The 268,684-nt window shown below is 41.0% G+C and overlaps 8 protein-coding genes and 1 long non-coding RNA gene across 35 annotated transcripts; 2 read left to right on the top strand and 7 right to left on the bottom strand.

The window, feature by feature from the left end:
• Nucleotides 1–2,146: 2,146 nt before the first annotated feature.
• Nucleotides 2,147–13,872, bottom strand: LOC131578112 (glutathione S-transferase A4-like). Its single transcript, XM_058836551.1, has 7 exons — nt 13,788–13,872; nt 9,485–9,591; nt 8,762–8,813; nt 5,565–5,697; nt 5,099–5,240; nt 2,592–2,723; nt 2,147–2,447 (listed from the first exon to the last, which is right to left on the bottom strand). Exons 2-7 carry the CDS (start codon nt 9,569–9,571, stop codon nt 2,325–2,327), a joined length of 669 nt encoding a protein of 222 aa, XP_058692534.1. The 5' UTR covers nt 9,572–9,591; nt 13,788–13,872; the 3' UTR covers nt 2,147–2,324.
• An 8,076-nt stretch (nt 13,873–21,948) lies between these two features.
• On the bottom strand, nt 21,949–30,937 carry LOC131577160 (glutathione S-transferase 3). Its single transcript, XM_058834643.1, has 7 exons — nt 30,826–30,937; nt 28,400–28,506; nt 26,512–26,563; nt 25,632–25,764; nt 24,365–24,506; nt 23,266–23,397; nt 21,949–22,717 (listed from the first exon to the last, which is right to left on the bottom strand). The coding sequence occupies exons 2-7, from the start codon at nt 28,484–28,486 to the stop codon at nt 22,574–22,576; spliced, it is 690 nt and encodes a 229-aa protein (XP_058690626.1). The 5' UTR covers nt 28,487–28,506; nt 30,826–30,937; the 3' UTR covers nt 21,949–22,573.
• A 1,261-nt stretch (nt 30,938–32,198) lies between these two features.
• Nucleotides 32,199–58,367, bottom strand: CILK1 (ciliogenesis associated kinase 1). Of its 14 annotated transcripts, none has more exons than XM_058834624.1 (15): nt 58,230–58,367; nt 57,848–57,946; nt 52,056–52,238; nt 50,117–50,171; nt 48,509–48,630; nt 47,976–48,055; nt 45,433–45,565; nt 44,825–44,996; nt 44,113–44,280; nt 41,541–41,837; nt 40,279–40,466; nt 39,592–39,746; nt 38,129–38,260; nt 36,284–36,397; nt 32,199–35,823 (listed from the first exon to the last, which is right to left on the bottom strand). In XM_058834624.1, the coding sequence occupies exons 3-15, from the start codon at nt 52,154–52,156 to the stop codon at nt 35,669–35,671; spliced, it is 1,872 nt and encodes a 623-aa protein (XP_058690607.1). In that variant the 5' UTR covers nt 52,157–52,238; nt 57,848–57,946; nt 58,230–58,367; the 3' UTR covers nt 32,199–35,668. The 14 variants fall into 14 exon arrangements, 13 of the variants coding, with proteins under 13 accessions (XP_058690607.1, XP_058690613.1, XP_058690600.1 ...); XM_058834630.1 differs by having other exon boundaries at nt 41,541–41,813; nt 52,056–52,317; XM_058834617.1 differs by having other exon boundaries at nt 52,056–52,317.
• Nucleotides 58,368–58,409: 42 nt separating this feature from the next.
• On the top strand, nt 58,410–112,629 carry FBXO9 (F-box protein 9). Of its 7 annotated transcripts, none has more exons than XM_058834634.1 (13): nt 58,410–58,690; nt 62,304–62,377; nt 63,366–63,524; nt 63,960–64,017; nt 66,868–66,967; nt 70,163–70,293; nt 71,514–71,628; nt 72,154–72,272; nt 72,539–72,629; nt 73,631–73,726; nt 74,416–74,509; nt 75,208–75,362; nt 76,462–77,879. In XM_058834634.1, the coding sequence occupies exons 3-13, from the start codon at nt 63,378–63,380 to the stop codon at nt 76,568–76,570; spliced, it is 1,215 nt and encodes a 404-aa protein (XP_058690617.1). In that variant the 5' UTR covers nt 58,410–58,690; nt 62,304–62,377; nt 63,366–63,377; the 3' UTR covers nt 76,571–77,879. The 7 variants fall into 7 exon arrangements, 4 of the variants coding, with proteins under 4 accessions (XP_058690617.1, XP_058690614.1, XP_058690616.1 ...); XM_058834631.1 differs by having other exon boundaries at nt 58,473–58,690; nt 62,300–62,377; XR_009277157.1 differs by lacking the exon at nt 76,462–77,879 and adding an exon at nt 111,650–112,629 and having other exon boundaries at nt 58,558–58,690; nt 62,300–62,377; nt 75,179–75,362.
• On the bottom strand, nt 90,079–98,498 carry GCM1 (glial cells missing transcription factor 1). Its single transcript, XM_058834636.1, has 5 exons — nt 98,239–98,498; nt 96,530–96,782; nt 95,465–95,577; nt 94,348–94,476; nt 90,079–91,886 (listed from the first exon to the last, which is right to left on the bottom strand). The coding sequence occupies exons 1-5, from the start codon at nt 98,338–98,340 to the stop codon at nt 91,287–91,289; spliced, it is 1,197 nt and encodes a 398-aa protein (XP_058690619.1). The 5' UTR covers nt 98,341–98,498; the 3' UTR covers nt 90,079–91,286.
• Nucleotides 112,630–119,882: 7,253 nt separating the features above from the next.
• ELOVL5 (ELOVL fatty acid elongase 5) lies at nt 119,883–159,422 on the bottom strand. Of its 6 annotated transcripts, none has more exons than XM_058834638.1 (8): nt 159,298–159,422; nt 136,612–136,680; nt 134,555–134,742; nt 127,676–127,753; nt 126,889–127,060; nt 125,255–125,379; nt 123,282–123,416; nt 119,883–121,782 (listed from the first exon to the last, which is right to left on the bottom strand). In XM_058834638.1, the coding sequence occupies exons 2-8, from the start codon at nt 136,667–136,669 to the stop codon at nt 121,651–121,653; spliced, it is 888 nt and encodes a 295-aa protein (XP_058690621.1). In that variant the 5' UTR covers nt 136,670–136,680; nt 159,298–159,422; the 3' UTR covers nt 119,883–121,650. The 6 variants fall into 6 exon arrangements, with proteins under 6 accessions (XP_058690621.1, XP_058690623.1, XP_058690625.1 ...); XM_058834640.1 differs by having other exon boundaries at nt 136,612–136,677; nt 159,298–159,321; XM_058834642.1 differs by lacking the exon at nt 159,298–159,422 and adding an exon at nt 158,536–158,791 and having other exon boundaries at nt 136,612–136,677.
• Nucleotides 159,423–160,557: 1,135 nt separating this feature from the next.
• LOC131577162 (uncharacterized) lies at nt 160,558–185,249 on the top strand. The gene is made up of 4 exons (XR_009277158.1): nt 160,558–160,712; nt 161,396–161,472; nt 163,557–163,642; nt 185,036–185,249. It is a non-coding gene; the product is annotated as an uncharacterized LOC131577162 (long non-coding RNA).
• Nucleotides 185,250–191,643: 6,394 nt separating this feature from the next.
• Nucleotides 191,644–228,457, bottom strand: GCLC (glutamate-cysteine ligase catalytic subunit). 3 transcript variants are annotated; one of them, XM_058834085.1, is made up of 16 exons: nt 228,176–228,456; nt 214,214–214,326; nt 213,230–213,412; nt 210,559–210,672; nt 209,749–209,807; nt 209,521–209,657; nt 203,795–203,869; nt 202,871–202,987; nt 201,923–202,061; nt 201,285–201,397; nt 200,514–200,606; nt 199,686–199,790; nt 197,269–197,350; nt 197,069–197,172; nt 196,856–196,976; nt 191,644–193,350 (listed from the first exon to the last, which is right to left on the bottom strand). In XM_058834085.1, exons 1-16 carry the CDS (start codon nt 228,323–228,325, stop codon nt 193,145–193,147), a joined length of 1,911 nt encoding a protein of 636 aa, XP_058690068.1. In that variant the 5' UTR covers nt 228,326–228,456; the 3' UTR covers nt 191,644–193,144. The 3 variants fall into 3 exon arrangements, with proteins under 3 accessions (XP_058690068.1, XP_058690069.1, XP_058690070.1); XM_058834086.1 differs by lacking the exon at nt 199,686–199,790 and having other exon boundaries at nt 228,176–228,457; XM_058834087.1 differs by lacking the exon at nt 214,214–214,326 and having other exon boundaries at nt 228,176–228,313.
• Nucleotides 228,458–250,097: 21,640 nt separating this feature from the next.
• On the bottom strand, nt 250,098–264,957 carry KLHL31 (kelch like family member 31). The gene is made up of 3 exons (XM_058834573.1): nt 264,694–264,957; nt 261,214–262,417; nt 250,098–259,381 (listed from the first exon to the last, which is right to left on the bottom strand). The coding sequence occupies exons 2-3, from the start codon at nt 262,383–262,385 to the stop codon at nt 258,649–258,651; spliced, it is 1,905 nt and encodes a 634-aa protein (XP_058690556.1). The 5' UTR covers nt 262,386–262,417; nt 264,694–264,957; the 3' UTR covers nt 250,098–258,648.
• Between the last annotated feature and the right edge of the window lie 3,727 nt (nt 264,958–268,684).

The raw sequence follows: 268,684 nt of genomic DNA on the forward strand, positions 1-268,684 counted from the left end.
TAATTTGAATCTGTTACAAGCTTCTGTGCCTTGCTTAGTGTATATTCCTTCAAGGCAGTTCTGCTGAATTATCTCTGGACATCTGGATTGGTTTTGTTGGGTTTTTTTTTTTCTGTCAAAAATGTTTCCCTGAACTTGAGAAATACACACCCAAGACAGCTGTAACAGACAGTGAATGAAGTGTGGCACCAGAAGGCAAACTGCCCTCTGCACTCCTGACTGCTTTCTTTGGACAACTGAATGGATTTCAAAACGTCAATACAGCATACATTCCCATGCACCTTCCTGCCTATTTAATCTACATGGTTAATATAGTTGTAGCTATCACCTGCAGTTACAGTACAGCAGGCTGTCTCCTTAATGTCCTTCCTGTATGCATACTTCATTGCTTGGTAGCTGAAAATGATCCTCATCCTATCATTCCTCACTGTTGTTACCTGTTATGTCGATGTGTTCCACGCTTGACAACAAAATAAGCTTAATAATTTATTTACAGCTAGAAGCACAGAAGGACAGGGCATCAGAAGAGTTACCACTGCAATGTATTGTCTTTTAGGAGGTGCCTAGTCCTCAGGTGGAACATATCCCATGGGAACTGTATTCCATATGGCACATAAGGAGAGCCAGGCTTCACACAAGGGGACTCCTGACTGAGAGCACCTCTTGTAGCTCCCCTTAGGGGAGCTACAAGGGGTGCTCTGTGTCCCTCTGCCTCCTCCTTACATTTTGGGAAGGTCTTCTGTCCAGCCTCTGACACTGCTGGAAACTGTTTCCCACATTTTTGGATACACATGACTTATGACACAGAATCTAGGAAAATGTAGGAGACTGAAACTCGCCATGCAGCAACATGTGCACCAAGGTGCATCTGGTAGTTTCACAGACCCAAACTTTCTCTTACGTAGCTTTTCTAGATTTACCATTCATAGGCCTGCACCTGACAAGCTCTAGGAGACATCTTGGGTTTAGTGACGACCTGGTAGGAAAACATGAGTTCAAGCCTGAAAGTTAATGATCGTGTAGACAACTTGGGAAAACTCATCTTACCTAACTTTGTAGACACCAACATCTGGTCTAGCTGTCTAGTCTCCTTCCAATAGATCCAAATTCAGAAGGAATCCCTCAGCATATGGTCTTCAGTTACAGCTGAACTACTCAAAATGATTCTGTCTCAACTGAGGTAGTTAAAAGTTTAGATGAAGCCAATCCCTTCAGCTTTCCCTTAAGAGGTAGGGGAGAAGAGCACAACTCTACAGAGAGTGATTTATCCCAACACTGACATTTCTTGTCCTGTCACAGGTATCCATTTAGATTTCAGGCAACTAAGTCAAATGCAGCCTGTCTCCTAACTTGACTTTCGGAAATGTCACTTCACTGAGCTGTTTTGGGAAATGGTATTCTTCTGTTTTCTCCCTCACATACATTTTCCCATGCTTTTTCTAATTTCTTTTTTTTTCTTCACTCATGCCATAGACTATTAAGCATCAGATCTGGTTACTGACAGTTGTTGGAACACAGTTTCCTTCTAAGCAGCTGCTTCTCTGTTGCATCAGGCCACTTCTCAAGGCTGTTATTGTCTGCTGTAAATGTTTTTATTTGAAATTCAATGGAACCTGAGTATCTGTTGCTCTGCGTTTTGTCCTAAATATGTAGAAATAAACCCCCTCTGCCTTACCAGAGTCTGCAAAACAGACTGCACCTTTCTTTCACAACACCTTGCTCTCAAGAGGTGACATATTCGTAACCAGCTTGTGAATAGCTGGTATGATCATACACGAGATTTGAAATACCTGATTTATAGAGCAAAATAATCAGTCTTGCAAAAACTTTGCTGAGAGACCTTAAAAATCCAATTCATCCACAAGCTTTAAATGTAAGAATGGAAACTTGAAACAAGTTACTTCTTTAAAGAGTAAGTGGTACTGCTAGTCTTCTCTTTCTTCTCTTCAATAGCTCTTACTCTGAGCTTCTTTTCATGTAGAAAGTATCTTCTCCAACAAGTTACATTCTGATATTACTAACACTGCATTGTTCTTTTTCCAAATTAATGATTTTCCTACCCTACAAATAGTTCTTTGCCTCCATACTCCTTTGTTTTCATGTCTTGCCAAGCATTTGGTATCAATAAAGACAAAGCTGCTGTCACATTGCCAGTGTAACAGAACATTTTATTTCTCATATGGATTGCTTTGCTTCGGTAGTACTGGTTTGAACTAAAACAATACTAATTTGCTGAGCTTCCTTCTCCTTTGATTTAGGGTTTGGGGTTTACGGTTTCCCCTGCCCTCCCAGCATTTTGGGTTTCAACAAAGGTGGCAAGGCTTTCATTTCTTAAAAATCTTCAACACAGTTTCTACATAATGGGCATCTGGTGGGGGTTTCCTTGGGCTTCCAGGCTGTAGGAACTTCTTAATTGTAGGCATATTGCTCATTTTGGTTTTAAACACCTAAAAAAAAATAAATTAAAAATTAAAAAACAGAAGAAGAAAGAAATTCCAGCCACAAAGATACGATTTACCCAGCACGGTGAGACTGTTATTTCAGGACTGATCTCTAGCTCCTGAATACAGCATACTCAGTAATTAAATTACCTGCAACTGAGGAAACCCTGAGAGCACAGCAGGAACTTTCTCCTCCACTGCTAAAATGGCTTCTATTAGCTGAACATCTGCCCAGCTGAATTTGTTGCCCACGAGAAAGTCTTGGCCATGCTGTTTCAAAACCTGGAGAAGACAAGAAAACATGGTCTACAGATGAGAGTGGGGCATATGGGCATCCTTGGCAGCTAAGCCTCACAGCACAGCTGCAGAGCTGAGCAGCAAATCTATCTGAAATTTCAGGGTGGACTTTTCAGCTAAAGCTGAGCCTAAATAATTCCATTATTGCTGGGGGAAATGAAGTTTTGCTCATTTTGTGTTCTGGTACACAGACTACAAACTTTGGTCACTCAGTAATAATGAACGATGGTGGGCACCAGGAACAGAAATAAAACTACGTGCTTAAGTAGACTTGTAACAGTCCAAGAATTAGAAATAGGGATAATGGAGGAAGCAACAAGCAATTTAAAGAATTCATAGAACTCCCATTTAGATGTTTCATGTGAAGTGATGTCTAATGCTGATATCAGGAAGCAAACTTAGAAATGCAGAATTGCAACAGCTAAGTAAAGAAAATCTCTGCCTTTGGGAACCTATTTTAGTGCTAAGAACATGTGTGATGTTCAGCCTTTATTATTGTTTTCCAAGAAAACTAGATAAATATTACAAAAGTAGGAAATATGCCCAGATGCATGAATCATACGGGTAGGGTTTGTTGTTTTATAAATCTCTGACTGTTGTTTTACTAAAGTACTACTAATCTCTCTACCTGACTGTCATGGGGTGACTTTACCTTTAAGATAGCTTTGGGAGCTAAGGAAGTTGAAGCTGCTGGTGGCTGATGGGAGTCTTTTCTCCTGACCAATTATCGGTCATTTCTGAGAATTGACAGCAATTTTGACCATTGAAAAGTGAGATCAACTTGTGAACACCACCTTAAGATGTAAAGCCAGAGTTCTCTTGCTCTCTTTTTGGTTTCCGGCTTCTGAAAAGGTAACAAGGCTCTGTCTTGGCCTTCCCCCTTCCTCCAGGCCGGACAAGGCCGCAGAGGGCGGGGGGGGGAACGGGGGGGGGGGTGTAAGAGAAACAGAGCCAACCAGCCGGGCTTAGTTTGTAGTTTCTGCTGCTGGACTGAAACCTGACACTATGAACATCTGCAGCTTTCTAAGACTTTAATTCTTTTACTACCTAGATAAAACATACAGATTACTCCTTTTTCCCAGAGAGACAGAGAGAGAGACAATCAACATGAAGAAGACATCATAAAACCATCAAAGACAGTGAAGAAAAGAGTTAAGTTTTAGATCGGAAAGAGAGAATAAGGAGATGCTTTATAAGCTGAAATATTTTTTCTGTTAAAGCTATGGAGATGGACAATAGTGTTCTGAAAAAAAAACCTCCTTTAATTCATGACAGAGTATATTGGGAGGAATAGAGTGTTCAAAGTGTGGATTTTGAGCAAAAAGTAGAGTAATTGTGATAGAGTGAGGTGCTGGAACAGAGTGAAGCAAAGATTTGAAGCCTTGGGGGCAATGAGAAAACTGTTTTCCAGTGAAGCTCACAGAGACAGATGAAGAGGACTTTTGCCTTTGAATAATTCATCCTTAAAAAATCATATCCCTAGACTCATGGCCCATAAACACCTCAGAGTGATGTGAAATGGGAGGAGTGAACTGATGGCAGATTTCTGAGCAGCTGGCATCAGAGAAATAGAAAACTATAACAGAAATAGTTTTCTCGTGAGAAACTTCATAGATTAGCAGAAGAAGACTTCTGTTTCTCTACAAAGGCTGATGAAAAGACTCTAGCAGGAACTGGGACTGTTTTAAACACCAAAGTTCCAAAGTTTTTTGTCTCTTTGTTGTCATGTGTACAAGGGAATGGTTGGGTAGTGGGGGATAAAAGAGTTTTCTGGAAGTTTATTCTGGTGTTTTTATTCTTGTAGTTTTGTTAATAAATTTTCTTTATTTCCTTTTAAGTTTTAAGCCTGTTTTGCTCTTGTTCTAATCCATATCTCACAGCAAGAAATAAGTAATTTTTTAGTTACTGCTTTAAAACCACGACATTTATTTGGTGCGTTGGCCGGGAAAACGAAATTGGCAAATCTAAACCACTACACTGATTTGTATGCAAGGGATTTTTGCATTCCTCCAGTGAAACTTTTCCAAATGAAATTAAGTATGGTGGAGAGATGAGCTTTAAACAAATGTAAGTATAGAACTGTTCCTTCAAGAAAAATAATCACATATGCTTTCTTTCACTTTAGTGAAAAGTTTTTTGTGTACAGCTGAGAATATGTTGCTTTGCAGATGTTCAAATACCACAGCCCTGACAACACAAGCAAACAAAGAGAGGAAAATGTGCTGCTGTATTTCCCCTTCTTAGAGATAACCAAAAAAGGTGAGGATTGGGAACAGACCTACACTACAAACACATTATTATTTCGCATAAATTTTTTGGATAATCTCAAGTTTGATAGACACATACTTGCTGCCACTTACCTTTTCAAAGACTGGAAAGTACCTGTTGGTTGCCCTCTCCTTAATTGACTCAAGATTTTTCTCCTTTGCATCAGGTGGAGAGAAAGGAAACATCAAAATCATTTGCATCAGATCTGATATTCCCTCCACATACATGTCAATCCTAGTGGTCAGGGGAAGATAGTAGAAAAAAAAAGCACAGAAGTTATTTAATCTGTTTTCCAATTAAGTAAGGCAACTTATAGGAATTTTATATCACTAACATAGTGCCAATTTTCACAGCCAAAAGTAAGCACGAACAAAACCTGAATGTTTTTCAAAAAGAATAAAAGCCTGTTTCTGTTAGGAGCATTTCAGAAGCAGTGGTTAAATCTTATTTTTAGCCTTTTTGATGCCTTTATACTGGATTTACAGGACTGAATTTGGTTTATATAATGTAGCTATCAAATAACAGACTGCTCCGTAAGCTATAGGAGGTGTTACGTACAGAGCTCTCTCCTTCAAGTCTTTCCCATGGAGATTGTATTTCCCTGCTATGTAGCTCATGATGGCTCTGGTCTGCACCATCTTCATCCCATCAATCTCGACCAGGGGCACTTGCTGGAAGAGCAGGAATCCATCTAGGGTGGAGAGGTGAAGGAAAGCCTATAAGCTCCTCCTAGACTACAAGGTGTACAGGAGAGTGAGGCACTGAGCACATTTCTCTAGCAGTGTAGGAGACCACTGGTGTACTGGTGTTTTGCTCTAACTATAAAACTCACAGCACTCAACTGACATTGTGGGGAAGATCAAACAACCTGCATCACACTCCTGTAGCGAGGTCACCGCAGCACAGCTGGGCCCTGGGCTTGACAGCATTGCCAGAGCTTCACTGGCTGGCAGGAGTTGGCCCTGCTTGCACCAGAACTTCGAAAACAAGGAATAGGAGAATAAAGATATGTGGTAAATCTGAACTTCAAAAAAAATCCAATTCTTTTCAATGCAGAGCAGTTCTATGTCAGGGACATACACGAGTGACACTGCAGCAAGACCAAGCTGCTGGAATACAGGAGAGGGTCAGGCCACTTTAAACATTCTGAAGCTACAGAGCTAGAGGCAGAGCCTCTGACAGCTCTTGGTGTTTGAATAAGTTTCACACAGTCACCCCAGGACTAGAGTTTGAATGTCCCCATAGATTTTACAGGCCTAGCCTCAGTGCCATTCTACAACAATTTAGGCCTATTTGAGAAACATCTTTGTAGTCCCATTTTCTTCTGGTGCTGGTAGGAGCAATTGTCTGAGCTTTCAGTGAGGCAGCTCTGAGCTAAGTACACATAGAGATCTAGCATTCCAAAGTCTGTCTATTCTTGATCAGTTTTCTGCTGGACTAGTTCACTGTTTTTGAGACACTCCCTCCTCCATTTACACATTAAGGGCATCCAGTGAACAATCCTCTCAGATCACAGGAGAACTCCAAATCCAAATAGGCAGCTGCCACTTGCATTACTCAAAGTTAATGATTTCTTTTAATTGCTCTGTTTTCACATATGAAGGTTCATTTTAACAGGCACATCTGCCTGCCTTTTTCTCCAGAGCTGTTAAAATACAGCTGTTAAAATACCTTGCTAGGCTAGAATGAATATTCTTCACTCATTCTCTATTTTTAATTTACAGTTAAAATTCAAAGAGTAGTTCTCTCTGCAGCAACAAATAGTTTGCATTTGCTTCTTGTAAACATTCACAGAAAGATCACATGTGCACTTGTCTTTCCAGAACATACCTCTGCATCTTAAGGAAGAAACATTACTTGGTATCTATCTAGCAGAGACAATAGAATGGGAAAACCAAAAGATCTGGAAGGATATTTTTCAGCAGAAAGATGTGAAGTGAAAAATAAAATTTGTCTTTCTGGCCCTTGACAAAAAGCAATGCATCAAATATGACTGAACTGAATACACCATTTGTTTCTTATCTACAGACTACCTCTCCTCTCTTGTTTTGCAGGAAGAACCACTTTACATAACCACAGCACAGAATACATATGCAGGATTAGAAGGAGTTTACCAATAATTTCAGGGATTGGATTGTGCTGTCCAAAGGTGGTCTGTGGAGCACACGCTAAAAACCAATCACCTGCTATTTTGTAACCAACCAGGAGAGTTCACTGATACCCAGGTACCACTTGGGCAACCTTTGGCTGCTCAGATTGTGCCAGGTTAGTCATCCCTCAGGCCAACAGGTACAGGTCTGCCCAGGTCAAAGCCATTTAATTCTCTTTACCTCCAGAACAGCTGTCTCTCTGCAAGCTGCCTGTTGGGAACACTGGCCCAGGCATCATCCTGACACTGCTGAGGCATTGCCTAGAGGATCTTCAGCTGGCACAGGCCAAAGTCATGCCTGAGCCAGTCTAACAATGTGGTTGTGTCTAAACACAGGAAACTCTGCCAAAAATCATATTGGTAAGGAGAGAAAAAAAAGTTTAAGGGAGAAGTGATGCAGAGTTACTCCTGTTCAGTCCTGCCCTGCACAACCGGCAACATTCCAAAGGTCCCTTTATCAAGATGACTAATTTATCTATCTTTCTTCAACCCATTCTATTAAACCATACCTTTTATCTTTGTGTTCTCACCACCTTAAGCTCAATATATAGACATAAAATGCTTGATCTTCTTTATAAAACTTCCCTATCCTTTTCACCACCATTTAATTCTTCTCTCTGGATATCAATAAACTCAGATACAATCCTGGTTACAGTGTCACTCTCTAGATAACCCATTCTTGTGAAGGATGTACAGATTTGGGCTTTCAGTACCTGTGCACTTACATTTAGAGCTATAATTGGTTTGTGTACACTGCACTGTCCTCCCGCATTGTAAGAGTCCCAGCCAACCGACCTGCAAATATAATTCTGACCTACTTAATACCACTTCTGTCTTATTTTTTTTTCATTTTAGTTTTCCCTGACAGAATTTCTTTAGACACAGCTTTCTCCTTCTGAGCTCAGCCACAATGCAGGCAAAACCTGCAAGTCTCCTTGTATGGCTTGGCAAGTTCAGCCTGCTCTGAGGCTTCTCTCCCATGTCTTGGCCAGCAGTTAAACTGTGACCCAGGGGCAGTCTCTATTGCTCCTCATTGTCCCAACTCCTTCCTCACTCTGGCAGGAAGGTCTTCACCTTCCAGGGTGTCTGTAGAGGGGTTCACTGCTGGAATTCTTCTGACCAGATATCAAGGGCTGTGGCTAGGGGTTTGCACTGATGTGTGGGAAGAACTGGTCTTGCTCCCAAGGTTGGCATGAAGCCTTTGTGGCATGCTTTGATCATGCCAGGCTTTCCACAGGTCCCCCTGCTGGCTTCATGCTCTTTAACTAGGGGAAGCTTCACATCCCAGGCTCAGGGAGTTCTATTTGCCCAGGACCAAAAATGTGCCATGCTACCAATTCAACAGCATAGGTAAGTAAGTTGTATTAAGTAGAAGTGTTTGCCTGTTTAATGTACTAAAATAAACACAATCACAGAAACTCTGGTTTTTAGCTTATAGCAGTTACTTGCCACTAGAAATAACAGGTTACTCAAAACTAGTATTGCACTATTCAGTGTGTGCACTGAGAAGTTTCCACTGGTTTAAATGAACTATTTTTAAACCATACATTTAGCTAGGCTGGACAATTATTTTAAAGGACTAAGCCTCAGGTGTCAGGATTCTTACCTTTGATTAACTTGTCATACTGCTCTTTTGTTTCCAAATAAACCTCTTCAAACTGCAAAAGGAGCAATAATAGTGTCACACTGCTGTATTTGAACATCTTTCTTCTGTCAAGAGATAGCACATAACCATGCCCAGAATTACTGAGTCAAGAAAAAGGTAATGGGCCAGATCTTCAACTGCACTGTTTAGGTACAGGTCCCAAGGATCCCACACACGCCCTGACAGCTGATGGGGAGCAGAAGGAGGGCCTGGCCACTTCTGCATCAGGGAACTGATTCAGAAATAACCCAAGACCAAGCACAAACACAGTACAGGCATCTACAGAAGCAAGACAGGATGGAGCCAGTGGCAAGGGAAGTGCAAGACACACCAAATATTTCTAACCCCACTGCAGCTTACACACAAGTAACTGGAAACTTAGTAAGACTGAGTTAAAGTGGTTTAACACAGCTAGATAACTTACAATTTAAAAAGGCACTTTAAATAAATCCCCATTTCGTCCCCTTATGATTAATCACTTCAGGAGATTGATACTACCCTCTAATAAATGCCACTGAGTTTGCATCCCAACTATCAATCACGGAACAAGGTAGTTAAAAATGTGCACTGGACAAATAACTTTAGGCACCCTCATGCAGCTTTTATCTACCACATGCATGTTGAATTGTCCCTCACTGAGGAAATTTGAGAACACCAGTCTGTAACACTCTACTGAAAACCAACCTCCACACCAGCTGCTGCCAACAGCCATCGTATGGACTCCATCCGGCCCCTTCCATTCAAGTAGGTAAGCCTGGGCTTCCCAGACATGTTCCTGAGCTCCTCGTTCCCTGGAAGATATTAAGCAGAACACAGTATCACATAAAACAGGTGTAAGCAGAATTATTTTGAAGGAAGATAGAACCTCTTATTCTCACTATCCCTGTTGAAGTTTAAACTTAGTTTGCTTCAAAACATAAAATGAGAAACAGACCAGTGACACCACACAGCCAGTCCTAGGAAAGGAAAGATGTGCGAATCAGCAAAACCTTCCCCAGTGCTGCCAGGGAGGTTTCTTATGATCGCAAGCAAACACAGACGTGTTTAAACAAGTGGTATGAGTCCCTAGCTACAGGGGCAACACTGCTGCCTATGAAGACAATTATATAAAGCCACTGAAAATCCTGCCACATTCTCAGGGAAATTACTCACTTAGCCTCATTGCCATCATCATTGAAAAGATGAAAAGAAGGAAAGGAAAACATGTTTTGCCAGTGGGCTGAAATCTATCTAACTTTGTCTTCCACATGTGCATTTTGCAGCTTCATATGCAGTCCATTTCTTTCCTCAAACAGAGCAAATGAATTGTTGATATTCCCTTTATCCCATGAAACAGGAAAGCTTCCTTGGCCATCCTGCATGGCTACAGCCCATTTCCTTGCTCCTTACAGCAGCTTTGAGGTGTCTCTTGAAGCCAAATGTGGAACCTAGCTGCATTGGTTTCATATGCCCTCAGAAGCATCCCCGGGGCATGGGGGCCCTGCATGTCCAAGGGACCAGCACATCGAGGCTGTCGATGCTTTGCTCTAACTCTCCCAGAGCGTGCAGCAAGGACAGCACATTTGTGCCAAGCTGTTTCATACCCATGGACAACCGACTGGACTGGCCGTGCTCACGTGTGAGCATAAGCATTTCTACATCCAGGCCTTAATTCCTCTGTCCTTCATACCCTAGTTACTAAAAGAACATGAATAGCATTCCCTTCACAAAGATGCTTGCATCACACACAGATGATCAGAAGGAAAAAAAACCTTTAAAATAGATCTCCTAATCATATCCTAATTGCTCAGTGTGCCTCAATAAAAAAATTTCCTGACTACTCCAGTTTTCCCAGAGTTAAAGCCAAAGCTGCAACATTACATCTGTTATACCTTGCATCCACTTGACACTTCTTATTTGAATCAGGCTCAGTACACTCTAGTGGTAGGTTTTCTTCAAGTCACAGTGCTTTGTGTAGGTGTACTTAAAATAAAGCACATTTGGAACATATTTTGCCAAAACTTAACTTCAAAACATAAGATTGAGAGTCCTTCCTTGAGCAATACCAGTAAGAACAGAGTCATGTTACTACAATATATAGGGATATTTAGGGTAATTTAGTAAATATAATCTAAACACACATTATGGAAAAAAAGTATGTTCAGTTTTAAAGCATAAATAGTTGTTCATAATTAGAACGTTTGGCTCTAGGGACTATGTTTTATTCGTTTCTGCACTTTGTGTGACTGCTTTTTACTGTAGGGCAGCTTATCAACTTAGTTCACAGCAACTAGCTAGTGCTTCTTTCATTATCATACTTTTCAGCTTCACTGTATTTGTATCATTTCAACACACATTGCCACAATTGTAATGCACAGAAACTTACAGAAGATAAGACTTTTCCATTCATTAAAAAAGCCAACGACTGAAATATCAAGTATATGAACCTCAATCCTCCTGGAAACATTATTTTTTGTTTGCAGAAGAAGAGCAGAAGAAGTAAGAAGCTTCAGGTATTATTTTATCATTTCACATGAACAAGAACTTCTATGTGGCATTAAATTATGTGAGAAGAGCAATGACAAACATAGAATAACATTTTGCCATATTAATTACATTAATATTTAATTTAAAATACCCCTGTTACCTCTGACTGGATTTAGTTACCTTAAGCTTCCAACACAGAAAAAAACAACCCAAAAATCACCCCAAAAAACCCTCTTCAGTTTTGGTTAAAAGTCACCTCAGTCTTTAGATCTGCTGAGTGCATCTCCACTGACTGTTCAGGGTCCTGACGCCTGTAGCTCACATAATAGGCAGCTACTTTCAGTTAGTGGGTCTGGACCTGAGTCTTGTCTGGTGGGCTCAGTTTAGTTGCTCATTCCTCTGTGAGTACTGACACCTAAGATTCCCTAAAGATCAGAAGATCAACCCTTGACTAGCTAGAAACTCAGTAACTTCTACCTTAAAAAAGAAAACCTATTCATTCAGACACTCAACACTTCTCATGTATTTGGGGAAAGATACAGCCTAGAGAGTCAAGGCCTCAGGATTTCACACAGACCTCCACTATTTTTCTTTTCACTAAGATTTTCAGGATGTATTGATAGAATATGTTGTTTTTTTTAGTAGCCAAGTAATCTTGTATAGCTGTCACCCATTCCTAACTGTTTGCCTTAATTAAAAATGGTCATTGTGCCTTTCTATATAAGTTACAACTTTTATAAGAGAAGTATAGAATATCTGTGTTACATTCTTCAGCAAGATGAATAGCTATTATGTGAAAATCATATGAAAATAACTCAAAATCTTCCAAGACTAGGTACTAAAAACAAACACTTTTCAGATGCTCTAGAATTCTGACACCCCCAGACAGCTCTTTCAAGGAAATAGAAAAACCCCTGATACCGATAACCTAAGTTATCACTAATGAAATTATGAAGAACTGATTCACTGGGCAACACACAAGGTAGACATTTAAGATTTTGAAGCCAGCTGCACTTCTCCTGGGACTGCCAGGCTGTGGTAAATCATTTACCTTGTCTGCACAAGAAGGATGAAGAACAGCCTCTGGGACAGTAACTGACATGCTGAATCCCACACTACTCCTTCCACCTGGGGAAGGAATGACATCATGCCTGTGTAGTAACCACCCATAAAGCCTAAAAGGCTCAAGCAGATTTAACAGGTGCACTGTTTCTAAATCCCAATCTGGAATTGTTATTTGTGGGTGGTCATATTATCTGAGCAGCAACAGGAATACAGGTTATTGACTAAGTACTGTGAATGAAGCAGTGGAAGCTTCACCACGCAGTCCAAAGCTGAGCACACAAGCAGCTGAACTAATTGCATTAACAAAGATCTATCAGGTGTTCAAAGAAGAGACTGTGAATATTCATGCTGATATAGATTTGAAGTATGCCATGCCACTGGGCAACTATGGAAGCTGTGTGGATTTATGACTTCTAGTGGAAGTAAAATATCAAATGCTCCATGAATTACTCAACTGTTAAAGTTACACAATTGCCAGAGAAATGTGCTATCATTCATTAGCCAGATCATATGTCAGAAGGGCAAAAAAAAGAGATAGGAAATGATCTAACATATATTGCACAACAGCAGTACAAACCACCAGGCTTACAAGTAGTCCATCGTCTAAGCTGGTGTTGCTTGCTCCTGAAAAGCTGTGTTGAACTGCTCCTGCTGAAGAAAACTGACTCTTGCAAAAGGTACAAACAGCCAAATGTCCAGGGACTGTTGAGAACAGATATGGAAAACCTTCTAATTTTAATTGAGTAATATCTGATTCCTATAGCCAAAATACATCATTACCCAGGGCATTTGGGGACTACTGCACTAAACCAGACACTGTTTCCTGTACTGAATTTATGCTGCAGCGAAATAAATAATCACATCTTGCGTACACTGCCCTGATATCTAGCAAAAGTCTCAATGCAAAATTTAACTATATACATTTTGTTATTGTTTTTATCTACAATACATATTTCTATCCTATTTTCTATTGCCTTGTGATCCTTAGTAACATGCCTGTCCAGAATTTCTCTGAGCATGCATTTCAGCGATGCAACAATTTAAGAGATCATCTTCCAGAAACAGGAGCACTCGGTATGAAGTGCTGTTTAGCTCTGGAGCTGGGATCAGAGTCCAGCATATCCCACAGGCCAGCTTTCCTGCTCAAACCTAGAAAAAACAATACAGTGCTTGAGGCTTGCACTTTGTCCCCTCGGTTCTTTCATGGCTGCCTTGCTCAGCTTTGGACTGCACAACAGAATTAATTTCCTGGTTAAAACACATCTTTCTCTGGCATTTTCTCTCCTGCAGCTTCCAGCTGGTGAGTAACTATCATTTTTAGTCTACCTAGCACACAGACAGACAAAGGAGAGTAGAGAATTTACATTACACCAGCAGATGCCCTAAAAAAATTGGTTGTTTCACTTAAAAACAGTCATGCTAACACTTTAAGAAAACGGAATTTGTAAGTCCTTACCTTCTGACCTTAACTCAGACTCCACCCAGTACAGGCAGGTTCCCCAGGGCTCTGTTTAAACTCTGCAACTTGGGGGAGTTTCCAGCCACACCCAATTAGAGGAAAAAACCTCCCAAGGCTCTTAAACTGACACTATCCAGTTTAAAGACATATGACTCTGAAAACTGACACCCAAGCAGAGACAGTCTTTGCTGATTTGACTATACCATGATGCCAACCTCACAGTTTCTATGGTAGCCATCTATTAGAACTGTTCTCTTGGAATTTTGGGGGCATTTTACCCAAATATAAGAGCAAGACATTTGAAAACACAGAGAAAATGCTAGCTTTTTTCTGGGTCATATTTGAGGTAATAGTAATAATTCAAAGAAAAACCACTAAAGTCTCTAGGCTTATTTAATTATTGGGCGGGTTTTTATTTTTGCTGCTTTATGGCTTAGAGAAAGTTACTCAAAGTATGGGATAACAGGGGTCAATTACTTTGAAATACACTGTCAAGCTTATTTGATATACAAAATGGTTGAGCAGTTTATGCCACAACATACCCTATGTCACAAGACAATAGCATGAGTTTTTGAAATTTAATGTACATGGCTAATACCAAGAGATGAAATAAACTATGATTTTCTTACCCATGAGAAGTAACTGTTTCAGCTTTTCTATCTGTATTTCAGCTAAAAATCCCAAAACTGAAAGTGGATGTGAACAGATACAAGGATGGCATAGCAAATAGAAAATGGGATTTGGGTGCCAAGATAAGGTTCTTTCCTCTAGAACAGACCCACGTATGATACTGGACATTACTTTAAACCCCTGAAGCAGACATCAGCACAACTAATCTGAAGATCTGCTCACAGAACCCACACAAAATTTTGTCTGTCTAAAGCCATGGCTGTACTAACATAGCATGTCACTATGGGGAATCTCAGGACAAAAGTCTCCAGGTAACTTTTTCTTCACAGCTGGAGTTTTGTAATGGTTTCTCTGTCTGGCAATTGCTGGCAGTTTCTTCTAGTGGATGCACTTCCCTTAGAGGCTTCCTGCAAATTTGTAATTTATGTGCTTCAGAGGTTGATGCTGTCAGCAAAACCTAACTGTATGTAACTGTAACTCTACACTTTGCCTGACTCTCTTAAATTCATAATATACTGAGTAAAGCATAACATTAAATGCATGCATCTGTATTTTTTCTATGTCAAACCCAGTTACTACCAGGCTACCCTACAGAAGATACCTAAATATGGGTCAGAAGTTTAGTAGAGGCCCAGAATAGTCCCCAGCTGGCAGAATAAGTACCCTATTTTGTAAGATCTGAACAGTGTGTAAATGCACGCTGTACCAACCATGGGCATGGTGATCCCTATGTAATGCAGATGTGGCTCCAGTAGGAATGCAGCACATACACAGACAGCTGAGTAGGAAAGGAGCATTTGTTTGTACGTATCCATGATGGCAGTATTGAATCCAGATTAATCTATTTCTGTTTTTGAGGTCTTTGACATGCACCTGAGTGCAAGAGTTGGTTCAGGAACAGAGACCACAGAAGAGCATGCATGTAACTGTAGTCTCTTTGTCCTCTCTGCAGTCTCAAATGCTGCCAAGGACAGCAGTAGACTTGGTGGCAAAGATTGGGAGGGAGAGGTTCCTAATTTAAGGGTCAGGGATGAGTGAGTGGTCAAGCAAAGCATTCCCATACTTTTTGAATTTGCTGAATATGGCCACATCCAGATTTGACTGTTCCGCTTCTACCCATTCCAGTTTGACAGGACTTTCTCCCTTGTTCTCTTTTTATTTTGCTTCCAGCACAACCTTTCATAATGTAATTACAAAGCTCTTTTGGAATCTGAAGGTAATCGTATCAAGGAGGTTGCTATTATCTATAACTTGAATAGATGTTCTGTAAGCCTCTAGAGCAGAAAAGAAAATAAGTTTATTTTACACATGATTTGTTAAGCCACACCCATGAGTATTCAAGAAGCAGGCATGGGGCCCAGCTGCCACTGAAGTGATCTGGGGTTGGGCAAAGGCAGATTTTAACTAGTGAGTATACCATGCCCTGGCATGTCACCTTCCCACTGTGCTCTGCAGACACACTTCCTTGTGCTGTAGATGGGGTAACCTTGAAGTCTTCTGAGAAGGTACCTACCTGCAGTCCTCACAAACAGCTAAGCAGCTGGCTTGGGGAATGATGCCTGGTTGCAGCATCCTCCCAGAGGTGAGCACAGGGTACATCACTAAATGCCACCAAAGAATTAAACACAGAAGGGTAGAAGGATTCTACCCATGCTGCTTATTGCACTCCTGAACTAAAGCACACCACCACTGTGATAAAAATAATTCGAGTCCATATGAATAGTTCAAATAAGTCATGCATCACTTAAGCCTTGCTGCAAACTTTCAGTGACTGCTCTGGTTCTGTGCAGGAAGCTTTACTGACTGCCCAAAGCAAGGTTAACCAAGCCTGTAGTAACCCTCACACATATTTCCCTGAGCTCTTTGGCTCTCACCTGGACCACTGGCACAGGAAAGTATGAAAACAAGAAACCTAATTCTGATTTACACCCACTGTAGTGCTGTGAGGAGAGTTTAAATGGAGAGCTGGTTTTCAGTAGTATATTATTTGGATTGTTTAGACTTTATTGATCCAACTATCTTAACATGGTCAAAGGGCTGATTTATCAAGGCACAAGATAGACAAGATCAAGGTTTCAAAGACAACTGAAACATACCTTTAGTAGCAAAAATTTTCATTGTAAAATATTTAACTTAGCTCATGTATTGTAATTACTTCATATTTTGATAGAAACTTGTATAAGTGTATATTTCCTCTATTTGGTATCTGTTGTGTTCTGGGAGTCTTTCTAGGACTCTCACTTTATGTGCACTATTACAACTAAAATTACTAATAACCTAAACTTGGGTTTAAATAATCTTTTTGTTTTCTACTACTAAGAACAGGGGTGGGTAAATTTTTAATCAAGCCAACAAAAGCCTGTGAACTCAGCTTCATCAGATGGTGGCTCAGGGCTGATGATGAGTGAGGAGACAATTTCCTAAGAGCAGACGGTCCAACTTCAGAGAAAAGCAAGTGCAAGTCAGATGGTACAAGCCTACAAAGCAAGGTATAAAACCACACAGTGATCAATACCAGGATAACCTTCCTTTCACAGTTTAATTTTTTTTCACTGGAGAGCTGCTTAGCCCCTAAATGTTCAATATCTTTCAAGATTTCACTGCGTTCATTATTGCTGTCATACTTTCATCTGTTTTAAATTCCTGGCCTCAGTGACATCCTCTAACAATGAGATCCACCGTCTTAGTGTGACAATGTTGCTTTTATTTGTTTGTATTTTTTTGCTTTTATTTAGTTTTGTGTGCTGGTTTTGCATTAATTGACATTTGGTGAGAAGGGAAGAAGACATCCACAGAAATCATTTTTCTGAGAGAGGCTGCTAAAAGCTTCCTGTGTGCCTGGCAAAAACTAATAGCTGGCTAGGTCTGAGAATTGACAACCTATTAAACCATTTAGAAACTCGGTCCGCCTCTGTGTGATTCACATTTTAAAGACGGGCAAGTCGGGGAAATCTCTCTCTTGCTTCCGGCCTTGCAGAGGTAATGGGGCAGTGGTGGGACCGGCCCCGCTCCACCACGGCCTGGCTGGGCCGGGCAGGGAAGGCGAGGCCGTGGGGCCCTGGCCGAGGCTGGGCCGGGCAGGTAAGGCGAGGCCGTGGGGCCCTGGCCGAGGCTGGGCCGGGCAGGGAAGGCGAGGCCGGGGGGCCCTGGCCGAAGCTGGACCGGGCCGCAGCAGCTGACATCTGGCTGACACTTTCCCCTCACCAGCGCAGCCAGGCCGACCCGCGACTCAGCTGAAAATCCTACCATTACTAAGTGTCACCAAAAACTACCGAGAATTCCTAATTTCCCTCCTAGCATGGCCCCAAAAAGTCACCATAACTCCAGCCACCGCCCTGCAGACATAATATAATCACCAATAAACCCTAAGCGAAGTATTAACTCTTTCACTACACAGATGAGATCTGCAGACCTCAGTCCTCTCTCAAGTGAGAAAAAAAGGGTAAAAACACATAAAAACCCAATATGAAGACACCAAAGTCAGTAAAAAAGGTCAAATTCCAAATAGAAAGAAAATGAGAAAATACCCTAGTCCTAAGCTAAAATTCTTTCAGTAAGGCCATAGTGATAGACTATAATACACTAAAATATCCCTATAATTCTATAGGGATATTTATATATTTATAAATATAATTATATATAATATAATTATTGTATATAAATATTATAATTATAAATCTAGACCCTTATAGAGTGTTCAAACTATGAGCAAAAGCACCCATGCTAAAGCAAGCAAATGTTCAAGTAGCTATGACCCATAAAAAGCCAGAACAAAGAGAGATAAAAGTAACAAAAACCCTTTGCCTCCCCCAAAAGAAGAATCTCTATTCTCAAAAATAAAAATTATCTCAGAAATAGATTAAAAAACTCTTGACTTTCAAACAACTCATCCTTAAAATAATACCCCATATGTTTAACATAGCCCATAGATGCCATAGCCTATAAGAAGGTTGCATGAGATAAGAGACTTCACAATTACAAATTTTCCAAGCAGCTGCTGTCCGCAGAAATTAAAACACACACACACACACAAAAAAATGTTTCTTGTAGAAGTCTCCTGTCCTGCACTCCAAGGTGGCTTGCAGGCATGCATCCAGTTAGGTGCTCAGAGGTTAACCATGCCTTATAGATAAATTGCATTATGATAATATTATTTGTTGCCACTGACTTCAAAAGTTATGTTAAAAACGAGCATCTGGTGCTTAGAGATTTGAAGTTGCTGCACCAGGGTCTGTCCCTCAGGTCCTCCCCACGGCGGGTGTACCTCTCGGGCTCTGCGGCTGAGGACGGCTCGGGGAGCACCGCCTCCTCCAGCCAGCCCCCACCGAGGGCACCTGCGGAAAGCGCAGGGCCCCACCTGGGGGCAGGAAAAGTAATGTCAGCCTAGTTCCATGCCCAGAGCTCCCGCGTTGCTGGCCCGGGGACACGCTGAGGAGTTGCCTACGACTCAATTTTTCCCCCAGCAGCAAATAACCTTTCCTAGACGCAAGATTGGGTTCCGAGTGCAGCCTCCTGAGAACTCCTCTGCACCAGCAGCATCCAGGCGTCCTGGTGCCCACGTCCTACACGCCTCTGGAGCGCGAACTTTCCCCTCTTGGTCCTCAAAGGTGGGACCAGCAGCAGCAGGTCCCAGCGATCCTCACGACCCGCTTGGAAACCCGGGGAGGGACCAGCTCATTACAGCAGGCACCGCTGTATGGCGCGTTGGCTCCGGGGGGGCTGCGCCGGCTCCGTGAGGGAGGCCGGGCCGGACAGAGCCGGTTCCTGCCGGACAGAGCCGGTTCCTGCCGGATCCAACCACCCACCTCAAGGCGCGGGTGAGCCACAGCTGGAGAGTGAGGAATTGTTTAACAAGGGGCAAAACACTGCACGGTACAGTGCCAGGGATAAACAGTGGAGAAGGGGCCTTGCAAACACACGCAGAGAAGGAGAGAAGATGGGAGAGGAGTCGGGGACAAAGGAAGGAGGTTGAGTCTGGGAAGAGAAGTGGGAGGAAGGTGTTCAAGTTTTTGCTTTTCTTTCCCACTAACTATATTAATTGGTAATAAAGAAATTTTCCCCAGATCAAGTCTGTTTTGCCTATGGTGACAATTGACAAGTGATACCAAGCATAGGAATATCTGTCAAGTGCTTGCTAGAAGCAGTGCTAGGACGCCTCCCGTCAGTTGACTTGACTAGTTCCCCTGAACTGGCATCTTGCCTTTTTTTCAGTTAGTGTTGCTATAGTCAGGTGTGAAGTGCCACAAGAAGCATGCAGGAGACTTGAAAAATTCCTATGAATAGCTGATGATTCTTTTGCACGTTCAGATGTGCTTAACCAAATAGTAGAGTTCCACTGGAATTAACTGTAATCAAAACATCAGCAAGCACAATGTAAGCACCAGTAAAGATGCCATACAGTCATCAGAAACCATAACTTGTACTAAAGCAAATCAGTGAGAATTATCCCAGTGTTTTTGATGAAAATGAACATGTCCTTCCACTGGCAGAGTGTTTTAAACCAAAAATGGTTGTATGGGATCATAACCCTTACTTCCACTAAGCATAATTTACTTGGCTATCAGAATGATGCTCAAGCTGATTTGTACATAAATAGGTCTTACCGAAGCAAGAGTTGAAGAAAACCCCTAGTCTGTTTCGGAGAACACATCAAAACTGCCTGCCTAAGTGCTTTGTGAGAAGTAAGAGTGAAACAAATCCTGAGGTTATGCATTAACTAATTTTTAGCCAGGAATTACTGGGCTGGCAACATTGAGAGACATAAGAGAAATAGCTGCAAACATCTGTGTATTTTACTTGTTTACCACTGTCTTGAAGGCTGGTAACAGAACTGAAGGGTCTTATGTGTTGTAAAAGCATTACTGAAGTCAGCTAACACCCTAAATAATTACTGCTAGAGTGCTTACCAGGACTCAAGTTTGCTCACTAAAAAAAGGTATTCTGTAAAACACTTAGATTTAAGATGATTTCATCCCTAGTTTGCCCAGAATATGGAAGATCACAATAACAGCCTGTAAACCTGCTGCTCTTTACAGGTTAGAAAGTAGATTGACAAACCTGTGTGGAAATATCAAAATGAGAAGGCTATTAGACAGAGTTAACCCACAGCACTGTCACACCATGTAGCCCTGCCATCACAGCATAAGCAAACATGGCTGTAGACTTTGTATGGAGAAGTCTACACGATATAAACACTTGTAGGTGTTTTCATTTTAAAACAAACCAAGAAGATAAGTAAAAAATAATAAAACAAAATGAAGTTCTTATCAACAATTTACTGAAATATCAGGAAATGAACCATCACTTGGGCCAGACATGGAACCTTATAGGGTATGTCTACATTAGCAGGACATTTTAAAAATTAATTTCTTACCTGTGCTTTGGCTCCCATCACAGTGTGATCTTGAGGTATACAAACTGGATTATTTCTGGATAAAATTAAACTGAAAAATGTGCTGCAAGAGTGTCCCAAATGCTGTTTGAGTATCATTCAGTCCACACAACCACTCTTGAGCTATGCTGAAGTTAATTCTGTCCCAAACACATGCAGCATTGATGACAAGGCTTCAGTGCCAATTGTTCTGCTCACATTCATTGCTGTTGTACCAGTCTATTTACTAACAGGAATAACCATCAGCTGTTAGGCTTATCACCAACAAGTACTGGCAGAGTCACCTCCTACATCTGCTGTATCTTTTTCTGGATCTCTTGAACAGCATTACACCACAACTTTCCTCATTTTGTGGAGAAAAGTTCACTTAGCAAAGGAATTATCATCAACAAACTACAGCGTTTTCCAAACTTTTCTATTAAGCTAATCTGAGATTAAACCAAGGACTGAACTGTAATTGCAATTGATATCACATTAGCTGCTAAATTACTGTAGGTCAATGCAAACTTCGTATACCTGGCAATGAGGGGAAGTGTTTGTAGCACTGAAAACTTCAATCTTCTGAAGGTGGGGAGTCTGACGAGCTCTCAAGTGGGAAACTTGTTCATCAAATATCAGATAAGTGTACTTACTACATCCCAAGCAGTGTCAAGCAGCATCTTATTTCTCAACCCACAGCTAACACAGGAGTAAACCAGGGCCATTAGAGATTGAGCACAAGTCTTGTAAACTGTGTCATTAATGTAGAACTATAAATAACAAGTATGAAACACCAAGGTAACATCCTGCAAAGCAGCTTTTCAAAACCTAAGTGCCATTTGTTGAAGTGATTAAAACCATCTTAAATTCCTTTGTCTAGCTATCTGTGGAAACCATAGAGTTAAAAAAAAAAAAGAGGAAAAGAAACAACATTTTGAGTTTGGTTGGTACTAGATAGGAGCTGTATCAGGTCTGTGTGATGGTTTACTACCTCTCCTTCACATCTCCATTCTCTTATTTATAAACACAAACAAAATATGCCTTTCCATGAGGCATGTGGGCAATTATCCTCATACCAAATATAAAGAATTTATCCTCCAAGGAAAAGTAAAAATGTTTATAAGCCCCAGCTTTCGTTCACAAGACAACGGAACAATGTGACTACATAAAAAGTTTATTTGATTAGTACAGGTCCTCTAGATACAGCAGTTAAACAAAAACATCATTTGGCAGTCAGTTTATTTCTTAATTCAGTAATAAAAGTGCAGCTTAGTTATAAAGGCACAGTGTTGACATTTAGACAAATCACTGATGTCCAGCAGAACTGGCAAGAGAAAGACCTCACTCCTACTTTCTTTAAAAACTATTTGTTTCATTCGCCAACTGTGATATTAAAGAAGAACAAAAGCCTACATTGGAAGCAATCCTCATCTAAAAATCTGATCTGGATCTAGAAAAAAGTCCTCGGAAATAGGACAACATACTGAAGCTATCAGTCAGCAACTCACATTTCTCCTTTCTGGTGTTTCACAAAGTCTCTAGTGAGACTGTGCTTGCTGCCATTTCACTTGCTTAAAATTACCAGAAAAAAAATCTTGAGATGAATGAAGGAGAAAATAGGCTAGTATTGAAGTGTTATAAACGATACCTGCCTACTGTATTTTGTGTGAGGGCACAACCTCCTGCCCACTTTAACACCTCTCGAACATCCCTTCGCCTTCCTTTGTGGTGTAATTGGACGTGTGCAATCTGGCAGCTCTCTTACAGCCTGCAGCCAGGCACACTAATTTGCTTTTACATCATAATACATGCGGAGAACTCTTCTGACAGTCTCTACGTATTTATCATCAGGAACAGGTTTCCTCTGGCTTCCTGGCTCAAGAAATTTCTTGATTGTGGGGATGCTGCTTATTCTTGCTTTAAACGCCTAAAAGGCAAACAGTAAGTACATGGTATTTAAAGAACAGAAAGTAAAACAAGACAAAAAACTATTTTACTGATTTATGTAACATCCTTTAAGAAGCTGTATGTGGAGACAAGACAGGAAATACGGATTTAACTGTGGATGAATTTTACTCACACTCACTTCAACCCTTTTATTTTCCACAGTAACAAATGAGCTCTCTGTCTTGTATTGATATGGGATGAAGTGTTAACAGTTATCTGTGGTTTCTAATATGTACATTACTCAGATCAGTTCTTATGATCCAGAAAATACCTTCCACTTAACAGTATCACAGAACTGGTGAGTCAAAAAAAAAGGGAGGATGCTTTTCTTCAGATGTGTACAGGGATTACTCCAGAAAATAACAGTTTCTCTAGGTGAAACATTTACAAGGCTCTTCCTAAAGCAGGAAAAGCAAGACTACAATGAAAAAGTAAGAAATATTTTGTGGAATTATTTACACATAACAGACTTTGAAATATAATTTATCACATTTAGAGCCATACGAGCATCTTGTTACTGCAAAGTACCTGTAACTGAGGAAAGCCTGAGAGAACATCTGACTTCTTCTCTTCTACCATTAAAATGGCTTCAAGAAGATGAACATCTGCCCAGCTAAAACTGCTGCCAACAAGGAAGTCCTGCCCATGGTCCTTCAAAACCTAGAAATGTCATGGATGAAAACACTCAGGTGTGGATAGCCAGCTGAGGTTCACGTTTTCAAAATGCACAGGCACACCTTCTTTGACAATATTACTGTCTCCTTTTCACCCTTCTCTCCCATGCAGCTAACAGGGGGAACAGGGGATGTGGCAGCAGTCACTGATCATTTTACTGCAGAAATCTAGAATCCCAGGGTTTACTGATCCTTTCTTCCAATAGCTCTAGGTAACCCTGTGTACTAGAAGATAGGGTTAGATACCTTCTTGGTGTTCACACCTTTCAAGTCTAGTTTATCTGGATTTTTTCTATACATTCTTACAGCTTCAATGGAAAAATAGAGTATAAAAGAGAGGTGATTGGCCTAAAGCATTGGGGCTAAGATGCAACAAGTGGAATATTTGGCAGAATGCACTCTGGCAACCACCTATAGGAGACCTGGCAAAGTGAAAAACTGTCTTTAGTCTTTGAAACGGAGAGGAGCTATTCCTGCTAGATCATCCTGTCCATGCATATTAATTTCCATTGAGAGTACCTCTTGGGTTTTAGCTGTAAAATTATCAGTTAGAAAAACACCAAGATTCCAGTATGGCTAGAAGTCAGCAGTGATAGCTGTGTATTGCTGTGTTTAGAAAAACACAGTGGACTTGTATTTGAAATGGTTAACAAAGACAATTAGCAATGCTTTTGCAATGCAAATTACTGTGGTGGGTTGACCCTGGCTGGGCACCAGGTGCCCATCACAGCTGCTCTGTCACTCCCTCACCTGGACATGGGGAAAAAAATACATAAAAGACTCTTGGGTTGACCCACCCCAACTTGTCTGATACTGTTCTGACCCCCAGTCCAGACAACAGACAGTATGGATGTCCTGGTTTAAACTACTGCACTGACACTTGCTTCTGGTTGTGGTGATATACCCATTGCTATCCTTCCAGAATAAGGGAAGAAAATGGTCCTCCTCCATACCTTTTCATACACTGGGAAATACCTGCTTGTCGCCTTTTGAACTATAAGAGCACGTTGTTTCTCTTTATCCTCCACTGATAAGAAAGGGAACATCAAGATGAAGCCCATAAGGTCATCAGTTCCTCCAACATACATATCAATCCTTAAAACCAAAGCAAACAAAAACCTTAAATAGAAGGCACCCTCACAAGCAGAATTACCTTATATTTGTTTTAGGATAGTAAACATTGAATTTTCCATCCCCCTGTTGTGGTGCCTTCCCCCCCACTCCCTGCTTCCAGGCTGCAGTGTGATCTGAGAAATGCTTTTTTTAAGCAATCTCAAACACACTCCTTCATGGGAATTATTTCTGCAATTAAAAAAATGTCACAGTGCGAATCTTGTGTTTGTAGTGATTTTGGCTCTTTACTTGCTTCTCTGTGCAAGTTTAAACAGGGTTGCACAGAGGTTAAGAGTGTAACTTTGGTGTAACAGATCACAATCACCGAAGAAACACACAGCACAGCAAGGAGTCATTCTCAACTGACTTAATTATCTGGATATATCCCACCTTCAGAATTTCATCCAAAGTCCAAGTAGTGACAAATAGATAAATAATGGGGTTGGAAGTCTGAAGCATACCAGGTTCTTCATCCAGCTAAATTAACGGTATATCAGTTGTTCAGATTGTCCCTTTTCCAGACTATAAGAGCAGGTTTTGTACTGTGGATGGACATTCAAAATGCTACATACTGAGACAGTCCAATCATACTTTTTCTTCTTCACAGACACAACATCAAGGATTTAATTTCACATGAAACCAGTAGTTTTTCAACAGCTTGTAGCTGTTCTTTCCCCAGCTCCAAAAGATCTAAACCATGCACTTTTTTACAGCGCAGCGGGACATCACGCAACCACAGATAACGTCAATGACAGCTCTTATTTTGCAGCCAAAAGTTAGAAACTAACCATTTCTTTGCAGTTTTCTGGTTACAAAAGTAGTTCAGCATCTATATGTCAGTCACCTCTCAAATACCTCTGTCAGGCTGTATTAATTTTTCACTAAGGCACAATAAACCCATGACTCAAATGTTTTTATGTGAAAAGTAACTGAGTTAGAACAAATCAGCTGGCTTGCATCTAACTGTGGCCTCTCAGGCTCACTGCAAATCGTGTATCACTGAGGCTCACAGGTGATTGTGCACAGGTGTATGTGCAACCATGCAATTAATTCTAGATGCACCAGAGCTACTATACTAAATTCAAGAAGAGTAATACTATTACATACAAGGCTCTTTCCTTCAGGTCCTTCCCATAGAGGTTGTACTTTGCTGCAATGTAGCTGAGGATGGCTCTGGTCTGCACCATCCTCATCCCATCAATCTCCACCATGGGCACCTGCTGAAACAGCAGGGATCCACCTGGAAGGAAAGACACATTATTTGACTGATCTACTAACTCCACATCAGATTTCTTGCTGTCTTCAGAGGATTACTGCTTTTATAGTGATCTTGCTGTGGGTAGTCATTGTATTAAACTGTAGTTCTTTCATGCAAAGAAAAAATTACAGTGGTGCAGACAAATTAAACTGAAAAACACAATTACTGTGGGTTACCATCCTTCTTTTAAAAAAAAATTAACTGAAGTTGCAGTCAGGACTGTGTATAGCAGCTTTTAAAATGAAATTGAAATGCAATGGAGACAATCACACTAAACATCTCAATTGAGTAAAAAGTGTCTCATTCTAAACAATGTAAAAAAAAATTCTGTTCCATTATTCAAACAATATTTGAAGCAAATGTTAGATTTACAGATTTCTCTCTTACAACCAATCTTTAAGATGTATCAGATCATAAAATGAAATTTTGTGATACATATTTTGTGGTTACTGAAGCCCATGGTTAAGTTTGTGGGACTTAAGCTAAGGTGGGATGTTTAGACAAATGGAGAACAATAGAATCCAGAGGCCTGGCAAACCCTCCAGGTTGGAAAGATACTCAGTTTGTGATTTCATCTGTCCACATGTGGAAAAAACCAGCCTCTGCAGTTGCTCACAGCTCTCAGCTTTACTCTTCTATGTGGGAAGAAAGACATATACAGTCTTCAAAGACTTCACACATCTTCTCTAAGTCTGGTTACACTTTTCTTGAGATTTCATATGGACTCACCTTGCAGGAGCTTCTCATATTGGTCTCGTGTTTCCAAAAACTCTTCCTCAAACTGACAAAAGAGAGTGAGGAAGAAGAGGAAATAAGAATCTTTTCACATTTTCAGAACAGATAAACCTTTAAAGCACCATAAAAGGAAAAGAATATACATCATGGTTCTCTCCATTTCAGATGTGGCTCTAAGGGAGAACACAAGGACAGAAGTACTGGCAATATCTCCTGGATTGCCACACTTGATAAATGCTCATGTGGGCAACCCTAGCAAAAGAATAGGCAATAAGAACTGGAGTGAGGATGGTTTGTTTGGTATTAAACAGGTAGTGTAATGTGAAACAATCAACAGTACAGTCTAGGCTGTCCTTAAGATGCTTTCTGGAATGTGGAAAAAATCTGCTGTGCGATATTTTGATTTGGGAGCTAGACAGGAACAAATTCTTCGGAAGTTAAAACAAAGCTTTTACAAAATAATGTACAAGTAGCAAGCCCTGCAAGAAGTTTAGTACAGATGCATGTTTCAGACACCTGAAGATTAATTATTCACAAGATGAGAAACAAAAAGATAGAGAATTGCTGGTGATCAGATCAATGTAGTTGCATTCAAATGGCTGAGGCTGGCTAATCCAATCAGGGTTACTTACGGAGGAACTGAGTTCAAGATTAAGACACCAGTTAGACATCTACATGTATGTGTTTGCATGTGCCATACATGTCTGTGATCAGTGCAGAACATGGAGACTAGAAAATGGTTGATCTTACCAATCCCTACATGCCTTGTTCAGTCAGCCTCTCTCATAACATCTATGCCACTCATGTTAGTAAATAAGATTTGCTATACTAGGGAAACCCCAGAAGATCAGGCATATTAACATATTGCCAATATTCAACCATAGCAAGTATAATCACAGTCTAAAATTCAGAACCCAGGTTTCTGCTGATGAGAAGCTGAGAAAAGAATATTCCAAGGAAAAAATGTAGCAACTGATACTCATCAGCAGCTTTTTTTAAAACTTACAAAAAAACCCCAAAAAAACAAAACTCAAGAAGTGAGAGGGACTTAAAACACAGGAACAAATGATGGAGAGAAGCAAAAAGTTCTGTCTTATGCGAGGCCTGCAAAAAAAGATTGGTGGTCTTTTTGAAAAACTTCTATTCCTTGGCTCAGTACACAAGTAACTGTATGTACTGTACCAACTTCTTGTGTAAGAGGACACTCAGAGCAAATACTAGTCTTTTGTGTCCTCAAACTGTATTACCAGTTTACCACCAAGATAGACAGCAAATGAATAAGTAAATTATATCCTATCAGAAAAAAATTAAAGTACTATCTTCCTTCTCTGTTTTATCAAAGTATTTTCTTCCTGTGTAGATTTCTAATTTCCCTACACATGTGGGTCAATTTTCTCACTTCACCCTGCTAAGCTTCATCTAAATGATGCAAGACACAACATAATTTGTGTTACAGTTTATTATGGAAGATGCAGCCAGTGGAGTGAAAAATAAAACAAAAATCTCTGTGTGAGTGTTCAATGGAAAACATGAACACTAGAGAAAGTAAATTGCCATTTCACTGGGCACAGATAACACTTGTTATGCAAGGAACACATCTATCAGCTCAGCCACTCTGGGTCAGTAATCAAGTGCTTAATTAAGGATTACATTCTTGTGTTAAGCAAGAACCTGATTTACAGTGTCACTGCTCAGAAAACATGTAACTTGAAGCCATGCTTTTGTGTGCCTGAAGTAAAAGTATTTAATTACACTGAATAGCCAATGTTCACTTACTATTGCATCTTGGGATGCCTTTTATTTTTTTTTACTAATAACATGTGATCTGCCTCAAAGACAAGTTTACCAATGTGCAGTAGAAGTTAAAAACTCTAAGACAAACCTCAACCCCAGCTGCAGCCAACAACCAACGAATCGATTCCATCTTGCCTCTTCCATCAAAATAGTAAAGTTTTGGTTTTGCAGACATGACTTCAAACTTTCTGTTACCTAAAAAGTTATAAGAGATAGTAAGTTAATAATGATACAAACATCTGATGGTGGCTGGAATAACGGTTCACAAGTCACTCACACAAAAAAATTTAAGTTAATTTTTGACAAAATATTTTAGCAAAGTTTCAGTCTAAACTGATTTGTTTTTATTGCTGCACAGTCAAGTCAAACTCTTTTGTAGACTTTTCATCCCTCTGAAATTCAGGAAAAGCATCAAGTTTCTAAGTAGGAGATAACAGAAAAAATAAAAAGTCACCACAAAGAAAATCCTTAAAACTTTTAGAAAATGTAAGTTTCAGCACTGAAGTTACACAGACACCACTAAAAGCCAAGCCTTGAGCAAAGAGAAGAGACAGTAAACCAAGTTTCCAAAGCTGGCAGACCTTGTATCAAGGAATGCCAAAAGCATCTAAACATTAATTCTACATGTTTAGGTGAAGCATGGGAATGTACTTCTAAGCCTCTCACTTTTTTCTTCCTAGCTGTGGTGATCTAGCAATCAGTAGAAACTTCAAAAGTATCGAAATATGTGATCCAGGATCAGTAGAAACTTCAGAAGAATGGCCTGTTTCTTCTGTAATAATCCAGATTAAAACACAGTTTCAGGGTGTTGCACTACTTATCCTTCTACAGGCCACATTTCTTTCTATTAATAAACCCTGTTGCTATGTAAAACTGTGTAGACTTTTCAGATGATCAAATGCTGCTTTGCAAGCAGCATTTTAGTTCTTTAATGACTTCATAAATGAGGCTATTAATTGTTATTTTTTGAATAGTGTTTAGGCCTCAGCAGGAACTGGATTCTACTGTAGAGCCATAAACCAAGACAGCAATCAAATTTACTCATACTGGCATTTCACATGCAGAACTCCCTAATAGCAAGTCCTTGCTGCAACTGAGAGCTGTTTTCCCTCTGTAAGGTGATTTATTGTCACTTCAATCCACAGTTCAAGTAATTCTGGAAAAGAGGCTCTTGGCATACAAACAATAACTTCCAGTTACCAATATTTCAAAAGCTCCTTCATAAGCAGAGGGAAAAAAGACCTTGACCACGCACAAAGTGTCTGCTTGTTAGCCAAGAGGCATGAAAAGAGAATACAAAACATGAGACTTCATCAGGCCATGGGAATTCAAAGGCTATTCTTCCCCTGCCTGCTCAGGGGCCTCTGATTGCTCTTAGGTAAGTCACAGGGAAGTAAAACACTGCCAAATAGTGTCTTTACCACTGATGAATACAGCAGTGAATTAGAAACACACAAAAAGACTGAAGAAAAATATCACTGTGAGCTACACAAAAGAACAGAATGAAACACGAGCTACTTGTAATATAGCTACATTCACAGAGAAAGAATAAAAAAAACAAAGGTAATTTTTAACTTGTAGTTTAAAAAACTAAAGAAACAGAAGAGTCACAGTGCCACTTCTGGAGAGAGGTCACAGGACATAAGCAAGTCACTGATGCTCAACACATCTCAATGCAGCAGAGGCAGAAGGAAGGTAAAGAGGCATGGTGGGTGCTTGTTTTGTGAATACCAGGGGATCAGAAAGTTTGAAATGAGCTGTAGCATTCTAGGTTCCTAGGACTGAGCCTGCCATGCCATACTGGTAGAGAAAGTCCAACTTGTGAACTAAAATCTGATGGAAAGAGCACCCTGGTCAGGGACAGAGACTTTCTCCCTTCTCCGCCCTTCATCACAAAGAGGTAAAGTGGCAATTTGCAGTCAGAAGCTGCAATTGCTGGTAGGCTGCTGTGCATTCCCCTCAGCCTGACACCTCAAGAGGAAAAGGGACTGCGAAAAATTTGCTCCTCGCTGTGATTTATAAAGGCCAGCTGGGTTAACAGAGGGAATGAGGGAACATGAATATCGCTGTAAGAAGCGATCACTCCCGCGCTAGAATGAACTAGAAGAATATCAGTGAAGAGGGCCAGGGGTCGAGCTGTGCTTGGCACGTCCTGCAGATCCAGGATTCCAGGGTCCGATTTTCCCTGCCTGCATCCAGCAGCAGCCCAAAAGCGGTTCCACTCTGCAGCCGCAGCACCGACCCGGGGGAACGTCCTGTGCTCAGCGTGTGACAGGCAGCAGCCCCCGGGCCACCAGCTCCCAGCCCTCCCGGGGAAAAGCTCTAGGGAGACGCGAGATGACGAGCGGTCCGCACTGTGACACGGGGAGCCCGTGACCGGGAGAGCCGATCCACGGCTCAGGCCTCAGCCCGTCACAGACCCCCGGCTCCCCGCCTCACTTGAGCCAAACCAGCCACGGGCACTGTTTGGTGGGGAGCAGGAAAAGAGAAATCCCAGGGGCCCACATTACTCACACGCACGGAGGGTTAAAGCGGCGACGCCGAGCGAGCACAGGGAGCCCCAAGGCAGGCGCTCCCGCTGGCCCCGCCCGCAGCCGCGATCAGCGCCGGGCCCACCCCGCCCAGGCCACGGGACGGCGACGAGCGGAGCAGCCGCCAATGGGAAGCCGTAAATTTGCAAGTTTCGCAAAGCCTTCTGGAAAGACACCTAACCACCAAGAATTTCGCTAAAATTTTTAACTGGGTTAAAAATTATTTCTCTCAGAAGGTTTTGTCGCTGCAGGTTGATGATTCCATGCTCCGTGTCGCTAGGTTCATAAGGGTTATTGCTACCCGTGACGTAGAGGGGATCCGCAGTACTGAGCTATAAATAGCTGGTTGCGAGCGCGGTTTGTCTGGATGTGAGGGCGATCTGGCTGCGACATCTGTCACCCCATTGATCGCCAGGGTTGATTCGGCTGATCTGGCTGGCTAGGCGGGTGTCCCCTTCCTCCCTCAACGCTCCATGTGCGTCCCTCCCGAAGCTGCGCGCTCGGTCGAAGAGGACGACCTCCCCGATAGAGACGGTACCGTTCATCGGTCAAGGGTATACGGTAGCTGCGCTCCCCTGCTAGAACCTCCAAACAAGCTCAAGGTCCATTTGTAGGAGAACGTAGGGTAGTCAAGCTTCCAAGACTGCAGACACATCCAAGTGAGGCGCTGCATGGGGCAGTTTGCCATTGTTTTATGCCTTACATGCAGTGAGGGTGTGTGTATGCAAATGTTTTTTATTTCACTTTCTCGCTTTCCCAATTTCCCGGTCACCTACGAATCTGTGAGCTCCTCATGTGATACTCTCCTCCCCCCACCTCCCTGGTAAAACTGGATTCCTTGCACGTGTAAATGTGTTTTTCACCTAGCTGTCCACCTGTGCAAGTGATTTTCAGTCCACTTAAACAGCTAATAAAAGGGGTGGTCTTCAGCTTCTATTGCCTTGAAAGACAGGGGAGAAGGCTAAAGAGGTGACACAAGACACTGAGAATAATTTTTAATAGAATAGGAACAGAACAAAATAGAATATTTTCCCTTGGAAGGGACCCACAACAATCTAGTTCAGCTGCCTGTCTTTCTGAAGTGTTACGCATATTATTATTCAGTATTGCAGGTAGTTTCAGAGGAGCTGACATCCAAGCAATCAGTTTTACAGGGAGCTCACAGTATATTGCAGAAATTACAAGCTTATACTCAAACCATATGGCCAGTGAACATGCAGTGCCCCTCCAAAGTGGCTGATTAAAAAAACCTGAATAAACTGAATAACCCAACTAAAAAAAACCCAGTCAAACAAAAGGCTAACTAAAGTGTTTTCATTAAAAACTGAATAAAAGAGCAAGTCAGTCAGACAGTACTTCTTTAAGGATAACTTTATTCTGGGTAGGACATTTGACACAGAAAGAATGAAACAGCATTTAGAATGTTTCTGAACAAAAATACTGAATAAACAAGAACCATTATTTCTCCCCATCTCTGACAACTCCACCCCCTCCTTCCATACTAAGTTCTAAAATGTTCTTTCAGTACATGTTTTCCCCCTCACATTACAGAACATCCTGCTCATATCAACAGCCATATCAGACACAGGAACACCATGGGAGGGGGTTTTCTGGCTTTTTTTTTTTTTCCTTGCTAACATCATGGCACTTACACACTACATTTTGGAAAATCTGGATTACAAGGGTAATGACTCCACTGTCAGACTCCTTTATTATTACATGTTATGCCTAAGCCCAAGAAAATGTAAACAGTACAATTCTAAAAACATTTTCCACAAAGACGCTGCTAAATATTAAAGCACAAAGTAGTAGGTTAAATATCAAAAATTCTCAGATATGCTGCTTTTCCAGATTTCAATATATAAAGACCTCCATATTTTCCATACCTGTATTGCACAGAGACAGCACAGTAAAATACATAAACTCAGCTCTGTCCTGCTTAAAATGAACTTTTCCATCGTAAGTAAGAATTTGCTTGAGTAAAGGCTACAGCCGTAACATACAGCTGATTTTCTGTCTCACTAAGTTAAAACTAGCTGTGATTCTGAATGTCCAGATTATCAGCTTTTTTCCCCAAAATATAAGGCTTTAAACTTAGGAAAGAAGGAGATACAAAGAAAAGAAAAGTAGAAATACAATTTATTTATCTAATCTTTTCACTGAACTGACTAAAGCCTGAATACTATAGTGAAAAGAATCACTGATGCCCTGATAAAGGTTCAGAGATTACAGGCCAGGTTCAGATTTATCCTGTGTTACTTGAATCTCACAGAGTTGTCCCCCTTCTTAGTGGAGAGACTCGGGTATCTCCAGAATGTTAGTATGTTCTCAAATGAGACAGATTTCTTTTGATATGATTCTCACTCCCCAGGGGTGAGTCACCTCACAACAAAGGAGCTCATCCTTAGGTATGATGAATCCAAGCCTCAGCTGCCTGTTCTCATGATTTGTCTCCTTCCACTTGTAGGAACTAAGTGTACAGACCAGACTACTTAAATAGCCTACTTAGGTCTAGGGATACTGGGATAGGTATCATTGTTCATTCTTGAGACAAATTACCTGGTGATAAAATAAATTAAATTATATGTAGACATAAATATGGGTATTTATTTCCACCAAGAGAAACAACTATCTTTCCAGTTCTAACACAAATATACATATTTCCCTTTCCACTTACCCACAGACACCCACCAGTGTGCACTTCAGAAATGGCTGTTTTACTTTACTGCTAAGCATTGGCATCACTGCTGTGGAAGCAGTTAGGTATGGTTTGGAGATAGTACTTGCTATGCCCAGACAAAGAGCAGCAGGACACAGAAGATGTCTTTGGCATGTGTAAGTCTTACATGCACACTTTGTTCCCTCTTTGTCTTGTACTGTCTCACTGTGGCCTGAGCCCATAAAAGCAAACAGTGACCAGTGCTCCCCGTGGTTCCCCCTGTAGCACTGAGCCAGCAGCCTACCCTAGGGTACAGTTTCTTCAAAATCCCACATGTTCACCATGGGAAGCACCTAAAAGGTCAGAATTGGTTCTCAGTCTCAAGACCACAGCATCTGCCCCTTGTGTGTGCTGGCAGATCCCATGCAGAGGATCTTGCGGACACACAGCCATTCAGTTCCTGTGAAACAACTGGAAGCTGAGAACTGCTTGATCTCTTTAGGCTGGATTTAAATCTCTTAAATAAACAATCTTCCTTAGCTGATCACACAATGAGCTCAGGAAGATGAGCATTTCTGCACCCTTCTGCGGGGAGATCCATTTTTTTCAGCACACTTCAGCTTTGGCAGCACCACTCCAGAACACAGCTATGGAGGTGTTCTCCCACAGCACTGAAGAGTTTTACCTTTCTTCTGTACAAGGAGGTGCAGGAACAGACAAATGCTGGCTGTGATCTAAAAGCATCTTCTGCTGATGGCTGGACTCTGGCACTCCTTTCCAGAGCAGAACTAAACCAGATTATTATGGGGCTACTTTCTTTTCTCTAGAAGTTGATATAAATCATACTCTCATAAACAGAGTTAAACTGCTCTTCAAAGAACTGTATCAATTCCAGTGAAATCTACTACAATTTTACAACTTTTTCTAACAGGACCATGTAAGATCCCATTTTTTCCTGTAGAGCCTCTGAGCCTGATTTATGGAAGCTGACATATTCTTCACATTGTAAATGAAGATGTACTGAATGAAGAAGAACTGAGTATAAATATAAGTAAGTTAGACTGAGTAATTTCCTCCAGGTTGTCTTGGTTTTTTTGGATTTTCTTCCCTTAAGTGATTTAAAACAGCAGGCATTTAAAACAGTTGTGAAAAGTAAGTCGGCTGCATAGATCTTGTTTCCTTAAACTATATTGCTGGCACATCATTAATATTTTGTTACTCTGAAACCAGTTTTATTAATTTTATTGATTTATTAATTGTTAATATGGTCTTTAATATGTCTTCAGAACTAACAATCGCAACAATAGAAAAAGAAGAAATAGAATCTGCTTTTTCTCCTTAGAAATCATTAGACCATTTACATTAATTTAACAGAGGTAGGTCCACATTCTATTACATAGTGAACAATGCCAAAGAACAACTTTTGAGCAGGAAAAAGGAACACTGTGTCAGAAAACAGATGTACAGAAGAGAATTTACCCCTCAACAAACAAGAGTCCTCAGATTTGGTAAATTTGAATAGCAGTCCAACAAAAATCCTTTTAAAGGCAAAAATAAATAAAAAAAAAAAAAGGTGTCTCCCACTATCTTTCAGCAGTTTCTCAGTGACTGCAAAGGAGGGTTTAAGACTGTTAAGTCACTCACTCCTCTGATGTCAGCACAAAACTATGAGCATAGGACAACAGAAGTGTGGCACTGAGACATGGCATCACTTGAAATTACACAGCCTCAATTAGTACATATACTTCAGAAAATGTTTAATGAATGCCCCATCCTCAGTACTTCTCCTTTCACTGCAATATTGCACCATGGGTTTTTTTATCCACGTGTATAAAAAAGTTGAATCTAATAAAAAAAATTAATTTCTTTAAAAGTTCCTTACAAAAATTTGCTGTATAAAAATGCCAAATCCCCTAAGCCTTATATACAAAATGTATCACTTGCATGAAAATAACTGGACCCAAGTATATAACAAAACATTTTCATACAAAAAGGTACAAGATTGCATTCAGATTAATGCAAATAAGTAAAAAAACCCCTTCAAAACGTCTCGTTCATGGAAGATCTACTCCCTTTAAATGTACAGGTATATAAACCACTATGAAATGGTCTCACATTGGCCACCATTTCCTGGGAAGCAGGCACTGGTCAGAGGGTATTTCCCAGGTCACCGGTGAGCGCCGTACTTCGCAGACCAGTCAACGCGCCCGTGGATCGGCTCCGCTGCCGGTGGCAGAGGCATTAACCTCGGCGAGCTTTTGCTGGGTGAACTGAATGATGGCCATCCAAGTAGGGGTCTGACTGATGTCAGAGATGCAAAATCTAAAGGACAAAAAAATTCTGTAATATAAGGGTTTAGTGAGAGCTGTCCATACTGAACAACTGCGTGCAGGTCCAGACCCTTACTTCTTCAGGAAATAAGTCTCCGTTTTTAACAAAGTTTGCTGATGTGAAACAATAGTGGATCCAATCCCTAAAACTTTAGCAGACAAGGAGTATTTATATCACTGATCTGACAAGTGTGAATTCTGTTTCAGCTCTAAGACCAACCTCTAGGTTCCACTGAAATAAGCTGCAGATAAACTCACATATTTAATAAACAAAAGTAAAAACAAACCAAATCCTTCTCCATATGAAGTTCTGCAAGGTTACAAACAATATTTCCAGTCAGTCATATACTGACAAATAAAATAAAGCAAAGATAAGTAGTTCAGTGCTGCATACATACAGCATTACCAGAGTACTGACCAAAGCACCAAGAGAACTTCAGTACTGGACTTACCAGAAGATGGATCCACAACTGGTGCTAACTGAACCCTCTGCCCAGCAGAACCTACTTCCTTCTTCAGAAATGAAGGGACATAAGCACTTGTTAGACCACTTGATCCTATGGGCCCTGAAAGAAATGGCAGGAACACCTGAACACAATGGATCTCCCACACTGTCAACAGGTGACAAAGATGTGCCCTGAGGGATCATGTTCAAGACGAAGCCTGATCATGGACTGATCAAAACAAGAACTTAATTGAAGACATTTGAAATCCACAGCTACTATATATATACCTGTATTCAGGAGACTGTCAGCATCAGACTGCATTAGAGATGAATGGAGAACAGGTACAAAGAGTACCTGTCAGGGAGAATGGCAATTCTCCCTGACAGCTCAGCTTCTTCAAGGTTTCCCAAAGGTTCCAAAATTTAGCATTTCAGCTGAAATGATCTTGCTTGACTTTCAGCAACTATGTACTAAGAATATACTGACTCTTGGTCTCTATATAGTGAGTCTGGAGCTTTGGTGTTACAAAGCTCTTAGTGAAACCTGTGAGAGCACAATTTAAAAATGTGGTACAGATTCACATTTCAAATTTTAAAAGCCAGATATAAAACTTGTCCCTAAGAGGAGCAGCAACAGATTTAACTGATCCGCAGGATAAGCCATAGAAATGGAACAAAACAGTCTACAGTTACAGCACAGAGGGACACTAAACAAGGTATCCTGCACAAAGCAGAGCCATCACACATGTGCCTATGCTGTAGTAGAGCAGTGGCAAAGCCTGTTGTGGGAAATGACGGTAATAAATAAAAAAGAGAAAAATCTAATGAAATCCTATGCTGCTACAAAAAAAGCAAAAACTTGTAAAAGAGCCAGGAGGGAGACGTGCTACGTATATAAAGGTTCTCATGTAGTTTAGCTATTCACAGTGTCCTCCCATCTTGAATCTTTAAAGAACATTAATTCTTTAAAGAAGAATTAATTTTCTGATTAAATTACATGCAAAACTTTAAGTTGTTGTTTTTTGGGTTTTTTTAACCTGATTTTCTAGAGGCCCAGAATGTTTCTTTGGGCAAGATTCAACACAAACTTTGGCAATAAAACACTTTCAAAACGACATATGCAAAAGAAGTATGGCTCTACAGAACTGTATTACATGAAAACCTGAAGCCACAGTTTAGACAGGAAATATGTAGATACAATCTAAGAACATCAATGTGTTATTAACATATTCTATCTGATCTACAAATTAATTACTTCAACTTAAACAACAGTGATTAAATACCTGAAATACCAACTGCCAAAAAAAACTGAAGAAGAAAAGTTGAATAGTTTTGCTTTTTGTCTGAATTTTTAAAACTAAAATTACTCCATTATTTTAAACATCAATTGAAAGACATAATAGATTTTCTTTGTTTAATTTGTGTAATGATAGTGGCGTGTATGGCTAGTTCAATTTATACCAGAAATAATGTAATTATTTCTCCTGTAATGACAGTCATTTATGCACCAAGTGGACTAAAATAATTTGGAAACCAGAAAACATGACTTAAAGAAACTGAAGAGGGAAACTGAAAGCAAGATGAAGTATTTCAGATAGAACAGACCTAAGCTGTCCAGCCTTCTATGCACGGGGTACTTCAGACTTGTGATGATTCATCAGAAGAAAGTACTATGCTTCAGTTTAAGGCAGTCTCCCTGGGAAGAGTGCTCATTTTAACATAATGGAAAGACTGGGTTAGCAGGTATCTTTGGAGCTGACAACATTTTAGAAATGGATGACTCCAAAATACACTGGTAGGGAATTGCACAGACATCACTTATCATTTCCCAGTCTTAAGCACACCTTCTTACCTGAATTCATCCTGCTGGTAGTACTTCCTCCCAAACCAGAAGTTTTCCCAGACAAACCAGGACTGGGCCAGTGATTAGATGGAACAGGCTCTTTGTTTGAAGTGGAGACTATGTTGTTCCTGGTGCTTATTCCTATATTGCAAAAATGCAAAGATTACTTCACTAAAATCCCTGTTGCCACACAGGCCTGCATTCATTCCACCTGATGCACAATCTTAGAGCAGAAGTCTTGTTCAACTAAACTTAACCAAAACCTCTCTCTTAGTGACTCTCTCAGTCATTCTCCATCCTCTCATAATACAGGAATGCTATAACTAGCCACAGGCCCTAATCCTGCAAACATTACAATGTAAGTAGTTCCACTATCATAAATGGCTGCTTATATCACAGGACAGAGTCCTTACATCAAGGCCACAAATATTCTCATGTCACAGAAAGTGAACCTTGCTATGTACGTGAAGGCTGTTCTTATAAAAGCCTAACAGTGACAAGATAACCTGAGAGGCAATAATGGTAATTCCATTGCTCATAGTACTGTACTCTGGTGTCTCTACTGAAACCTCCGATTATGAAGTTTGCACTACAGTTCAGATGACACCTATTACTTGTATTTAAGCAGGGTACCTAACATTCAAGGATGCACTCTCAAGTTATGATATGGCTAAAGCAGTCTTGGGATCAATGTGTTCTACAATCTCTAGTAAAACAAGTTTTAGCTACCAAAACTCTATCTAAGTGAGACAATTTGAAAGTCAATTGTTTCAAGAAAAAAGACTGAGTTTGCTGTCACAATACCTTCTAGTTTACTTAATTTTGAAGAAATAGGTACTACAAGTGAATAAATAGCTAACACTACCTTTATGAATAGAAATTATGAGAAAGAATACATTTATACTCAACTAATTTTAAATACGGGCAGACATACTGTCTGCCTCCTGTACTTCATCCTGCCCCAGCACTGGTGTCAGTATAGCAGAGGTTATCATGAAGACAGGCATGTAATTCTCTATAGAGACATGGATCTGCATTTTACTTAACTCCAAACTACAGCAAAGCATATTCACACTACTAGTTTGCCTGTAGTTCATGGTATTATATGCTCATAAGGTAAACACATGGCACTTTCTCTTCCACTCTAGAAGACCAGTCTTACACTTTTTAGGGAGACAGGGAATAGTCTGGCACATATACAGACATTTTCTAATGCACTTCCAAGTAAAAGAGTATCCATCAGGAGGAAGAAGTACCAACAGTCCTTTCCCCTTGTTTGTAAGCAGTACTTCTCAGTTGCTAGACTACTACAATGTAGTTTTTGTCATGGCCATCTACAGTAGGAAAGCTCTTTCTGTCCTCATGTTCTTTGAACAGTAGCCCCCCTCCACAAGTTCAAAGACTAAGAGCTAATGTACCACTGACTATTTCATACTGTTGGAATTGCAGGAAGGAAAGCATTTTTTACTGACCAGGTCGATACCTAGAATGGTTTAAGTAGTGTTGCTTTGCTGCAGAAACTCGCAATGTGGGAGTGTCTTGCCGCAAAAAGGTCGCATGGGAAGTTCGTGCACTGCTGCCAGAGCCTACAGCATCCAAAGGCTTCAGGTCCAAAATGCTTTCAAATCTGTAACTCAAAAATTGGTACATGTAGTCCAACTCTTATAGCATACGTTTATGCACAGCTGACTTTCTCAACTCCACCCCACCTCTAGGAATAATTTTCTTATTGTGTTTGCTACACCATGAACACACAGACAACAGGGAATATTACCAACCCGAAGTCATACAAGTGCCCCTGAAAATCAGATTTGTGCTTCTAGTTCCCTTATATATTGCTTTTCAAGTTTTTGTAAATCAGTAAGTTTCTCTCTTCTCTGTACCATCCATGGAAACTTCAGCTAGGGCTTATCCAAAACAGTTTATATGCACGGAATATGTCAAAATGGTCCACATGTAAAATTGAAAGTATATATTCAAAAATTAACTCGGAGAGACTTAAGACAGTTATAATTTTCAGTGGGGGAAAAAAAAGAACACAAAATTGTATATATATACATTTCCAAATACAAAGAAAGCATGAGGAGCAACATTACTAAGACAGAGGAAAAGACCAAAGAAACAGACCAAATAGCATATACACGTAACAAACCCCTTACCTACACAGAGTTTCATCATTCTGCCTCTTATTTTTCAAGTCCATTCTCATGATAGAAGAGCTGAAATCAAGGTCTTCCAAGTCATCCCAGTCTTCAGAACTCTTTACTGTCCTAGGAAGATGTCCCCATCTTCGCCTAGGTTTTGGTTTAAGTTCACCATTTATATTCTCAGACCCAGGAGATGTTTTCTATTATAAAGATCGAAAAGAACAAACCTACATGCTTAGACCACAAACTAGGTGACAGGAAGAAAGAATAATTTTTTTTTCCCTCAATCTCCAAGAGTAATAGTGGTCGTAGAGCTGTAACAACACAATCTTCTTCCATTAAACATGCTAAGGTTACAATCTGTAGCCTGCTGACATTATTATATATCTTCTACATTTTGTCTTGCAATAAAGCATCTTGAACTGACAGAGAAAAAGAAATTTCTAGGGTCTCAATTCCAATTCTATTCATGCTTCAGTATGCACCTCCCAAACCATTACCTTATACTAAATTTTTACTTCTAGACCCATGTTGGGAGTATAAAACTGCATGAACGCTTATGTTTCCACAAGCCTGTGTCTAGACATTTAATTTTTTTTTTTCTCTTTCAAGACAGCACAGGTAAAAATCTGTGTCTCTTCAATCATTCAGGCCCAGCAGTGCATTTTGACTTTGTGTGACAGTGGTCAGTACAGACCCTGCTTATGACTGACCCTGTAGCAGCAGCATTTGCATTGTCTGCTCTCATCATCTATTTTATGAATCCTCATTAGTAGACAGAAAGGGTACATTCTCATGCTGCAGGAAGAATCTGTTGGATTCCATTTCCAGCATGGAAAACCAAAGGGACTATTATTCCCAGTCAATAAATTGGATGCCTTAAATGGATGAAGGCAATAGTCTCCTTTCCCTCATTTCAGTACTATTTAGCTTAATAATGGCATCAATCCCATTAATATTTTGAACACTGTACATCCTTTTTACTCATATGAAATTAGTGTCATCCTGTAAGTGGTGCTTTACAACAAAGGGAAGCATAAAATGGCTCTAAAATGAGAACTTCACTTGCTTGTTTTACAGCAACTGGATTTGTATTTCAGTAGAGGAATTTCCAGTTTCCAGCAGAAAGTTGGAACGCTGGAACCATTTTTTAGTTCCGCTCACTATCCTTTTAGTGAAGTACAATAACCTTGAAAGAGAACAAGAAAAAGAATCACAAGGAAAAAATCAGGCAGTATATCAGAAAGCTTATCTTATGCTACATGGACCTTTACCTGCTGAGGAACCTTATTGTGAATTGTAGGCAGAAGAAGCTGGTTAGATTTGTTCTCCTGTAAGTAGTCACTGTGCTCAGCCCCAGAGTTGTCTGTTTTGCATGCATACACCACGTGCTGAGAAGACTGGCTTTGCTGAAAAGGCCTTGATGGAATTCGGGCATGAGGTTTCGGAGGGGGCTGTGCTGGAGGGACAGGCTTAATATGCAGAGATGATTTATTATGCAGTTCCTTTTGTTTTCCCAGTTCCTGAATGCCCAGGGCATGCCCAACCTGGAAGTATGAGTATCGAAGTGCCTAAGAAGTAATAAAGATGTTAGGCTTAGAAAACCTAAATTTTTAATTTACCCCAGTCCTATGTGTCAGTACAAATTTAATTTCCTTTTTTTTCTAGGGTAGGAAACAGCAGAAGACCTGTCTTTCAACACTAGATTCTAGTGAGCACAATCCACTTCAAAAAAATGTTGCAAAAGCAGAGAAGTTTCAAGAGATCATATCGTCTGTGGACTAGTACAGAAGGAAAGGTTCTGCAGATTAAGATAGTTAACCAGGTATATGGCATCTAAAGACATGTTTCATTACATGCTGTCTCTTCATGTGTGCATGTGCAAACACATTCCCCCTCATCATTACAGATTCAGCCAGCAAAACTCAATGACCCCAACAGACATCCCATCTCTTCCATTCTCCATTTCTGAGACAATTTGAATTAAGTGAAAGAAATACGGCTCTTATGGAAATTAACCTCTACCTTTTCTGACAAGTTAGTAAAGTTAGTTAGTAAAAGTACTTTTATCCCACCTTACAAGTAATTAGGAAGTTGTCAGTAAAGGCAATTAATCTATCTTGATGTTTCAGACATACTCCCTTTCCCAAAGACTTCTTACTGCAAAAAGCTTCTAAAAGTTCAGATTCCTCACTCTATTTCTCCTTTACTGTAAAACATTTGTTAATGCTCTTAACACCATTACAGTCTGTTTTTTTTTGTTCTTCATTACCTTTAAGAGTTCTTAATTTATTTCATTTTTAAACTATTTTAATTACATTTCAAGCTTTTTATTGCAATTTGTACTGAAGGTCTAATTAAATCACAAAGGTTAAGCTATGGCCCTTGAAGTCAAGTGTCAGATTTGAACCCAGAAACACATCTGTTTTCCAAAAGGTGCCCTGCTCATTGTATTAGCTGAGTACTACCCAAAACCAGCAGCCACCACCACCTGTGTGCAATACTGATGACTTGGGCAATGCTTATGTACAGAACATATCTGCAATGCACTTGAACGGAGGCTGCCCTGCAAAAGCAAGCCTTATCCAGGCAACACTAGGCTGGAGGAACAGAGAGCAAGGTGGACTAACAGCTGGCTGAAAGGCCAGGCCCAAAGGGTGACAATCAGTGGAACAAAGTCTTGGTTGGAGGCCAGGAAGTATCTGTTCTCCCCAGAGGTCAATATTGAGGCAAATACTGTTCCAACACCTTCATTAATGATGTCGCTGGTGGTGCAGAGTGCACCCTCTTCGAGTTTGCTGATGTGACAAGCAGAAGGAGGGGGTGACACGCTAGCTAGTTGTGCTGCCACCCTGTGGGACTTCGGCAGGCTGGTGAAATGGGCTGACAGGAACCTCATCAAGTTAACAAGGACAAATAAAAAGTCCTGGGAAGGAATAACCACGTGCACCAGTGCATGCTGGGGTCAATTACCTGGAAAGCAGCTTTGCAGGAAAGGACCTGGTAGACACCAAGTTGAACATGGAAGGGCTACCAAATACACCCTTGCTGCAAATAAGACTAACTCCTGGGCTGCCTGAACAGGACTGTTGCCAGCAGGTCAAGAGCAGTGGTTCTTCCCCTCTGTTCAGTACAGGTGAGGCCACGCCTGGACTGCTGTGTCCAGTTTTGGCCTCCCCAATAGAGGAGAGAGATGGACACAATGGAGAGAGTCCAGCAAAGGGCCACAAAGGTGATTAAGAGACTGGATCTCATGTATGAACAAAGACAGAATTGGGACTGTTCAGCCTGGAGAGAAGAAGGTTCTTGTTCTTATGAAAGTATGCAAAAAACCAGAAGGGAACATGCAAAGAAGATTGAGCAAGTCTCTCTTCAGGGGTGCCCAGTGACAACAGGAACAAACTGAAACACAGGAAGCTCCTTCTGAACACCAAGAAATACTTTTTTACCCTGAGAGTAACTGAGCACTGCCACAGGTTGCCTAGGGAGAGGTGGTTGAACCAGATTCCAGTCATTCTTTGGCCTACCACAATGAAAGAACAGCATCACAGCCTTCAGCCATTCATCCTACCTTCACTCTGCTGCTATTCAGTGACTGGATTACACTTAATTCAAGTGTATTTACATGCTGAAGTCACACCTTTGATCATTGAGCACATACCCCAAGCAGCTGATGTTTCATGCAAAAGATTGATTACTCTCTCTTAATTACCCTCCTTTGTCTGGCAAATTGTCCTGGGATTCTCTTCTCCCTTCTAAGAATTGCAGCCCTGAGCCACTGCTAAATGACTGTTCCTTGCAGTAAAAGAAAAAAATCACAAACAGAGAAAAAAACCGAAATCAAACCTGACTAGCTGTTGGCCGTTTTTTGGGGTCCCACTGCAGCATGTCTCTCATGAGCTGCACCGCTTCACTGCTAGCATTAGGTATGAGAGTTTTTAGGTTGTTAGGTACACACTGAGGCCAGCGAAAATTCATGGAAGCTGAAAGCTGGTAGCCTTCAGGCCAGTCGTTCTGGAAGAGTAAGATTTCCAAACACAAATAAAGTTCAGCTGTAAAGTATCAGTGCCTAAGCACATTAGTGCATTCTACCAGTAACAGACCATGTCCAGCTTACTCTGGTCTTACACTGAAAATTTCACTAAAAATCTTCACCTCAAACCTCCGGTGAGAGGTGAGTCTTGCTGTACATCTGACAGAGTCAACAGCACAGAGTCAGGAAATAGGAATCTTGCCAGGATCTCAATTTTTAGCCTCTTAAACCATAGGTTTATATGCAATATACAAGAGAAAATTTAAATTCCCACCTAATGAAATCACAGTCTAAGGATTTCATTTGCTGTGCAGGGGTCTATTTCTCCTCCTCTATGTGTCAGCCTTTATAGCATAATTACTGCACAGAAAATAAGTTTTATTTTAGTTTATTTTATCTGAGATCAATACCATAAATTAACAGTAATCAGGAACATTTATTATTTTTATGCTTACTGCTACCGTGCCGTTGTGTATTGTAGAACAGCTCCAGGATTACTGCAGTCTGGAGTATCACTTCAGTTACCTTTTTTGGTGTCCCTAAGACTTGGCAAATTTTGAATATCGTATCAATTTCACTGGCGCCTGGGAAGAGAGGCCTCAGCGTGTAAACTTCTGCCATTATGCAACCAACAGCCCAAATATCTATTGGAGAACTATAGCAGGTGGATCTCAGAAGTACTTCAGGAGCCCTGTACCTGTAGAAGAAAGACAGAAAAGGAAATCCCAACAATCAACACAATTCTAACATACATGAAATCACTCACCTCTTCATTCTTAGCTATTAAGAGCAAACTTTCTTCAAAAACCTCCTCTTGCCTCCAGTACACGGACCTTTTTTCTTTTTTTTTATTAAAACCACATAAGCTTCTATAAACTCTCTTACACCTTCCTGACACACAGCAATCCTAGTGTGTTCCCACCAGCCTTACCACACTCCCTCTCTGCTCCTGTGCTGTTATTCGTAAACTGTCTTGCACTAACTGAAGCTTTTCAAATTATACCAAGCTTAAATAAAAGTTTCATAACCCAGAGGCATTAAAAGTAGTATAACAATCAGCCCAGATTCAGTACAGTACTACTTTCAAGTGTTGATTACAAGTTCCTACTATGTAGGTGAGTACTAGCACTTACCATCTTGTGGATACATAATCAGTGTAAGGAGGTCGAGATCGGATTTCTCGGGCTAAGCCAAAATCTGCAATTTTCACAAGTTCTGGTCCCATGCAAAGCAGGTTTTCAGGTTTCAAGTCCCTGTGAAAGAACCCTGAAATTCAAACAAAATATTGATGTGGATTGCAATGTCACTCGCAACTGTATCCTTTATTTTCCAACTGGATTGTTTTGCTTTAGTTCTTAGCATTGAAACTGGAATAGCACCACACAGACATCAAAGTCTTATGAGATCAGCAGAGCTGATCAGTACAGTGTTTTTCATCTAAAATTGTGAAGAACAGTATACACAAATTGGCTATCTTGCAACAATTCAGAGTATTTATTCAAGACAGCTCTTTCAAGTGACACTTCTCTAACATAAAAAGAATTCCACCATTTTAATGCTAGTTTAATTCTAATTTGAAACTGTCCCAAGTAAGTTATCAATCAGTTACATAAAATTTTATTTTAAACAGAATATAAATGAAAATGAGGGGTTTTTTTGCACTTTGAACTTTTTTTTAAATCTGAGAACATAATCTGCAAGCATTCAGCTACTCAACACGATGTAAGAGGATCTCAGTGCATTTTTTTACTGCTCCCTGCATTCAGCAAAAACTGATCATGAATGAATGTTTGGCAAGAGCTCTTTCAATACAAAGGAGAGAGGAGGGTTGGAGTATCCTTGACTACCGTCTCTGAAATTTGCCTCCACCATTAGCCCGGAAATCTTGTCCTTATGCTTGTTTCTTGCAAGCTTCTGAACCAGCATTCCTAGATACAGCTCCTTCTGTCATACTTTACTAGAGCTCTCTGAGCTTCTTCTCAGGGACTCCAATATTACCAATATACTTTTTCCACAGCTTTGAATATGCTCTCACAGAAAATGGACTAAGCATTGACATAGGATGTGTCTACGTTGTCCAGTATAACTAGATTAGCTTTTTTGTTATTGTTAGATTAATGCGTAACAGCACTGAAGACATAGTGCTGTAGGTATCTACTAACCAGGAGACTGCATCCTTCCTAGGGATGTTGAATTGATATTCTGGTGCCAGCTTGAACTACTACTTCTTTGTGAAAGTCACCAGGTAAAGCAGTCAAGTCTGTTCTTAGCATTTAGTACAATCACTTCTGTATTTTGCTGCACAAACATGCACCAAGAGAATGCTTGTGAGGCAATTTATTTCACGACAAACTTGTAAAAAGAGCAATCTGTTGTGTACTCAAATATAAAAAGATGCTTAAAAGTTTGGATGGACAAAGAATGTAAGAAGTTTAGTTGACAAGCACTTCTATGCCACACAGGAGCAGAACAGAGAAATACAGAGAAGGAAAAAATATTCATGTGACTTTTTTCCAAAACACTTCCGAGAGAATCTTGGGACACTCATTCTTACACTGTGAGCCACAAATCATCACAACCATCCTGTTGGACTTGCCAAACATTTCCAGGTGCTCTTAACTACATTTGCAACATCTTGGCAGAAATACAAGTCTAGTGTGGTAGCAGGTCAGTGAAAAAGACAGTTTTGACATAGAACTGTTCAGTCTTCACAGCTATAGTAAGTTAAATAGCAATAAAAGCTGTTTTGAAAGGCTGTGATCCATTTTACAATTTATTGAAAAAAGCTGGCTTAGATTTTTCCAAATCAATCATAATATTTTTCTGTTTTTACATATTATCTATGTCACTGAAACAGACTGGAATTCATAGTTAGGTTTCAGATGAGTATCCAAGCCCCATTAGAAGTGTGAATAAAATAATTAGCTGGAAAATATGTTGCAAAACACAATTAAACATGTTCTTCAAGTGAACTGTAATGGTGGTCCTTATATGCCTTTCACTTCCAGGACTTTGGCCACCGATGTCAGTTCTCTTCTGATAACCCAGAGAGCTGCCCAGCAACACACCCTACAGCGTATCTAGCAGACAGAATTGCACAGGTCAGCAAAAAACGGTGAGGAAGCTTTTGTCAAAACAAGGTGTCTGTTTTGAGATGTTTTTTATCAGTAAAGTGTGTCTTGTTACTACTGGCTGGTACATCAGCTTTAGCTTTTATCACTGTTGCAAATATTAGTTGGAAGCCCATCTAACGAAAGCTGCTTGTCACTCAAACTTCATTACTTTAAATGTATCTTATAAAGAATGTGTGTTTTATTCAAGTATCTGGCATGTACCTTGAGAAAAGAATAATTTCTTCTTTATTCTCAGTCTCAGAGGACCTTTAAATCTACCAAGAAATGTGTTCATTAACATCCAACAAGCTTGAGAGTGGCCAGCTGCCAGACTGAGAAAGTGGAAATCTGCAGAAAAGGAACTGAGCAAACCTCCAGAAAGAAAGATTAGGCAACTATAAAACACAGGTGTTTTCAGAAACCTGAATCTCTCATACAGAGCCATTCTTTTGATCATTCCTCCTACTAAAGTTAGTGAAGTAATTGCTTGTGTATTAATCAAAAAACTTACAAAACACTATCTGTCTCTAATTCAGGATGTTTATAGCTAAAACGTAACTTACCATGTTTATGAATAAATGCAAGCCCTTGCAGGATCTGATACATAATATTCCTAACTGTAGACTCAGGGAACAGTTTGTTTCTGTGGAATAAAAGGGAAGAAATAAATATTAATGGTTAAATTCATGCATTAGCTTATGCTATCCAATGAACCAAAAATAAAAGGTAGTAATGACAAATAAAACTTCTAGTTAGCTTTTCATATTTGCCTAATTTTTTTCCTAGCTACACAGGAAATCCTTATTTGTCCCTTGGCACAAAATTTACCATTAAAAGCCCACAGTTACTACATCTTAAAAGAACACCCTACTCCCCTACCACACTAATCTGGGACAAGACACTGGAAACTCACACTAGACTGGTTGGGATATGCTCAAAGGTGACAGTCACAGCTCCTACTGCAGCCTGCTGCTTTAATGATAGTGATCCAAGCCTAAACAAATGATCCAAAGCCTTTTGAACAGTATCAGAGGTGTTAAAAGCATATTACACAAGTAATTAATACATATCAGGAATGGGTGATGCTGTTACATACCTCTCTTTCATTAACTGATAAAGATTTTCCTTCATGTATTCAAACACAAAATACAGATGATCATTTTCCCTGATAACTTCTTTCAGCTTTACCACGTTGGCATGGTTTAATTTCTTCAAAGACTAGAAACAGAAAATACAAACAAGATTTTACAAAGGTCATAATATAGTGAAGAAAAAAAACCCAAACCAACTTATTTCACTGTTGCAGAAGGATTAACTTCAAAAACTCTTTGGTGTCTTAAATAATCAGACAGCTCTGAGAACAAAGACCGGATCTCCAAGTATTACCATATACATATACAGTCTATGCTGCAATTTAATGTGCTGGTCATTCAGAAGCCAGCTATCTGCTATCACTGTAAGCACCAAAACAATTGCATTTCTCTGTAAGAAACTTCCTAATGGCAGGATTCACACTCTTCCTGCACCTGCACTGGCAACAGTCAGGTTAGAGTCAAGACTAAAAACAACCCTGGAAAGTCTTCCTTAGTATTGTGGATTAACCTTTGTGGGCAGCTGAGCCCACAAGTGGGCCCAAGTGGGATGGGGAAAATAATCAGAAGGGCAGAAAGTGAGACAACTCATAGGCTGAGATACAGTAAAGTCAAGCATGCAAGCAAAGCAAAGTAAGGAATTCATTCACTGCTTCCCATGGGCAGGCAGGTGCTCAGCCACCTCCAGTACAGCAGGGCTCCATCACATATAATGGTTACTTGGGAATCATATGCCTTCACCCTGAACGTCTCCCACTTCCTCCTCTTTCCCTGAGCTTTTGTTGCTCAGCACAATGCCACATGGGATGTCCCTCTGGTCAGCTGTCCTGGCTGTGTCCCCTCCCAGCCTTTTGCCCACCTTCAGCCTACTCACTGACAAGGAAGCATGAAAAACAGAGAAGGCCTGAGGTTGTGAAAGCACGTCTCAACAGTAACTAAAACAGGCCTGTGTTGTCAAGACTGTTTTGGTCAGAAATCCAAAACACAGACCCATAGAAGTTCCTACAGAGAAAACTAAATCTACCCTAGCCAAAACCAGAAAACTTGGGTCTTCCTCCTCTTTTCTTTTTCAATTTTCAGTGTATTTGATGTCCATTTTTACATGGTACTGTAAGAAAAATTACCTAGGTTGTCTGCATGTTTTCAGTGCTGACTAAATTAAGGATGTCCCTAGAGCCTACTCCCAGTGTTTCATCAGCATCAGAATTTAATGCTAAATGTCTGTCCCCAAGCCAACTATAGAGACACAATTGCACATACAAAAGTTAATGCTGTGCAAAGGGCATATGTTCTCAAGCTCTGAAAAACCAACACCTATCAACTCCAGGTGTTGTGACAGGAAAGCTCTCACTCACACAGCCCTCAATGCAGGGAGGAATCAGCTCACTACAGCCAAATAATTTTTGTAAGAATACAGAATTTCAATAAGCATTTTTAAAAGACTACCAGCACTCCTTTCCAATGCAGAGTCAGGAAACAGAACTGTAATGTCATATGCTACAGCTCACTTTGGGAGTAGTGTTTTGACAGAAGAGTTGTAAAGAATTTGATGTTACCCCCAAATGTGACAGTAACAGTCTAATTTGAAGTCAACCATTAAACAAAACAAGTACCTTAACCTCTCGAAGGTTCATGCACTCCTCCCAGGAATAAAACTTTCTCTTCATTCTACAAAAGGGAGGAGAAAATAATGACTAAAGCATTGAAAACATAAGCTGTTCTCAGAACCAAAAGTCTCACTGCATCTTAACAATTTAATTCTTCTATCAAAATGTGAGATGTTAGCTCCTTCGCCAAAACACTTTACATCTCTAGACAAGGTATAGTGAAGTAGATTTATTAGAATACACACTCAAATGGAATTACAGTCAAATAATAATTACTATCACACAGGATTGCATCTTTCTTTATATGTATCTTGCTGAAAATAATTCAGAGCCTTCAACAAGCTCAGGCATGCTATTTTTCTTTCTGGTGTAACAATGTGGTGGGTCTCACTGTAAAAAGAACAAGGGTAGTTTTGACAGTTATGAACAACTCAGAGGAAGGTTTGGAAACAAATCAAATGAAGATCCAGTCACTTCACTGGGTTCAAATTTTTTCATATTCTCCTTGCCTCTCTTCTCTGTATTTTCTTTGTAATTTTAGTATCTTGCTGTATTTCCACATTTTCCTTTGTCCACTGCTCCCCATGTTTCTCCTTCCCTTGCAAGGTGCATCTATCATGGCAACTGCTTTTTGAATTCTACTTTCCCTTTCAAGCTTGTGAGCAACTCTGTTCTACCAGAAACTAATTGTGTGGCAGTTTTCTCCTAAGCTAGACAGTAACTCTGAACACAGTATTTGATTGTAATGTATGGTCCTGTGTGTTCATACGCATTTTGATTACCACTCAGTTCTCTGAGGTTATGCTTTAGGACCAAAAGGATGAAGGCTCACACATACACACATACAGAAGATCACAGATTAAAACTCACAAAAATACTCAACCATGCAGAGTCTGGATTTCAGAGGGAGTTAGGCACTCTCTTAAGATCCAAGTCTTTGCCTTTAACGATAATTCAGTATTACTTATTATTGTAGCAAGTTTCCGACTTGAAATCAGCTCTTAAAATTAGAGTAGTTTAAGAACCACAAGCCCTTCATGTCATGAAGGGGTCTGGATGGTTTTGTTTTGTTTTAAGCACTGTTTTTGCAGTTACAGTCTTGTGCACTCAGTTACCGGGCCACTTTTTTTTTTTAACAAAGGACTGGCATCAATACCTAAGCTAAGAGAATACTTTCGGCTCATTCTGATTTTTCTGAATTTTTCCCATATTACAAACTGAAAATTAAAGGTGCTTCTAGCAAGGTCTGATATAGGCAGAATACCCTCAGCACAAGGGATTTAGAAAGTTGATAAAGCCAGCTATTGACTGCTCATACAAAACAGCATTGTACTGAAAGCTCTTTTGACAAGTCTGTCCCTTGTCATGGTCATGGTCGGTATTTCAGGAAGATGCCTGCAATACTTTACAGCTGTCTCTTACCATAGCTAGGACAAATAAGCCATTTACAATCTAAGGTCACTGCTGAAGGAAAAGAGAAAATCAACTGAATTTCTCCAGGAATTTCAAGAAAATCTTAAGCTGAAAAGACCAACATATAATAGCATAAAAGACACAGATAATGGACAATGAGATCAGTTGTGTTGATTATCACTGCAGTATTAATATTCCATTAAAAATTAGACTACAAAATATATGTTCCACATAAGCAGCAGCAAAAGGGCTGTACATTTCAAAGCAGCATTGCAGAATACTCTAAATAATATATAAAACACACATTTGACTGCACATAGCAGCAGAGTGCTGTTACACAGTAAGCCTATATGTCTCACCCTCTTTATCTCCTGCTGAGATAAAGGAACTTTTTCACACTGCCGAAACACAACTCCATATTAAAAAGCTGCATGGAATGTGTAGTACTCAAACCAGCATGACCAAGTTGATGTGGACCTAGAAAGGAAAAACCTGGACTATGCATTATTAAGCAATCTATGAAAGCACTTACTTTTTAATGGCTATTAGCTCTCCAGATTCAATGCTTCTCCCTAGGAGAACAGAGCCGTAGGTCCCATCACCAAGCTGTCTGATAGTTTTGTACCTATTCATGATGAAGATACTTTAGCTGCAAGCACATTTCAGTCCTTGACGTTTCCTGTGTTTTTTCTCCTCCGAGTGTAACCAGTTCTTTCTGTGGCAGCATAAATATAGAGCACTCAGGACAGTGTGAACAGTTGCAGGAATCATGTTTTCAAGACTTAGCCTTTGGTCTGAAAGCACAGAACATAATCCATTTGATTTCTGTACCCATCTGAGATTGCTTGTTTGCAGATTCCATTCTCCTCCAAGAGAACAGTCCCTGTCAGCCATACACAAACACTTGTCTCGGTCTCTCAGCAGAAAGGGCCAGCCTGTATCTGGATGTGACTAGGTGTAATCCCCAAAGATACTCCTATGCTAAAGCTAAAGGTACCTTACATCAAGCTTGCAGACAGCCCTGATGGGAGACGCTATTGCCGAAGTCACAGGATAAAGTTTTCTGGCCTGAAGAAAACAGTCTGCTACCAGAAAAAAAATGAAGCTTTACAATACAATAGGAGGGGGGATCTATCCCAGCCAAATTTTTAGTCATGTAAGTCACCACCTTACAAGTCACACTGCCATCAGTTAAACCAATATCCTGCATTTCCATAAGGTCCTATGTGAAACAGCATAGCCATATGTATTCCTTTAAACAAAGTGTGCAGAGGAAGAATATTACATACACGTCAGGTAAGACCAAATGTATTTTACTACAGTAACCCTAAAAATGAATCAGTCTCTAGAATAGTAGCTACATGAGATTATCTATCTGATCGTTTGTTGTGACACTGCATGAACAAAAAAAATCATAGAATGGTTTGGATTAGAAGGCACCTTAAAAATAATCTAGTTCCAACTCCTGTGCTGTGGGCTGAGACACCTTCCAGTACCCAGGTTGCTCAAAGCCTGACCCAGTCTGGCCTTGAATTCTTCCAGGGATGGGGCATCCACAGAATCTCTGCTGGATAACAAAACAAAAAATTTCTTGTTTCTAGTTTAATGTAATTGTTGCTGGCATTTTCTCCACTACAGTTTAGAAAAAATATAATCTATTCTACGTAAACTAACCATACATTTGAAATAAAACAGAATTCCCCCGCAATGAAAATTTAGTCACAGCATTCTCTTATTCTTCATCTCCTAAAAAGACAACAATATTCATGGCTTTTGACTTTTGCCTTCTGTGACGTGTATTTTAACTACATTTTCACGATTTTTTTTTTGTAGCAACCTTACATCTTCATTATTTCACAAAGCCGTATTATAATTTTAGAAGTAATTGGATTGTGTTACTGGAACTCTGAACAGACATCAACACAGAGCCACAATCCTGTAGATGAATGATGTTGTAACCATCCTTTATTTTCCATCTTCTAAGCCTACTAGCCCTACTAATACTGATACAGGAGTAAAGACCAGGAAATCTGAAGTTAAAAGACCTTTTGACAATTTACCCATTGTGCAGCATGTCTCTAAATCTATCTCAGACACTGGGTAGTGTCTCAGACAGGCAGGAGGAACTGCCCTGTAGCAGTACCTGTTTCCTTCCACACACTCACTACTACGGAGAACCAGGACTGCGCACCTTTTATTAGAGACCTAATCCTACATTTTGTACTTATTACAAAGGAACACAAAGCCTGTCTGTCACAACAGCAGTTTGGAATACCAGTTCCTTTTTTGCTGGTTTTCAGGTTGTACACCTGAATAGCATAAAGCTATGCTCAGTGGTCTGCATCCAGGTTAAAAAGCTTTAACCTGCTTACTCCAACTGGTCAGTGACTGGACAGCAACTCAAAAGCCTTTATTCAGATTCTTGGCAACAACATTTCAAACAATGACATCTTAAATGTTCTTCTAGTCTTAAAATCTAGAATTTATTAATATCCAAACAATTTTATACAGTAATTTCAAATCAACACATATGGGACTAGTGGACTTTACTGCACATACTGCCCTGACGACAATGTTCTGAAACTGTGATCCTAATAGCTGTCATGTCTTACAATTCACACACTCCTATGCTGTCCTTGAATTACCATTTACATATCCCTTTCAGGGAACTATGAGTGAAGAGTGGAGCAGCACCCTTGCCTAATTTGATAACCACAGCGAAACTAAAGAAGTTTAACACTACTAGCAATAATCACAAATGTCTGGATAGATTGATTGTCTCATGACTCTTGAACAGATGAAGTGGTGAACCTAACTGCTTATTCCTTACTGAGGATACAAATTTAAGTCCCTTTGCTTTCCAGAGCCACCAATTTTCACAAAACTTGTATGAAATTATCTTTGTAATTCTAGCTCTGGTGTCAAATGTGACCAAAACAGACTAATTGAAATACTTTTGAGGAATAAAAGTGAGTAGAGAAAACAAACAAACAATCAAAAACCTGCAAACAACAACCCCCAAAAACAACACCCCCCACCAAATCCAAAACCAAACAAAATAACAAAACACAAAAACCCAACCCCCATCCAAATCAAACAAAACTCCTAAAAACAAACAAAAAACCCCCAAACCCAAACCAACCAACCCCCCAAAAACCACAACCCCCCCAAAAAAACCCAAAACAATAAAACCCCCAAAACAACACATACACACACACACAGACCTCAAAAAAACCTAACAATCCAACGAAACCAAAAATAACAGTAACAAAAACCCCAAACCAGTCAGAAACGTTAAAAAACATGTCACGATGCACAGAAGTTAACCCAGCTCCCACGGAAGCACAAATCCACCTTTATCAAAACCCGCTGACAAAATCTAAATCAAGCCTTCTCTGGTTAACTCAATCAGCACCGTTTCTTGTTGAACTTAATAGTGAGGTTGTTTTAAAAATCTGTTTTACTCGGCCTTCAGACTGTTTCGGCCAAGTCCCACTGAAATCAATGTAGAACATCAGTCTCCGACAAGCAGTCTGCAGAACTACATGTATCATCTAATCTAAAAGTACAATCTATACAAATTCACATCGTTAGAGGATGTAAATATAAACTGCAAAAATATCATTAAGTAAAAAGTGTGTTGATACTAAAGAGTAAAATGTAAACCCCTTTTTTTCACGATGTTGTAACACCGTGTTCAGACTCTACCTCACCTATACACTTTTTTCCCCACAAAAATCAAATAGTAAAACGCCTTTAACAGCAACCCTAATTCAATGTCTCAAGAGTATTTACTAAATTCAACTCAAACCTACTATTTCGCTTATGAACCCTTTAAATACGTCCTGTCTGAAGTACCGAAGCACGAAGAACTGAAAGCGAAACTGGCTGACTCTGCCACAGCTGAGAAACGCAGAAAGTAAACAAACAGCATGTGCCTTTTAAAACTTGTCCTGTGTTGTGGCAATTACTTGAAGGTATTACGAGCAGGAAGCAGTGAGGAAGGCGAGGTTCAAAGCCGTGGGTGCCCACGGGCTCGGTCCCTGCCGCGTTTGTTAGCCAGGGCTCCGGGGGTGCCCCATGAGCTGCACACCAACGCACGGACAGATGTGCGATGGCGGGTCGGCCGCTCAGGACAGGTCCCGGCTCCTGCCCGGCCTCCGCGCTGCGGCGGCGCCCGATCCCCAGCCTCGGCCCCTGTACACCCGAGTGTCCCCGCTCCCGTTCCTCGCTGTATGGGAACGCGGGTTCCTCGCTCTATGGGTCCCTGCGTGCCCCTGCCCATAGCCGGGGGGACTCACTGCGGACGTGTCTCCCCGCTCCGGCCCGCCCCGCGGACAGGCCCGGAATGGCGGCTCCGCGGCCCCGCCGCCCCGCGGAGCAGCTGCCGCCCAGAGCGGCCCCGCGCGGGCCTGCCTCGGCTCATGGCGCGGCCCCGGCCCCCGCCCGGCCCAGCCCCCCGTGCCCCCGGCCCGGCCCGGCCCGCCGGGGCTCCCCGCGGGGGGACAGCGCCCCACGACTGCGGCCGGGGAAGCCGCTCCGGGCCCCTCGCAGAGGGGGCGCTGAGCTGGGTTTTAGCGAGACAAAACCAAACCAAACCATCTCTGGACCACTTCTCTTATGAGAGACTGAGGGAGCTGTGCCTGTTCAGTCTGGAGAAGACTGGGGATGGATTTCGTTAATGCGTAGAAATATCTCAAAGGTGGGTGCCAAGAAGATGGTGCCAGACTCTTTTCAGTGGCACCCAGTGACAAGATGAGGAGCAATAGCCATAAACTTAAACACATGAGGTTCCATTAACTGTGTGGAAGAATTTCTTTACATTAAGGGTAGCAGAGCACTGTGACAGGCTGCCCAGGGAGGTCGTGAGGTCTCCCTCTCCGGAGACATTGAAAACCCACCCTGGAGGTGCTTCTGTGTAACCAGCTCTAGGTGACCCTGCCTTGGCAGGGGAGTCGGTCTAGATGACTTCCAGAAGTCCTTACCAACCCCTAACGGGTCTGTGACTCTGTGAAAACAAAACGCAGCCGAACAAACACAAACCCCACAATGATGATGGGCCTCTCTCCATCTCAGAGAGGAGTTTAAACAATAAAACTAGAACACAGAAATACCAAACTGTGAACAAATGGGAAGAATATTAATATTTAAAGTGCTGATAGAGGGGCATTTGCCTTCCTCACCCAAGTGCCAGCAATTCACCCTGGCTCTGACAGGGTCAACCTAAGATGTTACGGGAAGGGCAGAAAAAAGAAAACAAGGAACAAAAAGTTGTGCTAAAACAACTGATTATCAGGATTGTAATAGCAATTCAGGAAGTGTCAGCTTCTTTTTATACTTCATCCCTTAGGTTTTAAAAGTAAAGCATAGAGTTAATTCCCAGGGTTTGGAAAGACAGGATGAGCTGGTGCTGTAATGCAGGAGTACAGTGTAGGGCAAGACATTCATTTGCTAAAACAGATAAGGGGAAAAACAAAGCTCTGGGTGCCTCCCCCCACTCCATCTACTCCGAGGCTAATCTTTATATTTGCATGAATATATAATAAAGACTCAAATTCCCTCAGTGATTGATTCAATGATTCTCAGTGAAACTAGGAGGAGCAGTGTACACTTACATGAGATTTCTGCTTTAAGCCATCCATATTACATCCCACATGCATAATCACATATTAGCTCTCAGCCCAGCGACAGCCACAGGACGCTGTTTTTCTGTTGTTACACGCAAGGCTTCTTCATTCACAAAAGAATCATAGAATTATTTGGATTTAAAAATCATCTAGTTTCAACCCCTCTGCCATGGGCAGGGACACCTTTCACTACACCAGATTGCTCAGACCCCCACCCAAACTGGCCTTGAACACTGTCGAGGATGGGCAGATCCACAGCTTCTCTGGGTAACCTGTGCCAGTGCTCACCGCCCTCACAGTAAAGGATTTTTTACTAATATGGAACGTTTAATATCTACGAAGAGGCACACCCAGGTAGGAGAAAAGCAGCTTTTACTCCAACTGCGAACGAGAAGCTGCACTGATAATAACCAGTTGTAGCCATTGAGCACTCCATTGAAAACCTCAGGTGGTCACGCTGTGTCATCTCAACTGCTCACACAGCCCGCCAGCAGCACCCAGTCCGCCCTGCTCCCCACCACCTCCGGCTGCCCGGCCAGCGATCGGCGCCCGGCCTGTCGGGCAGCCCCCTTGCCTCTCTCCCCTCCACAGAGCAGCTTTAGTTAGCTGGACCTGAAACCCGCTGCCGATGCCGGCTCCCACAGCCCTTGCATTCCCATATCCTGCTCCCGCTGCCAGCGCCTGAGCGCTCACCTACCCCTCCGGAGAAGACACACGCCTCCTCATCCTCTTCCTGAAAACGCTCAGGGCAGTAGACACGCACAAAGGTTCACGGATCCATACACGTGGTTTTCTTCTGAAACAAAAAGACTGTGATACGCTTTAAAAAAATAGGCTTGATCCAACTTTAGAAAACCTGACGAGGCGTGTGCTGACAGCAGGTGATAACTGCGCTCACTGAACTGGATGGGCAAATGAGCAGGGCCATGCGATTCAATGGCCTCGGCACCGCTGTTATCTCCACACAGCCGCTGCACTGAGCGCTCTCCCGTTATCCCGTCGGCAATTCGCCTGTGCCAGGGTCCCGCTCTGACCGCAGTCACAGCGGAAACCGCGGTTCCGGGACATCGCCACTTTACCTCGGCTCCCGCCCCGGGATCGCGTCTGCCAGGATTCCCCCTCACGGAGACTACAGTTCCCGGCAGCCTTTGCTGTGCTGCCCTTCCCGTGGTGTACTGCCGCGGACTACGCTCCCCAGCAGGCCTTGCACCGCGCTGCCGCGAGAGGCACAGGCGACACGGGCCGCGGTGCGCACTGGGGCGGGGAGTCTGTGCGGTCACGCGTCGTAGCGGCCCGCGCGGGAGGCGGCGCTCTGACCTGGCGGGTTCGCCCGGGCCGTGTCCCGCCGCTCCCGCCGCCGGCCCTGCTCGCCGGGAAGATGGCTGCCGTCCGCAGGGCCCGCAGGGACTCCCGCTGCGTGGTGCGCTTCTCCGACCGAGAACTCTGCTAAGTGCCCCCCGCGGGCAGGGAGGACACACGGACCAAGCAGGGGGGCAGAGCCCCCGGGACGGGACAGCGCCGCCCGAGCGTCGGCAGCATGGTGAGCGGCCCCGGGTATCGGGGGCTCGGCCGCCGTGCAGGGACGGCCGGGCGGGACCGGGACAAGGGGGTGTGTATGTGGGAGCGGCCCCCTGGCCGAATTGCTGGGGACAACCCTGCCCTGCCCGCCTGTCCGCCCTCAGGCACCGGGCGATGCTTGTGGGAAACGTGCCATGATCCCGCCCCACCGCGGGCAGACACAGCCACCTCCCCCAGAGGATTTTGATGAGTGGGGCTGCTTGGTGCTGGAGGGATCTAGCCCTCCGTAGGAACGTGTGAACAAAATCCCTGTGTCATTACAGGGAAACGTACCCTTCCTTTCCTTTCCTTTCTTCAAAAATGTGGTGGCATAAAGTCGCTCAGTAATTTAAAGGACTCCGTGGGTCAGGGACTCGAGTTGAGTTTATCATTTGACTTACCAGAAATACTCCTTGGTTCAGTATTGCTTTATTGAATGCGCCTCAATATGGATTCAAGTATCCATGATGAGAACTCGATCATTCAAAGTTAAACCATTTATACCACACAAGATCTGTTAAAATGTCTCACCATGGTTATAAAAACTCTTAAACTTGAGCACGGTGTTGTTTCCATCACATTTACAGAAAAATAGTGTGGCTTTCTCATTTTTTTATAAAACCAGGAGGAGTGTTAGTTGGCAGTCACTGTTTCGCTTTGCCGTGCTTGCTCCTCCCTGAGTTCTGTATGGTTCACACATAACACATAGCCCTGTTCAACTGGTGACACTCAGCTTCGAACTTCTTCTGATTTTGGTTTTATTTTGCTGAAACAGAGATCAGAACTATTAACGGACCTGATGTTACAGACAGTTTAGTGAATGGTTAATGTACACTGAGGAAATAAGTGTGCAATTATTGATTGCAAAACAAAACTGAACTGTGCAAATAAACTAGTTCTGCATTTGGCAAATGGTTTCTAAGCAAATCAGAATTGAATCTACTCAGCTGACTTAATTTTTTACAAGTTGCAGCCTAAATTAGATGTTTACTTTTTACATGCTACCTTTTGGTGGGTTGACAGACTACTGCTTCCCTCATGGAAAATTAATCAAGCCAATCAGCCAGTACACAGTACGGTATCTTCTTTTCAATCAGGACGAAGTCACTATTCCGTGTGACAGCTGACTTGTATCTGGAGAAAGGCCAGCAGCACAAGGATGAACAGTCTAGATTTATCCCCTAAGTAGCAGTTAGAGCAAAGTGTTCTGTGAATTTTAGAAACTAGAGGTACAACACAAGTGTTCTCAGAGTTGGGGCAAGGAGCCAATTTGTACATGTTGTGAAGTGCTGTAGGTGTGATCTCATGAGCTGTCTGCTGGTGAAGGTCCTTGCTTCACAGTACCTGTGTTTGCTCACTTGTCGAATATGATTTTGAAATTCAGGATTTCAACAGGTCAGATAAATAGTGGAAAGATTGTTAATAGAGATCAGTTTTCTAGTTCATTCCTATGCAGTAGCAATGTGAATTAATTGCTTTACCAGTAAATTTAGAGGGGTGGGCACTTAGGCTGCTACTACTGCCAGAAGACAGACCTTTGATATGAGAGATTGCAGGTCACACATGCCTACACTATAGGGAAGGTAATGACAAAACTTTGGTTGTAATCAATTTCACAATGGTTTTTGACAGCTTTTATACTGTGGGCCAGGTCTTCGTAGTATTTTTGGCTTGAGTTGAGAGCATATTTAAGTTTCAAAGAGCATCAAATTACATTTTGGATGTAGTCAGTCCACTACCATGTCTGACTGTGACTCAGAAATGAAGAAGTAGGGCAGCTGAACCCAGAGGAGGGATTGAAAATCAAGAGTTAAACAGATTAGTGAAATATAAAGTTTTTGAATGAGGTTAACTTCATCCAGCTTCCTAACCTTCTAAGTAGTTTCAGCGCTTAAATCAATTTGTTTACAGAATTCAGGAGTTAAAGGTTTTAATGGGCGTGCCTTTATGCATAAGAAGATAGTGTGTTGATTTAGTTTAGAAATTGCTAGTTTCTGCATTTTGCAGATAAAACCAGGCTTATTCTGCCCAGACTGGAGAGCTGACTGGACATAATTCAGCTGCAAACCAGAAGCCTTGCACTCTGCGCAGACAGAATTAGGCCTTATTTCTGTCAGCGCAGTGCCATAATAATGTACTTAGAGAATCCCATTTCAGAGCTAGCTCATTCCTAGGCTGGCTCTGCTTGGCCAACAAAATATTCCTGGATGCTAATAATGTGGTAGGACTGTCACAACTCATAGGGCATTAACTGCCTGCAATTAAATTCTGGAATCAAAGCCCATGATATTTCTAAGTTATTTACTCTTCACTGAGACTTAATGTCACTAGTATTTTATAGTGTACTGGATGTACGGAAACCAAAAATGAGACTGCAGAAAAAGATGCAATCTCTATTTATCTTCAGCCAACCATGTCTATCAATTGTAAATGATAAATTAACTTAGACATCATTGAAAACACTTCCACAGATGACAAGCCAGTAAGTTTGTGATCATTGGGGAATCTGAAGACATGCTAACTCCAGGGAGGTGCTTGTCACCAAGACAAAGAGTTGCCTTCCCATCACGTTTGCTGCTATTCTGTAGTTTGATCAGAACTTCCAGGTGCTCTAAAAACGGTATAAATTTTCTGAATAAAAGAATGCTTTGATTTCTGCACTTTGTGCAGGAGGTAGAGATTTCTTTTGAGAGCTTGGTAGAATCTCACTGACAGAATGTCGCCTTAAGAGTTTGAGCACTGAGTACAATAGGAAGGAGTGGGAAATAAAACTTTTTTAAGTAGTTGTGATAATCTTAATGTCAGGTTTGCCTTCTTGTAATCTTTCTTTGCATTATCTACTTGCAGAACTATAGATGCGAATTTCACTGCAGAATGGTAGAAAAACTAGTTTGCTCCAGCTGCAGGAAGAACCTTAAACAAATGTCTTAGTTGAGATTTTTGGGTGTTTTTTCCCCCTTACTGGCATCTTGCTGTTGTTGTCATTGTTGTGGCTTGTTACTCATGCTCACAATTAGTTTTCTTTTGTTTTAGTATAGACTACATAAATCTCAATATATTTCACAATGATAATTAATCTGCATATTTTTAAGTTCTCCTCTTAAATTAGCTGGCTTAACTTCCTATATAGAGCAATGTTAGGTTTAGTCAAAGGTCTTATTCGAGATTTTATTTGTTTAACCTGTCTCACAGCTGTACTGTAAATTACACCAACTGTCAAGCTCTCATGCTAGTGTTTTATTTCCCAATACATTTCTTTTTTAGTTACACACGTATATATAAAGTATCTATTGTTATTCAAAGCACTTTTGTGCTCTTGCAAGTATTAAACAATCAAAACTACTGGCTGTCTTTACAATGAGAAGATAGTGATCATCTGTGTTATATTAATGTGTCTAAAATGTCTAAAACTCATCTTCATTTAGTTAATATGGAAGTGCAACTGATCTCAGTAGTTTTAAAATTAATTTTTATCATTGAAAGGGAAGTATGCTTAATTTTTTTTAATGTGTGTCCATGACAGTTGCTCTTTGTGATTGTGCTGTAGGGACTTATGCAGACCCTATAATCACATTTGACTGCTCTCTACTAGGCAGAAGCTGAAGAAGATTGTCACACTGATTTGGTAAGAACCGATGACAGTGAAAGATCTGGCGAAGCAAATCTTCAGGTATGTGTCTCATGCTAGTGGGTTTTTACAAACACAGTACTGCTGTGATTTAAACTGCATCGCTTACCCTCATTTAGTTACCACACATTTGTTGATCTGACAAATGCTTAATGTGTCTGCCCCTCCAAAAGTGAGATAAATTTTGCATTGTGTTCCAAGTGTCAAATTCAGTCTTCATCTGTTTCTGTAGATGAAAAGAAGGCTTGTGACAGATCTGGAATTTCTTTGAAGAACTGTAGAAATTGGACAGCAGTTTCTGTGATCAAATTCTAGTTTAAGCTGTCACTCCCTACTGGACCAGAAAGCTGATAAAAGCAGTGTAGTAGAAAAGTGTGTTCTCTTACAAGACTAGATTTCTGTATAGTTGCTCCCCAGAAGTTGTGATGATTGCAAGAGACATGTGAAATGTAACTTCAAAGATGCTGAAAAAAAAGGCATGGCAGGAATTGTAACTTAATATTATTTCACAGAGCACAGTCCGTACTTCTTAAAAGAGTACGGTCTTATTTGTATATTTTATGACCATCTTAAATGGTAGATAACTTAGAATGCTTGTATGCAAAAGCCGGGATTTTCTAAATTTTAATTTTAAGAGCTAATCGACTTCTTGCTTATGATAATTCTGCATAAACAAGAACAAACATGGTCATGTCTGGAAAGATCACTTTTCTATGGAATCTTAGATCATAACCATAGTACTAAAACAACCACTTCCTGAAACATCAGTTTTTCTTCTGAGGTGAACAGTCCAGAAAAAAGCACTTTTGTTATTGAATGAGACTGAACAAGTACTTTTGCACTTTTTTGTTTTAATTTACTATGAAACAATGCTAACTCTCTGTGCCTAAATACACTGAAGCCACTTAACACTTGGAAATGTAAAGTATAGTTTTGAAATTCTTTTTTGTGTTTGTACTTTATAATTTCTCCTCAGAAGATGTACTGTCTAAATATGTAATACTAAGTAGAATTAATCATGTTTTTTTAGGCAGAGCTCCAGATGTTCAGAGCTCAGTGGATGTTTGAGCTTGCCCCAGGTGTGAGTTCTAGTGGGTTGGAACCTCTGCCGTGCAGAGCATCGTCAAGAGAACCTGGACTAAAGTCTGTTGATGCCAGGGGAAAACAGGAGATAGCAAAAGAGGAAAAGGTACAGAAAAAGATGCATAATTTTGAGGTTTTATTTGTCTGTATTACTGTTATTACTGTATAACTTTTCTGAAAGTTAATGCTGAATTAAATCTGGAGAAACAGCAGAGCTTATTTATTGTCTTGTTATCTCCATACTAATGTCTACATAATCCTACATTGATTCTTCTAGTCTTTATGTTTGCCTTGGCGTCACCTTCATAATCTGTTTTCTGAAAGGCTGTAGGTAAGGGGTGAGCAGCAGGAATACAGTTTGTTGACTGGGAATTTCAGTTATGTCTTGTAGCACATGACTATGTCTTCTCTATTCATGGAATTATTTTGTTATCTCTGTCATAGGTACAATAGGTAAGATCAAAAATAATTCTAAGTCAAGTGACATTGCACTTGTATTTTTAAGGAATTAAAGAAGTGCTCTGTGTAATTTATTATGCAGGCAAAAGAACTTTTCCTGAAGGCAGTGGAAGAAGAACGAAATGGGGCCCTTTATGAAGGTAATATGGAAGCCTACAATGAATACCTTTATTGTAGAGAAATCTAACACTCTGTGATTTATGGGCAAATATACATGGTCTGGTGAAATTAAGGTACAGATTAACAGTGGTTTGAGACCTCCATCATTCAGATAAGCAAACAAACATGCTATAGAAAGAACCATCGTATCACACTTCTGAGGTTGAGGTAAAGCAAGAATGGCATTAAGGAAGAAATTTCTAGCTTTCAAGCAAAATAACAGTATCTTGAAATAGTGCAATTTAATGGAGCACTGGATTGCTTTTTCATATACAGCACCTCTTTATGTGGCTTCTGTAACATGAAATTAGCATAATAATCAATCAAGGCAATAAACTTTATTTCCTGTGCTCACAGTTCTCATCATTCCACTGTGAACAAAACCACTTAATCTGTGGAATGCTTTAATGCTTTGTTGTTTGGGTTTGGGGGTTTTTGTTTGTTTTTGTTTGTTTTTGTTTGTTTTTGATTAACACAGCACGCTAAAATAGCTTTTTCAGGAATTCCCGCAATGAGCATTCAAATCTGGTAGTCTTTGAGGTTTGTCATAAATATTTAAGGTGCTTAGCTTGCTAACGTGCACTCTTGCTATCAGTGTTAGTAGAAATGGAAATTCAAAGTTTTCTTTCTCATATTTAGTTTTCAGAATATAGAGAGTAAGAGGTCTGTCCTAACTTCCGAGTCCTGTAGGTCAGTAGCGGAGATACCAATTTTCTGTTTCTTTCACATGAGAAAGAAAGCAAAGCAGAATGTATGTGCCATCCTGCTCATCCACTAGAAGGTTTGGACACAGTATTTAAAGTGCAGGTGCAAAATAAGTTAAGATACAGAAATCTGAGAGAACTCTGGAAGCTTCTGAACTCAGCCACTTTCTGAATACAAAATTTCCACTTCAGCCCTTCATTTTCAAGGGCTTTCTAGTTGTTGTTTCATATCTCATATTAACTGAGAGGAATACGAGTCCCCTGCAATTAATAAAATCAGTTCTCTCCATTTCTAATTTATTGCATGTTGTTATTGGGCAAAATTACTTTAGGCTAAGATATGGTGGGTGTTTGGTAAAGGATTAAATGCACAGTAAAAAAAATGTGTCAGAACTAAAAATCTGGTACATATTTAGGAAATCATGTAGGAGATTGTGAAGGTTCTTTCTGAATAAATTTTAAAAAAAAAGTGAGGAAAGCAGTCTATTTAAACACTGTGTACATAAAATGAAAGCTGTGACTTCATCTGCTTCAGTGCATTCCTTGTATGTTAAACATAACAGCAAAGAAATAGTAATATCTAACAGTTCCATTCACAACACAAAAGTGTTTCAGACATCTGGGTTGCATGAACATGAATTCATCTTTCTTGGTTGAATTTGATTTGAGACTTTGAGAAACTAAACTGAACTATTTCTACGCACAGATTTTTATGAGACATTAGAGGCACGGTCCAGTGCCAAGCAGAGATATATTTCTGAGCACATGTTAGGACATCTGTTTTCAGACCAGGCTTTTATTTGCTGACCTGGCCCAGGTCACCAGAATCCAAGCCTGCTTCTGAAATCTGCTGATACCTGATGCTTGTGAGACAGTTATGTGCTGCAGCTTGTTCTTGCTTAAGTACAGTAGAGGCCTTGTCTGCAAGATTAAATGCTAAATTGAGACTGATCGCTATTTAGCTGGCTGCTGCTATTTCTCATCCACAACAACCAAAGGATAGTATTTGTCAGTCACTGGCCCTGACATGAATTCAAGGGAACAGGAACATTTACTGGTCCCAAACTTGAGTTTCTCAGACTCATCAGACAAATTCTGAGCTCCACAATTACTGATGTTTTATTTGAGTTTTGGTTTTAAGAGTCCAAGCTGAAGAATTGCCCTCTGATCTTGGTATCACAGTGTGGGAATACAACAACACATTTGCATGCATACATGCTTTTACTACTGGTATTAAAATAGATAGAATGTTCTTACATCAAATTTATTTGAAGCAAGAAGGATTCGTAGAGCTGACTTAGAAGAAAAACATTCTGCAGCTTAAACAACAGTTTGTTGCTACAGTGATGTTCCTGAACCTCTTTCTCTACTCAGTGTTTGTAGGATCTTTGTAGTGCTAAAGGCAGAAATATTTTCTGTGTGTGTGAGAAAAGTGTACAAAACCCAAGCTGTCAGGTTTTCTTTTACATCCGATAGTTTTGTGACAAGGCTGCTTTCCTCACTCTCAGTATGTTGAGTGGCTTGCTTCTGTGCCTTCTTTAGTTTCCAGGGGTTTCCATAGAGAAATTGATATATATTGCATCTATTGTTGAAATTTTAAAATTGCAACAATATTTTATTCATCATTTTCACCTTTGTAGTGTTGTATATGTCTGAATGCCTGTCTGTCCTATACCAGGGACTTAAGGTACCTGCACAGTTTTTCATTTAATTTATGGCTAGTTATGGATCTGCTGTCTAAAATCTTTACAGCTTGTTGGGAAATCTTTGCAAGTGCTGGGCAAAAAACACCATCAAGAGTTTGTAAAGTTTTATTGTAAAATTTTCTACTTCATAGTTGCATTTGTGATGATTAAGGTAAATCTATAAAAGCTGAAACACGTCTGAGATAACTCTCTATTCTGAAAAAATACGTGAAGTTTTTAGGATTGAAAACAGGTACTTAATGTTCCTCTCTTCTGTATGGAATTTAAACCTAACAGTTTAGACTAAATAAGCTTGCCTTGGTAAAGGCATTTTCCGCTTTTTTAGTGCTTTTAGCTGAAACCATCTCTCTGAAAACAGTCTTTGCTTTGGTAAGTTAGTATGGGCATCAGATGTGTTTGAACATCAAACCTTTATTTTCAGCCATCAAGTTTTATCGTCTAGCCATGCAGCTTGTACCTGATATAGAGTTTAAGATCACCTATACACGGTCCCCAGATGGTGATGGGGTTGGAAAGAGGTGGTAAGTATGAAATTTTACTAAGTGCATAGGAGTACTGAAACATGACATTTTGTTTTGGAGGGATATCAATACTCTGCTCTAATATGCAGTTTTAAGTCTCTTAGTGTCTGGAAAACTTATTACTCTCAGTTGAGTAGACTATTTTTCGAAGACAGTAACAGGCTTGTTTGGAGCTAGCTAATTTCAGGGGCAATGGAAGGGGTAAGGACTACAAATAGTTATTAATTATTTATTAATAGTTATTAAGTTAATACTTACTTTAAAAAAGCATCAGTCACTTTTTTGATTTTCAGATTTAGGATCATATACAAAGCTATAGATGGCAAAAAGATTAATTAGTTAAAGCTTCGTACTAATAAAATAAGCATCTTAATTAAGCAAAGGAATAATCTGTTCTTGTGCTAACACAGCCAAATTGAGAGCATTTTCAGTAGAGCAATATGTTTAGAAGCTCAAAGATTGCAATCTGAGTAGTCTGCTCTTTCATCATTACACACATCAGAATACCCCTAGACTCAGTACAGCGTATGTGTAGTGACTTACGGCTGGTGTAACTTGAGCCCAAGACTTACGTTTTAAGGGGGCCAAAACTTTTGTTCCAGCCCCGCAGCCCAACATAGACAAGCTTAGGGAACAGCGTCCCAAATTCTTGCTTACTCATAGCAGCTATTGGTGCTGCTGATAGCTACATCAAAAAAATGAAGAGTTTTAACATGGAGAATGAAAAAGGAAAGCACAACCGTGCCCCTGTGGTATTACTAGCTCAGTCTTGTTGCCCCAGGACAGTACAGCTCCAGTGCAGCTGTTGACTTAATATAAAAGAGTGCAAGATGAGCTAAGTGTGTTATTTACATCCATTAGTTTAGTTTCTGAATATGTTGCTGGCATTAAATCTTCGTTGCGTATTTGTGCACTAGGAAAACTACTGGATCATGCACTATAGTCAGGTAAAAACCTTGGTTTTCATAGGATTGTTTTCATACTTTAGCATCATTTTCCCTACTCCTTTAGGACTCTCTGACTTGAAGTTTTGCATGAGTGGTCCTGGAGGGTGGGAAGGCTCTGCAGAGAGATCTGGACATGCTGGATCAATGAGCCAAGGCCAGTTGTGTGCATTTTAACAAGGCCAAGTACTGGGTCCTGTGCTTGGGTCACAATAACCTCATGCAGAGCTACAGGCTGAGGGCAGAGTGGCTGGAAAGCTGCCTGTTGGAAAAGGACCCTGGGGTCCTGGTTGATAGTTGGCTGAACATGAGCCAGCGTGTTCTGTATGAGATTTTTGCAACAAATGTTGTGTTTTCAGGTGGCCAGGAAGGCAGTGGCATCCTGGCCTGTGTCAGCAGTAGTGTGGCCAGCAGGAGCAGGGCAGGGATTGTCCCCCTGTACTGGGCACTGCTGAGGCCACACCTGGAGTGCTGTGTCCAGTTCTGGGCCCCTCACTGTGAGAAAGACACTGAGGGGCTGGAGCGAGTCCAGGGAAGGGCAACGGAGCTGGGGAAGGGTCTGGAGAAAGTCCTGTGAGAAGCAGCTGAGGGAACTGGGGGTGTTTAGCCTGAAAAAAGGAGGCTCAAGGGAGATCTTACTGTTCTCTACAGCCACCTGAAAGGAGAGGCTGTATTGAGGTAGGTGTTGGTCTCTTCTCCCAAATAGCAAGTGACAGGACAAGAAGAAATTACCTCAGGGTGTGCTTTAGAGTGAATATTAGGAAAAAGTCTTCACAGAAAGGGCTGTCAAGCACTTGAAGAGTGCCCAGAGAAGAGGTTGAGTCACTGTGCTTAGAGGTGTTTAAAAGGTGTGTAGATGTGCACATGTGGAAGTTAGGGACATGGTTTAGTGGCAGGTTAATGCTTGGGCTTGATGGTCTTAGAGGTCTTTTCCAACTTAAACGATTCTACAGTTCTGTGGATTTTTATTTGGTTTCTAAAATGTTGCTGTACAGTGAGGGAAAAAGAACTAGTAGTCTCAGTTGTTACTCTACTGTTTAAAAGCAGTATTTGTATAGATGTATTTTTTTTTGAGATATTTTAGTTATGGTGTTTGTACTTTCTTGAATTACTGTTGTAGGTGTTTCATACAGTCTTGGTGAGAAAAAACAAATTAAACAATTAGATTTGAAAAAATAGTTTACAGTGTGGTCTGTAGGTACTGGGACTGACCATCATACCCATCAAAATAAACCAAGGTATATTTGGTGCAACATCTTACTGTAATCTTAGGACAGGCCCAAACATAATTGTCTTCTGTATGATATTTCAAAACCCATTGGTAGGTCTATTAGTTGCTTGCTTATATTCTCAGCTCATGCTATTAACTTGTTTAGAGTTGAATAGTATTAAAAAGTGACTGGAAGATCTCTTAATTCCCTTGTATACCAAGTGAGGGAGAAGAAAGTGTTTTGTGATTGTGTTCAAGGAGTTTTGTGTCGTTTCTGGATATTTTGGGCAAGCAAGCAGGCAGTTGTTAAAAGATTATATTATGACATACAACTTCAATTTAGATTTCTTTTTTAAATGTGGTAATGTTCTTTTATCACTTAGCAGTCCTTCAAATTTACTGATGGGTAGGAAGTTTATTGTTTCTGTTCTGCTATCTTGTTCTGGCTCCTGAAATTTATTATTTCTGCCTATTTACAGAATAGGCACAAAAGTAGTTTTCCTTTGTTACTGTTGAATAAACCCACCCAGGATCACTCTTTAGTGAATAACATAAGTGTGAAAAATAATCCTTAATTATTTCCAATATCTTATATTATGAGAAGGATTACAAAATGCAACATTTCATTTACGACACTTTATTTCCTGCATATGCCATATCTTAGACAAAGTAAAATATGAGATTTGTCTTTTCATAAGGTAAAGAAATTCTTCAGTGACTTCCAATAAAAAACTCTCAAATACAAAAAAAAACCCCAAAAAACAAACAAACAAAAAAACTTCGGGGTGGGAATTTAATGAAAAAAACCCAGTTGTCACTTTCAGAGGCATTCCAGCCTCAGGCATTCTGAGCCTCAAGGTCTTAATGACCTTGATCATATTTCAGTAGTTGTTTTATTGTGTAATGAAATGAGATTGCTTTAAAAATGTACAAGAAACAGCTCTATTGAGTGAGAGGAAGGCAGTGGATTGGTTCCAAGAGGAGGACATCTGTTGGTATGTTTTGTCCAATGTTATAGTGTTGGCATTTCCCCTTTTTTAGTGTTGAGGATAGCAAAGAGGATGACAAAATGGCAGATCTTCTGACGGATTTCCAGCAGCAGTTAACTCTTCAGGAATCTTCAGTCAAACTTTGTCAGCCTGAAGTTTATGTCAACCAGACCCACATCTCAGGTAAGAGTTAAGATAGGCTGTAAAAGTTGAGAGGCAGAATTTATATAGATGTTTCATTTTATTAAAACATTGTCTCCTTCATTCAAAAGCCACCTTTGAAGAAGTGCATGCATTATCTCTTAATTTACTTCTGTTAGGTACAAAGGAGAAAAACTTATCAAGTAGGTAAACAAATCTTGTTCTCATACAGGATCTTGTTTTTATCACATAAGCTTTTTCCATGTACTATTCTGAGTAGAATTTTCAGGATCAGAGGCATACTTAAAAGTAGCAACTTCTAGGAATGGACTTGCTGAAGTAAGGGTATTCCAGTTTTCCTCCCAGTTCTTTTGGTTTGCAAATACTATTATTATTACAATTTTCAAATGTGAGTAAGAGACAATTGTTTTGTAGACTATGCATTTTTAAATTTCTTGATTTTATCTGATTCTGTATGAGATTTTTGCAACGAGGGTGTTTTCAGGGTCAGAAAAACTATATTACAAAGCTAAAAAATCTTGTGAAGGTTAATGATTTTCAGTCCTTCAGTTCTAGGACAATTATCCTGAGACTTCCTTATGAGATCTAAATTGTAGAGAGTATATATGAGCTATGATCTCCCTTAAAAACAGATGCCTTTGTTGTGCATCCTAAATTATCAGTTGCACTTTGAAATCTTGGCCTGATCTCTTTTGTTCTGGTCAAGGAAAGAAAATAAAGTAAGTGAAGCAAATCAAAACATAAAGAAAACATTGTTTTAACTGGTGCATTGTACACTTGGGAAAGTGTATTTTCTTTTTTTGCCAGTAAAGACAAAATGTTGCAGACATTACTCTAAAATGATCTCAAAGGAGATGTGTCCTTTGAGCAGCAATGTTGGTCTCTTTCTAGATTTATATTCTACTTTCCAGCCAGTCCTGTGTTACAGTATCTTTTTTACTGACTCTTTTATAGCAGAATGAGAACTTTTTAAAAATCACCTCTGCTTCAGAAGTTACTAGGCTGAAAAGGATGAAAAGGATTCTTTATGGACATCACATGTAATCTTTGGTGACCTTTTAAGTTCATTTTTTTTGTTCTCTGGCATTGGGCTACAATGTAAAAAGTAGGATTTTTAATGGAAAGTCAAAAGCCAAACCTGGAATTATAAATAAATAACCTGTTTATTTACATCTAACAAGGGGTTAACAACAACATCTAACAAGATTTACACGTTACAAGGATTTGTTTTCTCTTTTTAGCGTTGCCTATGGAAGTACTAATGTACATTTTCCGATGGGTGGTTTCAAGTGATTTGGATCTAAGATCATTGGAGCAATTATCTCTTGTTTGTCGAGGATTTTACATTTGCGCCAGGTATCGTAGATAATTTATCTAGAGTGAAACTTCTCTTTGCACTATGTCCTACTTTTCCTTCCATGGACATTTTCATGTTAAGCTCCTCAGTGCTGATCAGTTTTTGAATACACTACTAAATGGTATGTCAGATACATAACTATACTGTAATAAAAATCAAGCAGAAAGTATTATTTGCTCTACCTTGTTTGCAAATTAGTGTTTTAGGGCTCCAAAATATGGTGTGTTATATTGTCATCCTCATATAGCCATGCAGAAAAGTGCCAGGGTGCTGCAGTGTTGTGGTTCTGTACTTGGATAAAAATGACACTCTGTTCTTCAGTTTCACTGGGAAGAGGAAAAGGCTTTCAAACACTCCAGGATTAAGTAAATTAGTCAAGGGTTTTAAATTATGAGCTATTTTTGTTCAAGAAAGTTTCTTTTAGTCACATCCAAACTAAGTAAAAGAGTCTTACTTTGATGTATAAAAGCTAAACAAGGTTTGTAGGGAAATTATGGGGTTTGATTTTTTCTCGTTTTCACTAGAGATCCTGAAATCTGGCATCAAGTCTGTTTGAAAATATGGGGCAGGAGCTGCAATAAACTTGTTCCATATGCATCTTGGAGGGACATGTTTCTGGAAAGGCCTCGCGTTCGATTTGATGGTAAGCTGTACTTCTGGAAATAGTTGTAACTATGTGTGACAGAAACAGTCAGGTGGGGTTGATGTTTATGACATTGTTGTTAGACCTAATCTGAATTTGTGCATTTCAGTTTGTAGAATATCTGCAAAGAGAAGGGAAAGGCGCAAAATAAAAACTTCCATGTATTTAAGTAATAAAGCCATACTCAAAAGTTTTAGATTATTGGCTTTTTTGTCATAAATATTTTATGTTCTTAGTTTTTGTTCATATATCTTTATTTTCTGTAGGTGTGTATGTCAGCAAGACAAAATACATACGTCAAGGAGAACAGTCTCTTGATGGTTTCTATAGAGCATGGCACCAAGTGGAATATTACAGGTAGAGCTGTAGTAAAATGAGTGAGTGAAATGTTTCTCTCTTAAGTTCTTTAAATCCACCCCTGGATATCACAATCAGACAATAATCATTCTCTAAAACTGAATGGGATTGCTAGAGTGTGTAAAGCAATGTGCAGTTTCTGATAATAGGTTTTAGAAATAGGATTTATTATGATAATTAGATATGAGCTTAGAAACGTATTTCATCCTCACTTAAATCATGTCACGTGGTGAGTGCTTGAACACTTATAACAATTAAATACTTATCTACAGATTTCTTTCTCTAAATGACTTTTACTTTTCATATCTGACACAACACATAACCCAATTCAGCAAAGGGAATACATGTGATTATACAAGATTAGTCATTTAGCGTATATGTAATCAGTTGTAAAAATCAAGAGGCTGGGCTTTCTTATCTTCTTGTAAATGCCTTGCATTTGTTTCCTCAGCCTGTTTTTTTGCTGTTGTTCATCTTGGTGCTCCCAGCATTTCTTGTTTCATTCTGCTGTCCCTTCTGAGGCTGGAAGCTGTTCATAGAAACCATTGAGCCTGATGGCTACTGTTGTAGTGTCAAGCATTAGCACAATACTAGAGTACTGTAAAAATCAGTCAGATTCCAGAACCTGAAAAAAATCTGTATGACATTGCTAATTCTGTACTGATACTGTAATTGAGATTTTGTTGCATTGGTCTCTGTGGATAGGAATGGAGAAACTTGAGGTCAGTTTTGATCCCAGGTTAGCCACCTTGCTTTGATAGAGGTGACAAAACTTCCTAACTCTTCATAACTTCCTCTTTCAATATTCATAACTCTCTTGATTTCTGAACTCCTTTTTTCTGTTATGTGTGAAGAAATGTGTTTTTAAATGCTGTTACCAATTAAGTTCTAAATCCTTCTGGGTAATATCCTGTAATTCTAAAGACAAACAAACAAGAAAAAAAAAAAACCAGGAAAAGGACATATTTTCTAGGTTTGCATTGTGCAATTATGTTTTTCAGATATTTGAGATTCTTTCCAGATGGTCAAGTTATGATGCTAACAACTCCTGAGGATCCTCAATCTATAGTTCCTCGCTTACGGACTAAAAACACAAGGTTATTGAACTATAATATTTGGCTCTGCAGTTTTCATTTTGCTTTTACCTAGCAATTTGTATTTACTTTTATCTCAGATTTCATATCCTGGCTTAGCAAAACAATGTTATTTATATTGTGTTATAGATGTTCATAATTCTCTCCTAAGAACTACAAAAAACTTTGGTCTTTATGCAAAAATATCTTTCATTTTAGGATTCTGATATTGTAATTAGATTTCCTTTGTGGGTTATGTGATTTGAAATTTTTAAGGCAAGTAGAGGGAACAATCCTTTTAAAGATACTATTTTGTTACTGACTGCCTTCTCACACTTCTTTAACTGAAGGAAAGTGAAGATTTCGAGGGATATGTTGAAATTAATACTTTTTGATGTTTGGGCATAATACCAGAAAATCGTTTGGAACTTCAAAACAGGTTTGAACTGTTTACCAGAAATCTGGAAATATTTAGCAGTAGGCTAGGTAGAACCAACTAACTTACCTTTACTGTTCTGTTTGGGAAAAAATATTTTCACCATTTAATATCATTGATGAGCCTTTACTGAATGAAAATAAGAAATAGTTTATATCCTTATACTATGTAGTCAGTCTTTGTTTCATTGCTGATAGGGTATTATAAGAACATCACACTTTTGAGACACAGAATATTTTTATGTCCTTGACATTATCCTCCTTTTTTAAACTTCCAGAACAGATGCAATCTTGCTTGGCCATTATCGCCTTTCCCAGGAAACAGACAATCAAACCAAAGTATTTGCTGTAATAATGAAGAAAAAGGAAGAGGTAGGTAGAAAAATAGAATAGAGGAGAAATAGATTAACAAGATTTTACTCAGACTGTGTGTTTTAAAGGACCCAAAGATTTGCCTTACACCAAAAGATTAAAAAATTAATTTAGTTTTTTAAACAGTTTAAAAATAAAATATAAATAAATAAGCATGGTGATGTCTCTTACATTTGTCCCCAAATCTGTAATAATTTATTAACGCAAATAAATATCTGGTTCAAATTTAAACAGTTGTTCTCCCCTTTAGGCTTAATTTCCTTTTATGCTCCTATTGGGTATCAACAATGTTACCAGGAAAGAAGGATGAATAGGTCATTTTCTGAGAACAGATTTGACTTGTGCAGTTATGTTCCACAACATTTAGTAAAACTAGATAAGCAGTATTTGTTAATTGAACTCTGAATGATTTGATTGAGTTATTTACTCGATTATCAAACTGCTAGTCAGGAGAAACTTGTGAAGAGTAAGAAGTGTTACAGTGAGTAAGCACTGTTGGGTGGTGTCCTGCATGCTTCTTTTGCTTTCTGTGAAAGCTTCTTCCATCATTAACAGACACATTTTATGTGTTTTGAAGGAACAGAAGTACTTGTTTATAAATATGAGAGTTTTACCAATCTGGTCTCACAGCCACTTAGGACAAATAATTGCACAATGTGTTCTTTGTAGGTCATGAAACTTCTTATTTCTCTGTACAGAAACCAGTTGATTACCACAAATACAGGTATTTCCGTCGAGTTCCTGCTCAAGAAACAGATCACAGTTTCCATGTAGGACTACAGTTGTGCTCCAGTGGGCGCCAGAGGTTCAACAAACTTGTGTGGATACATCATTCTTGTCACATCACTTGCAGGTGAGTAAATGGAGAGCAAACAAGGATACTAAACTGTAGAATTAAAGGTGTTGTTAATTTTTCCAGTACTAAGTACAGAAAATGTAAAGAGTCTGAGACTTAGGTGGCTTTAACAAAATTTATGAAATTTTCATAAATTACATTCATAAATTTCATTACATGAAAACAGTAAGTGGTCCTGATTTGAAATACCAGTATGAACTTTAACATAAAGAAATTCCAAGATTTTATTAACCTGTTTTAATGATAATAGGAAGATTCTGAACTAGTTTAATTTGTATTTTAGTTTTTTAAAGGATTTATGCAGAGTGTTTGCTTTCAGAACTGAATCAGGATATAATGACAATGTGGTGCTAGTGAGGGGTTGTGGAAAGTGTGTATTTATTAAGATATATCTCTTTTCCACTGTGGATGTGCAGATTAAAGATGTCTGTACTTGTGATGTGACAACTCTAATGTTACTAACTATATAATTCAGCAGTGAAGAATGTGGGTATGTGACCAGCTGTTCTGATCACTTACCAGGCAGGAGCCATGGCCACTGTTCTTGCACTTGGCATTTCAAATTACTGTCAAGTTGCCTTTCCAGATGTTTGGTGTTGGCAGTTAGGGTGGATTTAAACCTTGTCTTCCTTAAGAATCTTAATATTAAGAACCTTAGGGTTCTTAATATTCAGTGTTTTTATAGGAACATAGCTCAGCTATTGAGCTGTGAGAATATAAAATGCAAGGAATAAACACCTGGAGGCTGGGAGTATAGGTAACTTCCGTAAACCGAAAAATTACTTTTGTAAAAGCTAATGTTGTCATACCTAATTTATATTGCGGACATTCTTTTCAGCATGAAGTTTCTGTACTGCTCATGCCTTGGAGCTCCTAATAAGAGTGGAAAGGGAAAGTGGTTTCTTAGGTATGAATGTAGAAGTGGATTCTGTATAGCGTGATTCAGCTAAGACTCAAATGCTTTCAGAACAAGGCATTACAAAAGACACTTTATTCCAGCTAGTTTTCTGCACACACTGTACTATGGAACATGAATGCATGAGGGACTCAAACAGCAACTTGTGTCTAATTTAACTTTTACAATGCTCTTCTGCAGATCAACTGGTGAGACAGCTGTAACTACTTTTGACATTGACAAAATGTACACCCCTTTGTTCTTTGCACGAGTGAAGAGTTTTACTGCATATTCAGAAAAGCCACTCTAAAAAACACCTTCTCCTCTCACAACTTTTGCATGAGTAAAAGGTTGTAGCTAATAAGCACTTAAGTTATAAATGTGTATATATTTGGAGCATTTTAAAATTCTGGGAAATTTTTTGAAGGCAGTATGTCCTGTTTGATTGTGAATGACTGGGATTTTGTTTTGAGATCAAGCTTATGAGTGTTAAACACCTTTTATTTGTGATAAGAATTTGATAACAAAGTTTTGTTTTGTTGTGTTGGGTTTTTTAAAAAAATATTTTTAAATCAGTTTGCTTAAAATATGACTCTTCATCTGCCTAGACACTGATTCATTCAAAAGGAATCAATAGGAAAATGTCATTGTCTGTAGGACAGTGTGTATGGTCCCTGGTGAAGACTTGAAATGTGAAAAGGGAGGAAGTTGTTATCTGTTAAACTGTATGATTTAAAAGAACTTCAAATAAATGTTTTCTTTAAATTAAACTTATTTTGTTTGCCTTTAAGATCTGGCATTTTGTTGACATCAGCCTTAAGGAAAAACAGTCAAGGGCAAGCAAGCACGAAATATAAAATTTAACTGCAGAGGTACATCCCCACCAATGCAGTGGTGTCAGTTGCTTATCAGTGTAATTTGATCTTGGTAGAAGAATTTCAGTGCAGCCTGTCTTCTCCAAGGGATGTTGGTGGAGGGGAGAGGGATACAGGCAATGTATTGTAACAAGTGTACACGAGTACAAGTTCCCAAATTCCCCTGTACGGTAGGATGAGTTTGCAGGTACTTGGCCCTGCTTGGGGAGTGTCACAGTGCAGGGGTAAAATGTTAGTGTGTACTGCTTGTGCACTGGCCTGGTGTGAATACAGGTAAGCAGGGCTCGCTTGTACATGATTGTAATGTACTACAACCTGTCATCTAACCTTACCACACATGCTGTAAACCGTTTGAGCATTTGTTTTACTAAGATAAATTTTGAGGCTGCTGTAGATGTTCAGGTGCTGTGTTCTGCTAATCATGAAGTGTTCCTTGAGGTCTGCAGGTACTGTACGCTGCTTCTCCTGCATATATCGCTTGGGGGTGTAGTGCAGACATTGTAATGCTGCTTATTATGTGTGTATCTTGGATCCTGGAAGAATTGAAGCTTTTTAGTGTCTTTTTTTTTAAGCCATTTTGCATAATTTACCTTTGACCATCTTGTTTCAAAATACTGACCTGGACTTGAGGACTAAAATGTGAAAGCTGTGGAAAGAACTATACTTGTTTTATAATTTATAAACTGTATCTTTGCAAGGAGCTACATGATTAAAAAATACATCAATAAATCATGATTTTGAACATGCAATCCCTTGCAATTTCTTATTTTCCCAATAAATGCTTATTTTCATACAATTAATGGTGATTAGTTATGAGCTACCATGCATAAACTACATGCCAGGCAAGATGGACAGGTAGAATTAATCTCTTAATACATTTTATTACACAACTTAGAGGTTATCTGAGAAAAGTAGAGAAGTTTTCAGTTCATGAGTTCTCAGTAAGGACGTGTATATTTGAAAGTTGATGATGCTTCTAGCTACTATAATATGCCTCTGCCTACAAGACTTTGGTCTGTGTCCTTAAACTGCAGTTTCACTATCACTTCGTACAACAGAATGTTTAATAAGGAGTCTATTGTGTTCTCACTGCTCAGAGGAAAAGCAGCTGCTTAGAATATCAGCTTCATGTTTTGAAGTATTGCAAAGTTTGTAAACAGGAAAATCTGCTCATTACCTACACTTTCTGCCGACAGGTCTGATTCTGCCTGCTGAGAATTGTCAAAGTTTTGCCACAAGAGTCAGATGATGATACTATTAGTTTAGGTACAGTCTTGTCCAGTGAGCAAGTTGGATGTAATAGAGCAGCCTTTTAACTAAGGGCTCTTCTCATACCTAGACTTAGTTGCTTCTTCTGACCTTTTGTTTCTCCTTGCTTTTGGCCATGTAGTAGTCAGGGCATAAGGAAAAGATAACTAGTTACAAATAGAGATGTTGATTCAACAGAAATCTTAAGCAATGATTATTTTGAGATTATATGAAGTATTCCTTGACCAAAAAAATTATGTGAACCTTCTATATATGAGACTGAGGTGTGATGAATATGCTTGCATTAAGTGATTTAAGAGTCAAGCTAGTTTTGTGTTTTGAAATGGTTAATGAGCAGATACTGTTTGTTCATGTGCAGCTATTAAAATAGCACTTGTTTCAGCAAAGAATTGGTGACTAGTTGCTTTTCCTAAATTCTGTGTAGTGTTTTTCAGTAGTCGAAGGCCCTAATTACTAGAAGCTCTGTTTTTATAATTTAGTTTTATTGTCATTGTAATTATCATATAATGACATTAGTTGGTAAAACTAGTTTACTGCTGTGAAATTGTCCTTTACTAATTGTTTTAGTAACTTTACTAAAAGAATAAGGTGTGCACCTATACAGTCATTTTTCTCAAGAGTTTACTGAAGGAGTTGACTTACAAAGTTCACTTATAAAAATCAAAGGGGTGACAAAAGGTGACAGAAACATCATTCTTGGAGCTGTAGATCTCTTGTATGCATTGAATTAAAGACAGCAGAATGCAAAGTTTCATGTAGAGAAGCTGCTCAGGTGATCAGATGACACTGATTTGTCTCAGTCTGATGGGAGATTAGCATCAGTTAAACCTTTTGTGTAAAGAAACGCTGTAATTCAGCATCCTGAGCAAGGGACCAACTAGTAGACATTGTCCAGCTGCTAGCTCCTGAGTCACTCTGTAGCCCTGAGCCAAGCTGGTCAGGATATAAAAAACATGTGGTATTTACATGAGGTTCTTTAATGGAAGAGAACAATAGAGCCTGTTTTGTTCGGGTTATTTTTTAATTCAAAAGAATTCCCTTGGAATGTGTGCCAGGGTATTTGGAAACTTTTGTTGGCTTTAAGGTGGCTGAAGTACTGGATTTCAAATTTCTGAAATTTGTATTTCAGCAATTACTGTTACCTATGCTACTTAGTATTACTAACCCCTGTAGAGAAATCAAAGATTTCTATTTGATTGTTGCTCAGTCTGCGTTCAGGCTTTGTCATTTATGATAAGACTAGTAGCTTGCTTATTAAAATGACTTGCATAAATGTTTGTTTAAAAGGAGCAGTTAATACCGTTGCCTTGCCTCTGGCCTGTCCAGAGTCTAGTTCCTGAGTCCTTAAAATAACTGTTAGAGCAGAAGTCCTGTATAATACTGACTGAAACAAAGGGTTGGGAAGAGAAACAAGACTCTGTTATTGAATGGAACTTCTGAGGATATGTAAAAGTGGCATTCTCTCTTAGCTAAAACTGCTTTCAGCTCCGGTAGTATGGCCCATTTGAAAGGTGCACCATGCTGGTGTGTACCCATCATTCAAGGCAGTAAAAGACACGTGTTAACAGTATAGAGTGACTCTATGGAACACATGTTCACAGTATGAACAGAAAAAAAATCATGGGACATGACTGCTTCTGAGACAACATTCCTGCATCTTTTGGGATTGACATCCTTCCTTGGCAACTGCAAGTTTTTAGACATCTTTTGAAGATACTTGTAGGATGTTTATTCATTTAGTCTCTATGAGAAACTCTCTATGCTCTATGAGAAACAGCTGGATATGATGCAGAGGTAAGGAAACTGGTACTATTAAATCCTGCCAAATTAAATACTTCTTTAATGTGGAAGGCCAAGATGAGTAGACGTTTTTCCCACACATTTTATTTCTGAAGGAATCAATTTCCCCTTACATACAAGCACCATGACCCCTACATTTCCATACTAAAATTACACACTAAGTAAATGTCTTTTAATTAATTCTATTTCTGTGATGGCAAGAGATTGGTAAAGTTGCTAAAACAAAAGTTCTGCCTGGTTTAGTTTGCAAACTTTTTTTTTTGTTTGTTTGTTTTTCAAAGGAGTTTGTCTGCTTGATTTTTTCCTCTTTTTTAAAAATTTTATTTTATTCCTGTGGTAGTGCTGCCCCTGCAGGTTGTTGCAGCTTAGTACTAAACAAGAGCTTTGGGATGTAGCTTCCAGTGTTTCCTGGGGTGGTGCACACTGTTGTCTTGTACTGTGAGGTGGCTTGCCACAGTGTGTCCCCTACAACTTATTTTAAGTTTGAGAACATTCCAGGAAAAATAGAGGAAATGGACTAAGCAATTATTCCACATTGCATTTAGCCTGGCAAGTATTCATGTGATGTTTCTGCACTAGGAAGACATTCACAGTAACACAACTGAATGGGAATAAACAGAAAGGCCAGTTCTTAGAAGGGATATTAGTTACCTGAACCACAGAATCATGGCTTCCAAATGGGATCTGAGGCAGCCAGTATGAAAAGTTATATGATGAAGGATGATGCACTGAAAAGAAGTGCCACTTGGAGAGTGTACATTCGCAAGGCAGGGGTCATCATTTCAGTCCCTGCCCTGCTCTGAACATCTCTGTTCAGTCTAAGTTTGCTGGGGCAAGGTTGGTTGCCCCAGCCTGGGCCAAGCAGACATGTTTTGAGGGGTTTTGGACATCCTGCCCTGCAGTATCTGCAAGTTATCTATTTGTTATAGAACAGCTTTAATAAGGAATAACAAATATCTCCCCAGAACCCCTGTAAAACTAGTAAACATGGATGTGAATGGGGTGCATCAGTGAGAGCAGAGGTGAACCCATGAGCTGAAGGTGTGTATCTCTACCAAAGTCTGATGTTGCATCACTTGCTGTCTTTGGGGAGCAAAAAGGAGCAATCCTTTCTCATATCTTTAAGAGGATCCTGTAGGAGTTTCTTAATGCAAGGAGCGTTCAGGCAGCTCCTTTCTATCTATGCTGATAAGAAATTCGGTTTAGACCTAGTACTTCACACTTCAGAGTCTATTAACCTGGGATGGCCAGTTAAGATATTTTATAGGGGCATTAAGTTTTATCAGCTCAGCTAATAAAATATTAGCTCTCAGCTTTCAATGGAAAAAAACTTACAAAATATTTTTTTTTCCTCCTAGAACCCATTTTTTGTTGCCTCCTGACTCAAGCAGTGTTCACAAAAAGAGCTGACTTTTGCTAAAGGCAACTTGAGGAGCAGGCACCTCAGGGATGAGGAATAGGATTCAGTGGCTTAATGTAGAGTAAAATATACAAATGTCTTCATATAAAGAAAAATTGACAAATGTGTAGGAAAGTAATAATCAGTTACAACCAGTTTTCATTAAGAGTATATATATCAGGGGCTTTAGGGGGTTTTACTAGCTGGTTTATCCCAATGGGTGTGGCCTTCCCACACCTCACTGGTTTTTTTGGGGAGTGGACGGGGATACCCAAGGAAAATATTGTTCCTATTATACAATTGGATAAGGTCTTCAAGAAGATCTTTGGGGTTCAGAGTGCTTATCACAACTTCTGTACTTTGAATAATGCAAAGGTCTTCAATTTGTTTTGCATGATTTGGCATCTGCTTTAAATGACAAACATGAATATAGTGGGTTAGATCTGTTCTCCCTGTAAATTTCATCACAAAAATATTGAGAAAGAAGATACTGAGAGTACACATATTAGTAATTGACAGTGTCTAGACAGTTGGTGATCTGGCAAGTAAAGTCTGAGAAAAATAAACTGACAGATATTAAAGTCAGCCACATTTCCCAGTGGTAATAGAGGGGGAAGATTGTGGGGGGCTAACACAGTTGCTAACAGTTTTGTTTGAAACCTGCTCCCTCATTAAAAAGTGTGTCGTTTTAAACATTTCACATAAAACCCCACCAAATTCTGTAGAACCTGAAAAACTACCACAAAAAAGTAATCTGATGGTAAGATGAATATTTGTATGGGTGTGTGCAACACAGTGAATCAAGTTTTTCTTCTTTCTTCTTGAAGGACTCAAATTAGAGTCTTTTATGAGAACATAATCATACAGTGTATTGTCAGCATGTCATTACTAATGTCCACAGGAATTTTAAAAAATAACAATGAGGCACACTGTTATCAACTGGTGATCACTGAGCTTCAGCACGGCAGCATTCCTGATCATCTTGTCCTAAAATTGCAGCTCAGCTTCTCATCAGGCCTTGAAGATGATTTGCTATAGAAAAATTGTAACCAAGTTTAAACTTACAGCACCTGAACAGAGAAGAGGTTACCCCAGGTTTACAGTAAGCCTAAGTTAAGGTTTTCCAAAAGACCTAACAGAACAAGCCACTCCACCCCCAGCCTGTAGCTCTGCTTGGGGTTGGTGTGACCCCAGTGCAGGACCCAGCGTTTGGCCTTGTTGAACCTCAGGCAATTGGCCTTGGGCCATCAATTCAGACTGTCCAGATGCCTCCATAGAGCCTTTTATACGGTTCTCTAACAAAATGAATGTTAAGCGGTCATCTTGTCATGCCTGAGAGATTCCAGCTAAAGCTTTGAACTTGCTGACCAATTTTGAAATAAATTTGACAGATGGACCAAAGATTCAGTTGCACCAAGTGCTGCTGATGAAAGGCAATGGGGGAAAGAGACACATTTCTGGTATCTCCATGGGAAGAAAGCCTGCTGTACAACATCTATTTTCATGTTTTATTTATATTTTCACAAATGATCTTTATAATACTTTAATGCAGTTCCATTACTAGAACCCAAAGAATTTACAAGGGAGAGCTTGGCAGAGAAAGCCAAGCCCAGCTTCACAATTTCTGCCATGTAAAACCAAGATTTTAATCAAACAGGTAAAGTTTTGCATGAGCTTTCAAAAGTGAAATTAAACTTTGAGAATAAGCGTGGAAAACCATAAATCCACTCCGTGCAATGACAGGTGGGAGAGAGGAGGCTGTCTGGATTCCAGGACACCAGGTTTCCAGTATGAATGAGTGATCCAGCTTGGAGAAGAGTAGATATGAGTTTTTTGAGGGGGTGTGGGTGGCCAAGAAAAACTTTAAGCTTCTTGCTGAATAATGAGGTTTTCTTCTCTTACAAAAATAGGGCTTTCAAGAGACTAGCTTTTTAAAAATACTGAAGCACTCCCTCAGTCGGTGTCTAGAAAGGACCTTCTGAGAAAGCATGAGTTTTACAGGAAAGAGCAAACCAGACCTTTTTCATGGGGTCAGGCAGGATCTGCTGTGTGGAGAGTCTGCAACCTCACCAAGCTGCCGAGGCCACCCCAGCCCGGCTGCTGTGTGCTGTGGAGCAGCACTCTCCTGCTGCCGGGCTGTGGCTCTGGGACTCACTGCCATGCTGCAGGAAGGACACACACATGCTTGTGAGCACTATGTCAGTAATAAAGGCATTAACAGGGAATGTTAACAGATAATTTAACAAGTGAGGCAAACTCCTCTGGTCCCTAAGGAAGGGCTCCATAAGACACTGGGAGGAAGCAGGGCTAAGCTGTAAATAATTCAATATCTTTTTGGATATATATAAAGGAGCATTTTCTGGAAGTTCACAAGAGGAGGCTGGTGCCTGACAAGAGTTTTAATATTATTGCAATGGAGTACTCAGTCTAAGTGCCTCAGTTAAGTTAAAGTAACACCAGAACCCCTGTTAAATTAGCTACACAACTATTATTAACTATTGAGCTATAAAACAATAAAACCTTGCTTGAACTGGTTTTAAAATTTCCTTCTGCCCATTCCCAGTGGGGCATTGTGTGTTGAGCAAGAAGAAGAGAGGAGAGCAGATTAGCAGCAGCCCTGTAACCTGCTGGTTGGTGCTCCTCAGGTGAGCTTTGTGTGTTTCACTGCTTTGATCTGTCACTCTCCATAATGCTGCTGGTGTGATGGTGGTCTGTGCCAGTAATCCTGCCCTCTGCCAGGAATCCCCATCAGCAGGGAGCTGCTATACCTGCTCCGCTGGCTGGGGCTTTCCACTGGCTTCCTGCCTTGGAGCGCCAAGCACTAACCCATCCAAAGAGGATGCAACTTTTGGTTTTTATTTCTCCAGGGGTGGCTCTTTGCAAGTATTGTTTGGGACTTCTGGCAAGTTCTGTCCTTCTTGGTGGGGTGATTAAATGCATTAAAGTGCAGGAAGGTCAGGGCAGAATTACAGTCTGAGCTACAGTTTTCTCCTGTGCACACAGAGACCAATATGTATCATTGACTTCAGTGGAGTAAACTGGCAAGGCACCATCCATTTACTTTTTATTTTAACTCACTTTGGCCAAGGTCTGTTTGTTCATCCTGTATTCACCCATCCCAAGACCAGACATTGATTCTTCTTTCTCCTGCTCTCCTCCTGCCCCTAGATTTTCCTCCAAGTGCAGGAGTCACTGAGTCTCTAGTCATGCCATATGTACCCCCTTGTCCTACTGTCTCCAGCCTCTCAGGCAGGGAATCCCACTCCTCTCTGTGGGGAATCAGGGAAGTCTATAGGCAATGAACATGAGCTGACCCTTCTCTGCCCTGACATATACTGCTGCTTTTGCTGGAGGGCCCTGCCCCAGGGATCCTGCTCTGCCCACAGCCATTGCTGGTCTGTACTGAAGATAAGGGTTGTTTCCTCCTGACCTTGACTTCTGACTCGAGCAAAGAAAATCTGGATGTTTGGCAAACAGCTTTTCATGACACCCAATAGTATTCACAGACATTAGGCTGGCCACAGCTGCTCTTGTGGCAGTCATTACTCATTGCTGTAGGTGCCAGAGTCCAGTATAAGGCTGCCACCACCTCACCCTGACACTTGCAGGTGCCAGGGGAGAAGCTGCAGACATGAGGTCAGCAGCATGTCCTTGTGCCTCCCCTCCTCAGCTGGTGTTTGGGACAGAAGGCCCCACCAAGTGGTCCATGCCATATCCTGGCAGGGACATTCTGCTGGGGGTGAAGGAGTGAGGGACCTGATCCTGCCACAGGATATTGCTATCTCCTCTAGAAACAAAAAGGAACTGGAGGCCCAGTTGCCCCGTGGCCTTGACCTTTGCTTAACAGTTTCCACCAGGTACAGAAAGCACTGAGCAAAGAGGACACTCTAGTGCTGTAGTTTGTATTATTTATGACTGTCTTCAGAAGAACAAATAGATTGGGCAACCCTTGGAAACAGAATACTTAAGCCAAATCACTGATGATACAATTGCCAAAAGATGTGAAGTTTAAGTCTTGGCACAACTGATTTTGAGAAATGAAAAACATTCATCAGAGACATGCCCTCCAAGACAGTTCTGCTTCCTCACTTACTAACTGGAAACAACAGAAATTACCTCAGAGTTAAAAGCTGGCCAAAGAGCTTCCTCACTTGCCCTGTCCCTGAAAAGATTATCTGCACTGTACAGAAGATCATTTCACATTGCTCAGAGAAATCAAATAATCCAACAAGGAGAACAAAGCATGCTTGTGGCAATCACACTGCCGATGCTGCTGTCTTCAGGGCCACAAAGGCTGTGTCCTGCTCCCCCAGGTGTCTTTCATATGATACATTTCAGATGACTTTCCAGATATGCCACACTGCATATGACAAATTCAAACAGAAACATCTGGAGACTGCAGCTGTCTGGTATGAGAAGAGCTATGGCTGATCCTAAGTGTTACCAGAATCACAAAATAGCAGAGGTTTCAGTCCACCTCACTGTCTACTTAATGATCCCACACTTCATCAGCTTGTGTCTGAGGATGTTTTTGAAGACTGCTGAAAGGTAGACTAGTGACAAAGTGAAAAATATCTACTGCTTTCTCCTCATCCACCAAGCCAGTCCTCTCACTGTAGACTGCTCTGAGGTTAGTTAAGCACGATTTCATAAATCTATGCTAACTGGCCTTAATCACTTTTTCGTCTTCAATGTGTTTGCAAAGAGTTATGAAGAGGATTTTTTTCATTACCTTTGCACATTTCAAGGTGTAGGTGGGCAGTGAGTGGTTTCCCAGATCCTCCTTGCTCTCCTCAAAGACAAAAATTACATTGTTTTCTTCCAGTCTTCAGACTCTCTCAATCACCATGACTTTTCAATGATGATTAAGAGTGACCTCACAATACCACCTGCCAGCTTCCTCTGTGTTGATGGGTACATCCCTTCAGGGCCCATGGGCTTAGAAACCATGTTGCGTTTGCTTAAGTGCTCCCTAACCTGTTTCCCCTGCATTAATGGTGAGTCCTCCTTGCTTCAGGAGATGAATAGTGTTGGGGAAGTTCACCTTGTGAAAGACAAAAACCCCTTAGAAGCTTAGGGAGGAAGAGGATTTACATGGCTTTGGGACCGAGGAGAGGCTGAGGAAGATGGGAAAATGATGCAGTTCATTTTAAAAGAAAAATTAAGGAAGTCTGCTGGTGCCAGAGTAAAATAGATGCAACTCAGTAATCATAGCAGAACATGAATAGCAATTGGAATTGCACATCTAAACACCCAAAGCAGTTGAACCCGACTCGTGCAATCTCTGCTGACTGATCATAATTTATTACAGCACCTTTTCCTGGCCATATCCCTGCTGACATCCACCACAGGGGCCGCTTCTACATACTGCTTGCAATGAAGTAAAACACTGACTCCTTGACAATAATTATTAAAAAGCCTCAAATTACTACCCTGAGGGAAAACAGAGGAAAAATTGCCAGGAGTACCAGACACACAGATTACTAAATATCCCAAAGACCACAAGGAAAGAAAAGGTCTCTGCAATGAATCAAGGTGTATTCCCTAAAGCTTCCTCAGCTGGAGTCTTTTCCACCACCAGAAGTTTGACAACCTTGTTTCATTTAAAAATATAGAGAATGCATTTAAGACCATATTGTACAAAATTGTCCATAGCCTTGCCAGTCTCCCCAGGGGCAGGGCTTTGTACAAGGGGTTGAAAAGGAAAGTATGTCTTTGCTCAGTCTGATCTGCAATTCTTTTCACATGCAAAGGCAGAGATCCTGGGGAGAGGAAAGCCAGAAGAAACAGTGTGTGTTCCCAGGGCTGGAGAGATGTGGGCCAAATCTCTGTTCTGCTTTCTCATTTCCCCTTTGGTGTGACTGATACAAAAAACATTACCCTTTCTCAATTTGATGTTCTCAGGATAAATACAGCAATAAATTCAGGTGTGCAGTTTCTGCGTTGTACTGTTTAAGTAGTTCCTTATCATTATATGTCTATTTCACCTTTAAATGCTGCATGAGTCAAAATCCTCCAAACACAGATGTTTCTGTAAGATACAGACTGGCTAATGCCGGATTCTGAGGAACACCGTAGTGCTCTGATGGACTCAAAAGAACCCTTCTATATAAAAATACTTGCTTCAGAGCAAGAGATTGCTCCCAAGAAATTAGCCCTTAGATACTGAGGCCAGTGCTTTCAGAGCTAAGACCTCAGGAATGTAGTGTAGATCATCCATGCCATGTATGGGGATTTGTGTTAGCTTTGGCAGTAGCTATGGCCATCAGAAACAGCAATAAGCCAGAACAAACCATTTTGCCTGTGTAATCATCCACATCCTGATCTCCTTGCATCTCTGCTGGCTCCTGAATGTTTTGCAGCACCTGGGCCTTGCAGAAAACTCTTTTCTGCAGAAGAGAACAAGGTTACAGGGTTACCTGTGGGTGGATCTTCATAAATCAACTAGTGTTTCTTCATGAAGCTAATCTGAACAACCTGAATGTTCATTATATTTTCTTAAATATAGGACCAGAGGATCATGCATCCAGTGCTCTTTCACCTCTGAGTCTCCCTCTCTACTATGCTCTCGTGAGACTCCACCTAGAGTGGAGTGCTGCATCCAGCTCTGGAGATCCCAACACAAGAAAGATGGACCTGTTGGAATGCATCCACTGGAGGTCACTAAGCTGATCACAGGCTGGAACCCCTTTTCTATGAAGGCAGGCTACGAGAGTTGGGGCTGTTCAGCTTGCAGGAGGGGAAGCTCTGGCATAATACTATAGCACCTTCCAGTACCTAGAGGTGGCCTGGATGGGGCTCTAAGTAGTCTGCTCTAGTGGAAGGTGTCCTGGCCCATGGCAGTGGGGTTTGGATCTAAATGATCTTTAGGGTCCCTTTCCAACACAAACCATTCTATGATTCTACTGTTCTTATCACTGCCCAGCTGGGCACAGTACCTTAGAGCAGGTTAAAAGAGGCATAAAGCAGTTATACATATATGTTTGTTTACACATATCCCAAACACACTGAACAATTAACTTTTGTGAAGGTCAGAGATGGGATCTGTATCTTTGTATTTCAAGCCAGAGATAAATTTGGTGCTGTATTGACCCACCATGCTGAATGTACCTAAAGTGGAGGGAGTAGCTGCCAGCACAGAAATTCCTTCAAGAGCATGGAAATGTCAAAATTACACTGGTAGGTTATAAATCTGGAAAGGCTTTCTGTGTTTAACCTTATAAAAAGCATAAAGGTTTTGTTTCCTCCTTTTTAAAAATGAATAACCTGTCCTCCTTGAGCTGAAATGTGTTTCTGTTGGAAGCAGGCTGTGTGTGATGAGCGGCTGGGGGTCCCCCAAACTGCAGGACAGTCCTGCTTGTGCAGGATTGCAAGCATGGAAGCTGCAAGAAGGCATGGCTCCTCTACGGCAGGGAGCTACTGAGGGGACCTGAGATCACAGGAATAGGTTTCATTTTGGAAACCTTTTGATTCAGACTTAAAGGGAAACCAACAAAAAGGTTCTTCCTTCTCAGGCAGGGAGAAAGATAATTATCTTTTAGGGAGGTTTGGTTGTAATAGACCTTTAGGAAGCCTGTGAAACTTAGTAACTGGATGCTACCCATCTTAAAAGACTTGAAGAAATGGTTGATTTGCAGGAAAGAAAATCAGATGAGTGAAAAAAATGTTAACAGCTGGGATTGGAACAGAGATGCCACGGAACAGGATTGGTTATCAAATCCCCTTTACTGGAAGTTTCTAAAAATAGAGGAAGTGTTTGGTGAGTGTAAGGGGAACTGTTAGAATTTTGGTGTGGAAACAATTACCAAGGAGCCTCCCGGCCATGCATCTGAATGGCACTACTGCTGAGAGGTGATGCTGGCAGCATTGCAGTGGAGAGGCAAGGAATCCCAAGGAAAGACAAGATAGAGCCAGATGCCTGTGGCAGGGGCCATGCCCTGAGCGGTCCCTCACCTGTATGGCCGGTTTGAGGAATCCCAGCTATGGGACACCAGCCCCAGGGGCCTTGCCTGTCCCCAGTCCTGCAGCTCATCTCCTGAAGCACAAGTGTTCATGGCTCCTATTAATTTCTCTTATTTTTCCTTAGAGCTTGTTACAAATGTTGATCAAAGTTTCCTTTTTCGAGTTAATGATCTGAAAAATCATAAAACATGCCAAGTTTGGAATTAGTGTGGGAGTAACTCACTGACTAAAAAACAAGTTTGGTGAGTTGACTTTCATGTACAATAGTACACTGTTATTTTGTGATCTACATTTAGATTTTTTTCCACTTAAAACAAATCCCTGTGCATCCCGTTTCACAAATTCCAATAAACATTTTGAAACACTCTATAAATACAATTCATTCTTGTCTTGTAAATGTCTCTGAACTACACCCGTCACCAGGAGAGTGGTTTCCCTAGCAACTAATATATTCCAAAGTAAAAAAAAAAAAAAAAAAAAAGAGATAATCCAAAAAATATAACAATTAAGGAAAAAACAAAACAAAACAAAAACAAAACAACTAGGACTGAATACGTGATATTGATTTACTGTGAAGTTTTTATTGCCACTTGTTTTGTAATACTGCCCTCCCAGACTCATCCCAATGAAAGGTGGATTCTCCCTTTGGTGGATAACGGAACCAATCTTGAAATGCGGCTCCATACATCGCTGTACATGACATCCCTCAGCTCTTCCTGATAGAGGTGGCAGCAGGGGTGTGTGTCAGTGTCTTCCAGGTTGGTGGCCCCTGAAGCCTGGTCCAGGGAGCAGCAGAGGCCAGTCATGCAGCAAAGTCATGCAAAGTTATGGGAAAAGGTAAAGGAATCTTTGCCAAAGGTATCTGAGCCAGTTAAGCTCAGGCAAGAAAATTCCCATTTGGAACCCTAGTATTTTAAAGAATTGTAGAGAGCTGACAGGTCCTGCTGAAATACAGCTTATGGTACTGGTCAGCAATGGGGGTGATGTATGGAACAAATGCTGAAGGGTTCTTTACAGTCTGCAATGAAAGAAATGAAATGTGCCTGGAAAAATCAGCAAGGCGCCTTGAATATATACATATATAAAATTGGGTCCAGCCCTGCAGACAAGAACTTAGGACAGTTGGTGTATTGGACACGATCTGGCAGTATGCATATGCAGCTCAGAAGGCCAAACATACCCTGGGCTGCATCAAAAGAAATGAGGCCACAGGTGGAGGAGGAGGAGGAGGCTTCTCCCCATCCTCATGAAATCCCATGTGAAGTCCTGCATCCAGCTCTATACAACACAGGTGCAAGGCTGGTGCAGTGCAGGGACTTAGGTTTGAAGAGGGACTGCGTGAAGAGGCTGGAAGAGTGCAGAAGGCTGCTCATGACAATTGTGGTCCTCGAGATCATCCATGGACAACTTCCCCAGTCCCACAGGCTTGAACAAGCTGTGTGTTAAGGAGAGTTGAAATGCTACCAGACCACAATGGCAGCGAGGCAGTCTGTAAGAGGAGCTGATAGCTTTTATTAGATCCATGAAACAGTGAGGGGAAATAAGACTGTTAAATACAAAGGAGAAAAGACAAGCCTTCAGGTATGAAAGCCCCTTCTGGGGTCTGCAAGAGGAGCTAGAGTGAGACCAGCTGTGGTAGCATTTTCACATCTGTGCTGCCACAGAGATGGAGAATTGGACCAATATCCAGAGGAGGAGCGAGCAGGGATGTTTGAACCCAGTCACTGTAATGGGTACAGGTTAAAAAACATGTCGTTGTTGCAGTAGTTGAGACAGACTTGGTGCCCTCTGCCACCTCTGTCTCCTTCGCTTCCCCTTGGAGGCAGCAGGAGCTGTCGGTGAGGCTGTGCCCCACTCGCCATGAGGCACGGCCCTCTCTGAGGCGCGGGGTAGGGCGGCAGAGAGAGGCAGCTGCCACTGTAGGTCAGTGGGGATTTCTCCCCACAGGATCCATCTCCCAAAGGGCCCACGTCGGACCTGAAGGGGTCATGGGCACCCTTTGTGAGGGGCAGGACATGCTGGGTGCTGAGGTGGGTGCACTGACGGGGAGGAGGAGCTGTGCTGGGCACAGCAGGGACACTGCACAGCCTCTCGGCTCCGGGGGTCCTCCTGAGGGACAGGCTTCGGCTCCAGGTTGGTGCCTCTCTGGAGGTCCCATCCTCCCCAGATGTCCTTGGGTATGAAAGCTGCCCAGAGCAGCTGCTCAGCATTGGCTCCTGGGAGCTTTTTCTCAAATGTCCCCTGAAACTGGCAGGCGGCATGTGAGCATCCGGCTTGGAAAGAAGCAAAGGCTCCTGTGTTGGCACTGCACCTGCCAGAGACTTGGGAAAGCAAGGCATGGGTTAGTAAAACAAGGTGTGGTGTAGCACCTCTCCTCTGTGAGCTGCTTATAAAGGCACTCAACTAACACGATGGTTGGATTTGATGATGTTAGATATCCCTTCCAACCTTGACCATTCTGTGGTTCTGTGAACACAGGTAACAAAGCAGATGGCACAGCAGAGCCTCCCCCACCATGCGGGTGCCCAAGGGCTGTAGAGGCAAACTAAACAAGGCTCCCAGCTCTTGGCTCTGGATTTGTTTCAGTAGTTTTTGGCCAAAGCCTGTTTTACACTGAAAGAGTTGTTTAGACTCTGCATTCACAGCCCTTAGGGTCCACTGCCAGCATATACTGAAGAAGGACTTAAAAATGAAATTATGCTAATACATTTGACACCACAGATTTTTTTTTCTATGGATATTGGAAAAGCTAAGTATGATTTTTTAGTACTGATTGTTTTGAAATGATCTTTTAGCTACAAAAATATTCTTCTTCAGCTCTTCTAGAGTCTATTTCTAAGTAATAAATTTTCCTATCTTTACATTTTTTTACCCCACAAACAGAAATTTCGTTCAGGTAGGGATCGGCACACAAGAATTATTCTTCTGGGTCTTCTGTTCTGGATATTTCACAACTTCTTTAATTGCCCCAATTATTGGATTATAATTATGCAAACTTTAATTCCTTATAGAAAACTAATTTCTGGGGAGTGCTCACAGGTCTCTCTTCTTTATAATTCTGTTTTTTTATCCATTTAATTATAGTGGTTTTGCAGACTGCTGGCGCAGCAAAGCTCCTTTCAGTTGTTCTCCAGTCACCATGAGAAAAAATTCCAACAATCTGGTGTAGGACCCAGCCCACCTTCAGCTACAGATCCACCACAGATGCCATAGAGAGACCATCCTAATATATAATTTGCTCTGTTTTGGGCTCATACCTTTTCCTAAAGTTCTCCTCCCTGATCTATTGTGAGCACATTAAAACTGAATCTTTTCAGAATGCATTTTGCAGATTGAACGCATTAAAACTGCATCTTTTTGAAATATATTTTTGCAGATTGAGCGACACAGGTTCTGTGTGACAAAACAGACTCCTGAGTTAGTTGTACCATAGCCAGCTTGGCAAAGCACTAATACGATGGGTTATTCCCAGGGAAAACCTTCTGGACAGCCATGAACTGGAAAGGATTAATGGTCTGACTGTACAGAGTCAGAACAGCTGAAGAGCAGGCTCTACTATTAGACATTTGTGGCATTCTACTCACACACAATTGAAAATGAAAGCTTCAGGAAGATGTTTTAGGAAGGGAAAGATGAAGGCATGTTTACTTGACCTAAACAAGTAGCCTGACCAGTCGGCTCAGTTATAAAAGAAAGGAAGCCACGTGACTCAATAATATTTCCTAGGTGGAAACTACATAAGTGTTCATGGAGACAGATCTAAACCAGTGATAGGAAAAGGATTGTTGCTGTATTTGTTAGACAATTAGACAGATCAGCTGTTTTTTCTTATGCTTTTGTTCCCAGGCACTTGTGTCAAGACGTTCTGGTTTTTAGTGTCCTCCTGAGTATATCCAGTAGAAATAACTTCAGCTTCTAAATTCACATTCTATTCAAATGGGTTTAACTTCCTGTGTGCACATTTTATCTGCTTCTTGGGTTCCCAGATCCCCTTGCTTCTGCATGTGCTCCACTTACGAAATCTGTCCCCACCCAGAGCAATTATCCCTTCTGTCTGTGGCTGGAAGGACATGGATTACTATCCATAACACCACATTGGGGGAATGTTCCACCCCTAACATATCAAAAGACAAACTGCATGTGAATACTGATGACAAGTGAGTGTAACACAGCCTTTGCAAGGAAGGTGAATCCACTGGGATTCCCTCCATCAGGCATACAGCAGTCTCAAGGATCTCTGGAGATGCTTTCACAAGTTTCCACACCTATCAGAGCTGATGTCTTAACATCAATGCTTCAGAAAGTCCTTCAAAGCATTTTTCTGCCTTCGAACTAGGTACAGGTTATGCACTTTCCCCTTCTTAACCTTGCCAAAACTCAAGGGGAACAAGTAGAGGTGGAGGTTGCCTTTCCTTTTCTCGGTAGTGCCAATAAATAGGACAAGAGGCAATGGGCAGAAACTCATTCACAGGAAGTTCCACATGAATGGTGATGGAACTTAGCCTGCTCTGCAGCCCTGCTTTGTTTACCAGTGTAGATGCCATCTCCTGCTGCCACCAGGCACAAATTTGCTCTGGAAAGGGGGTGCTGGCAGTGGATGACAGAGCTAAGGAAAGCAGGATGCTCAGGACAGCCCTGGTCCTTCTTGACCTGATCATGGGCATAGAGAATGTTGAGATGTAAAACCTGCTCCCACCCAGACCCAAAGCCCAGATAGCCTCCACCCTGCCTTGAACCACAGACCTTTTAACCAAAATGTCATTGACCAATAGCAAGAGTTACCTCAGTCTCCTGGATTCTTTTTAGTCTTAGAGAAGATGGAGAAAAAGCTGTCTTTGATTTTTGCATTGATCTTCTTGCTTCTGTTTCTAGTTTTGTTTCTGGACGTGGGTGGTCATGAGCTCCTTTGGACTTCAGAAGGTAATTATGGTATATTAAAGGTAGAAGCAACCTTGTTAATAATCTTAAGGGAGTAGAATTTATAACAAGGCCAAAATCACACATTATGGCCTAATTTAATGCTTTGTATTTAATAGGATTTAGTTACTGTGAGCTCAAACAATAAACATATTCCAGATGAAGTGGGATGGGGTTGAAACCCTCTGAAATCATAAAATCAGTGCACCACCTTTATTTGTAGAAGACAGTCCCCCCAGTAGAGCTCCACCTGAAGCCAAGAGGTCTTCTGCAGCTTGGCTACAATGTCCCTGCAGTCACTTTAATTTTTCTCACAGTTTAGGCATGTTTATCTGAACATTAATTTCCATTAGCTTCCACAGAGAATTAATTTTATTTAGCCTGCACATGAGTGAAAGACTGGAAAGCAGAAAAGTGGTTATGTTACTAAACTAGGACTACAGCTTCTAGAAATAGTGCCCATTATTTCTACACTTGCATACACTGTGTTCCAGATATTAGTTACATATAATAATCAGATGGCATTTTCCATAGACAGTCCCTTGGGTACAACCATTTCCTGTTCCAAGGTTGCCTCATGATTATGTGTACTGCCTTGGAGAAGGAGAAGAGATAACATGGTATTTCTGACTTCTGAGGATTTTTTGGTTCCTGTGTACCTGAGGCAAAACACTTCAAAATCAACAAGTTCTCACAGAAGCCTAAATAAAAAATACACTGTGCTGTAAAATCATAGTAGCATAGGCTAATTTAGGCTGGAACAGCCCTCTAGCTTAGCCTCCTTCTCAGGCAGGACTAACTTCATAGTTAGATCAAGTTACTTAAGGATCTTGTGATTTCTTTTTCTCCTTACAGTCATTTGACATTGTCACATTCAATAATCTCTATTTGCTGGAACAACAAAAAATATAATTGCTAAATAAGACTTAAAATACCAGTCTTTGAAATTAACTTGCATAATGTTAGGTAATTTTACACCAACCTGGAAAAATATGAATTGGCCTTCATGCCTCCAAAAGTTGGTAACTGGGTAACCACCATGGCCTCGGCAGGAAAGGAGTCGCAGAGGTCCATTGCAGTTTGGGCAGCATTTCCCTGGTGGAAGGATAGAGGGAAACATTTTCTATACAACAGCAGTTAGATGAATCCCATATGATACAATGGTTCATTGGTAGCAGATTGCCACTTCTGGTTTGGTGCTCAGAAATTACACTGAGAGAAACGATGCAAAAAACTTCCAAACATAAGCAAAAATCAATAAAAATTAACTAGTCATTGCATTTATTCTGTCCTTTATTAAATATAACTTTGAAAAATTATTTCTATTACAATGTTATTACATTTAAATGATTCTTTTATAATTTATTATCATGGTCAGTTTTAGTTTTTCTCTTGACAGTGTTTGGAATATGTGTTTCTAGAGAACATTGTTCTGGCCTCAGTGAGCGCCTGAGTATTACCTTTCTTTAGCTAAAATGCACATCAGATTGAGAAATCAGTATGTGTTAGCTCTACTGAGCAATCACAATTGTTCAGAATGGTCTTGTTAAAAATGTGTGTGCAGCTCATGTTCTCTATTTGCATTTTCTTGCTCCAGCGACGTGACTGTGGGGCCTATTTTCCAGTCATCACTGTTTATGAGCAACTTCTTTCCTGCTAGACTTGCCTCCTGAGTTACCCTTGGGCCAGTGCAATAGTGAAGCCAACACTCAGGTGGGCAGGAACAGCAGGGCAGGGAGCTGACTGCACTGCACAGCTTTCTCAGTACCCTCACTAATTGGCTTGAGAAGGCTGGGAACCAATCCCTAACCATCAGAAATAGAGATTTAAAAATTATTAGGAAAAAACCCAGAAAATAAACAAGCAGATGACTACACCCCAAGAATTGAAGTGTAAAATGCATTGTTCCAAATCAAGAGTTGCATTGGAATATAAGGAATGGCAGAAGGAAGGCTGAGGAATCCAAAGGGTATCCTATACTTTCATTTCTGCTATCTTGTGTCCACTTATGAACTGCCATACAATGAACTGCCATGTTTGTACTCACGCTGTTGTTTTTGCCTGGCTTTATCACATATGGCTGGTCTTAGGTAGATCTTCCTCCCATCCAAGGTAGAGCAGTCATTGCCACAAACCACCACCCCGAGGCAGGATTTTTTTAAGATGCGAGAGTTGTGGTTGTTGGTGTTTCTCATTGCCCAGCTGCTGTGGTGCCTCTGAGCATTTTTATCCTCGGAGCTATAGATATGTTTTACATAGGAATCCGGCCATTCTTGAAACCAGTCTGTGTGGCTCACATGCTGTGGAAAGAGCAAAGCAAGACACATTTTAGGCTGGGGAAGAGAACTTGCTCAGGAGCTGAGCAGAGCTGGATCTCTGCTGAGTTTCCTCTAGCCTAGGTGACTCTAACAACCAGGCAGGTGATGCTGGTTGTCAGGAGGGAGCAGGGCAGATAAGGCAGGAAAAATCACAGATCACTGTGGCTCCTCACAGGCCCCAGAGCATCAGGAAGGCCTGGCCAGGAGCTTGTTCTCATTCACCCAACCAACCAACCAACCGAAAAGAATAAGAAGTACCAAAAAAAACCACCCCTGAACAAACACCAACCCTCAAGGACAACAGAGTAAGGAATAAAAATAAAACTGGGAAAAAGCCCTGAAGACACAAATACCTATCACATCAGTGTATAGCAGTGGGTACAGCCAATACAGTAAAAGGCAGTAAGCTGTAAAGCATCTATCATACCTGATGATGATTTTGAGGGAAAAGTTCTTGTAAGGGATACAAAAGCTAAGTAGAAATTTCCTTTAAATTGCTAATCCCAGGACTGAGAGCCATGACAGCAGTAAGAACATCAACCAAGAAGAGAAAGACTCCCATGCTCCCCTGGATTTCTTGCCATTGGATAGTGTCAGTGAAGCCTCCAGACTGAAATGCAGGTGAAGGTGACCTTGGGTTGAAGGGCAGGGACAGGGGACATCCTGGAACATGGAGGCTTTGGGCAAACAGCACTGTCATAGTAGGGAGGAGGCTGGGATCCAGTAAGAGGGCAGGGCTGGGAGGTGAAAGGCAGAGCTGGATGGTGAAGGACTGCAGCATGAGGAATCTGGCAGAAATATTCAGAGCTGAGGGACAGGGAGGTGACATTGGTGTGCAGGGTGTGTGGGCTTTCAGGGGAGAGCATGGTTGAAACTTTTAGCTAAGAGAACTAGAAAAGGACAGAGGGAGGGGAAGATTGCTGTTGTGCCTCTCAGCAAACCTTGGCAAACATGAAGCAAGGTTTCCCTAGGTGCTTGTGAAAAGACTTGCCTCCATGTGGGAAGAGAGCTCTGGAGCTGGAGCCCAGTCTGCAGCAAGACTGAGGACCTGCTGTTGCAAGGCAGCTGTGGGTGCTGTGCTCCCACAAAAAGCACTACCCAGGGCAAAAAGCAAGTCCTGGACAGCTCTAATTTAGCACCCACAGCAGGAGGCACTTTTTTTCCCTCTGCTTTCTCTGCACCTAATCAACCAGTGAAAACAATGCTTCTGCAGCATTGCTACTTTTCATGGATCAACAGCTCTTTCAATAATACATATAAGGAGAAATGCATGGAAATGTCAATATTTTCTCAGTATTTTCTAGCAAAACACTCCTCCATACCTCCAGGTAACAGAGAGAATAAAGGTATTGAGTCACAGATGACTGAGAAAGCATTTAAGATCAGTGGTGGAGATGACTGATGGTCAGAAATAAATTTCTAAGAGACAGACACATACCTGAGGAAGTTTGATGTCATTGATATCCCAACTCGCCATTTCTTTATGTCGGGAAGCAGAGACCTCCTGCTCCATAACAGAATCATCTGCACCTTTCAGCATTTTTGAATTCCTTCCCAAAGTTAGCAAGAAAGTCGCTCCTGGCTGCTTTTGAAGTTGCCTGGCTGTCAGCAGTCTCAAGCAGTTTACAACCAGGAAGCTGTTTCCTGAAGCTAAATGATAGAGAGGCTGCTCATTAAAGATAAAAATCAGTGTTCTTTTGCCAGAAAAACTTGTTCCATTAAAAGTTTTGCAAGCCGGCAAGGCAGTGGAAAGTTTAGCTTGGAGGTAGCCTGTGATGTTACAGAGACATCATTAGCAGCAAGCAAATCGTGCTTGTGGCGACTGATTTGCTTTACTCAGTCTCCTCTCATACCAAGTTTATGGCCATGTAACTCTGCTGTGTGTACATCTGATCCAGCTCGGGCTCTATATTCCCAGAGCCAAACTGATTGAACAGCTCAGCAGCTTTTGAGGGATCTTTGAGTCGCCGCTTACCTGTTAGATATTCCTTACTCTGCATAAGACAAAGGTGAGCAAAAGAGGGGTCTGCTCCATCACTTCAGAAGAAATGGTGCTCAGCCATTTCAAATATTGCTGGTATCTCTGAGAGCTTACCAGTTGCACCAGGGAAGTATAGGAAAGGGAGGCTGGGCTATCTGCATTTTCCTATTTCAATGGCAGACTGAAAAAACGCCCCACCAAGGTGTGTTTGTTAAAATCAACAGGTTTTCCCTGAAATCTTTTAAAGTATGTGTCTGCCCTACTCTGAATTTCAGTACCAGCCGAGCTTAATAAAATATTGTGTTGGTTTTGTCTGGGGTAGAGTTAATTTTCTTCACAGTGGCTGATATAGGGCTGTTTTGGATTTGTTCTGAACACAGGGCTGATAATACAGAGATATTTTTGGGGTAGATCCTCAGGGATCCCATGCATGAAAAGCTTTGTTTCCTTTGCTGAGGAGAGAAAAGGTGAACTAGTTTTCTCTTTCTGGAAACTGGGAAAGTTTCAGTGATTTCAGGAAGGTCACTATGGTTATGCCAGTTAAGGATTTATTAAAGACTACTGAGTAGCGAGAGAAGTAAAATCTACCTGATAGTCTCATTTATAGACTTTCAAAAGCATAATATATTTGCTATTTTTGGCTCTGCATATGTGTATGGCACTTAGGAAGTGATTTAGCCTCCATGTCCTTAGTTTACTTATTTGTGAAACACCTGTGATCTTGCTTTCTCATGTTATATTATCACTGCTGAAGGAAGACCTTGAAGATTTTTGCAGAGCACTTGAGACGTTTGGCTGTGTGGTTCTCCGGCAGCATAGTCAGAGCCCCACTGCCCCATGTTGTGATTCAGATTTTGGAGGAGAAAGAAGCAAAACATCCTCCATGGAAACAGACTCCCACAGAGGGGTACCTGGTAGTCAGCACCAGATTCAGGAATCTGAACTGAAGGCGCTGTACTGGGAGGGCAACCAACAAGTTGAAATGAGATGTTAGTACAGAGGAGAAGGGAACACAGTAAATTAGAAATTAAAACCTCTGTAAGAAACATTAGGTCTTCATGTATTTTCCTACTGTGCTACCATGAAAATGGAGATAGTAAGGTCAAGACAAACAAAATAGAAGCTGCATTAGAAAACTGAGTTGAATTTGCTAAATAAATCACCCTTGACTACTGTGTGCTCTAAAACATTAATTGATTTTTACACAGTTCAAAATTATAGTCTCGTTTCTTTTAAAATTACTTTTCTAAATGAGATGTCTTGGAAATTGATTTTTAATTTTGTTCATTAAAGAAAATGGAATATTTCTTCTTTATACTACATTAATAGAACTAAAACAATAATGAAATATTACCTTAAAGATTAACAAAAGACACATATAATTTCATAACAATGCACACAAAGAATGAATTTCAAGAGAATCACACATATTTAACGACTTGCAGGCAAAGCCTTCCACTACTTATTACTCTAGACTCTTGTGCCGCAGTACTACTAGTGTTGCTGTGATGTATCATGGAAGTTGAACATTAGGCAAGACAAAATCAAAAACATAGGAAAGAAATAATTTGAAGATCTGCTATTTAATTCATATTTCTATATAACATCTGAGATAGGTGACAGTACATTTAGAAAGAGATATTAAGCCATGTATTTTATGACTTAACTGGCAAGGATTTGAAAAATTTCCTCTCTTTTCCTTACAAGTACTTGGTGTTGACCACTTAGGAAAAGGATTATGAATTTTTAAAATAAATTATGTATATTACCAATTTATATTAGCCTATAGGTTAAATTAATTCAATATTATCTGTGAAATCTTATTTGGAAGAACAGTCTGGCAGACCCTAAGCACAGATAGATTTCAGCAGTTCTTCAGCAACCATCTACAGCAAGAGATTGAGGACTGCAAAAAGGCCTGGAGCTGTAAAAGGCATCTTGCATTCAGGTTCCTGCTCTGGAGAGTGCTGTGCAAACCCACAGAGCATCACCTGAGGAAATCAGCTGTCCCTGCAGGGGCTGCCCACTGCTGTCCAGCTGCCAGGTTCTGCCGCAGGGCGGTGGCTGGCGACAGGAGCACGTGGATGTCACCTGGCACAGAGCAGTCACCAGGTCAGGCTCCTTTCTTGTATCACTTTACCAGCACACAAAGAGGGTTCTTTAGTCTGTGCTTCCATCAGTCTTCCTTTTGCTCTTTGGTGTCATCTTTCAGTGATGACAACCTTTAAGTGTTGTCAGGTGCAGTCAGTGGAGCTTTACCTGAGCTGAGTTACCTGTGCAACAGCCTATGTTGCACTATCTTCCATGGTTGCCTTTGTGCCTTCCCTCAAGTTCATGATTTTCTCTGACACTGAAAGTTCCACCCTGCTGTGGGAGCTCTCCTGCCTCTCCTCCACTGCAGCTATTTGCCTTTGCATGCTTCTCATCCCACTTTTACTACTGCAGAGTTTCATGGTGCTGCTCCACAGGAACCAAGGAACATGCACGTTTATACCAAGATGCTCCTTGAGGAATATTGCTCCAGGCTGGCCTGACTTTTTTTCTGTTTTTCAAATACATTCTGTAAACTTCAAAGGAATAACATGTTGATCTTCCAGTTCAACCTTTCTATTTGATAACTGTGGCAGTAGGATGAAGCAATATGATTAAATCCCAGATGCAGAGCATAAACTCAGTGCAAATAGATATGCCATTTATAATGGGAAGACAGTTTCCATCTGTGGAAAAGTGCACTGGGGATACTGCTTATTTTCAATAAGCAATGAGACAACCTTGTTTCAAGTTGTTTTCAGCTTGTCCTGACATATCTTCAAGTTGCTTGCCTCTATATTCAACATAATTTGAATGCTTATGCTATCTTCACCGTTCAGTATCCAAAACTAGAAGCTTCTCCCCTGTGATCTGGGTCTTAGAAGGAAGATGGACATATTTTGAGATGGAAGTACTTTTAAATCCTTGGTTGGTTTTGTTTATACTTTGTTTCTCTTTAATTCTTTCCTCAAAACTATATCTTTATATCCCTTTGGATCTGAACCAGCTGATGAGCTCATATTTTTTTCAGTTACCATACGTCTGAATTCTGGACTTACTAGATAAGAAGTCAGTTGTAGGTAGTGTAGTTCTCCTGGCTTTGCTGCTTCAGTTATATTCAGTGAACAACTCTTAAAAAATGCTTTTTAAAAGAAGCTTTGATTTCCTACCTTTTCCAAACATCCTCTTTCTAGAGCACTGTCTCAGGTGACATAGTCTGCAGGCTTCTCTGATTGTCACATCATGTAATGCAGACATATCTACACCATAGTTTGTAAACCAGACAGATTAGCACAAAGTGCACCTCAAAGCTCAAGCACTGATTAATGTCTTGGTCTCTTTTTTTTCAGGCTACATATACAAAATACGAAATACGAAATGCGAAATGCGAAATGCGAAATGCGAAATGCGAAATGCGAAATGCGAAATACAAAATACAAAATACAAAATACAAAATACAAAATACAAATACAAAAAATAGGCACCTCTCCTGCCCTCATGGCCTCAGGCCACTGCTCAGTACAGACATTCAGGGTGTCTCTGCCTGAGTGCTTGGGATGTGCTGTGTATACTTTGCCTGTACTGCAAAGACCAAGGATGGACACATGAGCCATCGTAGCACCTTACTGGGGGGATATTCAAATCCTGCTCTTGGGATGCCAATTTCTTGAACAGCTCTTACTCAACAGCCTCCAACCATTTTCGTTTTTCCCCTGTGTCAATTGAACAGTCATTTGACTGCAATAGTCTCATTTTTCATTTTCTATTTTACTTTTCTGGCTATTTCCAGCAGAGAGATGCAGTCTGGGGCATGGTTTTTCAGAGGCTCTGCTACATGAGGTTCATGTCCACACATCTGTATTGCATAGGGTAATTATTTTTGCCAGGCCTCTCAGTCTAACTCTTAAGGAAATTGATATTTATCCATGTCTGCATTAGCTCCCAAGCTGTGTTCTCAGATAAGAGCTTGGTAGTTGTATGACTTACTATTGAACAGAACAGTATCGATACTCTGTTAAGATTTTTTTTTCTTTTCTCCAGGACAGTGTTTTAGTATCAAATTCTAGGAATGTGTCTTTTTCTGCCATGTAAAGAACATAGCTCCAAGTGAAAGGTTTGAGGCCTGAGCTCATTTTAATCATTGTTTGGACAGCTTGAGTATATGCAAATACACATTTCACTTTATTTCTTGGTATCTCTTTATTAAAACTGGGAGCTATAATTCTTTGGCAGTGAAGTCTAGGTTTTATTTACTTTATTGACCTCTTTAATTTTTCTGTCTTAACATATCAAACACTCTGCAAAATATATGATGCTCTAGACATCATATTAACTTACTGGGGTAAAATTCATGACAGCTATTCCACAGATGTAAAACCACCAGGGCAATATATCAGCATTAATGTTTTGATGCTGTAAAAAACGTAGGTCTGGGTAAAATTTTGGCTTAACTTGTTTATCTTTTTGACCATATAAACCATCTGTCCTGTTTTGAGGGGTTTGTTGGTTTGTTTGTTTGTTTTTGTGGCTTTTTTCATAAAGATCATAAATTCACATGCTTTAGCTGGAATAGCTGGTTTCTATGGGTTATTGAGTTGGAATGTTTTTTTGCGGGTCATGTTTAAAAATTACAGTCTCTCAGTGACAGTATTATGATGCAATTTAAAAATGACCTTCGTTTATGGACATTCACCTTTCTTATTTTGCTAGTTTTCAAAGCCTAAGGTATTCAGTCCTTTTGTCTCTTGATTTGATATTCCATTTCTTATCTTGCATCTGCATCTGGGATAAATACATTTAATTTTGCAGTTCTGCCTGTCATGAACATCACATGCATGCAAAAACTCATTTAATGGATTTACACTCACATATTGAATGTAGTGCTTTTCTTTTCCTTACAATTCTGTGATTTTCCCTTTTGTGGTTTAAAGAATGTGTAATTGCTAAATGAGTTGTCTTTCACGTCCCCCTGCTTCAGAACAAGAATTCGGTATGTCACTATGATTGCTGTTTTCCTTGTTCCCACTCTGTTGCTGCAATATGTATTCTAATGAGTTGTTGGAACTGACTCATTTCTGTTATCCCTGACAGCATGCTTTACTCTTCTCCATGGTCAGGTGGAGTATCATATCTACCAAATTCATCCTCAGCTGCAGGTAATTCTAAAATAAATTCCTATCAGTTAACCATGCCCTAGCTTTGAACAGGCAGGTTCTGGTATAATCAGCTGCTGTAGAGATCCTATGTGTGTTCCTCTTTCTACTGACTGCTATCTCACAGATTCAAGTGTTCAGGCAGAACTGTAAAGTTTAACAGATTTGGTCTGCCGTACTTTCAAGATTGAGAGGAACTTTTCCACTATTCACTGTAAGGAGCACTGTGTGGGGGAAGCTGAGCTTTGTTCTGGTCACTTGCTTTGTAACAGAGCATACCTTTCTTTACTCCTGAGAAATCATAGTTATTCTTCCTGTTGGGCTGGGCTCAGTATGCAGCAGGCTGGTGGAAATGTTAACAGTGACACAAGATCAGAACTTTTACAATTTGAGGAGTGCCAGATTACACTTGATTATCTCTTTGATTCCAGGTCCTATCTCTGTTGGTTTTAGGAGAGAAGAATCCCAGCTAAAAGCCTAGGTTTGCCAGTCTGGTGTAGCTTCCTGACATTGTCACACACTGGCATTTCTCAGCTCCCTCCATGCCATTGGTCTCATCTGCTACAACCCAACAAAAGCTGCTCCAAAACCCTCTATTCAAAAATTTTCTCCTCTCATAGCAGTCCCCAGCACCTATTCCTGCAGATCCTTCTCAAAATTTGTAAGGGCCAGCTGCACTTCTGCCTTATTGAAACTGGTAAAAAGCCAAATCCAGACAGATATGTCCACCTACTAGGTGGTAATTATTGGATCTTTCTTTGTCAATATTATGGCCAGCATGCTCATTTCTTATTTGGTGTTCATCTATCACACTAGTGCACATCTAAGCTACTTCTTTCTCAAGACCAACTTGAGAAAATCTCTCTTCTTATTTGTTTTGCCTGTCTTTGCTATTGTACCTTCTCCAGGAGAAGGAACACAGCTGAGTTTCTCAGCTTGTGAGCTGGTCTGACACCTACAATACCTGTGTGAATTCACCCTCCCTGTATTTTCTCCTGGTTCTAGCAGTGGTACCCATGTTGCAGACCTTGTTTCACCAGCACCATGGATTCATATTAGGACACCTGTAACTCCAGTAGCGCAATCCAATGGCACAAGACAACACCTTGTACTCTGAAAATACAATTGACTCACTACTGCAGCTAAGGTCCTCACATGCTAACAGACTGATTTCCTAGAGGTGATGACAGCAGCATGTTCCCCATGCCACATTCCTTGCCTCACTTTCTTTCTCCATTCACACTCACCTGTCCCCCAGCTATCTGGAGGGTGCACAGTACAATGTCTACAATACCTACAAATTTTCCAAGTTTTTTTTTTAGTATGGAATAATAGACAGCAAAACTAGTAGCCCAGGATGCCTGATTTGTTCTTCAGCCCTGAGGCTGACCTCAGCTCTTGCCTTGATTGAATCACATTTGCAGAATGACTGACTAACTTGTCAGGTACTCCTGCAACCCGATCCCCCACTTCACCAAAAGTGGGTGTGCCTCCATAAAGCAAGGTAGCTGGTTAGGTACTGGTAGCTGCGCAGCTGTCTTACCAGGTTTCTCTGCTGAGGTTACTTAGCTCTGCTGGCTCTAGTTTTTATGTCTGGCACTACATCATGACAGGAGAATGTCTTTCTGTCTCTGCTCAGTTGGACAAATGTCAAAGCAGCCTTGCTGTAAAAGCCCAGCCACAAGTGGCATGGTATTGCAGGTTGTTCTGAGACTGCTTCAAACAAACCACTGCCCTCTCTGGAGATGGACTGTGCATTTGAAACTAGATACAGTACAGCTTTCAGCATATCTAATAACACGGTGCAGCAATGTTCAGGTAATCTGATGACACACTCCAGTGATTGCCTATGTATCTGCTGTTGTGCTGTGGCACAAACTGCAGCAGGAGTCTCGTAAGCACCGCTGGGTTTCCTTACACCTCGCGTTCCTCTCAGCACAGAAGGACAAGCCTGTCTTTCATTTTCTCTTCATTTTGCTTGTCTGTTTGTCTTTCATGATGAAGAAGCCTAGCAGCTTTTTCTGCACTGCCCTGAATGAAAGTCTCTGGGCTTGTATCTGTGACAGCAGTGAGGGAGGGCACTGTGACTGTGGTCCTGGTGCCACAGACCCAGGGACTTCACTGCTGGCATCCACATGGAAAGGCAGAGACTGAGGACAGAAGTTACAGCACTGTGTCCATTGACCAGAAGCAAGTTGTCCTGAAAACCCAGACATTGTTTTTGTGGGGCCACCAGAAGCAGGAAGGCAACAAATGATAGGCAGCAGCAGACAGGGAGCTTATGTGTTTGGGCAGAATCCTGCAGGGACACCCACAACCTATGGCAGGAACTCTTACTTATTCTATGGTATTTTTTATACATCTTTATACTTTTTTAATACATTTTAACCTTATGGAAATAATGGACTAGTGGTGCTGTACATCTCACTTCAAAGCACTAAGACCAGAATAATTTCTGCTGTTTTCTGAATTACCTTTATTCTATCTGCCTTCTAGCTCCTTGCTTCTCTGAGGACCATCTAATTTTGTGGTAAAAATGCCTGTTGTTAATTATTATTGATAAACAAGTGAAAATTGCTTTTTGCACCCTTTCCAATTACCTTCAAAGCTGCTAAGCAGAAGTTCTTGCAAAGTGAGAAAAAGAAAGTTGGAATGTTCTTGCCCATTCCTTCCACAGTATGTGCATGACTCCACCTTGACAAAGTTGATCTGGAAAGGTCCATATGAAGAACTACAATTTGAAGAGTGCTGCTAAAATAGTGTCCTAGTGCTGTAACTGGCAGCAGTTTTCCTACCTTCTTCAAAAGCTCACTGCCTGCACCCTGGTCAGAAACAAATTCCCACTATCCCCTCTTCACCTGATGAGCCTTCTCTCCTTTCCACATGTATTGACTATGGTTTAGTCCTCTGGCTTTGCAAATGATGATTTCCATTCTTAGCTGCTGTTTACACACTTAATTTTGCTGTTTCTCCTCTTCATTTAAAATGTAAAATACTTGAACTATCTACGTTTCGAGTAAGTAAAAACAAGAGATGCTCTTATAAATTACCTTGGACATAAAAATGTTATCTTTTAACTTTGCTGCTATTGTGCATATTTGGGCACACAAAATTACTAGTATGTTTTGATCCCTTAAGGCAGTCAAATCACAGAAATTAATACCTAGAAGATTTTGTACAGGAAAATAGAGAAAAGCAATATCAAGAAAAGGGGAAATACTGGCTACTGGCATTAAGACTTGGTCATGCAGCTTCTCTGAGGCACAAGTGGGAAAGTGAGGAGTATCACTTTAATGAGTGACCATCCCAGAGGTGGAGTTTGCTACTGACAGCAAATAGCTGAACTCACCAAGGCTTTTTTTTTATTTTTATTTTTTTAAAAGCCATAAAATTCACTTACCTACAAACAGCTTGTGCAAAGAGACTTTTCAGCCATGACTATAGCAACAATTACAACATCTATTAGTGACATAAAAGCAGAAAAAAAGCAGAAACATGAAACTACTTGAAATGCAAAGTTTAAGCTGCCTCTTTCACTCCCATTAAGCAAACTTGAAAAGAAAAAAAAAAAAAAGTTGAATCAGTCATCTCATTTGGAACAAACAACTTCTTAGGGAAAATTATTCAATAAATGGCTGGATTTGGGGTAAACATCTGTTGTTAGTATCACACCCACTTGTAATGAAACACAGAGAAAAAACAGAGGACAAGACGGGAAAGGTGCAGGATGCACAACATGCCCTTTCACATTGCTCCCGTCCATTTTCTGTCCCTGTCTTTGACAAATTATGGAAATAGTTTGCAAGGTGAAGAGACTTCCAGCTACCTTCAAACCCTTCCTTGGCTGAACAGCCCCCCAGTATCCCCAGGTAAAATGCTGTGGGGCAGTCAGCTGCCCATGCCTTTTCCTGCATTTGTTTCCTGGTACTGGCTCTTCATTAGTGTGAAACCAGAGCTTTGCTGTAGTCTACAGACAGCAGAAGACTTGGCCTGACTCAGGATATTGAGAAATCAGCAGTTTCTACAGGGATGGAAGAGAGAACCATCACCACAATGCTGTGGGTGCTCCAGCACAACTCCAGGAATCACCATGTTACCTGAGCTGCTCAAAGGGCAAATTCCCATTTGAACCATGTAGCAACTTCAGACAACCATTCCTGAGCACAGGTTTAAAAGGGACATGTATAATGTGCTGAAATTGTTCTCTGGACATACACTGTCTGCTTGTCCTGTGTGTTACTAGCTCCTATTTCATGTGCTGTGCCTTCATATTTAGCACAAATCCATGAAATTTAGAAAATGTTCCAGAATTGTAAAATTGGGAGTAACAAGCTTCAAAAGTCACCTAAACTGACTGCTTGTTTGAATTGCTTCTTTCTGCTCCAAGCTGTGTGCAGTTTGTGCCCAAATTCACAGTGGTTTTCCAGTTTAGCCTTAGGGTGGATTTTTATTTTTATTTTGTTAGGGGAAAGTGCTCTGTAGTGACCTTAATAAGTAAGAGGTGGACACCTATGTTAAAAAAGGTCTCAAAAATCACTTTGGGAAGTTAACACTTCACAGCTAAAATATCTCTTATAATCTTCAATGGTAACTGAATACCAGTCCTAAAATGATTGGAAAACCTCAGGAACAACTTGCCAACTATTTTCAGAGTGCTGAAATGAGCTGTGCATGCTGAGATCATTAACAAGACCAAGAAAAAATGTATTCAGTGCCGTTTCTCGTCTATTAGATTACTTTGCCTCTCCAGCAGTCTCCAGAGAAAGCCTCTGGCTGCTTCTTAAGGTCACTGAGTAATTTCACTACAATAAATGATCTCGCTAGCTGGAAATGTTGGAGAGGCTCCCCCGTGCCTCAGTGCTGCCCTATCAGTGAGTCACTGCAAGCCCTGCTCTCATGGGTGAACACACACCGCACCCAACCCACCCCCTCCCCTGGCCTTTCTCTGCTCTTTGTTCTCCTTCATGTGCTTTTTCTTTCCTAACAGTATCAAGCTGATAGAGATCTGTGTGTTTTACTGTCTGTGGACAGAATGAGAACACAGACCAAAAAAGAAGAAAAAAAAAAGAAAAAAAAAAAAAGAAAAAAAAAGGCAAAATCCCACCAAACATGATTTGGACTTCCTAATCTTGGGAGTCTTTCACTTTGCCACATTTAGGCAATTACAGGAAGGAGGGAAGGAGTCAGCAATGATGTTCCTCTCTGGGGCTCTGGCAGAGCAGAACAAAGTGTCCCAGGGCAGGAACAAAGCTGTCTTCCGCGCCACTTGAAGTCTGGAGACAGCAAGTATTGACAGTCAGGACATTGAGAGGCATGCCAATATAAAGAGCAGCTGACATGCATGGTTTAGCACACCATGTAATCAGTAACAGAGGGAATTGTAGGTCCCATCAGCCATGGTTCTGTCACAAAGAGCAGCACCATCTCCCAGAAGCAATCCAAGAGAACACTGATGAAGAGGACTAACATGTCTTTGATAAATGCCTTCATTTCCCTCAGTAGGAGATAGCAGGCTGTTCCCTTGGTGAAACAAATTCAAAAAAACACCACCTGCAAGCCCTTGGTGATATTTTCTCTCCTTATTCCCGAGTGTGCAATACATTTATCTTCCAGCTTTGTTGTCTTTCTTTAAGGCTTGCTCCTCTATTTGACTGAATCCTTGTGGGAGAGAGGAACAAATAAGCACCACTGGGTTACTAATGGGTAATTCGGTAGTGCTGGTTGCAAACCAGGCTCTCAGTCACTCTCAGAGTTCATCTATGCAAAGTTCATATGCTATAAAGCTGTCACCAGCCTTCCACTCCAGCAACCCCTATTCAGGCATGCTTGGCATGGCCCAAGTCCAAGGCATTGCATTTCCACTTATTCAGTAGTGAATTTATCACAGTTCCTGTGCCCCCCGTAAACTAGATCTCAGATGTCTGTCTCTGTCTCTGCACTGACACAATCACAGAATAATTTGGGATAAAGGGTCCCTCTGGAGAGTACCTACCTCACAGCAAGGCTATTTTCAGAGTTACAGTAGTGTGCTCAGTGCATGACCAGCTGAACATCTCCAAGGATGGAGATCAGCCTCCCTGGACAGCCTGTGCCAGTCTTTGCTCTCATTGTGAAGGATTTTTTTCCCATACATTTAATCTGAATTTCCTTTGCTGCAACTCATGCATTTGTCCTTTCATTGCACCTCTTGGTCTTCTTCTGTGCCCTTCCAAGAAGACTCTGCTCATCCTCCTCCTTATCAGCTTCAGGCAACTGAGAACAGCAATGAGGTGTCCCCATCTTTACTCTGCAGCTCCCTGAATCTCAATGCTCATTGGCAGACAGAGGACCCAGAAACACAGGTGCTTGCCAAAAGGCAGCCTCAAAAAGTGAGGACAATTGAAAGACTTCAGACATCTTAGGTATAGACAATCCACTTCCAAATATCTCAAATTGTCCAAAAGCACAGTGGAGTTAGTAAAAAAGGTCACCCTTACTGAACATTGGTGGGCAGGGTACACAGACTCACTCAATTAAAAGTTAAACTTGGGATGCTACCTTTACACATTCAGTTCTTATACTCCTAAAGACCCAGTCAGGATTTGATCTGGGATCTTCAGTTTCAAAGGACAAAAGAGTCAAGTCAGAGTGTCCTCTAATTTTGCATCTTGCAGACTTCTTCATTTCTCCACCAGATTATTTTTAGAACTTGTTCACTCTCCATATGACCTGTTTTTTTCATGTTATACCATGAATGATTAATGTATAACCTTTCCCTTGAGAGGATCCTGCATCTCAGCAATCAGAAAAGTTACTACAATTCTGCAATAAAAGTGCACTTCTGGTGAATTCATAAATATGTTTCTGATCATTATTCTGAGAAAAAGTTGCTCCACTGAAGTGAATTGCTCTTTCAGCAGCTGCTGGGACAAGGCTTGCTCTTATAGATGGCTGCTTTAGTATGACAAACATCAAGCAGACTTCTGGACACTCAAGGCTGTGTGTTCTCTTTTGATTTATGTTTCAGTACTGTTTTTGGGAGAGTATTTTTGTGTTGTGTTTTTCTATAAATCACTTTGACAGAAATAGAGACGTATTTTTTCCATGGGAAAAAAACCCCAACATATATTTTTTTGATATTTTCAACAAAATAACTGAAAAATACCATCTGAAATAAAAAGCAAGGAAATGTTACCTTAGGGCCTCAGTGACACCTGGTGTTCAGGCAATGGATGTGATATTCCCTGGGGGAGGGTTCCCAGGGAAGTTGTCAGACCAATGCAGTAAAAGCATCTGAAAGGACAGTATGTCACTGCAGGAGCATTACTCACTCCCAGACACTGGCCATCTCCACTTCCTCAGGGGATAATGCAGCACAGCATAGTGCTGAGGATGGGCCCAGGAAGATCAGAGGGAATGAGGGGAGGGGGAAGCCTAGTAACCATTTTCCTACTTCCACTCCTCCCATACTGCACTGTATTTTGATTTTTCTGCAGGATTAGTCTCAGCTTTTGCTGAGCTCTCATTGCCCAGGACAGAGGCCAGGTGCCAGGGGAGAGGTGTTCCCACACAACCCACAAAGCTGCACTGTTAAAGGCATCAAGGGTTAACATGGCCACAAAGATCTGTCACAAAGACTTGGTTCAACACCAGTATTGGGGTGCTATTCATGCTTCTCTGATGTCAAACTATTTCTCCCTCTACAGATATTTTAAATTACTCTGCTCAACAAGAGCCATCAAGTCTGGAGACAAGGGTTATGAAATGCAGAGGAGCTCCCACTAAAGAAAACATGACCAGGTAGCCTAGTCCAGAAGATGCTTGCAGCCAACAGCAATATCCTCTTGTGTGGTGGATCTGCAGCCCAGCTCTGGGCAGGTGAGAGGAGCAGGCTCAGCGTGGTGGCCAGCAGACCTGGCAATCATTAGACCCAGAATGAGGTCACAAGAAGCAAACCCATGCCTGGATGGGGACCATGGTCTTCCAACATAAGGCCAAAGCCTTAGAAGAAAGAGTAAAGTCAGGGAACACATTTGTTAATGCTGCTTGAGTGAAAGCTACCCTTGTATGGAGCTGAGCTGTGGCTGCTGTGCAGAGAGCAGGGATGGTTTTGGGTGTTCATCAAACACCTACTGCTGAGAGAGACAGTAACTGTGGCCAATCAGAAAACTGATCCGGTGTCACATTCCCATCTGTGCACAATTTCCCTTACCTTGCTGAAAATGAGAGCAATTCAGTTCATATTCCCCAGTTTCTCTTCCTGTCCCTCTTCTCAAAACTGCCATGAGGGCATCCTTCTTTCTTGCTTGCTAGAGCCTCTCTCCCCCATGAGCTTTTCTTCTTGGCATTTTGTGTATTTTCTGCTTCCTGTATATGTTTTCCTTCAATCTGTTTCCTCATTTTTTCCAAACTAGCCTCCTGTTACTGAGGTTTCAGAACAGGGAGGATGCTGTCTTCTGTAATACAGAGGAGCTGCTGTCCTAGCATCACCCTTCATGGTCTTTTTACAAGGCCAGACATTTTGGGGTTTGCTCACCTAAATTTATCTACTATAAAGCATGATAAATACTGAGTGCTATTAAATAATTACCAATCACTTGTATGTGCTGGACAGCTGGTGATGTATTATGTTAATAACCATTACAGGCTAAGCTTTAATGAGAAAATAAAGTTGATTCGAGATTTGGGTTGAGTTTAATGAATTTGTTCTTTTTTTTCTTCCCTGCTTAAATGCATAAATTCACCTCTACCTATAAAATGCTGTCATTGAAATGTCATTGAAATTGTCTGAAATATTCCTGGGTATCAGGATGCACAGATCAGTATTCTGATAATTCAAAACAAAACAGCTCCTGCTTTTCCATGGAAGTCAAAGTTCCCAAGGCTATTTGTGCAATCAAGGTCAGATGCATCATAAAAGCCATTATGTAGGTTATGCTTGCTTTTAATCTCCTCTCTCTTTTTGACCCCGGTTTCCACACTAGGAAACGCTCTTGATTACAAAGTCTTTGTGAGAGTGAAATAAAAGACAACACAATGGTTTATTCTTGTATGTGGTATTCAAAAGCAGTTATTCTCTGATCATCTATACTACTACCAGGAACTACTGTGCAGATGTTTCCAATACAGGTCAGGAACTCTGTTTATCTCTGCCCAGTCCTCCTCTTCTAAGAAAGGGCTAAACATGGCTTTCGAAGAACACACACTACAGTGCAAGGAAAAAGTCTCTGGCTGTGAAATCTCCATCCCTCTGATCTGTCTGATCAGAGGTACTGATCTGTCATCCTTGCCTGTATTAAATGCTGGCTTATTTGTCTCTGGTGTCAGCTCTATCTTTCTATGAAATTCGGTTCCAGGGTGCAGGAGCAGCAGCGTGTCCCCAGCTGTCCCCTCGCAGGTGCCACCAGGAGAGGGCATCGGCTCACAGAGCATCCCCTGGGATGTGCAGCCCCCGGGCATCCCCCACACCCTGCTTCTGGCCCTGGATTCTCCCGTACCCACCGGGTCCCGCTGCCACCTCCTGCACTCCCCCCTCTCAGCCAGCCAGGCTGATATCAGCCCTCCATTTAACCAGACCTATCGGAGGATTAGGTTTAAAACCTCAGGGCTTGCTTACACCATTCCCAAAACTCCTTAAAAGTCATCAGCCTAAGAGACAAAACACCTCTGCAGATGCTTCTTAGATCTGCTCTCTCCAATTTTGAGGCCAGAATAGAAAACTGAACATAGTTGTGTTTGGGATTTTTTGTTTGTTTAGTTTTAGTATTTTTCTGGCAAGGTGAGATGGATGGAGTTTGGTTGTGAGTGGCTGGGCGTGGGTATTTGTCTAGCTGTCTTGGGGACTCTTTTCCTTTTATTTCAAAATGTAAAATCTCACATTGAGTATAATTTTTTTCTAAGTGCTCTGGATGGATGGAGCCAGCTAGTTGGCCCCATAGGTTTGGAGGTGTCTGAAACCTTGTATATTGCTCCTTTCTAACCTAGAGAGATTTAGTTGTTAATTATTCCTAATTTCCTCTGTTGCAAGGAAACTTTTGGCAAATACTGCATATTGCAAAAATACCAGGAAACCAAGCATAGCATCCACCATCAAATTGCCTGGTCTGGTTTCAGGAGTTCTCATTTAAAAAATCTACTTGTACAGCTTTATAACAGTAGGACTGGGCAGCAATTCCTCACATCTACTTAGCACGGAAACCAGACTCAGATGCAAAGACTACTTCTTACCTTATTATTTAAACTTCTGAGAACAGAAAAGTCTTTTTCATGATGATTTGAAAAAATCTGTGCAAACAAGTTTAAAAGGAAACACAACTGATAATAGTTAGATGATAATAGTTTTGCCATCTATATGCATGGGATGTATTTCCTGGTCTTTCTCACAAACTCATCACTATTCTACTGAGCAAAAGTGCATTTGCATCATAGATGTCTCAAGTCCCTAATAGCCCAGCACACCAAGAGCTGGTCTCACACTCCCTTCCAACCCCAAGTGATGTGGGAAACAAAGCAACTTGATAAATTAACAGAAGATCTTTCAGAGAGGCAATCCTTTCTAAATATACAGAAAGGTGTTAGGCACTGAAGCATTGAGATAGCATTGATTTTAAAGGAAGAAAGGCACTTAGATAAATACAAGGCTTTAATTTATTTTTTTTTTATTTTATTTTCATAAATACTTCTGGTAGGTAAGCTGAGATTCTGATTTCCTACAACAGCTAGTAAATTTGAATTAGTAGCATTTAGTAAACATTTGGCTTCCAGCAGCAGACAGAACAGCTGATAAAGACATGCTTCCTGCTTGCTAAATGGGATGAGACACTGTATGTCAAATCAATTACACAAAAACAATACCTTGCTTCAGTATGTGTGGGAAAAAAATCACTTAATTTCACTGTAAGTATTTTTACCAAGTAGTTTATCACCACATAAAATGACCTCTGGTGCTTGCCAATCCTAGTGGAAAGGCTGTGAATATCCACTCAGGCAGTAGAAGTGCAATTGTGCCACGGGGATTGTGCATTCCCCATTACACCAGAGCAGCAGCAGCAAATGCACAGGTGTAAACAATTCTATGGGATTGCATTTTTATGTCAACACATTCAGTTCCCTTCAAGTTTCACCTGCTCCCAAATGAAATGCAACAATGAGTACAGTTTTGCATTTCTTTTTGTTACATGGCTGGACCATCCCTGTTTGAGCTGGAGTTCCAGCTGCCTCTGAAGGGTGTGAGGCAATTTCTCTCATGAGAGAATTCAGGACCTTTCTTCTGAACACAGGCTTCCTTCACATGTCATGCCACTGCGGTACCTTCCATCAACAAACAGGAAGTTCCTACAGTACCTTAAAAACTTTCCAAGATTTATGGGTCAGATTCCTGGAAAAGGTATTGCTTTAACATGTGTTAGATCTGCATAAAAACAAGAAAAATTAAAACCAAAACAAAACCAAAGCAGTTGGTTCACTCCAGGGAGCATGTTTTCCCAGACTACATGACTTCCAGCTGTACCAGGATGGCCTCCAGGCTTTCTGATGCCTGCTACCTCGTGGCCTTTGGCAGATCTTCCTTCTGATCAAGGGGGCTGCCTTCTGCCTCACCTGTTCATTTGGAAGAGGACAAAGTGTCCATGTGGTGTGGAGTGACCTTGGCCACCTACCAGACACCCACTCAGCTGCTCTCTCCCCCTCAACAGGATTGGGAGTGGAAATAAGATGAAAAGATTGAGGTTTGAGATAAAGTCAGGAAGGTTACTCAGCACTAATTGTCATGGCCCAAATGGATTCTGGGAAAAAGAATTGAATTTATTTCCAATTAAAATAGAGCTGAATGGTGAGACACAAAGACAAAACTAAAACACCTACTCCTTAACCCCTTCTTCCAAGGCTGTTTCACTCCTTTGTTCCCCACTCTACCTTCTCCATGCTCCAGGTGGTGTGGGGGTGGTTGTGGTCAGTCCATTGCAGCTCCTCTCCTTCCTACTCATGTTCCAGAGTGGGCCCTTCCCATGTGCTGAAGTCCCTCAGGAAAAACTTGCAGCATGGGCTCTCCACAGGCTTCTCCACAGCCTGCAGGGGAATCTGCCCAGCATCACCTCCTCCCCGTCCTTCCTCTCCCACCTTGGTGTCTGCAGGGCTGTTTCTTACACTTTTGTTATCACTTTCTTAGATACACTTCTTGTCATCACTTTTGTTATGCCCTTTCTTAGGTACACTTTCAGAGAGGCACCAACAGCTGCTTTTGCCAGAATGTAGAGCAACACACCAGGGCTTCCCATCCTGGTCTTACCAGCATTAGAAGTGGTCATTGACACATCTTCAAGCAATCCCCCAGAGCTTCTCATTACTCTTATGGGAAAAATGCTCCAGAGCCATATTCCACTAAAAAGGGCACTCTCCCTATTTATAGCCTAGGAAGACTCTTGGGTAGCTTATACCCATTTGATTTGTGTCATGACACTTAAAATAGCTCATTTTCCTTCATGAAAATTTGAATCTACTGATGTGATGCCTGTGTTGGCTGAGGTTACATTCCTTCTCAACACAGAAATTAAATGTCTGTTTTGCGGAACTTCTCCATTTCTCTGACTATCTCAGTAACTCTTCTGTACAGCAGATCTTTTGAAATCAGTTTTCTTGAGAGCTGATGTATTCATGAAAGGGAAGTCCTGCCAGAGCCTCATCCTCCCACATTCCTCCTACTGAAAATGGACCAATTAGCAATTAAGATATATTTTTCTGTTTGTTTTGTTTTGTTTCCCGCAGTGGCAGCTCTAAGTTGTTGAAGAGATGATTTGCAATATATCTTCCTTCTCTCCAGTCATGTCCAGCTAGAACTGGAAACATGCGAAACATGGAAACATTCCCATGGAAACATTCCCATGGAAACAGCTGAAATTCCATTACTGGTGCCTAAGGGGGATTTACAGTAATCCCATTTCTTACTCCAGTCATCAAGGTAGTTTGCTGTAGGAGATGTAATCTTTCCTGGCACTGACAGTACTTTCTGATGTTGTCATCTCCAAACATTGTTGCAAAAAGTCCTGGTTTTTATACCAGGGCTTCTTCTAAAACATTATTAATGGGCTTCGTTCTGGCTGAAAGCATTTATACAAACCATCTGGTCATCAGTCTGACCTTGCTTATCCATGGATCCTGTTGCTGGTCACCACACCCTTTAGTTTACATAATAATTTCTGAGATTAAAAATACTACCGATTCCAGAGGGATGGAAGATGTATTTCCTTTGTCTACACAGTATTTTTTTTTTTTTTTTTTTTAAATAAAAAACAATATGGGTCTATCAGAGGTATTTGATTCCAGGAAAGCACTGTTACATTTTCCTCACATTTTCTTTTTACTTTCTTGTACTCATTCTTCCCATTTATTCTGAAACCTGTTATATTGAATCAGACTATCAAGTCTACCATCTATCAGAGATTTTACATTCCTCCTATAGAAAATATAGTATCTACGTTATATATCATTGAAAGACAAGATGAGTAAGCCTCTTTCCTCCTTCTCCACATCCCAGTTTGACTGATTTAAATGTAACACACCTTTTTTTTTATCTGGACCTTTGTCAGTCTTTTCCCACCTTTCTGTTGGAGATTATTTTAATGCCTTTGACTTAAAAATGAATGCCTCTGCTACTGTCATGTCATGGGAGGCCTGGGGACTCCAGCTTCCCCTGCTCATACAAATGCATTCCACCAAAACTGAGAAACAGATGAACCTTGTTTCGTATATCCATGTATTTAAAGTAAATGTATTAAAAATTGAAAATGAAATCGAAGTTTGCCTTAGAAATCAGTTTGTGAAACATCTTGATGATCACAACTAATCACTTTTGCTGGTGCAGTAATTCTTGGCAAGAGGATGACAGTGACAATGTAAGTTAATCCTCTGTACCAATACAACTTGGAGCAGCATTTCTCTAACAGATCTTTATCTGTATTTCATCATTCCCTGCATTGCCTCAAAGGGATTCCCTGCAGAACCCACACAGTTCAAGAAGTAATTTGGCCTCTGATTTTATTTATACTTCTCTTCAGCATCCATCTTACTTTTACATCTCTTTTTTGGAATAATGTATACGTTTTAACAACATATATTCGAATCTCATGAAAGAAACACACATTTTATCAACTTAAACTCAAGACAGCTACCAAATATCAAAGGCAGATGCAACCCCCTGAACAGTTCTTTATGAGGTTTAGGGCTTTTGTTACCCCAGTTTTGAGGATACAAGTCCTGTCATAAGCTCCAACACTTACTTAGCATCTCTCTTGTGTCAAGTAAAATACACAATTAGCCACAAAGATTTCCAGAATTGTTCTCTGATTTTCCTCTCCCTGCCAACTCAAGAATCCCAGTGATTCTCCAACTCAAGTGATCCCAGTCCTACAGATGGTTTGTACATCCACGATGCAGCACTCAATGTCTTGATAGCAGGATCACTCTAAAAGGGCTGTTTTCTGGCATTTGAGCTTACCTATCTCATTCACAGCTGAACAAAAGCTTAACATTTCTTTTCATCACTGAGGCTGTAGAGCCTGAGTGCAGGGAGGGATTTGGTCAGCTCATGAACTTCACAAGATCTTAACCTAATGGTTTGTAGCTTGGTCATTCTCTCTGCAAATAATGGAACTATCTCATTCTCCTCAGCCACATTTACATGAAACCTTCTCCATCCTGTTGGCAGCAGTTCATCTTTCATCAACTCTCCTGCCTTTACAACAAAGAAAGTCCTTTCTGAGGACTCTCTCATAGTCTGAGGCACCAATCCCAGCTATTAGGATCGTGTGATCAGGGAATTGAGGCAACCCAAAGGCTGTTACTTGCCCCAAGCCAGGTGATGCACTGAAAGCTGAGCAGGTGGGCAAACCCAAGGCTCGTGCCTTGTTCCATCAGTTATGGCAAGATGATATGTGATCAAACCTATCCAGCTCTCAAACACTTTTCAGTTGCTACTGAGATTGTAGAAGAGTATCCAGGAACCAGTTTTTGCCACACAGGTGTAGACACTGCTGATGTTCCCAAGGTCACATCTCCTGCCAATTTTGGACAAAGTCACTTGGTTTTGTCACCATGTGCCATCAACCTTGAAGGTGAGGTTTGCAGTGCAGCAGCCCCATCTCTGCTGGCTCACACAGGGAGGCCAGGTTGGGGCCATGGCTTATGCCTCCTAGGTACTTCCTGGAGATCTGGCTTAACATCCAAAGAACTGCATCTTACTGAGCCTTCCTTAGAAACAGACATAGTTTCATAGCTGAACTGGCATGTGAAGGAAACTGTCTTAACAACCACCTCAGGCATTCAAAGCATCCTCCCAGCAGAGACCAACACAGCACGAAACCTGTGAGCCTTTCACACTAAGTGTAAACCCATTTCCCTGGTCTATGTTTTTTGTGTTAAGAGCCTGCAAGGGAAAAGACAGCCAGCTACATACCTAGCTCTGTTTTACCAAGTTTATCACCAGCCTATCTGGGGTTGTTGCAATGTACTGATTAAACACTCAGATCAGAGAGGGTTCCAAAACAATCACCTAAGGGCAAGGGGAGCTGTAAGGAAATTGCAGAAATGCTCCCATTCTGGTGAGAGGTATTATCCCCATTTTACAGACAGGACAGCTGAGGCAGGAAGTCCCTCTCAGTCACGTTAAGCTTTGCTCCTGGCACTCATCATCTGGAGCTACTGGGGCTCCTCCGCATTCAGTGAGTCAGTAATCCCAGTGGGAGTTAAATCCATCACAAGGACCAGTATTTCCACAGCCAGGCAAGGGAATAGGGTAACTGCCAAAGGTTTCTATAAAAGATTTTTTGCCAAATCTCTGGTATGCTAAAGGTCCCTGAAATCTGCAGCTGCTCTTCCATCATGGTGGCTCCTCCTTGGCCTGATGCAGGCTGAGGCAATGCATTAAATCTGTACAAACCCACAGAATTCAGGCAAAGATCATCAAAAGTGTTTTAATGATTAAACCATGTCAAACATTAACTATGAAGTATATTCAGATGAGCCAAGAGTTTATTTCTAGCACATTTAGACAGCTTATTTTGAACATTATAGCTGCTGTACTGAGCTATGTAAAGACTCTGCAAACCAGTACCTAGAAATGTAGACACACGCACAAGCTTTGAAAATGTAAACATAACAGACACTGTCTCCTTCAAAATAAAGAATGAAAACCCACAAGACTAGTAAGAGAACTTATTAATTCCTTAAGAGATGTGCAAAAATTTGAAGAAAGATTTAAAAACAATTAAACGTGTTAAAACTGGCATTTATATAAGTATCAAAAAACCAAATAGCTAAACTTGAGCAATGACCAGCAGAAAGTCTTGCACAATTCAATTTTTCAGAGCTTAATGGACTCCATCATGGCAGATACCAGAATACCAGATACTGGCTTTGCAACTGACTCCTCATATGTGCAAGACAGCATTTTACAAGAAGGAGTAACTTTAACTAGCACTCAAACCAAATCCTTAGATAACAAGCCAAAACATTACCAGTGATACACACAACTCACATTACAGAAACAGACATTTCCAGCACATTTCAGTAACATTTAAAAAACATTATCTATGACTTACAACTGTTGAAACTTGCTTGTTTGGGGAAAAAAAACAAACATCAGGCACATTTTGAAAGTGAACATATGCTACATGAAGAACAGTTCAGATACCAACTTAAATACAGACAATTCCATCAGAAAAACATCTTTCTGGCTCTACTTTTAAATACACTTTTGGATATGTCACAGACTTAAACAGTAGCTCCTAAAATATGGATATGGCTATGGTAATAATACTTGAAACTGCCAGTTTCATATTAAAAACCACTCTTCATTTAGCATTTAAGAATTCTCAGAAATAAGAAGGAAAAAAAGAAAAAAAGAAAAAAGAATAGATGGGTCCACCCTGTATATGCTCTAAACTTTAGAGACAATATTTAAATCTTACTCGACTGTGTAAGTGCCAATTACTTTTATGTTAGTGACGCACTTCAAATAAAAAAATAAGATCTATTAAAAAGGTAAAATAACTTTTCCATCTGTTTTGTGACTGTTGAGTCAATTAAAGCCAAATATACAAAACTAAATGCGCCATTTCCAATTTCACTGTATCGAGTAAGAGATATGTAGCATCGTGTATCACACACAGAACAGTAAAATGATCAATGGATTCTTCTAAATGACCTTTATTAAAAAGTCAATCAACTGAAAAGTTGAAACATACCCTAATTTTTAAACCAGTAATAAGCTTTGGGCCCTGCTTTTTAATTTAAGGCATGTGTGTTTATCTACTGAAACCAGCATCATACAAATTACCTCTACAATCACATGCATGATCTATAGTTAAAAAAATGGAGGTTTAGATTACAGTGTTTTCAAATTGTGAATCATAATTCAGCACCTATCATATTGACTAGTAAGGCAACAGCAGTGTCGGATAATATGATAATACTCCCTTCCATAGTCTATAGCAGGGTCAGTGACAGCCCAGAATTATTTTTAAACTTTAACCTACTTTTATGTTCTGTATACAGTTTCTAGGGTGTTTGCACTGGTTAAGTCCTACATAAATCACACTATTCTAGGCAGGAATAGTTACAGTAGCCATTAGAGTATTAGTGCACAACTCTCATTGTGCTTACAATCAGATGATTTTGTTGTTGGGGTTATCAAAATGGTTTTTCAGTTTGGTCTTCAATCCTTCCTTTGTTTCCTTTGTTTCACATTGTTCTCAAGGGAAGAAAAGCTGTTTGTGTACCCGTTCGCAATGGCCGTGGAGCCGTTCTGATACTCTTTCCTCCTCGAGGATGCCTTCCTGTTGTAAGTCTAGAATACGCCAAAAGACACATGGTTTTGCTTAAATAGATATAAATAACCACTTCCTCACAGTAACTCTAGAAACACTAAAGTAAACTTGCATTCATCATTTTTGAAGACCTTGTGCCGGTGGCAAGAGTCTAACAAGCTCTACCACTTTTTGTGTATGAGACTACACTATGCCTTTCATTCATCACAGTGAGAGGAGTAGTTCACTTAAAAAGAAAAAGGCTTGGCAGTATGATGGTAGTGTTATACTAATAGTAAATTAGAAACAAGGGAAGCAATTTTATGAGCAGACTATGGGATAAGAATATACTCAAAATGACATGTGAGGAAGAAGGTTTGAGGCACTGTAGGTGACAGTACCTTGAACAAAGCCAGAACAAGAGGTAGGTAAACAATAAAAGTGAGGGAAGTTCAGAGATAGAAATGTGATGGGAATTTCCATTGGCTAACACAAGAATCAAAAACCAACAGGACTGGAGAGACTGTCTAAAAAAATTACAGACAGTAAAATATATATTATTTTTTTTTCAAAGAGGCTCAGCTGCCTCACAAAAGCATACTTCCCCAAATGAATTTCCCCAAATAAAATTCCCCAAAGGAATTTAAACAGTTGAAAGTTAAAGTATGAGCAAAACTGACAAAGAAAATCAAGTAATATCTGGAATATATTGTAATGTTTAATAAGCATGTTCATATGCAGCAAGTGATAGAAATCATGGGACTGATTTCAAGAAGTACCTGAAGAACAGACTGGGAAGCCTGCTGTGTTTCCCCCCATGAATCATTCTCACCAGAACCAAAATGCTCAAATATCTCAAAAGACATTTGAAACCTATAACAGAGTTTGCTTGTTTGGGGGCAGCAGGCTGTTGGTTTGATTTTCTGCACACAGTAGTACATGAATTTCTGTAGACAGTAGTTGTACATCTTTGTACAGAGCCCAGTTGTGAACTACTCAGAATAACACATACCAAGCCTGGATCTGTTCAAACATGAAATCTGATTTATAGAAACAACTAAATCCAACAACTAAATCCAACAACTAATTTTCCATGTGAAAATACAATCAAATGCCTGTAGAAGTGAACAAAATTTAGATTTCTGCATGTTATGAGTTTAGGAAGTCTCCCCTTGTAAAAGCAGAAATGAACAATTCCTTCAGATGCCTCACAGGTTCACATGCTGCTGGTTTATATTTCAGACTGGAAAGGTTTGTCTTACATAAAGCTCATCCTCTCCCTTACCTGAAGCTAAATTGCAGTAAGCCATTTTGGTGTATCACTCTGGCTTACTGAAATTACTAAGCACCCTGAATTATGGGTACAAAACATCAGAAGATCTGAAAGTAGACGGTAGCTCAACAAGTGTAATACTTCGAGAACATATGCATGTTAGTGAAGGATAGCAAAAGGACATTCCAAGCATATGTTTCTGTAACAGCTTTCCAGTGAGATACAGCCAGCAGAATGCCAGAAAGAGTTGATGAATATTACTTTTACCTGAATATAGAAATTTGTGAAGAGGATAATCAAAGAAATCATGTAAAAAATCTGAAAATACAGCCACCCCTGAGGAAATGCACATGGCCAAACAACACCACAGCTGGTCTGGAAGATTGTCAAGACAAACTGAATCTGGGGAGAGAAAACAAAAATAAGAGAAATGGAGCACATTAATGGAAGGAGGGAAAAACCCATAAGTGACCAAAATCTCAACAGTTATTTCCAAAACAAGTAAAGAGTACGTAATACTGTGTGTTTGAGAAGTGCTTTCCCCGTAAACCTGAGTTAGCAACATTCAGATTGTGGTATCCTGTTAGGTGTGTTTATTTGTATTTTTCCATTTTAGAACATTAGAATAACCTATGTGGAATTGATATATAAATGTCTCAAGGAAGAAACACCACCTTCTTCCTAGTGAAAGTTCATTGGGATTTGACTTTACCATCCTAATGGAATAGATCTACATCTCACTGCTTCAGCTGCACAAGACCTGGGGTCACTTGGTCTACATGTAGACCCCTGCAATCCCTTCCCACAGACAGGAACTGTCTGACATATGGCTCCCGTGGAAGAACTTTTGGGGTAAAGGCTGCAGCGAAGCTGAGGAGCCGGGGAGGAGGATAAGGGTACAATTATCTTTAATTATCTCTTTTGGAAAAACAGAGTTTGGGCTTATGTGATGCAGAGGGCCTTAGGCAAAATTCATCCTCACATAAAGGCTACCAGATTAGGGAATGTTTATTTAAAAAGGGAAAGACTGTTCTGCACTGCTGTTTTGCTGCACTAACAGCTATGCATGTAGGGCAGGCAAGGAAGTGAAAGCCGCTATGACAATAGCCAGGGGAGCAACCGAAGCTCCAAGACACTGCATTCTAGCACTAGAGCAACCAGGATGAAGAACAGAGCCTAAATCTGGAAAGAAAAACAGAAACAAACCTCAAACCAAAGCAAACCCCCCCCCCATGCCTCCCATGAAAATAATGAGCCCTCAGCTACAATACTTAGCCATCCTTCAGAAAAAACATTGCTAAAAAAAACATGTTGAGAATCAACACTGTGAACTGCTGGCAGTAAATGTTATTAATTATCACCAGCAAATGTTTTTAAAACTATTCACAGCTCTGAGATGGTGGGGGGTGGGGAAGAATATAAATAATTTATCTCTAGGTTTCAGTTTGGCCCCCTACAAAATGGGGAAGCGAGAACACTCATGCACATTTCCTTGTTGTGTTCTGACATGTACACATTGAAACCTGGTTCTTGTGCAGTATCACTACCGCATGTGCTGTATTACTTAATTTCCCTGCTCTTATCACCTCCAGCACACAGTGGTCAGGATTCATCACCACACACACTAGAAACAATGCAAACAGATACAAGGAGTCCAACACAGAATTACAAGAGAAAAAAATCTGCCCATTATAAGTGCAGAAAGAGAGCAGAAATATTAAATAGTTTTTAATAAACCATTTACAACTGCATGCAAAAGTAGGACAAAAAAAGGCATTGTCCCGCAGGGCTAAAATGGCCCTTGTTGGCTGTGGATGGCATTGCACTCAGTTCCTGATCTGTCTCAGCCTGACCAACCAAGCACAGGGAAGAGCAGGCAAGTTCAAGTGGGCTCGGAAGAAAAGCCGCCTCCCCTGGCTACTGAGTCCCAGAAATCCCAGCACTGCAACTCCCAAATGCATCTAGCGACACAACATGGTGGGGGGGAGAAAGATCCCACAGACCTCAGCACTGATTCATGTACATCTCAGTCCCCAGCTCCCCACTGTCTTGAAAACAGAGCAAACAGATGTGCAGAGGCTGGATTTCTAAGGTGATGTAGGCACCACAAGATGTAGAAGGTACTAGCTCTCATTCTCTCTTCTTCTATCCCCTGCCAAAATTTCCTGACTCGGTAAAGACAAGAAGACCTCATCATGAATACAAGAGCCTGCTGAAGCATTGAAGAGCCAATCACTCACCAGCTGCCCCTGAGTGATGTACTTCTTCCACCACAGATAAGGACGCATTGCTGGAACAGCGGACAATCCGTAGTAGGAGTACATGAGGACATGGATAAAGCTGTTCAGTGTGGCACCAAAGTAAGCTAAAAAAAGGGCAAGGGAAAAAGAAAGTACACTGCATTACCAAGAAGGAACATGCTGTTTCATGGAACCTACAAAAATAACAAGTTCAAAATGTTACTATTTAAAATATGATTTATCTTAGAAGAAAAGCAAGAGGGTTCTTTTTTTACCCTGTTTTTCGTTCTGCCTACCCAATGGAGTAGCTGAGCTGCTCTGCAGCTTTGTGCTTTACACCAGCCTTCTGGTTTTGTTTCCTCAAGTTATTCTTTTTCACATCTACATTGTGGTTTCCCAAGGGAACTGAGGAAACTGATAAGAAGGAGGAATGCTCACATACCAAACAATCAATAGCTTCACCCATCTACTTTTAGGATGATTTCACTTCCTTCCACACAGAAGCCAATTTTGTCATAACCAAAAGCTTCAGATATCTTCAGAAACTGCAAGTTAGCTATTTTATTTGTCCTTGTTTACAGTTTAATCATTCAAGAAACTTCCAGCTTAACATTGAACTGCATAGAACTGTGATGACACAACAAAACATAAAGCTTAGAAGAAGAAAAACACATGACTAGAAATGGCACAAAAGTGTTTTCAAGACCACATAAGAACAAGATAGAATCTAAGTATATGAAGTTTCGACTGCTGTATGAACAAGAATTTACTTCCTTGGAGGAGAATGTATTTCCAGATGCAGACTTTTTATAAGTTCAGTATTACTCACCGTTGTGCTGACAACACAAAACAAATACAAGTTTCTGTGCTGTTTGGCTCAGAGAACAGACTCCTGAGGAATGCAACCTCTTGGTCTGCATTGCCAGCAGCTCACATCCATCGGGTTTGAAAAGGTTCCTCTTGAATGGAGTGTTCAACAAAGCTAGTATCTATAAGCTGCACATCCTAACCACTGCTAAGCCATGCTAATGCAGTTAGGAAACTAGATGGCCAGCTAAATGCAACGGACGTAAAGAATTAAAGCCGGGTTGCCAAAGGTTAGCAGGATTTAGACATGAAAAACATGGAAATCTTCCACTTAAGATTCATTCCCTCATATTCATTAGTGCTCAGGGGACGAGATTTTAACTGAAATAATTTGTTATGGCCAGTGGTATAATAAGATTAAATTAAGAAAGTCATATCTCAAGTGTACTTTAAAGATACAAGCACAAGAGTCACTTTTAGCTGTTCTACAGCTGAAACGAGCTTCTGGCTTGACTTGGGAAAGAGTATTGTTTTCATCAGAAGGACTGTAACTACAGCAAAAAATAGAAAGCAAGGTTGATAGGTACCTGACCTAGGCTAATTCACCTGATAAATGTCACACATAAATTCTGAATGTCACACAGACACTCTTTCCTAGAGGCAGCTAAATTCCTGCAACCATCTACCAAATAGTTGCAATTCAGCAAAGTAGCTTAATATGGTACAGAACAAATCCTGCAGCTGAAGGTACCAGAGATATTTGATCAAAAGACCACCAAAACAAAGCCCCTGTTGCAGATGTTCCCCCACCATAACCCAGTACTTACAGTGACCACAAGGCACCCAGTTCATAACAAACCACCAGATGTTCAGCATTGTTGCATGGTGGTAGACATGCAGAACCGTGATCTGATGATTATTTTTCCTCAAAATGAAAAAGAAGGTATCCATGAACTCAATGAGTTTGGAGAAATAGTACCACCAGAGGACACGTATGATCTGGAAAGGAGGAATCAAGTTTTAGAAGCACTGCACATTGTGGGGGCTTTCAACTCTTATGTTATCTAAGTAATTAAAATCCAGATTCTGCCCTGCACGACTTGTACTGAAGACACTGCTGGGATATTCTGTAACAGTTCTGCCTCATGTTTCTCCATAGGAGACTGAGGAACAAAACTATAGCTACAGCTGAAAACAGGATGACAAAGACTACTTCAGGAGGCTAGTGCTGTGCATCTGGGTTGTCCTGGGAGAAATAAGAAAATACTTAACCACAGTTGGTGCTGCAGTGCTCTCTGTAAAGGAGAGGTCAGAAGTCTGACCAGAAGAAAGTATCACCACATCTCAGAAAGAGAAGGGTAGTCTCAAAACAGAGTGGTGGGATACAGTCAAAAGACCAAGTCCTCATTTTTTCATCTGGGGACACTTGAAAATTTGCACATAGTTATTCACAAAAATACCTTATGTCTGACAGTGCACTGTCTATTGCACTGCAAAGGGAGGAAAAAGTTTATAGTTTAAGCCAAATGTGCATAATCAATACCTTTCTGCTCTTCACTTACACTCAAGTGGACAATTTGAAACATTACCAGCTCTAAGTCTCCATTACAGTACCTTCATATCAGCCTCTCCTCCACTGTGTGTATCCTGACAGAAGAAATTGTATCCTCCTTCCAATACTCCCGTCACCAGCTGAGCAAATAAAAAAAAATAATGTTATTTGGGGAGAAGGCTGAACTCTGTGGCACCTGCGAACTGCCACAGTGGCTCTGCCCAGACATCTGGTGTCAAGAGAATCCTGGGTACCTGAGTGTGGCATTAGGTTGAATACAAGTTCCAAGCAGTGATCAAATCATAGGGAAGGGTGAATTAATAAATTTTACCAATTGACGTATACCAAAATAAAAGTAGGAGGTAACATTTTATCCCTACTTATCCCACACTGTGTGAGCACTTTCAGAGTCATATTCCACACACATTCTCAAGAAATCTTCTTTGCTGATAGTCTCATTCTTAGAGAAAGAAAATAACCGAAGTTCAGTAAGTACATTTTTCTTCTGATTACTTTTCAAAAGAGTTACATCTTTAAGAAATTTTATACTCAAGAGATTTGATTACAATTTTTTCAACAACATATTTCCATTGCCATTCTTCAAGATCTTTTTAAGCAATTCACTCATCCCAAGTACATTACATCCTTCCCAATATAAGTGACTTCCTCTGCAGGATATGCCACTGCCTGCCTGACTTCCTGGCCTAATAAGTAACACCTCAAAGATAACAAAATCACTGTTAAGAGTAATGACCAACTATTTATTAGTCATGACAGATGACAGGGTGTCTGCTGTGGAGGGGCTGGCTCAAATCTCTAGAGAAACAAGACCCATGCTGGATGTTCTCACCCTTTCACAGATGGTAGGAGACGGTAGGACAGGTTGAGGGTAGAATGGGAGGAGGGAGTATGTGCAAGGATGTGAACAAGATCCTCTTTAATATCTTAACAGAAAGATCATTGGACATAAGCTGTTTATAAAGATGTTCTTCCTCTTGGGAATAGCATGAGGAGAGGAGTAACAGCTTTAGGCAACTCCCAAGTGAAAAAAAAAACCCTCTTAGACATCTTAAAAAACATCTGAAAGGCAGAAGCAAGTTGTATGTTTTTGGCCATGTCTATCTGCAGAATAAAAAATAGCTTTGCAAAGCCACCATAGAAACTCCTTGCACTAAAAGCCATTTTAAAAGATCACTTGATTAAAGGACTACAATATCTGGTATGACTAAATGCTGCTCAGAACTGTGAACAGGAAGCTAATTTTAAAAGGTTCAATAAAGATTATCACTTAAATGATCTACCTTTCCCCAATGCTATTTCTTTCATGCCTCATTTTCCCCCTAAATTAGCTTTTAAAATACTCAGTCAGCCTAGGTAATTATTTTTGACCTTCAAACAGAATTATTGCTGCAATTTAGGGGCAAAAATGTACATCTAGTTATATCATAATATACAGACCTGGAACTATCTCCTGTATTAGAGATAAATCAATAGCATGCTGCCACAGCAAGGGCAGGGCAGCCATGCACATCAGCAGCAGACCCAGGCACTTTCCCTACCCAAGCAACAAAGGGAAGGCAGCCATGGAAGGACTCCTCTCCTGGCTGCAGGACTCTGTAGTGGACACCAGTTTAAAAGTAGTACCTTGCTGAAGGACCAGCTGTGCCCCAGAGCAAGCTTTGCACCAAGCCACTTTCAAGCCACTGAGGGAAAGACTGTGTGGCCTTGCAAGTGCCTGCCAGTCCCTCAGACAGAAGACCACATTGTGCTGTGATCGTGTTAAGAGCTTACAGATGTTTTCATACAGTTCTCATAGTTCAAGGAAGTGTTAGGAATAGAAGGAAAATAACATTGTTTATATTGTAATTAATCCAAACAATGTCCATCATTTATGCTGCACTCCATAAACTTCTTCCCAGTAAAGGCTGGCATAGTGAATCCACAGAGCTTTTCCTGCAAGTGGTACAGGTTCACCACCTAAAGTGTAAAGCAACCAAAGGTGTCTCTGTGGATCCCACCTCTCTAAAGGAGAATGGCATCAGTGTGGCTATGAGCAGTGGCTTGAGCTCAACCCTGTACTCCCTTGTTTACAAAAGAACATATTATTGTATGCTAGGAATTGTAACACTCTCACAACCACAAATGACATAAGCAAAGCAACATTTGTAGGAAATGTCAGCATCTTTTATCATATAAATAGCTAGTATAGTCACAAAAATAATTTCATTCCCCACTTTCCAGAAGGAAATAATTGGTAAAAAGCTGCTACAGCTGCCCACAAACTGCTGTTGCTGCCCACAAACCTTACTCAGTGCAACATACATGTAAATAATCTTTTTCCCCAATTAGCCAGCTGTTCCTTTGCCTGGCATCACTATTTCTTGCACCCACAATACTTTCATCACATGCTGGAAGGCTTCAGAAAACAAAACCAAGAGATCACTCTGAAACATGACCACAAATGGCTCCATTATGCACGGGTGTACAGCCCCAGGGAACTGCTTCCCTGCCACCACAAAAGTGATATGGAGGGGTCAGAAATTTCCAGCAGTGCATTTAAGTCCTTGCTCACACAATTTTTGTGGTCTGTTCCCTGGATGGCCAGCATTTCCAAGACCCACTTGCACTACTGTACAGTAGGTCTGAGACTTGCCCAGAAATAGAGCGGTGGCTCCTCTGTCAGTACAGCCTTGAGACAACCTTTCCTTTCTTGCCCGCTGTCTCCAGAAGTCCTTCATCTTCAGGCTGGCAGGAGTCCAGGCCTGCTGATGGCACTGCTGATGAACAATCACAGGCAAATCTCTCAAGAAATTAACATGTGCAGAAAAGGCCAATTATAACCATTTGCACTTGAGTAAACCACATCACGTGGTTTCTAAGCAGCACAAAAAGACAGTTCCTTCATAAGCTAATTAAAATGGTACTCAAACTCAACGTTAAGTCCCTCAGTTCAGGGGAAAAACCTGAAGCTCAAGGTTGCATTTGTGCTGAAACAACCCACACTTTCCTCCCCTGCAATGAAGTTTTCTTTTTTCCTATTGATTCAGTTTTGTAATTCTGTTGCTGAATTCCTTGAAATGCCCCGGCATATGCTGTTTTATCAACTTTGCTGCCAAAATAAGCCAGAACTCTAACACCAGTCTGAGTGGGTGGAGGAGAGGTGTTACAGGGAGGATTTTGTTTTTTTTCTCGTGATAAAACTAAAGTCTGAGACTCACTGGAGAGGGGCAGATAGGAGACCTAGCACTGCATGATGCTGTCAAGGCGTGATGGGTTTACAAGGTTCAAAACAGAGCTAGATCAGAATGAAGAGAAACAGAAGTTCATGTCTGATCAAAGCAAGCAAATGCCTGCACAGATAGGGAACTTTATCTTTACATGAACGCAGTTACTCTAGAGCAGAGATAAGGGCTTCAGGAGGGTGGAGAAAGAAAGGGGAGAAGAAATAGCAGCCTAGCTGCCACCCATGGCTCATGTGACACAGTATCTTTAACAGAGTCCCCTGCTTCCCAAAACTTTTCCTACAGCATATGCAACACCTCAGGAAAATCTAAGACTTTTTGCAGGCAGATTCATTAGGGAATTAATTTTTTCAGAAGATGCGGAAAAAAGACAGCAAAGAGATCGATTAAGGAAGTGAGCCTTCATCATTGACCAGTTTTCTCTAATGAAAGCCCAGGTGGTCCAGATCACTTGGCCAGTTTTGCTAATAAACACCCTGAAATAACATAGGTCTGTGTGCTGTATAACTGGGTAGCTGACACTCTCCCCTCTTTGCTAAATCACCCAGCTGAGACTCAAGCAGAGGCACAGGCCCTACTCAGTGTTGCAAGACACCTTGTGATCCCAGCACAGAGCAGCAATACAGGGGGAAGCAGTGCTGCCTCTGCTGTTCCAGCTGCTCCTGCAGCCCCTCCAGACACAGCCATGCCAGCCAGCAAGTGATCAGCCCATATCCTGTAACCCCTGCCAGTCCCTGATAGGCACCTTCATCACGCAAGAAGACTCCCTTTGAAGCCCCTGCCTGAGGCATAAGAGTGTTATTTCTACTTTAAGTTCAAGCACTGTAGATTTTTACAGAATAAAACTATGTTTGTCCCCAAAGAACATACTGTCCTCCTGAAGTATGTGATAAATTAGCCTAGAGAAACCTCTCCAGCTCCCCTAGATCTGTCTTGCCTGTTATATTGTCAGGGACAAGTGCAGTCCACTTCTCTGCAAGCACCAAAGCCCAGCCAAGTCATTAAATATCCCCATAAAAAGGTATAGCAAGCACAGACAGAAACTATTAGGAATACCACATAACAGGTCTAAAATTTCTAGCTATTTTAGACCAAAGTGCACAATACCTAGAGTTACAGAAATGCTATGATGCCAAATTCCCCCATGATATTTCTTACAATAATTCAGACATAAAGGCTGGAAAACCAAGTAGGTCATCCTTTTCATCGCAGTTGGGAGGATGCCTCGCTTTAACATCTTGTTTTGGTCACATAATATGCAAACTGAGCTGTGATGCTATGAATCATGACCTGAATCACCATAGCTATAATTCAGGAAAAACTTCAAAGTAGGGTTTCAGGTGTACTGTACACAAGCTATTAAAGCAACTTATTTTCAGACAGGCTACTAAACAAGTTCATAACTGGTGACATGTTATGATTTTCCACACAGTAGGACTGAAAAATTTTCATCCAACTGAAACTCAAAAAGTCAGCAAGGAGAAAATCAGGGAGTTACACAAGTTTTCTGAGTGTTGTTCCTCATCATTCTAACTTAAAAACAAGTAAGTGTACTATGAATTGCTACTGATATATGGCTAGTCCTTCAAAGGAAAATTTCCAAGACTGATAGACATAACCAGGGGTACCACATGCTGTGCACCAACGGGGGTAATTGTGCAGGTACTTGAGATAGAGAACATACCTGGAGGTGCAAGAACCCATTTTTTCCCCACGCCCTTTGGCTGTCTCCCTGCAAACATCAAGCACTGTGGTGTTATGTCAGCATGGCTTTCTGCTTTGTTGCATTTTAATGGGATCAGTCCCTTGTTGCAGAGCATCACTTGCCCTCACATCCAGCTTGTAAGTGCTGCCAACCACATTTCATTGCCACCATCATATGTTTAATGATCTCCATAAATGCTCTAGCTTTATGTATGTCCATTTACAAGGAGAAGGTATATTTACAATACTAATGAACAGTTCCATAAGGATAATATTAGATTAAGAACAACACTCATGTTCATGTAAAACATTTTGCTATATTGGAACAAGGGATCTTAATATTCACTGTATTTTAGTTATGTCATTGCTCCACGATATAACAGCTATTTATCTGGTTACAAGTCTGAGGACTACTTCAGCATATAATGAACAGTCCTCTCTTGGTAACCAGTTTATTGTTAGCAGAGAAAAGGCATTTATAGGATCAACAGTTTAGGCATTTTCTCTTGTTTAAATTTACCAGCAGGTTTTGTAACACAGCAGAATGTTACAGTAATTTAGAAACTATGAGTTTTATTCCAAGTGTTCAAAGAAGAAAGATTGACTATCCTGGGAGTTTTATCCACACTTGGTACAACTGAAGAAAAGTCTGCAGTTGTAAACTGTCAATAACATAACTGAAGGTTAAAACAATAGATCACTACATAACTGTAAATATTACCTGCAAAAAATAATACAGACGGACATTGATGCCAACATCAACACTTAGATTTAGACAAATTAAACTGATCAACACACACCTTTTCTGGATTATAACATCCTTACAAGGAGGTTAGAAATTTAAGCACATCAAGAACACAAGTAGCTCCAAGTACCTACTGAATCCAAAACTGCTTCCAACTGAACAATTACATATCAAATTTCTTAATAACCCAACACAGTAATTTTTGAGTAGACAATTCACTACACAAGAGAAATAACATTGAATTTAAATAATTTAATCTCTAAACACTCACCTTGTAAAACACTACAGAATTAACTACAAACTTAAAGGAGAATTGCAGCTTATATGCACTTCTAAGCTCATGCAGAGGAAAAAAAAAATAAATTAGTAGTTTTAGACCTAGGTTGTATTTGAAAAGACTGTAGTGAAAGAATTTAAAAGAGGATGTTGAAAAATTAAATATCTTGTTACAGAAAGACAAAATACTTTGGTTTAAAAGTGTGCCAGAATATTCTGTACATTAAAGTAAAAGAGTAATTTTCTGACCACAACATTATTTACACTACCATAGCTCTTCATTTTCACTTGAACAAAAACACAGCACTGAGTAAAAGCAGCTAAAGAGCTCTCTGGGAAGTGGAAAACTTTACACTGCCTATATCTTTGGGTTTTTATGAAAGGAAATAAGTTCACAGAAAGTTCAGTTCAGTGAGAAATATATTTGTACGTTTAGATTTTAAGCTCAAAGAAACAGATAAATCACAATGGCACTGTTTCAGCAACTTTTTTTTCCAAGCAAAACTAAGAGAATGCAAAAGAACCTATAGGAAGCTTACGGAAATAGATGCAAGGAGTGTGTGCATGATTAAACACAAGTAAATAAACCATTTTGCCCTGCAGATAAAGCCAGTTTTGCTACAAAGTACTTTCTACAGTCCACCAGCACAATTGCATCAAACAAGGAGAACTTACTAAAGGAGAGCCAAGTTCATGCTGAACGATCAGGCCTTCACTTGCACTGAGCAAAGCGCATTTGAAACATTGCTAAACAAGGTCAGCAGGGATGTTTAAGGCAAGGCTTGTTTCACACCATCCTTAGAGGTAACACTACAATTAGGGTTTTCTCCTCAGAGAAGCGACATCGAAAATGGTCGCACCACTACTGCAGATGCTTCCCAAATTCAGGAGCACTCTGCTCACAGATTATTTTCAACATGAGGCAATGTAATTAAAACAGACATTGCAAAACTGACCAACCCTTTTTCTCTTACCTCATAAAACATATACAGGGAAAGCAGTGTAAGTCCAAGGTTGTATATCACTAGAATACCCCTGCATGAGAACGGTTGCCTATTCCGCATGTACTTTGGCCCTAGCCAGACGATTAGTAAGTACAAGGCTGAGAAGATAAAGGTAGGTGTGTAGTTCTCCAGAAGAAGCCATCCTTTTACTCTGGGGTCTGGGAAACAAACAAACAAAAACATAAAAACACTTAGATCTTGTAAGGAGAAGAATTCAACACATCTAAAAATAGCTGTACCCAAAATGCTTCCAGAGCTGGAATATCAAAGAAAAACGAAGGACGTGCAGCAAGCCCTCTTACTAAGGGCCACATTGCTCATTACAAACAACAACATTTTATTTACATATTTAAGAAAGCAGAAATAATTCTTTTCCTAAGGCAAAAATATTCTTAAGCTATTACTTAAGTTATTATTTTTAAATACTCATTACCATTCAGAACTGTCACCCACCTGAATACCACAGATAAAATTATAAAGAAAAGCTTCAACAAAGCTCTCCCTTTTACTTGCTCAAACCAACCCTTCCCAATGGTACACATCTTATTTCCTAGAGTCAGCAAACCTAGGAGTGAATCAGATACCTTTGTAGTTATAGGTGGATGATCCTGATAGTTATTTTTCAGTCAATTGTAACACAATTAGATCATATATGTGCTATTAGAAAGAATTAAATTTTGGACTCCTTGTATGGGCAAGGACAAGTATGGAACACAGAGCAGTCAGTTCCGCCTGAGTAACCAGCTGGCAATGCATCAACTTCTCAGGAAAAGCACATAAACCACTCTGAATCAGAATTTTAGGGGACTACTTGGAACATTAGTGTGATCCTTTTGAACCACAACTGTGTTGTCCACACCTGGCAACAGCACAGTGTCTCTCTCCTCTCACTAAAGTCAGCCCAAAGTACTGAAACCAAGTTAACTAAAATATAAATGAACAATTCAAGTACTGCTGTCATTCACAGTCTTGACTTAATTTTAAAGGAGTCATACATACACGGGTCCTGAATGTAAGAAATGAAGCCTTAAAACTGTAGGCTGGAAAGTAGGTAGGCAAGCCAAGGAATTGTTCGGATTTGCCACCTTTATGGTTCATGATTTTTCTTATACAGCACATAGAGACCATATGCCAGCACATGCAATAGTTGTATCAGAACATCCAGGCGAATTTAAATACACTTAGAATGAAGAAAGAGGCAACAAGGGCAGTGAGATGAAAGCACTAATAAAAGCAAACAGAAAACACACTTGGAAGAATCAGAGGCTTGTTCCACCTCCTGCAGACTTTCTCCCGTGAAGAAGGGGCACCATCACTGGATCTTGAGTGGGACAGAGAAAAGGCATTACTGAAGCAGTCAGAAGAAAAAAGCACATGCCACTGAGCAGCACTGCTCTGCACACTCTGTGCAGGATGCAGTCATGTAATCTGCCTGGTCAGAACCAAGTGGAAGGGGACCATCCTACCCAAGCCCACAGCATAAGGCCACTGTTTGTCCTGGTCCCATAACCTCTCACTTCCTCACACTGACCATGACTGTTCTCCACCTGCAGAGGTTTTCCCTGGGCAAAATCTACCAAAACTATTGCTTCTTCAAAAAAACTAATGGTTTCAAAGATGCAGTGTTTTCCAAAAACTACAGATATTTTTAGTGAAAAATTCCAGAGAAGTTCTACTTATGAAGGCAAAAGTATTTTTTATTTAATTAAATGCAAATTAAAGTGGCTTTTTTTAGAATAAAAGCTATTACTAAATTAAAAAGAAAGAAAAAAAGCAGCAAAGATCTGAGTGAGGTAAGTCACCCACTAAGACAACATGAGCTTAACTGATAGTAAGAGGAATGACCTCTTCAGGTCAAAAGATCAGAAACATTGAATAGACTCTTATTTATTACACTGTCAGACATTTTGATGCTTTGCAGATCCTAAAGAAAGTTGTCACCTGTCAACGTCAAGTTAGAGGAAAAATGTTACTTATGTTCTAGTAAGATCAGTTTTATTTATGTGTTAACTTAAGAGAAATCTTACCTCTGGGTCCAAGCCAAACATCAAAGTAACTATTGATTGTTTTATCCATATGTTCCATTCTACAACCTACTGAAATGGAAAGAAAAGGAGGAAGTTAGTTCTTCTGCTCATGAAAATAGTTTAACCATGAACACATTCTGTTAGGGTTAACAAAAAAATACTAGTATGCAAAAATTATAGCAAACATAATGGACTTTCTCAGAATATATTAAGTACATTAAGTTTTTTCTAGTCTTAGAGAGTCATTGGTGTATGAGCTACATTTCCCACTGAAGTACTTAATCATAGTTATAGATGCACACAAGCTTAAAATAATGAGTTCAGATTAACCTGAAGTTCTGTTTAATTCTGTATTTTGTACAAGCAAATAAAAGCTGCCATCTTGAAAGATCCCTCAATGAGAAGGACGACTGGACTTTGAGAAAGCCAGCAACATTGAAATTTTCAGATAATGACTATGAAGCTATTTTAACAAAGGGTCTCAAATAACTAGCAAGATTAGCTATGGAGGAGGGAATGAGGAAAAAAATAAAAACTGGCTCTGCTATCGCCTGCAGATAGGTGACTGATTACAGCTCTGATTAACAGCCCATAAAACCAAGAGATCAACAGTCACTGAAAGACAGGGAGGGCTGCAGAGTCCATGGAGAAAACACAGCATCTCATGGCATGAGCATCTCCAGTTCCAGAAACTGCTTACTGGTAAGACATTACCAGATGAAATTCATCCAACATCAGTAGAGTGATTCAAATGTCATCTGTCAGCTCCTCACATGGCCACTATTTATTGGTAGCACCTGGTCTGTACATGGATGGAACCCACGTTGTAGTACCTCGCTACACGAAGGAGGAAAAGCAGGAAAGAAGCATCTACAATGTCCATGAGCACAGACAACTGTGCACAATGCTGTTTCCAAGAGAAGAGGAAGTAATTTTCTTCTTGAATAAGAAAAAAAAAACAAAAAACCCCAACCCTTCCAATTTCCTCTTTTCTATCCAGAACTGTACTGTATTTTCACTAACAGAATTTTATCCACTTCTAATAGAATGGTTTTCACTTTGTGGTGTTTCTCCTTTCCTTAAGTACTAATATTAACAACAAGTTTTAGCTATGAGAAAATAACATAAGTAACACATGCTGTCAGTATACCCACAGCACCAATTACACAAGCTTTTATGTAGTTATATGGCTAAGAAAAAAAAGTTGGTTTGTTTTTATTTTTAGTACTACCTAAAGGAAATATCTCTCTGCCACCTGTGCAAATCCCATCTCTAGGGGATTTCTGTTTTATGCAAGTTAAATTAATCATATATCCTCTGGTTTTAGTCATCTAGGACTGAAACCTCAATTTCATCCAGGTCCAACAAGAAAATTCAAGCACGATCTAAACGATGCTTTCTCGCCAGTCCCAAGTAGGACTGGGAGCCAGTGCTGGAAGGCCTGCAGGGGCTCTGACTTCCCATGGGACCAAGCAAATACAAGGGACTTAGGTCATGCATTTCCGTTCTTCTATATAAGCCCACATCCCTTCAGTGCAGGGCCCCAGGCAGGAGACCAATAGGCTCCCTGAGGACTTCTGCCTGCACCACCACCCACTGTTCCCTGCGGGGCTCTCAGGGACACACAGAAGAGACTCTCCCTTCCATGTCACACTGCTTGGGACTACAGAAAGCCACAGAAACATCACTGGAATCTGGTCACCAGGCACATAGAAAAAGGCTTGATCAAAATAACCAGAAGTGTTGAAAGTACTTTGCAGCCCTGATTCTTACTGGTTTTATTTTCTAACTTAAGAAACCCAGACCAAGTAAGCAAACACTTCAGAAGAAAGTGCATTTTTGGGGTTATGTTACCTCACCAGCTATTGTACTGTGAGCACTTGTGTGAATGGCCAGCACTGGCACACTGGTGTCCTAGGAATAAGGAAGTATAACTTGTGTCACCAGGAGCATGAACATCAGGAAGGCTGTGAGAAATGAGTATATAATTATAAGGAGAAAAAAATATATTTAGAGAAAGCACCTTTTTTGGTCACCCCATCTTTTTTAAAAATTTGTCAGCTATTAAATATTGCCACGAAACCAAATCCCTGGTGGATGATTAATTTTGTTTGAGATCCCCACTTAATCAATTTGTTGCTCTTTTGATCCAGTACTAATTGGTCTAGTTATACAGCACTGCATCAGCCAATAATCTGCATCTGACTTCAGTTTCGCTTCTCACAGGCAAAGGCTTCAGATGGCAGAGACTGGTACAAAATCAATGGTTTGTTAAACTAAAATATTCAAAAAAGCTCAATCCAGAACTGACTTGCTACATATTTTGCTACATTTACTGGACACTAAAAATGCACTTATGTAAATGAAACAACTAAGAAACCAGGAATGAACTCTGCCTAGTTATAGTAAAGGCAGCAAGAAACGTAAGTCTACTTTGAATCCCTTCATGAAACTGGAAGAAAAACTCATTCCTCAAGAGGAGGAGGCTCTCTGCAGACGTCTCAGCTTTTTTGGGCTGGTACCCCAAAGCAGCTTTTTGTGCCAGCATTATCAGACAGCAGATTGTAAAAGAAACAGCAAAGGAAAAACTACTCCTGGTGTCGATTTCCAGAATTTGCAGAAAAAGAAATGGTTTCAAAAGGAACTCATTTGTGTAACAGAAAAACAGAAGGAAACAATCTGCTTTTGTTCCAGAAGGGGTCATGTGAAAATGCATCAAGTCTCCTGCCAACAGCCACACAACATTAAACACTGCTTCAACAGCAGCAACTACAAGGGTTCTTTTTAAATTAGAATAGTTTCCCAATTCAGAGAAACATCGACTCCCAGAAAAATTAAACCAGTGGCCATTCGAAACACTGTGATCGGCATATTTCCTAATACTGAAAGTAAGCAAATTCTGCAGCTGACCGCATACATGAGCAGATCAGCAGCAATGCTCCCTTACCTACAAGTCATCCCACAGCAAGGCATACTACTCACAGAATCATGGAATGGTTTGGTTTGGAAGAGACCTTTGAAGCTTATCTACCCCAACTACCCCATCATCTTCCACTCAAGATGCTCAGACCCTCATCCAACCTGTAAAGTTCTTGTGCATGGGGCATATACCACCTCTATGACCAATCTGTTCCAGTGCTTCAACGTCCTCAGTGAAAAAACTTCTTCCTTACATCTAGACTAAATCTGCTTTCTTTTATTTCAAAACCATTGCCCCTTGTCCTGACATTACAGTCCCTATTAAAAAGTTTGTATCCATTTACCTTATTAGGCCCCTTCTAGGTATTGTAAGGCCACAATAAGATCTCCCTGCAGCTTTCTCTTTTCCAGGCGGAGCAGCCCCAACTCTCTCAGTCTGCCTCCATAGGGAGAGGTGCTACAGCTCTCTAACCTCCTCTGGATCCACTCTAATATGTCCATATCTTTCCTGTGCTGAGGATCCCAGAGCTAGATGCAGCACTGCAGGTGGGGTCTCACCAGAGCAGAGGGGCAGAATCCCCTCCCTCATCCTACTGGCCATACTCCTTTTGATGCAGCCCAATACACAATTTGCTTTCTGGGTTGCAAGTACATATTGCCAACTCTCCTGTACCAGCACCCCCAAGCCCTTCTCAGCAGGGCTGCTCTCAATCCCTTCATCTCCCAAACCATAATGATGGTTCTGGACTTCCCCAGCCTAAGTACAGGACTTTACATTTGGCCATGTTGAACCTCACTGTGGCTCCCAAGGCTCACTTCTTGAGCCTGTCCAGGTCCCTCTGGATGGCACCCTAGGCATGTCAACCACACTATTCAGCTTGGTGCTGTTGGCAAATTTGCTGAGGGTGCACTCAATCCCAATGTCCATGTCACTCACTGATGGAGACATTAAACAGTACTGGTCCCACTACGGACCCCTGAGGGACACCACTTTGTCCATCAGGACTCTGAGTCACTGACCACTAACCTCTGGATGTGGTCATCCAACCAATTCCTTTTCCAGTGAACAATCCACCCACCAAATCCATGTCTCCAATTTAGAGAGAAGGATATTGTGGGGGACTGCGTCAAAGGCCTTGTAGAAAATGACCAATGACATCCATAGCATTCAGTGCCTACAGTCAGAAAAAAAAAAGACCCAATTAGGCCAGACAATGCTTTTTAAAACATGTACCTCTGTATACACCAGTTATTTTTTCCTAACCTGCCTTTCTACAATGGAGAAAGAAATCATCCTTTCTGCCACCAGATTTTATCAGTGCAGTAAGGCACTTGACCAGGGAAAATTGGATCAGAGTCTGGAAGCATTCAGGCTTATAATCTGGAAGACATTTTACTCCTTCAAGTCCACATATATAATCCATTAAAAACCCCTATCTGATGCTTTACACAAACAAAATTACTGGAATTTAATTCTGCAACACAAACATAACAAAGGGTAAACTTGCACCTTGCCCCAATAAGATCGAGCAACATCATTAAAATACTACTTTTTCAATAATCCTCTGGATTTTGATGGACAGTTTTTTTTGGACATCCACAGATCATTTGACATCCTGGGTTCATTTCTGGCACTATGAGCTGAAACAAACACCATGGTCCCGTAACCACCCATGTATTTGGGCAGAAGATGTGAAGCTCTGGCCTGCCACTCACTCCAGGCACGGATAGCCCCCAGTGCTTCTTGATGTGACAATCAAAAATATAGTTCAAAGCCTACACATAAACATGTTTTTCTTGTAGAATACATTTTAAAAATTTATTTAAATAAAGTGTTTCATACAGGCTACCAGCATTGACAGCCTGCTCTTCTAATGCATATAACTACTCTCTGAGGAAATGGCTACTACATACTGGAGATTTCAACCAGCTTCTGCCCTTCAAAGGAAATTCTCTCCTACGCTTTCCACAGAAAATGCATTCTAGAGGGTTTATGCTATGAAGTAATCTAATAACTCTTCATCATATTTTGATGGTGTTTGTTGAATTTCTTCTTGGAGTAACTTTCCAGGTGTAAAGAAGATGCACAAAAATATAAAGGTTTGCTTTCTGTCCCATGGCACCCTTTTTAAGCAAATCAAACAACAGCAAAAAAAAACCCATTTTAAGCTGAAAGCTCAAAGCACTGGGAGCCTGTTCCCTTTCAGATGGATCCTCCAGTGCTCACCCTGCTGCTGAAGAACTCCCTGAAACAGATCCCAGTTTTCACAGCTAAGTTCCTGAACTTGAGTTCCAATAAAATCCCCAAAATAGGCATCTAAATAATTGTTCTGGCTTCTGAGAAAAATATGCTGTCAAGCCTGGCTGCTCAGCCTGTTTGGAAAACAGCCACTTTCTCTGTTCTTAAATTAGGACTTCAAAGCCTAAATTTAGGCACTTGCTTTTGGAAGTCTTGATTTGTGTTTTCTCTTTAAAGTAATGTTTCCCAGTCCCTGCCACTGCAGAGGTGACTCCTCTTTTTCCTCCTCCAAAAGTAAAAACTATCCCTCTTCCAAAAACCAACGACCACATTGCTGTTTGCTTTTGTAGATGTACTGGAATTGAAAACGCTCGGCTGCTTGAGAACTGGAAGACAGCACTGATAATCAAAGCTGTCAGCTGCTTTCTGTGCATTTGCCAGCCTCCCAGTTTCTTCTTTCTATTCCCCAAGCCTTAACCGCCCCTTGAACGCGTTCCCTTTGCCTTTCAACTTCCTGCCAACTCCAGATTACCCTTCACTTTCTGAATACACTCTTAGGTCCCAACCATGCTTAATGTTAGCAGTAAGAAGGACTTCAATATGGACTACAGTTTATTCTGATCTGAAAGTGTAGGTATATTTATTTTATGGGAAACCAGCTGAAGCATGAGTGCTGAGGATTTTGCACTTTAGTTTCGTTAAAATACAAGAAGCTTTTTAAACTTTATTTTGCATCTCTATCTTTAGCAATGTGATTCAGATTTTTGGCCCCCTTGCATCAGCAGCAAGCCCTCCAGCCTGCTGCTGATACATCAGGACCCACAATGCTGAGCTTTCACACTCACCAGCAGCACCAGCATAAGGAAGTTTAGAAATAAATAATTTGTATAAAATTCAGGGAAGCGTGACAAATGTGGAACAAAGGAGAGAAGCTAGTTTCAAACAGTTTAACCTCAGTGGGATTTCAAACCATTTGAAAATGCATGGGTAAAGGAAGACTTTGGGCAGGGGTATATATAGAGGGAAATGTACAGAAGCAATGTTATGACATTACAAATATATATATATATGTATGTATATTCATACATATTTTCATGACATTACTTCTTTAATTTTATTCCCTCAAATCCTTCAGTAATGGTTACCTTATTACATAAGCAGAGATGTGGTAATAAAGTATTTTACAGAACAGAAATAAATACAAGAAAGGATACTGCAAAACAGAGTAACTAATTGCATTCACTACATAATACTTCATGAAATGAGAATCTAATGATCTTCAGATAGTTAAGAGAAATAATAGGTCCTTGCAATTTTATTTACACCTTCAGCAGACCTAAAATAGCGCAAATTAAGATCTGGCTATCCTAGGATTAGAACACTCGCACAAAATTCATCCCCTTGCACTCAACAGCTCTTGATACAGCGTGCAATGACTTCAGACAGAGGAAAAATACTAATGGTGATGGCCAAGCAGGAAGAAAAAGTTGGAAGCAAGAAAACAAACACACCCATGGAAGTACTTAGAATCACAGGAAAATGTTCATGACTGTCTCTATATGCCAGAAGGATGCATCTAGCATCCATCTACAAACAAGGACATTTCATGCTGCAAAGCCCCCCTTAGCAACAGCAGACCTGGCATCACTCAGTGCTATGGTTTTCACAAGAGCATGCATTTTCCTGAAATAAAGTGTTCAAGGGGGTATATCCTGTGCCCAAGCACTATGCCCATACACCAGCACTGTGATACTGGAAACCTCCTCACTGCTGCCAGCTTACAGCCTGGTGCTGTGAGAACAATACAGTCAAGACTGAAGGAGTATTTACAGAAATAAAATGTGGAGGAAGAAAAGTCGAAGTATGCAGGTTTATTTCAACTGCTGTAATTGTAATATACAGCAATGACACTGCAGAGAACTTCTGCCTACGGTTTAAGAACTGCTTCTGTTTGTGTTTTTTTTAATTATTATTGAAACAGAAGAGAGTATCTGTAGCAAACTAGGTTAGATGAAAACAGGGAGAATATGTACATGGCACAAGAGGAACAAGTTGACTTTTTGTAAGGAAAGCCAAAGCGCAGTGTTTGCTAGGCAGCTTTGCTCCAAATGTCCCCTCGCTAGGCACTATGGGCAATGTTTATTAACAGCCACTTCTTGAATATGAAGCTCCATCTTTTTACAAAAGCTGTGCTGGTATTGCAATTGGGGAAACAAGGGAACTTGGGGGTCCTGGTCGATTACAAGTTCAGTATCAGTCAGCAGTGCCCTGGCAGCCAGGAGTGTCAGCGCTGTCCTGGGGGCATCAGGCCCAGCATGGCCAGTGGGGCAAGAGAGGGGATTGTCCCACTCTGCTCTGCACTGGGGCAGCCTCACCTGCAGTGCTGGGGGCAGTTTTGGGTGCCACACTATGAAAAAGATATTTTAACTATTAGAGAGCGTCTAAAGGAGGACAACAAAGATGGTGAAGGGCCTTGAAGGAAAGCCATATGAGGAGTGGCTGGAGCCTGGAGGAGACTGAGGGGAGACCTCACTGCAGTTACAGCTTCTTGTGAGGGGAGGAGGAGGGGCAGGCACTGATCTCTTCTCTGTGGTGACAGTGACAGGACCTGAGGGAATGGCCTGAAGTTGTGCCAAGGGAGATTTAGGTTGGATATCAGGAGAAGGTTCTTTACCCAGAGGGTGGTTGGGCACTGGAACAGGCTCTCCAGGGAAGTGGTCACAGCACCAAGCCTGACAGAGCTTAAGAAGTGCTTGACAATGCTCTCAGGCACATGAGGTGACTCTTGGGGACTGTGCTGTGTCCAGGAGTTGGCCTTTGATGATCCTTGTGGGCCTGTTTCACCTCAGCTTATTCTGTGATAACACTGTTAGCTGCAGCTCACAATGGAAAATTAGCCTCAGAAGGCCTGGGAAGCTAAAGGGAGTTGAGAAGATGAAGGGAAAAAAGCAAAGTCCAGAGGGTCATAAGGATTTTACCTTTCATTTCTGGTCTCATTTCTTCTATTCAAAAGCCACCTGCAAGAAAATCTGAAAAAAATTTCTCTCCTTTATTAATGGGATTCCTGTAATCTCTGTCTGTGTACTTCATTCAAATCAACTTTATACTTCCACAGGAGAAAAATAAAGCTACAGTCCCCAAAGCCTATTTTAATGAGCCTTCTTGGTGGAAATGTTGCATTTTCTAACAACAGAACCAATGAGACTACAGCAAGTAGGACCAAGGATGGAGAAGCACAGTCTTGCATGACCACTACATTCAAGAGCACTATGTACTCAAGACAATAAGCTTCAACTCACCTTTTCTTTAAATGCCCATGCTTCATAATTGCATAATAAAATTTAAAAAGAAGTAGGACAAAAAGGAGTGACAAGTGTGACTGTCTCTCCACATGTCACTCATTTCCTCCAACACCCCACAGCTGCAGCACCAAACCTGAACACCAAGAACATTTATCATCCACCTGCCCACTCCTCATGCCAAAATCCTGCACTGAGCTCTGAACCCAGGGGACATCTCAAGAATAAAACTCTTTGCATTTAGTAGCCTGACACATGAAAGCTTGCATTCTAATCTATAGAAGTAATTAAAATTCTCCTGCACATGTGAAACACTGTAGAAAGCAAAAAATGGGTGTGTGCGGTTATCCTGTAAACAAGGCTTAGCTATAAAAAGGTTATCTCAGGTTTGCATGCTGACTAGATAGAGCAATCCAATAAAAAGTGGAGGAATTAGAAGACATGAAAGCTGAGTGTGACAGTCACAAAGGTAATGCTACACCATGCAAATCTGACTTGTACAGGGATAAGAGTGCACATAAAACCTGAATTAAGATGCCCTGCTAAGATGTGAAACTACAACCCCTGTGTTCAGGTGGGTAACTGACACCTTTCAGAGGACCACTTGTGTTTTGGAAACCAGATCACACTGAAAAAGCATACAAACAAGTCACCCTTAGGCAAGTTACAGTATGTTAAGTATTTATTTGTGTGCTTACTCTATTTCCTGTGCTTGTGGGGTCATACCTGGAGTGCTGTGGGAGTAGTGAAATTTTCTGGTGAGCCCTAGCACACAAAATTACATGCAATGCACTGAAATAGTTACATTCCTCAACACAAGTGAATTTCTATACTTTTACCTAAAAGAACAAAAGATGCATAATGGCACTATAAATGCACCCTACTGCTTGCCTTGCTGACATTTCTTCATACAGTTAGCCATGCTATGAGAAATAAATTTTAAAACTTTTCTCTGTTCTGCCTGTACACCTGTGAGACCCTGTGTGGCTGCAGCTTGGTGCCTTCATTTTAAGATGCTAAACATCATGCCAGACTTTACCATCATACATAAGTAAACAGTACTAACAGAGGTCAGGCAAGTATGAATGATAGCTGGCTTTAAATAGAAGGAGGTACAAAAAAAAATCCTCCTTTTCCCACCACTCTGAGAATTAAAAGAAAAAAAATTAGGTAGAAGTGTTATGCCATGGCATCGTGCTGCTCAGGACAGAATCCTAACCACTATGTACCCTGTTAAAACTCTCGCCTTCAAAATAGTAAAAAAAAATAGGGTCATTATTAAAGAGAATCAACTACGTTTAAGATGTAACTGATTTTCTAAAGGATAAAGGTGCTAAAGCTATACAAAGCAAGTTTTTGACCTTCCTCCTGCCCAAGATGCACAAGTACTGAAAGTGAAGACATAGGGACAGAAAATAAAGAGACAGGAGACTGCTTACAAATGCATTTGTCAGATCATTTCCCCACATCTTTCCCATCTTGTACTTCATACATCTGTAAATTGTTATTGTTGCCAAAACCACACAGCCAGCTGACGGCAGTTCTATAGAGCAGCTCAGGGCTGAAAACCCTGGTGAATCCTAAGGAGCTGAACATCCTTGCCTGCACCAGGCCCATGTCAAACCAACTTCTGCTGAGAATCAGCAAATTTTTGTGTATCAAATCACTGCTGTAAAAAAGGCCCCTGAAAGAGGACTGACTCCTGGAGTAGTTAGCAAGGAAAGCATTGGTCCCTGCACATGTCCGTTGTTTGATTTTGGCAGCACTTTCTGAAATGTTACTTCATCAAAAGACCCCGCTCCAGGAGGCAAGTACTGTGGTTTCTTATATTTTATTATTTGTTTTAAGGGTAGAAAGACCAGCCAACCAATTTAAAGTAAATTCTGTAATGGTACCGCTGTGTGCGATCTTATCACTTACTCTTTCTATGAACTTTAAATAGACTACTGGAGGAAAAAAACCACCACCTATCTGGCAACTTCCAAGATATTTTCTGCAAGCTCATAATATAAAGGCTTCAGTTACCTGCAGAAGTCAGGCAGTGAATTCCAGGAAAATAAGTACCTTTCCTCCAAAGTTTAACCACTCTTTTCTTCCAGTAAGAGGTATCAAATCCTTGGTGTAGTGAAAACCCTGCTGCCATTAAAATCTGTTCCAAGGAAGAACACAGCTAAACTGAATCCCCAGCTCCAGCAACCAGATGCAGAAAATTTTGCCACATTTGTTTCATACTTTCACAAGCACTGGTGCAACGGCAGGGTCAGCATTGTAACCTGATGTAATATATCTGCTTTAAATACAGGGACAAAGCAATATCCACCCAAACAGCAGGCAAGCTGCAGGTTTCCTTCCCAACCCTGTAGCTATCCCATTCTCTGCAGGGCAGCAGTCCCCTGGAAAAGAGGGCACCAGACATGCCTCCTCTGCCTCACTGTGTGTGTAAAGCCTCTTAAACATCTTCAGCATCTTACTTGTTCCTACAGATAAGCATCTCTATCCATCCAGTTGTGATGCCAGCTCATGCCCACCAGCAACCCTCAGGCTCAGAGTCACCACATCACCTGATCCTTGCTCTAGCTTCTCCATTCAGCCTGGTCCACTCTATAACCATAACCATATAACCATGTACATAGCCAGGGCATGTGCAGTAACAAGGAACAGACAAGAATGGATTTGACAGTTCTGTAAGGCTGCTTTCATTCCTTCCCTACTCCCCACCCTGCCTGGATGGAAGGAGCCTGGAAAAACTAAGGTAGCGCCAAAGAAACCAACCAGGCAAGAAGATCAGCTTTCAGCTGGGTCCATCCCACTACTGATTTACTGCAGGAGAAGCAGTAGCATGACGCAGACACGTGGGTGATGAAGAGGTCTTACATGGCTGAAGATGAGCAAAGCCATCACACCGCACCCAGCAAGGAACCATGGCAAAAAGAAAGGCAAATGAAACAGACAAAATGGAAGAGGTAGAATGCCTAATGCAGAACTCTAAAATGCTATTAAGAGGAGGCCAAAATAAAATGCATTGCACAATCATCATTTTACATATAGGAATGGTTCTAGTGAAAAGTACAAAATTTGCAGAAAAAAGAACACACAAAATAACAAAAGGTCATACAGGATATGTCACACAGAGATAACTTAGAAGATTTCTTAAATATAATTGTAGCAGTATGAAGTGACAAATTACTGCACTGTAAAAAGCAAACAACAAAAAACCCAATCTTGATATGTTCAAACTATGAAAGAGGTAGACGTTAGGATGTGTTAGCCTGCTTCTGTCTTGAAAACTACAGGACTAAGGATGGTCTCATGGCAGGTCAGGTGTGGGAATGGGGAAAAACTTAACCATCAAGAGACCAAACCCATGAAGAACCAACAAAATGTTTCTTTCAAGAAAAGGCAACTTGAATGTTTTATTCAATCTAAACACCACTAAAGTATTCCAACAGAAACAGTGCTAATTAAAATAAATACACGGAAAAAGATTGAAATAAAAAGCTAACCAGAGAGTGAATATGACCAAAATCTCTTGCTACACCCTGGCCAGCCTGCAGCTGAGGGCCTTGAGGACAGAGGGGAAGAATCTCCTTTAATTCTCAGCCTTGTATGTTATATTGTAAGAAACAACAACCTTACTAGTGACTTGAGACAAACCTTGAGTTTCCCAAGACTAAATTTCAATGGGAAGTTGACTTTCTGATAATACCAAATATTTTTTATTTGATGCCCAAAGTGCTTTACACATAAGAAACAATGCAGCATAAGTGAAAACCTAACTTACAGTGTATTTTATATGTACTCATATTCTGCCAGGAGTGAAAGGACAGAGTCAAGTCATGTTTCATCAGCAACACTTGTAAAGCTCTTTAAACTCAGGGCAAAAGACGTGCTTTTCAGCCTCTATATTAAGACTCTGCACATTAATTATAAAAATGTCAACATCTTAAAAGTTGCTCAGCAAGTAAACCCTGCACATTCTGAGCGCACCTATTTCATACATGTTTTGCATTGACTGTGTAGGATACAGAAAAATGTTTCAGGCAATTAAATTTCTTATTCATGTCAGCAGCTCTCTGAAAGTCTTCCCCTCTGGAATGTCACCACTACCACATCTCTATTTTTACTGTATGCTAAAAGCAAAACACGTTTTTATGCAAAAAACTCTTTCATTAAGCAATATTTTAAGTATCAAAGCACCATTTCTGTAGTTGCAGGTTATTTTTCCACAATGATTTTATCTTTGTGTAATACAAACCCTCCACATAGATGTGTCATCTCTAAACCAAACAGCAGCAAAAGGACCTTTCAATTAAACAGACCTGTTATTCTCAACCAGGAAGTTAAATGCTCAAGTCCATATCCCCACACTGGAACTGGTATGTGGTGGAGGAATAAGTGTAGGGAAAAAAACAAAAATTAAAAACTAGCAAAAAAATTTTGTTAATGTTTCTGCTCTCAGGTTAGTACTGACAGCTTAGGTGGGAATTTGGTAAGGATCTTAGAAGAGCAATGATGTTGCAAGTGAGGATGTGCCAGAACCACCAATGGCTGATAGAGCTTCTTCACTGGTTCAACGCAAAACCCAGCCTTGCTCCTCTGTTCTGCAAAACAACCCTACAGGGTGTTTGGTGAGTAAGATTTTAAAAAGCAAAGACTGAAAAATAGATACAGACAGACATATGAAAGTGTAAAAAGGTGCAGCAACAAAAAAGTAAGTAGGGAGAAGAGCAGAAAACTACATCACTTCTCTGCTAGGCTTCTTCACATGTGCAATTGCCCACTCAGTCACTGCAGGTTCAAAGATGGTCATCTTCCAAGGCCATGCATTTCTCCTTTGAAGGCAACACAGCACTAAAGGATGTAAATAAAACACTCCAAGAGGATTGTTTTTCATACTCTGTAAAGTGCAGTTAAAACCTGCCAACATTACTGTGTTCTCACAGAGAAATATCTCTGTTTCTCATTCTTCAGGATGCAAAAATATATTTTAACAGCTTCTTAAATGTATATGTTAAGACAGAAAGTCAATCCCACAGATGCTTCGAAAACTGCAGTGTGCTACATGCAACTGATACCTGAGCTGATGCATTGTTTGAGCCTGACGTGTTTTTTGAAACCAGGAAGCATTCAGTCTGCACAACTGGAAATTCATCATAGCTCTGCAATTGTTCAACTAGAGTTTAGATTTGAGTCTCTGATCTAAACAAGTCCAGCACTGAATTTACAAAGTATGAGCCAATTAAAACAGACTTAAAAAAAAAAATTTGAAAACAACATTATCAGTCCTTTCCTGCACCATAATGCAACCACTTAGCAGTGCTGATAGAACAAGAAATCAATACAAAGAAGTACCAAAAGACATTATTTTTATTCTGCAAGGCATGACCAGACTTGCAGCCTGCTTTTGTGCACTTCAAAGGGAGATGATGATGGTTTTGAAAGGGCTAAAAAAAGAATAAAAAAGTTAGAGGTTCTGGGAACCTGTCAAGTAAAAACAGAGAATCAGGTATGGCCTCTGGAATATTACTTGGGAACCTAATGAAGACTGCAGAACCAGAGGACAGAGTGTCATGGTTTGACTCTAGCTGGTAAATAACACCCCACAGCTGCTTGCTCACCCCTCTGCAGACCTGATGGAAGAGAGGAGAGAATCAGAAAAAGGTAATGTCTGTGGGTTAAGATAAGAACATTCATTTAATAAATGAACTAAAATTAACAATTACAATAACAACAGAACTAATAATAATGAAAAAGGAGATAACAAAAAGAGAGAGAGAGGAATAAAATCCAAGAAAGACACGTGATGCACAATACAATTGCTCACCACTCATTGACTGATACCCAACCAAATCCCTGAGCAGCTATTGTCCTCCCAGCCAACTCCCCTCAGTTTATACACTGACCATGACATTCTGCAGTATGGAATATCCCTCTGGCCAGTCTGGGTCAGCTGTCCTAATTGGGCTTCCTCCCAGTTTCTTATGCACCTGCTCACTGGCAGAGCATGGAACACTGAAAAGTCCTTGATTTAGAGTCCACCCTGCTCAGCAACAATTAAAACATCAGTGTGTTATCAACATTATTCTCATACGAAACCCAAAACACAGCACTGTACCAGCTACTAAGAAGAAAATTATTCCAGATGGAACTAGGACACAGAGCTCTTACTATTTAAACTCACATGACAAGTGGTCTGACACCATCAACTCTAAAAACTTAGACTTGCATGACTTACAGCCATGCAGTTTTTACCTATAAGAAAGTACAGGCAGCAGCAACAACTCATGGATTAGCAGGGCAATGATCTACACTGAAGCACAGTGGGCTTTCCATAATTACCTGAATTACTATTATTTTACTCCTCATTTTTAACTAAGCAAACAAATGCAGTACTCCTTACTGACTTGTTCAGGACCATCTCTGTCAATCTCTGTGTAAGCATCTTGCACACTATATTGTTGGTGTTCCCTTGCACTTGTGTTCTTCTCTAGTCCTTACACTGTGTTTTAAGCTCTTGCAGATGGTGATGGAGACACATAAAACTTCCCAGCCCATGGCTTAGTCCGGTGCCTGGGGCCTGGCAAACCCAGCTAGCCCTCCTACAGCCAGAGCAAACAGGCTGCAGATGCAACCATGGTCTAAGCTGTGCCTTCTGGGTGGCAAACAAGTCAGAATTAAAAAAAAATATGAAAGAACCTGCTCAAATCTTTTGAAAGAGGCTTTTCTGCTTAGGCGTGTTACAGAGGCAGAGAAAAAAAATCCATAAGTAACCAGGCCTACTGGACTGGCAGCTTACTTTCTGTCACTATATCACATACGTTAATAAAAAAAGAACATTATGCACCATGTTGTACAAACGCAGGTATTTTCCCCATTAATGAGGCTTTATGCATGCACAAGTCACACTTACAAGATTAATGCAAACCTTAACAACATGCCAAAAGGCCACTGTATACCAAATGAATCAAGGGATAAATGTATGATGCAAGGGATAAATGCATGACCCTAATTTAGGACAACCAGCTGAGTCTGCACCAGTTCACAGGGTCTGTGATCAGCTAAGAGCAACCTTTCCACGTCAGTACTGCAAAACAGGAATGAACCACCAAACCACAATCAGACATTCACCATAAGCATCTGCTGTCCTGCAATCCACAGAAGCACATACATAAAACACAAGCACAACTTTCACTGTATCCTTCAAATCCAGCCAAATCCAGATTTGTGTGCCTCTCCCAACAGTGGCCTGCAGCTACCACACAAGCCCTTCCTCAAAACTATGTGAGCAGCCATGTGAATGAACTGACCCCACAGATGGTTTCCGGCAAACACGCAGGCCATGCACCCCACGTAACGTGACATTTGAACTTCAACATGCAAAAAGGTTTCTCAAGTTTCTTTTTCTAAAGGGCAGGGCGATGTTAAACATTGAAGAATGTCATCCTCCTAACCAGTTAAAGGTTTAATTATTGTTATTTAAGTCAAAGGTTGTCCCTACTGTTTGGCAAGGAGATGATTCAAAACACTAGTATTTTTTAAAGTAACCCAAGAGCAGGAAATATTCCTTCAGGAAAAGGTTAACTGAAGCTTTCTGATTCAATTATGTGCATAGAAATAGCATATCTGAAGGGAAGCCTTCATAGATTAAAGTATAAACGTCTATAGTTTCCCAAATCTTTGCTGTCTCAAGTGAACCCAAACCTGAGGACACAGGATCAGCTCAAGGACTAGACCTCTACATTCAGACCACTATGTTGACAATGATACAGCACTGGCAAATGTAAGCAGATTTCTTTTATTAATTTCTAAATGCTTCAAGATGTCTATTTAAATATAGGTGTCATGGTTTTAACTCAGCAGAGGAACTGTTCCTCCACAAAGTTGTGGTCCGCTCCAAACCTTAACCATATGATCTCTAAGGGAAGAAGGCATTTTCCCACAGCTAGCACTTGCTAAGGGCTCTTTAATCAACACAGGCACAGCAGAAATACTGCTTTAGCCTGAAATGCTTCCCAGAAAACTTTTAACAGCAAAAACAGTGAGGGAGAAAAGAAAAAAAGAAAAATGGCAAACTTGCCTGCTTATGAATTAACTAGCTAAACATATGAGGGGTATTAGGTTTAATAAACTAAACAACATTATTCTGTGAATCAATACTTGTTAGTTTTGTCTAACCCTGATAACCTCCTTAAGATTACACCAACAAAACCTCCCACTGGCAAACAGAAAAGCTGGAGTGTTACCTGAAATCAAGACTACATCCTTTTTGAAATCAAGTGTTTTACAGCAGAGAGCCTGAACATGCACATAGGAAGAAAGCAATCACCCTCCAGTCACTGCAAAGACAGCTGGCAAGAAGAGAAAGAGTTTTCTCAAGGTCAAGAGGGAAAGGAGCGCTTCCAAGCGATAGCAAATCTTTGTTCAAATCACTGACCCAGAGTCTCAGAGAAGAGGGTTATGTAGGGATCAAAGTGCAAGGCACGATTTGAAAACGCAGGAAAAAAGGTTTATTCCACATTTGCTTTATTGCACAATCAAGTTTTATCTCCTGTAAATGTTAGGGCAACTCAGCATATTTAGTTACTGCCCAAAGCAGATCAGTTGGCAGGCAAATGTTTGATATAAAGTTTTGACAGACGTCAATTAAATACAGACAGCTTTAGCTTAAATACAAGTTCATGAAATGTCTGTATATTTCTACCTGCCCAGTACACCACTGGTCATTAACAAAGCTATCATTAATGAAACACAACCTCTACAGTTAATCAAGTTTTAATAAGGGCATGAAAAATACCCAGTTGCAGTGGGATGCCAGTGCCACCTCAATTCATGGCACTGAGCTCAGCATAAGTAGCATGATTCATTTGTTTATGGAGAAGTGACAATTGCAGCATGCATTTTTTGTAGAATCTCTACACTTGGTAAGGAGGTTTATTTTTGTTTCATGCGAGTCAACTATTTAATCAAAAAAAACTAAATAATTCTCCAATGCATCCAATACAGCAGGAAACCATTTACCAACTACATACTTCAGACAAGCCTGCTCTTGTGCTTTTATTTGCCCTGTAAGATAATCTGTTCTAAATGCCAAAACACAAACAGAGAAACCAAGGCAATAAATTTCAGAAGATTAATTTCATTAAATAGATATGCAGAGACCCAACGCATACACAGTCAACAGCAACTCTACAAGTTCTTTCCATAAGATTGAAGGCAGCATTTATTTGTCAATCAAAAAAATCAATTAATGTCACTGTTTGCATTATCCTCACCAAACAAAGATGTAACTGCTGTTCTGTCAGATGATGTGGACAAGCTTTGGTGCCCTCAGAAACACAGATATAAATCACTTTTACCAATCAGCACTCAGGAACTGCAGGGATGTCAGCCTAAGCAATGCTCTATTAACCGTATTGCTGCAATACCAAATTTAAACAGCCTTAGGAAAGGTCATAGTGAAACAATCTGACCTGGAAAAAAGTTTTTAAACAGACCAATTTCTATGTAATTCATTGATTATCCTTTTAATTTGTCCTTGTACGTTCTTCCATGTAAGGGAAAAAGCATTTTCAATGCTAGTGTGCACAAACTGCAGGAATCTGCATTTTTAACATATTTAAGAATCACAAAACAAATAAGCAACTACATTACAAAGATTATTGCCAGTTTTGTGAAGTGTCTGTATGCACATGGAGAAGTGTGCTCTGACTATCATGCAGAAAGCATCAATTTCTTCAGTCTATTATATAGCAAAACAGCTTTGAAAAGCTTAGGCTGTAGCCTGGAAGAAAGCAATTTTGTATAATGTAAAAACAGGAAAACAAAAGCACTACTGCAAGAGCTGAGCCCTCATGGTATTCCTATGTCTAAACAGTTTTATAGATCTCACCCCCACACAACTAATTCAGGACATGGTAATGACAGAAAGTAACAAAAAAAGATTGACATTAAGAAGACAAAAGGAATGAGTTCTTATGCAGGGGAGGTTATACTAAACAATATAATTACCTATATTTTCCTTCACACCCTAAAAGAAGAGCTGCCAAATCTAAGTGAAGCTTTTGTAGCTGTGAAGAACCAACATTTTGCTTGTGATCCATCTTAAGACAGCAGGAGTAAAACAACATGCCAAGAAAGAGTAGGTAGAGGTATTTGTGGCTCTGCTCTTAAGCAATGAAAGAGCATCCCTGACTCTCTTAGTTCAAAGTCAAAGTACAAAACCTCCACGTACTGAAAAAAACCAAATACCATCAAACCAACAACACCAAAAAACAAACAAACAAACAAAAAACCACCAAAAAACCCCCAAACACATCACTAAGAGCCCATTCACTCCAAAGGGCTTTCTCAGTCCAAGAGAGCCTTGCTGGCATAAGTTGTCACAGGGAACAACTCAGCACAGCACAGGCACTCTGGCTCCCTGCTGCTGTGCTGGGAACCCAGACGTAGAGAGCTAAGTTACCTACCATGTGGCTAGCAGGGTGACACCTGACATGGCACTGAGCCCACCCTTCCATCCAGTCACTGCTCCACACCACCACTCTGCTCATGCCCTGCCCACCAGGCAGGCAGCAGCAAGAATGAATGCTCACTGGTGACATCCTTTTAGCACTAAGTCCAAGAGGGCCAGAGGGGACAAGAGTATACAGAGGCATGACACTTTTTAACGCGCCACTGTAGGCAACTGCTGTTTCTCTCCCAAAAATTTTGCTCAGGTGGGATACAGACAGCATAAACTGAGAGATCTGCTTTGTCCGTCATGGAGTGAGGGTTGCTGAGGCCACCAGAGTAACGAAGAAGACAAGTATTTTAACCTTGTGCTCTGCCTGAGTGTCTTTTTTTTCCAAGTTCAGCAGAAACAGAAGCTTTTGATGTTGCAATGTTTACTGCCCCAAAAATGAGGAAGGCAAAGGAATGCGGTCAGCTCAGTACTTGAGAGCACTTAACCAATTAGCAACTGAACGTCACTTACAAGGAGCATGTATGCAAAGGGGCAGCTCTGGATCACGCTTAGCCCTGGGCTCTCCAACTGTGCCTGCTGGATCTGAGCACCAGGACAGCCTGAAATCCTAAAATATTGTCAGTTCCACCATCATTCCCAAAAACTTGAATCTTCAAACATATTTCCAAAATTCTGCTCCTAGTAAGTTGCAAAAGAAAGTGCAATTAAAGGAACTGTCCAGAGGCCTGATGGATCTAGAGTACTACTTTCAACTTACTTTTTTTTTGTTAACTTATCGTCTCTGAGTTAATTCCCCTTATAAACAAGACAAAATGAAAGTCAGGAGGCAAAGAAGAGATTAGACCAGAGAATTCAAAATATTTTATTTCAAGTGTGGCTGCACTAAAGACAAAGAATGCAACAAAAAGACTTTGTGCTGAGAAATTTAAGAACAACATCAACTTACTAAAAATACTGCAATAAGTAAACCCAGAGACTGGTCAGACAGCACATAAACTAAATATCATTAACGATGCTATGTTTAAGTACCAAATATGCATGAGTTTTAACCAAAGATAGACGATCTGATCAGTTGCTGCTAGGTAAAAGGCACTAACTCACAAAGTGCAGCTATTTTTTAAAAAGCAGCATGAGGCACAGAGACCATCAGCTAGACCTTTGTCAGCTTGCAAGATAAAGCCACACTGCATATTCATTTCACTGCTGCTCTCCCTGGTTGCATTTGAACGCTAAAATACAGGAGACTGGAGTCAGAACACATAACAAATTCACTTAGCTACTTATGAATAAAAAACACAAAGAGGAGCTTCCAGCATACATTACATATGTAATGTGTGCCTTGTACAAAATTCAGTAAAGTCATGCAAAATTCTGGCATGTCTTTTACTGCTCTTGACCAGTATCAGCTGGCAACAGCATCCCTGAGGGCAAATCCATGCTTAACTTCGGCAAACCCAGCACAGTGGTCTTTTTCATCTGCTTCTAAGTTCACATAAAGCTGGGAAGGGATCTCCCAGCTGACCCCAGCTATCTCCAGGTACCACAAGTTTCAGGTAAAATCCTCCCTCTGTGTGCAATACAGCTACCCACAGCCAGAGTACATGTACAGAGTACATACTTGCTGCTCTGAAAGCAGACTATGTCTAGTGCATCACAAATATATGAATACTTATACAAAAAACTCCATCTTTTATTGCTAAACAGCATCAGACGATCACGTGTGCCACATGCTCTCTCCGACACAGCTTCAGCTGCTGTTAGCAGCGGTGAGCCTGCACCAGAACTTACCTCTAGCTATGGAGTATTTTAGCAGCAGAGGATAATCGCGGACTGCGACTGCACTGAAGGAGTGAGAATGACTTAGAGTGGAATACATCCCAAAACTCCTCAGCGCTATTTACAAGTTCTTATTTAAACCAAATAAATCCCCTCCCTCTACGCTAGCAGCTTAATACTGATGCAGCAGCACCATTAGCTGGCATCTACAAAAACTTCGCAGCCACAAACCCTCCACCCAACCGCGGCCACCGGCGATAATTTCAGCCGGCGGTTCACAGCAGGCCCGCGGCTGCCTGACGCTGGCAGGGATCTGCTGTGGCAGAGATAACCTCACCCTGGAAGCAACCCGGCCCAAAACTCCGGGGAAAGGCTGTGCCGCCACGGGAGACACCGGCACGCTCATCCTCCTCTAGTTTCAGCTGCAGGGCGTGTTTCCATTTCCACAGAGCGGTTTTGGAAACTTCCTGATGGGAAGGATCCCAACTGCAGACATGCCCCTGCCTTGTTTTCCCTCCCCATCGCTAGGAGCCGGCTGAGCTCTTTGCTGGAGTTTTCTGTCACAGCCACGAGAACTCTGCCATGGCACTGAATCCCACAGCATCAGAGATCAGGCGAAGCACTGAGAAGAATACAAATCAGCCGTACGGAGCACTGCCTTTCAGCCGCGGCCGGGACTCGGCGCGGCCAACGCACCCAGCTGCCGGAGGGAGAAACGCCTCTTGTCGTCTGCCAGGAGCCCTGCTTGCTGAGCAACCAAGGTGCTACTATTCCTGCCAGCTCTGCAAAACTGATCTTTTGTCTGCAGACTCATAGCACAGATCGATACCGGAAAGCTCTCGGAGCGGAATCCTCAGATGCCGCATCTCTGGGAATAGGGGAAAGGAACGAGAGCAGAAAAGCAACAAACGCGGCAGAGAAGGAGCAAACATGCTGCCCAAGACAATACCTCACATAACCCCGGGCACTGCTTCTAATGCTGCTGGTGCCCGAGGGCTTCCAGGAGATGAACAGATAAAAACGAAGTCATAAAGTTTTGAAGAAAGTCCCTGCACAAGCATCTGACACACTGACACATTTCTACCATTTGCCCTTCATTTTCTGCTCATTTCCTAAGGCACATACTCTTTAAATATCTAGGTTTTAAAACGGCCCGGCCCCTTTTAGAAGCACTGCACATCTCCAGGGCGCTGGTCTAACGCGGCGTCTGCCCTGTCCCACACACAGACCCGGGAACTACCGTGCCAGCGGCTCCAGTTCTAAACCACTAAAGCGGCCAGGGCGCTGGGCAAGAGCTCAGGGAAGAAGGAGAAGTAACAGCCTTCCCTTCCGAGGCCGACGACCCCTTCCGCTAACACCCCGCCTCTCCGTCCGGCTGCTCCCCCGGCCGGCAGCAGCCGCCTCAGCTGCACACCCCACACACCCGCCACGGCAGAAAAAGATGGGTCAGGGTTTTTGTCTGGGGCCATGGCAGCGCTCAGCCCTCCGCGAGCTCCCCGGGAAGGCAGCTACGGCCGAGGATGGGGGATGAGGCGCGGGGTCTCCTCCCTTCCTGCCCCTGTTATTTCACCCCACCCCGTGCCCCGCACGGCGGAAGGCGCTGCCGCCGCCGCCCGGGATGCAGTATCCATGGCAATGCGGGATTGCATCATGCTTTTGACTAAACTGCACCGGGGAAAAGACGCTCCCGGAGAGAGCCCCGTCCCTTCCGCCGCCCCGTCCCCTCCCTTCCCCGGTTGGCCTGCCCGCCACTGCCGGCCGCAGCCCCGCCGCTCCCCGCCGGGCGCCAAGCTCCCTCTCCGCTCCGCGCACCACCAGCGCTGCCGCCGCACTTGTTGCGCGCCCCGCGGAGCGGCGCCCCCCGCCCGCCGTGGCCCCCGTCCCCCTCATCCTCCGCATCCCTCTCCGGGCCCGGGTGGCCGCGCCGCATCCCGTTTCCGGGCGGGGAGCCCCGGCGCTGCGCTCCCTCCCGGCCGGGGACGCGGCCCTACCTGGCGGCGGCGGCGACGCTGGGGGCAGCGGGCGGCACCGGCCGGTCTGTCCCGCTGCGAGCCGCGGGGGCGGGGCCGAGGGGCGGGCGCGGGGCGCCGGGTCCCGCCCCCCCGCCGGCCGTGGGCTGACGGTGACGTAAGAGTGGTGCGGGGGGCTCACGGGCGGCGGCGGAGGGGCGCTATGACGTCACGGCGGCAAAGAGCCAATCGGGCGGCGGCGGTGGCTCGGGAGCGGCTCGTGCGGGGCTCCCGCCGCCCGGGGCTCGGAGCCGCCGCGTCCAACAGGTCCCGGGCGGGCGGGGGAGCGGAGAGCGGCGCCTCGGGCCTCAGGGCTCTCAGCCCGGGCCCTGGCAGCGGGGGGCCCCTGTGAAAAACAATATGGGACCATGTAATTAAAGACTATCATAATGAAATGAGCCGCGGGCCTACTTAAAGGTCACGGGCAGATGTAGTTGATGTTTCCTGTGTTTTGAAGTAACGGGCTTTGCAACGTGACAGCATTTTTGAATGTAAGTTCTGGCTGCAATTAAGTAGGTAGTATTTTAATTAGGTTGTACAATAAAACTGCTGGTTTTGTTGTGTAGTTTACATGCATATGCAGAGCTGGTCCCCACAGTGTCAGATGTCTGAGGAAGGAATCTCAAAGCACCCTCTTTGGCTCCTTTCCAATGGCAGGGATGCTCAACAGAGGAAGGAAAGTTCTGTCCGTGCTCTTCAGGCACTCCATTACCTCCCCGAGGTCCTAACGGGGCAGCAGTGAGGGTGCCTAGTTCATATGGCAAACAGGAAGAAAGCGGTTTGTTTGTTTTCCTCTCTCACATACTCCCTCGAGATGGAAAATGACCTTTTAATTTCTTCTCCCTCCCTAAGGTTTGTTCCATCTCCTTATTAATTAAATGAAAATGCTACATAAATAAAGAGCAGTTTTGCTTTGCAAAGGAGAGGAGTCAAGCAGCAATTTGCATGGGGTTTATTCAAGATCAAGCATCTCCACTCGATGGGGAACAGTTAGCAATTTTAGAAAGTTGTAGTAAAAAGGGTTTTCTGGTGCTTTCCCTCAGCTATAGAAGACAGCTGGTTGGGTGAAGCCATCAAAACTGACTATACCAACATCCAGTTGCTTCTCCTGGACCACAGTCGTTTACCAAGGCCCAAGTCCATGGTCATTTCTCTGAAGCAATTTATTGCAACCTCACTATTGAAGCTCAGTGTGCAAACAGCCCCCAGAGGTGGTGCTGGGCTGTAAACAGTCAAGAAGAGGTCCCAGGAGGGTCAACTGTGTCCTGGGGTGCATCAGGCACAGCATCACCAGCTGGTCAATGGAAGTGATTGTCCCACTCTGCTCTGCACTGGGGCAGCCTTATCTCAAATCCTCTGTGCTGTTTTGGTCACCACAATATAAAAAGGACGTTAAGGTATTTGAGAGTGTCAGAAGGACGGCCACAAGGATGTGAAGGGCCTTGAGGGGAAGCCGTATGAGGAGCAGCTGAGGTCACTTGGTCTGTTCAGCCTGGAGGAGACTGAGGGGAGACCTCATTGTACTTTTCAATGTTGCAACAGGGGACAGTGGAGGGCAGTCACCAATATCTTCACTTTTGTGACCAGAGGCAGGACAGGAGGAAATATGGAGCTGAGTCAGGGGAGGTTTAGGTTGGATATCAGGAAAGAGGTTCTTCACCCAGAGGGTGGTTGGGCATTGGAACAGGCTCCCCAGGGAGGTGATCACAGCACCAAGCCTGACAGAGCTCAAGAAGCATTTGGACAACGCTCTTGGGCACACAGTGTGAATCTTGGGGTGTCCTATGCAGAGTCAGGAGTTGGATACAATGATCCTGATCCTTCCAATTCAGCATATACTGATTCTATGATTTGAGTACAATAATGCAGAGAGTTTCCCAGTGGGATCAGAAATTATGTTCCTTAAGCTTTTTCTGGGATAAGACAAAATCTCTCACTAAAGTAAACATTGCGGCTATTCCACTGTTTTTTAATCTTATTTCTTTTATTACAGTAAGATGTTAGGAATGCTATTTGGTTGATGTTGGAGGTGTTTTTTTCCTCCTTTTGTTTTAAAGCTCAAATCTTTATTTCCCTGAAGGACCAGACCCTTGCCTATGTGTTTTAACACTTTGGAGAAAACAGGCCAAACCCTACAAAAAGCAGCACAACTGTCAGGTGAGTGTGCCTTTCTGAGGGCTCTTCACCCAAGTTTGTGTTTTGGGTGTTTCTGAGGCATCCCTTCCTATCTGTGAGAAGTCAAGCCATCTTAATTGACTAAGGCACAAGTCCCATTTTTTCTCACTTGAGCCAAAATGTGCTGAGCTCACTGAAACATGACCAACATTAGATCTTTTCACATCTTTCACACTTTATTTAAAGCACTTTTCAGTGTGCTTTAAATAAAATTCCTTCCCAACAGGCATACACATTTGTTTCCATGGTTTATTGATGAAGGATGATTACACCGAGTGTTACTTTCACAGCCAAAACAGCTTTCTAAATCTGGAAGGTGCTTAAATAATTAAGATTCAATCTGGCTGTTTAAAAATAAAAAATAAGAACTTGAGATGCAGAAGGGGATGGAGCAGAGCATAGGGAGTATAGCTGGGGAGTGAGCAGCACCCTGTGCAGGAAAGGGATGTGCTGCTTCCTGATCCTCACACTGCATCCCATAGGCAGGGAAGTGTGCCCTAGGCCCACCAGAGGCTGGCACGTATCTGGTGTGCCTCCCTTCACTGTGGAGCTTGCCTTTCTTACTTGGGTAGTGGGGTTTCAATGAGACACTGTATGCCCAGGGTGCCAAGTAAGTGGCACTGGAGAGGGAGGACACAACAGCCGATGGAAAAAATGATGAGGCTTGGGGGGTGAGGTTTTGGTTTTGCTAGCCTGGTTCCAGTGTGGGGCTACCAGACTGCTAGCTGGTCTGCTGGTTCATCCCTTTCCTAGTCTCTCCAAAGTGCTCATGCTGTTATTAGTTAGAGAACAAAAGCAAGGTCACAGAATGGGAAATGTCATTTCAGAATTACCCATTTGGGAGAACTAAGCAAACAATGCCAAATGTTTTGGCATGAAATGTTTGACATTTAATAGGGGTAGGAGCTGGCCAGTGTCATTCTGGGCTGCAGATGTACTGAGTCCCAGCATCATCCTCATCTTCTTGGAGCATCTGCAGGTTTGTCAGCAGTGAAGAAATTATCATTGACCTCTCCACTGAGATAAAATTGCTGCTGGTATGTTTGCTCAGGAGGAGCTTCAGAGACCTTGTTATCAGAGTGGAATCAATGACGCTAGAGTTCAGAGAAGGGCAAATTAAACATTATCCAGGATTTAGACAGAAGGATTTCTAGGGCTGATGTAAAATAAGTTATACCTTGCATATGATTTTGACCTGTGACTCATGACTATTGTAATCCTACCTTTTGAGAGAGAAGAGGCAGAATCTGAGCATTGTGGAAAGCCAAGTCCTGCTAGGCAGCAGCAGCAGAGGTGACAAAGAGGCCTCAGCAGATAGGGTTGTCCTCACTTAATCAATGGTACACAAAGGGAGGAGGTTAAATAGTGTTTGAGGGTATGGGTAGGAAGAGAACAGCTGGAATATTTGAAAGTAGAGTGAAAAGTCAGAGAGGGCTGCAGCACTGAGAGGACAAAAGAGCTTGGACTGGAAGGCCCACCAGCATGGTGTTTGAAATTAGCCTGGATAAAGGGTTAGAAGTGTGTGTTCCAGGGAAACAAGCCCAAATGGGGTTTTTGGGGGGGGGAGGGTGAATTACCAAATCTGTCTTCCTTTTTACAAAAAAATTCTTAGAAATCCTATCTATGCCTATGTAGTAGTGGTTTATCATACACACTGTAATGAATAGACCCTTGTTTTGATTAGAAACAAATTAATCCAGTTTTTCCAGAAGTAAATTAACAAATTGATTAGAATAAATAACCATCATTTGCCACTCAGTCATCTTAACGGGATTTTTCAGTTCTGCCTGAGTTTGCCTTGGCATCCATCCAAACTGACTGTGGCAGCTTCATGATTTTTATTAGTACAGTAAATGGGATGAGATTACTGTTCCTAGATCAAACACTGGACTAAAGAATCAGGCTTGAAACTACAACATCTATTTCTTCTGAAGATGATGTTTTCTTCTGTTGTGCAGACAACAAATGTTTCATGCTGTGTGTACAACTTTGTCTAACCTTTAAGTACCTGACCTTTGTAGAAAAAGCTTCCAAGCAAGTCTTCCTTCACAATTTTGTATTTTCAGGTCTCATAAGCAGGTGGCTGGATGAAGCTTCTATTTTGAGATTCCAACACAGAGCTGGTGTGAACGCGCTCACTATCTGTGCTGAGGTATGATCACGTTACAAACTGGTCTTAGCTCTTGAGGGGGCTTTTTGCAAGATTCTTACGGGCTAGAGTGGAAAAAAAATTCTTGGCCCTGTGCTTATAATCCATTTTCATGCATTTTACATTAACAGTAGTTACTATGCTGCATTTCCTCTTATGTCTCTCTGCAGCATGCGGTGCTGTAGGCAAATAATTAAATAGGATTGAAGACCTGCACCAACTCACCAAACTTGCAGTGTATTTTATGAGCCAGATTTACCCCAAATAGTGTCCCATTAGACCAGAATATTTTGCTTCAATTGTCAAAAAGGTCAAATAATTATGGAATTTTCTGTCACTGGTGTTGGTATGTTCTTCTTTATCACCATGCTGCTCATAATTTCAGAGAGAGAAAATGTGATTAAAGTCCACCCTTGTCAATGCTGCTAAAGCTTTAGTTAACCCGAGTTCAGAGAATAATGAGTGCCAAGAATCTTGCCACTATGTAACAGCCATTTTGCTCCTATGGCAGTGCTAGGACTGTTAATAGGAGACACAGAAAGAATAACAAGGTGCTTCTGATGATCAAGTAGAATGAAGAAAGTGGTCACTTAACCCAGAGTTACTGTTAATTTACTCAGTTTACTGAGTTAATGTTAGCTAACAAGTGTGGTTAGTGTCGTCTGTCCGCAGACTGCCTCCTCTTTCACAGTATCTGCCGGAGAAGTGGAAATCAGTACCGGCTTGTTTCTAACTCTGTACTCAAACCACACCTCTCTTTCTGGGGCAGACCCAGCCTCTGGCAGGGCATGACCCACTTTAGCCCATCCAGGGGTTTGCTGGTGGCTGCAGTGTGCTGGAGAGGGGGGAGCATGGACAGTCGCCCTGGTGTGCCTCTCTCCTACTGCTCTGCTTTTTGGGTATTATCTGCCTGCTTTTGAGTATTACCCTCAAAATTTGGGCACATCTACAGGGAGGAGTAGAAGCTCTTTAAGGGGAAAGTATATTTTCATATAGCAAGCAGCTTCTTCTAGAGGAGAGTGATTTTATAATAGCTAATGCTAATCACAGTGCAGTGAACAAAGCATAAACTGCATTATTTTGCATTAGTAATTGGATGCTTTGCTCCTTGCCTGTTTCTGCTATGATGAGTTTTTGTTGACTTGCTGTATGGATTACAACATCTAATCCTTCAAAACAGTATGTGGTTTTTCCATTATTGTCCATTGCAGCCTGACAATGATTTTCTTCTGGGATTTGGAGTTGTCATGTTAGTATAAGGGAGCTGATAAGAGTGCAACACTGTATTTCCATGAAGAGTATTAGGTGTTCTGATTTAGATAATCAGTTAAGGGTAGCATTTGCAATCTCTCTTCATGTGCCATGCTGCCTATCCCTTTCTCTTTAATCACAACCAGTCACAACCAGTGTAAACTGTTTGAGATAATCCTGTCGAGGGTAAACACTGTCTTCCTGCTTAGAGCAAACAGTAAATCATGTTTTAAAAAAAGAGATGAGGGAAAGTATTTTTGTAAATGCTCTGGTTTGTATGAAAACATGTATATGAATCCGAACTGTTGTCATTTCGTGTTGGAATTTTTAATGTATGAAATCCATTCAAACTTCTTTTTTGGTGGACGTCATGGTCCCAACTCCTGATAGTCAGAATAGTTTTTAAGTTGTCACTGCAGTCATATTTTTGAGGAGGCTGTTTCCCTACAGAGCATTCTGATCCTGATATAACTCCTTTTATCTTTTAGCCTGAAGTGTCCATAGAAAACCTATTCTGCATTTTGAGAAAACCATTATACCTGGACATTTATTGGTATAGTACTAGTAGTAATAGTAATGTGATAGTATTGTATACTGTTTTAATAGTCTGTTTTACTGAAGTATCACTATCTGTACAGACCAGCCTGCAGCCTGCCTTCCTGGCTGCAGGGTACTAAAGCCTCAGTACACAACTCTGAGCTCTCCCCTGCCCATCTTCCCAGCAGAACATGCAAATACAATGTGCTGTCTCTGTTGCTTGCTGAGCTAAAGTGTTCACATATCCTTTCCCACTTTTAAGGATTATTCCAGCTTTCACCTGGGAAGGCAGAACCTGCCTTTGCCCTGTGGTCTTTGCAGTTTTCTTGGGACCTCCACTCATGTGGTCTGGGAAAAAGGAAGGCTGAGAATGTATTTTATAGGCAGTTGGAAAAAAATGCCAGGATAAAAATTAAATATACAAAACAATTGGTGTTTTGGGGTTTTTCCCATTCTCACTGACCATCTTCAGAGAGTCCTCTGGAGATGCACAGCTGAAGAGCGAGCCACTCAAAGCAGTGGCTGCTGTTTTTCTAGCTGCTGATATTTCTAGCCCTGCTGCTCACCTCAGGAGAACTGTGATGGGGCCCTGGGTGGGCTCCTCAGCTATAAGCTACCAGCAGCAACCTTCCAGCAATTGGGAATAATCTTTGGTGAGTGATACAGCAACCAATCCAGGTCAGGTTTTGTGTAGGAGGTATTTTAACATAACCCTGCTTCTTGTCAGATGAAAAGTATTTTGGCTCTCCCTGGGAAGGATAGGTGGTTTGGCTTTTATTCTCCTAGGAATGCATTTTTTTCCTAGCTGTGTACAATACAGAATATAGGTAGATAATGAGATAAAAATGTTGGATATTCCTCTCTTCCTCCCTCACTCTTATCTTGTTTTGACCACTCACACTGTAAACTCAGGTCAGGGACTCTTTCCCACTATGTGCATGCATAATACACTTCAAATACTTAGATGGGAGAAGGGTATAAAAATGTCACATCCCCTGGAGCAATTTTGACACAAGGAGCTGCAGGGGAAGGTTTGGTACAGTCCTGGTCACTATCCAGAGCAGCATCATGGGCACATCATGAGCTTCTAAGTAAACAAAAGTCTTAGAGATGGCTGAATCCATTCCCTCGCCCTTAGGCAGAGTGAGATTTTCCTCAGCATATCCAAAGATATTGAACTATTCCTGCTGTGCAAAGTCAGCAGCCAAAAAGAACATCCCCCAGCCCCACAGATCATCAAGTCCCAAGTGTGTAGGTTGAAACTGTGACTGCCAACCAAAGCCATGTTAAAGTCCACAGGAGGTCATGATGGGGTCCTGGGAAAGAAGAGTTCTTGCTTTGTGCAGAGGCTGCAGCCTCTGGGGGACAATCTTCAAAGAAACAAGCCTGATTTATGCTTTTGAAAATAAATTATATTTAAAGCAATGCTATGGTCAGTCTCACTAATTTCTTCTTGAGTGCCTTTCCTTCCTTACAGCTCTTTTTGAACAAAGTGTCTACTAACTTCAGCATGAAAATAGTATTTAAAATACTTGAGTTTGCTTCCAAAACTATTTTTTTTAATGCTGGTGGGGTGACATTTCTCCAGGCTTGTCTTTTGCATATAAATTTATAGTCCTGTCTTTAATGTTTTTTTCATTAAGCCTTACACCTGTTCTGATGATACCTAACATTTCTCCTGTGCCTCTGGTACACAATTTGGTCTATAGTCTTCTTTCCAACTTCCTGCCTTCATAATTTATCGCATTTTTAGCAATATTTTCAAGCTAAAGTCTGCTAAAACCTGTTTATTTGTCTGCTGTAACTTTTGTTTCCAATCCTTTGACACAAATTTTCATTTCAGTACTTGAGCAGCAATATCTGACTAACAATTATTAGGGTTTCTTGTGTTTACTGGTCTGTTTGAAAAGGAGGATGGCATGATTACACTATTGTCAGAATCTATGTAGTGACCTTTCACATCCATATCCATCCTAGTTAGCTTCATGGTGCTGATGATGTGGTAGATGTGGGTCATGTTGACTGCTTCCCTGAGTGGAAGGTTAATGCATCCACACCTCTAAGCAGCCGCTTTTATGAAAGCATTGGAATTATGAGTTCCAATCCTTTTTTTCCTTGTCTGTCCTTATTTCTCCCACATAATTCCATTTTAAATGAGGCAAGTTCTGCTTTTTGAGTCCTGCTACAGTTTTGTCTCTTGCATTTAAGGTTTATCTTTTCCGTGATTTCTGTGGCAAAAGGATTTTGTTTCTGAAATTGATCTAATTTTCTGCTTCAGCTGTATCACTGTCTAATAGCTGTACTGTTACAATTTGATAACTTTAAACACCAAATTTGTATTTAATCAAATTTAGAGGCATTCTGTATTCTTGTAATTGTGTTATTCTCATTTAAAATGAAGCTCTTTAGTATGGTTGGACTAAAGACTGTTTTTATTTTATTGTTGGAGTAATTTTATACACTGATTTTTTCTGAAATTGAAGGTTGCTGTGGCTTGTTCACTGCTGCCCCCAGCCTCTGTGCAGGAATGACTGCTGTGGGATGTCCCTGGACCCATTCATCTCCAGGATGGCTTCTCTGTGTCAGGACAGAACAGCTGGAACTCAGAAATACCAAGTTACTGCTCTTTAATGAATTACCACATAAAGCCACACAAGTTGTTTGTGAAGTGGATGAGTCTAAACCTTTGAGATCAAAGGTACCATGCTCTGCTTTTGCTGAGGATTGAGAGCTTTTAGCTCTTACTCCTGCACAGGCACTTGGTCAGGTGCAGGCTCCTGAGCCCTTACATATATTTCAACAAGAACTAAAGTAGTTCAGTTGATGCTGAGGATACTTACTGCTGCTACCAGCTCTCCTTGGCACCAGCAACTCTTCTAGGCATGTATATGAGAGTGCCTCTGTTCTCATAATTATAGTATGACTACCAACATGCTATAATTAGACAAGTTAAAAATTGTCTGAGCTGAAATGCACTAACCTCCAGATGCAGTTATCACTGAGAAAAACTGCTTTGAAGCTTTAGCTCCAGATAGATTATATCCTCACACCCTCCTCACCTTCCACTTTTTGTGTGGACTTAAAATATTGGATGGATAGTCTTTGTAAACATATTTTCTTGTCGTTTTGTTGTATACCAGTAGAAGTATTAGAGGCTCAATGGAGTGTGTTTTTTACATAATTCCTTTATGCCACCTACCAGCCAGAGGGGTTGTTATTTTATTACAGTAGTTTCTCATTAACTATATGCATTTCCTGTGTAGGGAGCTGCATAGAGCATCCTCTGAGACTTGGAAGAATAATCAGTTCACTCCTTTATTCTGTGTGAGTCCATGGTCCTTGTTTCTTACCTCTTGCAGATAGTGGGTGTGAGCTCTGCACAGCATGGACAAGACGTTCTATCTTTGAACTGCTGCCAAATTCAATGAACTGTCAGCTTTGATGTATCCTGATTTCTTCAACCTAGTTTTACAAGGGGAAAAAAAAGCACCACTGAGGCTATTTGCTTTTTTGCTATAACCGCTCCTCATATCATTTTGACAAGGTAGTTGCCTTGTTATATTCCTTGTATGGATCATTGATCGTGTCACTTTTTATAATCACTGAATTTTTGTTCCAGCCCTGCAGTGAGAGCACTGTCAGCACAGAAAAGGTAGCACAGAGGTCAGGCTTCTGCCCTGTTCTCACGAATGCAGTAGCAGGAGATTCATCATCAGAGCCTCTCATCAGAAACCTCCATTCTTCACATAGTTTTGGAGCTCTTGGCAGATTTTCTGCTTCCACCCACACAGTAAAGGCTTGTCTAATAATGCCAACAGCATGAAGCCCATTAAAATAAGAATGGCAGAATAACTGAGTCCAACTCTGCCTTTTGATAGTGGAGAGTTGTCTTTTTTAAAGGAGGGCAGTGTGTTTCAGCTCATAAAGCTGGCTGATTCCTCACACTGAAGTAGCAATGTATGTTTGGCCCACGAGTGCCTGGATACCAGGGTGGGCTGAGGCAGCGTGTCTCTTCCTCAACTGTGCTTGTACTGTGCCTGCTTCAGAGAGCTCCTGCCCCAACCACAAGGAGCTTCCATGGGATGTGACCTGTGGACAAGACTAATAACCACCCCTCCTGTTTCCAACACATAGCTTTGTTATACCTGGACCCTGTGTTTTATTTCAAGGTGCTTGCTGTTCCCCTGCCCTTTCCTCAGCCCTAGCCTCTGCCAGACAGACTTAAAAGCTGCAGTAATCTGATTTCTTCTGGAACATTGCTCTGACAAGGAGGCTTAGCATTCCCAGCACCCTGGCTTTAAAAGATGACTGTCCGCAGGGGTGGCAGGATGGGCCACACAGGCACTGAGGGGCTTTGAACTCCCCTCCATGTGTATTAGCACCACAGACTAGTGCCTCTGTTTAATACATTTATCAGTGTTTCTTACTGCACCATAGTACTCTACAGTATGTAGAATTGATTTGACATGAATCAGCAGGGGAAGCTTGCACATCACAAACGAATGATGTGCAATGTTGGCTTTATAAAATACTCATCCCTAATTGGTGCTTTTAGCACAACATTGCACACATGTAGAACTGTGTCAGCAACCTGCATGGGTAGGGTGCAGCAAATATGTTCATCTGTTGTCTAGCTCCTGTTTTACCTTAAACAGGGGGCAAAAGCTTCTAAGAAAATGAAACTTGGCTATTTAAACTCAGGTTTTGCCTGATGGACTATATGTATCTAATTTTCATTCCTGGTAAAACCCAGAATGCATCAAGCAGACCACGGGTCAGCAAGATGGATTGCTTCTGTTGAAAGCTAACAACGTTCATAGGCATGCTGGCAACTGAAAGCCTAAGAAGGGGCTGGAATAATTGACTGTAGGGTTATAGATGTGGACTAAGTAAAAACTCTGGAACAGCTTGCCCAGAGCTGATAGTTGCTCCATCCCTGGAAATGCTCACACTCAGGTTGGACAGGGCTCTGAGCAACCTGATCTAGTTGAAGACTTTGCTGCTTACTGCAGGGTGGGTTGTACTAGAAGACTTTTTGAGGTCAAATGCAAGTGCAAGGGAGAGAGTGGGACTGAGGCCTGGGAGACAGGGGAAGAATGGATCATCCCTTACAGTTTGAGTAAGCACTTGTGCTAGATTAAGGGATCATGGAACTAGAGTGTCATTTGTCTCTGCAGACACAGGTACGAGTTCTACATGCTTTCCACAATTTGTTCCTGCTGATAGCTCCTTTGCTAGAAAGGCGTCTTTGATTAGACTTCTCATTTCTACCTCTCATTACACATAGACTTTTGAAAATACTGATTTCTTTTTCTGCTTTAATTGCCTGCAGTATCTCAAAACCAGACACTTAATACATTTCCTGGTTTTATCATTTTGTATTCTTTTCTTCCCACTCCAAAGGTTTGTTTCCCTACATTAGCTCCTCTTTTTTTGACTGAACGTTCAAGGAGGAAGAAAACCATGCCTTCAGATCTCATACAACTAGAACTGAAAGAGAGTAGCTCTGCAACAGCAGGTATTGACTAGACCTCTCTTGGTTCAATTTTTTTTTTTCTATGTCAGTGAAGCCTTAGAGCAAATTAGTGCAATGACTGGCCCCTGCAAATTGCAGCATGCCCACAGGTGGTGGGACACGATGGCTCTGCTTCCTAGAATCTCAGGAATGTTCCTGAGGCTTGTTAGGATACACAGTGTAAGGGACCCCAGAATCACACAGCTATGAAAAACCACCACCTAAATGGAAGTGGTCCAGTCCTGTGTACTTGGGAAATTCACATGTAGCTGCTGAAAGGTCACAGAACCATCCCTATGGGTACCATGATATAAATATTTCAGTCAAAAGAGTAAAATATTTCTTAAACTTCTTTAGAAACATGCATTTTTAAGAGAGGGAAACTAACATAGCTAAGGTGTGATGGGTTTTTTATTTTAAAAAGAGCAGGGTGAAGAAGGAAAGGTCTGGTTTACATTTTTACAGAACCAGGATCTAGCTGCTTCTTAAACTCAAATTGCCATTGATTTTAACAGCAGAAGGCATGAGCCTCACATTGATTTTAGACAACAACTAAAAATTGGATTTTGTGTGGCAAACAGTTCTTGGATCATGACTAATTAAATCACTTTGGGTAAAAGCTATTTAAAAATGCCATAGTTATCATATTCCCTTTTAAATGCTATTTTATCTGAAAAAAACCAACCATCTCTTGTGACGGGAAAATCCTCGGATTCTGTACTCACTCCAGTTTTATCTATCAGAGAACATTCTGCATTCTGCACTCTGTAAGCAGAGGAGTGAGTTTGCAGACTGTAGGAATGAAGGCTGGGAGCAGGGTCACGGTGGCTCTGCGGGCCAGCGGAACGGTGCCGCAGGAGCAGCGCTCCCATCGCGGCACCCACGGGCAGCCGCGGTGACTCAGGTGCCGCTTTGGCCCAGCCCTTGCCGGGAAGCTTGTATTTTGTTTTCCACAATCAGTCCTGCCCCTCGTCCTCTTGCCTCAGGATGTGGGCCACTCCCTGAGGTACTTCAAGGCATGCTTTTTTTTTGCTGGCGAGGCCAAGAAGCTTTGGCTAAAGGCACGGACAGGTTGTACTTGGCTTGATTCATGATTCCTCCTCTGGGAGTGCTTGGGGAGGTGCCCGAGGGGCAGCTTGAGGTGTTGACAACATCCCAGCAGATGTGTAGGGACTAATTATTTATGTCGTGACCTCTTCACATTACTTTAGCCTTAGCTGAGGTGCAAACGTGCCCTGCCCTGGCCAGGGGCAAGTGGCCCAGGCCAAAGCAAGCATCTCTCTGGGGAGCATGAAGGTAGAAGGCAGCACAAGGTTCCCAGAGCCGACGGGGGTGGGGGTGTGTGGGGGGGTGAAGTCCTGAGCATGGTTTTGAAAAAGAAAATAAGGGCTGTAGAAGAGGATTCTTATGAGACTTCTTTGGCAAATCTTCTGGACCTTAAGGGAGAAAATAATTTGGCATTATTCAGAGCCCTCTCCCAGAGCATGGTATTTGTACAGTAGGAATCATTAGCAGAAGCTTTTCTTGGTGAGAGACTTACAAGTATCTTTTTATGTTTAGATGGTTCAGGTTTTTGTTAAAATTTGAATTTAATTACTTAAATTCTAGCAAACAGTGATGGATGCAGCTGTCATGATGCCACGTCTGACAGAGCATCTCAGCCTGCACCACTATGGAGACTTGTGCTTACCTGTCAGGATGGGTAGTGGGCTGGGGCTGAATGGACATGAGCTGAACAGAAGTTTGGGACCCAAATTGCTTCCAGCCTCATCCAGGACCTTGTCTGTTGGTCTTGCCCATTTGCAGATCAGTTTGTGTTAGTAACATGAACCTCTGCTTGGCATTTTCTTGCCCCACTAACTGTCCACTTGCTGATGTCTCTTCCAGTCTGTCAGTCTGTATCTTCTAACCATGACTATTGAGTGCACCCTTACAGCCCAGCATGGGGATGTTTGGGCCTTGTTCATCAGAGGAACACAGAAGTCTCCTCCTTCACACTGTATTTGCATGGTCATGTTGTCGTCTTAAATTCTGTGGTTAGGACCAAAGTTCCTCCATCAGACCATGTTTCATCCCTCAGATAAATTCAGATCAGAAAAGCATTCACCCATTGCATATGCTATTTTTTTTTCCCCATACCAGCATTGCTGGCATCTGTCTTCAGGTACTTTCAGAACATCCTCTTTTTCTTCTAAAAATATGTACTTCCTTCCTGTACCTCCCTCCTTTTTACATATATAGTATCAGCAAAGTCACAAATATTTATTATATCGGTTGTTCAGTTTAATTAGCTGAGAGAAAGAATCAAAAGAGAAGGTCATAAAGTAAAACTGAAAGCTGGTAGAATACTGGTGAAAAAACAAAAGGAAGTTATCCTAAGGGCAGAGCTGAGGAGCAGAAAGAAATCAGGTGAAGTCTGAAGAGATGGTAATGAGGAAATGCTGCCTAGAAAAAAGATGGCATTTTGAACCCAAATAAACTGTAGAACTATAAAGAATACATCCATTCATATAAAATCTATTGTAAGATTCTCTTTTGAAATACTAGTGACAAAACCCAGAACCATATCTTATTTTGAAACAGCAACAGAAGCTGTAAGCTTCATTTTCTTGGAAATATTTGCTAGCAACAGCAGTCCTGCCAGCTGAAGGTAAACCATCTTCCTGGCTTTGCCAAGTACCCCAACCTTCCTCCTGCTAAAGAAAGGCAGAAAACCAGAAGGGAAGGATGCCAGGGGCTGTCACTACTTCTGCTCAGCTCTCCAGCTTGTCATTGTGCCAAGGGCAAATGGCAGAACTGCTCAGCATGGTGGGAGACACAGCACCCTGTGCTCCAAGCCCAGCAGCAGCTTGTTAGATTGCCCTCATCATTACTGATCCCTGGTGCTTTTTTTGTACAGTGCTAATCATCATCTTGGATGTTTTCTAGCCCACATGACTGCTTTCTGCCAGTTGAAATTATCTTCAACAGTTTGAGCTAGATTTGATGTCTTTCTGCATGTCCTAGGAGTGCTAGGGAAATATGTCTACACCATGTCCTTACTGCAGCTCCTGACTGAAGGCATGTAGGTGATGTCCTCCTCTCTCTATCTCTGCCACTTTTTCATGTCTTAGAGCAAAGTGCTTAATAATTTTGCTGGGTTTCAGATCACACAACTGGAAATTGCTTTCAAGGTCTAAAATATGGCCCTAGCCTTATTAAGAGCTACGTGTTTCCAGACAGGAGAGACCCTGCCACCTACCACTTAAGTAAGTGTTATGTCCAGGCAATTGAACAGAAGTGTCTTGACAGCTTTCCAGGTGACAGGTGGCCTCCACTGCCTGTTTTCTGTCAGCCCACAGGATGATGATGTAAAACCTGTTGGCTGCAGGGGTGTAAATAGCAAGTCTTTCACAACTGCCCCGGGCTGAGAAAGGCAGAGCAGGACTCATCAATGTTACAATCAAGGCTGGGTAGCTGCTTCTGGCAGCAAGACAGGGGAGCTGTGGGCTGCCTACCTTGGCTGCACTTTCTCCCAAAATCCTAGCACCTGGTGGCTCTGATCCCGCTTTGCTTTTTCCCCTTGCCCCAGAACCATAAGCAAAGTCTCTTCATGCTTGAATTTTGCTTATTCTGCTGAGAAATTTGGAGCCCTTGTCATATACCAAATTACTGAACTTCAACTGACAAATGTAAATCTTTAATCATAATAATTTACCCTCAGCATACCACTGCAAGAAAATGGATCAAATTATTCTCCCAGCTCTGTTTGGGCAGTTGCACAATTTCCAGGAGCTTAAATGAGGGGAGGATCTGGCCCCTAATCTCCCAGTAGAGTCACAGTTGCTGCTCAGAGTACCTCCTCCCAAATCCTCTGAGCTCTTGGGCAGTTTTCTTTTCCTGTTTCAAATTGCCTTGAAAGTATCAAAAAAATAGAGTAATCTGTTGAGGCAGGCTTGGTTGAATGTTTCATTGTTCCTTTGTTTCTAAACACATTGAAGCTGATTTACTTCTGCTGCTATCCAGTTAGAGAGGAGCAACTACTTTATAAAAATAACACTTGGGAAACACAAAGGGAAAACAATTGAAGTTTGAACATGAATAGCCATAAGCCCAAAAAGAGTCATATCTGACAATGAAGAAAAACTAAACAGATTTATTCTTTCTATATATAAAGCAAACTATGTTTTTAAATCCATAAGAACAGATGCCCTTTGTTTTCAATGCATGGTCAAAAACAGTGGCATTGGTAGCAGGGGAAAACAGTTTTAGTGCTTTGCTGGGGGAAAATGGCCTCAGCACTTCCCATCTTTGTCAGTGAACTATTCCCCAGCTGTGGCAAACAGCTAGGCATGGCTGAGGCACAGTTGCATTCCTCCTGAAAGCCATATTTTCCCCTTTTCCCTCCCAGCTGTGGAGTTCAGTGCTTGCTCCGAGGTCACTGAGTAAGCCTGTTAGACAAGCACAAGGTATTATTAACATTGAAATATTCCTGAGCTGCTCTTGTGATTTTTTTTACAATACTACCAAAGATATGCTAGTGCAATATTTATTTCCAGGCAGCAAGTGAAGAACCCAAACATATGATGATAACTACAGATGTATTTTTGTCATCCACGGAGGGCTTTACTGAAAGCACAAGAATGAGCTCTAATGTCTGCACAATCCTGTGCTTGATTACTTACTCTTTCTTCCAGGATCCACAAGAAATTTAGCTTGCAGCAAGAGGTGATTTTGGTTTTGCTGTGAAAACAGGACAAAATAATAGTTTTCACATAAAATCTTAAATTGTGTGCTAGTCTTAACTACCAGAAGATGAGAATAATTTAAGAGAAACCACTTAAAGCACTTTGCAACACTGTCGTGTCCTCTGGTAGTCAGAAGAGGTTTTAAAATGTGGATGCACTGCAGGCTATTTTGTCTTGCCAGAAAGATGTGTGTAAGTATATGTGTCAGCAGAGCAATAACCTCTTTCTTCTCTTGCAGTAATTTGAAATTTTATGCCATTCCTTACATCTCCTGCAAAACGGACTATTAAGGACAAGGCCTAAATGCAGAAAAGTCACCTACTTTCTCTTCTAGATTTTGTAAAGGATGAAGTCTTTATCAAAATCACCTTTTTTGAGATTTTTGTATTGCTTTCCTTGTTGTTGTAATCACATAATTCAAATACAACAGTCAAAAGGGGTAAATGCTCCTCAGAAACAGTTTTCTCTACCCATTGGATACTAATAACTGCTGTAGTGTACAGAACTGGACAGCAGGCATGCTGTACCCTTGATCTGTCTACCTCTTTTAAAAACGTTAAACAAAATTTTTTCCCAAAATATGTTCAATGTATTTGCAAAGGACTCTAAGGTCATTGCTTTCATGCATTTAAACAAACTCAGAGTGCAGATGTAGGCTATACAACATCACCAGTGGGTAGATAAGCAGACAAGAAGAATGAAAGATAATCTGTTTACCCATTCCAGTTGCAAAACGCTCCTGCTGGATAATTCTCCACTGTCACTTACTGTCTATGTAATGCTAAGGTAACCTCAGTGCTGTAAATCTGCATCTACAGCAACACAGGTGAGGGAACCCACATCTAGCAGCCTGCCTCCTGTTGATTTAAAATGCTCTGGACATCTCCTGTCAGGCTGTGATTTGCATGGCTCTGCGTAGCCTTCATAAGTAACACACCTCTGCTCTGATGTGTGATATATTTTAAACAAATGCCATATGAGGTTGAAGTTGAGGAGGGAAATATGAGGTTAGTAGCATTGGAAATATGTCTTGCACTGGAACTCTTTGAAGGGTGACAGTATGTGAATTTGTGCTTAGAAGAACAGGAAAATTTCTCCAATGTCTATGAAGAGGGCATCAAGCTAGAAGATGAAGGCAAACATCAACAGAGGTAAGGATATGAGGACATCACAAATTGGAGATATGAAGGGATGTGCATGCTCTGTCAGCTAAAACCAAATTTTGATGTGACTTCTGATGGTATCTACCTTCTAAACATCAGGACATGGTCCTTACATCCTGCCCAAACTTCCTGATGCAGTATTTAGAGCCCATAAAAACTTCTACTTGAAGAAAATTCCTTTCAGCTTTTTAGTTTTAGACTCTTTTAGACTGAGATATTCAGAGCAGATCTATGATGCTTTGTCATACACAGCAGTGTTCTGGCTGCTTAATCTCAAAAAGCAACATCATGCTCTGAACCAACCATGACAGATTTTCTGATCTTTTCCTCTCTTTGTGTGTGTCTCTGCCACAACTCAATCATTGTCCATTGGACTACATTAGAAACCCGCCTGAAAGCAAATGGTTGTTCATTTTGTACCAGTGGATAGACCAACTTGGGTTATGTAGTTGTGGGTATCTTGTACATATCACTGGACTGGAAAGAAGTAATAGCTGAGGTCTTCAGGCAAGTGGAAGAAGCCTTGTTTGATCAAAATTGATTTGGAATAGTCAACATGGATTTATGAAAGTGAAATCGTGCTTATCCAAACTCATGACCTTCTATGATGAGAAGAGTGGTGTGGTGGATGAGTGGATGTTCTCTTTCTTGGCATTAGCCAGGGTTTCAAAACGGTCACCTGTAACATCCTCACAGACAAGCAGAGAAGTATGGGCATGATAAGTGAACAATGAGGTGAACTGACAACTGTGTGAATTGACAAGCTTAAAGGGCTGTGATCAGTGGCACAAAGTCCATCTGGAGGCCTGTTACTAGGAGTGTACCCAAAGGTTGATACTGAGATTGCTATTACTTAACATCTTCATTAATAACTTGTGTGATGGGAATGGGAAGAGCTCAGGAAATTTTTAAATGGTTCAAAATTGTGAGGAATGGCTGATACCATTCAGAGGGGCTTGGAGAGCCTGGGGAAAGGGGCAGAGAGGAATCTCATTGAGCTCAGTAAAGAAAAATACAAAGTCCTACACCTGGGGAGGAATAGCTCCATGTCCCTTACAGACTAGGGGCCAACTAGCTGAAAAAGAACATGGCAGAAGAAGGCCCTGAGTGTCCTGGTGGACAAGCTGACCATGAACCAGCAATTCTCCCTCACAGCAAAAAAGGCTAATAGTACCCTGGCCTGCATCAGGCGCAGTGTTGTCAGCGTGCTGAGGGAAGTGACACTTCCCCTCTGGTGAGACCACACTTGGTGTGCTGTGCCACTGCTGGGTTCTCCTGGACAAGAAAGGTGTGACTTCAATGGATTTGGTCCCATGAAGTATCTGAGAGCTGATTAAGGGAGAGAAACAACTGTCACATGAGGAAAGGCAGAGAGAGCTGGGACTGTTTGGACTGTAGAGGAGAAAGCTCAGGGGGAGTCTTTTTATTGGATATAAATACCTGATGGGATGATATGAAGAAGGCAGAACCTCTTCTCAGATACCAACGGGATAAGAGGCACTGGGCACATACTCAAGCACAGAAAATTCTATCTGAAATAATAAAACATTTTTTACTGTGAGGATAGCCAAACACTGGCACAGACAGTCTGTGGGGTCTCCATCTGTGTAGGTATTCAAAAGCCATGAGGGCATGGTCTTGGGTGGAAGGTTCTAGCTGACCCTGCCTTAAGAAGGGTGGCAAGGAGTAGACTAAATGATCTCCAGACATCTCTTCCAACCTCAACTGTTATGTGCTTCTGTTCCCTAATTTCCAAATTGCTATGCACTTGAACTCTACTTTCCTTTATCAGGAAAGCAAATCAGTTCCTGCAGACATTACAGGGGACAAGCAGTGATATTAGATCCCCTCCATGCATGAGAGCATCTCTTTCCTATTTCAGATACAATGTGAGGATGTAGCTTTTAGATGTTTTAGAAAAAGTTGGATATGAGGACAGTGTGTGAAGAGAATATTTGCTACATGTGACTCAAATACTGCTTGATTTACACAAGGTTGAATGATAAATTTCTGAGGCTTTGCCATTGCCAGGAGCTGCAGTGCTTGACCAGCCTCCTCATCTGTGAAGGGCTCCTTTAGTCCTGTATAGTACATGATATGTCATCAAGTACTGCTGGATGTAGCCCCAAAGGGGCTACTACATTCCTCTAGTTCTGTAGAGAGTCAGGTGACTAAACCAAGGAAATATATGGGTAGATGAAAGCTGTCATTATATCTAATTTATAGATATAACCTGTTTTTTGCCAGTGGAAGATGGTGGGAGACACATAAGCTACATCTGTACTAGTAAATGACACAGTTAAGGGAGCTGACTCACCTGTCAGCTTTACTTGTATCCATATGCTGGCTTTGGCTAGGATAATCTTCTTTACAGTGGTGGGCATGGGGCTGTGTTTTGGGTCTGTGCTGAACACGAGGTTGATAATACAGAGATGTTTTTGTTATTGTTCAGCAGGGCTTACCTGAGAGCCAAGGCCTTTTCTGCTTTCCATACTGCCACACTGGCAAGGAAGCTGGAGGTACTTGGGAAGCTAGAAGGAGACACAGGTGACCCAAACTAACCAAAGGGATTTTCCAGACCATATGGCATCATGCTCAGTATATAAAATGGGGGAAGAAAAAGGATGAGAGGGCATTTGGAGTGATGGCATTTGTTTTCCTGAGTCACTGTCATATATGAAAGGGCGTTGCTCTTCTGGAGATGCCTGAACATTTACCATGGGTAGCAGTGAATGAATTCCTTGTTTTGTTTTGCTTGCATGTGGGGCTTTTGCTTTTTCCATTAAACTGTCTTTATCTCAACCCACAGGTTTTCTAGCTTTTACTCTTTTGATCTTCTCCCTGATCCTACTGATGGGGGAGTGAGCGAGCAGCTGTGTGGGGCTTGGCTGTGGGCTGGGGTTAGACCACAACATCATACAGCTTAATTCTACCTGCCTCTGAATAGTGTGGCTGCATCCTGTCTGTGTGACTCGTGGGCTGTGCCTGCAGAGTGCAGGGGAGCTTGAGCTAGGAGCATGCAGGGAATAAGCTAACCATGTATTTTTTTGACAAACATGTGACCAAGTGTCTCGTTAAGGACTTTGTATTTGGGTTCTTTTTCCCTTTGAACTGAAGATTGATGAGAGGGAGGCTGGTTTTCTCTCGTTCAGTCTCAGTTGTTTATTTTTTCTTATCAGCATTACAAGGTACAAGGAGCTATGTGCATTATGATAGAAAAGGGGTAAAATGGCTAACAAAGATCTTCTTCAAGGTCTTTTATATGTCCATTTACCCAATTAACAGATGCCAACCAAGCTATTTTTCTTAGTGACCCAATGACCCAACACCTGTGTGCTGCACTGTGGCATTTTCTACCCAATCACCTACTACTACCCAAAAACCCCTAGGAGAAGAACATGAAGAAGAAAGAAGAAGGACAAAAGACAACACCCTAAATCCTCCATCTTGTCTCCTGTTCTCTAAACTACTTTTTCACCCAGTGATTTAAGAAACTTTCTAATCTACACATTTACATTTTTCCTATCTAACTTTAACATTTGTTTTCATGTATCACCATGAAAACATTCATATGAATTTCATATTATACGAAATTCAGTGTTTCTTTGAATCCTAGAACTAAATATTAAAAACAAGGGCACACAGTCTGTATCTCAGACTCCAACAACCAAGTACAGGCCATTTATGCTTTCCTTAGACTGCATCTGAGCACCAAATATTTTCTGCCTAATGGTAGGGCTAGGTATCCATTCCATGATCCCAAGTAACGATTCCATCAAAGCGTCTAGTTAATATTAACAGACTGTTGTAACAGTGTTGCCCAAGATGTGGCCTGTACCCATTAATCAGGTTATAAGACATCATTGGGAAAGTAGTTGGGACATGAGAAAGAGCAGCTAGAGGTAGATTAATACGTTACTTAAGTATTTAGGGAGATGATGTGAATCATTCCTGTTCACCTGGAACAGGAATATGGAGCAGAACAGTTGAAAATGCTGCTGCATAGCAAAGTCAGTAGGAAATACTAGGGCTTTTTTTACATTCTGCATAGTCAAGGCTGTTAGACAGGTAGCCTTGTGAAAGGCCTGAGTCATCTCAGGAGAGGCACCTACCTGTTCTGTGTGACTGCTGAGAGGGCTGGGCAGACTTCACCCTGCTGTCAAGGAGCACAGCTGGTTTAGTTGTCTCCCGTGCAATTCTACTGTGTTTGGAGGGCTCACTCAGAAAGCTGAAGACTTTAATTCAGTTGCATGCTCATCCACTAATGGCCATCCCCAAGGAGGAGCCTCCAGGCATGGACAAGGCTCCCACTGGGGTAGGGCACGTGCATTCTGGTGACTGGGAGTTTACCTGCTAGGGGTCCTCTTCTACGTTGCCGATTCTCTTCTGTACTCTACTTGTGACTGCTTGAATTCCAATTCAGATTCCAATGCCTGCCTGATAGGCTGAGGTCTGTCCTTTCTAATATGCCTGCTTCCCCACTAAAACTGAATATTGTAAGAACATAATTTAGTCAGACCAGAAAGCCTGGCAGGTGTGGATGCTTAGGGAAAGAACACAAGGAACAGCTAGTACAAAACGATGCTTCCCTGACTTATTTACCCCATTCAGCATCCCATGGTTTATGGATGTCCTTAGACAGAAATGACACCCAGGCAATGGTAGCCAGAACACTGAATATTAAGCCAGATAATAACAATAATAGTAATGTCAATGACAATGATGCCATTATCTAAGTACTAGCCACATCTTTTCCATTGATTTGGCTGATCACTTGGAACACCCTTTTATATTTTTGCCTCTTGCAATGATTGGTTCCACAATTTACTTAGATGATTCAATCATGTTTATCCCCCAGACACCTATTTTCAGGAGAACCATTTCTAAATTATTTTGTCTGCCTCATTATGAAAGACCTATTTTTCTGGAAATTCCCCTTTGTCCTTGGCCATCTCTTGTTCTGTTTGATGTGTTTTGAGATTAGGCAGGAAGAGCACTCACACTGTGCAATGTGTATTATACAGAGGTTTACAAATATGCACTGTTTTGTTCTCTGTGGCAGCAAAGTCCAATAAAAAAGCTGGAGAATTTCCATCCTTTCCTCTCTCTCCTCCAGGGACTCTTTAAAAACTATGTTAAGCAATTGGTTTAGGTACTCTGTTGAGATTGTGTATATGTAAACCCTCAGAGGCAGCAGCATATCTCTGTTGGGTTGGACTGAGATAGAGTTCACTTGTCCCACACAGTGCTGTGCTTTGCATTGGTAGCTGGAAGGGTGTTGATAACACACCAGTGTTCTGGATACTGCTGAGCAGCACCGTCCCTGTAACATTCCTTCCGCTCCACCAAGGGGCTGGGAAAGGGCAAGGTCCTGGGAGGTGATGCAACGAGGCTAGCTGACCCAAATTAACCAAAGGGATAGATATTCCATACCATATGATGTCAGCTCAGATATAAAAGCTAAGGAAGGGAGGAGGAACAGGGCGCAGAATTTGTTATTCTACAATGTTTGCCTTCTGGAGCTCCATGTGCTCATGTCCTGCTTCCCGGGAAGTGTCTGAATATTGCTTGCTGATAGGAAGTAGAGATTGCCTTTTCCCTTTGCTTATGTACATGCAAACTTTTTTTTTTTTTTCTTTTTTTTTTTTTTCTTTACTAAACTACCTTATCTCAACACAGGAGTTGTTTTCCATCTTATTTTCTCTGTCCTGTCCCGCTGGGAAGGGGAGTCAGAGTGGCTTGGCAGGCAACAAGTGCCCAGCCAAGGTCAACCCACTGCAGTACTTTTTTTGGCAACCAAACTTCAAGCAAGATAAAGGCAATTATTTATTGCATGCTATAGTAAATAGTAAATAGTAAATTGTAGTTATTGAGTAGCAAGCTCCTGTGAGTTGGTCAGCTGCACTGCTTATCTTCTGTGGATGATGAGGGGGCACACTTCCTTCTCCTTGCCTGAGATTGATGGGAATGCTTTTATAATGCAGTCTCCCATGGTCTTTGCTCATCCTTATGCAAGCTGCAATAATACTAGCTAATACTGTTAATCATACTAACTAATACTGTTGGTACGCTATGGAGTTCATGGAATCCAGCATCATCCTGATGTAAGAGAAAACAGTCTTTAGGTGAGGAGCTATTGAAATCTGCCCTGAGGCACCCAGTTCCTGGGTGGCAGGGTTTGTGGAAGGATTTGGGCAAGTTTTTAGGGCAGTTATCACCTCCCATTACCTAGGGCTTTACCTGAACAGGTAACAAACTCTGACAAACTGACCCATCAAGTGATAGAAGGGTGCCTTGCCCACCCCAATGAAAACCTGCAGCTTCTTGCCCTGTACTGTGTCTATTAAGCAACTGCACAGTACTCTCAGAGGACTCTAGTTGGGGCAGGAGTCCAAACTGCATTTGAGGACACTATGGCTGAGACAGGGACACAAACTACAGCAACTGCAATAATTGCTCCAGCAGTGAAAACAAAAAATGAATGAGGTGAGTTACAGGCTCATGCCACAAGTTAGTAAGGGGGGAGGAGGAAGAAGAGGAAGAAGTATAAGAAGGAGAAGCAGCAGAAGAAAGACGACACACAGGAAGAAGCAGAAGAAGAAGCAGAAGAAGCAGAAGGAGAAGAAGAAACAGAAGAAGCAGAAGAAGTGGAAGAAACAGAAGAAGCATAAGAAGTAGAAGCAGAAGCAGAAGCAGAAGTAGAAGCAGAAGAAGCAGAAGCAGAAGAAGCAGAAGAAGCAGAAGAAGCAGAAGCAGAAGCAGAAGAAGAAGCAGAAGAAGAAGCAGAAGAAGATGAAGAAGAAGAAGAAGAAGAAGAAGAAGAAGAAGAAGAAGAAGAACTAACAGGAAAGGAGGGGTTAGGCAGGTCCTTCAACAAAGAAATCAAATGAGTGAGGCAAATTAAACAGGAAACCACAGTTACTCAGTGCCTGACCTCATCAGAACTTCAAGACCTGCAAAATTATAACAGCCACCAGCCAGGTGAGCAGATTTCTGCCTGGCTGCTTTAATGCTATGATAGTGGTGATGACAGTCAGCAGTTAGAAGGTCATGAAGCCCAAGAACTGGGATCCCTTGCTAAATATCAGGAAATTGAAAGAGGAATTGGAAAAGAAGGAGCAATTTGCAGCCTCTGGAGATGGCTTCTCTCAAGCTTGGGGGCAAGATATCCATTTAGGGAAGAACCGTGAACTCCCCAGGGAAGTGGACCACTGCAGATGAAGGTATCCAGTACCTGACAGAATTAGCAATCAGGATCAGAGGCCCACTATACTCCAGCAGAAAGAGTGATATTAGCAGCCTACAAGGGGGTTTGAGCTGCCTCAGAAGTTGTTGGGACAGAAGCATGTCACGTCTTGGCACCAAAATTGCCTGTCCTACACTGGATGTTTAAAGAAAACATCCCTCAACACCTCTAACAGCCAGTGCTACATGGAGTAAATAAGTAGCATTGATTACACAACATGCTCAAATGGGAAAATATTATTTCCCAGGAATCCTAGAAGATCTTAGGACTGGCCAGAAGCCAGAGATTTTGGAGCACTGCCTGAGAAAGTGACTCATGCCCAAGAAACACCACCATATAACTTCCACTTTCTGAGAAGTGCTCTAACCACAAGGGTCTCATAATAATTTTGAAGCTGAGCCCTTCGTGAAAAACAGAAAGTGACCACTATTGTACTTGGTGGATAGCCTGTTGCTTTCATTCCAGACTGAGTCCCTCTGAGACTTGAGCATTGCTGGTTTGGTCAGTGACTGGACCTACACAGGTCTCTTGGTGTCCCCTCTGTCTGGAGAGGTGTGTGCTGAGATGCCTGGGAAACATGGGAAGTCAAATGTTCAGAGAGTCTGGAGGTCAGACCCTTGTAAAGGACAATAAATGAGCAAGGGTCTGATGCTTCAACCCATCTTGGAAAAAAAAGTCTCCATAAATGGACTTCTATCACTCCTGATCTACACAAAACATTGATGTAAGTCTGCAAAAGCCTAAGTTCATGATAGGATAAGTGGCACAAGCAATATAAAGCTTCACCTGCTGTCCCATGGCTCACAGCCATCAGCACAGTGACCATTGTTATGTTGTACCCAGCTGCTTCCCAGCCTCACCCTCTCTTCAGCACCAAGTACTGATATTTTGACTGAGGCCATTCCTGTTTTACCTCATTGATGCCTCGTTCCGTTTTGGTTTCTATCTGCCACACAGGAAGAAGCAGAAGGAGGTTGGAACCCCCAGCTTTTCTTGGGAAGAAGGAATTGCTTGGCTTTCTTAGCCCAGAAAAGGGTTGCCAGCTGCATATCCAAAACTGGTTCCATGGTACCACAGAGCAGTTCCTGCCTGCCTTGCTGTGTGCCAAAGCTAATGAGGTAAGAATATGAAGGCAATCACTTGATGGAAGGAGGGGCTCAAAATTTGAGATTTTTTTAAAAAAGTTTTGTTTTTTGTTTTTTTTTTTTTGTTGGTTTTATTTTTGTTTGGTTGGTTGGTTTTTTTAAATAAAATTCTGCAAACACAAAAAGGCCTTCCATCCCAAATTACATGCCAGATTTGTCTTGCCTGGACCATCAGGTTTCAGAGACACTGCTAAATTCTCACTGCTATCTGCATCTTCTCTGACTTTTTCCTGTTCTGCCCACTCTTAGCTTGCCTCCTATCACCTCACTTTATTAGGTAGGTTAACACTTTGCTGGGTTATTCTCAGCTTCTCTCCACTCCTACATGTCCTGCTGGTCTCTATTTCAGCTATCCTCCTGTCTCTGAATAAAAGCAGAATTTCCTTTGCCTGTCTCCTTGCAGACAATTTACAACTCACTCCAGACCTGTCTTCTGCCCACACTGAAATCTGAGCTGCCAGATAAACTGAACTTGGACAAACTGGAGTTCCTAAGCACCTCCTTCTTTTCCTTCTTCCTTTTTTTTTAATTTTTTATTAACCATGGTCAAAACGCCACACACAACCTTGTAACTTGTGCACTCTGTCCTCAAGTCTAGGCTGCAAAAGCCCTTCCTGCCCTTCCCAGGTTTTTTGTGTCTCTTCCACCACCTGGATAGTGGAAGCAGGCACAGCCTCCCACTTTGCATCCCATGGGTGTGGGGCTGCTGACATGGAGCTGCAGAGGGGCAGGCAGGCATGGTAAAATCAGGAGGCAGAGTTTACTCAGGAGCAAAAGAAGCAGTCAGTCACACAAGAGACTCAACCATGGAGATGTGCTACCTGGGGAGAGGAGGGGGCAGGAAGGGTGTGGTCCTGAAGGAGAAGACAAGGCAGGCAGAGAGGGAAGTAATGATGAAGCTAGCCTTTTTCCCTGGAAAACATCTTTGCAGTTCCTCTTGACTAGGTTTAGCTTTGCTTCTTGGAGCAGGCAGAGCTCCTGGGACCACTTGGACAAAGAAGCTGGGATATGCTGGGTACATGTGATTCAGATTTTTTCCCTTTCCTATCCCCACAGAAATCATCAGGCAAGTTTCAAAACTGGAAACTTGATGTTACATCAGTGTTTCCTGCCCCATTGAAAGAGTTTTTGAAAGTAGCTGCTAAATCACTAGTTCCTGTTTGTTGTAGGGCCTGTCATAGCTGCAGATCTCCAACTGGAGCTATGCCACAAGACACAGCACTAGTGTTCAGTGATTTCTGCAGTGTCTGTAATGTTGTCTTGAAGGCACATGTCACCTGTGGTGTCCCAGGACACAGCCCAGAAGTGTTTTTTCATGACAAGTATTGGAGAATCTTCAATCTGGCTGATTTTGAGCCAGTGGGTTCCACCAGTAAAAGTTGTTTACAACCAAGTGTTTAAGACAAACCAAGTTTATACATGGTCTGTATTTGTTGATGATAAAAGATAGGAAATTGGTGGGCAAGGCTGTCACTATGTCATCTTTCTGAAACTCTAAGCACAGCCAAGGAAAAGTTGTAAAGACGGTGCATTTTGATGTTAAAATTTATCATAATGCTTTAGATTTTAACTGCAATTAGAGTATCAGACTCACTACCTCACATATTGTGGGCACTTCTAGATCCGCATTGTGCCTTTGGTTGCCATACGTCAGCTGTGAGGTGTTGCAACATGTCATTGTAACAGTAAATGTGCTTGGCACCAAAGCTTTGACACACTACAAAACTCTGTCTGCTGCATCAGGACAAAAGGAGATAAACCTCCCCTTTCAGGATGAAAGCAGAGCTAGAAACAGTTAACCATTTTGCTGATGTCCTGACACGCCTGTCCTGCTGTGCCAGGGAGGTGATCCCCTCTGTAGAGCAAGGTCCTGGAGGAAGTGTTCCTCTCCCTCTGAGAGCAGGTTGCTGTGGTATATCTTGAAAACTAATACAGAGCTTTGTACGAACATATGAGTACAGAAGGTACTCAGTGAGAAACACAGCAGCCTTCTGGGATTTTTCCTGAATACTCTTGTTGCATAGCTGTAATCCTCTAAGTTTCCTTTCTGTTCTGCAGATTTTGATTTTCTGAGGCAGGATGAGAAATGTTTTGTCCTAGCACGATGCTTGGATTCAGGGAAAGCATCATACTTTATCAGTTAAAAGCAAGGCCAAACATGCCTTGTTTCTGGAAGCCAGAGTCACAGCTGGAGGGACTGAAGTGGGATGCCTGGCTACCTCCTCCCTTCCTTACCATGCCACCTCTTTGAGTCCCTGTGGCCTGAGTGGGAATGGTCAGACGTTGATGACACCACATGTACTGTGATGAGTGGGAAGTGGAAAGTCAGAATGAATTTCCAGGGACATGTGGGCACTCCCTTCTGGAGCTCTGCTTTTCACATGCATCGCTGGAAATGGCTGCATCCCTCCCCACGAGAAACTGTGGGATGTGTGCCAGTTGAGCTGCACTGGAAGTAAAGGGAAGAAGAAAAAAATCTGAAATATGTTGTTTTGTGCCATTCTCTGAGGAGGCCCAGACAGATTTTTTTAAAACTGTAAGTGAAGGTTGTTGTCTAGAAATCATTATTTTAAGAGCAAGAGCAAACTGCATTTAAAAGGGGAATCCACCTCTTCACCTCACACAGTTGCTGAGGATGTGTCATGTCCGGAAGCACTGGAATGTTACATGTTTTAATTTGGATTGTGGCAGTTTTGCTCCCAGCAATTGTGTGGCTAAACAAAACGTTGGAAAGGGACACGCTGGTCTGGACTGCTCTTTAAACACAGACAGAGGTGTGTCCTGCTTATAGGGCATCTACAGAGCATATCTGCCTGGAGGGCTCCCAGCTGGGGTGTTCCCAGGCAGCCCCACCACTGGCTTCAGCTGCCTTTTGCCCCTTCCCAGTGGGAATGCAGCAGGGATGGACAGGAATCACCGCTGCTCTGCTCTGCAGCCCCACCACGAGATGCTCATGGGCTAAACCTGTGAGTAGCAACTTGGGCATGAATCCACAGAGTATTTGGACCTGGAATACCGCTGTGGCTCTGGCTCCTTTTCCCCTTTATTGTCAAGAACAGCTGTTTTCTCTTCCAGCTCACTGCAATGCCTCTTACCTTAGGAGGACACCTAGGGCTGGCCCTGGACTTAGCAATGAGCCTTGTCCGACCTCATCCCTTTGAACACATTGAGCACTTTGAGCACACCCTAGTGAGGACCCTGCCTGGCTTTAAGCTCTCTGTCCCAAGGTTATTTCATTTTGCTGGCAATGGTCACACTGCCAAAACCCAGGGATTATATAGGAGTTTATATTGCATTGCTCTGGTTCATCCGGCCGGGGCAAGAAATTACAGGCAGAAGTGGTTTGTGCTCAGAGACAGTACAACAGCCACATCTCCTGCTCTCCACAGTCAGGGGGGTCTGGAGAGCTGGCTGCCAGCTTGGCCTGTCTCCACTAACATCCCATGCTGTCCTCTGTCCTACTGCTCTTTAGAATCAGATGCCTGTAGCAGATGCCAATGGGATGAATAACACACAGAAATGCTGCAGAGTGGGATGAAAGGTAGGAAATGTGGGTGATGCCAAGTCTTGCTTCCCCTCAGCAGAGAGGTATTTTTTTTGCTGGAAGGCTTTCCTGTTTTTCATTAGGCAGTTGTGTGACAGTCTCTGGGCAAGGAGTCCCAGTCCCTTGCAGTGCCAAGAAAAACACTCTAAGTTCTTGGCCTCTGAATGCCCATGTGGTGAATAAGCTGGCAAGGATTACATGTCCAGCTCTGCCTGTGCATGCACGGATGGGAACAGACGGGAAGGAATATAGTCCAAGCTAGAAAATGGTTGAAGGGAAAGAAGAAACCTAACTGAAAAATGCTGGAGAACTTGAGGTCCTCTTGGCACAGATACTTCCCCAGCACAAATCAAAGAGTAGGGAGAAAATGGAACCTCTCAGGATGGTAATAGGTTTCTCTCCTTCATTCTTTCCTCCTCTCTGCCCCCAGTTACCTCTTCTGAACATGACCTGCCAGAGTAACACACAGCAAGCAACTCCTCACTGCCATACAGACTTGGCTGTAGTCAAAGCACTGATAATAAGGCACTCCTTAAGATCTTTCATCAAAATTTGTACCATCAGATAAAAATCTGCTTACTTTTGGTCTAATTGCATTTAATAGGAACTTAGATTTTTTCCAGAGTAAGAACAATTGTTGCTGCTTAAATATTTTATAAACTAGCATTTTTCTGGCCAGAACACAAACTCTTAGAAGTCAATGATGAGGAGTCATCATGCACCAACACTTTTTTTTTTTTTTTTGAGCACAATGTGGCTCTGGGTATTACTTTAACTTTCCTTCACTAGGAAGGAAAACTTACTTTTTACTTTCTCACTGTCAGCATGATTTTAGTTTTCCCTTTGTGTCATGTCACAAAGGTGTAACTTTGGAACAACTTTGAGATACATTACTAAATTCAATGGCTAAATTAACATTATTTTCAAAGACTGAGAAATGAGTTTACAGTCATTCCTTGCTTAACAGAAGCCAGAGTATCTTGCCCAGTTGTTCAATTCATAGCCAGCATTTACAGTTACACTTTTCTTCAGGAAAGACATTGCTTTGTTCAAAGGGAGACACAATGCTGCTACACAAGCTGCAGAAACTTGCATTTACTGTTCCCACTGCTGTACAGAGTGAATCCTCATACTTGAGAGGGAATGGGCAGAAAGTGCTGTAGCCTGCAAAGCCTTCCTGACTTTACCCATCTAGAAGAATCTTACAAGCAGGAGTTTTCCATTTCTAAGGGAATCTTATTCCAGGGAACACTGTATTTGGTTTGCATGGTCCTGGTTTGGTATTGGTCTAGAGGGGTGGCTTCTGTGAGAAGCTGCTGGAAGCTTCCCCCATGTGCAAGAGTAAATAACAGATGGCTCCAATATGGACCTGCTACTGGCCCAGGCTGAGCCCATCAATAGTGGCAGTGCTTCTGGAATAGTGTATTTAAGAAAAAGATAAAAAAATGCACAACAGCACTCAGCTGGATGCAGGGAGTGAGAATATGTGTGAGAAACAACTCTGCAGACACCAAGGTCAGAGAAAAAGGAGGGGGAGATGGTGTTCCAGGTGCCAGAGCTAAGATGCCCTGCAGCCCATGAAGGTCCATGGGGATACAGAGGTCCACCCACAGCTTCTACAAGAACCCCCAGCAAAGTAGATGGATGCCCAAAGGAGGCTGTGGTCCTGTGGGAAATCCACAATGGCACAGTACCTGTGGCACTGTGGAGAGAGGAACCAAGGCTGGAGCAGGTTTACACCACTCCCAGAAAAGCAAGCTGCTTGCAGAGCTCTGTGCACTAACTAAAGGAGACACATTTTAAGGATGCAAGATGACACAATAAAAGCATGGCTGTAAAAATCCAGAAACAAAGACACTTGAACATGGTCTGATGCAAGAGAAAACTGCCATCAGTGTTCATAGCATCAAGACCTCTGGAGATCACAATGGGATCTTCTAGATGAAAACTGAGTGGAAGGCATGAAGCATGTTACTGGGGCTGAACTGGGGCCAACACAAGTGCTGTGACTGGTGCACAGTTAAAGTCTTGGGCAAGGAAGCAATCACAATTCACCTCAGGTGCCTGATACTTCTTCCCCTCCCTTTGCTTACAATTGTTGGAAAAGTCATTATTTTCTTGAAAGCATTTCATGAATGCAGAGCCAGAAGTCCTGTATGCATAGCCCAAAGGAGCTTCTCATGCTCATTTTAGAAGCTCAGCCTAGGCTTGAGGCTTGGACTAGGGTTTGCTTCTCTACTTCAGAGCGGACACAGACAGAACAGAGCCACCTATAAGTTGTATTCAAAGATAGTGGCAAAGGTTGGCCCCTGTACCTATAGCAACACTGATTTGTGCTGACAGCCTTCACCACACTGTAAAGAAAAGACTGGATCACATACCTGAACTCTTCATCTACTGAATGTACAATGCTTAGACACTGCAACCATGAATGTCTCAAAAAAGAGCAGCAGCTCTGTGATCTCACTCATCCCTTCTGGAAACACACACACAAGTTTCGCCTCAGGAGGGAAACTTCCAGCCACAACTTTTAAGGCATCATGACAAAATGTTCTCTAATTTACAGGACACATTGTTGGCCAGAAGGGTGATTCAATGCCAACTGAAAGGGAATAAGGACATGTACTGATGCACTACCAGCAGAAAAGCATTCCAACTATTTTTAGGGGTTTTCCAAGCATAGCAGCTCATGCTGTGCAATCAGACAGATGCTACCTTGACAATATCAAGGACTTCTTTGCTGTAAGAGTGTCAGACCATTTGTCTGAGTCCTGAGAAGCCTCACTGCGAACAAAGTGAGTCTGGGTGATTTATACTTGCCAGGTATGCAACTCCTCCCTTTTTTAATCTTAAAACATGGGTTCAAGTCATGCAAGTGACCAACACATACTGCAAATTTTATTTTTATTTCCTTATTACAGAAACTAAACTAGCATATGCCTACATCTTAATTAAAACAATTCCACCACTGCAGAAAAAGAGCATTCTTTTTACTCTCTAAAGCACACCTGTGAACACAGAACAAAGTGTAATTCAGTACATGAAAGCTTCTTGGTGCACCTCTCACTGCAGTTTCTGCATTAGTTCTGTTTAAAAAATCATTACACCTTAGGTATTTATATATGCTTCCATTAAGCTTTGCGTCTTCTACCCTAATGCAATTCACTTGTAGAAATCAGTTAAGAAGCTAAATCAAAAAGGCCCCTTAAGTTTGCTTTATTTACATATACAATGGCTGAATTTAAATAGTTTACAGTCACTCCCCGCACCAACTTCCAATTCAAAGGATTAGTGCATTCCAGAATTTCTCTTTAAACTGTTTTCTAGAGGGGATCAAGTTGTCTATAACTTCAGCTATGTAGGTAACCCCAGCCGCCTACATAAATTACCTTATAGAAAATAAACATGCTGACAGAAATATTTATAATTAACAAAATGATAAAATGAAAAACTCAACCTTCAGGAAGAATAGACAGAAGTTTGGTTTTGTGCTGCAGTCATTGTCGACTATGGGAACAGCAACAATGTGGGAGAAGAGCAGTCAAGCAGGCTGAAGTCCAGAGCAGGTGTCGCTGGTTGTGAAGAGAGCTGTATGTCCAGCTCTCATTTCCTCCTCTCTTGTGATACATCTCCCGTTACTACTTTTTTGTGAAATCATTGGGCAGATTTCTGAACTGAGACAGCATATAGCTTATTTCAGAGGGGAAGAATATACCTGTGCATCTGCAGGCAGGCTGACTTGCATTATCTGAATAAAGACAGATCTCTTCCTCTGAGTTTTACAGTTTACAAGTGAATGCAGGTTTTGTGGCAACTAAGAAACTGCTGTAAGATTACCAACTGGGACTCACATATATTTGTCTGTTCTTATATACTTTCAAAACCCAAAAGGAAAAAGTATCTGTGATTCAGGTAGATCCAGAAGGATTTTTTTTTCTTTCTTACACAATAAGGTAAATTAGTTAGCACATTCCAGGTTAAAAAAATTACAGTAAACATTCAGTAACTGGAATGCATATAATATACAAGTACCATTACATTTACAAAGCTGTTCATGACAATTTTTCTTTCTATATTAAGCATAAAAAAGTTACAAGCTAATTCACAATAACCTTAGTTACAATGTTATTAAAATACATTGATGTTAATCATAAAAATATTTTACTATTTACATGTATATTGTATAAACGTTAACAGTAAGAATATGCCTATTTTAGGATGCCTTAAATGAACATTAGGCAGATTGGCCCATTTTATAGTGCAGTATCCCTGTTTTGGTCTTCACACCATGAAACTGTACCAGATTCACAGTATCTTTGCTAGTGCTTTGCTAAAAGGCTTAATCTTTTTATTATTTAAGAAGCATTCATTCATTCATTACAAAGAGTCAGTTTTGTTTCCACTTTGTTTCTTATTAAATCCTACACCCAATAGTTCAGGACACTCTGCCTGGCCTTGAGCGATTTGGTTGCATTTCCACATAAGGCTGTAATTAATTTCATCAGTTATCACACTGTCTTGCTTGTAGTCTGGATGCTGTGCAATGAATTCCCTCATCCATCGAGCAACTGTCATTAATTCTCCTGTGGGCAAAAAGAAATTAAATTTCACAGTTTATACATCTAATTTAGCAGTAGAACACCTGTATGTTCTGTGTCCTATATACACAATTAATGAGTAGCCCATGCTTTCGTAAGAAACACATTCCTATACTTTTTGGTTTTTAAATATGGCTAAACTGCAGGCACAATTAAGCTGGCATATCCCTGATGGTCTAAAAGCCACTTATCTGGTGCAATTTTCCAGCTTTCAGATGTTTCAATGACATAATGCAGAGAGAAGTAGCAACTGGAACAGGTGCTGCCAGCAGATTGAATACCAAAAGGTCTTAAACACTTCATTTAACAGAGAATCTGGCTGAGATGAATCAACAGACACCTCTGCACTACTACTACATTTATATAAAATAAGTCTGTAGTTGAGCCATCCAACTGAGCTGCTAATTTTGATCAGTCAACCTTGGCTTACTATTCTTTCTCCCTCTGCCAGGTACTCTAGCAAAAAATAGGCTGGTTCCGAATTACACTGATTTCTGGTTTGTACACAGTGCCTCTGCTTCACTCCCCAGTTCTTGTGTTGGTCAGCAGGTGCCTAAGGGTCCCCAGCACCTCTATACAAGGTCATTGGATGACAAACACTGCTTGCAGGAGACTGGCATCCCCATGAATTAGCAGCTGGGGGCTGGATGGACCAGTCTCCAGGCTGATGAATCTTGCTCCTGAATGCAGCATGTGCAAGCAAACCTTAACTACTACAAGTTTAAGGTAACACTAACAGTTAAGTCATTAAGATGGGCTGATGGGATGCTCAAAGAGCATAGAAAAACTTTCATGGCTAGTTACTGGAACATCAGCTTCATTGTGAGAGTGGAAACAGTTAAGGGCTTCCACTACAGAAGTCTTTCGTTTAAGCATATTATAAAAAGCAAGAGGAATCAAGTTAGAGAAAGCATGAAGGAAAACAAATAAAAAGTAAGAAGAATCCAACACTATTTAAAAATATTCTAGCTGTGGTTTTGAACAGATGTACACAAAGACGAATCAGAAAAATTGCAGAAAGTACCAGAAAGAACAGCAGAATTAGAAAGATTACTAGAAATCAAAATGTGGTTCAAAAACCAAAAGTAATGTTTTAAAGGAATGAGGCCAGAGTTTACACTTCTACAGAAGTGGGCAGGAAAAAAATTACTCAAGAGGCTTTATTTGTTGAAGGCACTAAAAGCTCAACATGAAACTTTCTGACACCAACAAGAAGCAGGGGGCCTGCAAGAAAGTCAGTGGAGTCAGGGGGTAACTGAAGCTTCAAAAGAGACATGTTTGAAGTGCAAGCCTTGCAGGCATCAGTGCTGGAGGAGCTGGGGAGTGTCCAGTGCACACCAACACAGACACCTAGTGGCCAGGCAGCCCAGGCACTCCCCATCCCCACAGAACCCTGCACACCTTCACTGGGAGCACAGCCTGCAGCTCTCAAAAGTACCACTGACTGACAAAAAGTGTGATACACCTTCAGGCAAGGAGAGGCAGAGGGACTAAGTTCCAGAGCAACCATATACTGGAGAAGTCTGCACAATTATGAATGCTGATGACAACTGAGCCTTGATCCTCATGATCCTACAGCACAGGAACTAGAAGGCATATGATGGAATAACTGTGATGAGCATTTAAACATGAAAAGCTACAGTATTACTTTTTTTCAAAAAGCATATAATAGAATTGTGTAATTTCTTATTGTATGACTTTAGGAGGACTAAAAGTGTATCTGCTTCAAGAAAGGTAAGGTAAAGATCATGGAAATCCATGAATGCTCATCAAGCTCTGTGATTACCGTGCTGAGAGCAGCCATGAGAGCACATGGACAAGAACAACTTGATGCTGCTACCTCAGTACTGCTTTCATTAATATTTGGTGCTGGTCAGCAGCTGCTGCTGGCCTAGCAAATCTGTAGTCTCACTTGAGTGGTGGCAGTCACACACCAGCTATACAAAGACCAGGAGGGTAATATCTTGCTGTGCTGCAGGAGAGGTGGTGACTGAAGCTCAAATGAATTATGCTGGGGCAAGGTTACAGCCACAGCAGCTAAGGTGTCAGTGATCTTAACTCATGAGTGCTGTGCTCACCATTTGAGAAATCTGAAAAATGGCCACTCTTTGTGGATATGACTCATACTAAACAGGCTACAGATCAGGAACACTTGATTTAAGATCAAGAGTAAACTGGAATAATCCAAAGCTCACAACTGAGAAACATTGTGGCACAGTAATACAATACCTAATGGTTTTTCATTCTGTGAATTCTAGCTTTTAAGAAGCCTCATTTAAAAGTCATTTCAGTTCATAAGAGCTGAACTATAAACCTACACTCTTATCTACCTCGCTTTCACAGCTTTTAGGTCTGTGTAAATACAGGAGCTGACTTTTGCAATGCCTGAAACTTTGCACTAGGTAGCAAAGCTTTTCTTTGGTGGGGAACACCTGCAGCTGGGGTTGGACCCAGGTCACTAGGCCTTAGGAAAAAGACCCTGCTAGAGTTATTAATTCCTTGTTTTCTCAAGACCATTTCTCTGAAGGAAAAAAACCCAAACCAACAGACAAAGGAGTGTTTAAAAACATGTTACCATTCTGAAGAACTGCTAAAGTAGTGAATTGCCAGATAAGATAAAATCCCAATTTCCACCTCAGCTTTAGAAAGGTCGTTACCCTAGAAACTTCTACAGCAATTTTCAAGAATTAAAAAGGAATGCAACACTTTAGTTTAAAACTCAGGATGGGGGGGAACAGGGGGAAGAAAAAAAAATTATTGACTTATGAGGCTAAAATTAACCATCTAGCTGAATTATTTACACCAATGCAGTTAAGCACACAGTTCTGAATTAAGTTTAGCCTGCATCTTTTACTCATTATACTGCTGCATATTAAGAAGAAACATAAACAAGCAGTCATTATAACCTGTCTTGAAAAACACTGCAAAATGGGAAAAACAGTAGAAGAGCCTGCTCTGCTCTGCCTTGTAGTTCTGCTACTTATGGAAGGACTTGTCAGTGAGCTAAAGTCTAAGTCCCATGATCTAGCAGACCTGAGTTTAGACTTATGAATGCTTTGGAGGAGTAAGCTTTGGAGTCACACCAGTAATATCAGGCAAACTATCAGACCCAGCCTCAAACACTCTTACAATACTCAACTGACAGGGCAAAGTGGACTATGTATGTGTATGTTTAGACTACTACGAAATGGACAATACAGCGGCAAAAGCAGCAGTAAACAGTGTTGAAAAGCAAAATCGAGGACTGGGTATATACTACCATCTAAACCATAATTGTTACTCTATCAGTTATTCCTAATTTAAGTTCTAAAAAATGGATCACTAAACATTAAAAATCAAAAATAGGACTAGATTTAAGCCAGAGAACACACTCCAGTCCTTCGCTCTAATGATTCAACAGCTAATGAGACACCCACAGCTCCCATCGGTCTTATCCAGCTGGAGGTAGAAAAATGCCAAAAAAGTCAATGTCCAAAAATGTCAAACATACCAGAAGCTCTCTTTTTAATTAGCTTCAGATAGTTTAGGATGGTGCATCTTGTGTCCACATCCACTTCCATGTTTTCAAGATAGGAATTCAAAATTGGGATCAAACCAGGAAAGACTCCTTCCTGTGTAAGAGAACAGAATAAGCATAAATCACACTCAGTCTGGTTTATAGGAGGGTAGAATAGAATGTATTCCAGGTAGAAGAGGCTATGACCTTTCCATTGATAATTGTATCAATGCTCATTAAGGCGTACTCTTCTGTATCGGTGCCTGTCCCATTCTGTGCAGAGCCACATCCATCCACAACAGCATTTCCACCTTCATGTGTGACAAAGGGAAAGGAAAAAATGGTTAAAAGGCAAGAAATGCGCTAAACATCCACAACAATGTTAGTCAGATTACTTGATGTAATACCTTTGCATATATCTTTTCTGAAGTAGAACATTCCCTGTCGTACAGCATCTCTTTTCTGGGCCACCTTCATGTTTTCATCCACCTGGCAAAAAAAGTATTTCAAAGATCTGTGACATTTTAGAAAAGTAGGATTCTACCAAACTGTCACAATTGGGTTTTATAAGTTGAAACATCCACTGTATTTCTTACTATTTCATCACACAAGGTCAAGCTGTGAAGTGAAGGTTTGTTCATTGTTCAGGGTCCAGGACAAACCCAGGAATAGATGACATTTTATGAAACTGGGTCTCCAGCAGAATAGGTAATAGTATCATGTTAGAACATATGGATGCTAACTCTGAAACAGAGAGCTGTAGAAGTTGCAGGCCACATAGCTTCTCAGTCTTGCCTGAGAAGGTGGCCTGGGAAATTCATAAGGAGGATTCAAAACAATCCTCAGAGACAGAAAACAGCCTTGCAGGTGCTGTTTGTCTGTCTCTTGTTTTCTTTGCAGGAGAAAGTTGGGGGGTGGTGTGCCCCACTGACCAATGATGGTGATGTAGTAGTTTACTAACCAATAAGAGTTTCCTTTCTATACTTTTGACGTATCAGTCTATAAAAAAAGACCTGAAGCAATAAACTGAGAGAAATTCTCCTGATCGACTCCAAGAGAGTCTGTGTCGTTCGTCTCGCCATTCCTAACAGAGTGACAAGAACATGTTATGCTAATTTAGATTTGGATGAAAACACAGGAACAGTTATGATTAACAGTTTGCATCCCTTCTGGCAGACTTCTTTGCATATTTAGATGAAATTTAAATAAGTACGGAAGAAGAAATTTTCAATTTTCCTAGCCATAATTTGCTGCTTTTATTAACAAAATAATCACTGTCTTTAGAAGAATTATCACTGCATTAAACAAACTTTCAAAAACAGCATTCAAATAAGTTTGTACAGGACTTGTATCTATTCCATTCCCAAACATCTGTTAGATATTTAAACTCAGATTGCTAGCAAAAAATTGTAAATTTCAGGCTTCTCGGAAGTCCTCCAAATTACAACATTTGCTCTGCAAATGACATAAGCATTGCTCTCTTTCTGGATGGAAGATTTTGTCCAAGTTCTTTGGTTTGTGTTCTCAGGGAATTAACATCATACAGCTTTTGGACATCAGCTTTACCATACTGTCTTCAGAAAAAGAGATATAATTTGCTGAATTCTTTGTCTGATCTTTAACTAAAGGCTATGCAAAATCTTCACTTACTTCTTACCTTTCAAAGCTGTTTTCAATTAATTTTATATTATGAAACCTATTTACACAACAGGTTGTTTTGAAAGTTTGAAAGAACTCCAGTCTCAGCTGACGAGTGTTCAACCACATTCAATCAGACAGCCAAGATTAGTGTGAGATTAGCCCCATAACCCCCTATTATTTTACTTAAAAGAGACAGGCTTACCAATGGTTGTGTGATTCTGTGTTGCATTACCTGCCAAATTGCTTGGCAAGCTCAAGTAATTTTAAGCCCCTCAGCCCTCCAATTCTGTTCAGGTTATTTCAGCACCTGATCTCTTATTCACTCTTAACTGGTAGTTAACAATTTGCTGCTTTTGAGACACTCAAATAACAATGTAATTATGTAATCTAAGGGCTAAACTGCTGCATTATTTTTGCAGTCTGAACTCCCTGAAATCTCCTTTTAGAAGTCATATCAAATCATACCATGTATGTATGGTATGATTACTGTAAATTTACAACTTCAGTATTTTTCTCCATTGTAATTAAACAACCCTATGAAAAGCCACAGGATACTATGGCTATGCTGGATTTTCCAGCAGTGTGTCAAAAGCTCCCCTGCCCTACAAGATCTTTTTTAAAATTACCTATAACATCACAGGAACATCCATCCAAAAAGACATTTTTTTGGTCAAGTGCCTCAGAAAGAGGACATGCAAGGACAGTTTCACACAAAACAATTCAGCAATTGTGAGGGAAAGATTAAGGAAAAAGTACATTTTTCATGGCTTGTCTGTCTAAAGACAAGTCACAGTTATGACCAGAATCAGCAGTATTTTTTGACTTCCACAGGTTATTTCCCCATCTGCATGTAAAACAGGGGCAACATACCCTTTTCCAGCCTCAAAACAGCCTTGTGACAATGGGATTTCTCAACATTTCTGCAGCAGTTACACACTGCTAGGCATCACAGAAATTCCTACAGCATTTGCCTATGTTTAATTCCATGAGACAGCAGTAAAATATTTATTTTAATACTGTAGAGTTTAAATTAATTCAAAGTACTGGTACAGATGAAAACTGACTGGAAGATAAAAATGACTGTTCTGTAAGTGGAAAAATATTATTTCCTAGCTTGCAGGGGATAAAATTCAGACTTGATGCATAACATTTAGCTCCAACAGATCTGATCTTTCACACCTACCTTGGACAAAGGAATGAGAAAATCCAGTTTATATGACAGAATCACTCTGGTTAGCAAAACCACAAACACAACATATGCAGAGTTTTCAAAGTCTGTTAACTGGACCTAGACATGAAAGGAGTAAGATTCCATTACTTTAGTGGGAACAAGGACTCATGCAAGGACAGTCTGCAACAGTTTGACTCGGATGTTCATGTTGGCACTTGTGTTCACACACACTGTACTTGCCCAGGGGTGATGCACACGTGCCATCACCAGCAGTGACTTCCAGTGCTCAATGCACGCACACACTTCAACAAACTCAACCCTGCAATTCGATGCAAAGCACACTTGTGTTTCAAGAGACTAATAACCTGCACCTTCAGGCTCTCTGTCTAATTACAGAAGTACGGTAGCTTTTAAATTTCTACTTTAAAAGGATTAAATTCAGAGAGCTTAGAAACAGACAGCTATAGAATAAAAGCACTTGTGAAAAAAGTAAACCGTGACAGTGGAATTGTTCAGTACCAGGAAATGTACTGGAGAAATACTGTCTCTAGAAGCTAAATGGGGCTTTGTTTACTGCTGCTTTAATACAAGCCTAATTCCTTTCCCCATCACCCCAAATCCATTAGCATGCGTTGATGTGCTGCAGTGGATTCTCCTGTCAGTTACATTCCCACAGTCCGTGTCTGATTAAATACTGCTGTCCACTTCACTTGCATCTAGCAAATCAAAGGGGAGAAAACACAGCACAAGTAATGGGAGTTTGATACTGGATGGCAGAATGCCTGGTACTGTTCCACTTAAAAGGAAATGTGCTCTTGTACATACTGATGTCTTCCTTACCTCCATAGGTCTGAATTCCACTCTCCATCCAATATCTGAATTTGGAGGTGGTGGCTTAAACCTCATCGTCTGCCAGTTTGTAGACTGAATATTCTGCAAAGCACATGAAATAATCTGTCACAATCAAGATACACATAATTCTATAATATAATTGTAGAAAAATAAGCAGATAACTAGAGTCCTAGTCTTTTCCGTGGAACAGTGTAGCAGGTTAGAAAAGCAGTTCCAAAGTAAGTGCTGTAACTTCCTAAAGCTCACAGTACAACTACTCATCCTAGGAGCAAATATGTTCTGCTTTCTCTTGATGTTTTGGTTGAGTATTATTCACAAGACCCTAAGGGATTGGCATGCAGCTGACTTTACTTTTTCATGAGGGGCTGACACATCCTGAACTAAAAAGGCCTAATATTACCACAGCTATTACCTCATTAATCTGTAAAAGAGAGATTTCTACATAAATAAAATAAAAACCAGTTTTTAGGAAGCCTTAAAAATGGATGGTTCCCCTTAACATTTATATACATAGTTATAATTTAGGCTCTTCATATTTTATTTGGTTTGAAGTATAAGCCATTACCTTCTAAATAGAAGATAAAATGAATAAATGAATGTGCTTATAACTGCAAAGTTATATGCAAAAAACTGGCTGAAGTGAAAAATTAATGAAAAAATTCTTAGCTAATACAGCCACCCTCCAATTATGTAGTATTATAAAAATAAGCAATTATATATTTTTATATATATATTAAATTCCTCTATAGCAGACGTAACCTCAAAATGGTCGGATTCATTTGCATCATCTAGATGTATTTTCTCCTCAAACAAAGTCAGTGGGTCTCGAATGAACAAGTGTGCAATATGCTGTGCCAAAAGGTGGTCAATACCTACAAAATGAAAATGCAAACAAACAATTCACACATATCAAAACAGGCTCTAGGAAATTATTTTTTTTACAAGACTGAAAGTATCTAACACTGCAATGCTACCTCAACCCACCACATCCTGTTAAAGCAATGACTTCAGGAAGGAAGGAAATTATTAAAAAGAGAAAAAAACCCAAACCCAAACAGGTTCTTGTTTGGAAATGGCAGCTGAATATTGGTAGTGGCTGCCATTCTTCCTGTTTTCTGATGCATTCTGTGCCATGTTTCCTAAAGCAGTTCAGCTCTTCATAAAAATAAAACATGAATTCCAGCTAGAGAAACTCAGTTTGATGCATTAGGGACAGTTTCTGTTAAAAGTGAACCCTTTTTTAAAAGCTCTCAAGACCACTCTGCACAGATACTTCCCAAGTAGGAGTCACTCTGAGGGCTGCACAATGTTTGTAACAAACAAGAATAAAAACATAAAATATCCCCACACACTGCAAACATAATTCTTAACCTGCTCATAATGAAGCAAACACTTACCTTCCTTTATTAGGTGCTCGTAGATATCTTTGTCTATTGTCAAATCAATGTCATTGTATTTCTCACCACATTCAGATAGATAACTGTCTATGGAATCATATCTGGATTTACTGATTCTATATTGGCTGTTCTTCAGTGGCTATATAATTTAAGAATACAATATTTTAACAGCTTGTTAACAATGTTACCTAAGTTTTGCTCACTAATGACACTTACGTTGAGAATTATTATCCTATTTAAAAAAATCCCTACAACTTCAATTAAAATTATTAAAAGCATGAGTCTTAAATAGGCTCAATATAAAGTGATTCTGGAATTACGATTATTTTGTTTGCAGACACATATCTGAGCAAAAATCAGTCATCACACATTGACCAGAATTCTCTAGAAGCAGAAATGTTTTCCTGATGTAATACACCATTACCCCAAGCACCTGGAAAGCATTAAACACATACTAGTTTCACCATGTGCACACTGTTAGAGATGCCCTTAAAATATGTAGTTCAAGAAATATTTCAAGTAAATTTTAAGAAGTATTTATTTTAAGTAATTTTGTAAGTGCCTTGAATGGAAATTCCTGCTTAGAGAAACTCTACAAGTTCTGACATCTGGCTCTCTTGATTTAGCTCTAGTTCATACTACCTGTTATTTAACCTAGTGCAATTTTTGAATTTTGGGCTCAAGCATAAATTAGAAAGTTTCATCATGGAAGCCCTTTTCAGCCAGATGTGGAAGACTGGGATTCCATACCTAATTAAAAATATGCATTTGTTAACACAAACTGACCAGCCAAGGTGAGTGTTTACACCATCTCTCCTGTATTTACCACAAAGACAATCATATTCCCTCATCAGGGATTCTGATGAGCACAAGCAGAATTTGATACTAAAGGAGATTTAACTTTTTTGCCTGAAAAAACCCAGACACCTACTACATAACACGGCTTACCTCTAGCCCTCTCTCCTCCCGTGTTCGATCATCCACAGAAGCTGAGATCACTCCCCAGCGACAGTCAATGTCAGACACGTAGCCTCTGTAGAAGGGAGACGCAGCGCTCAATGCCATCTAAAATAGAAACAGCCTGATATCAAGACAAAGGACAGGCCAAGGAACCAAAAGCAAAATACAACCCCATTGGAAAGGGATTCAGAGGAAACTGAAGTATATATAATTCATTTAATATGTATTTCATAGCAGAAATATCTCAACTGCTACCTCAAAAAAATGCCTGGGTCAAAGGTTAGCATTCCTGAAGTGGCATCTGACACTCCAATAATTTTACTTCTACAGATCAGCATTTAAGGAACACAAAAATGACACAAGCAGAAGCACTTTTGAGAGCAATCAGCAAGTATTCTGCTTGCTCACTTCCATAGTTGACCTGGCAATCATTTTATTTTGTTTATTTTTGTTTAGCCAAGCACCTTAGTAACACAGCTGGAACATATCTCATTCAGGGCAGGATCTACTCATCATCCAGACCAGACAGATACTTTATTTTCATAACTACTGTTACACCAGAGGGTTTTCAACACCAGTTGAAAAACTAAAAATTATTTTAAGGAGCGAGCTTGCCTTATTTTCATGAGAAACTACCCACATCTATTTCTAAAACTATTCAACAAGTCTCATGCATGTGGGAATGAGAGCAGAAGGGAAGAAACAGACACAAGGGCCAAGAAGGAACAGATATTATCTGTTTTGTGGTGTCATCTGCACATTGAATAGTTAACATGACTCATGTGACAACCTAGAAAGAGTCTTCTCCCAGAGTACTCAATTTGTGAGCTTGCAATTTGGGTATTTTTTTTTTAATATATAGTGGTTTTTGCCACTAAGAAAGAGTTCATCTGACAGATGTTCACTACTTACCACAATGGGACAAATTGTAGCTAGCTGATCATAGAGATACCTTGCTTCAGAAATGCTGCAAGCTTGAAATGTTACCTGTTGGAAGATGTACAGCTGCTATCAAATTTCTATAATCATACAACAAGCAGTCTTCCTAGATTTAAAATAAAGTATATAATAAAATTATTTACATACTAAAAGCTTTTGTTTCTTTTGTTAGGGTTTTTTTTGTGTGGGTTTTCCCCCCAAGTCTTGGACACATTTCTGCCCCACTTATCAGTAGCATTTATATTACAAGCTTCTTTCCATGCCATTTCCATGTTCATTAAAAGATTTCAGACCATAATGCTTCTACAGTGAGGCTGAATATATAAACACTTGCCAGAATCAAAGAAAACTGAGTTAACATCTTGAGTACACATGGGTGAATAATGCACCTTCAGGAAGTAAGCCAGGAACCTACTTACTTAGAACAACAGTCAGACTCTATTGTAGATTTAACATTTGCTTTATGTGACGCTAATCCTGTTTTAAAGAACATTTCAAGATGCCTTTGATCCTGAAAAACTGTGGGAAAAAAAAGAATATCTGTGTGTCTACTGTTAAAAAACAAAAAAAAAAAAACAAAAAAAAAAAAACAAAAAAAAAAAACAAAAAAGAAAAATTATTTGCAGAAGGCATTAATGCTTTGGAAGCCCTACCACAGATAGGCCACTGGAATACGTAACTCCTTTGTAATATTTCTGTGAAATTTACTCAAAGCAGTATCAAACAGAAGACACATTTATAGTAGCAGACCTTACCCTCTAGACTTTGCAAACCAACACTTCATGAATTTTAAAACTGCACAGAGTGATCAGTCTCAAAACTCCCTTTGTCTTATCAGTTCATGTATTCACAGATCAGAGGAAAACTTAGATGGGAATGTACCCCTGTACCACTACTGTAATATTATACAACAAGCTTCAGCTCCCAATTGACATCTCTGCTCACTGTCTTGAAGAATTCCAGTTGACACAGGCTTTCCTCTTCCAAGGATATTAATTAGAGCATCCCACAAAACACTAATGTTCTTCTCAGCTTGCCACTAAACCAAATTGCACCTCAAGTAAGACTTTAAAAAACAACCAACAAATCCCTCCAAAACTCCTGAATTCACAGGTGCCTCAGTGATGGATTTTTTTGGGGGGATGTTGATGATTGTGGTATAGGGGAAATATGGGATTTGTTTGTGTTTGTTTTGTCTTTTTAAATCTTCATCCAATATTCATGAAAACATCCCAAATTAGAAAACAGCTGTGGAGAAATATTCCTTCTATGTTATCCTTCAAGTGGCTTGTTTTGTTTTTTCAGGAAAAAAAAAAAAGGAAACAAACAAAAACCCAGTTGGATTAAAAGACAAGATTAATTAATTATCTTGCAGAAAAGCAGGAAAGTACGATTTTTCATCACTAATTTTGGATTCAGCACTAGGGAGCCAGCATTTAAGTGGGGGTGGGTTGACAGGATACTTACACTCTTTTTCCAGACAGTGAAATTTGCCTCCCCTTTCCTTTTATGTTTATTCCAAACCACTTTAAATCTGATATTCAACATGGTTTCTAAACAAATGTCCCATTACAGAGGAAAAGGGCACGGCTATCTTCTCCAGAAGGCCTATAGGCACTGCCAATGCAGGCCATCCCAGCCCAAGCTCATCAGGACATTATTTTTACCTCAGGAAATGCATCAAGTTGTCACTTGGTGTGCAGTACTAAAAAAAGGAACAAAACCCAAAACAACAAGACCACCCCCCAAACACGAGAGGAAGCATATATACTACAAACTACCTTAAAAAAATAGGTGGGTCATACATGTTTTCTTCTAGTCAGTTATCAGGAATTATCAGTTAATACAGAAGCAGCTGCCAGCCTTGTTTTCATTCTCCCTTTGATAATAACAGGACTACCAAATTTGAATTTGGCCACTGATTACCAGAATGTAGTAATAAAATGTAGCAGTATGCAATAGTAAAATAGTACTCCTTTAAAAAGGAATTTAATAATGTTTTTCAAGTTCATACAATGACTGAATAAGGCTGCATTTCTTTTATTGGTCTTAAATAAGAGAGATGGTATAAAACAAACCATGGCAAACTAACACCTCGTAAACCATACAGTATTATGTACACTTTACTATCTCATCAGATTAGCTTTAGTTTGCCCTAATCTACAAGAAACTGTATGTAGCACCTGTCAAGAACTTTTATTTATATAGCTTTTCTAGTTTTGCAAGCTCAAAGGGAGTGTTTTTTATGAGGTTTTCTCTCTCTGCTATGAAATAAGAAGAGCCTGGAGAATTTCCTTTAATCCCATAGAGAGTTAACACCAGCCTCTTCCTAGCTCTGCTTCCAAGACTGTGGTGGCAACAGGCACATTTTATCAAGACTCAAATAAACCATGATTACCTAAGGTGTTAGTGCCCAGCATCAGAGAAACATTTAAAGCAAACAGAAAATGAAAGGATTAAAGCACTCATAATATTCAGCACCTGGATTTGGGTGAAAGGGAAGATACTGTAAGACAGGAATAACTCAGGCAAATTACAAAAAACCACAAAAAGTGGGCATGTTCTAATGAGAGAAAACAGAATCAAAGATATCCTTCAGCACACAGTCAGAGAAGACTACTACCCACATAGATGTGGTAGGTTTGTGGTACAAGCAGTGAGAAAACAACTCCTTAGCAGATAGCTAAAAATATTTAAGAATGAGAAACTTTATAGGAGTTCATGGTAGGAGTTTGTCAATGAATTAAAATTTTACAAAAACAGAAAGCTACTTATTTTTAAAAATATTCCTACAACCTCTTGCCGCTCCCTGCTTCTGCAGTTCTAAGGGTGCAGAAGAAGGAAAACACCCAAAATGAATAACTAAAAAACCTCTCCCATTTCTACAAGACAGCTCAGTTTTCACCTCCACAGTGTCATCTGGTCATGCCTCAAAGATGACCAGAGTGGAAGATGACCTTTCACACTTGCAAAGTGCTGGAGTTTGAGAAGCAGGTGCTTGTGGTTTGACAAATTCAAGAAACCCTCTCAGCAAGTCATCCAATTACATTTGAATATTAGCAGAAAAAAAGCCGTAACACACAAGCAAATAAACCTGGTGTACTGGATTGACCCTGGCTGAATGCCAGATATCCACCAAAGCCATCACTCCTCTTTTCCTGAACAAGGAAGAGAAAATGTAACAGAAGGATCACGGATCAAGGTAAGGCCAGGGAGAGATCACAGAATCAATGAGGTTGGAAATTACCTCTGAGATTACTGAGACCAGTCTATGACTGAACACCACCTTGTCAATTAGACCATGGCACTGAGTGCACATCCAATATTTCCTTAAACACCTCCAGGTACAGTGACTCCACCACCTCCCAGGGCAGCCCATTCCAATAATCACCCCTTCTGTGAAGAACCTCTTCCTCATTTCCAACCTGAACCTCCCTTGGTGCAGCTTGAAGCCATTTCCTCTTGTCCTGGCCCTGACAGAAGAGGCCGCCGCCAACCTGGCTACAGCCTCTTTTCAGGCAGCTGTAGACAGCAATGAGGTCTCCTCGACCCTCCTTTTTTTCAGGCTAAACACCCCCAGCTCCCTCAGCTGCTCCTCACAGGACTCGTGCCCCAGACCCTTCCCCAGCTCCGTTGCCCTTCCCTGGACTCGCTCCAGCCCCTCAGTGTCTTTCTCACAGTGAGGGGCCCAGAACTGGACACAGCACTCCAGGTGTGGCCTCAGCAGTGCCCAGTACAGAGGGACAATCCCTGCCCTGCTCCTGCTGGCCACACTACTGCTGACACAGGCCAGGATGCCCCTGCCTTCCTGGCCACCTGGGCACACACTGGCTCATGTTCAGCTGGATGTCAACCAGCATCCCCAAGTTCTCTTCCACCAGGCAGCTTTCCAGACTCTTTCCCCACCCTGTAGCTCTACATGGGGCTGTGGTGGCCAAAGTGCAGGACCCAGCACTTTGTCTTACTGGATCACATACAATTGGCCTTGTCCCATTGATCCAGCCTGTCCAGGACCCTCTGCAGAGCCTCCTACCCTCCAGCAGACCAGCACTGACACAACTTGGTGTGGTGGAGATCACTCACCAGTAACTGTCACAGGAAAACAGGCCTACCTTGGGGAAATTAACTGAATTTATTACAAGTCAAATCAGAGTAGAATTATGAGAAATAAAACCCAAATCTTAAAATCCACTTCACTCCCAAATTCTCTACTTCCTCCCCTCCCAGCAGAGCAAGAGAATTGAGGAATGAAGGCTGTGGTCAGTTCATCATGCATTGTCTGTGCTGCTCCTTTCCCTTCAGGGAAAGGACGCCTCACACTGTTGCTTCAGTATGGGGTCCCTTCCCTGGGAGAGTCCTCCAATGAACATGTTCACTGTTCCAATGTGAGTCTTTGTCCTGGCATCAGCTGGGATAATTAATTTTGCTCCCAGCGGCTGGGTGCAATTCTGTGTTTTGGATTCAGTATGGAAATAATGTTGATAACACACTGATGTTTTAGTTCTTGCTGAGCAGGGCAGACTCCAAATTAAGGACTTCTCAGTTTCCCACGCTCTGCCAGCGAGCAGGTGTACAAGAAGCCAGGAGGGAGCACAGCTGGGACCTGAATTGGTAAAAAGGATATCCCATACCATATGGCATCACGCTCAGTACATAAACTGGGAAAGTTGGTTGGGAGGGGCCAATTGCTGCCTGGGGACAGGCTGAGCATTTGTCAGCAGGTTGTGAGCAACTGTACTGCTGAGCACCACTTTCTTCTTGAGTTTTATTCCCCCACTCTCTAATTTTAATTTCCATCATTATTATATTTTATTTCAATTATTAAGCAATTTTTATTTCAACCCACAAGCTTCACCTTTTTCTGATTTGCCTCCTCATCCCACCAGAAGCAAGGGGGTATACTTGTGTGTGAGGGAGCAACAGCATGGTACTTATTTGCTGTCTGGGTTTAAACCACAACAGCCCTTCCCATGGGCTACACTTAACTACTCCAGCATGGGTCCCTTCTCACAGGGTTCAGTCTTTCAGGAACTGAGTGCTCCATCATGAGTACTCCATGAGGTGACAGGTCCTGCCTCCTTCATGCATCCACCTGTTTTGGTGGGGGGGTCCTCCAAGGGCTGCAGGTGGACCTCTGCTCCAATGCCAACCTCCTGCCTCACCACAATATTCACTGCAGACTCCAAGGGAATCTCAGCTTGGTCACCTTGAACACCTCCTCCCCCTGCTTCTTCACCGACTTTGGTGCCTGTAGAGCTGTTCCTCTTACATATTCTCATTCCTATCTTCATTTGCAGTGCCACTGCACAGTTTTTCCCCTCCTTATTGTACTTATCTCAGAGGTGCTACCACTGTCACTGCTGGGCTCAGTCTTGGCCAGTGGTGGGTCTGTCTTGGCGCCAGCTGGCTTTGGCTCTGTTGGAGATGGGAGAAGCTTCCTTCTCATGGAAGAAGCACCTTCTCATAGCAGCCATCCCTGCAGCCCCTCTGCTAGAAAAACCTGGCCACAGAATCCACTATACTTGGATTTTAAGACTAGAATACTAGATACACCACTTGTTCTTTTATCTCCCCTTTTGCCACACTGATGTACAACACATCAGCTGGAAAAAGTAAAAGTAGACATAAGACAAGTCTTGAAAAGGGAAGTGTTTAGAAAAGACAATATGCAGAACATCTTGAAAGCAGATGCATTTTACCTGGAGACAACAGTTTCCCATTCCAAAACCCATAGCATCCATATATATGTAGTCCGGCTTAGCTGCCTTTGCTGCTTCCCCATCATCATTAGGAAATGTTTCAATGAAAGGTGACGGCGTGTTCTTATCCTTAAATACTGTGTGGAAAATACAGGCACTCAGTAACTCAGAGCATGAGACTAAACAACTGTTTTGAAAAAGAACCAAGATAAGACTGAATTTACTCACGTGGTACATTTATCACAACCTTCTCTCCTCTTCGGTGTCGAATATTTCTGGTCAGTGTACTATGACAAAAAAAGAAGTTTTTTGAATTACATGAAATTTTCTCTTTATGCAAATATATTTGCAGTTACTTTCTCAACAATTTTTAGGATTTCAGAATGTCAACTTTTTATTTATTTTGAGCACTCTCCTTCAGGACGCTTCTCTTCCTAGTTTTAAGGCAGACTGTAAAAGATACAACACTGAATTTTTTTTCACTAAAGTCAGTCTTATTTTGATGGACTTCACAGTACTGTACTGATAAAAGAGTCAGAAGCAAACGGGTACAGACCCGAAGAATCCAAGGCCAAATTAAAAGGTATGCTTAGTTTTTAAAAAGAATAATTTTCCTTGTCCAAAGTCTCACGTCACAGTGAGAAGTACATCATCCATTTCAGAGTAACTAGGGCAAGCTACTGAGTACAGAGATGTCACTGTGACATACCTAAGTGAGAGCTGGATTAACCGTGATGGAAGCATTTAGGTACAGGATTTCAATCTAGAAACAATTTTGCAGTAGCAAAATCAACATTTTTTGCCCCATAATAGTGTGAATTATTATATAAAGTTCCTTTTACTTAACAATTAATTTTCAAGACACTTTGAAAAGAAAATACAAGTCATCACAACTATTTCTGTGCAAGTCCTTGTGATATCTGCAGCAACCAGCTACACAGCTCTCTATTCCAGTAATGTAAAGAATTTGCAGATATATCTATGATATTTAGGTAGAGACAAAATATTCAAGTTCTCAAATTTCCCAAATAGTCTTACCTAAATCTAGGATGTTTATTGATGGCTTCATCTGGAAAAAAGAGGGATTTTGAAGCTCCTCCTTCTACTGGTGTTGGCTGATATTCTGGCAGTGTAAACCCAGGGCACCCTAACCTGTGTAACAGAACAATGAGATCCAAGCTGTAATGAAAACAGACTGTGATTTTAGAACGGTCAGATGGTCAGAGATTAGGATTCTAGTGGACAACCAGCCAACAACCACCTTCCACAGTGGTTAACACAGCTTTTTTTTTAAAGAAACCCCACTAGTCTATCATTAGACAGAAAACATGGACATTTTCAGCGGCTGAAGCAGGAAACTTCAATACTATGTGGGGTACACACACATTTTAGTGTGCTAGTGCTTGTTATTAATACTGACATGCAGCTGCATTATGTGCTTCAGCATTTATCTTGAGGATTCAGGTCAACTGCCAAAGTAATTTATCCAGCCCTACTTTTAAAATACATGCTTAACAAATTCTGTAAGAATTAGAGGTAGTTTCAAGTGGTACACACATCCTAAGTCTTATAGCACTTCTAGAGCTCTGAAAACCCTTATGAGACAAGTGTCATAAGCAAATAAAAATTGCAGCTATTAGGTGTAAAATGCTGAGAGATATGCCAGCTACTCAGAATACAGCCCTCCCCTTTGAGAAACTCCATTTTAAGTTTCAGAGTCACCTGAAACAAGAACAAGCTCTCAGTACAGCTGAGACAAAGGAACATTTGACAAGATTGAGGTAAAGCATCAGATTAGTTTCTCCATGTTGTACAGTAAAAAGGGTTGATTGTGTTGAAAGGTTCTAGTATTTGGATGGTTAAAAAAAGTTAGCAGATTACAAACAAACCAGTCAAGATATCAGAAAACACATTTCTGAGAATATTATTTATGTTCAATATTGTTTCTTCTTCCTGGTTTCAGTAAGTTGTCCTACAGCTTTTAAAGCCAGCTTCACTTACCTAAGTGCTACATTGTAAACTGCATCCCTACAGTCCTCAAGAAAGAAAGCAACTTTCTGGTAGAGCAGTGAGTGCTCACAGATTTAAGAACTAGGGACACTCATTTAGTATTTAAGCTAGAATTTTTTAATATTTAAGCATTTTCAAATTGCTCACTTTTAACTGAATTATTGTAATTTGAATAAGCTTACTTCTTTACCTTTCTTCCATCAGCACTCTAACAAATTTTTTTGTTTTTTCAAATGCACAAATTTTATTATATACAAGTGTACATGCTCAGATGCACACAGTCATATGCACATATTATTGTAGAGATGATGTGGAAAAAACTTCAACCCCATGAAGCCTCAGAAATACATGTTAGCAAGAGTCCAGTCAAACCAACAAGGACTTGGATGGCAAGATAGCAAAAGGCAGAAATAATAAACTAAATTAGGCTAGCCTAGGGAGAGAAATCTCTGAGGAATGAAAGTATGTTCAGAATGACCCATAAGTCATAAACAAACTACAGTTTATTTACTAGCTTTCACTCAAGTCCAATGTACTGCTCCTACAGTGATGTAAAAAGTATTTATCTGTCTCTACAAGGGATGAAGAACCCCTCTACCTTTATTCCCTGAAGGACTGGGTCCAAAACATTTGCATGTAAAACTTATTAAATGACATAATGTACCTGCTGTAAGGTTGCAGGGGAAAAAAACCCAATTCTCTAATACACTGACAACTACTTAACCACTGTCCACTGTTTTAAATAAACTTTTATTACATCTAGTATAACTCTAATAAAGTGAAAGTAAATTTTGTTAACAGAGTGTTCTTAAAACAGCATTCGTGGGGCATTATGCAGATATTTTGGCACCACTGCTGCTAAGGCATAGTTTGTATTGTTCCTCCTCTCAGCAAGCATCTTGGGCTATTGCATTCTGTATTACACAAGAAACTAGCCAGTAAGGCCACCCATTTCTCTTCTACTGCAGAGCAACTTTTTTACCATTATAAGCATAACTATATCTTCATTCACTTCTCTGACCAGGCTAGTTAGAACAAACGTAATAAATCTCTGCCTAGAATTATATTGCAAAGGAATGTCACAAAATACAGTTTCTCCTAGATAATAAAGTTCATCCTAAATTTAATTTCTCCAATAATTCCTTTACAACAGTAGAAAGGATGAAATCTATCCTTTGTAAGGGTATTATTAACCCAGGAGAGATGCTCTCCTTTCTAGATTCAGTAAGTAGAGTATTGTATAATAGATGTATTAAGTTCAGGTGCCCCAAACTACCAGAAGCTTGCACGTACTTTATTAAAAATAGATGAGGTTAGCCATGTTTTGCAAAACTGCTACTTATAAAGATCACAGTTTGCAAAAAGGTAAAGAGAAATCTTTTCTATATAATCTTCTGTATCAACTCAAGATGGTATAGACTACTCTAGACTTAACACTTTATGTTACAAATATTCAATATTCTCTCCTAATACAAAATTATCACACGGTTAGAAGCAACCTAAAAATGTAAAAGATGCTTATTTGCTTGTCTTGTTGCAATAAAAATTTTAGGAAACATGACTGGAACATCAAGCTAAACTATTTTAATCAAATCATATTTTTCTCTATTTCATTGAACAGTTTAGCTATATGCAATAAGTAGAAAAAGTGTAAAAGGAGAACAGGAAACATAGCATTACACTTCAACAACCATCTCACCTTGGAAATGATGTCACTGTGCAAACAGCCTCATTTTCTTTGAGTACAGAAGCAGCCTCTTGACGTCTTTTCCTCATGTTGTCTTGAACAGTATTGAATTCAGACATGGTTCCTCCATATGGCTGTCCAGGTGTTCCTTCAATCATGTAACTTCCATATTCTGGTCTCCAGAGTGTTGGGTGACTATAATAAAAGAAGAAGCACATTTAAATATTTCTGCAACTTCAAAAAAGATGAATTATTTGTAAGAATTTCAGAAATTAATACCACTTGCAAGAAAAGTCTCTTATATTTGAATATTTGACAAAGGAACACAGTGTACCTTCCCATGTACCTAACCATCAGGAAGTGGTGAAAAGAAAGCAAGGTGCAGTTTGGCAGTAATAGTGCTGCTGTGTAATAAAATAAGCAGGATTTGCCTTCACCAAATTGCAGTCACTCTTAGCATCAGTCTCAAACTTTTTTTCTTGGGGTTTTAACCAAAACCAGAAAATATAGATCAGTGCTGCTTTTCCACAGGAAAGGATAGGGGAAAACTTCCCTGCATTCTTACATCTACACTTCTAGTTCTTCCAAAAATGCAAGAGTGCTCCTATAGACAACAGGCTTCCCCTATACAGCCCTCACTTGCTCCTGTAGTCAAGAGGTACAGGAGCAAGTACACATGCACATGTACTTTATGGGACACGGATTACTGCATACACACAGGCACAACATCACAGCAAGACAAACTGCAACTTCTGTGGGCTCACCATTACATCCTCCTTTATTTCAAAGCATAATACAAAAAGTGCATGGACTGCCTGCCTGCAAGTGTGCTCAAAATCTTTCACTTCCTGAACCCCAGATTTATCTGAAAATACCAGTATTTGTGGTTTACAGTTTTAACAATAGCAGACTTGAATGGTAAAACAGGTTAACAAAATTTTGCACAGTATCGTAACAGGAGGATAAAAAAAATAGAAACTGGAAACATCTACTCACTTGGGGTTTACCTTCTCCCCTTTGTCTTGCAGTGTTTGAACAACTTCTTCACCACAGAGTACCAAACGCACTTTCTTATTTTCATGGTCAAATTTTACCAACATATATTCCACCTTGTAAATAATAAAAACAAAACAAACAATTAAACAATAAGGTTTTCTTCAGACACAAACACACTGGCATGCAATTTCAAGCATCAGGTGGAAAAAAAAAAAGATACACTGAACTTTATGAAGGTTCAAAAACATTACTAACTACATGCAGTAAGCAGTACTGGCAAAGATGGTTGCAGGCTTATTTCATCTTGAATAAGGGCTTGAAATTCCTTGACATTTCTTTCCCTCCATTTCTAGTTGGAGACAATGAATTTGTACTTGCCTCCACATTATTTCTAGAAAGCAAGAATTAAAACCCCGTGCAAGCTATATGCAACCCACAAACATTTCACTGTCATCCCATCAGTTACAGTCTCTCCTGCTGACAAACAAAAAAACCAAAAGTTATTTTACAAGACATCCATTTACACCCACAACTTGTTGGAGCTACTAAAGACTAGCACTGTGTCTCATTTACACCACAGAAAGCCCACAGCTGTTGGTGACAGCATCAGTCCTGTCATTATTACACTTCAGTTCTTGGCACAGCACAGTGTTTTCCACCCCTGCCTGATTCAGCTTTGCTGCTGCATTTTCTTCTCCCCCTGCCCAGCAGCATATCTTGTCCCCAAAGCTCTTCCCCTGTCCCTGCACCAAGCTACAACCCTAGATCCAGCAAGCCACTCATGACAGCTGCATCCCAGCACTTTACAGTATGTTCCCCTAATAGACATTATCTGAAAGCAGCCAAACCTGGAACAGCCTCATTTCAAACTTCCTGATCTCCATCCACACTTGCAGTCAAATAAAGACTCCTGTAAAGACTTTTAGAATGCTACCCAGCACAGCAAGCCAACAGCTGCTTGGACCCTGTAGCCCTTTAACACTTGCGGGTACACTCTATTTGCTAATACCTCTAGGTCAGAGGATGCTTAGCAATGCTCTGGGAAGTGTAAAAGACAAACCAGCACCCAAGTGCAATGTAGTACAATGTGCCTACCATGAAAGAACAGAAGTCGCACATGGAAATGCACTACCAGGCTACTGGCTTTCAAACCCCAGCTGAACCAGTGGTGACAGACAGTGCCTTTTATTGGAGTCTCTCAAACCACTGCCTCCAAGATTTCCAAAAATCATCTAATTCAAACATCAACTTACAGTTAAAAATTCAGATTGCAATTTCACAGCTAGAAGTGTCAGAGGTGCACTGTGCTCCTCAGTTCCATTTTCCAACACTGTCTAGAGCCACATCCCTCTGTATTTAACAAATGTGACTGCTCCAGTCCCAGATTCACACAAGATGCTCATGTTAAAGTTGCAGCATAGCAACTCATGGCAATTTCTATTTTGTGCATAAGTCTGATGAAAATAGGTAAGCAGCTTGCCAAAAGACAGGGAACTTGTGCCATGTTTAACAACACACTGTAAGTAGATTTGTAGTCTTTATGTTTTTTGGTTGCTTCAGTGTCCATGGAAGAGTTATTGCTACTGTGACAAAAAATATAATCCTTAGTTGGGATTTGTGATTAAATTACAAACAGTATTATCCAAGAGTGCTTGTAATTCTACAGAATCTGATCAGAGAAACTCTGGAGGGACTCATCCAGCAATTATACATATTTGCTTTATGTTTTCTACAATCAAATTTTAATCTCCTGAAGAAAAAAATTATTTCTGGTTTCTGTGCAGATCACACTTTCTTGCATGGTATATTTTATCAATTCTGTGTATTATGCCACAATAATCTACTTGAGATAACTACAGACTATAGTCAATCAGAATACAGTTGAGCACTGATTTAATTATTGCCCAGCACTAGTCTCTCCAGTGTCACTTGACCTTGAATACTGGAAAGAAAAAGGGACTCCAGTTTCCTACCACATTCACCATCATCTCCTGCTTTTTAAAAGTAACATTCTCACTAGGAGCTGGCCTAATGTAGAGCAGCTATACGAGTCCACAGGTGTGAGTCATTCAGATGGACACAGAATGGGCATCAAGCTCGCCACATGCCTGGCTTCTCCCCACACTGCCTGTGGGAGTGGGGGCAGAAGGGAGAGCACAAGAACTGCAGCTGCTGTTGAGAGACCCAAAGTTGTCCACCTTTCCATGAGTATGCTACTGTGATTAGCCTCCTGTCCTAGAAATCCCTCTCCAAATGTAGCTGTATTGAGCTGGTAGGGAGAAGACTGTATTTCTCTATAAACCAAATTGCAAGTTTAATAAAAAAGGCAAAAGTGTAAAGAAACACTAAGTCAAGAAGGCAAACCCAAAGAAATCAAAGTGTTTCATATTTCAAATACAGTAATGAATATATTTCATTTAAGTGTCTAGCTTTAGAAACAACTATTACTTTTGCCTCCAGAAACATTGACTAAATCTTCAAAGCTGTGTTAACACACAGATGATCTGCCATTAATTTTAATGAGAAAAGAAAAAACTTCAGACAGCTGCCAACAGCTCCAAGAAACCCACAGAGTATCTTGACAACAGAGGGACTGACTGAATGGGCATCCTTAAAGAATGTAATTTAAGCTCATCAAAAGATTCAGCCTACAGCTACAAAGAAAGAAACAAATTCAGAGTTCACACATTTTTACATTCAACTTCAGGTCATCATTCACAGACTCCTCACATGTTTTTTATCCACAACAAAGTTCAGAGAAATGCAGCCAAGCTGGGAGAAACAGCACGCCTGGCAGAGATTCCAGTCCAAAGGCCAAATATGAGGGACTTCACCCAACATTCATAATTCATTGTTTTGCTGAGCTCTTTAGAGTTCACTTTTCTATATAATTTTAACTAGGCTTCTTAGCAAGAAGAAAAACACACATCAGATCAAACTCCTGATGCAGATGGCTGACCAGCAGCCTTGCTTAGAGCCAGCGAGGACAATGCACCCTGTCATGGCCACTTTGGACCCAAGTTTCCAGTCAGTGCTCTCATTGTGCAGCAAACCCTGCACACCTCTGTCTTCTGGCTGGCACATGTTGCAAGGCTCCTGAGGACAAGATGTGGCATCCCAGCTCCTCCCTGCCGACAGACAATGCCCCACCCAACTTCAGTGGATGAATCTCTCTGACCACCCCTGGTCTGCCTGGCTCACAGAAGTTCTGTGGTACCTTACCAGGCAAAGAACAACAGTTTGGCTAGCAAGGTTGCAAAGCAAAAGCTGAAAGTCCAACCCCTTGCCCTGTTCCAACACAGAACAAGCCTAAAACAAATTACTGTTTGCAGTTAAACACATTAAAAAAACAAATACAATCTTAGTTAAAGCAAATACTTGAAGTATCAGAACTAATTATGAGCCAATACAAGGAAAACCTGCTCTTTAGAGGCTTCCTTCCTCTTAATTAGTGGCTTGCAATATAACTGCATCTACAGACTACTTCCACACCAGCTCCGTTCCACTCCATTACCAAATCTTCTCAAGAAGCACTATGCTCCATTAGCTTGCTAGCACCCAGAATGGTGCTACTTAATTCATTACGACCTTTTTGCACAGTTGGCTACCAAAAAAATTTTAGGCTTTTGAAAATTCTTTAATATTGCCTCTGTAAATACAAGTGCGACCTCGAAGCCTCTCAACTGCAGAGAACCATAACCACTCTCCATTCATTAAGTGAAACAGTTGTGCTGGGCTTGTCTGGAGGCAAAATGAAAGATGACAGCTCTCTGGAAACGGGTAAACATGTCTGAAATTTTTTGAATGCCTGAGTTATTTGACTATAATTACACATATTATTTCTGCATAAGGAGTGCTTCTTAAAAATGAGGGTTTACCAGAAACAACCTGTTAGCAGTAATTCTAAGGAACAAGGAGAACCGAAGTTGCCATCTATGCCACACTGTCGTCCCAAATGTGGGCTTGTTGCCCAGTGTGCAGTGCCAATGTACACACCAAGATGAGATACTTCCATTTATCAAAGAATCTTCAAGGTTGGCAGAGACCTTAAGGACCAGTAAGTCCAACTGTCAGCCCAACACTGCCCTATATCACTAAAACATATCACCGAACAAGATCTAGATGCCTCTTCAACATCTTCAGGGATGGTGATTTTATTACCTCCCTGGGTAACCTACCCCAATGCCTGACCACCCTAATGGTTTTTTTCTAGTGTCTCATCTGAAGCACCCATGTTTCAACTCCAGGCTGAATATTTCTTTATTCTAATTTGTGCAAAGCAAGGAGCTAAGTGATAACCCACAAAAGGTTGCTATCTCCCCCATCATCAAAGCTTTATACCATTTCTACATTTTAGCAAAGAAATCACAGTTCATTGACTACATGTTACACAGTTCTCTTACTAATTCTACCTTAAATGACGCTCTTTCTTCTCATCCTAATTAGTCTGCATACTCAGTACTTCTCTTGAGTTGGTTGGTTTCTTGAGTCAGCAGACCATGGTGGTGGGAATCTCTCCCTGCCAGAATTACCTTTTACCCATTTGGAACTGATCTCCGCACAGTTGCTGAGTTGGCTTTGTTTGTTTCTTACTTATCTTGGGAGTTTTGCCAAGTGTCCTTGTGGCCTGTAAATTCTGTGTCCTTTGTGCCCACTATCAGTAGTACATCCTTCTCAAGCTTTGCTAACCTCTCCCCCTAGACCTAAGATCACTGAAGTGTGTTAAGCCCTAAACCTTAACGTGGCAATTTTACTGACAAGTAATTTATCTTTCTAACGCGTGGACAGCAACATATCATTGTCCAAATACTTGCCTTGGTAATGGTCCGCTTCCCAATATGAAAACCCACCCTTGCATACTCAATGTAACACCATCATGCTACCTACACAGAGGAACAAAACCTATCTAATAGATGAGAGTAAAGCCTCTGCTGTAGTGTTAAATGTTAAAATCCTTTTAACATTCCATGTATTTGCTGTGAGGTACTTCTGCCTATGAGAACATTGGTAAGCACAGTCTGGACCTTAATAAGCTCAGCAGTAAGGTGCCAAGATTACATAATAGAAGAAAATAGTTTGAAAGAATGATTTGAAGAAAAGCTTTTTTTTTATTTCTTTTTTTTTTAATTTTTTAAGAGAAAAGCAAAGAAAAAACATTGCTCCATGCCTTCTATGTGTGAAAAACATAGCTGTATAACATAGCTGTATAAAACTACCTGTATTAGCCTTGTACCACACTCCTGACCATCCATCTCAGATGTGGATGGCCCATCCCTGGAACTGATCAGGGCCAGTTTGGATGGGGCTTTGAGCAACCTGGTGTAATGGAAATGTCCTTGCCCAGGGCATGGAATTTGACAAGATGATCTCCAAAGGTCCCTTACAATGCAAACCATTCTGTGATTCTAAATAAAACTGATCATAGGTGACTCATGGATCACTCCTGTTTCTCAAGGACAATCTTAATGACAGCTTGTCTCTCTTTCCACTGGACTGCTACTGCCACACACACCTGGAACAATTGTTAGCAGTCTCCTCATATGAACCTTCTTTCAGTCCTGGAGGTTTAAGGGAAACTGAAAATTTTCCTGAACATCCAATGAGATCTTATGGGTATTGTTCACTGTTAACAAAAGCCACTACCAACATTTAAGTATTTTCACGCAGTTTGCCTCATATACTTATGTATGCAGTACAAAATACCCTTTTCACTAGTTATTAAGTTCACTTATGGAAAAAATAGTAGTTCTTCCATATATTTATTTATCAGTTAATGCATCATTAAAATACCATTATCATTAAATGATGGTCTAAAAGATAATTAAGTTTTAATAATCTGACTGTTCATTAAAGAACCTCTGCCACAAGTTTTCAGTGTTAGATGGAAAAAGTAGATTATTTTCTCTAGGTACAAATACTTCTGATGGATGTCTGATAATAGCCACAATGGGTTTTTTTGATGCAGTTATCTTCTCACCACAGAGGTGATAAAGCATGGAGCCACAGAAATAAACAGCTGGTAATGTGCCTTTAATGAAAGCTTTACTGTCTTACAATAAATCTAACGCCTAAGGGAGCAAATTTCAGAGGAAAACAAGTCTGGAAGTGCCACAGAGGCTGGTTACCCTGTTTCTAGCCAACAAGCCCATGGATACTCTCTGCCACAGAAATAATTTCAAAAATCTGCAACAGGAGAACCAAGGTTAAAACATAATTCCCAAAATACTTAATTTTGATCAAGCAGATTGGAAGTGGAAATCCAATTAAAAAAGTACCATTGCCAACTCTAAACAAAACCAATTCACAGAAAGCGAGTCCCAGAAACAAAACACAACTCATTGACAATAATGAAAAAATTAAGAACTTCTATGCCACATTAAATATTATCACAGACAAAACAGAGAGGATGCAGAGGCTCTCATCTCAGTCAACACAGCCACCCCCAACTAAGCACTTTTGCCTATTACCCCTCCCATGCAACAACATCACAGCTGCAGATTTTTTTGTACATGACAAAATGTGACTAGAGATTGTGTTCTGCACACACCACAAACCAGGAAGCTGGGTTATTGAAAATTAAAATTGAGGATTTATAACCGTTTGCACGATTCTAAAGAAATAAGATGTGGTGCACTACAGAAAGAAGTGTCATCTTTGACTTCTCTACTAACACCTGAGGCTAATATTTTTAAAAGGACTAGGATCATGTTAACTTTAGATTTCTGCAGCAGAGAAAACCTTATTTATTTATGCAGCTCTGAAACAAAATGCTGCAAGTTTCTAATTCGCCTTTTACATCAGAAAGAAAAATAAAAAACCTGAACAACTGAATATGCAACATCAACAATAAAATCTTTCTTGTACTCATCTTTCTGACTCACCCTTTCTCATGCTGTTAACTAAAATAAGGCATCTGCACAGCAAGAAGAGATCCTGAGGGAAAATAGGAATTACAATAGAAAATATCCCATGATAAAACCACAGCAATCCACTTGATGTCCACAGAAGGAAAGAAGACTGAACAGAATATTTTGTTATCAGAAATATACAAACAATAGGTAATTTAATCTTCTCTAATTAAAATCTGATATTGCGAAGGAGGAAATAAATGTTCATTATGAGGGCGGGTCAATACTTACGACCAGCTGCATCTTGCTTTGGGAAAAAACTTCAAAAAAATCCTAAAAAACAGTCCCAAAATACCCCAACCAACCAATCACATACACATTAAAAAAACCCTAAATAAAAACCCAAACAAAATCCCACACAACAGAAAACTCCAAAACTTCCAAACTGGTTTTCACTGATTACAAAATTAAATTTTCAAAGATCATCTCAGTATAAACTACAACGAGCCTTGCACTGTCACATACACAGTGCATTTGGCAGTACAGCTCTCAGGTAGGTCACTGGTGCTGCACTACAACATGTACACATCACCCAGCCTCTAAGCAGAGGGAGATGAAGCAAAATTATCAGCCACCATAGGGTTAGCACACTGCGAATGTTTTGAGAGCTAGAGCGTTTAGTTTAGGTTTTCCCTGATGCCAGGATTAAAACCAGGCAGAAAAGGAAGTTTTATGGCAGTCAGTCAAAGCATCCAAGGAAGGAATAAACAGGAAGACTCTTCAAGGGCACCTATCTTGCTCAAGTCGAGATTTAAAGGGTTATATTTCCCCGCATTAGTGTATTCCTTTTGGAGGTTGCATACATACACACTCATGGCTGTCAAGCAGCATAAGCTGATGCAATAACATCACACCTTCAGACACAGCCCCGGAAATGCCACTATTTGAAACAGCAGGTATCCATACAAGAGATATTAAGCACTAAGTCTATCTGTAAACAAGTAATTCCACTGTCCCTTTATTTAGCTAAATAAAGCTGAAAGAGAAAGGGTGAGTAAGCAGACACGTGACAAATCACGAAATCATTCACGAGTGCTGCTTCCCCCCAAGCGGCCAGTGGGTGAGCACATCGATTAAGACAGCTCCATTGAGATGCATCTGCACATGCCTCATCTGGCAGAGGCCATCATGAGGAATTTCTGCGTGAAAACAAAATTAAAAAATGCATTCTGTTTGGGGAATTTCACTGGGGGACAGGGAGACTAAAAGCATTTGTCCTAAAATGACAAGAATGCAAAAAAAAATTTAAGACTTCATGCCACCGTTAGTTTTAACAGAGGCACAAGATTACCAAGAAAAGCATTTAAAAAAGCAATTTCTGCACACTGGTATACTGCAGCAGTTTGCATAAAGTGAAAATGGGAGATCGTGACAGTACTGATGATGAATCTGTATAATGATTTGGATGAATTTTTTTTAAAGGCCATATATTACTGACATTTTGGAAAATGCAACAACTATTTTTTGTGATTTTGTTTTATTAATAACAAATAGAACAAAAAGCTAGTTAGAAAGTTTCAGATAAGCATTGCAGAAACCTCACAATTCGCTGTACAATTATCTAAGTGGTTTGGATAGACAGACAAACATCTTGCAGCGTGTAAAGTTTAAAGAAACCATAATAAACTGTCTATTCTTGTTGTCCATTCAAGTCAATGTCTGTCTCGGCTTCAAAGCTATCATGTGGCATCTTGTTCCACAGGGCATCTAGGCTTTGTAAAATAGGTAATTATCTTAAAAGGACATCTGGTCTTCTGGTCCACGTTAGCCAAGTTTCTTGGAAAATGAGAAATAAACATTACCTTTCTGTATGCTATGAAGCTGTCTGAACCTACTCTATCAGTTCTGGTCCTTTCTTCTCTCTTTTAGAAGATTTTTATGCACAGGTATCTGTCTCTCACCAAGCCTCACTGGTCGTCTTTTTAGTAAACAGATGATGAAAACTTCTGTGTACATTAGGGATAGTACCTGTACTTATTTAATGTAGCTAGTGAGCTAGATTAACCACTGCTAAAAAAATGCCCTAGTTTTTGTTCCTGGTTTTAAGTGGGTGACAGGCAAACTGGAGCCTCAAACTGTGCATGTCTGAACCCAAATTAATTTCCTTAATACACTGCAATAATTTTAGTAGTCTGAAGTTCTGCAAACTGTAATGTAACATCTCTGATCATACCATTTACTCGTTACTACTGCCCTGGAAACACCCAAAACCATCACAGGCTAGAAACTGTAACAAGACACTAATGCAATAGCTAGTTCCCTAGAAAGAACCACTCAAGGAAATACAGCTCTTTTCACAGCCTAGCCTTTCATTATGAAGGAGAAAGCTTTCAAGAGAGTCATGCATCTTCTAATCAGAACCTTTGGGACATTCTAGTAAGAAACCCCTGGCCTCTTGTAGATCCTGAGAAGGGCTGTTTTGTTTCTTGCACAAGGAAGTGCTGATTAGCACACGTTCATCTCAGTTTTCATTTAACTTATTTACAAGATATAATTCAAAAACTGAAGGACAAGGAGGGGAACTAATTGAGTGTACAAGAAAAAGGTCAAAAGAAGCTTAAAAAGGCCTGAGAAAGATAAAAGGCAAGAAATAAAACAAAGAACCAAAACCAAACTAGATTTAACTCAGTAAGACTTGAACTTGCAAGCAGTGCAGTGGTACATCTTTCATGCTGCCTCATACACAGCATTATCAAATCTTTTTAAAGGCCTCAAAATTTCACTTCAAGTTTCCATTAAGAAAACAACTTTTAAAAAGCTGAAGATGCTTATTGTGTGCTAGGTCCCTACACTTACAGGAACACGACTCATACACAACAAAAAACATCATTATGTACAACTTCACTAAACAAGGCTGAGCAAATCAGATTTCTACTTCATTCACAAGTACTTTAAAATAAAACTGTCATGTTTTCCCCATGCTAAATCCCTTTCTTCTGAGATCTTCTGGGACAACTTCTTCCAAATTTTTTTATGCTGAAACAGCTCCTCCTTAGTCTTTACAGACTGTGGAAGACAAGTATTACATGCAATATGAATACATAAGTATATGTTTGTCAGTGTGAAATGCTGTGACTCTACACTTGTGTGCTCAGCACAAAACAGCAGCAGTGAGCCTTGCCAAGGGCCAGCCGTTCCACTTGTCTGATCCAAGTGTCCGCATAAAGCTCCAAAGGGAAATTTAAGCAACATCCATCAGTTAGAGGAATGCAACCAGCAGACAAGAGGTGCTGAACAGCACAGGAGACTAATAATGCACTGGCACAGAAGGGAGCTTTTTGGAATAAAAGCTGGGAAGCAGCAGAACAGGCTAGCGCCTGCCAAGCTGCACAAACTAATTGTTTCACATAGTATCTGCTAACTGTACTGGAGTTCTGAAACACACTACTGAAAAGTTGCAGGTTTTGGATTCTGCTGCACAAAAATAAAAAAAAAAAATAAACAATCATCACAACTCTGCAACCCTGAGGTCAAGCATACATTACTGTATGGAAGAGGAAGATAAGACCACAAGGAGATCATACTTGCTGGCATGACAGGATCTCACCAGCAGATGCAATTGTTGCCCAAACTTTGTGAGCATTAAGGCAATGATAGTAAGGCTGGGTTTGATGATGATAATGCGGTAATTCACTGTTTTGTATTCTCCACAGTCAGGAGAAGTCAAGCATAAACAGGGAGGTCAACTGTCATTTTTAAATGAGGTAGAAGGATGATTAAGAGGCAGAGGACCTTTACCTGCAAATGGAAATTAAAGGAGCTTTAGAAAAAGCTTTAGAAAGCTTTTTTTAGAGCAAATTTTACTTTGTTACACTCATATTTGGTAGGCTTTTGTTTTTACGATTGCAAAGGCTTCATGGTTGCAGAAAATGGAGTAAAAAAGAACTTACCCCAAAACGGACAACAGCTCTCGGTTCTGTTAACACTGCAAGGAATAGAAGAGCTGACTTTTGAAAAGGCAGCAGAACCAGTGTTTTGACCTTTCCAGCTCTTTACTCAGGAGAGGATGGGAGCACCAGGGAATGCTACCCTGCAATGCAAGCTGTGATGCTGTCTCACTCCCTTCAAAACAGATGCCACCACCATGCTCTGTTAGCACTTAGCCTTAACACTTCTGTCTGACACCCAAGATGTTGATGTACATATTGGGTGTACATGATGACTCCCCAGTTTCATCCCCTCGGAACCCCAGGGAATGGAGTCCCTAGGAGGTTGTAAGCACCGCAAGGGACCCCCACAGCTCTGTAATGGGTCTTAAAACACACACTGAGAAGTGGGAGTCTTAATGAGGCAAAGGCTGGTATCTACAATCATGAGCAAACACAGTATTCCCTTCACAATGCCATCACCTACGTGGGGAACAACCTTTCAAGTATTCACAAATACGCCCTGAAAAACAAACTCAGTATGTGCTACTGAGGCTGGGTTTTTTCTCATAAACATTCCTTAAAAAAAAATTACAAAATACATTTTTCACTAAACAGGGTCACAGAAACATCTCTTGAACACAAAAGTAATTTTGTTCATGCTTGTTTTATCTCTACCATTACATGAGGGCTGCCATCCTCATTCTTGATTTCTATCTTCAAGAAGTTTTAAAAACAATTAAACACCCTCAGGCTATGACTTTATACATGAAGGTCAAAGAGCAAAAAAGATTTTTTATGAAAGCTGTCCAATTAGTCAGTTGACTCATCTAAGCTGCATATAAATGTGGCGCCACTTTCTAACAACTAGACACCTGAGGAGAAAAAATGGAAAACAAATGTACTGCCCTCTGCATTAGTCTATCTGCGGCACATCTTAGCTAAGTTATGGACTGAGGTATGGTCTGTGTTTGCACAAGCGCAGACTGGCTACAAGTACCTGGTCCATTAACACACTTCTAAATGCTGTGTTATGTAAAAATATAACACTGCATAACACAGCAGAACAAAGTTGCCACACCTGAGTTTATTAGCATTTGCTAAAATAAAGAGGTCGACAATGAACCAGGTTACCTGACCTTCTCTGAATGTTCAGATATTTCTGATAAAGCTCTCAGTTCCTTATCAAAACCATGTCTGCAATGATACTGCTCTTAAAAGCCTGCCTCCTGCCATGCTGGGGCATGGTAGAAGGAAACCATGAATCTCCTCTAACATATTGCTCCACTATTTATCGAGCATGAACACTTTGTGCAGTATGGTCCCCAGGCCAAAAGAAGAATGAGGCTCTCAGAGTCCAGTCTCACCATACATGTAAGATTTTCAAGTGATCAGCTGCGGGTGCTGCAGGGGCTGGTTGTATTTGACCCTTTCATCCACACACTCCTGGTACTTTCCTCACATTACGCAGAGCTTGTTGGGTCTACCCGTGAAATTGCTGGAGCTCTGCTGAGAAAACCAACCAACTTAAAAAAACTGAATGGAAGAAGAGTTTTCCGCTGGGTTAACTTTTTAAACTCAGCTGGCCAGTAACAACACAAGGCAGACAGCAGAAATACGAGCCTGGAACAGGGAGGGAAGCTGAACCAGCTTGCTACCAGATCAGCCTTAGCTATCTTATAAAACTGCTCTCTGAGAGAGCAAAGACAACTAAAATCCAACACCCACTGAAAAATGAGTACCACCTCTTAAAGATTAATGAGAAAACCCTCAAGCTAAGTCTCAGAGCAACAGGAAGACTCTGTCTTATATTCCCAGACTCAAGACTGGGAGGCTCTTTTGTCAGCATAACTTCAGTCATACAAGACATGTGGCAACACAAACGACAGAAAGGGACAGATAAAAGTATATTTAAATTTTTTGAGTCCACAACACTGTGGTACAGACTACATGTACTCATTACACAGGTTTTAGTAGCCAAGCCCCCATCACTCATGGAAGCAGCTTCTGTGCACTAACGCTTGCCCTGCTGTTACATGAATTAGAAAAAGGACTCATTTAAAGAAGAACTGACTTTAAGAGACAAGTTCTCTCAAGGTGCACATGGTGAACAGGATTCTCCTCTGGCAAAGAGCATCTGTGAACAGCTGCTATGACTTGAATGAAGTTTTCTCACAAATGCTTTTGCTGCTGAGAAAGCAAACTCTGCATAAGACAGAGATGAAACGGCCAAGTCCCCACATTATTTGTATCCTACTCTGCTCTTCCAACTTCCCTCCAGCCTCATCTGGGACACCTCCAAGTGACCAATGCTGGACCTCACCAACACCCCGGACAAGGACAGTTTCTAGCGCAGTACATGTGAAGCTGCTCCAGTCTCCTGGGGAACTATCAATAGAGGAGGCAGCCTTTGCTCCTTGCAGAGCGCTGTCAGGCTGCGGCACAGTTGAGCGCAGGTTTACAAGGCAACACACCCAAGACCTTTGACTAAAGTTACGATCCTCGGGCGCAAAGCACCTGTAATGAAGTTCAAGTCGTGACCCGAGCGACCATTCCGATCCTTGTTCAGAAGGCAGGCTGACACGTACCAAACTCGCAGGAAACTCTGGGGTAAAACAGGGCTCGGCAGGTCCCTTTCACACAGGGATACAGGAGGCGAGTGGGCTGCCACGGCAGAGCCGCCCGCCCATCCCCAAACCCGCTTCCCTCGCTTTCCTCCCAAAAACTGATTCGGAGTCCGAACAAGCACTGCCTTGGACTCGAGGCACAGACATGCTTTACTCAGACTCATCGAGAGACCGTAAACAAACTCCGGAGAAGGAGCAAGCGCTGCTGAGCATCACCGCCCCGGGAATACACGTCCCGAGGGGCTGCCCGGGCAACCGAGCGGTGCCAGGCGGAAACACTGAAAGTTGTTGTAGCGTTTCAGAACCGCGGGTAATAGCGGGGAACCGCGCTGCGCAAGGAAATGCGGCGGCGAGCCCGCGTGTGTGCACGAGGTAAACAAAGCCCCCCGGGCAGCTCGCAACGTCCCCTCCCGCCGAGCGACCGCGGCCGAGCGGCCGGGCCCGCTCCGGGCATCGCGGCCGGCACGGCCCGACCGGCACCGCACCGGAACGGCACCTGCGCCCGCGACAGGGGGCGGCGGAGGCCGCGGCGGAGGCCGCGCTCGCAGGGGTCTCACCCACCTCGTCGCCCCACTTGAGCACGTCCTTGTGGCGGTCGCGCAGGGCGCGGTAGATGTGGAGGAACTGGAGGATGCCGTGCCGCCGCACGTGCTCCGCGTACCGCCGCGTCTCCTCCCAGCTCAGCGGCGAGCCCTGCGACAGCAGCCCCATGCCGGCCGGGAGCGGGAGAGGCCGAGGCAGCGAGCGGAGCCGGAGCGGAGCGAGCGCGCCAGTGCGCAGTGCGCTCGGTGCGGCGGCGGGACCGAGCCCGGCGCCGCACGTGACGGCGGCCGCGCGTCAGGCCGTGACTCAGCACTTTCCGCCGGCGGGCGCCGCCCCCAGCGCCGGGCTGAGCGCGGCCTGGCGGCCCCGCGGCGCTCTCGGTGCGGAGCCGCAGGGGAAGGAGCGACGGAGCGGCCTCGGAGAGGCAAAGCCGATCGCAGGCAGCGACCGTGAGCGCCGCTGCTCCGAAAGCCCGGCCCAAGCCCCGGACAGAGGGGAGGAGACGCCGCTCGCCTGCGCCAGGCGACATGGCGGCGGGAGGGTGTCCCCTCACAGGACGGGGCGCGTCTGGCCGGGCTGGTGCTCTTGGGGGAAAGGGTCCCTTGTGGGCCTGAGAGCGACAAAGTAAAGGTCCAAATTGAAGGGCCCCAAACTGCGGACAGTGTGCGAATCCTGCTGTGTATTTTAAAGATCAGAGGACAGGGGAAAAACATGATGCTCGGAGTGGGTGGAGTGAAATCCAGAGAGATCTCACCTCGTCCCCCACAGATCCTCCTCTGCATCTCTCCGGCTGCGGAAGCCACGTGTTGTGGTGTCAAGCGCAAGCCCAGCTCGTGAAGATGTTGAAAATGAATTTGTTACCTGGAAGTTGTTCTGGAGGGAATTGCAACAGCATTGTCTCCGGAAAGAGGATGCGGGAGCATGTCAAGGCGTGTATTTTACATTCGATGTAAAGTCGAAAGCCTATTAGTGCTAAGTCTTCACTAAATGAAGAGACAAAAGGCTGAACGTCAGCGTGAAGGGAAAGTTTCTCACTGCTGAGAAGCAGAAGTTCATTACTCCTGGACCCTCATTGTTACATTCACAAAGCTCATCATAGGCAGCAGGGAAAAGCAGGGCTGGTATGTGATAAACCAATGCTTTGAGAATAAGTAGGGTATTCAAATTGTGATACAGCCCACTAATGGATGAACTGTACTATTAGATATTTCATTAATGACTGTACTTACAAGAACTGCTTAATTGTCTTTATTCCAGGATATGAGGTGCCTAAAGGATAGAATAAGCTTCTAAGATAATAGACTAACGAAACTAAAATGCATTAGTGGAAGATACTAAATATTACAGTAAAGCAATGCAAAAGTATTTTAATGACATAAGTTTCTACACAAAGAGCAGCACTGACAGAACAAACAGTAATTGTTAAAATTACAAACAGTTTATAATGAGCTGTTTTTAGGACTTCATGATTTTTTTAAAAAACCTCATGGTTTTGACTGAAATTGTACAGGCTGGCGTGATTAAAAGCAGTGCTGTTGTTAATACTACAGTAGGTCTGGAGGTGGCTGGTTGACTTAGTTTGGGGGACAAGAAAACAATCTTCTTCTAGCTAAAAGAATCCCACAGGCTTTTTTATTTTTGAAACATCAAGAGGCCAAAAGTGTCGCAGTTGGCAATGGCAGTCTGATGAGGCATGTCCCTCATGTGAAAGCCAAGTTGTACTTTATTTCAGATCTAAAGGGACACAGCCTTGCATGTTTGAGGGCAATTGCACCAAAATATCAAGATTCCACGTTTGTGCCATCACACTGCTATCCAGCCTTAGCTTTTCCACAGCTTTGAGTTAGAGCTGAAGCACTTGAGGAGTCCTGGCGGTGACTCACCTGATAGCCAACAGCTGTGTTAGCCCCTTTCTGGCTCTTGGGGCAGTGAGCCTGCATCTGGAGCAAACCTTGTACCAAATCAAAGTTAACATTGTCATCTTACGAATCTGAGCCAACCCGTCTATATTGTTTAGGGTCTGTGCTCTCAGTTCATTTGGCTGACAGCAAGAGCCTTGTGTTACTGAGAAATTTTTCTGGAAGAATTGGGTATTTTGTTATAATCCCAGTGTGCTGGTGTAAAATGCACTGTAAATATTTCCAGTAACATACACAAAATTTGGAAATTAAGATCAGTTTTATTATATTGTAGGCTGCCATTATGCAATCTGTACTCTTCAGCTGACCACTAATGCTACTCTTTGACCTGCAATTCAAGAGTACGTTTTCAGTGATTTGTCTTTCTCAGTATTTAAACTCAGCTCATTTTTGTGCTATTTTACTGCCAATATCTGCTCTATTTCTAGTTCTGTGTCCTTAGTCTCGTCAACTATACAGCTAATACATTGTTTATAACAGAAAATCAAGGTATTTTACTTTTGCACCAGTAAAACTGATAAAGATGTAAACTCTTTTCTGACACCAGAATTTCTAGCAGAACAGTGTGACAAGTTAGCTCTGTTTGTGAACTGTTCACCACCTTCAGCTCAAGCTTTTTCCCCTCTAGTTCTGGGATATGTGTATGTTCTGGCAGTGTGGGGTGATCCACAGTGCAGGACTAAGACATTCTTAAGTTGACAGCATCACATGCAGAAATGTTCATTTGCACATCACCTAAAATATGACTTCAAGACAAACCACTATTGTATAATATCTGCCCACATGCTTAATGTTGTATAATTATTTCCAGTACATTGAGTATCATGTATAATTACTTCCAATACACTTAATATGAGAAAAAGCTTGTAGGCAGTACTTTGGATGATGTTATTAGTTTACTCTGTACCCATATCCCCAGCCCCAAGGCTTAAGTACTTTTTCTGAACAGTCCAAAGGAAATGGTTGAGGGAAAAGGCTGATGTACCTGTAATTTGGTAGGGTGATCAGAGGAGAATATGTGACTAGCAACCTGCACAGCAAGGAGCTGTTTGACATGTTCATGCCTTTCTCAACAGAGGATAACTCACTTTGTGTTTTGTATAGCTGCAAAGCTATTCAAATCACCTGCCACTAAATCTAAATAGAGTAGCTTGGCTCTTTGAGAATATACCCTCTGGGAGAGATGAAAGATATGTAGACTCATATGTGAGGCCACTCCTACAGAATCCTTTCTTTTACCAGCTGTCATTAAAAGTAATAAGTAACGAGCAGACGACTTGTGATGAGGCTGTTATTAGAAGGAAGAAAGGAAGATTTGTTTTACTTCATGAATCATCTGCAAAATAATTTTAAAGCAGCTTTGTTCAAGGTGATTTTTGAGCTGGCATTGCTGTATATTGTGCTATTCTCTGAGTAAAATGAAAAGACTCCAAATGAAACAATCTGCTTCCAAAGTTTTGAAATGGTATGTTTTGTAGGAAAAAAAAAAATCCTTTCTTTTTTTAATAAAATTTTTATGCTTCAGAACTATAATTTATGATACGCACTTGTGTCCAGTATAATTGACTCAGGTGAGCAGCAGATGCAATAACTTCTTCCTTTTGAGTGAGGAGGCCTCCAGACATTTCCTGAGGCACTGGAGAGATTTCTGCTCAGTCAATTATTTCTTGATGCAGAAAGTCTTGCTGACTAGAAACTTGGATTAAATTATCTGTCTGGGGGGAGAAGGAAGTCAAGGCACTGAAAAGATTCAAGTGAAAGATCCACTGATGTATCTTCCAGTTAAAGTCTTCCTGCTCTACATTGAGGAATATGACTAAAGGGGACTTATTCTGGTCTAACTAATAATGTTTATTCCTCTCCAAGCCAATTTCTCAATTAGTGTATGAGACACTGTTGTGGCTTGTCAATATTGCTTTAAAATTTCTTTTTCTTGCTGTTGCCTGATGTAGAAATGACTGTAGTAGCATTAAGTTATGTCATTAATCTAAGTGGTGTATTTCTAGGATTTTTTTGGTGAATTTTTATTGATAACCGTTGGTTTTGAGGGTTGGAGTTTTTTACTTCAGTAAGGATGAATTGTGCATTTCAGTCTACAAAGTTTTGTGCATTTATGTAAAGTGAATATAATCACATTGTTTCACCACTTGGTTTTGTATTAGCATGTTTCTTTTGCAAGGAACTTGAATTTTTCATTTCTGAATAGCCCACATATTCTTTTGCTGTGTCTCTGTACAGGACATGATTGTGGTGCCTTGACTGTCTTGGGCATATCTAATCATGCCATGAATGCTGCTGGCAGTAATAGCAGTTGTAGTGTGTGAATTATTCTGTGTGCACATTGCTGAGCTGCTCCCTCTCAGAGTGGTCTGGCATGGTGACTGGTGCCCATTTCATCCTGTTCACCTTTTTCTCCTGCCACCACCGGTTCCCTTGGAAGTGTACTCTCCTAGCAATTCAGGTGTTCAAATCTGTCCTAAAGAGGCTCTTTGATGATGTCCACAAGATACAAAGTATTCCAAAGACGGGAAGAACTTCCAAATTATTTTCCATTTTATTTTCTTTCCAGCATCTTCTAAGATGGAGACCCTTTATTATAGCAATATCTTTATATTCTTTTCCATAGGCTGACCTGTGGGTTTTGTTTTATTTTTTTAGTAGATAACTGTGTGATATAAAATAAAAAAATGCCAGGTGCTCAATAGCAAAGCTGAAGGCTACCTTCTTATCCTTCTCTGCATGCTGAGTTGTTGTCTTTAATGCATCACTTCATTCATTGTGAGATGCAGTGAAATTCTTCTTTAGAGATAAAAAAAAACAGGCTGAGTGCAAAGTCCTTCCAAAGACTCTGTTGATGATTAAGCTTTACAAAGGCCTGAATTCATAGTGTGCATCTTAACAAAGAGACTGAGTTCCTTGATTACTTGAATTCCCACCACAGGCAGGAGTGTAGGTGTGTGCACTTTTTTTGCACACATATATCCTCTTGAAGGACAATACACCAAAAAGTTCCATCATCAACATCTCCTGCAAAGCCACAAATACCAGTTGAGTGTGGGTTGGAACATTCAAAAGTTAGTTGAAAAGCAGAATAAATAAATAATATTTTTCTCTTTAGCAACTGTCTCATTTTTCTTGCCACACTCAAGCTGTAGCATATTTTTTACATGAAGTTTAGCAACTAAGAATAAAGTACTGATCCTTAGTTACCGAGATTTTGAGAGACGGGACCACTGGGAGACGTCCTAAAGCATGATTTATTCTACAGTTTCATGAAGGAGCAAGTACGTCTTCACCTTATTCACCAAACATTCCTAGTTCGTGGTCACAAGACTACAGGTCACAAGGTCTTTTAAAGGTTATTTAGCCAATAAACTAATGCCACAAAAGAATGTCTCTCTTTTCACACCAATAACTATTTTGTTTTATACGTCTCTGCCGCAGTGCAGACTTTCTTAACCAGTCATGTAGCGACACACAGAACTACTTGTCACACCTTAAACTTCTTATTACCTTCATAATTACTTCTATATCTTAACTTTGAAACCTTAAAACTTCTTACAACTTAACCTAATGTCTTTCTATTTAAACTTACATTCTTATCATTCTAAGTCTGGAAGCTTTCTCCAAGGCCTCAAATCAAACCCTGTGTCCATGTCTATATCTAAACATGCATTTGCAAGATTTTGAGAGCTTTCTGTGCTTGGAATTCCCACACTTAGTGAAAAAAATAGTAGAATTCCTAAGTATGACACATTAGTAACAGCTTTTATATGTATTTTAATATCAGTTTTCAGTCTTCAGTTTTTTACAGGCTGGGAAATAAAAGCAGAGACAGTAAGCTGCACTGCCAGGTACACCCCAGGCCATTGAAAGGCAGAGGGGCTGTTGCACTGTCGTGTGCTCCTGCCTTGGGGTGGGCCTGGGCGAGTGGCCTGGGCTCAGTGGTCTCACTTGGAGGCATATTCCTCTGCCAGGCAGAAACCTAGGGGCTTTTCCCATCCTGGGACCAGTTTGATGTGCCTTCATGTAGTCAAGGCTCTCTGCCAGAGAAAACAAACATCTGAGAGCTGTGGAGATAACAAATATGAATTTGATTCTTCCATACTCACATTCCTTCAGGTCAAGTCCAGCTCAAGATACTAAACTGTCACAATATTAAATCTGCAAATACCACAAATTCCCCAAGACAGGACCTGTTTTTCCCCCCCGCTTTGTGTATTTGTTCATTGCCTGGCAGCTTGCTTGTTGCAGTTCTGTCTCCTTTCATCCTTCAGTATTGTTACTGCAGTGTAAGTTATAGTTCCTGGTGGGAGTAGTCAATGTTTACAAGATTGCTCATCATGTAGGCTTTTGGTTAGGTAACTATGAACCAAATGGGAATAATGCTCTTGTATTTTAAAGGGCCATTTCTCCAAATCATTAATTACAAAGTATTTTCATTTCTTCTGCTTCCTATCATACATTTGATTTTATATGGAGTATTAAGTTCTATTGAAAACTTGAAAATTATTGGAAATGCATTCCCCTTGTCTCTTTGAATGAGATTGGTTGGTTGGTGTTTTTTTAAAGAATTTAGACACAGATAAGTGCCAAATCAAAACAGTAAGAAGAAACCTTGGCAAAAGAGAGCATTTAGAGAGAAACTCAGTATTTGCTGTGACATACTCTTTGAAGGTTATCATTAACACCATTCATACCTCCTAGGTATTTCCACCAGATTAGTACTTCTCAGGGTCTCTTCTCCAGAGTCAAGTTACAAATGTTTTGGAGACTCTATTTCAAAGAGAAATCAAACATGATACTGAAAATACCTCTTGTTAAATTTCCTTAGGAGGACTAATTGATAAAATTTTGAAAGTTGGACCAGTACTTAGAGTTACAGCACTTTGTAATATGTTGCTGTTATTTATAGCACCGCCAAGGAACTGGCAAGTGATCTCGTGTACAGGTAGACAAACAGAGGAGCAGAGATGTCAGGCTGCTTTGTGAGGGATACAGAAGGCTTAATTTAAATACCTGAAATAATTATTGCTTACCTTACCTTTAGGCCCCAGCTCTAGGGGCTGATGCAGCTCTCCTTGAGTAAGACCCTCAGTTTCCCATAAAGCTTGCCATGGAATTATTGCATAAGAAACAGTATTGACAGCCAGCCAGGCAGTGGAGAGTGACAAGCCTGCCTGCAAGGAGAGGCAGCCTGTGGGTTGCAGAGGGCTTTGCAGGCAGGTACACAGCTTCCCTCCATGCTGTGCCCCATTGCTGTGGCCCCCTTCCAGCAGGGACCCCCAGACGGTGAACTGGGCAATGATTTGTTAGGTATGGTTCTTGTCCTGCTGTCTCTCATCTGACTGCTTTCATCTGTGTAGCTAACAGGAGCCAGGAACTGGTTTGTGGCATCCCTGCCCTATGGCAACACTCATGAAACAGCATAATTGCTGGGCTGCAACCCTGGAAAGGCATTTAATACAGAAACACCAGTGACTGAGAAGTGGAGGGAAGAGCACTGGGTCAAAGAGACCTGTTCAAAGGTCAGGACTGCTGAAGGATGTGTTGGTCTGGGCTGTATATTCGCTGCTAAACCCCTGATGTCAGGCTCAGAGATGGATGGTACCTACTTATTTCCCTGTGCAGAAGGTCAGAGGAGCAGGTAGATGAAGTGTACACTTGTGTCCTCACCTCTTTTACTTGTTGCCTTGGAAGAGCTGACAAACTGTATTCTGGCCATTCACCAGCTGTTACTAAACCTATGATGATAAAGTAAGAAATACATGTAAAAAGCTTTTAAAATAATGACACACCTTCATGTAATTGAATATGTATTTCTAACCTTGCTTTGCACAAAGTTCGTGTTTCAGTTGCTTATATTCCCTGTTTCAGCTCAATATCTCCAATATATATATGCATAATAATAATAATAGATATGCATTCAGGAAGGTATTTACTTTGGGTATGAAGAAACAGTTAAACCTGAGCAGGTGAGGTAAGAGTTGGAAGCAAACCATGCTTTGCATTACCAAATTTCCCAAGGCTCCATTGTTCTAGTATTTGAGGTTTTAGAAAATAACTGCCTGGTTTCTCTCCTATGCCTGTAAATGATTATATGCCTCACATTTCTAACCTCTCCTAATACTGCCAGTAACAGCAATACAGCCTCCATGTGGTAACCCAGTTGTTCACATCCATGACTTCTTTAATCTTTGTCCAAATTCCCATTTCTGCCAAAGAATGTATCAGGCACCAAGATAAGCCTCAGGGAAATGTAACCCTTGCCCCAAATAACCTGTCATGAACTGTAATGTTTTATCACAAGAACTGTACTTTGCACAGTTGTGTAAAAGAGCAGCCATCTGCCTGCCAAACCTGCAGCTCTCCCACGCTCTGTGGCACTGACACCAGAATTCCCAGGTTTTGCCTGTTGGATTAGCTGCTGCCAGCTGGTTCTTTCCAAAGCCACGGCTGTTGGGTAGCAGCACCAAGGCAGCATTGTTGGGTTTGTGCCTTACATGGATCCATGCTTGGTACAAAGAGGCAGAGCAGGCTGCTGCAAGATTTCCTCAGTGCAGGCTGTTAGGGGCATAGAGCAGCAGAGCAAGAAGGAACAACAGCAGATACAGCCAAAAGATTTCATGCTTAAATAATTCAGTCTAATGCTGGTTATAACCTCCCTTTTAGTGTATGTATGTGTGCAGCTTTTGGTCATAAGGATCACCCCCTGAGAAATCTTCATTCTTCTCAAATTTCTCATGACTCCAGTTCACTTAATTTTTTTCATAAGAGCTGTGTAATTTTGAGGCACTCCACCAAGGAAAAGGCTTTAACTGATATCATGAAAGAGTTGCTCAAAATCCCAAGTAGAAACCTGTGTATTACTACATGTAACAGAAGATTGAATTTATTAATAAGTCTAAACATGTTCCAGGCATCTCGAGTAAAACTCTGTTAGCTAGCTCAGCAAATACTGGTGAGGCTGAACTGCCAATTTGCAAATAGACTGGCTGTATCAAGAAAGATGACACTGGCCTCCCATTGAATAGTTCAGGTATTTGAATAATTTTACATTCCACTTTTAACTTTCTTTGGCAGCTTGTATTTCTGGATGGAGCTTCAGGTCCTGAGAAATGGGTGAAATATAATCTAAATAGATCTGCTTTTTCCCAGTGAGAAACTGAGTTATGTGAGGAAAGATGTCCCAGCTGCTGTCTCACTGCTGCTTCCACGCGCTGCGTGAACACAACTGTTGGAAGTAGCTATGAATCATGGGCTACAGGGTCTTTGGTGGTGTTACCACACTTGTTTCTCAGCCTTTGTTGCAGAAAGAAAAATGTGATCCTAAATGACCCAGGAGGTTGTTAAGCGGTAAGGACAGATTCTCAAAGACAAAGATGCTACAACTAAACAGACATGTGCAGCTCTCAAGGGATGGCTAAGTGCTTTAGAAACACCTCAGTAGACACTACTTGACATTTTAGGCCTCTAAACATATTGAAAAGGTATCTTTCTCTTGGAGTTCTTTATGTTCACCTTATCACGTTATTGCTCAACCCTTTGAGCCAGGCTATATAATTACTGTCAGGCTGCAGATGGCTATTAGGAGAAGCCTGCAGGACACATAACAAAGAATTAAAGTGTCTGCAGCAAAGCTGCACAGGTAAAGTTACATGTTTGGGCTTGAGATTGTCTAACAGCTCATTTCCACATAAAGAAGTTCTGTGCCCTTCTCCCTGTCCTCCTTCTGCCTTGGCCTACCTCTCCTTACATGCACTGGCTTGTGTTTTCTGACCCTGCACCAAGCCAATTTTAATTACTGGAATTGAGAAGAATATTAAACTGGAAAAAAAGTGAATTGTTTGTGATAGCATATGGAATTGACTCAAAGCATGAATGTACTGATGAACACAAAGCTAATGCAAAGGATATGACTAGATCTGGGTCTAGGGAAAGGAAGAGGAGAAAAACTAATCAAGAGCTTTATAGCAATGGAAATCTGGTTAATGTTTTTTGTAGTAAAGTGCCACTACTCCTTAATAACAAATGGCCAAATTCTGCTCATGCACAGTCCAGCATCATCCTGCATATACAAGTTATCTTTGTTTGTCATTATGGTTTTGTCTTTCACAGCGTGAGTATAAGTGGATAAAGCTGGGACTGCAATAGGACAGATCAGTGAGACACCAGCAACAAAGCTTTGCTCTGAGGGAGGGTGGTCATTAGTAGTGGTATATTTTATAACAATAAATAACAATCTCTCTTGCCAGCTCCATGAGATTAAGATAGGCTTTCTTTATAATTTTTTTTTTTTTCCCTCATTTTTTAGCTGTGCTTTTCCCCTATCATAAATTCTGGAAACAGATCAGCTTTCCATCTTCCTCTCAAAAATCTGTAGAAAAGCAAGACAGCAAATAAGTAAATAGCAATGAAATGTACTGCCCATGAAAGATTTGGCATAATTCAGTTGGAGGAAAAGGAGGAAAGTTAATGGTTGGCAGCAACTAGTAATCACTCCAGCATTTCAAAGTTTTTTCCAGATTAACTGAGAACATTTTGTGTTTTTGTTGAAGTGAAAGACTATATTTCCATTGGCTGCAGTTGGGACAATTTTAATCCCTTAAGTTTTGAAGTGTCCTGTTTTTCAATTTAAAATAATAAAGTACAATATTCTTTCATAACTGGGTCAGTTATCTGATGTGTGGATTCATCATTCATTTTGACACTTATCTGATTGTATCCTCATTCTTCTACTGAGGTTAGTTTAAAAGAAAAGGCACCTCCCAAGCTATCCTCCCTTGAAATGTCATCTGAGGCTTTTTCACTTCTTAAGCTCTGTGGGAAGTACAGCTTCGGCCCTATTATAAACAAAACACAGCAAGAACCTGTCTTCCTCACGCAACAGTGTCTTGGGGCAATCATAGCAATGACTCACAGTTGCCTCTTGGCACCCTGCTTTGGCTGGGCAGGTGCAGTGGCAGGAACATGGGAGCATGAGTTGCATGGTAGCACAAGGGCAATTCATGCCAAAACACGGACAGCCATGGTGTTGGGGAGCGAGGCAGATGCCTGGACATAAACTGCAGAAGGTGGCCAGGCATCCACATGGGGCTGAAGATATAACACAGGACTTACTGGACCTCCTTGCCCTCTGCCTTGGTGGCTGTAGGCTGGATGGGATATGACAGGCACTCAAGAGAGCATCTACATGTGAAAACCTGCATCTTTCTGAAAGTTCCCCTAGAGCTAGTGTGTTAAGAAGTTATGGGTGAAAGAGCTAGCCCACACAGAGAATGTACTTGCTGGTTTTCCTTAATGTATTATCCTCTGAAACCTTTAAATGGATTACAGTTTCCACTTCCTTTTTACAAAAGGGCTATTTGTGCTGCTTTTTTTCTATGGCATAGCTTATTTGACCTCTTGGCAGCCTGAAGGTCAAGGTTTCCACGTTGCAGTTGCCACTGCCTTACAGGCAGCTCTCATCCCAGTACTTCTGGTTGCACAAATGCATCCCTCCTGTTTTGTCTCCTGGAAAACTGGAGGAATGGTCCACTTTCAAGTGGATAGATTTACCAAAACTCAAGGAAAAATATGTCTTTCAGGTGTACAGATTTCCTTTGAAAAAATGAGTTCTTTTCTTCTTTGTCTGTGCATGTTGGCACTGGATACAGTGGTCTGTCAAGGCATAGATCAGAGGGAATGTCAAGCTTTTAACTTTGTATTTCCCTCTGGTACCTTCAGGTATTCCTTGTAGTCTGTACTGTGCAAACATATACTACAGTCAGTCAATCAGCCTGAGGACATTGGTGTAACTGAGTTATAAAAAAACTGTGAGAGTAAAAAAATATGAATTTTCTGGAGTTGAGCTGAAATATGCTGCTCTCTGAAACGTCATCTTTTACGGCTGAGTGGAGAACTTTCAAAAAGGGTAAGAGTACTGCCACAGTAAATGCAACTGGATATGGCTATCTCACACAGCCTGGGGACACAAAATATGAAAACTACATTTTCAGAGCTTGCTTAGTCTGCATTTTTTAGTTTACTGTCTTGGATTACTGAATCATAGAACTCAGCTGCAGCTGAGTTGAACTTTAAGAATAATTATATATAATGTTGCATTTTTAATTTCCTATTCACAGCTGTACTGGGAATGAGTTCAGTAAACAAAAGAGGGTGTAGAAGATCAGCGCTAATAAAAATTCTGCCTAGAATCTCATTAAGAAATCTCATCTGTTCCTGTGTACTGAATGAAGCAGGGATCTCTTGAAAGAAGCACTATGCAGTTGTATAATTTAAAAAGTGTATCATAATATGTACACAACAGGATGTCACATTAAAGACAAGCTTAATTCTTAATTTCATGACATTAGAGGGATTGACTTTGCAATAACAATTTTCTTTCAGTGCAGGGCCATTTTTGCTTGGGTGGTGTGTGTGAATAACCTCATAGTTTCACAAAATTGGGAAGGTGAAAATGCAGGCCTCCGATGTATGCACCACTGATGTTGTCATTTATGTGTTCCTCAGCAAGTTAGGATGCTTTTGATTCATAACACATCCTCTGCTCTTTGAACTGCACGCAGAGACAGGCTGCCCTTCCCAGGGAGTCAGCGCCAAAAGGACGCTAAGACATCTGTGTTCTCATTGGCTTTAACACATTATATGTTGATAAATGAAACTTGCTTATTCCCAGCTCCAGAAGAAGCTGAGACAAACTGAGCACAGAACTGTCTGGTATTTGCTTTTCATAATTTCTTTGCAATAAGTGTGTATCTCGTGCTGATCCATTGGCTCTATGTGCTGATCCTTGCTTTGGAGTCTTCACAAGAGCATAAGGCCGGCCCAGGCAGAGCAGCTGCAGCTTTGCTGTGTGGGGATGGCAGATCTGTCAGTCTCTGCTTGGTTCATAAACCTCCACAGACTAGAGGAGCAGGGCCCCCCAGTACTTCCAACCCATATTTGTTGTTTTCTTGGAATTTGAGGAGTTTCTCATATTGTGCAACCCTCACCTTTCCAAGTGGGGAATTCTTCAAATTCATAGCTACCAAAGAGCTTCCCAAGGGACCAACTGTAGTTTTATCAAGCTAGGAAACAGCATGTTTCCCACCTGGTCATGTTCTCAACAGTGGCTGAACCCCAGCATAAAGAAGATGTATTTTATGTCTTTTCTTGTTCTCAGTAATGACACCTATTTTTGTCAATGTCTTCTAATGGTAGGCACTCTTAGTGATACCAAGAGTAAAAATTTTCACCTGTATGGAAGTCTTGCAAAGTCAAATGAAGAACTTCAGGTGAGAACCACTGGACACTTTTTCCCTGCAAACACTGATGCCGGATTTGTATATGGCACCAATCAGAAAACACTAAATTAGTAACTTCTGTCCTGATTTCATCATTCCTTAAGAAATAGAACATAATTTTGCTTACTGTAAAATAAAGACAATAGCTACTATTCAGTAGCATATTGTACTTGTGAAGGAAGCAAGCTTCTGCATCTCAGATTTCTGCATTTTTTAAGCTGCGCCACTTGCACACCGACTTCTTCAAGACCTACAGAGCCGCTCAATAGCAGAATCCAAAATAGAATTAAACCTGAGAGAGGAATCAGAAGATAGAAACTGTCCTAGTTGATGGGGAACTATTTGATTGACTGCACTAAGGATGTAGATTATTTTAAATATTCTCATCCTTTTGAAATACTAAGAGATCTAAAAGTAGGTACTGCAACTTTGAAATGGAACACTGCTATTGGTGGGGATGGTACCAAAAGTAAATATAATTGCCAAAAATACACAGAAATATTTAGTTGCTTTTCAGCAAGCACTGACCAAATAGAGCAGCTCCCTGGATCAAGCTGTATGTTAATTAGTGACCCATCACTGGGGTCTTTGCTTATGAAAGCTTGACACCACTATTTTATAACAAACCCATAAGATGCTGCAAAATACTGACCACATTCCCTGCTCCCTCTGTCAACCTGAACAACTCCATCTGAACTAAGTAGCTGTTCTCATGTTCCCCTACAATCTCTGCTCTCTGCTTTGATCTTAGGCTGCTTGGAGTCGAAAACAATTAAAATTTGTGGATGTGTTTCTTTGTATTGTTGTTTGGCCATACTATGGTTATTTTTAATCAAGATGGGGTGTTTTCCATGGTATGTTACATCAATATGTGGCAGCAGTGCTATGAAAATCAGGTTTCCAATTCCTTGGCAGTCAGGAATTTCTGACCCAATCTGATGCTATTTGAAATAATCTAAAAGGATCAAATATTCTGTAAGAAGATAAATTAACAAATCCTTTTTATCAACTCATTTTGGTTTTCTGTTGATGTATCACCAAATGAAGCCAGAAAGATAAGGAATTCTTTTTTCAGAGAAAATTAATCAATTTCTCACCTTTGGAAGAATTTGGCTGGTCTTTATCTTTGAGTGATGTCATGTTATTTCTCTGAGCTAATAAAAAACCCAGTGACTCAGCATCTGTAGCTCATAATTCAATCTCAGGTGAAAAGTTTGAACAGCATGCCAATATTTCATCCTAATATTAATGTCTTAATGTAATCTTCAGGAGAGACTAAAGGGAGTCTCTTGGAATGCAAAAAATGAATACATTTAGCCATTATTATTTTTAAGTCATCTGCTTGCTTTCCAGGTGGCAGCTGTTGTTCCTAAATTACTTTAATTCCTTATTTGGATTGACATACCAAATTTGCCATCAACTCTGCCACTTTCCTACCAAAATCTGGTAGGAAACATCCTAAAACAGAAAAAGGGATAATTTCAGCAAGAAGTGTTTTCTCTTCTGCCTGGTGAGTTGATCTGTTTTAATCTTCGGCACTATCAATTATTTCCAAAAGCTTCAAGTGAAAAATGCAGATGTAAACAGAGCTTTGCTTCTCCACAGAGCACAGCTTGCAGATGAGTTTCAGGAGGAAAAGTAGTTTCAGGAATTAAACTCAAGTGACTTTCTTTTTAATTGTACTTCAAAGTTATGGGGAGAAGAGGGGTGCACAGAGAGAGAAGGCAGCCTCAAAGTATTTGTGGGGAGATCACTGTGCAGCAGCACTGTTTTCCATGAGTTCACCAGCACAGGGCCATGCTGGTTCAGCAGCCCCCTTGGAGCAAGAGCACCTTGTCTGGGTCTCTCTTGCCTGTGTCAATGAGCAGCATCACATGTGCCATGGTCTGATACAGCTCAAGCCTCCTAATTCTTTTTGCAGAGAGGAGAACAAGAGTTTGTCAAGTTGCTTAGTCCCTACTAAATTGAAACAAAATGGTAACACAAAAAAGCTCTATATACTGTGTCCCGAGGGTTGCCACGAGGTTCCTGTGCAGTGCAGGCAGCTGACTGCTTCATTTAGCTTTTCACAAACCTGGTGACTTGTCTGAAGCGAACACTTTCAGAGCCTACTCTCTTGGCACTTTCAGTTTGCATTCCAGTTCTAGCAACAGCTGCTCTTTGTCGGCTGGATGACTTGTGTGGCCCAGTTGCAGAAGCAGACATGCCCTCCACATCCGTGGAAAGAAGGCTGAAAAGGATTGGTCTGCTAGGGCTGAGAAGTTGGTTCAGGGATAGGAATTGTATTTTTAGGCCAACATTTGCCAGAATTGGTGCTAAAAATACAGTGCTGCCTCCCTCCTGCTCATTCCTACTCTGTCCCTTGAGTTTGCACAAGCCTGGACTGAACAACAAAGGAACTAATCCAGTTGAAGTCTCAGCCAACGGGAACAAAACACACGTGGACATGTGTGCCCACAGGAGGCAGAGCTGGAGGGGAGGGAGAGAACTGTCTCTCAGGGCACCAGGGAGGAACATGCAGGGTGGTCTGTGGGATCTTGTGCTTCCTCACAGGGTGAGGTTACATCGGATGGCCGAGCCTGGGGGTGGCTGTTAACTTGGGGACTGTGACATGGACCTACAGCAGAGCTCTGTGAGCCTTTGTAAAATTTTTCTGATCTTTACTTCCCTGTGCTGGGATGGTGCACACATGAACACCAAGCCCCATACCACAGCATGACAGATGCAGGATGGAAGTGCTGGAGCAGCAGGCCTGAGCAGGAGCCCTCAGACAGCATTCCCCAGGCAGCCACAAAAATGGCAGAGATGGGCACGTGGCAGCCTAGGATGAGTATGCAAAATGGTGTATAGGACATGCTGGGAGCCCAGCTGTCCTAGAATTTCACTCACAAGGTAAGTCAGGAGCATTTGTTGTACTCTGTGTGTTCAGGGTGGCTTTTCACGATGAAGTTGCATAAAATTGACTTCTTTGTGCGTTGAGAAACCAAGTTAGTTGTGGAGCACCTCTGCATCTACACAGTAGCCCTTAGTAGGGAATTTGCAGGCTAGCTCCAGGGCTGGAGAAAGAGGCGTGTGGAAACTTAAGCTGTCCTCAAAAGAGGGCACTGCAAGAAAGTTTCAAGGTCCTTTACTAGTTAATGGTTGTTTTTTCTGTTTTGCAATACAGAACAACTAAATATTCTGATCTTGTTGGAACCAATATATCTTGTGTGACTTTCATCTTCTTTCTTTCATCACCTTCTTTCTTTATCTCTGACTAGAAAAATATACATTAATTCCTGGAAAAGCTTACAAAACCCAAAAAGGTAAGCAAACTAATTTCACCTTTGTGGAAGAGGGCAACTTGTTGGCACTTGTTGTCAATGTGCATTGATTTTGTCTGGTGGGAAGATGGTGGTGACACCAGAATTGAGGTGTCTTGCTCTAACAACTCATACATGTACAGGGGCTGTTGAGCAGATGGAGAGAGTTGAAAAAAGTGGTAGAAAATGTAGGATCTTCCTCTGTGCAAATATGCACAAATATATTTTTGTTTTCTCACTCTTCCCATTGGGAAGATTTTTTAATTTTTCAGCCTAACGTTCAGATGAAGGAAGACTCGGTGATCACAGTGCCCATCCATCTGTCCCACTCTAAAAGCTCTTCAACCACCACTCTTTAACATCATGAAGTGACACAGAGCTCAAAGGAATTAGAGTAGGATTCATTTAATCTGAGTTTAGACTTCTGTAGTACCAAGGTCTTCATCTGAGATAATCCCTCTGGTTGTCCTTACAGTTAGTGAGACGAGCTGGCATGTTTAACCATGATTCAAATGACCTGATTTAGATGTCTATTTTGGGACAGGATGAATCATGGACTAAGAGTGCCTTTCTCTCTTTTCTGCTTAGTAAGGATGACCATCTGAGATTAAGAATAGTGGGATTTTCTACATGACTTCTGAAGACTGTCTCTACATCAGAAAGGAAATTAAATGAGGCAAAGCTGAAGTGTGCCACCAGCAGTGACAGGGCCGTGGTATCAGGCTGAGAGACAGAACATGCCCCTTGTAAGGCAGCCTTCACCTAGAAGGTATTTAGAGGTCATGAGAAGAAATATGCTGAAGAAGTACAGCTGAGGTGAGGAGAAAGTCATAAAGAGCTTTAGGAGAGATTATTGTGTTGGGCAAGTAAGAAAATGAAACATGAGTTCAAAATAAACCAGGTTTCACCAAGTTTACTGCTTGTGGAATTAAATGATTATTCCCAGGAACTCACCACAACTATGTGTGCTGTGACTGCTCAGATAAAACAACTTCTAAAATAACCCTTTCAGTATTTAGAGGTCAAACCCTACCTCTGATTGGGTTATGATGCAATTTAGTAATTTTCCATTTCCAACCTGATATTTTTCAAACACGTGCTTTTGATGCTTTTTCCAAGAAGCACTCTCTCTTCTCTGAAAAAGTAATTGTAAATACCTCAGAGCCACCTAATTATTTTCTCTGAAAGTCCTCAGGCCCACTAAACTCTTGATGATGGTTGAGTGGTTGCTATACTGAAACCGCTGCCTCAGATTGATTGCTTCTGTTTCCTGTTACTTTCTACTTCATGGCTTGCAGTCCAAGTGTTTCTCTTCAGACCTTTCCTTCATTGAGCACAATAAAAGTCTTTGTCAATACACCCACCTATGTCTATAAAATTTATAGTAATGCAAGTAAATAAATGTGAATACATTAGTGTACTAGTTCTGTCCTAAATGTGTGAATGTTAATGGTGTTCCTTCTAAACTGAAGGGTCTGGAAGCTCTTAGGACAATGTCTCTAAAACACACTCAGCCCTGTAAAGTCTCCTGGTTAAGCTCAGCACCCAGTTGTTTGTGGAAGGAGATTGAGAAGCAGGATCAAGCTGTACCTGCAGAAAGGGCAGCCATGAATAACAACAAAAGGGGGGAACAAAACTGAAGAATGTGCCACATCATTTTCTGATCCCTGTGATACCATTGAATGAAAAGAGTCACCATCACCTTAATAACCTTGGTAGCAAATTGTGCTTTGTCATGGTGACTCTCAGCCTTTTGTAAGGCAGGGTGTTATTCAAGACTGGCCTCTGAAAATGCAGCTGCTCTCACAAGCATATTCTTGTCTTAGGATCATTTGTTAATGTGTATTTATTTAGTAATTTACTTTCTGGGAGCAATTCCATTCATGTTCACTTTTTCATTATCAGCAAAGTGTAACTTATTACCCTGTTTTTCAGAAGGCACAAATGAGATAGCAAGTGAACTAGTTCCTAGCTTAAACCCATGGAGTGCATCAGTGAGTCATCAGCAGAACAGTTTGAATGTCAGGCAGGTTTTGTTTTGTGTTTCATCCCAGCAAAAACAAAATAATGCAGGCTGGGAAAAAAACTTCAAAACAAATGAACTGGAGCAATCACTCCCAAGCTGATCTTGACCAGAATTTGGTCCAGAGTCCAGTGCTGAATGATGATCAGTGAATGCCAAATCCTCATTTCATCCTCAAAAGCTTTGTTCTCCATAAAACTCTGGCAAGGTTGCTATCTGTTGTCCATGATACCTCTATTTGAGTATCCTCGTCTTCCTCATGGCACAGTGGAAGGAAGCATGGCCCATGTGACATCCTTGTTGCCATCCTCTTGCAGAGGGAGCAAGGCCTTCTGGTTGTGATATAAATGAACAACTCATCCCTCAGCATCTTCCAGTCTGACTGCTTCCATATATTTCTTTGGTTATTAATAATTAAAATGCATTCCTTTGAACTCCTTTTACTGTTTTTTTTCTGATGTTCTTAAACACATTCATTCCCATGTCACCCATAACTCCTCATAAGTAGAATTTTTGTCCCCATATGCTGAAGGAGGGCCACAGGACTGCCTTCCAGGGATTTTCTTGCAAAACACAAGTAAGCATGAGTTAGGAAATTTGAATGCAGTCTCTAAACAGTGAGCTACCTGTGTGCACATGTATTTGTTCTGCACTAGCCTGTTAAGCCTTAAGAATGTGAACTGTTGATGGACATATTTCAGGTGAGTGAAAGAAAGCATGAGAGCTTCTAAAATTAAAAGACACAACAGCTTCAGAATGAAACTTCTAGCCAACAAAATTTTCAAGGGCAGAGAAGAACAGGTAATATCTGGAGTGGAATTCACTTCAAGATGGAGGCCCTTAAATTAACATGCCTACATGTTAATTTATAAAGATTTTACAATTTATTTACAAGATATAAACATGCTTGTTCTCTATATTTTGATCGTGGCGATCAATGGATCAGTGGAAACCAATGGTTTGATTAATTTGCCTAAATGTTAGTGCCTTTGGAAGAATTTCAGAAGTCTGAGATGTGCCTGGCACTTAGAACATAAGTGAAACCCATGTCCTTTTGGGATGGCTGGATGCCAGACAGGACACTCTCCCAGCACACAGGTACTGCTGGACATTTATGTGTGAATCTTGTCTCTAGCCAATACAGTCAGTAAAGCCTAAGGAGTAACTTGGCTTATCCTACAGGAGAACTTGTGAGTGATCGAATAAATCACTTTATGTGCCTGCATTGGCTGATAACGTACCTTTGACTGTACTGCCTGTAACTGAAGGTTTAATATCTAGTGCGTATATATAGATGTCTAAATTTATGCTTCCTGACCTTGGGTTGTCCTCAGTGTTTCAAAGGACCAGTGGCAGATATGAAAGCATTTAGCTTACACAGCAGCTAATGCCTGCAACTCCTCAGCTTCATGACTCGCATGACTGATCTGGCCCTTTTAAGTGGTCTGCTCTTCCAAAGAGATATGATCCTATGGGAATTCTCTGAACACTTACTTCTCATATGAACAGATCCCACTTCTGGGTAGTGACCCAAACTGACACCTACTGCCCTGCTTCTGCTGCATGAACCAGTCTCTTTGCTGTGACTCCCTGCAATAATATCCATCCAGGAAACAGATATCTTTTTTTTTTTTTTTCAAAGGATTGTGTGAGAAGAATTCAAGCTGCTGCTAACATCTTAGGGTGTTATTACACACATAACACCTTAAGAGAGCTCTGCACTCAGTTTTAATACATGATTTATGATGTTCACTTTCATTTTTTCAGTTTTGTTAATTCCTTTGCAGTGTCAATTCTTTGCAGGTCACCTGGCCTGCCAGATCTGTTCCTCCTTCAGAAGAGCTGATCTGTTACTTCTGACAATGTGGCTAAAGTGTCCTTTTGCTAGAACTTGTTTGACACCATCAATGAAGCAAAGGGACCCTGAAATGTCACTGACAACAATTTTGGCTGCTTCAGTGCATTTGCTTTTGTTCCACCAAGTGTGATCTAATGGAAAGCAAAATATTCTTATTATAGCAAACCATAATTCACTGGCTGAACCCTCAAGTGTATGCAGTGACCAGCATAACAGCTTTAGAGCAGCAGCTGGGCCAGGAATCTGTTGGCTGCACCATTCTCCCAGCAACATAGGAAATAACTGTTTTTCCCATCTGCTAAATGTCAGTAATTTAGAAAATGTGTTTGTACTGCACTGGGATGAAAACAAAATATGTTCTTGTAAGAACTTGTCCTGAGCTATCAGCATTTAGCAGACTGGCTTGGGAAGCTGAAAAGAAATGTATTCCCTACCCTGCAAGGGTGGTAAATATTAAGTTATGTATTCAAACTGGAACAGCTCTGACAAGAGGAGACTGAAAAACTTTCAGATAGGTTGATGGTGAGATCATGTATCTGCAACATGCAAACGAAGTCCCTCGTGTGAGCCAAAACCATGAAAGATGTATATCCTCCCCAGTCAAGATTATGTCCTTTTCCCTGTGAAAGCAGGGATGGTACTCTCTTGCGGTGACCAGAAATTCATTCTGAATCCAAGAAACATTTCCCTGATGGTAGCGTTGTCAAACCTCATGCACCATTGTGCACTTTGATTTTCGAAAATGTGAATTTTTTCAGCTCATCCTTGTTGAATTGCACTCTGCTTTTTTAAGATCATGGCAGCAACCTGTTTGGATCGTCCAGAGGTATGAATCTTTTCTCTCAGTATGTTTATGGACAATAGATGGACGTGAGAGAAGGGAAAGTGGGCAGACCGCTGCTGAAGTACACATTTTTACATGACGTAATAACTCTTGAATGTTCTTCCCCTCTTTCTCCCGCTTCCCCGGAGCCTCCAGCACTGCTAGCTGAAATAAGCACTTGATGGCCTTCCCTGTGCCTTTGCCCCGGTACTGCCGTCAGGCTCCCAGTGGGACAGCAGCACGGCCCCCGCCCGGGCTGGCAGGGACGCGTCAGCTCCGGCTCTGCGCGGGGCCCCAAGCCAGCTGTCCCTGCTTGACTCTCGCGGGGAGCCCGGCTACATCCCCGGCCTCTGGTGCCCTCCAGTGTCTCCTTCCCGGAACAATCAGGAGAGCAAAACCCTTCGGAGATCCTGCGCAGAGTGATGATCCTTCGGGATGCGTGAGCATCAGGCGCCGAATTGAAGATTGAAACTAAATTAACTGGGCGAGCTTTGTGCCCTTGACTAAAGGCAAGGAATAGAAGCGGCCAGCTGACATTAAGCCAGGCTGAGAAAGACAAGCTTTGCTACGTTCAGTAGAGCAACGTGGCTTTCCTGGTTATCTAAATAACAATTCCCTGCATAAGCACATACACTGTAGTTAAAAGGGGGCATTACCCAACACAGAATGAGAACTCGTGATTTGTTCTGTGGCCACTTTCACTGAAAAGAACACAAGTTGCAGACTGAAAGACCTTTAATCTGAATCTATTGTCTTCCTTTAGAGAAGTAACTTCAACAAATTTACTGTTTGGCTCAGAATAATTCCATACACAAATAATACAACACAAAACCAGCCTGTTCGATTTGGCTGTTTCTAATTAAATTCAGCAGAATTCGGACCCTACTCAGTTATTCTCACATCACTACAGAATCAGAGTCATAGGATGGGTCAGGTTGAAAGGGACCACAGATGGTCATCTGGTCCAGCCTCCTGCCTAAGCAGGGTCATCCTAGAGTACATGGCAAAGGATTGTGTCCAGATGATTCTTGAGTGAGGGATACTCTGCAGCTTCTCTGGGTAACCTGTTCCAAGGCACAGTCATCTGGACAGTACAGTTCTTCCTCATGTTCAGGTGGAACTTCTTGTGCTACTTAGGAATTTTACTTATAAAATACATGGTGTCCTTCAAAGGAAAAAAAATACTGTGCCATAGGCTTGAGTAACATTTACCTTATAAACATTCCATGAAAACAAGCAGCATACCAAGTTATAGGCCTTTACATACTGGGTTTAAGTTGCTATAATGGACACCATAAATCTATGCAAGACTTAAAGCTAAATTATGGATAATTTACAGAAAACCAGCTTTTGCTATGTAAATATTTCACTCATATTCTTTAACTGTTTTTGAAGGCAAATGGTGACATAATAAGCTCTGAAATATAACTTCAATAGAGAAAAATATGTTTTCTCAAGCCCTTAAGTAACAAGGCAAATATAAGAAATAAAGGATCCCAGTAGTTTCTAATTTAATCCATGTTTACTTTAGCAAGTATTGCTAAATACCAGCATTTATAATGCATTTGTCAAGACTTGCTTAAGATATTTTTGCTTTTATATCATAGTCTAATTGTAACATCTGTCTTTCTAGCAGTTCTTATAATTACAAACTCAGCTTGACTCTTCAAAGCCATTCTTGAATTTTGAAACAAAGTCATCCCTTTTGCTTCCTCAAAATGCTCATCACCAAGGCAGCCAGGACTAGTGGACATATTGGCACACGCACAGGTCAGCCATTCACTCTGGACTGCAGTGTGGAGTCCTCCAGGCTTGACTTAGTGGCCATAGCTGGATACCCAGTGCCATTTGAAATGTTCTGCAGTGCCTGGGTCATCCTCACAAGGGACATTTAGACAACTGAGTCCTGACCCCCAGACTTGATGTGCAGGTAAGCACACCCACAGGCATGCAGTGTCTTTTCAGGTGCCCTAAGGAGCCCAGCTGCTGCACCAGAGGTGCATGGGTCCTAGTTCAGAGCCAGCAGGCTCACCTAGCTGACTTGGCTCACCCAGCTGTCTGCAACCTGGTCAGAAGAGGAAAACTGCTGTACGGAAGAATTTATTGGTTGAAAATCATAACAGAGAGAGGTCTGCCAGCCTGGGATTGTGAGGCTGAGGACTAGGCCTGGGAACTGCAAGCATCCTAGAAAAGTGCAGCCAGGGAGGGACCTAGAAACCAGTGACATCCCAAGGTACCAGGAATAAGTGCAAACCCAAGAGACTGTAATGACAATTTACTTGAAAATTGTTTATGCAATTTCTCAGCAAATTCTCAGCAATTACTTTCTGAGAAAGTGGAAAACAGCACAGAGATATAAAATTGCTGTAAAAAATAATCAGAAAACAGAATCATCTATTGCCTGTTAGAGGTAAAAAATAGAAATTAACATCATCTATTAACTGCTCAAAGTAGAATCTCCTACACACACTCAGTGTCTCTCTGTTATAAAAGGGACTAAAGTTGTCTCCCTCTGAGAAGTTTTCAGCTGAATCCCATATGAACTGTCCATTCTCATGGACTCAGTGGGAGTGCTGGCTGACTCCAGACTTTGTGTCAGGGATATGTTTTGAAGAGGAACTCTGTCTGTTGTCTTACTGCTTGGGTCTTTCTTCCTCTCTTTTGGGGATGATTGAGTGCCCCCTCCAGGATCAGTTTGTTCCCCCCTTTTGGGCTGGTTTGGCTTTTTCTTAGGTCTGGCTAATTTGCTGAATGTAAATATTATGTACATTAAGCATATTTGCTGTTATATTATTGCTGATTAGTTTGTTTCAGTGGCAAGCTCCAGAAATTGTAATAGTACATCCCTCCTTAGTTGTTGCTGTCATTAGGTATCCTACCATACTGCTTGATGCAAGTATTGATTGACACTATACTTATTGACTGATATTATTGATTACTGATAATAATTGTAATAGCTTGACATTCATATTCATTCATATTCATTGATCTTCATATTATCTGTAATAACTATTGGTATACTTGCTAGCAGTGATCTTTGTGCTAAATGTAATAAAGTAGAACATTTCAGAGGATAAAGCCTCTGTCCTTGTGTATTATGGAATCTTAGGAACCCACAGTCATGATGTCTGCACAGCCACAGGCCAGGTAACCCTTCAGGTTGTAACCTATAGAATCACTCTTTGAACCAAGTCTTTGGTGTCACAACACAAGGAACAATTTTTGACATCTCAAACCGTCTCATCTGTGGCACAACTTAATTTCTCTTCAGAATCTGGACAAATTTTTTCCTTGAAATTTAGATGTTTTTATTTTTGGTACTGTTAGCCATACAATCCAAATAAAAACATGTTCAGTTGCTAGTCAGACATCTGATTTATCATCACTTCTTGTTAGGCATTTTGATTACAACAAAAGACTGTGAAATGCTTTGTAAAAAAGCAAGTTGTTGTTTTTGTTATAAAATGGAAAAGATAAAAGTGTCACATTGTCACATTGTGCAGCTTATTGTGAAGGTGGTTTGATAGTCTGGGTGTAACAAACATTCCAGTTGGCTGATATGAAAGCAAGGATCAGCCCAGGGCTCAGAAAACAAAGCATATTTCAACTGCAACCAGGCATTTGTCAGAAAGACAGTCTCGCAGTTTCCAACTGATTTTTACAGTAAGAATAATTTGTTTGCGCCATGTGTCAACAGTTTTATTTAAAGCACACAACGAAAAATAACAACATGCTGTTTTCCTCTTAATGACAACTTGCTGTACTACAAATTTTAGTTTTTAAGTAGTAATATTCTCACATTACACTTACAGATTTTTTTCTGTTGTAATATGTTCCCTTGTGTTATCACAGTCCATCTTTAAAGTGTACACTTAGAAAACCCTTCTCTTTAAGCAATCTAACACTTATAAGCCAGAAAAATGCTTTATACAAATAAGTTATATTTTTAACTTTTCTTGTCAATAAAGGAACTGCTAAGACTGCAACTAGAGTAACATCATCTTCCTTTCACAGTGTACCTAAATGTGTGTGTTCCCATTCTTACCAACAGAAATTGCCTATTCCTCATAAGTTTATTAATTGCCTATATCGTTATTGAAAATTTTCATTGAGACATGTCTTTTGCATGGCAAAACTTATGTGGTGTTAACCAAATCTCTCACACCAGCTGTACAGAATTGCACGTATTTTCCTTTATTCTTAAGGGAACTTCCGGGAACAGAGCTCTGTGCAGGGTCACACTTGCAAATGAGCACCAGCAACTTGTTTCTTAACAAGGTTGTGGGTTTGATACCCACGCAGGCCATTCACTTAAAAGTTGGACTGATCTTATGGGTCCCTTCCAACTCAGAATATTCTGTGATTCTGTGACGTTTCACCCTATTTTTATTAATTTACCCAGGCATTTCAGATTGTGTTCTTTTCTTTATTGTGGATACCAGCAATGAGATTTTTAGATTCACAGCTGAGCATTTACAGATGCACATCTGTGCATCTTTGATGCTCTGACAGTCACTCAGTTATGGATAAGAAAAGAGAAACTAAAAGAGACAAGAAATCTTTTAAGGAGAAGTCAAAGTATAAATCTGTGCATTACAATGTTTTTGAGTACTTATACAAAGCAAATCTTTGACAAAAAAAGATGAGAAGATTCACTGTAAAAAGGTCAAGAACCTATACTAGGACTACTGGTTCCAATTGCATTCTCTGTGCAGGTGAATTCAGACTTTGAAAAAGATCTCCCAGGAGATCTTGGATGGTCTGAAAATGGACTAGAATGGACTGAAAATTCAGTTCAGCTGAGAACTGAAGTTACAGACAATTGAAAATTGATCTTTGCTTTTTATCAGAAAGATGATGAAAATCTCAGTTATGAAACATAAGCAAAGTTGCTTATGGATAAGTACGTGTTGAAGTATGTGCTTTTTTCCAGCATATTTTTCTCAAACATCCTTGAGGACTGGAACAAAATCTTAGTTTGCTGATGGTTTTAAGTGGCTCCATTTTGGCCTTTCCATGGACTAAAGCACCTCCCATCCTTTGTGTTGCAGAAAAAACCTTGGAGTGTATGATTGAGCAGCCATTCCAAGGAAATATTATCCTTACAGGGTAATTGAGTCTCAAAAAATGCCATGTGCTGGTATGATAAGTGAATGGTGATGCTGAGAATCAGTCTAACGCCCTCATGTTGCCTTTAATTAGACATTGATGTTTGTCTACTCATGGATTTTGTTCTTTTGTTTTTCCAAGTATAAATCCCTGAGAATATCTTCTGTAGCAGAAGTCCCACTGAATGCAAGAAGGTATGTGTGCTCATACAACTCTCTGTGTGACTGCTGGGTTTGCAACTAGAATTACAAAGCCCAGCTGCTGCTAAGGAAAAACTGCTCCTAAACCCAGTATAATTTGGTAAAGAGTTAGAACTGTCAGAGAAACTAATCTAGGTTTCAGGATAATATAAATGTTCTTACTCAGTCATTTCATTCATTGCGTCCTTTTTTCTGCTAGAATTGTCATTTAAAAATCTCAACACAAAGCACTTTTCAATACCTCATTGAGCTTGGTTGATGCTAATTTTGCCTGCTTTCCTCTTTGAAGGATTCAAGTTTACTGGACTCTTGACTGACCCACAGATGATCTTGCAGGTTAACTTCAAGAAGAAATTGAATGATCATGATCTTGTCTTGATTAAGAACTAAACACAACACCTTCCTTTCAGCACAATTTTCCAGCAGTAAGTCCCTCCCTTACAATCTCTAACACACTCTCCCATGCACCTAAAAAGTCAGGAATAAACAAGAAAACAAACCCTAGCAAACTGCTTCTCTCACAGACTGAAGAAAGCTTATTTTTCAGATCTGAATTTGAAGCACACGTGTCAACTATAAAATGCATATGTGTTTTATACAGAATTTAGAGGGCAACAGCTTATGTTAATTTGTTTTGTTGTTTTTTGGTTTTTTTCCCTACTACTAGTATAGCATTAAAGAGGATCCCTGTAGTGCTTTAACAGTCTGTATCTCACACAGTTGGAAGTTTTCTGCTCTACTTAATGTTACTGTATACAGTACTTCCTTGTACTTTAAAACTTCTTTTTGGTATATACAGTATTTCAAGTTCAACTGAGATGTCATTATTAAATATCTAGAGATTGAATATATGGTACCAGACAATGAAAGAACACCATCCCATAAAACAGAACATACAAATAATTTTCACAGTTCTAACAAAAGAAGGTCATACATAAAAATGTCACAAATAGCTCAGTACAGAGTATGATTCAACATAATATTAAGTCCAGCTAATAGTGTCACATATTAAGGGCCAAATCCTGTCTCAATGTGCAGTTGAAGCCTAAAAAGATGTTTAGAGAAAATAATGTCAAGCCAACCTGTAGTGTTGTATAACAATTGTAACAATACCAGTTGTTAATCTACCTAAGATTTTTGGCCTGAAGTATGTACCTAACTTGTGCTACAGAAGGAACACATGGCCAGTGGTATTTGCCTGCTGTCCTAGGACATGTCAGCACGTTGTGGCCAAAGGCACTGGAGGCAATGGAGCAGTCTTCCTTCTAGGTATGACAGTTTTAGCTACTGTTCTGCCAGAATTTGGCCAAGAGTTCGAAATCCTGTACATCTTATTCAGTAGTCCCACTGAAGTCAATGGAGACTTTTTTGCGAGTAAGATGAAAAGGATTTGGCCCCCAAAGTTTTTAACCCTTTAAGTAGTAAGAGAGAAGTTTCATTGCACTTAGCCCATCATTCATAAATAATTTACTACTCAAAAACAAGATGGTTGTTGATGTACATGAAGTGCTAGCTCATAAACAGGAAAGCATGCAGCAGTGTCTGACTATTCATGGCATTTTGGAATTGAATTCCTAAAGGGAAAAAGAGACACTTGCATATGACAATTCCATCCAATGTCTGTTTGAGGCCATAATAATTGTTTTTTCAATTCATAAATGCAACCTTATGGATACCTTATAAAAACTAAATAACTACACCATGTATACAGTTACAATTGAATGTGTACAGGTGTCTTCATTGGACTGGATGGAGAAAAAAATTTTACAAAAAATATTGGAACAGATAGTTATTTCTAAAGAGCTTCCTAAATGCATTCATATGGAACATGTGGTCATGACTTGGGAAAAGAGAAATTTTTCCCTCCTTCAGGAAAAAGATTTGGTGACTGGAATGGGAAAGAACAGAATTTTCATACTTAATGTTACTCTGTTCCACATTTGTTATTATTTGAATTACATAGAGTAGAGGATACCTATATGCCAATTGAATTAATCAAAATTATATGACAGTGCTTCTCTGACCACAAGTCATTGGTGGCAGTGGATTTAATAACATACAGCACTCAAAAATACAATTTGAAATTCAAAATTGTATAGTCAGGATGCAAACTTGAACTCTAAGTTAGAACTGGAAAACAGGACTAAGTACCATGGAGTTTAATCCCAACTGACAGAGTGAATTACTTCATCTCTAATACCGTGTCACGCTTATGCTGATCCTCAATTTGCAGCTTTAACAAAGCTACAAAGAGCTTGGGTCCTGAAAATACTTGTCTCAACAACATCTGCACTGACAGACAATTTTATAGTGTTCCTTTTTTGCAAATGAGATAAAAATTTGTCTGCCTGATAGGTGTTGCTAAGAGTGTGGCATCTCATTGGCACTGAAGCCTGGAGGTGTTAATGATAATCTGAGGAAACTGAATGTGAAGCCTCCATGAATTGGTTAAAGTGAGTGCCCTTCTGGTTATATGAAATCATTTTAATTCCTTGTATTCCCTCTTTCCTCCCCAAAAGAAGGATTTAGACATTTTGTGCTGTTGTTGACATTCTGTGCTGACAGAAGTCCTTTGGTGTCAAATCCTCCCGGGACATGATGGGCTGCATATCCCTTTGGCTGTGAGAATAGGATTAGGTTTCATGCTAATTCCCCTACTTCATGCTGAAATCAGGAAGAAAAGTTCTTGGAACATAAACTAAGTTGAGTGAAGACTCCACTCTATTCACTGGGAAAACTTCAACACAAAGAGCGTTAGTCTAGCCTTTGGAATAATATGAATGAAATCTCCATGAAAAGGGCTATAATGAAGGCTTCAGAAGGAGATACACAATAGTATGCCCAGGAGAAGGTTACTTTGGGTGTTGTTGTGCCTACACCTGGCAAGAAAGGTGTTATGGTATGTCTTTGTTTCTGCTAAGGGAGTTTTCCTGTGATTCTCTGTTTTCCACACAAATTCCAAGGGGCAGATCCTGAAGTCTTTATTCTATCTTTGTTCCTCACTCCACTGGTTATTTGCTGGAGTAATGTAAGGGAGTTTGCTCTGTGCATCTTCCCCATGTTCAGATGCCGTTAGCCCTTGGTGTCTCCTGGCATGAACTCAGCTTCTAGGTTTTTCAGCCTGGAATGAGAGGGGTGTCTCCCCGGCATGAGGACAAGGATGAGGTGGTGTTCCTTGGTGTACACAGAGGTCAGGAGAGACATCTGGCACCCAAAGTAGCCCCTTGGGTCTGGCCCACAGTGATTATGGGAGATAAAGTATTTCATGGATTCAGATCTTGAAAGCCATGTCACAGCATTTGGTATAGGAATTAAAGGGTTTCATGGCAGAAGATGAGGAACTCTTTCTACCTTCTGAAGGAGAAAATGCTTTGAGAAGTTTTTGTGAATACCACTGTCCCAAAAATAAAATACCACATGCTATATGTGGTATTTTTGGTTTGCCTTTTTTCCCCTTCTGTTTCTGAAAATAGAAAATGCTTATAAAAGAACAAAACTGATCAATTTTATAATATGGCACATTTCTGATCTATATTGAGATTTATTACTAATCATATTTGGCTTTTATTTTGGGTTCTGAAAGCATTTAAAACTTTTTATTAAAAAGCCTCATAACAATCTTCTGCAGCAAGTTTATCTTGATTTTATGGGTAAGGAAACCAAGGCATAAAGAAATGAAATTATTTGCTACAGATAGCATAGTAAGTCAGTGACAAAATACGGAGGAGAATTAGATTCTGTGGTTATGGGTTAACTCTCTTTTCCTGCTATGGAAATTGATCTTATCCCTAACGTGCTGTTTCATGCCACCTGTACTAAAGTTCTTGAAAACTGGCCAGTTTGCACTGTTAAAAAGCACATTTGCAAAGCCAATAATTTTTTTTTTTATATAAGCCCAAAAATTCTACTTAAAGGGTTAATTATATTGCTGTGCTGGTAAACATTTTTACTTATTGCTGGTTAGACCTATCTTTAGATACTGACTGGGACAGAAGAGACTGAGCTGGCCCTGGACTCCCTTGTCTTGGTGTTGGGCATGGATATAGTACAACAAGATACACCCACAGTGGCCTCAGGCAGTTCATCTTCCTCTGTCCATTCATTGAGATCTGGGTTATAGCACTGAATGCATTTCTTGTACTTTTTCTCTATTTCATTCCAGCCACCCACTAAGTAAATTTTCCCATTAAGGGTGGAGGCGCCAGCCGTGCTAACTCCGGTTTGAAGTGGCGCCACGTAATTCCACTGCCCCGTGTATGGGCTGTAACGCTCCACAGGGAGAACATCGACCCGTTCCGCTCGCCCCCCCAGCTGAGACCCACCCATGACGTAGACCCTCTCCAGAAGGGACACTGCGCAGTGCCAGCCCCTTGGGGTGCTGAGGCTGGCCTTATCCTGCCAGCTGTCTTTGCTGGGGTCGTACATGCACACTGAGCGAGAATAAGCATTATTGATGTAACCTCCTGTGACCAGGATCTGGCCATCCACCACTGCACTGGCGTGGCAGCACCGGGGCACCTCCAGCGGGGCCTTCATCTGCCACTGGTTAGTTGCAGGCACATAGCACTCGACAGAGGAGAGGCAGCCCTCGGAGTTGCGGCCACCCACAGCGAAGAGGAGGCCATTGAACACGTTCAGGCTGAAGTGGGTGCGCCGCTGATTCATGTTCGCCAAGTGAATCCAGCTGTTGAAACGAGGGTCATACCTGAAAGGATTTCAAAAAAAGGTTAACACTGTTCTGCTAAATTATACAGTACTCCTATGCCACTGCTGCAAGTGGAGTTGCTAGAATTTTAGTTTGTTAGTTAGTTTATTAAAAGTCAGTGTAATGAACCTGGTATTCCTGATTAAATTTCCAAATAAATTTAGGTTTTGACTGGAGAAAAAAAAAATTTGTATCATTCAAACCTGGTATTATTTTAATGAACTAAATCTGATTCTCTGATGAAGTAAATATGATGTAATTTGATTTTGTATAATAATCTCATTAGAATACTGGAAAGAGATACTTTCAAGATACAATATAAATTTTAGACATTCTTTTGCAATTTACACCCATGGCAAAGACGTGTAAATTTACTCATACAGTTTTTAAAAACTTTAGGCAGTGATTTATACTTGCATCCTCTTAGTGCTTTCTAAATGGTGAATATACTTTCCTCACCACTCCCATGGAGTAAGTTTTATGTGGAAAGAGCATTTGTGCTTTCTAACACCATTCCCATCTGAAATAACATTCTTTGTCCTTAGCATTTAAATGAGCAACTTTGAAATGGGAAATGGCAAATTATGACTCCAGAAGATGCTGAGTGAGGTGCACTAGTGGACCCACACACTTCTGTTGTATGCTAAGGGGACCAGAGAATCACATGAGAAAAAGACTATGGGAAAATAAATACTAATTGTCATTCAGCATTGTCATCTGCAAGTCCACAGACATACTGATGTGACTTGACATGCTCAAGGTTAAGGGCACAATGAGGATTCCCCCACCTCCTCCCTGCAACCAAGGTGTGCACTGAGGGCACAACTCCTTGTGACAATGTGAGGCATAGTTTAAAGGCAGAAGGTCAAGAGAGCAGATATTTTTCTGACAAAGTAGATTACACAATAAAATTGATCTAGAGAATGTTCCTCATTCTTTAACTTGGTGTACTGGTTGATGTCCTCAGGAGAATCCAACTGTTTCTTCTGGGAACAGAAAAGGAAGCACTGGTAGGACTGCAGCTGTGCAATGCCATTGTATGTTCATAGTCTGTTAGTAAATAAAAGGCAGATAAAAGTTTTCCCACCACCAGCCTTTGCATCAAGCTACTGCTTTGCATCAAGCTGGCAGCTTTTAGGCTGAATTATTTAAAAACTACTACTGCCCTTGTGACATTGCATGTTAGTGTGTGCAATCTTCTGACCTTGCGATCACCAGTGCAGTCTCAGATGACTATAGATAGCAACTGCAGTATTTTAGAAGTGAGGTATTGTTTGGGGTACACTGTAAAAGACAGCTATCAAGCAATGCTACCATTGTTTCTAAACTCTTGATAATAATAATAATAATAATAATAATAAAAAAATAAAGGATTTGAAATTAATTTCAGTTCAGAAATTTCAATAAAAAAAGCTGTTGAACATATGGTGAATGGTGAATAGAAAGTGAAGGCTATAATATGTAAAAGGTAGTTTTCTAACCAAACTTTTTATGAGGCATCAAAAGCTTTTGAAAATTTGAAGTCTCCTTAGAACATCCCATGACTTCCTATTTAATGTTCCTGTCTATTTCCTCCACTTGGAATAAGTTTTCTCAGTTTTTCCTCACTTCTCAGTGTGCATGTGTAACCATGGTGAATTTTTTTGTATAACTCCAGTTGTATATTTCTGTTCATTCAAAGTTTAATTTAGAATAGCATCTATACCTCCCCTACATTGTCCCCTTTCTCTTCATCCAAGTGATTCATGTTGCATGACACAAACCAGCTTAATCTATCTACCTGTTTTCTGTGGAATTGATACCTCCATCCCTTTTAAAGAAATAGTAGTTACCTGCAGAAATTGCTGACTGCATGCTTGGCTTGGTTCCTGGCATCATTCTGGTCTTCCCCACCAGCCACATAGAGAAATCCATCCATCACCGTGACACACTGATTAAAACTCTTAGCAGGCATTTCACTTAGCTTCTTCCATCCATTTTCAGGGTCTCTGTATAAGATGTCTCTGCTAAGAGACTTCTCTGTTAAAGCAGGGCGTCCCCCAACAGTAACTAAGACTCTGAAACCTCCACGGATCCTTGTTCTTCTGGACTGAAGTGTATTCTGGTGATAGGGAAGCAAGTGATAGTTCATGGCATCCACTAGGAGCTTATGGCAGTCTGCATCTTGCATCATTCTTGGCACAGTTTGAACATAATTGACAAGGTCTTGGGCTGAGATGGTACCAAAACGGATGTTACTTAAGAGATTGGCAGCAAACTTTACTCTTTTTTGGTCAAATTCTAGCCATTTTATTGCAATCTGGAATGCAACAATTTCAGAAGGCAACTGTAAGTCATCATCTGCAAGAAGTTCATTAATCTGATCAAAAGTAAGTTTTAGGAACTGATCAGTTTCTGAAAATTCAATGAAGTTGTCTTTAATAAATTTGTGTGCTGCTTCCTTGGTTGCTTTTAGTCCGTATGTTTCTGCAATATTGGCAATGTACATACAGTTCTCAACACTGATTTCTTGGGCTAGAAAATCACAGCACATCTTTGTAAGGGTGTGAATCTGTAGATAAATTGCTGTGGAAATAATACTACCTATTGTGTAAAGTGAGAGAGTAAGTTTTCCAGTGTAAGCATAGGTGATAACAGTAGCTAGACCCACTGGGGACACATCATTGAGGTCCACTCTTTGAGTGGACGGATCTTTCTTTAAGATGTTGTGAAAGTATTCACTGCTTGAAGCCATCACTACCTTATGAACACTGAATGATTTGGTTTTGGTACTGATAGTCAAGTCACAAAGGAAATTTTCTTGTCTCATTTTGCTTAGACCTTCCAAGAGGTTTGGACAGTATGACGGGTCCGAAACCTCAGATGAAATGCAGCTGAAACCATTTCCTCCTTCCAAGAGTCCACTCAAGCCATTTAGTTTACTGAGGGGGCCATCTTCCACAATGATAGTTGTTTCGTTGATATCCGCTTTGTTCTTTTTCGCATTCTTCTTCTTAGGAGCCATGACTGCAATGAAATATTACAGCCAAGCACTTGCTAAAAATAAAATTAAACACCACAGTTGTGAAATTTAATAGCTATGTGATTATGCAAGAAATCTAACCTTTGTCGAGATGTATAATGCCACAAAACCATACATACAGGATAATCTGTATTCCTAAATTCTAGGTTGCAGCATGGCTGCTTATTAATAACAGTCAATACTCTAACTTTGAAGAATATACTTACAAGTAATTCAGTAATTTCTTTTTGTTTTAAATAACAAGATAATAAATTAACATTCACGTATTATCACCACAGTCAGAAAGTTAAATTCTCTAAATGGGTTTGCCAGAGTGTAAAAGTTTGAATATATTTATTTAAATCAGACAGGTTCTTGACCTGAATTCATTAGCCTGAAGCACAGGAAATATACAGACCCCCAAGTTTGTTCATCCTTACTCCAGGGCTGCTACAGACTTACAGGTGAGTTCAGAACTTGGCCAGGAAATACTAAGACTGGGAAAAATTCTTAAAGAAACAAAAGCCAGATGAGACATAAAGAGAAAGAGGATTTTAATATGATGTCATATTGATTTTAGATTTAAGTCCTGCTCCAAACTCCTTTCAGGTTTTTGTAACTTTTCGTTTTATAGAGTAATAGTGTTCTATTTCCTGTGTCAGATGTGCAAATATTTTCTGCTCATAGCATACTTTAATTGCTTTTCAGTATCAGTAATTTGAAATCTATAATCCTACTTTTAGGATTTTGTGGAGATTTAGGGACATGTCTAACTTCTATTTGAAAAAATGTCACACAGACTCTATCAGGATTGTTATTTTAAACAAGTTCTGCATATGGGAACGTAAGAATCAGTCCCATAATTATGTTAGAACACATATTTAAATTATATATATCAGCTCTAGTACAGCTCTCCATGAAATAAAGAGCCACTTTTTTGTCAAATGTGATGTGAGACAGCCCCTAGTAACAAAGGAGTTACTTCAAACAAATATATGTATGTGCAAATATTCTTGAAGAAAAACACTGATCTTCAATAACACAATTTAAACAGAATTGTGGAGATCAGCATTCAAATAGATTCAAACATAGCATCTATCTCCAGTATATCCACTGATTTTAAAACAATTTACACATGCTAATTTTCTCTGTGATCCTTGCAGTCATAAAAGCTCAAACTTGAAAAAATGCTAATTAAAGATAAATCGAATGACTGGTTTATTGTAGATAACAAAATAAAAAGACTTAGTAATATTTCAATCTAGAATCTCAGCACATCATTTCTTCCTTAAGCACACAGCATGTAACAAAATGGTAATTTAATTATAGAAAGGAATGGTTGCTGCCTGTGAGCACCAGCATTTTTTTGCTGCTGCTGCTGCTGCTGGGTGACGACCATGTGCAGAGCAGGCAGGGGAGAGGGCCATGTGTGCCCAGAGTGTCAGTGTCAGCCTGTGCTGACGTGAGCTGTGATCCCTGATATGCCAGTGTGCCAGCGCAGGGGTCAGCTGCTGCCCGGCTCCCCCGCTCCGGCTGCATTCCAGGAGCTGCATCTGTTGAGACCTATCAGAGTCACCTCCCAGAATAGCAACCTCCCAGCAGCTTGCCATTTTAAGACAGGTTCAGTTGAAGGTATAGCTGGTGTTTTAGTATACTTAGCTGTTTAACACAACTTTTGTTGGAAAAACTCTACGACGTTTCAAGTGTTGCGTATATTTGTTGGCATGGGAAAAAAGCGAAACAAAACTTTTGGATAATTTTGTATGTTACACGCATAGTTATAGCTTTGCATATTAATAGTCACAATTTAAAGTTGGTGAAGGCATGTTCTTTTGTCAGCCTTATCTGTTTTCTAAGTACTTTTAGAGACTTGTAACTTAAAATTTTTAATACATGTAGTACTTAATGTTTATTGCCTCATTGCATCACTGCAGAACTCATTTAAATACAACATTTTAAGCTCTGTTCAAAAATGCTCACTATCCAAATTTTTTTCCTGAGAAATGCTTTTTCATCAGCAGAAATTTCACAAGCTAGCTTAGTGCACAAGCACTGTAAGTGATGGGACATGCAAACCTACTGAAACAAATCAAACAGTACTATAATAAAACCAACTTACTGAACATTGAAAACCCTGAGTGATTTGGTTTTCTATGATCGTTTGATTTCACCTACTTTATTTTAGCTTAAGTACCAGTCATGCCAAAGGACACTTGGGGTCCTAAAACAATGCATTATACCAACCAGCCTCCCCCCTGCTTCAAAATGCCACCTTCTAAGAACTGAAAGTGAGGAGTTAAAAACCTCTTACCCTCCTCAGAAAGATTCTGTCCCACAGCTGTCCGTGAAAACGCCTCTTCCTTGGAAAATGCAAACACAAGAGAGGAATTGTGGGGGGGAAAGAGTGAGAAAGATCAGAGGCCGCTTAAGTCCCCAGCTCACTGGTTTTCAGTGAGGCACTTCGCTGTCACAGTGAGCAAGAGAGACCGGAGCCTGTGCTCGGGTGCTCTTTAAAATGACCCCTCCTCTCCATGCCTTGCTCCGTGCCTCTGCCCAGCCACGGGAGCTCAGCTTCCCTGGGCTGCCTGGCCACTGGAAATCAGGAGGACAAGCCTGGATCCTGCAAATGTACGGGTACAGGGGAGGAAAGGGAGAGGAAGATATCTACAGCAGGTAACAACTGCCTCAGGTAAGCGTAGGATGAACCACTGGGTTCCCCAGCTCCCAGCTGGGAGCCTGGGCAAAAGCCCTATGGTTAGGCAGGGGCACAGGTTTAGACTGGATATAAGGAAGACACATTTTATGATGAGGGTGTTGAGGCACTGGAACAGGATATGCAGAGAAGCTGTGCCTGGAAGTGTTCAAGGCAGTTGGATGGAACTTCAACAACTTTGTCTAGCAGAAGATGTCCCATGGCAGGAGGGCTGGAACTACATAGTCTTTGAAAGTCTCATCAAAACCCATGATTATTATTATTCTATGACCTAAAATAACCCACAGAAAACACCATGGAAAAGGCAGCACTTTACACTTTCTTATATTTTCCATGCTTAACTCCAGGCAGAGGAAAGGAGACCAGCTGATGGGGATTCAGTCATGTTCTGTTTTGCAGAATTAGGTCACTGCTTCCATAAAGACTTGCCTCAGCTTTCAAAGATTATGGCTCACATTCTGATACATTTTCAGAGATGTGAACTTTGATCTTCTGTCTCTCAAATGTGTATCCTATCTTGGGGGTTATACCGTACACTGGAATAATTTATCTCCACATTCTTGCCAGGCAACCTCAGGAATAATATAAAGCCAAACCTCCACATCCCAGGAGAATTTCCTCCCATGGGAATGATAAAGAGTGCAAGTGTCTGCATGGGAAGGGAAGAGTACTGGGGGAAGTGGAAGTCTGAGAACAGGAAGTTTTTCTCTTGGCTGTGCTTTGTATAATGATTAATCATACAGATTTATTTGCCTTCAGGCTCAGATGGGCTTTTATTACAACAACCACTGCAAAGTAACACTTGTCATTTTGAACAAAAGGGCATTGCTGTGTGGGTGGAGCTACAGAACATCACAAGGTAAAAATGAAAACACAAAATACGAAATTAGAGTCAGTCAAGTGTGTGAAATGAGAGTGAAGGAGAGAGACATAAGGCTCAGCCCTCCCAACAGCAAGCAGTTTTCCTTTTGAAAAACATGACCACAGCTATGAAAAACTAAGGACAAAGCCGCATTTTCATGGAATCATGGAATACCAGGTTGGAAGAAATACCAAGGATCACCTAGTCCCACCTTTCTTGGCAAAAGCATTGTCTTGACAACATGGCCCAGCACCCTCTACAGGCAAATCTTAAAAGTGTCCAATCTTCATGAATCCACTGCTTAGTTCCCTGGGGAGATTATATTCTTATTGTGAAAAATTTTCCTCTTGTGTCAAATCAATCTCCTCAGGAGTAATCTGTAGCCATTCCACTTCATCTTTTCCTTGTAATTTCCTTTAAAAAGGGAGTCTCCATCTAATGTGCTGTTGTGGTTTGACACTGGCCCAGCAACAGGCACCCACCCACAAGGGTGGCTCACTCACCCTTCCCTGCTACAGCTGGGCAGAGGAGAGAAAAAACGTAACAAAGGTTTAATGAGAGAGATAAGGACCGGGAGAAATATTTCAAGGGCAAAGCAGGCTCAACTTAAGTTGCAAAGTGAGATTATTATTAACAAAATCAGAAGAGGATAATGAGAGGTAAAATAAGCCCTTAAAACACCATTTCCCCCCCAGTCCCTCTCTGCTTCCCACCCACAGCACAGGAAGACAGGACATGGGGGTTTTGGTCAGTTCATTGCTGAGATTTTCTTCCGCTGCTCTGGCAGAGGAGTCCTTCCCCTATGAGGCCGTGGGGTCACTCCCACAGGAGACAGTTCTCTGTGAACTTCTCCAGCGTGGGCCACTTTCATGAGCAGCAGCCCTGCCAAAACTGCTGCAATGTGAGTCCCTCCCACAGTCAGCAGGCCTCCCAAAACTGCTGTGCCATGGGTCTCTCTTCCATGGGGTGCAGTCCTCCAAGGACAGGCTGCTCCAGCCTGGAAGCAGAGCCCTCTCTTTCCACTGGGTCTCCCACTTGATCACAGCCTCCTCCAGGCACCCACCTGCTCCAGCATGGGCATCTCCCCCAGGGGCTGTGGGTGGATCTCTGAATCCCCTGTGGATCCCCAGGGGCTGTGCATGGATCTCTGAATCCCCCGTGGATCCCCAGGGGCTGTGGGTGGATCTCTGCATTCCCCGTGGATCCCCAGGGGCTGTGGGTGGATCTCTGCATCCCCTGTGGATCCCCAGGGGCTGCAGGGGCACAGCTGCTTCACCATGGTCTCACCATGGCCTGCAGAGGAATCCCGGCTCTGGCGCCTGGAGCACCTCCTGCCCCTCCTTCTCCACTGACCTTGGTGTCTCCATGTTGTTTCCCCCATATGTTCCCATTTCCTCTTCACTGACTAGAAGTAAAGGCCTTTGACTTTGTTTTGATTTTCTTAAATATGTCATCACAGAGATGTTTCCAGCCTCTCTCACTGGCCCAGCTTTGGCCAGCAGCCTGTCCATCCTCAGAGCCATCAGCCACTGGCTCTGCTGGACATGGTGGAAGCTCCCGGCAGCTTCTCACAGGAGCCAAATTTGTGGCTACCTGCTACCTAAAACCAGGCCATGCCAAACCATGTCTTTTTTTTCCCTCCCATGTAGATTCCTACTGCCTCAAAAATACAACTAGCTGTGGCATTAATTTAATATGTCGGATTACATCAATCATCATCTTAACACATCTCAATGTATTTCAATTTACCTGTTCAATCTAATTATAAAATTACTTACATTGACAACTATATTTAAGATTTGAAGCTTTACATTAATAGGATCAATTATAATGTCTTTTATGCAAAGAATTTATTTTGCACTGTGCTCCATGAATTTTAAGAACTTGCAATTTATTAGGTCTTGTAGTTAGAACAAACACATTTCTAAAACAGTACTATCAAACATACTTCGTATCGGTGAACCATAGTTAGTGTTCTCTTTTTTAACAGCTCATTCCCAGACTTCCATCAATTTTCATAATTTTAAGATGCTCTAAAAGGCCAATGTTTTCAGAGAAAGATTATTTTTTTCTTTTGTTATATTTCAGTTAGAGTTCTTTTTGTTTTTTTTATAAAGGGGAAAATTGTCCTCCAGAATGAACACACTATCATGACATATAAAAAATATTATTCTAATTTTCATATCTTTAAAATTTACTAGCATATTGTAAAATATATTTAATTCTTATTCAGTGTTTCCAACATCCTTGTATGATTCACTGTTGAAAAAACAGAAACACTAACAGAGAAGCATCCTTACTGAAAAGACAAAACTAAGTTCTAATTTCCAGAAAATACCGAACATGCTTTGAGTTGGGCAGTATAGAGATAACCATCTCGTGGGGATTGAGTCAACAGCTCAGTGTACTAAAAGTGACAAAGTCAAGCATCTCACGTTCTAAAACTTTGGTTCTATGTTAGGACAAGACCTACAAAACCTTTCATTTTTAGGTCTTCAAGATCAGAGGCCAACTGATGGCATACTTGGATATTGTATGGCACACAAGCTGGTCTTGGAAGTAGTCTTTCTCATTTTGCATTAATTAGCACACAATAAAGTCTTTTAAAAGTAACTAATACCAGGATCAAAAATCATTATACTCCCCCTGTACTTGATCATTTACTCCCACTTCCTTGACTGGTTTTGCCCAGTCAAACCTCATTGATCCATCCCCTGAAATTCTCAC

The sequence above is a fragment of the Poecile atricapillus genome, chromosome 3, assembly GCF_030490865.1.
Source record: "Poecile atricapillus isolate bPoeAtr1 chromosome 3, bPoeAtr1.hap1, whole genome shotgun sequence".
NCBI classification, from domain to species: Eukaryota; Metazoa; Chordata; class Aves; order Passeriformes; family Paridae; genus Poecile; species Poecile atricapillus.

Coding starts and splice junctions, on each gene's coding strand:
- LOC131578112 (XM_058836551.1), bottom strand. CDS start 9,571: ATGTCTGGGAAGCCCAGGCTTACCTACTTGAATGGAAGGGGCCGGATG. Junction 8,814..9,484: donor TGGCAGCAGCTGGTGTGGAG/GTTGGTTTTCAG, acceptor CTCCTTTTGCAG/TTTGAAGAGGTTTATTTGGA. Junction 5,698..8,761: donor GTATGACAAGTTAATCAAAG/GTAAGAATCCTG, acceptor TCTCCACCCTAG/ATGGATTCCTGCTCTTCCAG.
- LOC131577160 (XM_058834643.1), bottom strand. CDS start 28,486: ATGTCTGCAAAACCAAAACTTTACTATTTTGATGGAAGAGGCAAGATG. Junction 25,765..26,511: donor ATATGAGAAGCTCCTGCAAG/GTGAGTCCATAT, acceptor CTTTCCTTCCAG/GTGGATCCCTGCTGTTTCAG. Junction 23,398..24,364: donor ATTTCCCAGTGTATGAAAAG/GTATGGAGGAGG, acceptor TGACATTTCTAG/GTTTTGAAGGACCATGGGCA.
- CILK1 (XM_058834624.1), bottom strand. CDS start 52,156: ATGAATAGGTACAAAACTATCAGACAGCTTGGTGATGGGACCTACGGC. Junction 39,747..40,278: donor AATGATGAAACTCTGTGTAG/GTAAGGGGTTTG, acceptor TTTGAGTTACAG/ATTTGAAAGCATTTTGGACC. Junction 36,398..38,128: donor TACCAGCAGGATGAATTCAG/GTAAGAAGGTGT, acceptor CATTTCTTTCAG/GGCCCATAGGATCAAGTGGT.
- FBXO9 (XM_058834631.1), top strand. Junction 62,378..63,365: donor CTGGCGAAGCAAATCTTCAG/GTATGTGTCTCA, acceptor ATGTTTTTTTAG/GCAGAGCTCCAGATGTTCAG. Junction 71,629..72,153: donor GGATTTTACATTTGCGCCAG/GTATCGTAGATA, acceptor CGTTTTCACTAG/AGATCCTGAAATCTGGCATC.
- GCM1 (XM_058834636.1), bottom strand. CDS start 98,340: ATGCTGAAAGGTGCAGATGATTCTGTTATGGAGCAGGAGGTCTCTGCT. Junction 94,477..95,464: donor GCCAATTCATATTTTTCCAG/GTTGGTGTAAAA, acceptor TACCTTCTGAAG/TCCAAAGGAGCTCATGACCA. Junction 91,887..94,347: donor AAAGAATCCAGGAGACTGAG/GTAACTCTTGCT, acceptor TGCTTTCCCAAG/TCTCTGGCAGGTGCAGTGCC.
- ELOVL5 (XM_058834638.1), bottom strand. CDS start 136,669: ATGGAACATATGGATAAAACAATCAATAGTTACTTTGATGTTTGGCTT. Junction 127,061..127,675: donor GAGGAGAGGCTGATATGAAG/GTACTGTAATGG, acceptor CCTCCTTTCCAG/ATCATACGTGTCCTCTGGTG. Junction 125,380..126,888: donor CTGGGTGCCTTGTGGTCACT/GTAAGTACTGGG, acceptor CCCTTTTTTTAG/CTTACTTTGGTGCCACACTG.
- GCLC (XM_058834085.1), bottom strand. CDS start 228,325: ATGGGGCTGCTGTCGCAGGGCTCGCCGCTGAGCTGGGAGGAGACGCGG. Junction 199,791..200,513: donor TGGAATTCAGACCTATGGAG/GTAAGGAAGACA, acceptor TTTCATGTCTAG/GTCCAGTTAACAGACTTTGA. Junction 197,351..199,685: donor TTCTCATTCCTTTGTCCAAG/GTAGGTGTGAAA, acceptor TTTTTTTGCCAG/GTGGATGAAAACATGAAGGT.
- KLHL31 (XM_058834573.1), bottom strand. CDS start 262,385: ATGGCTCCTAAGAAGAAGAATGCGAAAAAGAACAAAGCGGATATCAAC. Junction 259,382..261,213: donor GCAGTCAGCAATTTCTGCAG/GTAACTACTATT, acceptor AAATCCTTTCAG/GTATGACCCTCGTTTCAACA.